The sequence below is a fragment of the Manis javanica genome, chromosome 9 (assembly GCF_040802235.1).
Source record: "Manis javanica isolate MJ-LG chromosome 9, MJ_LKY, whole genome shotgun sequence".
Lineage (NCBI taxonomy): Eukaryota > Metazoa > Chordata > Mammalia > Pholidota > Manidae > Manis > Manis javanica.
Window position 1 is genome coordinate 125,043,885 of NC_133164.1, and position 245,917 is coordinate 125,289,801.

A 245,917-nucleotide genomic window follows, 5' to 3' on the forward strand; every position below is an offset into this window, starting at 1 on the left:
CCCCTCCCCCTTCCTCCACCACCATCTCCTCCCCTACCTCACCCCCTCCACCTTTATCCCCCTCACCTTCCCCCCCCACAGACTGAGCCTGAGCCTTTCAGCCCCCCTCTAACTAAGTCCCAGGAGCCTCCTCCATCCTTGCCCCTATCACCAATCTCTCCCCCACAGACTGAGCCAGAAACCTTCAGTCCCCCTCAGACTCGGTCCCGCAGGCCTCCCAAAATTATCGCCCCCCTCCGGGAGGTGGTAGCAGAACCCAAAGGCATCGTGCGCGTTCACGTCCCTTTCTCCTTAGGAGATTTAGCCCAACTTGAGAAACGCCTACATTCCTTTTCCACTGATCCCACGACATACATCAGGGAGTTTCAATGGACCCTCCAGTCTTACAGCCTCACACATCATGACATTTTCATGCTCCTGGCCAATACTCTCCTCCCTGAGGAGCGTAGACGAGTTTGGGACTTTGCCCAAACACACGCTACTGAAACCCACAGGACTGACCCCACCTATCCCCCTGGCCCCACCGCTGTCCCTGAACAAGACCCACACTGGGATTATAACACCGCTGTGGGTCTCCGCTCTCGAGATATTTTCACCTCCTGCTTAATAGCAGGTCTGAAAAAGGCATCTCGTAAAGTAGTAAATTTTCAAAAGCTCCAAGACATAATTCAAAGGAGGGAGGAAACTCCCTCTGAATCCTTAGACTCACTCAAGCCCTATACCTGGACCCAGAAACGCCTGAAGGAAGACATGCCCTTATGACATACTTCCTGGCTCAAAGCTACCCCAACATTAAAGCTAAACTCAAAAAGTTAGACCAGGGCCCCGCTACCCCACAGACTGAGATCCTAACAGTGGCCTTCAAAGTCTTCCATAACCGGGAGGAGGAGAAAGAATGCCGTAAACAAAAGGCTGATCAGGCCAACTTCCAAATGTTGGCCCAGCTGATAAAACAACAACCTGGGCGCCCCTCTGCAAACAAGCCCCCCCAGGAGCTTGTTTCAAGTGCAGAAAAGAGGGACATTGGTCAAGGGCGTGCCCCTCCCCCAGATCTCCTACCACCCCATGCCCCAGATGCCACAAAAAGGGCCACTGGGGGTCTGATTGCCCAACCACCCGAAGGGGAGGGACAAACAACCCCCATCCTAAGCCCGCCATAGTGGGGCTGGCAGAAGAAGATTGACGGGGCCCGGGGGCTTCTCCCCCGACCATTTCCATCACCAAACAGGAGCCCAGGGTTACTTTAATAGTAGACAGTCACCCCATCTCCTTCCTCCTAGATACAGGAGCCACCTTCTCAGTCTTGCAAGAATACCGGGGCCCTACCACGCCTGCCATTACTCCTATAGTCGGGGTAGGAGGTAAACAGATTTTCCCATTAAACCCCCCCCCCACCCTTTATGCACAATCCAAGACAATCCCATACCTTTCTCCCACTCCTTCCTGGTTATGCCCCAGTGTCCCATCCCTTTACTAGGACGGGACATCCTTTCCCTCCTCCACGTTTCCATAACTAAATCCACTCCCACAGCTCCCAGTACTCCCTTTCTGATGGCCCTCATAGCCGACAACCCACCTCTACCCAATGAAAGTTCCAGTTCCGCCCTCATACACCCTGTAAATCCCAAAGTTTGGGACATTACCAGCCCCTCCGTGGCTCTATGTCCTCCTGCCTCTATCAAATTACGTGACCCCTCTCAGTATATCTGTCAGGCCCAATACCCCCTAACCACTTCAGCCTTCATAGGCCTCCAACCCATCATTCAGGACCTCTTAAACAAAAATTACCTCAGACCCACTCACTCTCCGTTTAATACCCCCATATTAGCTGTTAAAAAAACCAACGGATCTTTCCGCCTAGTCCAAGATCTCCACCTCATTAACATGGCCATTGTCTCTGTCCATCCCTTAGTCCCAAATCCATACACCCTTTTGTCATGGATCCCTGCCTCGGCCTCCCACCTCTCAGTCCTAGATCTCAAGGACGCATTTTTTTCCATCCCTCTGGACTCCTCCTCCCAAGATTTTTTCGCCTTCACCTGGACGGACCCATACACAAGACATTCTGAACAACTCGGACAGTTTTGCCACAAGGCTTCCGAGATAGTCCCCATATTTTTGGACAGGTCCTAGCTCAGGACCTCAAACAGTTTCATCATGATCACCCCGAGTCCACCTTATTACAATACATGGACGATCTTCTACTCTGCAGTCCCTCGTGGGAACAGTCTCAACTTGACACTGCCTCCCTACTTAACCTTCTAGTTTCCATAGGTTACCGGGTATCCCCCGTCAAAGCTCAAATCTCTTCCCCTTCTGTCACTTACCTCAGATTCCTTCTATCTCAACAAAGAAAGTCCATTACCTTAGACAGAAAATGACTCCTCTCTGACCTGCCTGTTCCCAAAACCAAGACAGAAATCCTTTCCTTTCTAGGCCTGGCTGGGTATTTTAGAGCGTGGATCCCTAACTTCTGCCTGTTGGCAAGACCCCTATACGACCTCAGCAAGGGCCCCCCTGAAGAACCATTATCCTCCTCACCCCGACACTCCTTCATTAAGCTCCGTCAAGCCCTTGTGGAAGCCCCAGCTCTCCATCTTCCTGATTTGTCGAAGCCCTTCTCATTATACATTCATGAGAGGTCCAGTCAAGCTCTAGGAGTCCTAGGCCAATCTTATGGCCCATCCTTTGCCCCAGTAGCTTATCTCTCCAAGCAATTAGACCCCACAGTTCGGGGATGGGCCCCCTGCCTACGGGCATTAGCCACTGGACAGCTCTTGCAGAAAGAAGCTCATAAACTAACATTCAGGGCACCCCTTACCATTCTGTCCCCACATCACCTAAAGGACCTCTTAACCTACAAAAGTTTACAGAATCTCCTTCCCTCCAGACTCCTGACCTTACTATCCTTTTTCCTCCAAAATCCAGACATTTCTTTCCTCCCCTGCCCTTCCCTGAATCCGGCCACTCTTCTTCCTCTGCCCGACTCTCCTCACACTCCCTCGCATGATTGCCTGGAAGCCCTTAACAACTTCCTTCCGTGCCACTCCACGATCTCCAAAGGAGCCCTCTCACGCCCCGACCTCATCTGGTTTACTGATGGGTCCTCCTTTAAACATGAGGGCACCCACTACGCAGGATACGCAGTAGTCTCCCTCGAAGATGTCATTGAGGCACGAGCCCTACCCCCCGGTACAACCAATCAATAGGCTGAACTCATTGCGGCCACCAGAGCTTGCACTCTGGCCTGGGACACGTCTCTCACATTGTACACTGACTCCAAGTACGTATTCCACATTCTCTTGTCTCACGTGGCAGTATGGAAAGAACGAGGCCTCCTCACCACAAAAGGAAATTCCATCACTAATTCAGCCTTAATAACTAAACTCCTAGAGGCTTCACAACTCCCACACCGACTGGGTATAGTCCACTGCAAGTCACATCAAAAGGATGACTCCCCCATTGCAAGAGGTAACGACAAAGCCGACAGAGTAGCCTGGTCAGTTGCCCTATCAGAAAACGCACCAGACAACAATCCATCCGCCCTTGTGGTTTTAGCCTTATCACAAGACACCCTCTGTTCCCAGGACAAAGAGTCCCTCTTCTGCTTCTTACACGATCTGTTCTGTCCTAGCCCCCAATCCTTGATCCATTTTTTACAAACCTTTTTTTATCTCTCTCCTGAAGACAAAACCCTACTTGACCAAATCACCCGCAGGTGCACCATCTGCCAACGCACTAACCCTAATACCCGCCTCAAGGCCCGACCCTTCCCAGCTCATCAAGCAAGGGGTAATGTCCCCGCCGCAGATTGGCAAATAGACTTCACTAACATGCCCCCTGTACGGCGTACCAGATACCTACTCGTGTTAGTAGATACATTTTCAGGATGGGTCGAAGCTTTCCCCACCACTAACAAACGAGCGTCCGTGGTTGCCTCTATCCTCCTCATCCAGATCTTTCCTAGGTTCGGGATGCCCACTTCCCTCCAATCAGATAACAGCCCTGAGTTCACTGCCCAAATTATCTAGAACCTCTCCAAGTCGCTCTCGCTCCCCTGGCATTTACATTGTCCTTATCGACCACAAGCTCCGGGAAAAGTAGAAAGAGCCAATAGGACTCTAAAAGACATCCTGCCCAAACTATCTCTAGAACTACACCTTGACTGGGTTCGCTTACTTCCCTTAGCTCTACTCCGCATTCGAGCTCTCCCAAAGAAAGCTTCCTTCTTGTCGCCCTTTGAGATCATGTACGGCCGCCCGATTCTACCCCCGGGGCTCCCTTCCCACAAAGGACCAATTCCTCCCAATATGGCCCTTCTGCTACTCTCTCTCCTCCACACTGAATTCCTGATCCATCCGCCTCCCAAAATCCTCCTGCCTTACAGCCCAGCCAACTAGTGTTTTATAAGTGAGAGAGAGGATCGGCCCTCTCTCACTCCGAAATGGGAAGGTCCACACCCAGTTATTCTCTGCACCCCCTCGGCCGCCAAGCTCTCACTGCCTGATAACTCTGTCACCCCTTGGATTCATATCTCCAGGTTGAAACCAAATACCCAGGACCCACCTTCTCTGGACACCCAAGACCCATCAGTCACAATCCAGAGTCCCTCAGATACAGCCCAAGACGCTGTCTACTCTACCACGCCTCATCTCTCTGATTCCTTGAAACTCCGCATCTCCCATTCACCCCCTTTGCCATCCATACCCGAATCATGATTTTTTCCTCCTTTACTGCTCTCTCGCTTTTTTTCCTCATTCCTATTGTCTTCCCTGCCACCCCAGCCTCCTTTGTATGGCGATTCAAAGTCAGACAGACTTACACACAGCATCAAACAAAAGTTACTGCCCTCATTGCCACATCAGACTGCCCTCTGAAAGGCTGCTCTGAGCCTTTGTACCTCCACTTTCCTCCCTCCACCGAAGTGTTCACTAGCAGCTGCCCTTATTCTCCCTACCTCTGCTTCCACTATGACCAAAGACAAGCCTATTGCAGGCGATGGCCAGACACCTACGGGGGATGCCCCTACTGGTCTTGCACCATTCACTACATGAGTAACTCCCGGTACCCACAGTATTACTCCTCCAACCGTTTCATGAAATATCCCAACGGCTCATTCTCCTTATCAATCCCAGATCCCTGGGACTCTCGATGGGCTGCTGGAGTCACAGCCTCAGTTTACTACGGGGGGTCCTCGACCCCCCACGGTACCCTTCATATCTCTCAAGAGTATGTTCCCTCTCATTCCCAGATCTCTCAAGTTGCATCAGATAGCAGACATTCCGAAAAAGTCATTATCCAAACTCTTGACGGCGCCTCTTCATCTTCTTATTCCTCCTACTCTTGGTTACAGCTCATTCAGGACACCACCATCTTTCTCAATCACACCCTCAACACCGCCAATTGTCTCTTGTGCGCATCACTACAGTGCCCACTGCTGGCCGCCGTGCCCCTTAACATTTCCAATTACTCCTTTCACGCAGAAGGACAACCCCTCCGCCCCCTGGCAGACATACCCCTGTGGGAACCAGAATACGCAGATAATCTCACCATCCACACTGTGTAGGCCCGACTCCAACCCCTCCAGTGCACTTCACTGCCTCCCAACTCCGATACACCCTTACCTCCGGCTCTAAGACTTTTACGCAACCGGGACACTTCTTTTGGTGTAATGGCAGTCTTTTCAACTCACTGCCTCCCAACTCCGATACACCCTGCATTCTCGTCACCCTAATCCCACAGCTTACACTTTACAGCATGGCGGAATTCCTTGAGCTCCAACCTCCTTTGCCCTTGCTCACAAGAAGGGCTGCTTTCCTTCCCATTATGGTCGGTATTTCCCTAGCCACCTCAGCCATTGGGGCAGGATTTTCAGGGGTCACTCTCTATGGGCAATTAGAGATCTCAACGCCAAACTTGAGGGGGCCCTGACATCCACTGCCGATTCCCTGGCCTCTCTCCAAGGACAGGTCACTTTGCTAGCTAAGGTCACCCTTCAAAACCGGCGGGCCCTAGATCTGCTTACAGCCGAGAAGGGCGGCACCTGCGTCTTCCTCCAGGAAGACTGCTGCTATTACATCAACGAATCCGGCATTGTAGAAACTGACATCACCAAAGTCACCGACCTTGCCTCCAGCCTCCACTCTGCTTCCAATTCCAAGCCATTCTCGTCAATACTAACAAACCCCCTCCTCACCTGGCTGTGGCCCATTGCAGGCCCCATAATAATCATTCTTCTCGCCTGTCTCTTCTTACCCTGTATAATAATGTTCATCAAATCCCAAGTCAGTAAAATCTCTAATCAAGCTTTCAACCAGCTTTTACTCAGGAACTATCAGCTTCTGGCCACAGAAGATCCCTCACCCTCACGTGACCTCCTCACCACACCCTGAGATGGACCCCTCTCTCCGCTGGAAACTGTTCCTGGAAACAATGGCCGCAGACGCCTGGCTCCTGACACCCATATCCTCTTGGCACCATTGGAATCAACAGGTCCTCGACCTATGGTTACAGGGAACCTTCATTGATTTCCAACCTGAAGAAGTCCACATCTACTCGTCCTTACCGTGGGGAGTCCTATCAACCCTTTCCCTCCAATCCTCAAGCCCTCACTCCCTTCTCCGCCCCTGTTCAGCAGGAAGCAGCCAGAGAGAAAGCAACGTCCACAACCCCATAGAGAAAGGGGGGAATGAAGGGCCCCCACCAGTAAGATGGCAAACTTCCTGCCTCTCTTCGGGGTCCTCGGTTCCCGCCAGCGCCACCTGAGGCCCAATCACCTCTCGCCCCCCCCTAATCCCAGCACCTAGCCACCAGCCACCAGCCCCATAGAAGTGACACCACAATCACCCTATGCCCCTTCCTATATAACCCAGCACCTTTCCCTAATAAAGTGGAATTCTCCGGTGAATTGCTGCTGTGTGTCGCTCCTTCCTTTCATGATCTATCACTGTTTGCACCTTATAATGAACTTGTGCATTATTTAGTACATAAATGAGCTCATATTTTATTTTTCCCTCAGGCCAGTCATTTCCCATTGGTATTACATCCTGAGGAGGCTTTAATTCAGCCTCGCAATACATCTGATATCACTGTCAGTATTGTCATAAGACATTTCACAAGGGAGTTAAATCTTATTTGCCATGCCAGTGTGACACCATATGGCAATATGGTCACAGTAAGTTCTGTTTCATTACATAAAAAATCAACAATTTCAGAGGTATTTACTATGCTTTCTCAACAGAATTGGCTTTTGCCTATGTATGGGATTTTATTAGGGACAGGTGTTACACCTGGTTATGGTTCCAAGTCAGTTGGGAGAAAGCCAGTCACCCTGTGTCAGTTCACAGCCTCAGAGAGAGGCTGGCTTCCAACATGTGCTGTCATGTGGTACGGCCCACCTCCTTCCCATGGGGAGCATATGAGTGTTTTCAGAGTAGCCCCTCTCCGTGATAACTGCAGGATATGTCTTATTTCTATTAGTCCTGGGGGTGAGGGCAGTCATAGTGTATCCATGTAAATTATAAGTGCCCCCAGATAACTTCCATAGGTTTGGGGATCTATAAGATTCCCAAAGATGTGCCTCTTGAACCTCAGTAACCAAAATGGAGGGTCACTGCTGCATGGCCACTTTGGCCTCTTCCTGTATTATAATAGTCAAAAGGCCTGTTGGGTCATGTTATGACCCTTTTCCTGATGTTGGCTGGGTTCTAGAGTTATGCCTGAACCCATCTGCCTGATCCACTTCACTAAAGCCTCATCTTGCTGGGCAGACTCCCATACTTTGCCTTCCTTCTGGTAGATAATTCCCTCTAACCTGCGAATTCTAGGTAATAAATCTTTTCCCTCTGAATGCCACTCTTCATTAAAATCATTCAACGTGTCCCATGATGCCTAGACCAGCACCTATCTCCCCTGAGGCCCTTTTCTGTCTGGTGGGTCAGTGTTGCTTAATCAGCCATGCACGTTGTGCATTGTGTACTAATGGCCTGGGTGCAGTTAGGAGACATGTGGCGTTTCCCAATACTGCTTTAAAGTGGTGGTCATTCCTAGGTGAAATTTAAGAGTATGCTATCAGGCCTCCCTAGCCCCCAACCCCAATCTCAGGGTGGGGATAACAAATCAGGATATGAAGTTAAAGGGACCAAACAACTCTGAAGAGGTTTCCTCAATTAATCTGCATTTCAGAGATCAGCCTTTGTTGAAGATGAAGAACATAACTCTGACACCTCACGTCGGAAGTGCAAGTCATCAAGCCAGACGACAGATCATGAAAAATTCAGTTGAAAGCATCCTGGCTGCTCTCAGTGGCCCTGCCATTCCTAACGAAGTGCTACTTAAATGATTTATGTGGGCTGATATGTCGTGGGATGAAAACATGACATTAAATGGGAATAAACATTTTGTGTACTGCAATATTGTGATTTATAAGAAATATCTGGTCATTCAGATGACCAAAATATCTTTCACCCCCACCTTTCCCCCAGACCCCACACCTCTGAGGAGGGAAGAGGGCTGGAGGTTGAATTAGCCAATGGCCAGTGGCTTAGTCAATCAGGACTCTAGCTCCGGGAGGAGGGGGTTCTCCAACCCAGGGTAAGTTCTCTGAGAATGAGGTGAGACCGAAGAAAGGCAAGGGCAAAAAGTTGGGGGCACCGCGTTTATTCTCGGGGTCACAGTCAGCCAGCTACACTTGGCTGGCTCCAGGGCGCTCCCCAGGTCGCCTACAGGTTCTGCTCCCCAGCCCAAGCTTAATCCTCTAGGCAGCAGGCTTCAGTCTCTCATGGCTCCCTGCCCTCGCAGCTCGCTGCTCCCACACTCCAGGAGCAACTGCTGTGGGCTGGTCTCTGATGCCTGGTGGCCACCTGACCAATTACATGCCACAACACCAGCAGAGGAGAGCATGTATGTTTCCTCTCTACCCGTCCCCTGGGCAAGGTACTCCTGTGACCAGCGCCTCTGCCGCCGGTAAGCATCCCATTAATGTGCAAACATCCTCTTATTATATACACAATGGGCGCTATTAAGGCCAGGTAGAGATCCTGGTCAGAAAGTTCCATTTTCCCCATATTCTTTATTGAAGCCTCCACAAAAACCCAAGAGAACAGCCATTTTGGGGTCAGCTTCCACGCCTGGGGAACCCCTCCGGGGAACCCCGGGAACCCCGCCCCCAACCCCGCCTCCTCCAGGCCGCCAGCTCGCCAGCCCTGGAACACAAGCTCGCCGGTCCGGCCTTCCTTGCCCCGCCCCGCCTACGTCATCTGTCCCCGCCTCACGTCATTGGCCTCCCGCCCCCCCAAACGCGTGCCACCCGGCCCCGCCCACACGGTGGGAGTCCCCAACGTTCGTGGCTCCGCGCACTTCCCAGCCGTTGTCCCGCCTCTGGCTAAAGTCACGTGGTCTCTCGCGCACCGCCCAGCCGCTTCACGCCCGTTTGTCCTGCAGGCCGCGTCCCGCCCCGAGCACACGCCTCCGTGTCTCGCCGCGCATCGTCTCTCCGCAGGCACGTCTCTCCACCAGCAACGACCGACTCGCGCGGTCGCCCCGCACGCACGGCGCCTGCGTGCCCCCGCCCGCTGGCGCCCCGCCCGTACGTCGCGAGGCCCTGCACCGTCCCGCCCCGGTCGCCGGGGACGCCTGCCCGCCTTCGTCGTCCCTGCGCCCCGCGGTGCCCCCACCTGGGTCACTGGTCCTTCTTTGACCGGCCTGTCCGCCTCCCCGCCTCGCGTCGCCTCGCCAGCGTCATCCGCCCCACGTCGCGTCTCCCGCGACGCCTTCCCCGGGGCTCGCTCATCGGCCATGTGGACGGCCGTCGGGCCGTGGGGCCTCTGTGCGGGGTTCCCGGCGCTGGTCGGCTTGCGCCACGCGGGGCTTTTTCTGGGCGGCGCGCGCCGCTTGCACGGCTCGTCGGTCTCCTGGGGCAAGAACCTGCTCAAGAAGTTTGCCTCGAAAACCAGGTGATGCTTCCCATGGGGGGCACGGGAGCGGGACAGGAGGTGTTCACGGGGACGGGGCGACGCGCCCAAAGTCGGGGACAGTGGGCTGGGGGAGCCTCCCGGAGGTGGGAAGCGGGACCCACGGGGCGTGGGCCCACGGGTCCGCGGCGCGGCCCACCGGCCGGGGCGGGGGCGGGCCCACCTGCGGGTCGTGCCCTGCGGCCCTGGCCCTCCGCCTGGTCAGCCGGCGCGGCCTCTACTTAGTTACCGACGGTACTCCATTCTTTACTGTATTGTTTGACCTCTTTTCCATCCACCCTTTTTTCTTTTTCTCTTGCTCAGTTCAGGTGATAGAGTTTTGAATCTTTTGAAAACTAACAGCACGTCGTAAACGTGGAAGCAGAGTGGTGTATACGTTTATTTTGATTGTTGTTACCTGAAGCACTTTTCAGTAGAGTAGTTTTCTCAGAAAAGTAATTAAATATACGAGGATTTTCTTTGCACGTTGATGCTTTTTCTGCGGGCTTAATTTGAGAATAGTTTTTATATGATGGGTCAGTGTAACAAAATATGTTAACTTCCATAGCACTTTCAGTTATATGTAGGGTGGGTATATATAGTTTCGTTTTTGTTTTGGCAGACTATTTTTAAAAATAGTTCTAGATTTACAGAAACATTGTTAGAGATAGTACAGCGTTACCAGATAACCACACCGGGTTTTATTAGAGCTAATAAACTAATGTTGATGTGTTGTTAACCAATATTCATGCTTTATCACATTTTCTTAGTTTTTACCGTAATTTTTCTGTCTCTGTCCCAGGATTCCATCCACAAACCACATAACATTTAGTCATGTTTCCCTAGGCTCCTGTTGGTCGTGGCAGTTTCTCAAACTGTCCCTGTTTTGGATAACCTTGACAGGTTTTAGGAGTGCTGGTTAGATATTTTATAGGATGTCCCTTTGTTGGAGTTTGTGTGATGTTTTTCTCATGTTTATACTGGGGTTATGGGTTTTTGAGAGAAAAATCAAGGAAGTAATCACCTATCGAAGGTGATACATCTTGTCATCGTGGCTTATCACTGGGGATATTGGCCTTGATCTTGGTGTGTCAGGGTTCCCCCCTGTGGTTGCTTCCTCTCCCATTCCACATTGTCACCTTTAGGGGGCAGTCACTATGTGCAGCCCACACCTAAGGAGTGGGGCTTATGCCCGTACATTCTTTGGAGTTCTGCATGGGACATGCGTTTCTTCTCCATTTTTAAAATTCACGTTAGTCTGGATTTACGGGTTATAATCCAGTATCACTCCATTTGCTCAGATTGTTCTAGCTTTGACCATCGAGAGCTCTTTAAGGTGGCTCCTTGATCCCTTTGATGCACCCAGTCATTATGGGGTTTTGTGGTGGTTTTTTAAAAATGTTTTTTACCACTTCTTTACTTTGGCACTGCAAGAAACCTTGACCCTAGAATCAGCCATTTCTCCAAGGAACTTTGTTTCCTTTTATTGGAGAGCTGCAGTTAGCAACCGTGATCCAAGAGCTTGGTGTGTTCATTTCGGCTAGGGTGTCTGTCTTTTAGGACCTTTTAGCTGGCAAAGCAAAAGACATGTTCATGCTAACCCATGTATGTATACATGTCTACAAGCGTTTCTGTATGTCACCATCTGTGTCTGTGTTAAGTGAAGGGAGTTCATGTAGATGTCCACCTCTAACCTGTCACCACAGGGTCATCCTAGCTTCCTTTCCTTACCTGGAACCTCCCACTGCAGCAGGGAGAGCCTGGCCACTCCACCCACCACATGGATGTGGTTGTCGGATCCCAGTATATGTGAACGACTGTCAGAGTTGTCCCCCATATCCCTGGGAAACAGTTTTGTCAAGTGGAGTACACTGCTCACACAGCTCCATAGGGGTGTTTTTAAGATTCTCTTTCTTTGCCTTTGTAATTAGAAGTAGACTTCAGGTCCAAATTACGAGGGTGAATCAAACCCATCTCCTGTCTCTCCCCCATGATCCATGTTGTTGCCAGTTGGATATCTAAACTTTTGAATCCCCGGTAACATAATCCTATGTCTAAGCTTAGCCCCTTAGAAACCATTGAGAAACCTCGAGTTTATTGTTGATTTGCAAGCTGATTGGGAGCTTCCTGGAAATGATCTAAAATAGTCCCTGTATGCAGAGAGAAGGGAGAGACTGAAGAAAGAAGCAGGCACTCCAGGTTGATAGGGGGCAGGTTTGTTTAATAATAGCAAGGGAACTTATGTACCAGGCTGGTTGTGGACAGCCGCAAGATGAGTAGATATCCACACCCACCCGCCAGATCTTAAAAGTTTATAGAGGCCTTAACAGTTCTAAATGTACCCCATCCAAATGGTCTCAACTACACATCACTGTCTCAAGGTAGTGTCCATGGGGCAGCTCTGGGAGCAGGGAAGGCAGGCAGAACCACATACCAGGATGGGAAAGGAGTGGGGAGCCTCCAGTCAGTCACCAGGTCCAGCTTACAGGTCAGCCAGTGGTCGTGTCCTCTTGATGGCCTCCCCCAACACTTACATAGCTCTTTTTCTTTAATTTGCCGTCAATATCCGACATAGTTCTTGTTTTCTCCCCATAGAAAGAAGTTTTGGTATGAAGGTCCTACCTTGGGCTCCCACTTGGTAAGTAGAGGGGCAGCTCTGAGCCCCTTCAGAACTGTGATGAGCACAGGGTTCCAGAAATCACCCGTGCTCCAGCCTGGCAGTCCTTCACCTCCACACTGGAGGGGCCAGGTTGGTAGGGGACTGGATGCCTTGGTAACCTGAAATTTTGACCTTTTAAAAAAGTACTGACACTGTGAAGTTTTCCAGAATGTCGTATCTATTATCAAATTTTAATATGGTAACTTCATTCAGCTTTTGGTGTGTGTGTAATACACAGGTTTATGAATGTCCTACAAATCTTTATGTAAGAAATGGCTCTTACTAGAGGAAAATATACTGTGTATACTAAAAACCCCTGAGTTGTACATTTTAAGAGGGAGAATTTTTTGGTATGTGGGTTATATTTTAGTAAAGTTGTTTTTGGTGATGAAAACACATAAAAGGAGTACATTTAATCTTGGAGTCATGTAGGTAAGGTCTAGAAGGATATAGGTCTGTAAGAGGACCTGCAGTGTAGGGAATGCCAGGAAGCTGAGTGTAATTAATGCTCATTCCTGCGCATCAAGGTATTCAGGTCCTCCCCAGCGCCCCATATGTAAGTCAGCGTGTATAACGTGCACTCGGCCTTTGTGTCTGTTCTTCTTCGTGCAGACGTACAAGCCACCCCAGTTGAACTTCCTGATGAAGAGTGCCACCAAGAAAACCAAGAAGGGGGACCACGTGCGACTGAGGGCCCTAAATGGCCTCCTCTACAAAGCGCTGACCGATCTGCTGTCCACCCCTGAAGTGAGCCAGGAGACCTATGACCTGAACGTGGAGCTCTGCAAGGTAGGCGGCGTTGTAGGCCAGTCTTGCTCAAACAGAAAGAGGAGGCATACACCTCGCTGGTCCTTCAGTTTGGGTTTCAGAAGTGATGGTAAGTGTGGCCATTTCAGTACCAGTGGCACTGAGGGTACTGTGTGGTTGGAGAGCAGACGTGGTTGTATGCAGGTGGGTCCTGGCCAGGCGGTACCAAGTGTACTGTCAGACGCCTGGTTAGTGCGATGAAGGGCGTGAGGAGGCCTGGGTGAGACGGGATGGGCGCATGTGCCTTTACCTTGGGGTTTCCTGCTGTCTACCCTTCAGGGTGAGCGTGTAGCCACCCGAAATAAGGGGGCCAGTAAGCAGCAGTGCCAGCATTTAGATGAGGGCCCAGATACCTCAGCAGAGAGCCTCCCACAGCAGTCACTGGAGCATGTCTGGGTGTTGGGCATGGCGTGATACTGGGACAGTGAATGAGTCATTTGCCTCTAAATGATGCTGTGTCCAGGGTACCTACGTGCTCTGCGAGTGATTTGGGGCTGGGGGCAGGTCTCTCTGACTCCAGACTTCTCCGCCTGCCGTGTGTACTGGAAGATGGCTGTGTCTGGGGAGCAGAAGACGCACACGGAGGCTGTACTGCAGAGAAGCGCGTCACACATCAGGTACAGCAGCCGCCTTCTGAGTGCATTTGCTTCTACTTGCACCTTGACTCTCCCAGCCTGTTTCGTTCAGTATTTCTGCTTTTAAGGAAAATTTTGGAAGCACTTTGCTAAATTTCAGCACGTAATGTACATTTTAAAGTAAGCCATAATCTAGGTCAGCAGTTCTTAAAGTGTGGTCCCTAGAGACTGAGCTGCTTTGAGGGGATTTGTAAGGTTAAGGCTGTTTTCATAATCTACTTCCTTTTCATTGTTGAGGCTGGGCTGAAGCCGCACTGGTAATAATACTTGTGGCCCAGATGTCCTGGTGTCATTTGAACACTCAATTGCTCAAGTTGAAATAGATACTTTTTCATTTGAAAGAACAATTGAACCAACTATCCTTACTCGGATTTGGGTATTACAGACATTGTCTCCAAAATAAGCAAAGTGAACCTGTCACTTGAGGGAAATAAACTGAGCATGTTTGTTGCCAGTGATAAAACTTAAGCTTTCAAGTCAAGCTCTGAATTTTAGAAAACTCATATCCATCATCATGAGTTTGACAGCTTTCCAGTCCTTAAAAATGCAGTGTTTAGTAAGATGTGTTAGCATTCTGAAAATCTGTGTGACTTGGTGAATCACTATCTTGCAAATGACTAATGTGTGAGGTTGCAGTCTTGTGTGGGGAGAGATCAGCTCAAGATAGGCATGCCAGTGAGTTGTGGCATAGTGTCACGTGTCCATTGGTCTAGTTCGGATTCCATATTGCAAGCCATCTTTAGTAAAATACCATTTACTGAGTGTTTATAATATGTCAAAGAAGGTCCACTTTTCTGAAGGGCTGTTTATAGATGCCTGCCTTTTCCAGGTGCAGATCTTTGGGAGACTTGATGTTCTCCTTATAGTTCAACCTAAAAAGCATCAGAACAGGTTAGATTAGATCCAGATGCAGAGGTGTGTTCCATTAAGCTATGCATTAAAAAAATTTGTGACCATGTCAACAATGCCATTCTTCTCAATTTTTTAAATAGAGTTATTTTTCATTAAAAATATATGAATATTGTGTTTGTTAATTTAAATGAATTGATACATATATGTTTTTTAAATAATCTGTTTTAATTTCTGGAATGGTAAATATTGATAGATGTAACCCACACAAACAAAACCTCTTTGGTGTCCTCAGTAATTCTGAAGTGTGTAAAGGAGTTTTGAGACCAAAAATTTTGAGAACCACTGAGCTGGGTGATAGTAAAGAGGTTATTCTGTTTTCTTCTCAGTTTTAAAAAAATGCAGAAACCTAACCAGCCCTTAGAATTGGAACTCATTCTTCCTGCTTCCCCCTCCTGTCTGTCTCTTTTCCTTACCTCTGCACACCCTACTCATTTTTAGGAGAGGAGTAGGTGTGGCAAAGGCAGCCAAAGGTTCACGCGCCACCCGGCGACATACACCACAGTGATGGGCCTTGAAAATTGTAGATCAAAGAACATTCAGTTAATACCACTTTTTACATTTAACAGAAACAAGAAAATAAGAGATTTTCAACAAGTGTTGAGATAAGGGTACTGTCTTTAGATTGATTTTTAGGTAACAGAAAATCCAGGTGAGCAGAGTGTCCCTTTTCCTGACTCTGCTGATCACCTGAGGTTTAGTGTATAGGTTTTCCCCAACTGTGTGCAAGTTGTGTTGTCACTGCGACGCAGGTGCTGTGTGTCACTGAATGAATACTTGCTGCAGTTGATTCCCCTCACGCCTGCCTGTGTTGCCCAGCTAAGGAGCACAAAGACCAGTCCTGCATCTGACACTGAGGTGGAGAGGACTGGCCACACTGTGGTGGTGTTGGAGGAGATGTTGACAGGTGGTCAGCAGTGCCCAGACCTGATCAGATTGTTTTCAAGGATCTCAAAGTTGCATTTAAAACAATGAATTAAAAATGAAAAACTATCATTGTAATGATGCAGTTTGTATCCTTTTTGTAATGTGGTGGTTAGCTAGAGAAGACTTTTCTGGGCTGACATTTTCATCTTTGAGTAATTTGATGAGTGAATCTCATTTACCTCTTCACAAGATTATCAAATTTTTTTCTGGTATTGTCAAATTTCTCCACTAAGCATCTCTAACACCTGTGTGAACTTGTCCTGTCTCTCTCCAGGCATCTTTTGATGTCCCGGCAGACCCTGAGGAACATGCCACCCATAGTGTTCATTCAGGACAAAGAAAGTGCAGCTCTAGCTGAGGTAAGGCTCTTCAATAACTTAAAACATAAACTTAATATGGATGAAACTTTAAATTCAGTTTTTAAGTATTCAGAAGATAATGTATGCAGTTAAAAACAACACATGGAAGGTGCAAGGGGCAAGTGAGACTCCATGCCCAAGCTCAGCCACCTCCCCAGACATAACCGTCTTTTCTCATTTTTTAATTTTTTTATGCTTATCGCTATAGCTGGTAAGCCAAGCCTCTACTTCTCAGTTTATAAACTTGAGGCAGTGGAAGTCCATCTGTGCTTGTCACCTCTCACCTCCCTAGGTTTCAGTCCATCTGTGGTTATTTTGTACCATCAGTATTAACAAGGTTTACATTTAGATGCAGGTTAATTATAAAGGTTAAAACTTGTAAGTGTATTTATATATTTTATCTGGGTGGTGGTTACCTTATAGTTATTAAGGTCAGTTATACCTTTTAAAAGTCTTACAAAAAACAACCCAGCGAGTAGTATTTACAATGTTATAATTGGGTAGCTGTTATTCACTGTACGGCTAAGTAGTATTTAGACCTACCAAGGAAAAATATCTAATTGGATATTTTTGTCTTTTGTTATTCACTATATTAGCAATACCAAGAATATACAAATAATAACCTTGATGGATATATGATCTTAGCTAGAGAAGGAAACGCAGGAGTGGAGTCACAGTGCTTGGTTTGAAGGGTCAAACAGGATCTTAGCACAGGGTGCGCTGTGCATATTTCGCAAGGACTTCACCCATGCACTTGTGGTCAAGCTGCTAGGAGCAAGTCGTCTGTTGTCACCACGTGGTGACTTGTCCTCTGTCTGGGGAGGTAGAGTAGCTCTCAGGTCCCTCCTGGCTCTGTAGGTTCCCTTCCAGAAAGTCTTTGGAAGGAGGGAGGTGCACATAAGGCCTTTCTCCAGATCGTGCATTGGGTGTTTGTGTTGGATCTTGCCAGCATGGGCTTACGCAGGGTCTGTCCCACTGCGTTCCAGGTGTGCCATGAGGTGGTGATGTCAGACCGTGTACCATGTGCTGATGGTGGGCGCATGTGTGATCTCAGCTGTTGACTAGAGGCAAAGGGAAGGTCAGGCCTCAACTAGGTTCTTGTCATGAAGTCTCTGCCTCACTGTAGTTAGAAGTAGAGGCTGGACAGGGGCCTCTGCTCTGGGTGATGATTATCCGTCAGTCATCGTAAATCAGCACAGTGCCTGTCAGTTTAATAGGTTTAAAGTCATCCTATGGTAAAGCAGCTAGATTGGCACAAAAATTTTAAATTGGGAGTTAGGGATGGAGCTTTGTAGCAGTGTACCTGATTCTTAGATTGTTTGCACCATGTTGAAAGATTGCAGGTAGTTGCAAAAAATAACAGCTGTTAATGGTTTTGACAGTTTACTTTGCATTCTGGGGATAGTCTTCAGGCTCCTGGTCTGGACATGTGAAAGAGGAGCAGCAATAAGCTCTGTGCAAACTGGACCCTGAGTAACATTTTGCAGTATTGATGTTAGCCACCAGCAGGTTCACACGGACAGGCTCAGCATCGCTGGTCGTTAGGAAAATGGAAACGGAAACCACGAAGAGCCTCCGGTGTACATCCTCCCAGTGGCTTACCTTCAGGTAGTGACAGTACCAGCTGCTCTGAAGATTTGGAGCAGAACTTCCTGTGCGGGGGATGCTGCTAGCAGCACCACCAGGGAAAGTGGCCGCACTGTCCCTGGGGAAGCTAAGCACATCCTGTGACCCACAGGTCCCCCAGGCGAGCACCCACAGACGTGGGTGGGTGTGTGCACACCAGAGACACACACAAGGGCTTGGCAGCAGGATTTCTCTCGGTGCAGATACGTGTTAGCAGTAGTATGGGTGAATGTGCTCTGGTATAGCCACCTGCACCCCTCAACTCACACCTGTGTGTGAGCCAAAGAAAAGGCCCGTATGATTCCATTTAGAAAGAGTTCAGACAAACATGAGCACTCTTTGGCAGTGGAGTCGAAATAATTGCTTTCCTTGGGGAGAATGACCAACCAGCAAGGGCATGAAGGTAGTGGCTTCTGCAGTCCAGCTAAGTGCCAGGGTGTCCACGTGTGTTTGGTTTGTGAAGGTCATTGAACTATACACTTACTGATTTCTGTACTCTCCCTGCTGCAATATAATGAGTCATAAGAAATATATATTTGGTTATTCTGATGACCAAATACATGGTTCCCAGGTATATCTGGTCTTCATTCATAGTTGCTGAAGACACGGCAGAGCCTTAAAGGTGAAGTGGGTGTCCTGTGGTGCTAATGAGAGTTTTGGACCCCACCAGGGGCAGAGGCTGGAGGGTGCATCAGGCCGTGGTCAGTGATTCAGTCAGTCATGACCATGCAGCGAAGGCCTCACAGACCCCGAGAGGAGCTTACTGCTCTCTTGGATGCTGCCTTTCTGTGGGAGGGAGCTTCTGTGCTTGAGGAACCAGAGCTCCCGTGTGCCCCTGAGCCAGGCCCCAGGCTCCACAAGGACAGAATTTGGGACCTTGCTCTATGTGCGTCTTCATCTGTCTGTTAACTTGTACCCTTTATGAATTCCTTTATTAGGCTAGTAAATATGTTCTGTGAGATGCTCTAGAAAATTAAATGAACCTAATGGGGGGAGGTGTTGGAACCTCCAGTCTGTACTCAGCAGGTCAGAAGCACAGGTGTCTGGCGACTGGCGTCTGGAGTAGGGGTGGAGGGCAGTCCTATAGGGCAGAGCCTGGGGACTCTGGTGCTGTCCCCGGACAGATAGCGTCAGAATAGAGTTGGGCTCTTAGATACCCTGCTGGTGTTCAAGAATTGCTTGGTGTTATGTGTGCGGGAAGACCCCCCTGCCCTCTCCACACATATTGGAATCAGGTCCAGGAACCCAAAAGGAGTTAGACTGTTGTATATACTACTACTGTGTACGAAAAACGTCTGTATGTGTTTCATTTCAACCGCAAGGTCGTTACACACCCGCTTGTCTTCCAGCTGACTACCATCTGACCGAGAGCTCCTGACTGGGTGGGCCTCTGGTTGCTGTGTGGTCAGATCTGCATCCTTCTGTAAGAGTGGGCCTGAACTCCCAGTGTGGACCTACTACCTATCACCCACGAGCTCTGTAGACCAGAGTTGCTGTAAAAGGTGAACCCCATGGCCTCTGTTATGTAATAGAACTTGAGGGTGCATTTGCATTTAGTTCTTCATAAAACTTCTAAAATAAGCTTTATTGAGGCATAACTTACATAAGATAAGATGTACCCATTTTAACAAATGCATACCTTTGTGTAATCACCACCCAACTCACCCCAAATAGTCATTAACCCTCCACTGGCATACCACCCATCTGATTTTAGTTACCAACCGTTAGTTTTGCCTGGTAGGATTTCTAGAATCAGACGGGATGCCAACTTTTGCTCAGCACAGTGTTTTTAAGATGTGTCTGTGTTTTGTGTATAAGCAGTTCCTTTTTGGTGAGTGGCACTGCAGTTTATTTCCCCATTTACCTTTCGATGGACACTTGTCTTTTTCCTGGTTTTTGGCTATTATGAGAGAGCAGCTGGTGACATTTGCACACGCATCTATGGATGTGTGTTTTGTTTCTGTTAGGGCAATATGTAGAATGGCGAGTGGCGTTTAACTTGAGGAACCTGCTCCCTGCCTGAACAGTGTGCCATGTCGCCCTCCCTCGTGAGGGAGTTCCTGCCACCCAGTGTTGCCGTTCTGGTGGTTTACACGTGTGTTTTCTTGATGACTAGCAATATCGAGACATCTTTTTAAGTATGGATTGGTTGCGCCTTCCTTGTTTTGTGAGGTCTGTTGAGAATTTTTGTCCATTTTTATAAAGTTTGCTCATTATCGATTTGCACAGGTTCATTTTATATCTGGGACAAGTAGCTTGTCGGATCTGTGCATTGTAATACTTTCTCCCATTCTGAACTTTGGAGATACCTGGTTTGTCCTGCTGCTTCTATTTCCCGGATTTTTCCCTTGGTTCTGCTGCTTTTCATGTTTGCGGTTTTTGTCGGTGTGCTGCTGGTTTGTGACGATGCTTTCTGCTGTGGAGCAGCAGGCCCTGGTTTTGGACCCAGGCTCTCTGGGCTTGAGGTAGGATCTCAGCATCCATGGCTTCGGTCAGAGACTGGAGGTAGTCAGAACAGACAGGGAACGGTGTGGGCAGCCCCTGGTGTCCAGGGGGCAGGGTCATCTGGTCAGTGCCCTCAGGGTAGCAGTATCATGTGTGCCCTGCAAGAGGACTGCATGTCCTGTGTAGGCCCCTCAGCCACTGTGGTGCTGCATTCGAATGCTGGACCCCTGATTTGTGACTTACTTATGCTGGGAGACGTTTTTTTCCCCCAAACATAAAGTTCTATGGCAAAATTGAAGCATTTTGCAAAACTTTATTAGAAACCAATTTTAACTGGTTTCTTCATAAATTTGACCAATATTTACAAGTTTTAAGTAAGCCTCAGCTCATTAGGAGAGGAAAGGTGATGTTTAAGTAATAGGCATTTGAAAGCATAGGCTGTGGACCAGGGTTTGCCATTTGGAAAGTGCGGTTGGAAGGCCAAGCCAGCTTGGTGACGCTTGGTGACGCAGGTGGCGCAGAGGCACAGCTTGCTGAATTCTCCTCTCTTCTTTTTCAGGTTGACCGGTTATTGGCAATTGCTGATTTTGGACCCCCAGATGAAAAAGATGACTTTACACAAAATGATTTCAGGTGACACGTGGGCATATTTCCAATACACTTAGGCAGACACCCAGGTGTGGACTTGCTGATAGCCACACAGCTGCGTGGTCTACATGCTCCAGCTGCTTGTGCAGGCCATCCCTGGTCTTATTGCCCTGGGGCCCATCCTGGCAAGACCACCTAGTGCCTCAGTCGGCCTGTTGGGAAGGCCGATGGTCCACATGGCAGTGCCGGGGTCTGCGGTGTCTGTTGTCACTACTGCAGCTATAGTGAGAGCCGCAGGCTCCCTCCTCTCTCCGCCCTGCACGTTGCTGAGGGCCCCCTCCCAGCACCCAGGTGCACTCATGGACTGCACGGGCAGATGTCTGGAGCCTGCGTGCTGCTGAGGGACGCCAGTGAGAACATGAAGCAGTGAACGTCAGAGATAAGGAACCTGCATTAGGAAGGGGGCACAACACAGTTGGGGTGGCGGACCAGCGGGTGGGTGGGTGTGCAGTGTTACGTCAGTCGGGCAGGGCAGGCCTCTGGGAAAGGGGTATGAGGATTCAAGTGGGTGTGTGGAGGAGGCCCCGTCCCAGGCCAGGGAGTCGCTCTGGTAGGTTCTCGGCTGATGGGATGCTGCACCTGGGTTCCTCTGAGCTGGAGCCAAGTCCACGAGCACCAGTGAGGCCATAGTCCGGATCAGTGGGGAGCCGGGGCAGGGAGAGGCAGGTGGGCATGCCGAGCATTAGAGGCACTGGTAGCCAGATTGGGGTTTTGGGAGGATTGCTCTGGTTTTGCTCCCAGAATAGACTATCTTCTGTTTTCCTTTGGTTCATCACGTAACCTAAGTGGTAGTTGTAATAGACTGCCCACAGTTCTGTTTAACTGGCCTAGTGCACTGGCCTTGTTTAAATGGAAAAAAAAACAAAGTGTGTTTGATAGCCATCCTAACAGTTGCATCAGAAGTGTGCTGGCTGTGCCACGTATAGGCTGCACAAGTGCTGGCTGGTGGATGCCAAAACTAAAACCCCACCTTCCTTCTGTCTTGCCCCCACCATCTCCCTTAGGGGAGTGTCAGGATAGTCTGTAAGCAGCCAGTGTTGGAGGGTGAGGTGCTGCCTCTGGAGCCCCCCTGCTGCTGCTCTGGTGCTGTGTTGGTCCTTGGGGTGAAACTTCCCTGTTCCCTGCAGGGACCCTGAAGCCCTGGACACCCTGGACTCTGCCCCACATTCACGCCTGTGTGAGATTGATCATGAGGCGCTCAACAAGCAGATCATGGAGTACAAGAGGCGAGAGAGGGGCAAGGGGGGCACGGATGCACTGCAGCTGGTGGCGACCAAGCAAACGAGGAAGAGGCCCCGTGTGGACCATGACCAGTCCCAGGCACTACCTGTGGGGGACAGGGATGAAGGTAGCCCAGATGATGGCAGGGCCCCTGAGAAGCACCCTGGGACACGGATGGGGGTCAAGGTGACTGCCAGGGGTCACACCAGGGGTGGATCATGAGTGTCATCTCTATTGAGCTGACCCGTGTCAGCCTGTGGCAGGAGCTCTGCCTTGAGAAAATGCTTGTGCAGTGCACGTCGGGAAAGCCTTTGCACAAGCCACATTTGCTTGTCCCCATAACAGCACGATGAGACAGCCACCAAGAAGTGAGTAAAAACCCAGGGTAACGGCCATGTGGCCAGGCCACGTGATGAGCAGGTTCATCTCACTGGGCCCCTTGGTGACTTTTCACGGGATGCACACACTCCCAGTAAGTCCAGACAAGGGGAGGCTCTGTCCTTGGTCTGTCTCACGCTGTGAGCACCTGTCCTTTTCATAGTCTAGTCAGTGCCACATTTTTCACATTTTTTGTGACTTTTGATGGTGATTTCACTGTTGAAAATGGCCCCAAGTGTGGTGCTGAAGTGTGTTTAGGGCCTGAAGTGTGAGGTACCTGTGGTGTGCCTCCATGTGTGTATTAGGTGAGTGTTGTTCAGGCACGAGTTATGGTCCTGGGAGAAAATAAAATAAATCATTATTTCAGTGTGACCTGGAGAGCATTCTCTTGGGCTTGGGGCAACTCGTTTCCCAGGTATTGTTGACCTGGTACTAAAAGTGTGTACTAACAAAGTTCAGATAGTCAGAGAAAGGTACACTAATAAGACAAAGCAAGTAAACTAATATGGCTTTTCAGGGAGTGTAATTACCATCTTTATAAACCATCTCAGGAAGGAGAGTTTCCCTTACCTGTGCAACACAAGTGCCATAATACCACCTTCTCAGCAGGCCTCTTAGGACCAGGTGTGCCCAGCAGGGATGTGGCTTCAAGTTCTACCTTTGCTAGCACAGCACAGTGGCCTTTGTTGGAGGGACAACATGATGGACACAGGTGGACCACTGCAGATGCTCTGGGGTGTTGGTGTCTGGTGGCATCTGTGTGATCCTGCCTTCTTGGAAGGGGGTACAGTGTCTCTTTTAGGAGTGCAGGTTGCTTGCTTAGCCCTGTCTTGCCTCACCAGAGAAAAAATGTCAGAGGGAAGATGGGCCTCTTTGAAATGTAGATCAGAATCTGTTTTGATCATGCATGGCAGTATGATAGATGTGGACACAGCTGCCTTGGAAGAGTTCGTGACTTAAACTTCCCAAGAGGACGGGGGGTGTCGCAGGGCCTCGGAAGCACCAGGGGAGGTCAGGAGGCAGAAGGAAGGAAAGTGTGGCTGAGAGCCTGTGTTGTGGCTTCTGCAGGAAGGTGTGGGCGAGGCAGGGCAGGTACATTTGACTAAGTTGAGGATTGGATAGTCTGAATAATCTCAGCAGCCCCTGGGCTATATGGGTGGTTTCTAGTTGCCCAGTATCTGGCCTTCTGGATGCTTAGAGCAGAGGAAATGCTGGTGTGGGAGTGTGAGAGCTGGATGAAAGGCGGTCCGGGTATGGGCTCTGACGTAGTCGGCTTGCAGGTGAAAGGCCTGCTCACAGGGAGTCATTCACTGTCTGCAGGATGCCCTGGGAGGGCTCTTCCCAGCCAGCAAGGCCTCCAAGATATCAAAACATCATAAATACAAAAAATAAAATGTGATTAATACAGGACCCCACCGCACTGAGCAGCCTGCTCTACTGACTGCTGATTCTGGGCCCATGCTGCAGAGGGACCCAGATCCCAAATGGCAAGGGGTGTGTCCTTGCAACACTCCTGGTTGTGTCTGTGCCCAGTGCGGTGCAGGGGTGTGTATCAGCCTTACGGTGTGGAGGCAGCAGGCATTGCAGGCGAGGCTGGTGTAAGAAGCTGGCTGCTCTTTTTGATCTTTCCATCTGTGCTCCAGGGCTAGGCCCTGTACAGTTAGCAAATGGTAGGGGCAAGGTCTTTTTTCCAGACACAGGAAACTTTGTTCATACTCCATATTCTTAAAGGAAGGATTTAAGACAATCTTTAAGGATAGGCACAAAGCCACAACTAATATAAATAGAATGAAAAAAAGGACCAGGAAAAGGACAGAGATGGTATTTGGACCAGTAATAGAAGGAACAAAAGTTTATGTGTCAAGAAAGAGCTTGAGGTGTGACCCTGGATGGTTTTGTCACAGAGCAGTCCTCACACTGCTGCTGCTTAAGGCCTGGTCCACATTGATCATCTCCGCATCTCCTGCCAAGCGCCGTAAGACAAGAGTGAAAGAAGGTATTTCCACATGGGCTTGGACCCATTCTACTTGGGTAGAAAAATGATGTTACTTGTATCCATATCAGCAGTTGGAATGCCGCACTCTGCCTGTTTTTAAGGACTAATTTTATCTGTGATGTGAAAGAGCTCACTCAGGACTTCCCAAATACAGAGAAATCTTCCTAGTTCACCTTTAACTTCATTAAAAGGACTCCAAACTTTATTCCTGAAGTGTATCCAGGAACTACCAGGTTGGTGAACACACGGAGCCTGAGCAGCAGTGCACCTGGATCAGGCATGGGAGCTCTGCACTTCCTGTACCTCATCTTCTCTCTTCCATCTGGCATTCCCGAGTTTATCCTTTTGTGATAAACTTCTGATGTACGTGTGGAGCTTAAGATAGCAACCCAAAGCCCACCACGTAAATGTACTGGGGGCAGTGCGACCACAGAGCTGGCTGTGGGACCTTAGGAAAGTCTGAGCAGCCAGGTAACAAAGAAAAAACCAAATATCAAGCAACTAAAAACATCTAACAAAAAAGAAAAGTTGACAGTCTCCCAGAGAGTATTGCCCACAAAAGAAAATTTTTTCAGACTTTGAAAAATTCATGTCCTTCAAGAAGATTTTCCTATCTCAGTCTTCCATCTGATGTCGTGGCTTTGAGGTCCTGTCAGTAAAGTTCAAAACATCTCAAATTTTGTTATGGAATCTCAGCCCAAGAGTTTGTGATACCTGTCATTTCTTTTGGGGGAAAAAGAGTATAAGTATGTTTTGTAATAATAATAAAACCTTTGAATTTCAAATGTACCCCTTTTCCTTTTCCAGACTTGAGCCCATGACCCCTCACCTGTCACCTGCCTCCGGGCTCCCTTCTCTCCAGGACTCTTTTCTGATGACATCAGTTGAGCGCAGCTCCTTCAACGAACTCCGGACTCCCACACAGGCTCAGGGGTGCCTCACTGCTCCTGCTCCTCCTCCTGTGATGACTTCTTGTGGCACATGCTTTTCCCACCACTTCCTATCTCACCCTGGGTACCACCTCTCAGGAGCCTTCCTCAAACTCCCAGGTCTTAGTTGCAGGCTCCCCCACATGTCCATAACCCAGACTACATTAAAAGGTGAGTCAGTCTTTCACCTGTACCTCCCTCAGGAGAGACACTGTGGTTCTTGAGGTTTCCCCTGCCAGTGTGAGGTATATGTTGATGGACTACTTAATGGACCATTTGTGTTTGCTCCAAGGTCAAGGGCAAATGTTCTTGCTAGCTCAGAGGAAGGAAAATATAAGCAGTAAATGCAGGAGTGGCTCTAGGCTCCTTCACACCTTGTGTCTGAGAAAAGCTGAAGAAAGCAGAAATATGGAGCCAAAAAGAAGTCAGACTGAAAAAGAATTCTTTGTCCTTGGGGTCATTGTGGGAACTCAGGGCTGGAGAATGCATAAGAAGAAGGCAAGAAGCAGGTTCTGTAGATAGACTAGAGTGCTGGGTAATCAGGACCTGGCCTGAGCAGGATGGGAGCACTGGCTCATCTGCACTCTGACTAGAAGAAGGCAGTGTCCTCTGCTGCAGAGAGACCTTTTTAGCCATCTGGCTCTTAAACCTGCTACTTCAAGTTCAATACTTAGATCTGCCTCTTATTGCAGAGTAACCTCTGCTCAGTTTCCTCACTGTCGGTGGGGATAACAGTACATCTACTTCAAGGGCTTGCTGTGAAGATACCACTTGACACATGTGAGCCCTTAGCAGAGCACATGGCACGTGCTCCGTGTGCCTTAGTTCTCAATGTTGCCTTCACAGGACTTGGGTTTCAGTGACAGCAGAGGGGGCACAGTGAGTGAGGCAGCTCATTTAGTGTCCTTTGGTGGAAATGTGCACAACCCCCCTTGTGAGGATGTGCAGAGCAGGACCTGCAGGCCCCCAGGATGGAACCGAACTGTACATGTAGCCAGGTTTTTGTGTCCTTGTGACCTGCCAAGGTAAAAGGAGATGAGAGTCTGTGTCCTGTTAGAAGTAAAATGTGTTTATCAAAACCCAAAGTACCAGTGATAAATGTGAAGAGACTGTCTATGCAAACATTTGTTGGGCATACAAAAACAAGTTCTGTTGGGGAAGTAAAAGCACAAGCAGCCATCCATCCTCCAGTTTTGTCTCAAGAGAATGGAGCATAACTGTGTGGCTTTCTAGCATTACAGCTTTAGATGTGAATAAAATCCAAAAGGGAAACTTGAGAATTGACAAGTTTTCATTCTGCACCATGAAGCTCTGAATAGCATGATTATTAGGGGCAGACTTCTTACAGCCTCCTGTGTTGAGATTCCTGAGCTGTGGCCATAGGCTCACTCAGAGGTCACGACCTCTGCTGGCTCCCAGGGTCTCAGAAGCCCCCTGGGAGGAGATGGAACTCAGCCAGGCATCCCAGCAGTGCAAGAAGGTGTAAGTATTACACAGCCCAGGGCCAGTGATGTTCAGCAGAGACCCATCAGGCCCCATGGGACTTATCTGTTCATTTTCCAAGCCCCCATTCCCAGCAGTTCTCATTTGCAATCCTTAGTCCCCCATGTACTCAGACTGCTCTTGCACCAGTTCCAGAAAAAGAAGGGGTAGAAAGAATATTTGAAGAAAGAATGGCTGAAAATTTCCTAAATTTGAGGAAACAACCAGGAAGCTCAATGAACTCCAAGTAAGGTGAACTCAGAAGCCCATATCAAGACCCACTCAAATTTTCAAAAGCCAAACAATATTGAAAGCAGCAAGAGAGAAATCATCATATACAAGGGTTCCTCAAAATAAGATGAATACATTTCTCATCAGAAACTTTGGAAGTCAGGAGGTAGTAGGCTGATATATTCAAAATGCTACAAGAAAAACTCAACTAAGAATCCTATATTCGGCAAAGTATCCTTCAAAAGTAAGGGAGAAATTAAGATATTCTTGGTTAAATGAAAGATGAGGGAGTTCATTACCACTAGACCTTCCCCATGAGAAATGCTAAAGGGATTCCTGCAAGGTGAAGTGAAGGATGCTAGATAGTAATTCAAAGCTGTATGGAGAAATATAGACCACAATAAAGGTAAGGTCATGGCCAATCATAGAAGCAAGTATTGTAACAACAGTCTGTAACTCCACATTTTGTTTTCTATATAATTTAAGAAACTAGTGCATTTAAAATAACTTTATGTCTTGGGGAACACCATGTATAAAGATGGATTTTTGTGACAACAAAGAGTGGAGATGGAACTCTTAAAGAAGCAGTGTTGTGTGTGATTGAAATTAAGCTGGTATAAATTTAGAGTGCTGTGGGTTTAGGATGTTAAATGTAATCCCCATGGCAACCACAAAGAAAAAATACATAACAAAATCAAAGTAAATGTTTTCACTACAAAAAAAAAATACTAAACATGAAGACTAGTGCAGGCAAAGAAAGAAAAAAAAGCCATACAGAAACAAAAGCACAGAAATAAGTCTCTGCTTGTCAGTAACTTTTAAGTGTAAGTGGTTTAAACTCTCCAATGAAAAGACAGATTCATGGATGAAAAGCATTATTCAACTATATAATGTTTACAAGAGATTCACTTTAGATCCAAGACATAAGTAGATTGAAAATGAAAGGATGTAAAAAGATGCTCCATGCAAACAGCAAACACAAAATAGCAAGGGTGACAATGCTAATATCAGACAAAAATGACACTAAATTGAAAAAGATTGCAAGAGATAACATTACTAATAAAAACTTCAATGAAACTAGATAGGTAAAATCACAAACAGGCACCTAATGACAGACCATCAAAATATGCGAAGTAAAAACTGACAAGATTGAAGGTCGTTCTAAAATAACAGACTTCAGTACCCTCTCAGTAATGACTAGAACAAGATAAAATAAGGGAATAGAGGATTTAATAAACCAACAAAATCTAATAGAATGCACTCAGCCAACACATGGGACATTTTACAGGATAGACTATATAGTAGTCTGCAGATTCTCCTTGGATTTAAAAACATAGCTATCATGCAATATGTTTTTCAATGACTGTAAGGAGGTGAAGTTATAAATCAGCAACAAAATTGGAAAATTCACAAATTGTGGAAGTCAACACACTCTCAGCCAACAGATCAAAGAAATCACAAAATAAATTAGAAAATACTTAAGAGATGAATGAAAATGGAAACATACCAAACCTTACAGTATACAGTGAGAGCAGTGCTAAGTGGGAAATTTATAGCTATAAATATAAAAAATGATCTCAAATCAACAACTTTACAACTTAAGGAAATAGAAAAGAGGCAAAGCATAGCTAGCAGAAGTGTATATTAGAGCAGAGATAAATATAGAATAGAAAATCAGTGGAGAATATCAGTGAAAAATGTCCTTCAAAAACAAAATTGACAAACATTTAGCTAGATGAAGAACAAAGATGCAAATTACTAAAATCAGAAGTGAAAATGGAGAAATACTACTGCTTCTACAGAAATAAGGATTATAAGAGTACTACAAACATTTACACCAACAAATTGGATAACCCAGATGAAATGGGCAAATTCCTAGAAACAAAATCTACCAAGATTATTAAATCATGAAAAGTTAGAAAATCTAAATAAAGGAGGATTGCGTTTGGGGATGAAATATCTCTTCACAAAGAACCCTGGACCTGATAGCTTCACTGACACTGGTGAATCCTAACATTAGATTAAACTAATACTGATCCTTCTCAAACTTGTCCAAAAAGTATTGAAGAGAACACTTCCCAACTCATTCTAGGAGGCCAGTATAACCCTGATACCAAGGCCAGGAAAAGACATGACAAAGAAAGAAAATCACAGACCAGTGTCCCTTATGAACATTGATGGAAAAGTCAACAAAATACTAGCAAACCGAATTCATCAGCATTATTAAAAGGATTGTATACCATGACCAAGTGGGACTTATTCCTGGAATGCAAAGATGGTTTAACATACAAAAATCAGTAAAAAGCCACATCAGCAAAATGAAGGGGAGAACCACATCATGATCCATAAATGTATTTGACACAATACAACATGCTTTCTTGAAAAAACAGGAAGAGTGTACCTCGGTATAATAAAATCCATATATGAGAAAAATGTAACAAACATAATAATAGCAAAAGACTGAGAGCTTTTTTTTTTTAGCTCAGAAACAAGGAAGTGAGAGTGATTAGAAAATAAAAAGAAATAAAAAGCCTCCAAATTGGAAAGGAGGAAAAATTATATCTGCAGATGATATATTATATGTAGAAAATCCTAAAGACATCATTGAAAAGTTGTTAGCTCTAATAAATTCATAGCAGGATTCAAAGTCAGCACAAAAGTTAGTTGCATTTCTGTACACAGTAAGTGATCAGAAAAGGAAATTACAAAAACAATTCCATTTACCATAGCACCAAAAAGAATAAAATACATAGGTGTTAACTAAGGATATGAAAGACTTGTACAATGAAAACTACAAAACATTACTGAAAGAAACTAAAGAAGACATAAATAAATGGAAATGTCCCATGCTTATGGATTGGAAGACTTATTAAAATGTCAGTATTTCCCAAAGCAATCTACAGATACAGTGTAATCCCTGTTCCAGTTACTTTATTAGAAATAGAAAAATCCATCCTAGAATTCACATGGAATATCAAAGGATCCTAAATAGCAAAACCATCCCCCAAAATAACAACTGGAGAACTTACACTTCCCAATTTTGAAATGTGCTACAAGACTACCTGCAATGTGTGCTTTTAGATAAAACAACAATAGTATTATACATAGCAGTAATAGTAGTATAACTCTGGGTTTCTGGACCCAATTCCAAAGTACATTAAGTATGTGGGAGTGGATCTTCCCACACATAACACCAAGCAATTCTCGAACACCAACAGGGTGTCAAGAGAGCTCAACTCAGTTCTGATGCTGTCTCCCCAGAGACAGTACCAGATTCTCCCAAGGGCTCCATCCTACAAGACTGCCCCCCATCCCCAACTCCAGATGCCAGTCTCAAGCCCCAGATGGGTAAGCTGTGCTTCTGACCTACCAGCTACAGATGGGAGGTTCCAAGGACTTCTGTCTTAGGTTCAATTAATTTGCTAGAGCAGCTAACAGAACTCAGGAAAACACATTTACCAGTTTAATAAAAGAGTACAAGTAAACAGCCAGATGAGGAAATACATAAGGCAATGTCCCAAATATATAAAGGAGCTTCTATCCTCTTGGAGCTGGTGGCCTTTGGAGGTGTTCTGGTCCCCCAAGCCTAAAGGCTTTCCCTGACTGGCAGGCAGGATCCCAGAGAGCACAAAATGATAAGCTCTTTCTTTGGTTTCTGTGAGGGATTCATTGCATAGTCATGACTGACAAAATCATTGGGCACTAGCTGATTCAACTGCCAGCCCCTGCTGGGGTGGGGTTCATAAGTCTCTCATCAGCATGACAAGATACCATTTCACTTTTAAGATGCTGCAGTGTCTTCAGGAACTGTGGATGAAGACCAGATATACCTGGGAAGTACATATTTGGTCATTTGAGTGACCAAATGTGTGTTTCTTACTGTATCATGTTACCAGAATCAAAGTAGTGTGGTGCTTGATGAAGGCAGATGTTTAGACTAATAGAATAAAGAGCCCAGAAATAAATGCTCACATATATGGTCAAATGACTTGACAAAGGTGCCAGAATCATTTGTTGGGAAAAAGTCTTTTCAGTAAATGATGCAGGGAAAACTGCATCTTGTCTATGTGAATATGCTCATGTGAAGGATGAAGTTGGACCTTATCTAATATCACTTAATCAAAGTTAACTCAAAATGGATCAAGACCTAAGGATAAGGCTTAGTATTTGGAAAATAAGTGGGGCTTAACTCCCAGAGAGCTAGAGGGCTGTGGGAGGCCAATTCTCTGGTCTCAGAGGGCTGGTGTGCTATGTCAGTTGGTCTGGGACCCAGGACAGAGGCATCAATTTGAAAAGCATCCGGGTTATATGTGAGGGAGATTTGTTGACTGACTTTGGGATGTGTGTCAGGGGGGCAGGGATCTGCAGGATCTTTATCAAGAGTATGAGGGGTTAGCGGAGTGATTTCCTTTGCTTTCACCCTAGCCGGCTGGATGCTTGCAGAAACCAGTTCTGACACTTGATCTGCCATGCCAGTACCACTTGTCCCACAATAGCAGGTGCCCCCTCCATAGAGGTGAGGAGCTAGCACCACCACCACCACCCCGGTCTGCCCACAGGAGACAGAGCTATAGGCCTCAGGCAGCTGTGCTGGGAGTAAGCCCTCCTACTAATGCACCCACAGGAGTCAGCTGATAATTGCTGACAGCAAGGTGGAGGGCCAGCCTCAACCACCACCTACTTGATGTAGTCATAGTCCAGCTACAACAGGGCACACATAGCCCAAACAGGGCACCCTTGGAACACCTGGCTCTGATGGCTGAGGTCATTGCACTGGGCACCACAGGACACCCACCATAAGGCCTTTCAAGACAAGGAGACATAGCTGACCTCTTAATATATAGAAACAAACAGAGCCAGACAAAACAAGGCAGAGGAATGTGTTCCAAAGGAAAGGACAAGACGAAAAGCTGAATAAAACGGACACACAATCTATATGATGAGAATTCAGAGGAACGGTCATGAAGATGACTCATCAGGTGGGAGAGAAGAGTGAACAAACTCAGAACTTCACCAAGAGAGCAATTTTTAAAAGAACCAGTTTTTTTTACAAAGTTTATTTTATTAAAGAATACAATAACAAATGAAAAGTACACTAGTGGGAGTCAAAGCAGATTAGAGGATATATCAATGGTCTGAAAGGATAGTGGAAAGTAACCAAGCTGAAGAGAAAAAATAAAGAGCATAGGTTAAGGGATATCTGCAACAAATTCAAGTATAGTAACATTCACATTGAAGGGTCATTATAAACTTAATGGGGGAGAAAACTTAATTGAACAAATAATTGCTAAAAACTTCCTTCGGAAAGGAAACAAGCATCATGGTCTAGGAAGAACAGAGATCCCAAAACAAGATGAGCTCAAGAAGGTCCACATTACAACATAATTGTTAAAATGTCAAAGATTAAAGGTAAAGAGAAACTTAAAAACAAGAAAAACAGTTACATACCTGGAAAATCCCATAAGGCTATTAGTCAACTTTTCAGTAGATAACTTGCAGGCCAGAAGGGAGTGGCATGACATGTTCATAATCCCAAGAGGAACAAACCTACTACCAAGAATCTACCTGGCAAATTATTAAGAATTGAAGGAGAAATAAAGTTTCCCAGGCAACAAAGGAGCTCATTGAACTGACCTTACAAGAAATGTTAAAGGGAGTTCTTTAAAAAAGGTAAGGCCATAACTAGAAAAAAGTTTTGAAAGGAAAAAAAATTCACTGGTAAAGCAAGTATGAATTTAAGAAGACAAATAAGCAATTATACACAAAAATTAGTGAAGGAAAAGAGATGTGCAATATAATGTACATAAAACATGAAATGGAATAATAGAAGTGGTTTTAGAATGCATTTGAACTTAAGCAACCATCTATCTGACTATATACATGGGATGCCATACATGAACCTCATAACCCAAACCAAAATCCTATAATAAATATACAAAAATAAAGAGAAAGGAATCCAAGCATAATACTAAAGAGAGTCATCACCTCACAAGGAATGGGAATAAGAGAAGAATGTAACAGAGAAGAACTACAAAAACAACCAGAAAACAGTTAACAAAATGGCAATAAGTACATATCAGTAATTACTTTAAATGGATTAAATGCACCAAAAGGTATAGGGTATTAACTGGGTATAAATGACAGAGCCATGTGTAAGCTGCCTATAAGAGACCCACTTTGGACCTAAAGACACAAAGTGAAAGAATGGAAAACTCCTCCATGTAAATGGAAGCAAAAAAAAAAGCTGGGCAGCAGTACTTACATCAGACAAATAGACTTCAGAACAAAGTAACAGAGCAGGTGTTACATAGTGAGTGGTTCTATCTATCAAGAAGATCTAACAATTATAAATATCTATGCACCCAACTCAGGAGCACCCAAATATATAAAGCAAATAGTAACAGACAGGGAAATCAAGAGTAGTACAATGGCTTTAATACCTCACTTTCATCAATGGATAGATTGTCCAGACAGAAAATCAGTAAGAAAACAGTGGCTTTGACACATTAGATGAGCTGGACTTTAGCAGAGAGATACAGAGATTAGAATACATGTTTTCTTTCTAGTACACACTGCATTCTCCAGTGTAGGTCCCTTTAGGCCACAAAACAAGTCTCAATAATTTTTTTTATTAATTTTATTTTGGTATCATTAATCTACAATTACAATTACATGAAGGACATTATGTTTACTAGGTTCCCCCCTTCACGAAGTCCCCCCCACATACAAATTTTAAAAGATTTTTATCAAGCATGTTTTCCAACCACTGTGGAAATCAGTTACAGGAACAAATAATGGGAAAAACAAACATTATGCTCCTAAGCAATCAATGGGTCAGTGAAATCATAGAGGAAATTAAAAAGTACCTGGAGGCAAACAAAAACATGTAATGGTTTAAAATCTTTGGGATGTAGCAAAAACAGTTCTGAGAGGGAATTTTATAGCAATACCGGCCTACTTAAAGCAGCAACTATCAACACCTAAAAGAAAAAAAAAAGAGCTCAAAGTTAGTAGAAGGAAGGAAATCATAATGATTAGAGTGGAAATATGTGAAAGATGAAAAAGAACAGAAAAGATGAATAAAACTAAGAGCTAGTTCTTTCAAATATAGAAGTGATAAACCTTTAGTAACTCATCAAGAAAAAAGAGGACTGAAATAAATCAGAAATGAAAGAAATTATACAACTGATGTCACAGGTACAAAGGATTATAAGAGATTATGAAAAATAATATACCAACAAATTGGACAACCTAGGAGAAATGGGTAACTTTCTAGAAATATACAATCTTGCAAAACTGAATCAGGAAGAAACAAATCTGAACAGAACAATTACCAGTAATGAAACTGTATCTAATCAAAAACTCCCATCAAACAGAAGTCCAGGACCAGATAGTTTCACAGGTGAATTCTGCCAAACATTTACAGAAGAGTTAATACTAATCTCTTCAAACTATTCCACAAAACAGAAGAGGAAGGAATTCCTCTACAAATTCATTCTATGAGGCTAGCATTACCCTAATGCCAAAATGAGACAGAAACTAGGGGAAAAAAAGTACAGACTAATATCCCTGGTGACCTTAAATATTAAAGTCCTTAACAAAATGTTAAATAATTAAAAAAATACATTGGAAGTGTCATTCACCATGATCAAGTGGTATTAGTTCTAGGATGCAGGGATAGTTTAGCACCCTAAAATCAATCAGCATGTTATATATGCCATATTAATAAAATGATGAAAATGATAGGATAATCCCTATACAGAACAGGCATTTGACAAAATTCACTCATTCATGATAAAATCTCAAAGCAGGTATAGAGGGAACATAATAAAGGCCATATATGATAAACCCACAGCTAACATAATATACAATGGTAAAAATCTGAAAGCTTTTCCTCTAAGATCAGGAATAAGACAAGGATGTCTACTCTCACCACTGTTAGTCAACATTGTATTGTAAATCATAGCCACAGAAATTGGACAAGAAAAATAAACACCTAAATTGGTAAGGAAAAAGTAAAATTCATCACTTTGCAGAAGATACTGTATATAGAAAACTAAGGATGCCACCAGATATTAGAGCTAATTAATTCAGTAAAGTTGCAAGATACAAACCCAATATAGAGAAATGTGTTGTGTTTCTACATGTAAATAACAAACTAGCAGAAAGAGAAAAAAATTTACAATTGCTTCAAAAAATAAAAGTACCTATGAATAAATTTATCAAAGGAGTTGAATTTGTATTCTGAAAATTACATGACATTGATGGATGAAATTGAAGATTAATAAATAAATGAAAAGAAACCCACACTTATGTGGCTAATTAATATATGACAAAGGAGGCAAGGACATACAGTGGGGAAAAGTAGTTTCTTCAATAAATTATTTTGGAAAAACTGGACATCCACATGGAAAAGAATGGAACTGGGCCACTGTTACAGCATACACAAAAATAAACTCAAAATGGACTGAAGACCTAAATATAAGACATGAAACCATAAAACTTCCAGAAGAAAACATAGGCAGCACACTCTTGGACATTTGCTTTAGCAATTTTTCTGGTTATGTCTCCACAGAAAAGGGAAACAAAAATAAACAAGTGAAACTACATCAAACTAAAAACCTGCACAGCAAAGGAAACCAACAAAATGAAAAGGTAATCTGAGTGGGAGAATATATTTGCAAATCATATCTAAAGAGTAAATATCTAAAATATATAAAGAACTCAGATAACATCAAAAAGTCCAATTAAAAAATGAGTAGAGAAACTGAATACGTTTTCCCAAAGAAGACAAACAGGTTACCAACAGGCACATGGAAAGATGCTCAATATCACTAATTATCAGGGAAGCATGAATCAAAACCACAATGAGATATTGCCTCATAGCAATCAGAATGAGTACTATCCAGAGACAACAGGTGTTAGCGAGTATGTGGAGAAAAGGGAACCCTCCTACACCATTGGTAGGAATATAAATTGGTGCAACCACTATGTAAAGCAATATGGAAGTTGCTCACAAAATTAAAAATAGAAATACCATATGATCCTGCAGTTCCACTACTGGGAATTTACCCAAGGAAAATGAAAACACTAATATGAAAAGATACATTCACCCCTATGTTTACTGCAGCATTATTTACAATAGCCAAGATATGGAACAACCTATGTGTATATTGATAGATTATTGGATAAAGAAGATGTGGTACATATATACAATGGAATATTTTTCAGCCATAAAAAAATAAATCTTACCATTTGTGACAACATGGATGAACTTAGAGGGTACTATGCTTAGTAAAATAAGAGAAAAACAAATACCATATGATTTCACTTCTATGTGGGATCTAATAAAACTAATGAACAGACAAAAGCCCTGAAACCTACTAAAAATATATAGAGAACAAACTAGTGGTTTGTTCTCCCCAGAGGGGAGGGAGGTATGGGGATAGGCAAAATAGGTGAAGGGGATAAAGAGGTACAGATTTCCAGTTATAAAATAAGTCACAGGGATAAAAAGTATAACATAAAGAATATAGTCAATATCATAATTGTATTTTGACAGAAAGTAACTACACTTTGGGGAACATTCCATAATGTATATGAACATCAAATTCCTGTGTTGTATACCTGAAACTAATATAATGTTATATGTCAACTGTACTTCAATATAAAATAGAGAAACAGGAGGGAATGCTTCAGGGTATTGAATTTGCCAATGATTTCTTGGATATGACACAAAAGACAGGGAACAAAACAATAAATAGACCAATTAGATTTAATGGAAACTTAAAAATTTTGTGCAAAGACAGTATCATCAATAAAGTAAAAAGGTAATCCAAGGAATGGGAGAAATCCCTTTCAAATCATGTATCTGATAAGGAATCAATCTCCAAAATATATAAGAATGTCTACAACTCAACAAAAAAAAAATTCAAAGACAGCCAGTGTTCTTGAAATCTCTCCAAAAAAGATATACAAATGGCCCATAATCAAATGAGAAGATGCTCAACATGACTAATCATTAGGGAAATGCAAATAAAAAGTACAATGAGTAACACCTCACATCCATTAGGAGAGCTACTATTTTTAAAAAAATGTGTTGATGGGACTGTGCACTGTTGGTGGAAATGTAAAATGGTGTAGCCACTGTGGAGGGCAGTATGGCCATTCCTAAAAAAATTAAAAAGAGGGTTACAAAATGATACAGCAATTCCACTTTTGGGTATATTCCAAGAAGAATTGAAAGCAAGGTCTCATAGCCAAAGTAGAATTATTCACAATAGCTAAAATGTGTGAGCAACCCAAGTGTCAATTGATGAATGAATAAGCAAAATGTGGTTCTTTTAGGATTCCCAGGTCCAGTTCCAACATGGGAGTGGTTCCCTCACTCACAACGCCAGGCGATTCTCAGACAGCAGCGGCGTGTTGACACTACCCACCTGGAGATAAATCAGATTCCTCATACTCAAGTTCCACAAGATTCCACCCTCTGCACCGCCACTGCAGGCCAGTTGCAAGCCCCAGGCTCTCACCTGTGCTTCTGACTTACCAGCTACAGGGTGGAGGTGCCCACAACCTCCTCCTTAGCTTGGACTAGTTTGCTAGCGCAGCTCACAGAACTCGGAAATACGTAGGGCTATGGGTTTATTAAAGGATATGATAAAGGATGCAAATACACAACCAGATGAAATGCATGGGGGTGATCCCGAGAAAAAAAAAACTTCTTTCCACATGGAGCTTGGGGCTTGGCTCGGAAGCATTCTGGTTCCCTAAGCATGGAAGCTTTCTACAGAAAGGCCGTAACACCATCCCCTTGGGTTTTTATGATTGACTAAGTCATTGGCCATTGGCTGATTCAACCTCCAGCCAGCCCACCTCCCCTCCCCAGAGGTGTGTGGGGGATGAAAGGTCAACCTTCTAATCACATGTTGGGTCCCCCTGGACCCACCCTCATTCAAAAGTCATCATCATTAATAACAAGACAACCCATCTCATCTTTATGGCTCTGAAGTGTTCTCGGGAACTGGGTGAAGACCAAATACATCTGAGAAGTACATTTTGGTCATCTGAATGACTAAACATATTTCTTACACATCATTATATTCCAGTGGTGTATTCATACATGGAGTATTATTCAGTCTTAAAAGGGAAGGAAGTTTTGCAATATCTATGCTACGGATGAGCCTTGAGGACATGGTGCCAAGTAAAATAAGCCAGTGACAAAAACACAGATATTGTGTGAGTCCACTTAGGTGTGGCACTTAGAGGGATCAGAATCATAGACACGACAGGATGGCAGGGGCCAGCGGCTAAGGGAGGAAGGAAAGGTGGACGTAGTGTTTAATGAACAGTGTCAGTTTCATAAGATGAACAGAATTATAGGGATGGTTGGTTGGGGGACCCACAATATGAACATATTTAGTAGCCTGTACTTAAAAATGGTGATGATGGTAAATTTTGTTATGTGTTTTTATTACCACAATAAAAAATTAGGAAAAAGAAACAGGAGAGATGGATTAAAGATGGCAGCATGAGAGGAGAGACAGAGGCTTCCTCCTAAAACTGGATACAATCAGAAAATTTAATTGGCACAACTAATCCTGAGAGAGCAACAGGAAAGAGGACGCGTCAGACTGCACACCCCTGGAGAGAAGAGCAGACCTCAGTGAACGGGGTAATGTTCCAGAGCTGTGGCTCCACGGGACCCGAGCCCCTCCCCCACCCAAGCTCACCGGCGGGAGGAAGACAAACAGAGCAGGAAGGGAGTGGAGGCCTGGGACTGCTGAACACCTAGCTCCGGAGATCTGCGCTGGGAGCACAGACCTACATTTCATGGTGCTTTCATGAGACTCGCATGACTACCGGGTTAGAAAGTTAATACAGGCAGAGTTCCTGGGGAGACTGGGATTCTGGCTGCTTGTGGAAAGCAGGGATCCATATCTGGCTGCTCTGGGACAAAAACTTATACCTGTGTGACTGGGCCACTGGCTCAGGCAGTGGAGACAGGCACAGGAGCCAGGAGGTGGGGAACAGCTCTGTCCTACCCCCAGTACCGCTCCCCTGTGACCCCCCGACATTGCTTCAGGGGCTGAGCAGCTCCAGAATAGAGCTTCTGGACACTAGAGGGCGCCATATACAAACATGAAACGCCAAAGGAACCTTGTCCAGAGTAAAATTGTTAATACAACTCCCGAGAAAGATTTAAATGATATGGACTTTGTGACTCTTCCTGAAAAGGAGTTCAAAATAAAAATAATCAACATCCTAATGGAGGTAAGGAAAGACATCCAGGAACTCAGGAATGAATTCAGGTCAGAGATCCAATCGTTAAAGAACACGATGGAGGGTAGTAAAAGCAGGTTGGATACACTGGAGGAGACAATAAATGAAATAGAAACTAGAGAAGAGGAATACAAAGAAGCTGAGGCACAGAGAGAAAAAAGGATCTCTAAGAATGAAAGAATATTGAGAGAACTGTGTGACCAATCCAAGTGGAACAATATTTGCATTATAGGGATACCAGAAGAAGAGAGAGAAAAAGGGATATAAAGTGTCTTTGAGGAGGTAGTTGCTGAAAACTTCCCCAGTCTGGGGAAGGAGATAGTTTCTCAGGCCTTGGAGATCCACAGATCCCACTACATAAGGGACCCAAGGAAGACAACACCAAGACACATAGTAATGAAAATGGAAAAGATCAAGGATAAGGACAGACTGTTAAAAGCAGCCAGAGGCAGAAATAAGATCACTTACAAAGGAAAGCCCATCAGACTAACAGCAGACTTCTCAGCAGAGACCTTACAGGCCAGAGGGAGTGGCATGATGTATTTAATGCGATGAAGCAGAAGGGCCTGGAACCAAGATTACTTTATCTGGCGAGATTATCATTTAAATTTGAAGGTGGGATTAAACAATTTCCAGATAAGCAAAAGCTGAGAGAGTTTACCTCCCACAAACCATCTCTGCAGTCTATTTTGGAGGGACTGCTATAGATGGAAGTGTTCCTAGGGTTGGATAGCTGTCACCAGAGGTAGTAAAACCAGGGTCGGGAGGGTGGAGCAGCTGATTGTGAAGCAAATGCAAAATTAAATTGACTATCCCCAAAGCCAATCAAGGGATAGAGAAAAAGTATAGAATCTTATACCTAGTATATAAAGAATGAAGGAGGAAGAAAAAGGAGGAGAAATAGAAAAGAACCTTTAGATTGTGTTTGTAACAGCATACTAAGTGAGTTAAGTTAGACTCTTAGATAGTAAGGAAAGTATTCTGGAACCTTTGGTAACCACGAATCTAAAGCCTGAAATGGCAATAAGTACATACCTATTGATAATCACCCTAAATGTAAATGGACTGAATGTACCAATCAAAAGACATACAGTCACTGAATGGATAAAAAAACAAGACTCATCTATACGCTGCTTACAAGAGACTCACCTCAAACCCAAAGACATGCACAGACTAAAAATCAAGGGATGGAAAAAGATATTTCATGCAAACAATAGGGAGAAAAAAGCAGGAGTTGCAGTACTAGAATCAGACAAAATAGACGTCAAAACAAAGAAAGTAACAAGAGATAAAGAAGAACATTACATAATGATAAAGAGCTCAGTCCAACAAGAGGATATAACCATTATAAATATATATGCACCCAACACAGGAGCACCAGCATATGTGAAACAAATACTAACAGAACTAAAGGAGGAAATAGACTGCAATGCATTCATTTTAGGAGACTTCAACACATCATTCACTCCAAAGGACAGATCCACCAGACAGAAAATAAGTAAGGACACGGAGGCACTGAACAACACACTAGAACAGATGGACCTAATAGACATCTATAGAACTCTACACCCAAAAGCAACAGGATACACATTCTTCTCAAGTGCACATGGAACATTCTCCAGAATAGACCACATACTAGGCCACAAAAAGAGCCTCAGTAAATTCAAAAAGATTGAAATCCTACCAACCAACTTTTCAGACCACAATGGTATAAAACTAGAAATAAATTGTACCAAGAAAGCAAAAAGGCTCACAAACACATGGAGGCTTAACAACACGCTTCTAAATAGTCAGTGGATCAACGACCAAATTAAAATGGTGATCCAGCCATATATGGAAATAAATGACAACAACAACACAAAGCCCCAACTTCTGTGGGACGCAGCGAAAGCAGTCTTAAGAGAAAAGTATATAGCAATCCAGACATATTTAAATAAGGAAGAACAAACCTAAATGAATAGTCTAAAGTCACAGTTATCAAAATTGGAAAAAAAAAAGAACAAATGAGGCCTAAAGTCAGCAGAAGGAGGGACATAATAAAGATCAGAGAGGAAATAAACAAAATTGAGAAGAATAAAACCATAGAAAAAATCAATGAAACCAAGAGCTGGTTCTTTGAGAAAATAAACAAAATAGATAAGCCTCTAGCCAGACTTATCAACAGAAAAAGAGAATCTACACACATCAACAGAATCAGAAATGAGAAAGGAAACATCGCGATGGACCCAACAGAAATACAAAGAATTATTATAGAATACTATGAAAACCTATATGCTAACAAGGTGGAAAACCCAGAAGAAATGGACAACTTTCTAGAAAAATACAACCTCCCAAGACTGACTAAGGAAGAAACACAAAATCTAAACAAACCAATTACCAGCCAAGAAATTGAAGTGGTAATAAAAAAACTACCCAAGAAAAAAATCCCTGGGCCAGATGGATTTACCTTGGAATTTTATCAGACATACAGAGAAGATATAATACCCATTCTCCTTAAAGTTTTCCAGAAAATAGAAGAGGAGGGAATACTCCCAAACTCATTCTATGAAGCCAGCATCACCCTAATACACAAACCAGGCAAAGACCCCACCAAGAAAGAAAATTACAGACCAATATCCCTGATGAACATAGATGCAAAAATACTCAATAAAATATTAGCAAACCGAATTCAAAAATATATCAAAAGGATCATACACCATGACCAAGTGGGATTCATCCCAGGGATTCGAGGATGATACAACATTCGGAAATCCATCAACATCATCCACCACATCAACAAAAAGAAAGACAAAAACCACATGATCATCTCCATAGATGCTGAAAAAGCATTCGACAAAATTCAACATCCATTCATGATAAAACCTCTCAGCAAAATGGGTATAGAGGGCATGTACCTCAACATAATAAAGGCCATATATGATAAACCCACAGCCAACATCATACTGAACAGCGAGAAGCTGAAAGCTTTTCCTCTGAGATCGGGAACAAGACGGGGATGCCCACTCTCCCCATTGTTATTCAACATAGCACTGGAGTTCCTAGCCATGGCAATCAGACAAAACAAAGAAATACAAGGAATCCAGATTGGTAAAAGAAGAAGTTAAACTGTCACTATTTGCAGATGACATGACATTGTACATAAAAAACCCTAAAGACTCCACTCCAAAACTACTAGAACTGATACCGGAATACAGCAAAGTTGCAGGATGCAAAATTAACACACACAAATCTGTGGCTTTCCTATACACTAACAATGAGCCAATAGAAAGAGAAATCAGGAAAACAATTCCATTCACAATTGCATCAAAAAGAATAAAATACCTAGGAATAAACCTCACCAAGAAAGTGAAAGACCTATACCCTGAAAACAAATGAGACACTCTTAAGAGAAGTTAAAGAGGATACTAACAAATGGAAACTCATCCCATGCTCTTGGAGGAAGAATTAATATCGTCAAAATGGCCATCCTGCCCAAAGCAATATACAGATTTCATGCAATCCCTATCAAATTACCAACAACATTCTTCAACGAAGTGGAACAAATAGTTCAAGAATTCATATGGAAACACCAAAGACCCCTAATAGCCAAAACAATCCTGAGAAAGAAGAATAAAGTGGCAGGGATCTCACTGCCCAACTTCAAGCTCTACTACAAAGCCATAGTAATCAAGACAATTTGGTACTGGCACAAGAACACAGCCACAGACCAGTGGAACAGATTAGAGACTCCAGATATTAACCCAAACATATGTGGTCAATTAATATTTGATAAAGGAGCCATGGACATACAATGGGGAAATGACAGTCTCTTCAACAGATGTGGCTGGCAGAACTGGACAGCTACATGTAAGAGAATGAAACTGGATCACTGTCTAACCCCATATACAAAAGTAAATTCAAAATGGATCAAAGACCTGAATGTAAGTCATGAAACCATAAAACTCTTAGAAAAAAACATAGGCAAAAATCTCTTGGATGTGAACATTAGTGACTTCATCCTGAATATATCTCCCCGGGCAAGGAAAACAAAAACAAAAATGAACAAGTGGGACTATATCAAGCTGAAAAGCTTCTGTACAGCAAAGGACACCATCAATAGAACAAAAAGGTACCCTACAGTATGGAAGAATATTTTCATAAGTGACAGATCCGATAAAGGCTTGACATCCAAAATATATAAAGAGCTCACACTCCTCAACAAACAAAAAGCAAATAATCCAATTAAAAAATGGGCAGAGGAGCTGAACAGACAGTTCTCCAAAGAAGAAATTCGTATGGCCAACAGACACATGAAAAGATGCTCCACATCGCTTGTCATCAGAGAAATGCAAATTAAAACACAATGAAATATCATCTCACACCAGTAGGGATGGCCACCATCCAAAAGACAAACAACAACAAATGTTGGCGAGGTTGTGGAGAAAGGGGAACCCTCCTACACTGCTGGTGGGAATGTAAATTAGTTCAACCATTGTGGAAAGCAGTATGGAGGTTCCTCAAAATGCTCAAAATAGACTTACCATTTAACCCAGGAATTCCACTTCTAGGAATTTACCCTAAGAATGCAGCACTCCAGTTTGAAAAAGACAGATGCACCCCTATGTTTATCACAGCACTATTTACTATAGCCAAGAAATGGAAGCAACCTAAGAGTCCATCAATAGATGAATGGATAAAGAAGATGTGGTACATATACACAATGGAGTATTATTCAGCCATAAGAAGAAAACAAATCCTACCATTTGCAACAATATGGATGGAGCTAGAGGGTATTATGCTCAGTGAAATAAGCCAAGCGGAGAAGAACAAATACCAAATGATTTCATTCATCTGTGGAGTATAAGAACAAAAAAAAAACTGAAGGAACAAAACAGCAGCAGAATCACAGAACCCAAGAATGGACTAACAGTTACCAAAGGGAAAGAGATTGGGGAGAATGGGAGGGTAGGGAGGGATAAGGGTGGGGAAGAAGAAAGGGGGTATTATGATTAGAATGTATAATGTGGGGGGTGGGAGAAAGGGGAGGGCGGTGCAATACAGAGAAGACAAGTAGTGACTCTACAACATCTTACTATGCTGATGGACAGTGACTGTAATGGGGTTTGTGGGGGTGACTTGGGGTAGGGGAGAGCCTAGTAAACATAAATAAAAATAAATAATTAATTTAAAAAAAAAGAAACTGGAGAAAAAATATACAAGTAGTTTTTAAAAGATCTAAGAAAGACAAAATTTTATCTTATTTACACTTACAGTACTTCTGTAAAGTACGTAAAGGTCTACAGTCCCTTATCTGAAATCCTAGGGTCTGAGGTAGCACACTGTATCAAAAACATTAGTATTTATGCAGCTAAACATTTAAATCCTCACACTAAGGAGCTTAACTAGAGGAAGTCCCTTGGAGAAAAAGGAGCTGCCCACCATCATGACAGCTGACATTAAGCACTTGCTGAGGGTCCAACATGCAGCGAGCGTTCCACGCACAGCCAACGTCCACACAGTGGCCCTATGGCAAGTGAAACCATCCCAGTTCTGAGCAATTCAGCATCAGGCAGGCCCCTGGGCTGGTCCCTGGCCGCTTGGCTGAAGTGGCACAGGTCTTGCTGTGTTCCTTAGGGCTGAGGCAGGACGCGGTGGGATGGTGGCCCCACCTTCCTCCCTGCTGGCAGGACCCAGTGGGGCCACTTTGCTCCTCCTCTGAGCCAACACAACAGCTAGCTCTGGGTCCAGAAGTGGGTACAGCCAGTGGGAAGTGCAGCTGGAGAGGATCCTACCCTTTTCCACCTCCATGCTGGTGGGAGGTGTGCTGGGCATGTGTGGGACAGCACAGGAGCCATGGCCCAGACAACTCTAAGCCATGAATGCACTCCCTTCTCCTGTTAGAGGAGGCGCTGAGAGTCCTATCAGGACCATTTCCCTTGGTCTTGTTAACTGTGTGGCAATGCCCCTAAGAGATGAGACCCCTGAGAATTCTCCAACTGAAATCTCAGCGAGGCAGGAAGGAGTACAGGCTTACTCATTATTAGCCATTAACACCTCAGTGGTAATGAGTTTGTCAGAAATAACCTACCATTTTGAAAAGACTAGAGCAAGTGCATAAGGTCCCACAGGAATCGTGGGGAAAGCCTGACCTTCGCCAAGCACTACGGTAAATGCCTTCACTTTGTCTTACAGGTGAGGACGTGGAGGCAGAGGCTGTCTGTGTGCCCAAGGTCTGTAGCTCAGTGCTGCCCCCGTGTCCATGGGTGGAGGAGCCATATGAGGGTGGGCACCCTGCATGCCCCTTGAGTGTGGCTGTGGCTCAGCCTGCCTCCTGCAGCCAGGGAACTGCCAGGTGGTGGCCCACAGCTGTGCATCCTGGGCCTGCACAGGGGGCCCATGGGCAGGCTTTTTTCTAGCAATTTTGTTTCCAAAGAGGTTTTTGCCCTTGCTTTTCCTCTGAGGTCTTTTTGGTACCTGATAGAACCGTGTGTCCCCAAGCAGCAAGGCTGTCCTCTGGGAAATTCAGGGACAGAAAAGGCAGATATGGGCGGAGGGAGTGGAAGGCAGACAGGTGCCCTGAATGGCCAACCACAGGCCACTTGAATAGTGCTGGGATCTGTCATCTTATAAGTAGGGAGACTGAGGCCCACATGGGGTGCAGGTCTTGCTAGGGGAGCTCATCAAGTGCTGGTGTCAGAGCCCATGCTCTTAACAGTGGACACTCAGTGCCCCCCAAATGGCAGCATGTGGGTGCATTTCGGAGAATATGACCCCAGACCTTGCTGTTCACAGGGGCCCAATTAGAGATGCAGTTCACTCCCTCCTGGGGACAGTACACACTGGGGTCTCCTGAAGTCTCATTTGAGTGTGTATTTCTTACAGGAAATTCTCTTACAAAACCACAATGCAACCATCAAAACTAGGATATTAACATTGAAACATTAATACCATCAAAGCCTGATTACATAGTGTGTGGGGGGCAGTGCACACGGAACAGGGCCCCTTGATAAAAGTAGGAATTTCAGGGTGGTGATGGCTGACCACAGCCCAACACGAGGTCCCCTGTGGCTATATGGGTCTAGCCCATGAGGCTGGCCCCATGCCTAGAACCCTCCGGAGCCCTTGGCCCAAGCTGCCTCTCACAGCCATGGTCCCCTCTGCAAGCAGGCGCTGTATCTGGCTGTCAGCCTCTTAAACCCCGTCCCCCAGAAGACACCTCCTCTCTTGAGATGCCCTTGAGGGGTCAGGCCTCTTACTTTGTGGAGTGTCCCTCACCGTGGTGGTGCTGGGCCCTCCCCAGCTTGGGTGTCCCTCTGGGGCAGGTGGGCGGCCGATTGGTGGCTTCTGAACAGTTACTCTTCCACCCTTGAGAGCTAATGGTCCCTCTGGGAGGTACCTGGAGACCATGGAAACGTTCTATCCCTCATCCATCTCACCTTCAGCTGTTTGTATCAGTATGCTCCCAGGGTTCTCTATCTTATTCAATAGTTATATTTTGTCTCGAAGTTATTTTGATATTTAACCTGACCCCAGTTTGGCAGTGGGAACCTACATTAGTTTCCTATCGCTGCCCTAACAAACCACCACCAACCTAGTGGGTAAAATTTATCATCTCACAGTCCTGGAGGCCAGAAACCCTGGGTCAGGTTGTGGGATGAGCCATGCCACCTCCAGAGGCTTTAGGGAGGATCCTTCCTTGTCTCCTCCAGCTTCTGGCACCCTGTCTATGGACATGTCACTCCAATCTCTGCCTCTGCCTCCACACGCCTTTCTTTCTGTGTCTGTGTCCAAATCTCACCCTCTTTTCTCTTATTAAGACACCAATCATTGGCTGACCCTAAATACAGGATTATCTTATCTTGAGATCATGAACTAATTACATCTGCAAAGACTGTATTTCCAAATAAGGTCACATTCTGAGGTTCCCAGTGGACATGAATTTCAGGAGGGTGCTATTTGCCGCACCAAACATCCCCTTCAAGCTGGCTGAGTCTTCCCAAGGCTTCTGTTGTTATGTGAGCATTGCTGGCCTGGCACAAGGACTTTCCTCTGCCCTAATCCTGGAGTCAACTGTGTGGCCCCCTTCAGAAGGAGAAGGGACTCTAGAACCAAGATCTGGATACAGGTGTGCTCACTGCCATGGTGGAATCCCAGCCTTTAGGAGCGAACGCTTGTAGGTACAATGCATGTGCACATGGACCTTGCCACTTGCATGTTCAGGAACATGACTGAGAGACACAGTCTTTGGAGGCAGACTCTAAGGAGGAGTTGGGGCAAGTCTGTAGGAGCCGACCTCTGTTGAAAAGGACAGAAGGAGGACTGGGTGGGGGAGGCCGGGATGCAGGCTGGAATGCCCACGTGAGGGAGCAGCTGGGCCTTGAGACCCCACCTGCACAGTCTCCAGATGTGAGCTGCCCAGGGAGAGCATGACCTCAGTAGAGGTGCCAGAATTTGAAATTCTGAAATTCATATGTGACTGTGTGTGCTGTATTTACATTTTTTCTCAATTTGGGAACCAGAGTCCCAAGCCAAGGTGGCCCCCAGGTACTGGAAGCCGGAGTGTTTGCTAACTGAACCCTGCAGCAGGGCAGCACACCCCTTATGGGGACCTGGGTGGTGTATCTTCATGCCTCCCCATGTCTACGCCTCTTTCTTGAAACCCGTGAGTCCCACTCAAACCTCCAATTCCAGTGTGACACTCTGGCTTCTCCTTCTCGTAACTGCATTCGTTCTCTGACATGAGGCTCTGCCCCACCAAGTGGCTTCAGTACCAACTGCTTAGGTTGGGAAAGAAGCATGTGCCTTTCATCTTGGGTTTCTTTTTTGAAATTTAATTTTTAAAGTTACAGATATTTTCAAACATATATAAAAATAGAGAAAATGGTGTAATAGCAAATAGCATAACAAAGCATTATCACCCAGCCTCAGAATTATAGCGACATTTTGCCATCTTTATGCTTTGTGCATTTTGCCTTAGCGTGTCTGCCATTAAGGATGTCCAATGAAAACATGTTTCTCCACAAGACTGCATCACCAACTTGATGTATAGTTACATTTTTTCAGTTTTTAAAATTAAAATTTTTTATTTAGGTAAAATGTTGACTGAGTCATAACTGCAAAATCAGGTGCAGTAAGTACAGAAGTTCACTTTTCCGTATCTGTCCCACTCCCCCACACATAAGCAGTTTTACTGGATTTTGGCTTATTCCATTGTTAATTCTAGAAATGTAAGCAAGTATATGTGGTATTTGTGTATCCTTCATACTCACTATACACATTGCACATTATTCTTTTTGATGCAGTTGTGAATGGAATTGTTTTCCTGATTTCTCTTTCTATTAGTTCATTGTCGGTGTATAGGAAAGCCACAGATTTCTGTGTGTTTTAATTTTGTATCCTGCAACTTTGCTGAATTCTGATATTAGTTCTAGTAGTTTTGGAGTGGAGTCTTCAGGGTTTTTTATGAACAATATGACGTCATCTGCAAATAGTGATAGTTTGACTTCTTCTTTACCGATCTAGATTCCTTGTGTTTCTTTGTTTTGTCTGATTGCCGTGGCTGGGACCTCCAGTACTATGTTAAATAGCAGTGGGGAGAGTGGGCATCCCTGTCTGGTTCCCGATCTCAGAGGAAAAGCTTTCAGCTTCTCGCTGTTCAGTATGATGTTGCCTGTGGTTTTATCATATATGGCCTTTATTATGTTGAGGTACTTGCCCTCTATACCCATTTTGTTGAGAGTTTTTATCATGAATGGGTGTTGAATTCTGTCAAATGCTTTTTCAGCATCTGTGGAGGTGATCATGTGGTTTTTGTCCTTCTTTTTGTTGATGTGGTGGATGATGTTGATGGATTTTTGAATGTTGTACCATCCTTGCATCCCTGGGATGAATCCCACTTGGTCATGGTGTATGATCCTCTTGATATATTTTTGAATTCGGTTTGCTAATATTTTTTTGAGTATTTTTGCATCTATGTTCATCAGGGATATTGGTCTGTAATTTTCTTTCTTGGTGGGGTCTTTGCCTGGTTTTTGTATTAGGTTCATGCTGGCTTCATAGAATGAGTTTGGGAGTATTCCCTCCTCTTCTATTTTTGGAAAACTTTAGGGAGAATGGGTATTATATCTTCTCTGTGTGTCTGATAAAATTCCGAGGTAAATCCATCTGGCCTGGGGTTTTGCTCTTGGGTAGTTTTTTTATGACCGATTCAATTTTGTTGCTGGTAATTGGTCTGTTTAGATTCTGTGTTTCTTCCTTGGTCAGTCTTGGGAGGTTGTATTTTTCTAGAAAGTTGTCCATTTCTTCTGGGTTTTCCACCTTGTTAGCATATAGGTTTTCATAGTATTCTATAATAATTCTTTGTATTTCTGTTGGGTCCATCGTGATGTTTCCTTTCTCATTTCTGATTCTGTTGATGTGTGTAGATTCTCTTTTTCTGTTAATAAGTTCGGCTAGAGGCTTATCTATTTTGTTTATTTTCTCAAAGAACCAGCTCTTGGTTTCATTGATTTTTGCTATTGTTTTATTCTTCTCGATTTTATTTATTTCTTCTCTGATCTTCATTATGTCCCTCCTTCTGCTAACTTTGGGCCTCATTTGTTCTTCTTTTTCCAGTTTTGATCGTTGTGATGTTAGACTATTCATTTGGGATTGTTCTTCCTTCTTCATGTGTGCCTGGATCACTATACCCTTTCCTTTTAAGACTGCTTTCGCTGCATCCCACAGAAGTTGGGGCTTTGTGTTGTTGTTGTCATTTGTTTCTATATATTCCTTAATCTCTATTTTGATTTGTTCATTGATCCATTGATTATTTAGAAGCATGTTGTTAAGCCTCCATGTGTTTGTGAGCCTTTTTGTTTTCTTTGTTGAATTTATTTCTAGTTTTATACCTTTGTGGTCTGAAAAATTGGTTGGTAGAATTTCAATATTTTGGAATTTACTGAGGCTCTTTTTGTGAGCTAGTATGTGGTCTATTCTGGAGAATGTTCCATGTGCACTTGAGAGGAATGTATATCCTGTTGCTTTTGGATGTAGAGTTCTATAGATGTCTGTTAGGTCCATTTGTTCTAGTTTGTTGTTCAATGCCTGTTGGTCCCTACTTATTTTCTGCCCAGTGGATCTATCCTTTGGGGTGAGTTGTGTGTTGAAGTCTCCTAAGATGAATGCATTGCAGTCTATTTCCCTCTTTAATTCTGTTAGTATTTGTTTCACAAATGCTGGTGCTCCTGTGTTGGGTGCATATATATTTATAATGGTTATATCCTCTTGTTGGACTGAGCCCTTTATCATTATGTAGTGTCCTTCTTTCTCTCTTGTTACATTCTTTGTTTTGAAGTCTATTTTGTCTGATATTAGTACTGCAACCCCTGCTTTCTTCTCACTGTTGTTTGCCTGAAATATGTTTTTCCATCCTTTGACTTTTAGTCTGTGCTTGTCTTTGGGTTTGAGGTGAGTTTCTTGTAAGCAGCATATAGATGGGTCTTGCTTTTTTATCCATTCTATTACTCTGTGTCTTTTGATTGGTGCATTAAGTCTATTTACATTTTGGGTGACTATTGAGAGATATGTACTTATTGCCATTGCAGACTTTAGATGCGTGGTTACCAAAGGTTCAAGGTTAGCTTCTTTAGTATCTTACTGCCTAACTTAGCTCGCTTATTGAGCTGTTATATACGCTGTCTGGAGATTCTTTTCTTCTCTCCCTTCTTATTCCTCCTCATCCATTCTTCATATGTTGTGTGTTCTGTTCTGTGCTTTTTTTAGGAGTGCTTCCATCTAGAGCAGGCCCTGTAAGATGCCTTGTAGAGGTGGTTTGTGGGAAGCAAATTCCCTCAGCTTTTGCATGTCTGGAAATTGTTTAATCCCACCATCATATTTAAATGATAGTCGTGCTGGATACAGTATCCTTGGTTCAAGGCCCTTCTGTTTCATTGTATTAAATATATCATTCCATTCTCTTCTGGCCTGTAGGGTTTCTGTCGAGAAGTCTGATGTTAGCCTGATGGGTTTTCCTTTAGAGGTGACCTTTTTCTCTCTAGCTGCCTTTAAAACTCTTTCCTTGTCCTTGATCCTTGCCATTTTAATTATTATGTGTCTTGGTGTTGTCCTCCTTGGATCCTTTCTGTTGGGGGTTCTGTGTATTTCTGTGGTCTGTTCGATTATTTCCTCCCCCAGTTTGGGGAAGTTTTCAGCAATTATTTCTTCAAAGAGACTTTCTATCCCTTTTCCTCTTTCTTCTGGTACCCCTATAATACGAATATTATTCCTTTTGGATTGGTCACATAGTTCTGTTAGTTTTGTTTCATTCCTGGAGATCCTTTTATCTCTCTCTATGTCAGCTTCTATACGTTCCTGTTCTCTGGTTTCTGTTCCTTCAATGGCCTCTTGCATCTTATCCATTCTGCTTATAAATCCTTCCAGGGATTGTTTCACTTCTGTGATCTCCTTCCTGACATGTGATCTCCCTCCGGACTTCATCCCATTGCTCTTGCATTTTTCTCTGCATTTCATCCCATTGCTCTTGAATTTTTCTCTGCATCTCTGTCAGCATGTTCATGATTTTTATTTTGAATTCTTTTTCAGGAGGACTGGTTAGGTCTGTCTCCTTCTCAGGTGTTGTCTCTGTGATCTTTGTCTGCCTGTAGTTCTGCCTTTTTGTGGTGATAGAGATAGTTTGCAGAGCTGGTATGAGTGACAGCTGGAAGAGCTTCCCTTCTTGTTGGTTTGTGGCCTTCCTCTCCTGGGAGAATAGCGACCTCTAGTGGCTTATGCTTGGCAGCTGTGCGCAGACAGGGCTTCTGCTACCTGCCCAGTTGCTATGGAGTTTATCTCCGCTGTTGCTGTGTGCGTGGCCTGGCTGGGGCTGCTCCTCCAAAATGGTGGAGCCCATTGGATGGGGAGCGTCCGGGAGGCTATTTATCTCTGTAATGGGCCTCTGTGCTCCCTGTTGCCCATGGGGTTAGAGTGCCCAGAGATCCCCAGATTCCCTGTCTCTGGGCTAAGTGTCCTGTCCTGCCCCTTTAAGACTTCCAAAAAGCACTCTCCAAACCAAAACAACAGCAACAACGAAAGAGGAAAAAAAATAAAAGAGGAAAAGAATGCACGATTTTCTTTGTCCTCAGGCGCCGGTCTCAGGCACCCGCTCACCGGTCTTGTTGCCTTGTTTCCCTAGTATTGGGGTCCCTGTCCCTTTGAGACTTCCAAAAAGAACTCGCCAAAAATAAAAGGGAAAAACGCGCGATTTTCTTTGTCCTCAGGTGCCGGTCTCAGGCACCCGCTCACCGGTCTTGCTGCCCTGTTTCCCTAGTATTGGGGTCCCTGTCCCTCTAAGGCTTCCAAAAAGCACTCACCAAAAAAAAAAGGGAGAAACGCGCGATAATGTTTCTCCTCAGGCGTCGGTCTCAGGCACCCGCTCACTGGTCTTGCTGCCCTGTTTCCCTAGTATTGGGGTCCCTGTCCCTTTAAGGCTTCCAAAAAGCACTCGCCAAAAAAAAAAAAAAGGGAGAAACATGCGATTTTCTTTGTCCTCAGGCGCCGGTCTCAGGCACCCGCTCACCGGTCTTGCTCACCTGTTTCCCCAGTATTGGGGTCCCTGTCCCTTTAAGGCTTCCAAAAAGCACTCGCCAAAAAAAAAAAAAAGGGAAAAACGCGCGATTTTCTTTGTCCTCAGGCGCTGGCCTCAGGCACCTGCTCACCGGTCTTGCTGCCCTATTTCCCTAGTGTTGGGGTCCCTGTCCCTTTAAGGCTTCCAAAAAGCACTCACCAAAAAAAGGGAAAAATGCGCGATTTTCTTTGTTCTCAGGCACCGGTCTCAGGCACCCACTCACTGGCCTTACTGCCCTGTTTCCCTGGTATTGGGGTCCCTGTCCCTTTAAGGCTTCCAAAAAGCAGTCGCCAAAAAAAAAAAAAAAAAACCGCTCCGGTTTCTTTCCACCCACCAGGAGCCAGGGCTTGTATCTTACCCCCTTTGCGAGGCTCTGGGTTCTCGCAGGTGTGGATGTGGTCTGGATGTTGTCCTGTGTCCTCTGGTCTCTATTTTAGGAAGTTGTCTTTGTTATATTTTCATAATTCTATGTGGTTTTGGGAGGAGAGTTCCTCTGCTCTACTCACGCTGCCATCTTGGCTCCGCCCTCAGACATCTTTGCCATTTTAATCATTATGTGTCTTGGTGTTGTCTTCCTTGGGTCCCTTGTGTAGGGAGTTCTATGGTCTGAGAGACTATTTCCTCCCCCAGTTTGGGGAAGTTTTCAGCAATTAATTCTTCGAATACACTTTCTATCCCTTTCTCTCTCTCTTCTTCTTCTGGTACCCCTCTAATGCGAATATTGTTCAGTTTGGACTGGTCACACAGTTCTCTTCATATTCTTTCATTCCTGGAGATCCTTTTATCTCTCTCTGCCTCAGCTTCTCTGCGTTCCTGTTCTCTGATTTCTATTCCATTAATGGCCTCTTGCATCTCATCCATTCTGCTTTTAAGTCCCTCCAGAGATTGTTTTATTTCTGTATTCTCCCTCCCAACTTTATCCGTTAGCTCTTGTATTTTTCTCTAGAGCTCCATCAGCATGGTTATGACATTTATTTTGAATTCTTTTTCAGGAAGATTGGTTAAATCTATCTCCCCCAGTTCCCTCTAAGGGGATGTCTGTGTTATTCTGGTCTGGATCAAATTCTTCTCCCTTTTCATGGTGATGGAGGTAGTTATGTGCAGTTGGCACGTGTGTTAGCTGGAGAACAAAGTCCCTTCCTGCTTGCTCATTGCCTTCCTCTACTGCAAGAACGTTGACCCCTAGTGGCTTTTGCTGGGCAGCTGTGCAGTGATATGGCCTCTGAGTCTGGCCCAGGAGGCTGCGGAGGCTGCTCTTCGCGGCTGCTGTGGGCACGGCCGCTCTCAGTGTGCTCCCCTGCTATTTTGGGGCTGTGCCAGAGGGGAAATGGGTGGGAGGCTGTTTATCGTTTTGAGGGGCCTCAGAGCTGCGCTGCTGCCCAGCAGTTTAGGGTGCCTGGAGCTCGCCAGGATTCCCAGCTGCTGGGCTGAGTGTGCTGGGACAATTCCATCCAGCTGTGAGGTCCCTGTCCCTTTAAGACTTTCAAAAAGCACTCACTTTTCTTTTGTCCCAGGGGCTCTGGCTGTGGGAACCTGCTCGCAGGTTTTACTGTTCCGTTTCCCTAGTATCCAGCACACCATGCACTGTGTGTCTGCACTCCTGGTGCAGATGACTAGGGCTGGGTGTTTAGCAGACCTGGCCTCCCTCTCCCTCCCTGCTCTGACTCCTCTCCTCCCTCCAGGGAGCTGGGGTCGGGGGCGTGCTTGGGTCCCACTGGGCCGCAGCTTGTGTCTTACCACCTTCGTGAGGCACTGGGTTCTCGCAGGTGTAGATGTAGCCTGGCTGTTGTACTGTATCTTATGGTCTCTCTTTTAGGAATAGTTGTATTTGTTGTATTTTCAAAAATTTATATGGTTTTGGGAGGAGATTTCTGCTGCCCTTCTCATGGCGCCATCTTGGCTCCTGCTCCACATTGCACATTATATGTAGTGTTGTATTTGTGAACTCTGCTCTTTTCGCTGAGCCCTGTGCCCCATACTTGCTGTCACTCTATAGAGCTTCCTTTGACTTACCACGTGGAGCCCCTGGCCCAGGAGAGCTCCACTCCTACCCACTTCTTTGTGCTGTTATCATCAAATATATTACATACCTAAGCACTTAGGCTCAACGATTTGTTACATACATATTGTTTTATACAATTGCTTTTTAAATCAGTTAACTGAAGGAAGGAGAAAAGCTATGAATCAACACTGTTTTTTGTAATTACACAATAGCCTGCATGGCTGCTCTTGTTTTGTCTATGATAAGCATTTCTGATGGTGTCACTTGCTTTCTGACTGAAGTGCTTTCTTTAGTATTTCTTACAAAGTGACTCTGGTAACAGTGAATTCTGTCAACATTTGATTATCTAGGAGTGTCTTTACTTCACTTTTATTTTGAAAGATAGGATATAGGATTCTTGGTTGACATATTTCCTTTGAGCACTTTCAGTATGTCATCCCACTGCCTCTGGCCTCCACTGTTTGTTTTGATCTTATGGGGTTTCCCCCCTAATTTTTCTCTTGCTGTTTTCAAGATTTTCTCCTTGTCTTTGCCTTTCATCATTTTTAAGTAGAATGTGTCTATTTGTGGATCTTTCTGTTTTTGTTTTCGTTTTTTTTGTAATTCTTTGAACTTCCTGTATGTGATGATTGATTTTGTTAATTTTGGGAAGGTTTTGGCTATTATTTCTTTGAATATTTTTTCTTTTCCCTCCATTTCCCTCTTTCTCTTAATTATATGTATGTTGGTGCATATAATAGCATCCCACATTTCTGAGTCTCTATTTTTCTTCATTCCTTTTGTTCTGTTCTTCTGGTTGCATAATCTCTACCAGTCCATTTTCCAGTTCACTACTTCTTTCTTCTTCTTTCTTCTGGTGGGTTAAATCTGCTCTTGAGCCCCTCTAGTGAATTTTTCATTACAATTCTTGTTCTTCTCAGTGCCAGTGTTTCCATTTGGTCCCATTTCACAGTTTATGTTGATTGACTGACACTTTTTGATACAGCATTGTCACCATGGTGTCCCTTAGTTCTCTGAATGTCTTTGTAATGGCTGCTTTGAAGGGTGTTTCTATTAATTCCAACATCTGGTCACTCTCCCAGGAAATTTCTGTTGCCTGCGTATTTTCAGGAGCTTAGGTCACAATTTCCTGTTTCTTCACGTGTCCTGTGGGTATTTTTTTTTTTTTTTGGAATTGGACTATTTAGATAAAATATGTAGCAAACCCCGGGTCCTGACTCAATGGAGAAGTAGCGTCAACACTCCCCCAGATATTGTAATTTATTTCTTTAGTGACTGCTTGGGTTATTTGATTAGAGACCATTTCCTTCCCACACACAAGTCCCCACAGTGCGAAGCCTCTCACATTGCTTCTCAGGGATTCGGCCTTGGCCACAGCCACGTTCCCCCTGGAATTCGGTAGTCCGGGTTGGGCTCGGCCTCTCTCGCTCTGTGGCCGCCCCCAGGTGTTCAGGGGCACTGACTGCCCTGTTGTTCCAGCAGTGCTCTGGAGCATATGTCACTCCACAGACTAAACAGATCAAATTCCAAATTTGGACGCCTTTGAAAGGATAGTATAGTTTGCGAGGTCAATGGCTCCTCCCAGCTGTCTCCTCCCCCAATTTTCTCAGGTAAACTAGACAGCTACACTTTAGCCTTTATCTCTGTCAATCTACCAACGTACCCCCAAACGCCTCTCACCGTAGCCTGCACTGTTCTTGAGAGCACCTCAGGCTTGAGCTTCTTCACTGTCTATTGCAAATGAAATCAGTGCCTTTGGAGAAAGATTAGGAGTTACCTGCTTTACATCCTGCTTCTCCCTCCAGGCAAAATCCCTGAGCTCTGGAGCTGGGTGGGGACAATGGGGTGCCTCCTCTCAAGGGAAACCTATTGTCATTCATCTAAGAGCTGCACATTCGGTGGAAAGGGCAGTAGCCTGAAGTGTCCTTGGCTTGCCCTCCTTGCGTGAAACTGCCACCAGGGCACTGGCCCTCTCAGCACACAGAGCCCAAGGTAGAGCCTCCTGCCCAGAAACAGGGACTCGGCAGAGGAAGAGAGACTCCACCTCAGACCACACACCCCAGAAATTAGCTTCAGCAACAGGGAGCTGGGGTCAGGATGAGAAATGCAGATACCCGCTTACCGGGAAGACAGCCCTGTGGATGGTTGTTCGTAGTGAGGAAATTCTGTCTTAGCAGCACCAAAGGCCATTCTGTTTCATTGAATTGGGCTGGGAAGGGAGAGAGCGAGTCACAGTTCAAATACTACATACTCTCACTCTTCTTTTTTTTTTTAAGGTATTGATATACACTATTGTGAAGGTTTCACAAGAAAAACAATGTGGTTATTACATTCACCCTTATTATCAAGTCCTCCACATTCCCCATCGCAGTCACTGTCCATCAGTGTAGTGAGATGCCACAGAGGCCCTATTTGTCTTCTCTGGGCTACAGTGTGTTCCCGTGACTGCACACACACCATGTGCACCAATCATGATACCCACAGTCCCCTTCTCCCTCCCTCCCCACCCGCCCTCCCCCACTCCTCCCCTTTGGTAACCACTAGTTCCTTCTTGGAGTCTGTGAGTCTGCTGCTATTTTGTTCCTTCAGTTTTGCTTCATTCTTATACTCCACAAATGAGGGAAGTCATTTGGTATTTGTCTTTCTCCACCTGACTTATTTCACTGAGCACAATACCCTCTAGCTCCATCCATGTTGTTGCAAATGGTAGGATTGTTTCTTTCTTATGGTGGAATAGTATTCCATTGTGTATATGTACCACATCTTCTTTATTCATTCATCTACTGATGGACACTTAGGTTGCTTCCATATCTTGGCTATTGTAAATAGTGCTGCAGTAAGCATAGGGGTGCATATGTGTTTTTTAATCTGAGAAATTGTTTTGTTTGGTTAAATTCCTTGGAGTGGAATTCAAATGGTATTTCTATTTTTAGATTCTCACTGTTCCTATTAGATAGATTTTCTTGAGTAAATGTATCTTCATTTGCTGTGTGTCCTTGGGACCATTTCCAGAGATGGAAAAACATTTTTTTGATATGTGATTTTCATTAGTTTTGCTGTGGTGGAAGTACTGGAAGTCCTTCAACAAACCTTTTCAACCTAACATTCCATAAATGTATTTCTCAGATTCAAAATATAATTTTAAATGATATGTAATCATTTGAATATTTGTTTAAAATATTTAATTGTGGTTAAAATACATAAAAGTTACCATCTTAACCATATCCGAGTGTACAGTTCAGTAGTGTTAAATATATTCACATAATGTGGAACCAAGCTTCAGAACTTTTTCATGTTGGAAAACTGGACTCTATCCCTACTAAACACTAATTCCCCTTTCCTCTTGCCTAGCTCCTAGCAACCACCATTCTTACTTTCTGTCTCCTTGAATGTGAGTAGTCTAAGAACCTCATGGAGATGGGATCACCCAGTAACTGGCTTATTTCACTTGGCATAATGGCCCCCAGCCTTGTCCACGGTCTAGCAGGTGTCAGGATTCTCTCCCTTCTTACAGCTGAGCGATATGCCATTGTACAGATGGGCCATGTTTTGCTTGTATATTTGTCCACTGTTGGACACAGCGGATGCTTCCACCTCTTGGCCTGTGTGGTTGTTTTTTATCCATTCAGTCTTCCTTGATGTCAGTCAGGATGTTTTCAGCTGCCCATATCAGAATAGCCAATGAAAGTGGCTTAAATCAGAACATTGACTGTCTCACTTATTAAGAAGTACAGTGGTACGAAAGTGTGGGATGGTGCGGCTGCTCAGAAACACCGACAGCTGGGTCCTTCCCATCTTCCCACTCTGCCATCTGCCCAGTTCTGGCCATCCCTGCATATGGCCTACACGTCGTTGCAGCAACCCCAGGAATCACGTCTGTGCCTCTGTCCATATCAGGAAGGAAGGATTTCCCTTTCCACAGCTTCCTTATCTCGTCACTGAGAAGGGCCTCTCCCAGAAGCCCCATGGCACACTACCCTTTCCATTTCCTTGGCCAGAACAGGTCGTATTCCACCGCAGACTGACAAGCACATCACCATTGACTCTACACTTAGGTCTCTTTCCTGGGAAGCTGGGCTGCAGCCCCCCTTCTGTCGGCAGTGCTGCACCATGCCTGCAGAGAGTGTTCAGTTCCCAAATACAGGGACGGGGTGGGATGTTGTCGGAGAGTAGCTGAAGGTCGCCACACCCTTATGGTTGGAACATGGGTTGTGTCTAAGGTTTCAAGATTATAAGCAACATTTGGATGAGTGTCTTCATTGCCAAACTGTTCCCCACATCCGTGATTGTTCCCTTTGGACATCTCACAAGAGGAACAAGAGTTAACTCCAGTTAGCTTGGTTTCAAAAGTCAGGAACCCATACTGTTGTGATCTGATAAGGGATCCTGTGGGTAAGTGTGGTTGTCAGTCTTCATTGGGAGTTCAATGTAACACAACATACTGAGCCCCTAATGTATAACTGGGCTAGGCTTTGGGCATACGATATTCCAAAGGTGGAATACAATTTTTCTGGGATATATTCTGTACTTTGCTTAAAAATTTGAGGAATGAGGAATCAAGAGAGGAACATCCATTTGGATTCCCCATCTCTCTTACACTTAGCATGAGGCAGGATAGATATAACTATTCTAAGTGTGCGCAGGCCTGGTGTCTTATTTTCTAGTTAATGGGCAGAAGGACATGCCAGTCAGTATGCCTGCACATGCTCTCTTATTTAAAAGGTGATTGATGGCTTGGCTTTTCTCAACATTACATTGTGTCTTCAGAAACACTAAAACTAGCAAGAGTAGCAGGTGGTATCACTAACTCACCATAAAGCTGTTTGGGGGGCTGGGTGCAGAATGGCCAGTCTAAGGGGTCAGTCACAATATTGGTATGGGGTAAGCACAAAGCTTCAGATGGGCACATGGAAGGTGAAGAGAGGCTGCCAGCCCAGACGGTGGGCTCTGGGCCACGCTGAGCCCAAGCCTCGCAGGCGTTAAGCAGTGAGCAGTGGGGGAGATGCGCTGTCCCAGGAGCTGGTGCCAGGGAGGGGCAGTCCAGAGGGGTGTGGACCATGGCTGTACTGGGGGCCTGAGGCCAGAGCTTTGTGGCACCTTCTGCAGGTGGGTGAGACCCTGAGTCAGGCATCCCCATCCTTGCAGATGGTCACTTGGGAGCAAGTCTGTCTGGTTTACAGTTTTGCTCTGAGTGAAGCCCTGAAAGACCAAATTTTAAAGATTAATTTTTTAATGTGACCTTCTTATGATGGGTAACACTTCCTTTTTACTCCCTTCTTATTATTATTGTGAACTCTGTTTTGCCTTTGTATATTCTAGTATCTGTGACTAAGAAACTTAGGTTTCCTGTGATAGAAACATAGCATGTGCTGTTTCCTGCACGACTTAAATGTGCTGTCCTCTCACCCAAAGCATGTGGGCGCCGGCTGACCCATGAAAGCTGCTCTGTGAGCTGGGCACACCTCCTCCGTGGTCACCAAGACTTGTGGAATGGGCCTGGCCCCCACAAGCCTGCTGAGTGAGTCTCTTTTAGGCAAAGGGAGAGTCAGGGAGCCCTAAGAGGCCATGCATGTCTTGGGGATGAGGTGTGGAGGTCGCGTGCGTAAGAGGATGGTTTCAAGCTCCAACTCATGTATTCAAACATTGTCCGAGTTTTTTCAGGAATTGTGCTTCCTGTGCAGGTGCCCCATCTGACACACACCATTGGCCATGAACACCGACTCATGGCTGCAGTGCTCTGACTTGCTCCAAGGGAGCAATCCTGGCTCCGTGCTCTCCACGAGACACAACATGGCCTTCCTGGGCCCAGGACACTGGGCACACTGCAGCCCCAGCTGAGGGGCCATGATAAACACTGAAATCACCCAGAAAAGGCACAGTAGTTCAAAAAAAGGGCACTAAAATGACCACAGAAAGGACACGACTGAGCTGAAAGGACAAAGCTGAAAGTTCAGTGTCACTGGGTCAGGGTGCCTAGGCCATGTGGTTGGCATGGTGTGTGCAGATGGTGAACACTCAGAAATCAGCCACTGTTACCCAAGGCTGGCCGTTTCCAGGTAAGACAACCACTGGGTTGGCTGACCCCATGCACACCCAGTGTCATTCTCCCTCACCCCAGCCCGGGGCGTGTTCCCTGACCCAGCTTCCCGGAGCCATGCCCAGTGCGTGCTTTCTCCTCGGGTACCAGCAGCTCTGGAGCAGGTGCTCATTTCAAGTGTGACCACAAGGTGGGAAAACACTTGCACTCATGAAAAGGGAAAACATGTTCTTGAGATGCAAGTGAGCTCTTTGTAAATCCAAGGAGCTGACACAGTAATGATGTTTTTTTGTTCTTTAGTTTGTCCAATACTGCCTCCTTTTATATTTGGCTGATTTCTATTTTTCTGTATAATGTTTAGTTGTTTTCTTGGTGGTTACTCTGGAGATTAGAGTGAAATCCTAAACTTACGTGTGTGTACGGTCACAGACAAGCAGCATGCCTCCCTGATGTTTGCACTTGCGAATCTTCTCCTGAGAAGGTGTTTACACTTCTGCTCTGATGGTCTGAAACTCTGTTTCTTTTTCAGGATTCAGGTCAGGTTGCATCTTCTCTAGGGAGAGTTTTTCTGCACCTCCCTTCTCCACCACCTCCTCCCGGAAGATGCAGTATAAATACCTACCGGCTAATGTGTGTTATCTTGCGTATCTGCCCAGTTGCTGCCTTAAAACAAGGACTATTGGTGCTAATAACTGTGGCTTGAATGTTAACCACATGTAACAAAATCTCCACTACAAAAAAGGTGAATAATTCAGCAAAACGGTGGGGGTTTTTTTTGTTTGGTTTTGTCTTATTTTACTATTTGGGCAAGAGGTTCAGAAACGAAGAGTCTGAAATAGATTGCACAGTTTACTGGAAACTAATAAATAGGGATGACTGCAGAGGTGATAAAGAGAAGAAAGGAATAACAGCTATTTTGTTCCATTTTAAATCTAATCTGCTCTCTTACTGTGACTGACTTTCTAGGAATGTAGACTTTGCATGAAAATAATCACATCAAAATATGAATGTCCTTACAGAAAACATTTTTGAGCAATGTAAAAGTAATTTATCTTCCTTCTTATTACCACATTTAGTTTCTGGAATAAACTTGCTGGCATCTGTAGAGACAGTGAACTTGTCAAAGGCTGATTTTTCCCATCCCTCAGTGAGTAGTTTCCCCCTTCAACTGAAAAAGTTGGATGTGGAGGAGCAACCACTTAGTTTTAGTTCAAATACAGTTTTTTACTTATCAACAATCATTCTCCTGGGCTTCATTCATACCAAGAAATTGCAGACCAAAGGAAATGCTTGCTTGTGCTTGATACTGTACTGAATGCTGAGTGTGCAAAGCATGTTAGAAGTGTTAGAAATAAGAATTGCACATAGGTCCAAAGGCGCAAATGAGTAATTCTGTTTTTTCTTACTAGTGTCTAACTGACGAAAAGAACAGACATTCATTGTTGACTCAAAATTTAATGATTCATGTATATTGCTGTTGTTGAAAGGAGTGCTGTATGTATCCATAGATTTAATTCGTTTTTAATGTTGTTCAAGTCCTCTGTCTCTTTATTGATCTTCTGTTGTGATGTTCTATTCGTTATTGAAAGCGGGGTAAAGAAGTCTCCAAATGTAGAACTGTCTGTGTCCTCCCCTAATTCTGTCAATGTTTGCTTCATATGCTTTGGGGCTTCATTTTTTTAGTGCACATATATTAACCTGTTATATCTGGATGAATTGAGCCTCTTCTCAGTATTTAATGTCTTTTCTTTCTCTCTTGTAACAATCTTTTTAGTTAAATCTACTTCATTTAATATTAGTATAGCCACTACAGCTATTTTGGTAACTGTTTGCATGGAATATAGTTTCCCATCATTTCACTTTCAACTTATTTGCTGAAATGTCTTGGGGTCTCTAGAGTAGTCTTTTGTAAGCAGCATATAGTTGGATTGTGCTTTAAAACCCATTCTGCTAATCTCTGCCTTTTAATTGTGAGTTGAAGTGATTTTAAACAACACTTTAACATTTAAAGCGATTACTGATAATGAAGGCCTTACTTCTGCCAATTTGCTATTTGTTTCCTATGTAGCATTTTGTTCTTTAGTTCCTCCAATACTGCCTCCTTTTATGTTTGATTGATTTTGGTTTCTTCATTTTCTTTTCTGCTTAATTTTAGTTTTTTACTTAATTACTATAGGGATTAGTACCAAATCCTAAATTCCTATGACTCTAGATTGCATAGAAATAAACTTGGCTCCAACAGCACATGCCAGGTCTGCTCCTGTCCAGCATTCTCTTCTCTTTTGTGTTGTTGTCATTACTAATTATGTCCTTATATGTTGTGTGCCCATTAACAGAATTATAATTATCATTTTGTAGAGGTGTCTTCTGAATCATGTAAGAAACAAAAAGAGGAGTTATAACCCAACAATACTATAATACTAACTTTTATATTTATTTACATGTTTAACTTTACCAGAGATCTTTATTTCTTTGTATGGGTTTGTGTTACAATATAGATTCATTTTGTTTCACCCTGAATACCTTTTAGCATTTCTGTAGGGCAGGTCTACTAGTAATGAATTCTATTAGCTTTTGTTTATCTGACAACATCTTAATTTCTCCTTTATTCTTGAAGGATAACTTTGCTGGATATAAAAATCATAGTTGACATGTTTTTTTTTTCTTTCAGTAATTTAATACATCATCCCACTGCCTTCTGGCTTCCATAAAACTTTCTAATGAGAGATTAGCTATTAGTCTTTATTTTTTAATTGAACTATTGTTGATGTACAATCTTATACTGGTTTTAAATGTACTGTGGCTGTTAGTCTTATTGAAAATCCCTTGCATTTTATGAGTTTCTTCTCTCTTGCTTTCTCTTTGCCTTTGTTTCTTGATAGTAGTACATTTCAGTATCTATCTCTGACTTTAGCCTGATTTGCATTCACTGAACTTCGTGGATATGTAGATTGATGTTTTTCATCAAACTTTTGGCCATAATTTTTTTATATTTTCCACTCCCATTGTATCTCCTGTTCTGGACTCCCATAATGTGTATATTGGTACAGTTGATGAGGTCCTGTAGATTTCTTAAACACTGTTTCTTTTTTCTTCATTCTTTTTCTGTCTGTCCTCGGACTGGGTAATTTCAGTGCCCCATGTTCAGGTTTGCTGGTCCTTTCTTCTGCCTGCTCAAATATGCTGCTGAATTTCTCCAGTGAATTTTAAATTTCAGCTATTGTAATTTTCAGCTCCAGAATTTCTGTTGGTTACTTTTAATAATTCCTATCTCTTTATTGATAGTCCCTTCTGCTTTGGCATCATTGTCCTGATTGCTCTCTGTGCCTTGTCCCTGGTTTCCTTCAGCTCCCTGAACATATATAAGACATAAAGTCTTTGTCTTGTAAGTCCACTGTCTTGCTTTCCTGAGGGATGTTTACCACCAATTTCTCTGCATGTACCTTTTTTTCTTGTTTCTTTTTATGCCTTGTACATTTTTGTTGAGAATGGGACATTGTGAATATTGCTCTGTGGTAGCTGAAAGGTCCTCTCCCTTCCCCAGAGATGGGGGATGATGCTTCTTTATGGGTTGTAGTCATCTGTGCAGTGACTTTTCCAAGAATATGTTAGAATATCTACAACTCTCAACAAATTTTATAATTTTGAAATTTGAAATCAAAATATCTCCTCTCACTACAATAGAATGAAATTAGCTATCAGTAACACTGGAACACTGAAAAATTTACAAATACATTTACAATTTAAAATTTTTCAATTAAACAATACACTCCTAAGCAGCAAATGGGCCAAAGAAGAAATAACTAGCAAATTACAAAATACTTTGAGATGAATGAAAATAAAACCACAACGTATCAAAACTTAGGCAGTGAAAACAATGTTTGCAGGGAAAAGTATAGCCATAAATGCCTACACTGTAAAATAAGAAGGATCTTATATCAATAACCTAACCTTACACCATAGGAACTAGAAAATGAAGAGCAAACTAAACACAAAACCAACAGAAGGAAGGAAACAATAAAAAATAGTGTATAGAAAAATGAGAGAAGAGAAACACAATAGAATAAATAACCTAAAAGTTGGTTCTTAGAGAAGATCAGTGAAACCAACAAACCTTTGCTAGATTGCAAAAGAAAAAGAGAGAGAGAGAGAGAGAGAGAGAGAGAGACGCCTGTCACTAAAACTGGAAGCAGGAGAGGTCATTGCTACAGAAAGTAAAGGAATTAGAATACTGTGAACAGCTGTATGGCAACACATTAGATAATCTAGATGAAACTGACAAATTCATGGGAAAAACAAATTACCAATGCTGACTCAAAAAGAAATAGAATGTCTCAATAGACCCATGACAAATAGAGATTGAATCAATTATCAAAAATCTCCCAAAAAAGAAAATCCCCAAACCAGATGGTCTCGTGGATGAATTCTTCCAAACTTTTAAATAAGATTAAACACCAATCCTATCCAAACTTTCCAAAGAGCAGGAGAGGGGACACTTTCAGACACATTTAAGAAGGTTAGTATTACCTTAATATCAAAGCCAGATAAGATGCCACAATAAAAGAAAACTACAGACTAATATCTCTTATGAATATAGTCTATGAGTTCCCTAAGGCAGCCTTAACAAAGAACCACAAACTAGGTAGCTTAAAACAATAGGCATGTGTTGTGTCGCAGTTCGGGGAACTCCAGTCGAGGTGTCGGCAGAGCCAGGCTCCCTCTGAAACCTGTACAGGAGCCCTTTCTCTACCTGCATCTTCACAGATCCTCCTCCCTGTGTGTTTCTCTCTTCACATGGCTGTCTTCTTAGAAGGACACCAGAAATATTGGGGTAGGGGCTCACTATGACTTCAGTTATACCTGCAATGAGCTTATTTCAGAATAAGGTCACATTCACATATACTTGGAATGAGCACTTCAACATATCTTTTAGGGGGAACATAATTCAATCCATAACACAGATACAGAAATCCTCAGTAAAGTACCAGCTAGACTCATTCCCCAGGAACCCCCTGTCCTGCAGAGCCTCCTGCATGCAGCCTTCCTCACCACCATCTCCAGTCTCCCTTGACTAAAACTCCCACCCTTTCCTAATAACTCTCCTGAAACCCAAAATAGCCAGTTGCCTCTCAATAATTTTTCCTTCCATAAACCATATATGCTGGCAACTGTGGAATTTAAACCTTGGCCCCAATTTGAGAACTATGATTAAGGAGTTCCCTTGAGCCCAGATAACATCAACAAGTATCAGTAGGATTTAGAATTCTTTTGGACCTATATGACCCAGAGTTACCTGACCTACCTGGTCCCTTTTCTTCCTGCCTGCCTACCTGAACTGGACACCAATCTTCTCCTGCCCTGGGACTGGGATTTATACCTACAGGACTCAGACTGGAACCACACCACAGGCTCTCCTGGTCCTCCAGCTTGCAGATAGCAGATTGTGGGACTTCTTAGCCTCCATGATTGTATGAACCAATTCCTCTAATAAATCTTCCTAACCTGTGACTTTGATCTCAGATAGAGAACCAATTATTATAATCTACTGATCAGACTCCAGGTAATTTTAAATTTGAAGTCAACAACCTTCATAAAGCAATGGGACAAATACTTGCCACCTGAAAGAGTCCAATAGAGATCCAAATATACAACCAGCTAAGGGAAATCCTTGATTACCACCTGTTTCACAGGAATCCCTTCTTCCTGAGATCTCCATGTGCCCCTACTGGATTCTCTGGGACCAGAACATTTGGTGCTGCTTGTCTCAGACTAATATCTCATGCACTTTAAGAAGAGTATTCTGAGATGTGTACAGGCCCTAATTCCAGAAATCACCATGGCTGAAAATCCTAACCCAGACATGAACTCCACAGTGAGGCTGCCTTATTATACAGGCACTTTACCTGGAGGGGCTCTTCACTCACTGAGCAGTGTTGTTGAAGGTGGGAGCCACACAGACAGAGTGTTCCTGTTAAGCGCAGCAGAAGCTGTGAATACCTCCACCGGTGGGCCACCGAGCAGCTTGCTTAGTGGTGGACCTTTGCATCGCTCTAGGTTTGTTGGCTGCCCATGGCAGCATCTGTGTGATTTCTAGTACTTCTTGCTGTACTTGGATCAATAAAATAGGCAAAGCAGATACTATACATGGCCTTTTGAGAACGATTTGTCTCCTCAAGCCTGATCCTCATGGCCTATGGGATGTTTTCTCCCACCTGGCTTGGCAAATGGGGTTCCTTGTCGGCCCTGCATGCATGATTACTGCTCTGGTCCTGGCCGTCATGGTCATGACACTGGGCTCTCCCTCTACACAGTCTTAGATGCTTCTGTGTAGCTGCTGTCTCATCAGATCAGAGGTTCACCACGAGGATACAGTAACAGAAGGCAAAATAAATCTCGTGAAAGGATTGACCTTGGAGGAATGGGACAGTCTGCAAGCTGCAAAGATCTCTTGCCTTTCCTGAAATTGTCAACCTTGTGCCAGTGGGGAAGGGGAACCAAGAGGCTACAAGTACAAATGGACACTGTCAGACTGTCCCGACTGCCTCTGACCTCCACTCCCAGCAGTCTGCCCAGAATGACCGGGATGTGGGACATGATCAAGAGACTGCCAGCTTCCCTGTTTTTTTTTTGCCCTCACTTCCACCTTCAGACCAGGCAGAGAGAGTGAAATAAGCTCCCTAAACAGTATGCTCCCCAAACATAAACTGCAGCAATTCTAGTTAGCTGCCTCCAGTTTTCCCGTGAAACAGCCTTCAATCAGAGCAAACCCTTTGTCACCCTAAAGGTTTTTCACTCTGCGCACCTCTGCATCTCTACGAAAGGCAAGTAATGGTGGCTGACTCACTCACTATAGTGAGATCTGAATGAATAAGCCTCTGTTTGTTCTCACTTGGGTGATCTTCATCTATTTCCATATGACAGACTGGATTTATGTAGATTGTGAAATTCTCTGAAAACAAACAGGTGCTGAAAAGTGGAACTGTAGTGACCTTTCTACAGCGTGCACTTCCTTAGATCGTCGCCTGTTTTAAATCCTTAAGTGGCCCCTCATTGCCCTTGGAATAAATTTGCTCTCTGTAACTGGGTGTAATCTATCCCTGGTTAGCTTTCCAGCCTTTTCTCCCTTGCACTGCTAACCAAAGTGACCTTCTTCTTTTTCTGCAATATGCCTTGCTATTTTTTCCCTTCTTTGGAGTAGGCCATTTCTTCTGCCTGGAATACTATTCTATTTCTATCTCCACCTGGACCTCTCAGGTCTCAGCAGACATCTCTTCCTCCAGGCAATTACCTCCAATTCTTTCCTGGGTTAATTGCACTCCTACTGTTACCAAAATACACGAGTATCTCACTGATTATTTGGTGGTGTTGTCTCTAAACTGCAAGCTAGATTGTATTGGCCATATACCATACCAAGCCGAATCCTGTCAACCCTCCTGTAGTTTGCACTACTTAATCTAGATAATCTGAAATAACACATCTGAAAATTTTCTCCTGAAGAAAGTATTTCTAGAATTATTTTCTATCAGTATGTGATCTATTGCTTTGCCAATTGTATAATTACATCAACTGACTACAATTTACAAGTTTCCAGTATCTTTTTTGTCATAATAAATCTAGGAAGGTGGTTGTCCTCAGAGTAGTTTGTGTTTTAACTTTAATAAAATCATAGGATCAAAGGTAGAATTGACTTCAAGAAACAACCTCCATCTAGTACATTCTTTTGTGCTCAGTCCTGACTTCACTTATCATCCATATATGGTTACTATAAATTTACATTTCTATCTCATGCTCTCTTCTTAGATCCAGACCTGTTCTTCCAACAGCCTATTTGATATTCACACCTAGAGGTCTCTACAGCCATGGTCACATGGTCAAGACCAACTCCAGGCTCCTCTTCCCAGTGTCCCTGTCCATTCTCAAAGCCACTGGTCTGGATACTTTAATCAGCTGAGTTCAGTCATGGCCAAGTTGTGTTCACTCCCCTCCCAGATACCCTCAGAGCCACCTGCTTCTCATCATCTCACCCCTGCCCTAGTCTCAGCCCCACCCAGCAGCCTCCTAGCACCAGTCGCCCCACCCACCCTTCCTCACCACCACTTCACCACACCACAGCCAGCTGAACTATCAAACGCAAGTGGGACTCTATCAACACCTGTGGAAACTACTTCATTGGCTTCTCATTGGTTTTAAAAAGACCCAAATGGCTTCCTGATTGATCCCTAGCCTCCTGCATAATATTCTTCCTGTGGTCTGCGCTTCAGCCAATCTGTCTTCTTTGCTCCATTTGACTGCCATGCTTCCCCAGCACAGGGCCTTTGGCAGAGCCGTCCCTGATGCCTTGGGGAATCTCCCCTCACCACCTCTCCTGCTTTCAACTGCTATTCTGCCGGTCCTTCTGATCCCAGGATTCCTCTTCAAGACTGCTCATTTAGGATTGGATTATGGGTCCCAGTCGCTGGGAGAGACCATCTCCTCCAGGAGCATGTACCTCAGTTAATGAACAAATTTTCCTTGTATGGTCATCTCACCAATGACCTTCTTCCCCACTGGAGTATTTAGGATGTACAGTTGGAGAACTGGAGAGGGGAAAGTGCTGTTAGGCTGTTGTGGAGGGGCAGTTTTGAACATTTCGAATATGAGGTGCCTGTGGACACGCAGGTGGAGATGTCTAATTGGCAGCCAGAAAAAAAGAACTGAAATTTAGGTGGACATATTGATTTGGCACTGAAATAATGAGGTTTGAACCTGTGGTTGAGATTAACAAGGCAGAGTCCACAGAGTAATAACATGAAAGGCATGGCATTCCAATACCTAGTATGGTGCCTGGCACCGCAAGTAGTGAAATACGTTGAAAAATGCATGTCAGTGGAGGCCACATTCAGGCATGGGCTGAGAAAGGAAAGCTGATGAAGATTAATGGGACAACCCAAGGCTGGAGGAGGTGGGGGCCTGTTTGGGAGCTGTCTGGGGGAGGGGATCATGGAAAGGAGAGGGGTTACAAATCAAAGATGAGGATTGGGTTCAACAATCCGGAAGGCATTGGTGACCATGGCACTTGTGCAAAGTGGTGAGGGGGGGGCGAGTGAGCAGGAGGGTGGGGGTGCAGGGAGCCAGGGAGGTGCTACTACAGAAATGTGACGAGATGCTTGCCCTGGGTCACTCACTCAGGATCGAGGAGAATGGCAGGCTTTGAATGTATCTTTCAGCATACTTATCAAAGGAAGTTATGTAGGGATATCATACCCATTTACTGCTATGTTATTATCAAATTAACTCATAATTCATAACTAGCAAACTCCTTCAATTATGATTTGTATTCCTGTAGGAAAAAAGCAAACTGTGGTTAAGTAACATCAGCCCAGCATTTAACACAACTTTTAAATTAATTCTGACATTTATTTAGTGCCTGTATTGATTGTAGTCACTGGTCTAATCTGAGTGGAAGTCACCAGTAGGGAGGAGAAGCTGAAATTATCGAAGAGGGATGACTGGAGAAGGTCCATGGCTAAGCAGATTGGCCGACAACGAGGGCACACACCCTCTGAACGCCACACCAAGGTCAGGATAGTCGTTGAGGGGACAAGTATGCACGTCAGGCTCGGAGGTCGAGGGAGGATGAGTCTGAAGGTCTTGGTGGTCTGGAGGTAGGAGGAGACGTGGTCTTCTGCCGAAAAGAAAGTGGAAGACGGGCAGGAGTTTCCCCGGGAGCTCCAATGAACTGGGAAAGGTCTGGAATAGACATTTAAGAGCCAGAACAGGCCAGGTACCTGATAAACAAAACTAGGTGTCTGCATGCAAACCTTGCCGCTCACTAAACTGCACGCTGCCTGAGGGCAGTGTTGGCCTCTCCTTGTGTCCTCTTGATTCATGCATGAAGACCCAGAGCCATTTTGAAAGCTCCTACTCTTTATGTTTTCACTCATTTTGAGAAATATAATAGCGTCGCTTCACAATTTTAACAAAATCTGTGCAAAAGTGAACTTTTAGGCCATTTAAGAGTTTTTATAAAGGTATGGAGTTAACCTTTTCCCTATGCAACATGTAATAGCTCTAACTTAAAAATCAGAATTCTCAAGGTGTGAAGTTAATTTTCTTAGAAAAGAATTATGAAGTCAGGAGACCCTGTCTAATCAGTTCACCAAGAGGTGTCAATCAAGGGCACTCTTTTGAAAATTCTTGATAGCCCAAGTTCTGTTTTCCAATGGCAGTGCAAGATTCTCCTCCCAGATGGTTTCCTATTGGCTCTGAGATGTGGGCGGGGCCACCTATTCCTGGGGCTGCCAGTAGCTCCACCCCATTCCATGCAAATGAAATCAAAGCTCTGGTGAACCCACGTGATCAGTCAGGTGGTCCATGACACCGTCGCCCCACCCTAGTGACATCACTACCCACTCAAAACTCTCACGAGAGTTTGCACAGATGCTGGTGAGAGGCTGGCTGGCCAGTCCACTGTAGCAGCAGTGGAGGTCAGCGGAGGGGGCTCATAGGGTCCCCCTACTCCTTCCCTAGAGCCTCCAGCCCAGCCTTGGACAAGGGCCCCAAGGGGCCTGTAGGACACTGCCCAGGGGTCCCATGCACACTCTCCCCCCATTGGCTGGCTGCACCAGCATGCAAATGAGGGCGCGCGTCACTTCCGGAGGCAAATCGAGCGCCATTTTCTCTTTCTGGCTGCGCTGGGAGGAGGGGACGGGGTCGCGGGGTGGGCGCGCGCTGAGGCGGGGGTCCCGCCGCGCGGGCGGAAGCGGGCGCGAGTGCGGCCCGGTGGGCGCGGCGACAGACGGCGGGGAAAGCGCGGCGCTCTGGGCGCGCAGCGGTAGGTAAGACCCTGGCCCGGCCCCACGGCGACGCCCCCGGCCCGGCCAGCCGGCCTGGCCGCCAAGTCCCGGCGGCCCCGCCCCACCCCGCCCACCCGCGGAGCTCTCCCGGCGCGGGTTCGCGGCCCGAGCGGCGCCCGTCGTCCTTGCGCGTCACGTCGGGGCCGGTGGGCGCCGCAGCCGCCGCGGGAGAGAGCGGGGACCGGCGAGGTGCTGGCACCCGGGAGGGTGCCGCGGGAGGGGGGGAGGCGGCGAGGGGCCGGCACCGGGGAGGGCGCGCGCGGCGGGGCCGGTTTGGGGGCGCACCTCCCTCCCGCCCCCCGTCCTGGCGTCCACGCTCCTCCCCCAGCGCGGGCGGCGAGGACGCCGCGCGCGCTGTTCCCCGAAGGCGAGGGCCGAGGCCGGGCGTGCGTGCGTGCGTGCGCGGGGTCTCCGTCCGAGCTTCCGTGGCGCCGCTGTGCAGATGTGCACGTTGGAGCCTTAGTTTCGCGTGCGGCTGCCGGCTGCGTGGGCACAGGTTCTGTGGCACTGTCCCGCCGCACCTTGGCTTTGGGACGTCAGAAGCTGTTGGCTGCCAGCGCAGTGTACGGCTGCAGAATGATGAATAATTAAGTGTTCTATGCATCTTCTTTGAATCTGAGTTGGAGACTGAATGCTGTTGAAGCTGGTTTATTTGAGTGGGAGGGGGTGGGAGACCGGGATCATTTGCCCCGGCCGGAGGCGAGCACGGCTCCTTCCGAGTAGTGCGGTTTGGGGGAGCGTTTGTGGGAGAGGCATCTTTGGCTGCAGGTCAGGTTATTTATATGGGACTTATTTAGAGCTGTTATTGGTAAGCTGGCCATATTAGGAACGAACGTAGGTATTTCTGCAGGATTGGAACTTGGTCTTTAAGCATGGAAGTGACAGATCGGTACGTGCAAAGCGATCTGTGCGAGTCTGGAGGATGGGCCAGAGCGGGGAGGAGACAGTTCAGTTGTCTGATGGAGAGGTGGCCTAGGTTAGGGTGAAGAATTGGTGGCCTCTTAGGGGAGATGAAGGCGGAGTTGAGGCAAGAATTTCAGCTGAAGAGATCCTGGGACATGCATTAACTCCCATCTCCGTTTGCACTGTAATATTGCTGGGTGTGTGGTTGAGTCTCCGCGCGCGCCTGGCGCGATGGCCTCCACTCTGGCAGCCAAGCACCTGGTAGGGCAGTGAGTTCCATGGGAAGAATCTGAAAGGCCTGACTCGCTGAAGGGAAAGGATCTGTGTTTGAACCCAGGCCTTCTGAATCTTGTTTTCGTGCATGGCACAGACATTACGTTTTTTATGTTTTTTTTTTCTTTTTAATGAAGGAAAAACAGCCCTGTTCCCAATAACTGGGACACCTCATGTAGAGCTGTGGCGTTAAAGCAAGCCCACTGCTTGTGTTCTGGGTGCTTTTCTGGTATTATAACTCCGTTCTCACAACTGTTCCCTGGAAAGGTTGCACCCTACCTGTTCTCAGGTGGGCATTTGAGGCCCCGAGATAAAGAATTTGCAAAGATTACACAGCAGATTAGTTGTGGAGCTGCTTTGAACCCAGGCAGTACAGCTCTGAATCCTTGCGGGTGAGCCCATTGTGCAGTGTTGCCTCTCAAGTGAAATCCTTTCAGAACTTAGATTTCACAGGAAATCAAAACAAAGTTCTGTGGCTTAAAAAGTATTATTACCTGAATGCCTTTATTTTTTGGAGCATATTTTTTCCATAATGGAATATTCTTAAATGATCATGATACTAAAAAACAAAAGAAACCCTTTAAGTGCCCCTTGAGGAAATGACATTTTCTTGAGCATGTCAGTGGAATTTTTGGTAGTTCCATGTCTACCACACACTATGAAACGAAAAGTAATGTACTGTGAACTGAGGTTGACAGGTTAGTGCAGCTGCGTTAGCCTGCTGTCTCTTGATGGTGAAAGTGCGCGGAGAATAGATGGAGAACAACATCTATAGAGAATACATAAGTATGAAAGCGTTACTTCTTTCTTAATTAATCTGCTGGGCATTTTGAATGGAATCTTTGGTCGTGGAATCAATAAATTATGGTATCCTAGAATGAAAACATTACAGTAAAAGTGAGCTGCTTTCCCCCAAAGCTACTGTCAGCAGACCAGGCATCTTGAAAGATTTGTTTTAAGGTTATAAAGCTTCTGTAATTTGCCTGTTTTACTTTTTGTCATACTTACTTGGGTCTCTAAAAGAACAAATTGATAAAAAGGAAATTTTTTTTTTAAGTACGGGATTTGTATGCTTATTTTTGGGAGAACCACCATGGCAATGATGGGGGAATGGAAACGCTTATATTTGAGGATAAAATGTTCCTATTCTCCAAATTCAAGAACGAAGAATGACAGTTCCTTGGTCATACTCCAAACATTGAACAAGAAACTACAGAGCCTGTTTAAAACTTGCCCAATCACCGACAGCCTCATTTCTGTGTCCTCCTCCTCAGTCAGCCAGTCAGCAGCAGCCTGCAGAGATCCAACCTGTGAAAAATCAGCAGGTCCTAAACTTTCTTCCCGAAGTGTACCAGCCATGCTTCTCCAAACTCTGTGAAAAGATCAGCTCTTGCTAAGTAAGGCCAGACTTCTTTGCAAGCAATACATTTGGGTTCCTTGTTTCAGCTACATGTGGATGATGGTCTTAACCTTGGATAATTAATAGCCAGCTTTGGGGAAAGAGGAGCCCCAAAGGGTAGAGAGGATGGTGGGACTTCAAGGAGGAAGTGAAAGCAAGTCTGATAGAGTGCGTGGAAAGCAGCTCTCAGAAGTGTTTGTTGAGGCTTGCTCTAGCCAGAGAAGCCAGCCTAGGCTTGAAAGTGACCCTGTGCTTAGTTTTTCGGAATGCCGTTATGCGGTTCCTGCCAGCAACTCTGTTAGAGTATGCTTTTGAAGGCTAGAACCCAAACAGTACATTTCATTTTTAATGGTTTTGTTAGTTTTTACTTTAATTCCTATGATTTTTAGATCCCCCAGTGCTAAAATGTAAATATCCTTCAGTTTCCTTATACTGAGCCTAAGATACACTTTTCACGTACCTTGTCTGAAAACTTCCCCATTGTACATCAGCTTCTTCAAAACTTAATGATTCCTTAGTTCTTCCCTCTTAATGTGTTAACCCTTCCTTTGTACTCTCACCCCATTTGATTCCACTCTGCCTTTTTTGGTTTTACTTACATCTTGCCAAATACATTCAGACTTTTCCTCCTTTTCCTCAGTCATTTTTGAGGCTGATTATTCACCTGGACTGTCTCAGGCTCCATAGCACTTTCTACATGTCTTGCGATTCTGTTTTATATTTTTTGTTCATTTATTGTGAACATTTGCTACGTATTATGCCCTGATAGGCCCATGCAAATAAAACATGATTCCTACCCTGAAGAACTTCAGTGTAGTGGGGGAGGTAGGGTCATAAATGGGTAGTTGCACCGTGGTGAGATCAGTGCAATGAATGCAGAAGCTGGCTATCCTTGGAATGCCTAGGAGGGCCTGCATGCTTGTCCTGCAGGACAGGGGCTGCAAGGCGACTGTGCAAGGGGATTGCTGACTCAGAAATTGTCCTGTGGAGTCTTGGGAGATACTGCCAGATTGTCCCTAAGCATATAGATACTATGATTTTCCTACTCACCCTCCTACAGTGGGTGTTAGCAAGTTTTTAAAAGAATGTTTTGGTAATAAACATTGGCATTCATATTTTACCTGGCATTTCTTTAACTTGAACTTGACTCATTTTGTTTTCAGCTTTTATACATTAAAATGCTGTTTGAAAAAGGTACAGATTATAGAGTTGTGAGTACAATACAAAGAACTTTTTCCCCTGAATCATTTGAAAATAAGTTGCCAAACATGATAGTATATTACCTCAAATATTGTCTATTTCCTACAGATAAGAACATTCTCTTAAATCCCCAGAACACTACTGTCAGAATCAGGAAAGTAATACAGTATTACCATCTAATCCTCAGACCCCACTGAAGTCTTTCAATTTGCTCCAGTATCATCATTCATAGTAAAAGAATCTAGTTAGGGTTGCACATTGTGTTTAGTCTCTCTTAATTATTAACAGTACCTCGGTTTTTTTCCCATGAAGTTTTTAGAAAAAGTATAATTCATTAATTTTAGTAAATTAATGAGTCATAGAGCCATCACCACAATCTTTTAGAATGTTTCCAGTGCTCCTAGAAAACCTACTTGGCGGTCACTACCCATCCTCACCCCCATGCTGCTGCTAATCTACCTTCTATCTCTAGATTGTTTTTTTCCTGAACATTTCCTATCAGTGGAGTCAGACAATCTGAAGACTTCTCCATCTGGCTTCTTTCACTTAGCATAATGTTTTTGAGATCCATTCATGTTGTGGCATGCGTCAGGACCTAGTTTTTATTGCCAAGTATTATTCTGCTGTGTGGACACGCCACGTTTTGTGTGTCCATTCCCATTTGTGGAAGTTTACATTGTTGTGTCTGAATGTTATACCTGGACACTTGAATATTATAGGCTGTTTTTGGACAGTGCCTCCTAATTTGGGATTGTCTGCCAGACTTGTGTGAATTACTCTTTTTCCCTTGGTTATTAAGTATTTTATGGGGAGAGGCTTGGAAACCACGTAAATATCCCATTCTTCCTCAAACTTTCAATTTATTATATCACCATGGATTCAAGGTTATATTCTAGTGGATTATATTTTAGTTGCTGTTGCTCTTGGCTGTATACCAAACTACCCCAAACCTTTGTGGAATAAAATATTTTATTTCAAAAGCTCAGTAATTCTTTGGGTCAGGAGTTCAGGTGGAAGCAGGGGAGACGGCTTGTGTCTGTTCCACAATGTTTGGGGATTCTGGGAAGACTCCGAGGCTAGGGATGGCTTGACTGAGGGGCTTCAGAGGCATCTTAGATCCAGAGGTCGAGGTGGAATGCTCCCATGTGGGCCAGTTGGACTTCCTCACAACATGGTCTGGATTCAAGAGTGGTGGTCGCCAGAGAGCAGGCAGAAGTGTGTGGCATTTTTATGGCCTAGCCTGGGAAGTCACATAGCATTACTTCTGCTGTAGTTTTTTTGATGAAGACAGCCATAAATTCTGCCCAGATTTAAGGGGTGTGGGCATAGATGCCCATACTTCTTGCGAGGGGGGGAGTGTCAATGTTATATTTTAAGATCATGTGAGATGAGAGATACTGTTAAACTGTCTGGAAAATTCAGTGCCACTTTTTACTGTCATGTAATGGATGCCCCAGTTGCCCTGTGTTTGGCTTGGAACTTATTCAAGCTGGTTTCTTTTGAGTCCTTTTGACTCGTCTTACCATTTCTTGAGCAATTTCCTTATTTTCTGACACAAGACATTGTAGGCTTATCCTGTCTTTTCCATTCTCCTGTCCTTGAATCAGCCATTTTTCTAAGGAGCCCTGGTTCTTACTAATGGAAAGAAGTGTTTAGAAAGTAACATTTGGGCCTTAGGAGTGCTCGCAGCTGCTGGGTTGTGTAGCTGCTTCCAGGCTTTCAGTGGACAGAGCTGTGGAATACACACACACTCTTAAAAAACTATTTTTTATTGTGTATAAAAACAGTAAGGTCACACCCATACGTCTTATTCTGATCAAATACCATAGAGTTTATTTTAATTTTGTATTTTTTAAGATATTTTAAAAACAGCTTTATTGAGATGTATTTTACATACAATACAGTTCACTTTATACAATTCGGTGACTTTTAGTATTTTCACACACTCATGTATATTGTCACGACAGTTGATTTTAACACATTGTCATTCAAAAGAAACCTCCCCTTAGCCATCACCTTCCAGTCCTCAGCGCCAGGTGACCATTCTGCTTTCTGCCTATAAACTGGCTATTCTGAACACTTCATGTAAACAGTCATACAGAATGTAGTCCTTCTTGTTTGGCTTCTTTCTGTCAGCATAATGTTCCCAAAAGGTTATCCACATTGGCACATATGGCCATACATTTCTTTCTTATGTCCAATTAATACTCCAGTGTATGGATGTGCCAGATTCTATTTATCCATTCATCAGCTGATGGACATTGGAGTTGTTTCCACTTTTTGGCTTTATGAGGAATGCTGCGAACGTCCACGTGAAAGTTTTCATTTGGTTTATGTTTGGAATCGCTGGTTCATATGGTATGCAAATGTTTCATCTTTTGAGGACCTGCCAGACTATTCTCCATCTGGCAGTGTGTGAGAGATACCCAGTCTCTCCACATCCTTGCCAACACGTGTTCTTTTCTTTTTTAAAAATTATAGCCATCATGGTGTAAAGTAGGATCTCATTGTCATTTTGATTTGCATTTCCCTGTGGCAGGTGTTTAGCATCTTTTCATTTGCTTAACGGCCATCTGTATATTGTCCTTGGAGGAGTACCTGTTCAGATCCGTGCCTTTTTTAAGTTGGGGTGTCTTAAGAATTCTTTATATATTCTGTATATAAATTCCTTATCAGAAATATGACTTGTAAATATTTTCTCCCATTTTGTGGATTCTCCTTTTGTATTTTCTTGACGGTTTCCTTCCAAGTTTTAATTTGATGAAGTCCAGTTTGTGTATGTTTTTCTTTTGTTGCTGGTGCTTTCTGATATATCTAAGAATCCATTGCCAGATCCAAGGTCCTGAAGATATGCTTATGTTTTCTTCTAACAGTTTTAGAGTTTTTGCCCTTACGTGGTGATGTATAGTCCATTTTGAGTTAACTTTTGTTTGTGGTGAAGGAGAGTTCAATCTCATTTTTTTTGTATGTGGATATCTGGTTGTCCCAGCATAATTTTTTGAAAATTATTCCTCTTGTTTTAGCTGTTAAAATAATGCATGTGCTTATTACAGTTTTGTTTACTTCCCTTTTAAGGAAAATTTCAAAGATGTTTCAAATTCCTGTGGAAAATCTTGACAACATCAGGAAGGTGCGGAAAAAGGTGAAAAGCATTCTTGTGGATATTGGGCTTGACTGCTGCAAGGAGTTGCTGAAGGTAAGAGGATGTAGCAGATCGAGAGAAGACAGTAATACCAGAGAGGCTGGGATTGGCCTCTGGAGGTGAGATTTGAACTGGGGATTTTTGAAGAGTGGGTAAGATTCCTCAAGAGGAAATTGCTAACACAGCTGACCCTTGTCCAGTGTGAGGGTTAGGGGCGCCGATTCTTTGTGCAGTAGGAAATCCAAGTGTAACTTTTGACCCCCACTCACCGGACACTTAACTACTAATACCCTACTGTTGACCAGGAGTCTTATTGATAACATGAAGTTGATTAACACATATTTTGTATGTTATATATATTATATACTGTATTTTTACAATAAAGTAGAGAAAATGGTTTTTCAAACTGTTGCAAATATCCTCCAATTTTTCCAATCTATTTATTGAAAAAAATCCATGTATGTAAGTGGACCTGCATGTTCAGACTAGTATTAAAGATGTACTGTCATTCAAAGGCCTGCATCATTAGTTACGATTTATGTCTTTCTGACTTAAACTACTTTAAGCTGTTTAAGTTTTTAAAGTTACTTTTAGGAGGGGGTTTTTATAGCCATTAGTTATAAAATACATTTGGTTTTGATATTTGAGGGGAATGTGTTGAATTATTTATTATCATAGCAAAAGGCGACCATAACTTAATTTTCCAGTATTGCTTGAGTGACCAAAAAATGGGGTTGCATACCTGGTATGATAAACTTTTCTTCTGATTTTTTAATTTAATAAATTCGATCTTACAAAAGTTTAAAAATGAAGGTTGCAGTCACTTTATTGATAAATTGTGTTCTCATATCATTTTATCCATGTAACTTGAGAATATATGATTGGCATATGTAGTAAAGAAGTAAAAGTTGGTAAATAAGGCTTGCTGTGTATCCTCATGCCAATGATAACAATATTTTATTCATTACTATCAAAATAGGGTCTGTGCTTTGGATTTTTTAAAACCTGTGAAGAATTTGACTTAAAGTATTTCTAATTTGTGAGGGTTTCTGAATTTTCAAGTTTTAAACTTTAAATCAATTTGATTTTACTTATAAAAAAGGCAGTCCGAAGTAAAGGACTACTAATTACCAGGTTTCACGTTAATGGTCAGAATTGATTTTTCCTCACAAGTACACAAATTGTAATTTCTGAAGACCCCAGATACTTCTCTGTTCAGGCATTACGACCCTAGAGAGAGCTTCCTTGTCAAATGCTGCCCTCTCCCACTATATTCTCTGCTCCTTTCCTTGCTCTGTTTTTCTCCAAGGTCCTCATGGTTCCTGATGTTAATTATTTATTATCTGTCTCCCCAGTTTGAATGTAAGAAGACAAGGACCTCATTGTTCTTGACCCTCATTGTTACCTGTGATCAGAATTATGTCTGGCATGTAGACAGTTAACAAAAAAATACATTTTTTTGGTATCATTAATCTACAGTTACATGAGGAACATTATGTTTACTAGGCTCCCCACATCACCAAGTTCCCCCCACAAACCCCATTACAGTCACTGTCCATCAGCGTAGTAAGATGCTGTAGAATCACTACTTGTCTTCTCTGTGTTGCACAGCCCTCCATGTGCCCCCCCTACCACATTATACATGCTAAACATAATGCCCCTTTCTTTTTCCCCCTCTTTATCCCTCCCTTCCCACCCATCCTCCCCAGTCCCTTTTCCTTTGGTAACTGTTAGTCTGTTCTTGGGTTTTGTGATTCTGCTGCTGTTTTGTTCCTTCAGTTTTTTCTTTGTTCTTATACTCCACATATGAGTGAAATCATTTGGTACTTGTCTTTCTCCGCCTGGCTTATTTCATTGAGCATAATACCCTCTACCTCCATCCATGTTGTTGCAAATGGTAGGATTTGTTTTCTTCTTAAGGCTGAATAATATTCCATTGTGTATATATATATATATGTACCACATCTTCTTTATCCATTCATCTACTGATGGACACTTAGGTTGCTTCCATTTCTTGGCTATTGTAAATAGTGCTGCGATGAACATAGGGGTGCATCTGTCCTTTTCAAACTAGGCTGCTGCATTCTTAGGGTAAATTCCTAGAAGGGGAATTCCTGGGTCAACTGGTATTTTTATTTTGAGCTTTTTGAGGAACCTCCATACTGCTTTCCACAATGGTTGAACTAATTTACATTCCCACCAGCAGTGTAGGAGGGTTCCCCTTTCTCCACAACCTCGCCAACATTTGTTGTTTGTCTTTTGGTTGGTGGCGATCCTTACTTGTGTGAGGTGATATCTCATTGTGGTTTTAATTTGCAGTTGTCTGATGACTAGCGAAGTGGAGCATCTTTTCATGTGTCTGTTGGCCATCTGAATTTCTTCTTTGGAGAACTGTCTGTTCAGCACCTCTGCCCATTTTTTAATTGAATTATTTGCTTTTTGTTGAGGTGCGTGAGCTCTTTATATATTTTGGATGTCAACCCTTTATCGGATCTGTCATATACGAATATATTCTCCCATACTGTAGGATGCCTTTTTGTTCTATTGTTGGTGTCCTTTGCTATACAGAAGCTTTTCAGCTTGATATAGTCCCATTTGTTCATTTTTGCTTTTGTTTCCCTTGCCCAGGGAGATATGTTCATGAAGAAGTCACTCATGTTTATGTCCAAGCAATTTTTGCCTATGTTTTTTTCTAAGAGTTTTATGGTTTCATGACTTCCATTCAGGTCTTTGATCCATTTTGAATTTACTTTTGTGTATGGTGCTAGACAATGATCCAGTTTCATTCTCTTACATGTAGCTGTCCAGTTTTGCCAACACCAGCTGTTGAAGAGGCTATCATTTCCCCATTGTATGTCCATGGCTCCTTTATCATATATTAATTGACCATATATGTTTGGGTTAATGTTTGGAGTCTCTATTCTGTTCCACTGGTCTGTGGCTCTCTCTGTTCTTGTGCCAGTACCAAATTGTCTTGATTACTGTGACTTTGTAGTAGAGCTTGAAGTTGGGAAGCAAGATCCCCCTGCTTTATTCTTCCTTCTCAGGATTGCTTTGGTTATTCGGGGTCTTTGGTGGTACCATATAAATTTTAGAACTATTTGTTCCAGTTTGTTGAAGAATGCTGTTGGTATTTTGATAGGGATTACTTTGAATCTGTAGATTGCTTTAGGCAGGATGGCCATTTTGACGATATTAATTCTTCCTAGCCAAGAGCATGGGATGAGTTTCCATTTGTTAGTGGCCTCTTTAATTTCTCTTAAGTGTGTCTCATTGTTTTCAGGGTATAGGTCTTTTGCTTCCTTGGTTAGGTTTATTCCTAGGTATTTTATTCTTTCTGATGCCATTGTGAATGGAATTGTCTTCCTGATTTTTCTTTCTGCTAGTTCATTGTTAGTGAAAAGGAAAGCAACAGATTTCTGTGTATTATTTTTGTGTCCTACAACTTTGCTGAATTCAGATATTAGTTCTAGTAGTTTTGCAGTGGAGTCTTTAGGCTTTTTTATGTACAATGTCATGTCATCTGCAAATAGTGACAGTTTGACTTCTTCTTTACCAATCTGGATTCCTTGTATTTCTTTGTTTTGTCTGATTGCCGTGGCTGGGACCTCCAGTACTATGTTGAATAACAGTGGGGAGAGTGGGCATCCCTGTCTGGTTCCCGATCTCAGAGGAAAAGCTTTCAGCTTCTTGCTGTTCAGTATGATGTTGGCTGTGGGTTTATCATATATGGCCTTTATTATGTTGAGGTACTTGCCCTCTACGCCCATTTTGTTGAGCGTTTTTAATCATGAAAGGATGTTGAATTTTGTCGAATGCTTTTTCAGCATCTATGAAGATGATCATGTGGTTTTTGTCTTTCTTTTTGTTGATGTGGTGGATGATGTTGATGGATTTTCGAATGTTGTACCATCTTTGCATCCCTGGGATGAATCCCACTGGTCATGGTGTATGATCCTTTTGATGTATTTTTGAATTTGGTTTGCTAATATTTTGTTGAGTATTTCTGCATCTATGTTCATCAGGGATATTGGTCTGTAGTTTTCTTTTTTGGTGGGGTCTTTGCCTGGTTTTGGTAGTAGAGTGATGCTGGCTTCATAGAATGAGTTTGGAAGTATTCCCTCCAGTTCTATTTTTGGAAAACTTTAGGGAGAATGGGTATATGTCTTCTCTGTGTGTCTGATTAAATTCCGAGGTAAATCCATCTGGCACGGGGGTTTGCTCTTGGGTAATTTTTTGATTACCCATTCAGTTTTGTTGCTGGTAATTCATCTGTTTAGATTTTCTGTTTCTTCCTTGGTCAGTCTTGGAAGGTTGTATTCTTCTAGGAAGTTGTCCATATCTTCTAGGTTTTCCAGCTTGGTAGCATATAGATTCTCATAGTATTCTCTAATAATTCTTTGTACTTCTGTGGAGTCCGTCATGATTTTTCCTTTCTTGTTTCAGATTCTGTTGATGTGTGTAGATTCTCTTTTTCTCTTAATAAGTCTGGCTAGAGGCTTATCTATTTTGTTTATTTTCTCAAAGAACCAGCTCTTAGTTTCATTGATTTTTTTCTATTGTTTTATTCTTCTCAATTTTATTTATTCCTTCTCTGATTTTTATTATGTCCCTCCTTCTGCTGAATTTGGGCCTCATTTGTTCTTCTTTTTCCAATTTCAATAATTGTGACTCTAGACTATTCATTTGGGATTGTTCTTCCGTCTTTAAATATACCTGGATTGCTAGATACTTTCCTCTTAGAACTGCCTTTGCTGCGTCCCACAAAAGTTGGGGCTTTGTGCTGTTGTTGTAATTTGTTTCCATGTATTGCTTGATCTCTATTTTAATTTGGTCATTGATCCATTGATTATTTAGGAGCATGTTGTTCTGCCTCCATGTGTTTGTGAGCCTTTTTGCTTTCTTGGTACAATTTATTTCTAGTTTTATACTTTTGTGGTCTGAAAAGTTGGTTGGTAGGATTTCAATCTTTTGGAATTTACTGAGGCTCTTTTTGTGGCCTAGTATGTGGTCTATTCTGGAGAATGTTCCATGTGCACTTGAGAAGAATGTGTATCCTGTTGCTTTGGATGTAGAGTTCTGTAGATGTCTGTTAGGTCCATCTGTTCTAGTGTGTTGTTCAGTGCCTCTGTGTCCTTACTTATTTTCCATCTGGTGGATCTGTCCTTTGTAGTGAGTGGTGTGTTGAAGTCTCCCAGAATGAATGCATTGCAGTCTATTTCCCCCTTTAATTCTGTTAGTATTTGTTTCACATATGCTGGTGCTCCTGTGTTGGGTGCATATATATTTATAATGGTTATATCCTCTTGTTGGACTGAGCCCTTTATCATTATGTAATGTCCTTCTTTATCTTTTGTTACCTTTATTTTGAAGTCTATTTTGTCTGATACTAGTATTGCAACAGCTGCTTTTTTCTCTCTGTTGTTTGCCTGAAATATCTTTTTCTATCCCTTGACTTTAAGTCTGTGCCTGTCTTAGGGTTTGAGGTGAGTCTCTTGTAAGCAGCATATGGATGGGTCTTGCTTTTTTATCCATTCTATTACTCTGTGTCTTTTGATTGGTGCATTCAGTTCATTTACATTTAGGGTGATTATTGAAAGGTATGTACTTATTGCCATTGCAGGCTTTAAGTTTGTGGTTACCAAAGGTCCAAGGTTAGCTTCTTTACTATCTTACTGTCTAACTTAACTCGCTTATTGAGCTATTATAAACACGGTCTAATGATTCTTTATTTCTCTCCCTTCTTATTCCTCCTCCTCCCTTCTTCATATGTTGGGTGTTTTGTTCTGTGCTCTTTTTAGGAGTGCTCCCATCTAGAGCAGTCCCTCTAAAATACCCTGTAGAGGTGGTTTGTGGGAGGCAAATTCCCTCAACTTTTGTTTGTCTGGGAATTGTTTAATCCCTCCTTCATATTTAAATGGTAATCGTGCTAGATACAGTATCCTTGGTTCGAGGCCCTTCTGTTTCATTGGATTAAGTATATCATGGCATTCTCTTCTGGCCTGTAAGGTTTCTGTTGAGAAGTCTGATGATAGCCTGATGGGTTTTCCTTTGTAGGTGACCTTTTTTTTCTCTCTGGCTGCCTTTAATACTTTGTCCTTGTCTTTGATCTTTGCCATTTTAATTATTATGTGTCTTGGTGTTGCCCTCCTTGGATCCCTTGTCATGGGAGTTCTGTGTACCTCTGTGGTCTGAGAGGCTATTTCCTCCCCTAGTTTGGAGATGTTTTCAGCAATTATTTCTTCAAAGACACTTTCTATCCCTTTTTCTCTCTCTTCTTCTTCTGATACCCCTATAATGCAGATATTGTTCCATTTCAATTTGTCACATAGTTCTCTTAATATTCTTTCATTCCTAGAGATCCTTTTCTCTCTCTGTGCCTCAGCTTCTCTGCGTTCCTGTTCTCTGTTTTCTAGTCCATTAATGGTCTCTTGCATCTCGTCCATTCTGCTTTGAAGTCCTTCCAGAGATTGTTTTATTTCTGTATTCTTCCTCCTTATTTCTTGCATATTTCTCTGCAAGTCCATCAGCATGGTTATGACTTGTTTTGAATTCTTTTTACAGAAAGGCTGGTTAAATCTATCTTCCCAGGTTCCTTCTCAGGGGAAGATGTAGAAGATGTTGAAGCTGTCTGGGTTAGTCTTGTCTGGATCAAATTTTTTTGCCTTTTCATGTTGATAGGTGCAGTGCTATGCTATTGACATGTCTGTCAGCTGGGAGAGTAGACTTTTCCAATTGCTCCTGGCCTTTCTTTACTGGGACAACTGCGACCCCCTAGTGGCTTGTGTTGGGCAATTGCATGTAGACTGGGTCTCTGTATCTTGCCTGGCTGTATGGAGGAGGCTCCCTTGCTGCGGGCGTGGCCAGCCTCAGGCCGCTGCTCTGCTATGGCGGGGCCCCGGAGAGTTAATGGACGGGGGGCTGTTTGGCTCTTTACCTCTGTGAGGGCTCCCAGAGCTATTGCCCAGGGGGTTAGTGTGCCCGGAGTTCCCTGGAATTTCCAACTGCTCGACTGTGACCCGGGATGCTTCCGCCCAGCTGTGTGGTCCCTGTCTCTTTAAGACTTTCAGAAAGCACTCCCTTTTTTTTGGTCCCAGGAGCGCTGGCTGCGGGACCTGCTCACAGGTCTTACTGTCCTGCTTCCCTAGTTTCCGGCACCCCACACATGCACTGTGTTTCTGCGCTCTGGTGCGGATGGCTAGGGCTGGGTGTTCAGTAGTCCTGGGCTCCCTCTCCCTCCCTGCTCCGACTCCTCTCCTCCCGCCGGGAGCTGGGCTGTGGGGCACTCGGGTCCTGCCGGGCTGTGGCTTGTATTTACCCCTTTCTCCAGGTGCTGGGTTCTCGCAGGTGTGGATGTAGTCTGGCTGTTGTTCTGTGTCTTCTGGTCTCTCTTTTAGGGATAGTTGTATTTGTAGTATTTTCAAAAATATATACTTTTTTGGGAGGAGCTTCCCACTGTCCTACTCACGCTGCCATCTTGGCTCCGCCTCCCTTAATGTTTTTGGTCACATTCATTATTTTACTCAGAATCCCCCACATAAAATCTGACAAGAAGTTCCTTTTGAGAAATAGTGCTACGAGAGTATTTGGCATACCTGAGTGGGCTGGCCCCATAGCACGCATCCACCCTGATCAGCCTTTTCTGGTTTTTGGTCAGCCCAAGTCAGCCCAGCACATCCCGTGGATAGTGATATTTCACTCATTAAAATGTAGGGAAATGAGTAGTGGGTTGCTTGATTTTAAAACACACGCAAACGTAATCAACAAGAGAGTGGAAAAGGCACTCTTTTTTTTCTGTGTGTGATGTGTTAATTGGACTAGAGTGTTAATTGGACTCTGTGTGCTGTGGGCCCTTGAGGAATTGGGAAGTTAGGGAATTACTGTAGCTTCTCTGGTAGTTTGGAAATTCACAGGTGAGTGAAGCATTGTTCGAGAATTGAGCAAGTCATCTCTCCCGTTAAATCACTGATCTGTTTCAGGTGTTCCTAGATACCCATGGGATTGATAATGCCTGAATTTGTCCAAAAGTACTACTGGTCTAGTTGTTTCCGTGTTATATTTTCTCAGCTAATAGTTACTGTCAGGAAGGCCAGAAATCTTTGATGTTAAAGAAATGGTAGGGAAAAATAGTGGTTAAAACAGAAGGTCCCTAGATTAGTGTTTCAAAGTATCTAAGATTTACTGCGGGCAGGATGAGGTAGAAGGGAATTAATGTTGGCTGTTGAGTAGAAATGTGGATCCATGATCATTTTTATCAACTTGAGGGTAATTATCTTGTTGCACTTTTTTTCTTAACGATCTCCTGTTGCTTTCTGTCTCCTCCAGAGCTCTTTCTGGAGGTGGCCTTGTTCTCCCTCCTTAGAAAACCCCCAGGAAGGTGGCCTTTGGTATAGAAATTTGAGTCCTCTTACTCTCAGTTCTTTGCGCCATCGCATCACGTTCAGCCTTGCTCAGAGTGGCCGTGTCCGAGGTACCTGCACCCCTGAGCTCCTGCTCCTCTCCGCTTCACTTCTATGCAAGTTCATAGATTCGCTAGAGTTGTTTAAACCATTGTTTACAAATTTTGGGTTGCTGCATCTGAATCAGTGATGCTTTAAATAAAACCGATGCCCTAAACCTACCTCTGTCACAATCTGTGGAGACCTACGTATGTATAGATTAAAAAAAAATTACTAACTTATGTTTCTACACCTTATCTGTAAAAATGTATTGAAATATTGTCATACCTTCTTCCATTTATCTCCTCATTTTTTTTCTTATTAGCTTTTATTTTGCAGCACGTGACAGTGTGAAGCACACCTCCCTTTAAACTCTTCTCCCTTATCTCCTGTGACAGGACATCACTGTTCATTCATTTTCAGAATTTTCCTGTGAAGATTTAAACTTACAGAAATGTTGAAAGGATTGTATAGTGAAAACCCATCTACCTACTACTTAAATTTTACAAAATGAACATTTACATATATATATTTATATAAACTAAATATAAATATATAAAAAATAAATATAAAACATATATATATATAAATGTGTGTATATATACACATACATATGTGTACACACACGTATGTGTACACCCATCACTTATTTTTTAATGCATTTCAAAGAAAATTACAGGCATGGGTACACTTAACTTTTAAACTCTTCAGCATATGTATCATTAACTAGAGTTTAGTATTTGTTGGCACTTTTTTGGGGAGGAGGACACTTTCCTTGCTCTGAAATGTACCTTAAACATCTCCACAAACAATTTGACATGCATATACTCATGTACTACAAACCGCTGTCAAGGTACAGAACAATGCTATCCAGAAATTTCCTGCAAACCATTTCCCAGTCAAACCCTGCCCTTGCCCCACTGGCCACTGCTGTTCTGAAAGGTTTCAGTATAATATTTGACTGTTCTATAGTTTTGTGTAATTGGAATAGTATGTACTCCTGTGGAAGATCCTTGGACGTGGCTGAGTAGCAGTCCACTGCCTTAACTGAACTTGTCTGTTGATCCTTTCTCCTGATGGTGGACACTTAGGCTGTTCTCAGTTTTTGGTTATTATGAAAAAGATTCTTAGGGATATTCTTGGAAAGTATTTTGGCAACATTTGTTTTGATTTCTCTTAGAAAAATACATATATGCATAATTATAAAGTTGTAAGCTCAATTTTATAGGAAATGGCTAGACCTTTATTCCAAAGTAGTTGTATGATTTTACACACTTTCATGGGTGTGTGAGGATTTCAGTTGCTCCACATCCTTAAAAACATTCGGTGGCATTGGTTTTTTAAAATACAGCTGATCCATGCACAACATTGGCTCAAACAGTGTGGGTCCACTTACATGTGGGGTTTTTCCAGAAAATAGATTGGAACATTTTAAAGACTTCTTTTCTGTAAGTTATTGTATTGTAAGAATACAGTGTATAAGACATAGAACACAAAACATGTTAATCAACTGTTCATGTTATTGGTAAAGCTTCTGTTCAACAGTAGGCTCTTCATAGCTGTACTTGGGTATTTGGCTGCATGGGGAGTCGGCGCCCCTAACTCCCTCCTGTATTGTTCAAGTGTCAGCTGTGTTTTGAAGTAAAACTTAACGATAGCAATAACAATGTTGTTCATTCTGCTACCACACAGCATGACTGGTTTCTCAACCTTTTTCAGGTTGGGAAAGTCCTTATTACCTACTTTGCTGAGAGCAAAAATTATGACAGGATGTTGACTTTTCTCAGATGGTTTTTCTGCATCTATTAAGATAATCATCTTTCTTTTTTATTCTAGTTAAGCGAATTATGTGTTTGGTGTTTCAGTAAACTGTTAAACTGATCTGTACCACTGGGATAAATTCCACTTAGTTTTTTTAATATGTTGGATCGATTTGTAGAGTTTTTGTTTAGGAATTTTTGCATCTGTTTTCATGAATGATAGGATCTTTAGTTTTCTTTTTTTGTAATATCTGTGACTAGTTTTGGTATAAAAATAATGCTGGCCTCTTGGAACGAATGGGACTTTTTTCTTCCTCATTGTCTGGAAGAGCTTATGTAGAATTGACAGTATTTCTTCTGTAAATGCTTAGTGAATAGAATTTCCAATGAAGCCATCATGGAGTTTTCTTTGTGGGAAGGTTTCTATGATTTCAGTTTCTCAACTAGATATCAGGCTATCATGTTACACCTAGTGTTTTTTTTTTAGTGAGTGAGTTTTAGGTAGTTTGTGTTTTAAGGAATCCATCTAGTTCAATTCCAGTAGTCAAATTTATTGGCATATTTCCTTAGTTATAGTGATAACCCCTTTTGTATTTTGATATTGGTAATTTGTGTCTTCTCTTTTTTTACTGTTCAGTCTAAACAGAGGTTTGTAAATTTTTACTCTCTTTTAAAAGAAAGAGTTTTTGGTTTCATTGATTTTTCTATTGTCTGTTTTCTATTTCGTTTATTTCTACCCTTTATGCTTTCCTTTTTGTTGTTTAGGGTTCATTTATTCAGTTTGTCTGGTTTCTTAAGGTGGCAGTGTAGACTGTATGATCACTCAAGCTTCTAATTTACGGACCCGTTGGGTAAGTGTTCCATGTGTGTTTTGCTGCTGTCAGTGGTCAGTTTAGTTTGGTGGTGTTGAGGCCTTTCTATCCTTCCTGACTTTTGTGGACTTGTTCTGTCAGTTGTTGAGAGAAAGGGTGTTGGAGTCTCCAGATATGATTTTGGATTTGATTGTTTCTCTTTTCAGTTCAGTTTTTGCTTCATGTACTTTGAAACTCTTTTCCAAGTGCACACACATGTAGGATTATTATGTTGATGAATTGGCCCCATTATCAGGACATGACTTTCTATCCGTAATAAGAATCTTTTTCCTCCTGAAATGTACTTTGTTGATACTAATATAGCTCCTGCAGCTTTCTTTGATTAATGGTAGCATAATAGCATATCTTTTCACCTTTAACATGTCAATGTCTTTATATTTAAGGAGGTTTTTTGTAGGCAACTGAATCTTGTTTGTTTGCCCAGTCTCACAGTTGGTGCCTCTTAATTTGAGTATTTAGACCAGGGCAGGCAAACTATGGCCCATGGGCCAAATCTGGATTGCTATCTGTTTTGTAAATGACCTTTCATGAAGCTCAGCCGTGCATGTTATGGTTTGAATATTGTCTGTAGCTGCTTTTGTGCACGGCTTCCATATCATGTGCTGGTGCTTCCCCCCAGACCTTGTGCTGCTGTTGTCATGTATCGTGCCCCTGCCTACTCCACGAGCCACGTGGTCCATTGTTGTTTCCAATTTAAATCCTTATCCTAGTGTACCTTTTCTCTAGTTCTGAACTGACTTGGTGAGCAGTGTATTAGCATAGGTGTATTCACAGGCAATAACTACATTAAATATCATTCTCTGACTTAAATAATTATTTTTTTGATCTTTAAAAATAACTGTATAAAAAACAGTAATATAAAGTGTTAGAGAAAACAGGTAATTATTTTTTTTTAGAAATAAAATTAAATTTAAAATGCCACAATTCTGTCATTCAGAGATTACCACTACTAACATCTTAACTGTTAAGCTCTCTCTTTCGTGTGTGTGTGTTTATACATGTGTACGTGTTGTGTAGTCTTTACCACAGTGAGCTCATACCGATCACGCTTTTTTGGTTACCTTCGTCTTTCTGTGTCATTAAATGTCCGTCTTATTTAATGAACAGTCCATATTCTGATTTCTCCAATTTCCTTCCAGATATTTCTCATGCTTGGTTTGTTTGGATGAGGGTTCTGTCTGGACCCTGTTGCATGTGGCTGTTAGGTTCTCGGTGTGTCTCCAGCCACCCCTGTCTTTGGAGCTCCAGCTTCAGCCTCCACCACCCCGGAGTCGTCCAGTCTGCCCACGTTGTTGGGAGACACTGTCTGCTCCAGGGCGATGTTTGCCACCAGCGGCTGCTGTGCGCTGTCTGTCTGCTCGTGGGCTGCGTTTTCGTTTGCTTCCCCTGTGGGTTCATGGTGCCACATGATCCTCTCAGGTGCTAATTAGATCTTGATTTATCTTATGGAATTGCATAATGATCTCTCTCTTTTTCCCTTTTAAAGGACCTTAAAGGCTTTGATCCAGGAGAGAAATACTTTTATAACACATCATGGGGAGATGTTTCTCTCTGGGAACCTTCCGGAAAAAAAGTGGTATGTATTTTGTATTTGATTTTCACATTTCCTCCAACTTGGGGTGTCAGTTTAGTTCTGAGGACCACCACATGTACCTGGGGTTGCTGATAACTGAGTCGGGTGGGGAGCAGTGTAAACACGAGGGAAGTGGAAGGAAGGATGGTGGCAAGTGCTTTGTACTATAGGGTTATGGGTGCTCTGAGGGTTTTCTGCATATAAAGTTGATTAGGTAGTGTAGTGAAACTGTTTGTCTTTGAGCATAAGGAGGGTCTTTGATGTGCGACTACTCTGAGTGAAGAGAAACACCATGATGTTGACTGTACATAATGAAGGGGCACCTGGTTTCAGAAACTAAAATGGAAATATGGATATTTGAATTGAGGAACATAACTTATAATAATTTGAAACCTCAAACCTAGGCAGATACAAGCTACATTCTCCATATTAAAGTATTTTCTTCTGGAAAACTCTTCTTACCATCCAGCCACCCATTAGGTCAAGCACCTTCATTAGAATCAAACTCAGCAGGTCTCAGATTTTACTTAATTGTCCTGTCCTCCCACTCGGTCTGTCCGAGTCGTGTTGGTCTTGGGAGTTTTGGCTATTAAAAAAAAGTAGTCAGTCATTGTGCTGTTGTAGTTTTCTTTAAGGACCTTTCTGTTGTAGACCTAGCCCCGAGTCCCACATTCCTGCCTCTTGTTTTGTGTCCTACCTGTGGGTCCCTTATCCTGCTTCACCCAACTCTCCCCTCTACCATCAGACACAAGATTCCTTGAAACCACTCTGATTTGGTTATTTTCCTGCTCAAAACAGCTCATGGCTATTCAAATATGCCTCACTTTGAAGACCTTGACTTCATGAATCTCTTATTAGTTCTCACTGATTTTTCTCATCTGAATTCTTAAAAGGTCCTATAATGTAACTAGCATGCAGTACAATATATAATTATATGCCTTTCATCAAGAAACAATCCCTGCTACAGAGTAGTAAAGCTTTTGAGTGCCAGACAGAAAGAAGTTGGGGGCTTATCCTCAAGCAGTTTGTTTTTGTTGGGGTGGATAGGGCCTGCATACAAAATGTTAAACAACAATATGAAATAATAGTGATCGAACTTATTAAATAGACACCATATTTGGTAAAAAAAAAAAAAATGCTGTTGCCTGGAATGATGTAGGCCGTGCTGTCTGCTCGTTTTGGTGCCTTGACTCCTCTTCATTCCTGAGGCCGTCTTCTGCTTTAATTTGTCTCTGGGGAATATGATTTATGAGCAGAGACATTGCAGACAACCTAGCAGAAATGTGGTGCAATCACGAAGGACTGTGTGGCTCCAGATTCAGTGAGGTCCTCAGGGCTCAGAGGAACAAGACGTGCTAGATTTTTGGGTTTTGGGGACAGAGACACACGAAGGTTGGTTGTAGCGGGTGATAGAACTGTTACCATGCAATCCGAGGCAGCAGGCTTGACCTGGCCGGGAGCCAATGGACTGCTCCCGGTGCAGGATCTCTGCCAGTGCTCAGGGGTCCTGACGCCACTTTTCTGCTCTCGCCTTGGTGGTTTTCTCTTCCTCTGTTACCGGTGAGTCAAGGTCTCACACTCGGATTGTTCCCGGTTGAACAGTGTTCTACACCTTTCACATACAGGTTTTTGTGGGAACATATGCTTTCCTATCTCTTGGATAAATGCCTCAGCTTGAGTTTGCTGGGTCATACATGGTACATAAGTATGTATCCATGACAGCTGTCAATGGCTGCACCATTTTGCTTTCCCATCCGTGGTGATAGCTGCTGCATCTGGACTTGGTATCTGTTGTCTTGTGCCTATGGACTTGCTGTTCTCTTTCTGTTTTAATTTGCCTCCCTAGTGACTAATGATGTTGAGCATTTTTTCATGTGTTCATTTGGCATTTGGATACCATTTAAGACACACCATTATTTAATGAGCCAATGACAGAAATAAAGCAATACTTTACTTGAACTGTGTCACATCATTGAACCGTCCATTGTAAGGCATACCCAGGTTTTATAAATGGTAAAATATGAAAAAAGTCTTGTAGAATCAGTGAAATGCAGGGTTTTTAAATTCTGTGGTCTGGGGTTAGCTGTTGCCCTAGGTTTATTATCGATCCTCACCAGAAATGCCAGCACCTGGGATTTTGCTAACTGCCAGGAAGTAATGTGTCGTTGAGTGTGTTTGGATGATTTCTCTGACCTGTGACTCAAGAGGAAAAACCACACGAGTAGGAGTGTGAGCGGGGGACCCACTGACAGAACGGGAACGCATGTGTGTTCAAGCTTGAGAAGTGGGCACGACAGCACGGGTCTAGGAAGGAGGGGCTTTGGCCACTGAGGGCAGTGTGGGAAGGCCACCGGTGAAGTGCTCACTGTGCACAGGCCTCGCCATCCTCCTTGGTGATGCTGGGCCCAGTGTTTGGTGGTTTACCAGCTCGAGGATCCATGAAAGACACCAGTGCCATGAAATCCTCACACCAGCACTTCATGGATTTGAGCACAGATCCAGATTGCACTGTGTTGGCCAGTTCAGATGTCTGTTCCCATGTCCCAGGCTGATTGGATTCCCCTGTATCTGCCTTAGGGAGAAACGCCACATCGGCAGCCTGTGCTCTGTGTTCCTAGCTGGCCCGCAGTGCCCCACACAGCGGATGTAGGTGCTGTCCACTGCCCTTAGTATTGGCCATGGTGCTGACTGGAGACTCATGTGCTAAGCCCTGTCTGTTTTCCACTGGGCTCTTACCTTCTCTAGGACTGGGGGAAATAAAAGGTGGGAATGATGGGGTTAACAGTTTGCAGGTTAGGTTATTTGTAGATAAATTCCAGAGGTTTTAGAATTTAGAGTAAAAACACAGAGCTAAGAGCAATAGGATAAGAAGGGGAGAAAATAACTTATTTTCCAGAGAACTAAGTGAGTTAATTTTATTCTATGCAGTTAAAGTATAGATTGAAGTAATGAGATTTGTCATCTTAGTGTCTGGCTTCGAAACAGGTCAGCAAACCTATGAGTTGCAGGCAGGTCAAATTCTGTGTTTGTAAGGCCTACAAACTAGGAGTAGATGTACATTTTTAAATGTTTGAGAAGAAACACAATGAAAAGAATACTGTTTTGTGACACGAAAGTTACATGAAATTTGAATTGGTATCTAGCTTCATGAGCACAAAGCCTGCCCTGACGTAAGCCTCAGCCTGGCCTTGGCCCTTTAAGAAAAAGCCTACCTGGCTTAAAGAAAACATTGTTCCCTGAGGAGTAATTGCATTAGATTGTCTGTCACCTTAGAAGAAAAGGAATCACATACTTGTGACCTATGAAAGGTGTAGATCTGATAGTTTGACTAAACTGTGCTTTGCTTTGCTTTTAGCAGAGGTACCGGACAAAGCCTTACTGCTGTGGCGTGTGTAAATACTCCACAAAAGTGCTTACTTCATTCAAAAACCATTTACATCGTTACCATGAAGATGAAATTGACCAAGAGCTGGTGATCCCTTGTCCAAACTGTGTATTTTCTTCTCAACCCAAAGTTGTGGGGCGGCATTTCAGAATGTTCCATGCACCTGTTCGGAAAGTCCAGACCCACACAGTGAATATTTTAGGTGAAACTAAAGCATCTAGGAGTGATGTGATAAGTTTCACATGTTTAAAATGTAATTTTTCGAACACTTTGTACTATAGCATGAAGAAGCATGTGCTGGTAGCCCATTTTCACCACTTAATTAACTCCTACTTTGGCCTACGAACTGAGGAAATGGGCGCACAGCCGAAAACTGAGGATGCCCTTTCTGCTGAAAGGATGCCGCCACCTGACAAGTATTACTGTAAAAAGTGCAACGCCAATGCCAGCAGCCAGGATGCTTTAATGTATCATATTTTGACATCGGATATCCACAGGGATTTGGAGAATAAGCTTAGATCTGTGATTTCAGAACACATTAAGAAGACGGGACTTCTGAAGCAAATGCATATTGCTCCCAAACCTGCTGTGCCTTTGCCCACACCCCCGAACCGCAGTGCACCGGCCGTCCCAGCCACACCTCCTTGCTTTTGTGTCGCCTTGCCACAGAGCAGTCAAAGTCAGAGTCCAAGCACCGTCCAGCCGGTGACTGCGGCCTCTGGTGCCGCAGGCAGCCTCACGTGCTCTCCGCCTGCTGTTGCCCAGCCCCAGGTGACTTTGGTCTCCAGTGCCCTGCCGGTAGGCCAGAGCAACCTTGCCCTGCCACCCTCAGCCCCGCAGCCTGTCTTTCTTTCTCACGGAGTTTCCCTTAACCAGTCTGCCAACCCTTCTGCGCTGCCCTTGAGTCAGCCAGTTGGGCCCATAAACAAGTCTGTGAGAACTGGCGTCCTCCCCATAAACCAGACCATCCGCCCAGGGGTGTTACCCCTCAGCCAGCCGGTTGGGCCCATGAGCAGACCTGTCGGACCAGGAGTTCTCTCAGTGAACAGACCTGTGGGGTCTGGTGTCCTTCCTGTCAACCCATCAGTCACTGCTGGGGTTCTTCAGGCAGTGTCACCTGGGGTGATTTCTGTGAGTCGGACAGCCCCGTCTGGGGTCCTTCCTGCAGGCCAGATGGCCCCGGCTGGGGTCGTCCCTTCTGGAAAGACAGCAGCCTCTGGTGTCCTCCCTGTGGGCCAGGTGGTCCCACCCGGAGTTCTTCCCACTGGGCTTATGGCCCCATCCCGGGTTCTCCCTCCTGGCCCAACGGTCCCACTCAGGGTTCTGCCAGCAGCCCAGGTGGTCCCACCCGGGCTCCTTTCTGCCAGCCCAGCGGTCCCGTCGGGTGTTCTGTCTGTGAACCAGGGAGTTAATTCCGGAGTCCTTCAGCTCCGTCAGCCTGTCATGTCAGGGGTGCTACCTGTGGGCCAGCCGGTAAGGCCTGGGGTCCTGCAGCCTACTCGGCCTGTGAGCATGGGTGCCGGCATTCTGCCGGATCAGCCAGTGAGGCCTGGCGCTTCGCAGAACACCACCTTCCTGACATCAGGCTCTATCCTCAGACAGCTGATACCTACGGGGAAGCAGGTGAATGGGATTCCCACGTACACCCTGGCCCCGGTGTCTGTCACTTTGCCCGTGCCACCTGGAGGTGTGGCAACTGTTGCCCCACCCCAGGTGCCCATGCAGCTCCTGCAGCCAGGCGCAGCTGCGCAGATGGCTGGGGGCACAGCCGGCATGCCCTCCCCTCCGGTGGTGGTGAATGCTGCTCAGAGTGTGTTTGTTCAGGCCCCTCCTCCTGGCGCAGAGGCAGATCAGGTGCTCAGGCAGGCAAAGCAGTGGAAAACCTGCCCAGTTTGCAATGAGCTCTTCCCTTCCAATGTGTACCAGGTGCATATGGAAGTGGCTCATAAGCACAGTGAATCCAAGTCTGCTGAGAGACTGGAGCCTGAAAAACTGGCAGCATGCGCACCATTTCTGAAGTGGGTGAGAGAGAAGACAGCCCGGTGTCTGTCATGTAAGTGCCTGGTGTCAGAGAGCGAGCTTATCCACCACTTACTCATGCACGGCCTAGGCTGCCTCTTCTGCCCGCGCACGTTCCATGACATCAAGGGTCTCTCAGAGCATAGCAGGACCATGCACCTGGGCAAGAAGAAGCTGCCCGTGGACTACAGTAACAGAGGTTTCCAGCTGGATTTTGATGCTAACGGCAGCCTTCTGTTTCCCCATCTTGATTTCATCACCATTTTGCCAAAGGAGGAGCTTGGGGAGCGGGAGGTGTACCTGGCAGTCCTGGCCGGAAACCACTCCAAGTCGCTGGTGCCCGTGTACATCAAAGTGAGGCCCCAGGCTGAGGGTGCACCTGGCAGCCCCAGCAAGCCCCTGCTGACCTGCCCCTTCTGCTTTGGCACCTTTGTGACAACTGAGGCCTATGAGCTGCACCTGAAGGAGAGGCACCACATCACACCAACAGTGCATACGATCCTGAAGTCTCCAGCGTTCAAGTGCATCCATTGCTGCGGGGTTTACACCGGCAACATGACGCTGGCAGCCATTGCCATCCACCTGCTGCGCTGCCGAAGTGCGCCCAAGGACAGTAGCCCAGACCTGCAGGGCCAGCCGGCCATGGTTGAGGACAGCGACGTGCTCTTGGCCACTGGCCAGGTGACTCATGACACCGGTTTCTCTGTGAAGAGGAAGCTACCTGATGGCCACGCTGAGGTGGAAGAGCCAAGCGATGGGGACGTCAGTGCTGGCTCAGCCACCTCCCCAGAAAAGGCAGCCAGCGCTATGCCCTTGAAACGACAACGTAGTGAAAGCAGGATGGAGGCGCCACTTGTCAACAATGATGCCCTTCAGATTTTAGCGTTAAATCCTAAAAAATATGAAGACTGCTCTTATGAAGAAAAAAAGCAGTTTCTTAGAGATTATTTCCACAAGAGACCGTATCCTACTAAAAAGGAAATAGAACTGTTGTCCTCGCTCTTGTGGGTCTGGAAAATTGATGTGGCTTCGTTTTTTGGAAAAAGAAGATATATTTGCATGAAAGCGATAAGAAGTCACAAGGCTTCTGTGCTTTTAGGCTTTGATATGTCTGAACTTAAAAATGTTAGACACAGATTGAACTTTGAGTATGAACCACAAAACTTGTAAAAAAAACCTTAGGAAATCTAAAGTAATAGATAATTAGTAGTTTTTCAACTGAGATTTAAAAAATGTTATTTTCTTCACTATGTTGAACTAATAATTTCAGTGGTCTGAAAGCTGCTCTTTAGATTTATTTCAGGTGCTCAGACATAAAGAAGTGGATAGTTTTTTCCCATTTTTTGTTTCCTGCAATTTGATTATATAACAGTTTTAGTTTTCCCCCATTCTGTAAATTAAATCTTTTGATATTTCATGCACATCTTATTTTCCCAGTAGTGTCAATATCGAGTGATAAAAACTGAAATCCACATGCTTGTTTTTTTTGTTTAAGGGAACATCATCTTGTTTGAGAATGCGTGTTCAAAGCACTGACCCCCTCAGTCAGCTGCATGTGTAGCAACCAGTGGCCCCATAAATGTGTAGAGAAATGGGTACAAACCCATGTGACGTGCGGCCCTGTAAGGATGCACAGCATTGACTACGCTGGTTTTTTCTTTGTACAGTAGTTACTTATCAGATTACAGTTTTGATTTTTGTTTTTTCAGGTTTGTCCTAACAGCTGTTTTTTATTGTAACTCATAGAGAACTAAATGTTTTCATTTGTTTAAAATATACTGAACCTGAATCTTGGTATTCAGCTCATAAGTCAAAGGAGTTAATTTGCGAGTAAAGTAATTCTGTAGGTGCCGAAATACTTTTCACTGTAGACTTCCCCCCTCTTTTTGATACAGTGATAAGTCATTTCTCTATTCAACGGTAAGACAATAAATCTTTAGTGCCTTTAGAATAAAACACACACACAAACTCTATTCCTCACCTAACTGTTCATAAACCAGTGAAAAGGAAGGGCTGTGTTACTCAGGAATAGTTTTTTACCCCTGAGTGTGGACACTAATTGAAACTTAAACTTCAGTTTTCAGGGGACAAGATGAAATGAGCAGCCAAGAGCTGAGCCTCCATGGTAGGTATATGAGACCTCTGACAGTTTCCTAGAGGGAATTGTTTTTGTTTTTGGGAAATGGGCATTCCCACAGCCTAGTTGTCTGGGTTAATGCAATGGGGTATTGCCAAAGAGCTCCATTGTATTTCTGCCCTTTGGACATGTAAACTTTAGTTTTTTTCACACAATGTGAACTAACTTAAAGCACCAGAACCAGTCGTGGAGACCTTAAGTCATTGCTGGTTACACGCAGCAGAGATACCCATCCAGTACATGCCGAGGACATGGCAGTCTCTGGGAAATAAGGTAATGTTACTATATGGATTTTAAAGAGAATAATGCTTGCATGTAATTTCTGTAACGTGCATTTTTGAGGCAGTTGTGCAAGGTCTGTGATTGTTGGTATATTCTTGTAAATTCAGACGGAGCTTGTGGAAGTTTATTTTTTTTTTTACCTATTGTTTTCAGAGTGTCTATTTTGAATTAAAATTTGTTATACTACTGCAAGTAGAACCATTGAATTATTCTAGTAGTTAAAATGCCGCTGTGATTCACAGGAGTAATCTAAACGTGGAAGTAGAGACCACATTTGTTTTCTACAAAACGTTACTTGTCATTGTAAAAATAAGTCAGCATAACCCAAAAGGGCTATTTGTTACCATGGTTGCAAAGTGGATATGGCCATACTCTTGATGTGTCAGTAACAGTGGCCCCCAAACTGTCAAAGAAGATGTTGGGTAGCTGGGGATTTCCTTTCCTGAGGCTGCACGTGGAGCTGGTGCAGAGAGGCCAGGGCTAGAGGGCAGTTTGCTGTCCATGTGGTCGAATCCGCCTTTGGCTGTGTAACATCGGGGTTTCCGCTGGCATTTGGCTTGATGGTTCCTTGTTGGGGTGGCTGTCCTAGCTGCCTCAGGTCGGAGCAGAGTCCCTGTCCTCTGCCTGCTCCGAATCCCCGCCCATCCCCTTACCCCAACTGTGACAATCAAAAACGTCACTGCCAAGTGTCCCAAGGGCCAGAATCTGTGCTGACGTGAGCCCCTGTGGTGAGGAGTTGTGGCTTCGCATTGCATTTCAGTAGTGGCCTCGCTCTGGGTGCCAGCTTTTCACATGAGGCCAGTTACTGGTTACCTTTGCCTTTGGTCATTGCTCTGCTGCCCATGTGGCCAGCGGCTTCCAGAATGTAGCTCTGCCTTAAATCATTCACTTGGGAGGCGGCCAGTCTACACTGGCCTTAGGAATGGAGGAACCGGACAAGCTGTCTGACGGCAGCCTCAACCCAAGGCTGTCAGTGTTTTCTTAAAAAGCTGCAGGCAGGTGAGGTAGACAGACGTGAGGTGGGACCAACAGGAGGGCCGAGGGGCTCCCCCGGCACTAATGGATGGCAGGCCTCCCCAGGCTGGAAGTGCAGAACCCAGTGTGACCCCATGGCCATGGGGACCACGTGCATCCAGTTCTGTCACATAGGCTACAGGGGAAAAATCTGGATGGCAAATGTTGCCGTGTCCAAGGCGTGCAGGGTCGGGCAGGCACGACCGCTCGCAGAAGCAGAGAGCCTCACTCAGGGACCGCAGTGCAGAGCCGCTCTGGCGTAGGAGCTGAGGTGGCCGGGAGCCTGTGCGCCAGCCTGGCCGGGATGTGTCAGTGCAGGCGGAACGCTCCCCGTGCCAGCCTGCCACCTGCCCGCTCTTCCACCTTGACAGTGAGATAAAACAGCGGCCACTAGTCAAGAGGCCAGGTCTGTCCCCAAAGCCCATGGGGCCAGAAGACCCTGGTCTACATACGACCGGATAACCAAACGGTGCATAGCCATTGTGTCAGCGTGTGTACAGGTATTCCTGGGCACAGATGTTTTTCTGGTCTTTTCCAGGAACCCTCGGGAAGGGCCGTTGCTCATACAAGACCTGCACCCTGGCCTCTCCGCACCTTATTGTTTCCTGCAAACTAAAGCCAGTTCAGTCCGCCAGTCTTTGTGGTTATTTGTTCACTATAGTTTTTAAATAAGACCTGGAAATTCCAGTCTGTGCTGTACATGGTACTCTACCGACCTTGCTTCCAAAGACAACCGCCCAGGCCAGCCTGCAGTAGGTGAGTCCCCAGGCTCCCCGCACGTCCAGGGGAGCATGGCGGTGGGGGGCAGCCTCCTGTTAGCAGTTCAGTAGCCCCTTTCTGTGTTGGCCATGGTGCAGTTCCAGATTTCTGAAGAGTTCATGAAACAAAGCAACAAATAACCCTAAATTAGGAGAAAGGAACACAGACCCAAAGCTCTGACTGTTTTTACATTCGTTTTAAGCAGGCCTTCCTAGTAAATGATGAATATTTATCAGCATCCACTACTGCTAGAAAGTAGGCTGAATAGCAGTAGTAACAGCGCCTTGCTCTGTGGTAACCGTGCTCTGCACCATGGAAGGGTGAGATGCTTTAGCCTTTAGTCCTCACAGCGGTCCTCCCAGGCGAGTGATTTTTACCCCATTTTATGTATGAGGAAACAGGCATGGAGAGGTTGGATGAGTGGGCCACCATGGGAAGGGCAGGTAATACCTGGGGGTCCTGGCTTCACATTCTCTGTTGATGTGGTACCCCACACAGCCCTAGTTTGGAGGTAGGCATTTCCTCAGCATTTTACAGATGAAATGGGTTCAGGGATATGGTGACCAGATGTCCCAGTTTCCTCAGAGACTTGAGTGATTTCTCTGGACTTCCAGTGCTGCAAGTGGGGACCTCCAGGCAAGTGGGGATAAGTCACCCTCCATCCTAGGATGGCATGTTGCTTAGCCATGATGCAGAGCTATCTCTAGTACTGTCCTCATCTGCAGTCCCTGGACTTGAATGTAGTTCTCAGGTACCAAGATACATGGGGCATTCTGAGTCTAAGCAGTCTCCCGATGGTTCCATCAACAACTCCCGCCTACTCTGTGCCATGTGCCTGCTGAGCGTTTTACGTAAGGAACTCAGTGAAAGGAGGGGTTCTTGGCTGAGGGACAGCAATTAAAGAGATGCACAGTTTTCCTGTTTAGATTCTTTGTGATGTATCCCCACATTACTCAGTAGTCCCTGCCGAACCTTCATCAACTAAGGAATAAAAATTCCATCCAGGAGGTACTGCCAGAAAATATTTTTTTACTTTAAAAAAACCGTAGCTGTTAAAAGTACAATGAGATATCACCTCACACCAGTCAGGATGGCCAACATCCAAAAGACAGACAACAAATGCTGGCGAGGATGTGGAGAAAGTGGAACCTTCCTACACTGCTGGTGGGAATGCAAATTAGTTCAACCATTGTGGAAAGCAATGTGGATGTTCCTCAAAAAACTAAAAAATAGAAATACCATTTGACCCAGGAATTCCACTCCTAGGAATTTACCCTAATAATACAGGATCCTAGATTCAAAAAGACATATGCCCCCCTATGTTTATCACAGCACTAATTACAATAGCCAAGAAATGGAAGCAACCTAAGTGTCCATCAGTACATGAATGGATAAAGAAGACGTTGTACATATACACAGTGGAATATTATTCAGCCATGAGAAGAAAACAAATCCTACCATTTGCAACAACATGGATGGAGCTAGAGGGTATTATGTGCAGTGAAATAAGCCAGGTGGGAAAATACAAGTACCAAATGATTTCACTCATCTGTGAAGTATAACAACAAAGCAAAAATTAAGGAACAAAACACCAGTAGACTCACAGAACCCAAGAATGGACTAACAGTTAACAAAGGGAAAGGGAGTGGGGAGGGTGGGTGGGAAGGGAGAGAAGAGGATTAAGGGGCATTATGATTAGCACACAGGGGGTGCATGGGGAAGGAAGTATAGCACAGAGAAGCTTACTATGCTGATGGACAGTGACTGTAATGGGGTATATGTTGGGGACTTGATAATAGGGGGAATGTAGTAACCACAATGTTGCTCATGTGAAATCTAAGCTTGAATATCAATGATACCTTAATAATAATAATAATAATAATAATAATAATAATAAACCCTAAGCTGAATTTAATTCTTTTACTGGTTAGTGTAATTTTAATGTTCAGCAGCCATACAGGCATATTTAGTTTGAACACACTAAGACTGTGTGGTCATACTTTCAAATACAAATTCAGAATTAGTTGTCATAAATAAATACACATTTTCAGATATTAGTTTCTTACAGTTTACAATCCATGACATAAAACTAATGTTAAATAATTTACCATTTACCTAAAAGTAAGCCAGAGAAACCTGAATAAGTAATAGCAATGAATGCTAATAAGGCTTTAACAGTTCAGTAGTTTTTCTATAGATAAAACTTGAGAAAATAATACTGTTAGTTGAATTGTAAAATCTATAAAAGCAATTTGAATTTTATCACAATTTGCAGAGAAACTGACTCATTCTGCTTCTCATCCCTACAAAGTAGCTTTCAGAAATGGAAGACTGAAGATGTGGAAAATCCTGTCTTGCCTACGAAATACTAATGCTGAAAAAGACCAGCATTGCACATGCATACACAGGATGTGAGACTTGGACTGCATCCCAGGAATGCTGGAAAGATTTAGGCTTAAGGGCTTGTTACACGGAATGTGTCTTTAGTCCTAAAAAGGGATCCATCCAAGGGGATGTTCTCGGGGAACATGACTTCTGCAAACAATGGGAAATTAGTGAGATGATTTTAGGAAAGTTATGCATTTGCAGGGAAGGTAATTTTTGGTTATTTTATTTTTAACTGAACTATAGTTAATATACAATATTGGTTTCAGGTGTACAACATACAGATTAAAAATTATGTGTATTTGTATTTCCAACTGTCATCACACAAAGATGTCACAATTTATGAGGTATGCTCTCCATGCTGTACTTTCATCCCATATATTTTACAATTGGAACTTTGTAAATTGGAACTTGATTCCCTTTACCTATTTCACCCATTGCCTCACCCCATTCCCGTCTGACAACCACCAGTCTGCTCTATATTTGATTCTTTTTTGGATTTTTTTTATTAAGGTATCATTGATATACACTCTTATGAAGGTTTCACAAGAAAATGTGGTTATTACATTCACCCTTTTTTATCGAGTCCCCTCCCATACCCCATTGCAGTCACTGTCCATCAGTGTATTAAGACATCACAGAGGCCCTATTTGTCTTTTCAGAGCTACACTGTCTTCCCTGTGACCCCACACACACCATGTGCACCAATCATGATACTCCACAATCCCCTTCTCCCTCCCTCCCCACCCACCCTCCCCTTTGGTAAGCACTAGTCCCTTCTTGGAGTCTGTGAGTCTGCTGCTATTTTGTTCCTTTAGTTTTGCTTGATTGCTATACCCCACAAATGAGGAAAATCATTTGGTATTTGTCTTTCTCTGCCTGACTTCACTGAGCATAATACCCTCTAGCTCCATCCATGTTGCAAATTGTAGGATTTCTTTCTTATGGCTGCATAGTATTCCGTTGTGTATCTGTAACACATCTTTATCCATTCATCTACTGATGAACACTTAGGTTGCTTCCATTTCTTGGCTATTGTAAATAGTGCTGCTATAAACATAGGGGTGCATATGTCTTTTTGAATCTGAGTTTTCTTTGGGTAAATTCCTAGGAGTGGAATTCCCGGGTCAAATGGTATTTCTATTTTTAGGTTTTTGAGGAGCCTCCGTACTGCTTTCCACAATGGTTGAACTAGTTTACATTCCCACCAGCAGTGTAGGAGGGTTCCCCTTTCTCCACATCCTCGCCAGCATTTGTTGTTCCTAGTCTTTTCTATGTTGGCCATCCTAACTGGTGTGAGGTGATATCTCATTGTGGTTTTAAGTTGCATTTCCCTGATAATTAGCAATGTGGAGCATCTTTTCATGTGCCTGTTGGCTATCTGAATTTCTTCTTTGGATAATTGTCTATTCATATCCTCTGCCCATTTTTTAATAGGGTTATTTGCTTTTTTGGGTGTTGAGACATGTGAGTTCTTTGTGTATTTTGGATGTTAACCCCTTGTTGGAGATGTCATTTACAAATAGATTCTCCCATACTGTGGGATGCCTTTTTTTTTTCCTGCTGATGGTGCTCTTTGCTGTACAGAAGCTTTTAAGTGTGATGTAATCCCATTTGTTCCTTTTTTATTTTGTTTCCCTTGCACGAGGAGACGTGTTCAGGAAAAATTGCTCATGTTTATATTCAAGAGATTTTTGCCTATGTTTTCTTCTAAGAGTTTTATGGTTTCATGACTTACATTCTGGTCTTTGATCCATTTCGAGTTTACTTTTGTGTGTGGGTTTAGACAATGGTCCAGTTCATTCTCTTGCATGCAGCTGTCCAGTTTTGCCAACACCAGCTGTTGAAGAGGCTGTCATTTCCCCATTGTATATCCATGACTCCTTTATTGTATATTAATTGACCATCTATACTTGGGTTTATGTGTGGGCTTGCTAGTCTGTTCCATTGGTCTATGGGTCTGTTCTTGTGCCAGTACCAAATTGTCTTGATTACTGTGGCTTTGTAGTAGAGCTTGAAGTCGGGGAGCATAATCCCCCTCACTTTATTCTTCCTTCTCAGGATTGCTTTGGCTTTTCCGGGTCTTTTGTGGTTCCAAATGAATTTTAGAACTATTTGCTCTAGTTCATTAAGAATGCTATTGGTATTTTGATAGGGATTGCACTGAGTCTGTAGAATGCTTTAGGCAGGATGGCCATTTGGGCAATATTAATTCTTCCTATTCATGAGCACGGGATGTTTCCCTTTATTGGTATCTTCTTTAATTTCTCTCATGAGTGTTACATCACAATATTTTATAAGTAGTTCAGTACAGAGATAATACTGCATACCTTTCTTCCTAAAGCAGTAAAGTACCTTTGGGCCAAACCTCCCTGGTATGTTCATTTGTCTGCATGCCTAAGCCTCCATCAATTTAGATGAAAGAAGACTTAAATAAGATTTAAGATTATGGGACACTTTTCTCATGGTCGTTTGTACTCACTCAAGTCTGTTTGAATCTTTAGGATGTGTCACACACCTCCCATATGCTGAGCTCTCTATCCGCCTTGTTTCAGTGGTTTCGGGGTATGAGGTACACTTTGATTTTCAAGATGTGCAGTCACTACAAATCTAAAAATCTAAAAATAAGGGTGAGGCTAGAATAGGTTACTCTGACAACATAAATTTGAAAAAGTGTGGTCTTCATTCTTGTATTACATTTATAGGTTTCTAGGATCTGTCATATCAGTCATTTGTGCTGGACTCAAGCCATCATCCCTGCAGGCTCTGGGGTTTTACATGACAGCACGTGTACTGGTGCTGTGTCCTCTGCTTCAAGCCTGGCCCCCTCATTCTCACATTTTCAGTAATCCCACATGTGAGTTGATGTTACATTGCTATAAACTGACAGTGTGAACTGCCCTAGAGATTTAAATTCTAACTTGATTACTTGCCAGGTGCTAATTACAAAATCATGACCTGAAATGAAAAGAGTAAATAGATGAAGTAGCTCTTATTTTTCTGTTGCAAATTCATCTTGCATCTGAATATTTTGATAGTTTAGTTAACAATCCAAATATCTTGGTACTAAGTATTACACTAAGACTACATCTCAGTGTTTAAATCACAGCAATGGTTGAGATGTAAACCAAACACCGTAACTAACATCCACACCAACTCCTAAGACTCTAGTGGAAAGTGCTTCAAGACTCCTGTCTAAAGCTTTGGTCTTCAATGTTCAAAAGGAACATTAATTCAGGATTAGCTAAATTTTCATTTAACTTATGAATATAATTTTGTAAAAGTTCTTAATAACTGTTAAGAATAGCATTGGTTGTTAACTTGAGTAGCAGAAGTGCTCTCACGTGGAATGCTTATTATTGTCTTGCCAGTGGGTTTCAGCCCTGGCAAGTTCGCTATGGATTCGGGGTGACCAAAGGAATCGACAGCAAAATGCTCTTGGGGTGAAAGGGTTTATTACCCGGCTTGTTCTCCAGGCGGTGGGTCGAGCACCAGCGTCTCTGCCTTGGCCCAGAGCGCCGGGCCGACTCTCTCTCTAGCGCAGTAGTACTTCCCGCCTACAGGTGTGGAAGCGGCAGCGCAGTTGATACAAGTTGTTTAGTAGAAGCAACCATTGATTCAGTTTTAACTTCTTTTTCTTTTTTTCCATTAATGCCATTTGCAAAACCTGACAGTTGAGGGTGGAACAGGGCCAAGGAGCTTCTCCACGAGTATGAATTTCAAAGTACGCACACTGACGACGTACGCATGCCGACGGTCACTTTTAGCTGCCCGCTTCCCCCTCCCGCGGCCGTTCATGCACCGTTCATCCCTGACACTGCTCTGGCGGGGGGCGCCGTGTCTGGTGCCTCCGTGCGGCGGGCCCGAGCCGGGACCCGGCACCTGCCCCCGTCGGCTGGGGAAGAAACGTGTTCCCTAGGCTTCTCCGCCCGCTTCCTGCCCTCGGTGGGGGCCGGCGCCTCGAGGAGGCAGGCTCTCTCCAGGGGCGAGCCTTGAGAGCCGCCGTGAGAGACAGGTGTGGCGCCTCGACGCTGCGGTGGAGGCCGGTGTCCCAGGGCACGTTTTGTGTTGTGTGGCCCCCGGGGCTCCCGCCGCCGGAGGAAGGAACAGCCAGCGTGTCTCCCAAGCCGGGGCGGGCAGGACACCCCGGGCCCCGGGCGCCAGGACAGCCGCGGCCGGCGTGACGCGCGCACGAGCCCGGCCTCCGGAGGCCGCGGCCCCGCCCCGCGCCGCCCCTCACGGCCCGTCCGCGGAGCGCACGGCGGGCGCAGCACCGCCCCGGCCTCGGAGGCCCCGCCCTGCGGCTCGGGCCGCTTCCTGCCGGGAGGCCCCTGGCGCTCCGGGGTGGCGGCCGGAGGGAGTCGGGCCGTGCGGGAGGCGGCGCCGCTGCCGCGCGTGGCGACGGCTGCTCTGCCGAGGTAGGTGGCGGCCCCGGGCGCCGTGGGGTCTGTTCCTAGAACGCTCCGCGCTCCCCCTCAGCAAGGAAACGGCTCATGCGGGTTGTCGCTTGTCCCTCGGGCCTGGCTGCCCTCGGCGTCCCCCCGGAACACTCCAAACCTGCTCGAATCAGCGAAGTCATTTATGTTCAGCGCGACCACAGGAAGTCGGGAAGTGAACGGCATCAGGCTGCGGTCAGAAGACGGTGTCTCGCGGCCGTTAGCCGGCCCCGAGCGACCCGCCGCCCCGGCCTCCCCAGGAGCTTTCATCCCCGGGCTGGTGTCCCGTCCCGCCCCCCCGCCCCCGAGGCCGCCCGCGCCCACCCTCCTTCCGCGCCCCTGACCCCGCGGCCTCCGGGGACCTCACGGCGGTGGAAGCCCGTGACCTCCGTGACGGGCCCGCTCCGCTCGGCATCGCGCCTCAGGGCCCGCGCTGTCGGCAGGAGGCAGAGTCCCCTTCCTTTTTAAGGCTGAATAATACCCCATTTCGTGCGCCGCTGTATCCCATCCGTTTGTCCGTCCGTGGCTGTTGGGGCTCATGCCGCCGCCAGCGCGGGTGCGCAGGCATTGGACCCACGTGGTTTTTGTTAATATTCCGAGCGCCTGAGGCCCAGCGCGGCTCAGCTGTGTAGCGGCCGCGACACGGGTGAGTGATGCGCAGTAAAGCCCCGGCACACCTGTGTTGTAAGACTAGGAGTGATTTTGTTTTTTTTCTGTATTTTACAGTCTTTATAAAATTGATGTGTATTTATTTAGTTCTCAAAAAATGTAAGTGGTGTGTCATCTGACAGTGTTGCTAGTTGGAAAAAGTGATTAAGTCTAACTGACCCCTTGAATCACGCACGTGGAGTTGCTGTTGTCATTTTCGAAAGAAGGCGCTGCTAAGTGAAAAACGTTCCAAGCAAAGACAGCAGGTCATCTGGTTGGAGGTTGATGACCACCAGCAGCAAAGTTCTAGGGTAAACAATTATATGCCTGAGTGACATTTGAAATGAGTACAAGGAGCTAACAAAAACCATGACCTGCGAGTCCCTTCCCCCCATCCACCTCATGAAAAGATTTGTGAAACTTGTTTTCCTCCTTCATTACTTACCTAACTAAGCAAAAAAGGCTGCAGGTGTAGACTCCACAGTAAGTCCCAGTTGCTCCGGAGGAGAGGCTGCCCGGAGCCCACCTCTGTGCCCAGTGGCCCCAGGTGGAGTCTACACTGGCACAGGCTATGGGCCAGAAGAATCAGTTGTTTTCTTTCCAGATACAGTTAATAAATTGTTGAAGGAAATGAAACCTGAGCATCACATCTAAAAGTTTGAAAGAGGCTGCCCACCAGCCTCAGTCCACCCTGAGCTGCCTGCAGGGATGGGATTCCAGCTGTAATTTCTCCTGTCTCGTTCCTGAAATGTTACCATCACGGATTGATCTCCATGTATCTGCTGGGTCCTCTTAATGTGCAAGTCCCTGTCTAGCTCTGAGGGTGAAACGCCAACGACACGGAGGCCGGGCCCTCAGCACTCCCAACCCTAAGCCGTAACCCTGTGGTTTGTCTGCTGTACTGCAGGAGCCAGAAGGAAGACTGAACTCCGGAGATTAGATAAGGCCTCGTGTGGAGGGGTCGGTGTGGAGGGAGCCTGATGAGGTCTGCTGCGGGCCAAGCAGCAGTGAGTGGTGCCTGCGAAAGGCCCAGCCCATCTGAGGAGCCCTGGGAAGTGTAGGGGCAAAGAACTTGCCTTCAGACATGCGATCACAGTCTGAAAAGCTGAGGCTCTTGCTGTGATTTTGATAAGTAAATAAAGTTGGTGACATCAATATAGCAGAATGTACTATGCACAGTGCATCCCTCTTCCCCTCTCCTTCCCTCTTAGCCCTAAATTGGGGCAGAACACAGCAATATAGGTGGGGGAGGAGGATCTGTAGTGCCTCCGCAGAACGCAGAAGGGTTCAGCAGTAGGGGGAAGCAGGAAGTCAGGATGGCAAGTGGGTGAGGAAGGTGCCTGCATGTGGAAAAGCCCAGCTGTGTGGGAGGGTGTGGAGAGAGGTATAGCTCAAGTGTGTAGCAGGGGACCAAATGTGAGTGTGGAGGAGGTTGCAGTGGTTTGACACAGGGTATCAAACCTGGATTTGGGGAGGAAGACACCTGCATCGGGAAGGCCTGGGAGCTGACTCTTTCCTGTGCATGTATGTGTACATGTATGTTATTACTGCACACATATGTATATAACCCCATTTCTGTGCCTGGGAGGCCTGAGAGCATTGGCACCCCAGGGCAGTGAACACACCTAGAGCTCAGTTCTTGGATTCTAAATATCAGCCTCCACAGAGGGGAACCAGAGCTCCTTGAAGAAAGGGCTGATTTCACGTCTGAGGCAGGAAAAGTATAAAATGAATGAAAAGTGTCTTGAACCAGAAAGCAGGAAAGTGCTTCAAGAATGGTGGGCGGATGGACAAAAGATGCATGGGCCAGCTTGGAGGGACTCCCACTAGCCAGACCTGGGACATTTGACATAAAAAAAAAATGATAGTAATGAATCATAACTCATGGAATAAAATAGGAATGCATGAGTTTATACTGATAAAAATAAAATACTTGAAAATTTGATGAGGAATGCAATATTTCCATAGTCTCAAAATACCTACCTTCAAAATACTTAATAATTAAAAAGGGGAAAATAATAACTGTATGGTGGGGAAGCCTGGCAGACTGTCCTTCCCCAAGTATATATTCTTGTCTCTTTTGTCATAAATTAACTGACCATGTATGTGTGGGTTTATTTCAGGGCCTTTTATTCTGCTGGTCTGTGTGTTTGTTCTGTCAATAACACACTGTTCCGACTACTACAGCTTCGTGATAGAGTCTGGAATCAGGGAGCATGAGGTCTCCAGCTCTGTCGTTCTTTCTGGAGATTGCTTTGGCTATTTGGGGTTCACTGTGGAACCATACACATTTTAGGATTGTTTGTTCTGTTTATATTAAAAATGCCACTGAATTTTGATAGGGATTACACTGAATCTGCAAATTGCTTTGGGTAGCATGGACATTTTAACAGTATTCTTGCAATCCGTGAGCATGGTATATCTTTCCATTTCTTTGTGTCTTTTTCAGTTTCTTTCATCAGTGTCTTACAGTTTTCAGTGTATAGGTCTTTTGCCTTGGGTAAATCTATTCCTAGGTATTTTAGTATTTTTGACGCAATTGTAAATGGGAATTTTCTCTTAATTTCTCTTTCTGATAGTTTGTCATTAAGGTATAGAAACACAAGATTTTTTTATTTTTTTATCTTGCAACTTTACTGAATTCATTTATTGTGTGTGTGGGTGTGTGTGTGTGTAGTCTATAGGATTTTCTACATTTTCTATCATGTCATCTACAAATAGTGACAAATTTACTTTTTCTTTCCACCTTGGATGACTTTGATCTTTTTCTTGCCTAATTGCTCTGGTTAGTACTTCTGATACTATATTGAATAAACTTGGTGAGTGCAGGCATACTTGTTTTGTTCCTGATCTTAGAATAAAAGCTTTGAGCTTTTTCACTGTTGAGTATGATTTTAGCTGTGAGCCTGTCATATGTGCCTTTATTATGCCGAGGTATGTTCCCTCTGTACCCACTTTTTTGAGAGTTTTTATGATAAACGGATGTCGAATTTTTAAGTTCTTTTTTTCTGCATCTATTAAGATGCCCATATGATTTTTATTCTTTGTTTTGTTGATGTGGTATGTCATGATGTTTGAACTATTCTTGCACCCCAGGGATGAGTCCCACTTAATTGTGGTGTATGATCCTTTTAATATGTTTCTAAATGTGGTTTGCTAATATTTTATTGAGGATTTTTGCATCTACGGGATGGGACATTGGCTTGTAATATTCTTGTTCTGTCTTTGGTTTTGTTACTGGGGTAATGCTAACCTGATGAAATGAGTTTGGAAGGGTTCCTCCTCCTTTATTTTTTGAAAGAGTTTGACAAGGATGGGTATTAATTCTTCTTTGAATGTTTCATAGAATTTACCAGTGAAACTGTGTGGTCTTTGACTTTTGTTGTTAGGTGGTTTTCGATTATTGATTCAAGTCCGTACTAGTAATTGGTCTGTTCAGATTTTCTATTTCTTCCTGCTTCAGTTTTAGAAGGTTGTATATTTCTAGGAATTTATCCATTTCTCCTAGGTTGTCCAGTTTGTTGGCATATAACTGTTCATAGTCTGTTATGATCCTGTGTATGTTGTGGTATCAGTTGTAACATCTCTGCTTTCATTTTGGTTTTATTTGAGCCATCTCTTTTTTTCTTGGTGAGTCTAGCTAAAGGTTTGTCAAGTTTATCTTTTCAAACAACCAGCTCTTAGTTTCACTGATATTTTCTATTGTCTTTTTAGTCTGTGTTTCATTTCCACTCTGATCTTTGTTATTTCTTCCCTTCTATTGACTTTCAGTTTCATTTGTTCTTTTTCAGTTCCTTGAGGTGTAAAGTTAGATTATTTGTAGGCGATTTTCTTTTTTTTGAGATAGGCATTTATTGCCATGAACTTCCCTCTTAGAATTGCTTTTGCAGCATCTCAAAAATGTTGGTATATTTGCATTTTCATTGTATCAAGGTATTTTTAAAAAAATTTCTCCTTTTATTTCTTTACTGACCCATTTGCTGTTGAGTACCACACTTTAAATGTCCACATATTTTTGAATTTTCCAGCTTTTTGTAATTTATTTCTAGTTTCATACCATTGTTGTTGGAAAAGATGTTTGATATGATTTCAATCTTCTTAAATGTTTTAAAGACTTGTTTTGTGGTCTAACACATGATCTATCCTTTAGAATGTTCCATGTGCTCTTGAGAAAAGTGTGTATTCTGTTGCTTTTGGATGGAATGTTCTGTGTATATCTGTTAAGTGGTCTCACATGTTGTTTAGGACGAATGATTCTTTGTTGATTTTCTGTCTCATCTATCCATTGGTGTAAGTGGGGTATTAAGTCCCATACTACTATTGCATTGCCATTTGTTTCTCCTTTTAGATGTATTAATGCTTGCTATATATGTTTAGGAGTCCCTGTGTTGGGGGCATAAGTATTTACAAACATTATATCCTTTTCTTGGATTGACCCCTTCATCATTATATAATGCCCTGTTTCATTTTTCAGTTTAAAAAGAAAGTCTGTTTTGTCTGATAAAAGTATACCTAACCCAGCTTTCTTTTGGTTTCCATTTGCATTGAGTATCTTTTTCTGGCCCTTCACTCTCAGTCTGTATCCTTACATCTGAAGTGAGTCTTCTATAGGCTGAAGATCCAGGATGAGCGAATCGGCCTCTTTCACAGAGAACAGGGTGTGTCTGTCTTTGTCATGCCCTGGGGTGGCCAAGGACTGTCTGTTACAGTCCCATGGGCCCCAGAACACAAGCCCCCTGGCCACCAGAGCCAGGCATTCCAGGGGCACCATTAGGCAGCAGCCACAAAGAACAGGGCACCAGGCCTGGGTAAGAGCTCCCCTCTGAGATGATGGTGCTCTGGGGTGCGGCGGAGGGAAGGTGGCACTGGCCTTCACTTACAGTCAGCCTGTAGATGTGTGTTTAGTTGGGTGCCTGCCCCACAGCTGCAGCTGACAGGGTAAGCCTGAGCTCCTGGGTCTGCTGCCCCCTACTGTGCCCTGGGCATGGTAGCTGCCTGAGAACTGTCCCTGTTGGTTGCTGTCCTGTAGGACCCCAAGTATAAGCCTTCCTGGCCTCCAGAGCTGGGGGGACAAGGGGGCATCCCCTGGCCCACAGCCACAAAAATGGGGGCACCAGATGTAAAATTCAGGACTTGGACTTGTGTAGAAGCTTCCCTCAGAGACATGCTAGTGGCGTGGAGTGTCGCAGAGGGACAGCATGAAGATGGCACCTGCTGAGCCAAAAAGAAAAGTCTAGAATTAAAAAAAAGTGGCGCCTGCTAGCCTAACAAAGTAGAAGAGTGAAAACGGGTGTGTGCCAGTGCCAGCATCCCTGGAGGGAACCCAGCGGGCCCCGGCCCTCAGGCCGACACTTGATGAGCAGGTGAATCTCCTGGACAGAGTCTGGGTGCCTCTCTGTGGCCGCTGCATGTGGGTGCGGTGGCAGGCCGGTGCACGCCAGCCTCTGAGAGGGGCTTCTCGGTTTGCCTCGGCCTTTGGGCATCATGGACTTGTGCCCCATAGTTTTCAAAGCCAGGTGTTCTGAGGGCTCGTCCAGGTGTCTGTCTATTAAAAGTTGGGGCTCCTAGCATGGGAATGAACCATTGGCTCCACAGGGAGAAGCTCTTCCTCCCAATATCCTACCCGCCTCCCTGTGCTCTCGGCCTGTTTGCTGATGTGAAGGAGCTGCTCAGCCAGTTTTCGGAGGAAATGGTTCCCTATGTAGTTGTGGATTCAGCGAGTCTGTGGGAGGAGGTGAGTCCAGACCACCTTCCTAGAGCGCCTCCTTTGACTCCAGCTTTTGGTGGCTGCACTGGGGCTCTGAGGATGATGTCCTCATTTCTAGGAAATTGTGACTGAGGGTCTTAGGGCATCAGCTTGGCAGGCTTCCCTGAACCATTTTTGCTGTACTTGCAACTTTTCAATGAAATTGTTTCAAAAGGATCAAAGAACTTAAGAAATGTTGGTACCCTTTGATTAAATGATTTCATTTCTAGGAATTTATCCTGAGGAAATAATCAGAAACTTAAGCCAAGATTTATGTATAAAACTTCTGTACTTGGTAAATATGAAAATTAGCCAAGTATCTGTCAGGAAAATGACAAACAATTTAGGTATATTCATATTTTGCTGCTATTAAAAATACTGGTTATTGCCATGGAGAATCCTCCTAACATTATTCCATGAGAAATGACTCCCAGTGCTGTGTGGAGGCCATTATATATCCAGGGTCTGCCAAGCTATCTGTCTGATGGCTTTAAAGAAGTACCTAACCATTAGCACTGATTCTGGTGATATTACTGTGGGTGTTTTTCTTCTTTATCCACTTGATTTTTCAAATGAGTATGTGATTTTTTTAATTAAGGTATCATTGATATACACTTTTATGAAGGTTTCCCATGAAAAACCTTGTGGTTTTTACATTCACCTATATTATCAAGCCCTCCCCACACCCCATTGCAGTTGAGCATGTGATTTTTATAATCAAGAAAAAGTAAGGTTAAAAACCTCACAACCCTATTGTCCCCCAGGAACCTTTCAGAACTTTTAAAAGAGTTAAAAACATTCTTGGTCCTATAACTGCATAGAGTTCCTACAGTTTATTTATTATTTATTTATTTTTTTGTTCATCAAAAAACTTTAATAGCCTATTACTAGATACCTGTGATACTTATTTTTAATACAATCCCAAAAGAATTTTTATAAATAACAAAATTAGTAATTATAATTCATGTATTAAAACTATTATTTCTTACATGATACTATTTAAAACTTGTTCTAGCTTTTATTTATTTATTTATTTTTAATCTTGATATCACTAATATACAATTACTTGAACAACATTACGGTTACTAGACTCCCCCTATTATCTATTTGTAATGCCCTGTTTTCCCCCTTATCTCTCCCTTCCCACACATCCTCCCCAGTCTCTTTCCCTTTGGTACCTGTGAGTCCCTTCTTGGGTTCTGTGAGTCAGCTGCTGTTTTGTCCCTTCAGTTTTTTCTTTGTTCTTATACTCCACAGATGAGTGAAATCATTTGATACTTGTCTTTCTCCGCCTGGCTTATTTCACTGAGCATAATACCCTCCAGCTCCATCCATGTTGTTGCAAATGGTAGGATTTGTTTTCTTTGTATGGCTGAATGATATTCCATTGTGTATATGTACCACCTCTTCTTTATCCATTCATCTATTGATGGACAGTTAAGTTTCTTCCATTTCTTGGCTGCTGTAAATAGTGCTGCGATAAACATAGGAGTGCACATGTCTTTTTCAAACTGAGCTGCTGCATTCTTAGGGTAAATTCCTAGGAGTGGAATTCCTGGGTCAAATGGTATTTCTATTTTGAGTTTTTTGAGGAACCTCCATACTGCTTTCCACAGTGGTTGAACTGATTGACATTCCCACCAGCAATGCAGGAGGGTTCCCCTTTCTCCACATCCTCGCCAACATTTGTTGTTTGTCTTTTGGATGGCAGCCATCCTAACTGGTGTGAGGTGATATCTCATTGTGGTCTTAATTTGCATTTCTCTGATGATTAGGGATGTGGAGCATCTTTTCATGTATCTGTTGCCCATCTGAATTTCCTCTTTGGAGATCTATGGTTTATTTTTATTCCCCTCATTTGCCCCATTGCCTGAGATGGGGCCTCCAAACTTGGCAGTGAGGGCATGCCTCCCACCTCCGGGAGGTGTCGAGGGTGAGATGGCTCACGTTTTTAACTAGAAGAATATTTTTTCTGATTACAGAATTGATTACTTGTGCTTTTCTGAAAACCTCAGAGGTAAAAAGGGAACCCCATCACCTCACCAAGACCACCACTGTTGGGCTCCCGGCCCTTGTGCTCTGTGTGTGTCCGGGATCTCAGTGCAGTGTCAGTGTGGAGCTGTCTAGATGTCCAGGGCTGTCCTTCCTTGTGTGTTGTCTGTGATTCACACTTTCTGAAGCACTCTCTGGGTAGCTTAGGTTGTAACACTTGCAGACTAGCAGCTGAGAAAAGGTGATGTGGGTAGAAATTTTGCTTTAGAGTATGGAGCTGTTGTGAGCTTCTGTACATGGCTTGGATTTCTTGTGGGCTCCAGGGCTCTTGTCCAAATGCCTAGAGGCTCAATGGTAGTCAAGTGCAGACCTTCTCAATGGCACCACGGCTGTGCCATCTCTGAGCAGGGAAGACGTGTGGGCTTCTAGTCAGAAAACCCTTTTTGTTTTGGTTGGTCCGAGATGGGACTTCCGAACTTGGCAGTGAGGGCATGCCTCCCCCCTCCAGAAGGTGTTGAGGATGAGGTGGCTTAGGCTGTCACCTGGGGCTCTTGGTGGTCTTTTTGAAGGGAAGTGCAGCACCTGGGAACTGTCCGCAGGTGGAGCCGAGGCCCCTGTCCCGGGTCCTACATTCCCATCGGCAGCACATCACTCTGGGGCTTCATGCACAGCCAGCCCTCTTGGCAGACTGGTTTCTGTTCACATACCCCTCACCAGGCTCCACCTCACTCCCACTTCCTTGCGTTTGCCAGCTGTGTCCGTCTGCCAGGCAGGGTCTAGTTAGGAAACCACCTGTGCGATTTAATGGGGGGAACTGATGACACTGGCTTTGGGTTCCTGAAGGAGAGGGTGGGACAGCTGCCCCCCAGGGCTGGTGTGACACGACGCACGGTGGCAATCAGAGCCCCCCCAGGCCACAGAGGCAGGATGCTGGGGGAGGGGGCTGGACCCGAACCCTGTCTCCTGTCCACTAGGCCTCCCGTTGCCAGGACCTGCCCCCGCACAGAGGGGTGGGTGGCCAGGCGGCGTGCCCTGGGCAGCTGAAGGTGGCTGGTTTACCTCTGATCATGGCACTGCTGCCAGACAGCATGCGTGACACAGTCCCCTGTTGGCAAAGTCCTGGTGTTGTTTGGGTGGCCAGTCCTCCCATCACGGGAAAAATGGGCTCCACGTGCAGGATCCAGGCCCACTGCTCTGGCAAATGCTGCGTTTGGAGTGTAACGTGACTCGGAACTGGCTCCGTCGCCTACAACAGGCTCTGGGATTGGTTACGTGCACGACCCGGTCAGGGAGGCTTGTGCTTCCCCACACACGGCCGTGCCCCTGCACATCTGGTCTGTCACGGGAGTTAGCAGGTGTGTCCAGCTAACCACCCACCTCAGCCTCATCTCATCAGACTGAGGGGGACAGTCCAGCTACTCCGGTCTTCCCAGCTCTAAACTGGAAGCAGGCAGCCCATCAGTCATGTCAGGAGGGTTCAGTAAGATGACTGATGCTTGTCAAGTTCCTGTCTCTTTACGTTTCTTATAGGAAGTACTGGTGCCATCACCTGATATTTGTAATTTATCAAACGAGCGGATCATGATGCGAGCATTGTATATTTAGTGATGTCAGAGTGGTAGTGTTAATAGATATTTGCAAACTAGGGTATATTTTGGAATAGCTATATGGTAAGTATTCAGAAAAGCTTTTTCAAAAGGACTTCAAAAAAAGGTTCTGAACCCAAGACATCTATCTCCTATCATAGACTATAATTTGATTATTTGAAATGGCCTACTACCTGCTTGGTGTGGGCTCACGTTCTCATCTGTAAAATGGGGACGCTACTTGTAGTGGAGGTGTGAGCGTGAGGATCAGGTCAAAGATGTGGCCACACAGGGGTCATCCATTTGACAGTAAGTTCTTCTCGCTCATCATTAGCACTGATTCTGTTACTCAGAACTCAAGTGAAAAGCACCATCAAAAGCAAGGATTTTATTCTTTGATATATAAAAACAAGAAAAGTTTAATGTCTAGTACAACATGATTTTTTTTGTTTGTTTCTTTAGAATAAAATGGCAGAAGTAAAGACCTGGGTAGAAAAATACACTCAAGAGGCTTTTCCATGAAGCTCAGAATTCCTAAAATTACCAACAACAGAGCACAGACTTCAGAGTAAGCCTTTTTTTCCTTTAAAATTTTTTTTTTACATTTGCATAACAACTTAAAACATAGTAAGAAATATAACTTTCCTTCTTGGTAACAGATCCAGTTACAAAACAAGATATTCAACAGCCAGTAATAACTTAGTAAAAGAACATTTCTTCTGTGATAGTAACAGCATTAGAGTTTTGGTTCTATAATACCTGTCTTTGTAAAAAAAAACACTTCCGACTGCTGGGGTGCCAAATAAGCACCCCTCATAGCTCCGCGGGGCCTGTAAATTTAGGTGTCTGGACTCACACCCCAGGCCTCAAGGAGGCATCTTTGGTGTTCCCTGTGCTTGGGGACAAAATGGACAGCAACCTTGGCATACAGATACCAACATGATACACATGTGTGGGAGACCACAGCTTTGCAATAAAGTATATTTTCTGCCCAATTAATCTTTTGCAAAAGAAAAATAATCTGCTTTTTTCACTTAATGAATTCAGGAAAAATGAAAACATTGGTATTTTTTCCATGCTGTTAGCCTGACATCTGTGAAGTCAGGATAGTTCTGCCGATGACCAGCAGGGGGTATTGGCCCACAGGACAAGCAGCTGCAGAGTGTCCCCAAAGGCAACCTAGAAAAATATTTTTACCTGTGTTTATATGCAAGCTTTATTTGGTCAAAGTTTAGTTCTCAAAGTATGAGCATAACATTTTCTCATCAGTATTGAAAAATAAAATATACTTCATATAAAATTTAATGGGATCAAACATGAATTACCTTTAAAATTACTAAATACGTAAGTATTGCTAGGAGCTCATGAGGAAGTGGCAATGAATGTAATTTGAGTTAAAATCAGTAAATTCCGTGTGACTTGATTAAAAACAAAGATAACAAAACCTATGAATCTATCTGTGGGCTTCCACAGGCCTGTCTGGGGGTATGTGGTTGGCTTACCCATCATTTCTGCTGGAAACTCAAAACACTGCCCTCAGAGTCAATCACAGGAAAAGACTGTTTGTCTCAGAGTAAATACTGACTTTTGATCACGATGGTGTAGCTGAGCCTTACCTTCTAATCCAGCAGAGCTGCTTCTCCAAATTAAATTCACCCCCAAAGGCTGGTGACAGACCACGTCTGATGATCTCACAGAGCAGCCCACCTTCAGCCCTGCCATGACCGCTCCCTGGGAGTTCTCTTTCCCCAGTGATGCTGGGGACTGCCGCACCCATCTGGCTCCTTGAAATATGACTATACAAGCAATGTGAACATTTAAAATCAACCTTCTACAGTCATGTCTCCTATAGGCTTGGGCACATTTGTTCTTAAAAACCAGTCCCTACCTTCCTGCCACACACCTTCATCCCGCCAGCCGGCCAGCGGAATCAGTGTGCGTCGGCAGGAAGCACGGCGACAAGAGCATGCTGACACCTACTGTGTTTTTGCATGGGTTAGTCAAACAGGAATGACTATTTTAATTTGAAAATACTTCATTTTTAAAAATGAAGCTTTTAAAGATTAAAAATTAAGTATTGTACTTGGTCAGATGCTGTCTACCACTTTACAAAGGTGTGGGGTCTGCATCCGGCCTAGGGCAGAGTGCATATTCCCTGTGTGAAGTCTATAAAAATAGCACTTTTCTATCCATAGTTTGAAATAAAGAGTAGTGTCATTGGGGAACAGTGAGGGTTAAATAAAAACCATGAAGGGGTGATACAATTAAAAAAAAATTGGATGCACATTTAAAAAGGAGCTCCCGGTGGCCCATCCAGTCCCTGCGTGTGCAGGTGTCCAGGCCTGCAGTGTGACGGTGGCCTGCCTGGAGGCAGCAGCCGCTACAGCGTGACGGCCGGCCCATGCTCCTCCACTCCACCGGGTGGCAGCGCCAAGCTATGCCGCGGGTCGGCGCGCAATGAGCTCAGCAGGCGGCGCACGCTGCTCGGTGTCGGCCCTGAGCCATTGACGCGCACGGGCGCTGGGGGCCCGGGTGGTATGCCCTCCAGCACCAGGTCGGGCTCTTCGTCGCTGTCCGAGTCACCGGGCGCAGGGCGTGTGCAGGGCCTGCCCGAGCTGCCCGCCCGCCCGCGCACCACATTGTTGCGCTGGTTGGCGGGCTTGACAGTGACGATGAGGTTGTGGCTATTGGCGATCATCATGTCTGTGACCTGGTCCAGCGTCTTGCCCGCCACCTCGATACCGTTCACCTCTAGCACCTCGTCGTCCACGGCTAGCAGCCCACTGCTCTCGGCCAGGCCACCAGGCACCATGCGCGAGATGAAGATGCCTGGTACCTTCTCCAGGCCCTGCGGGGCTACGCGCACGCTTGTGCCGTCGCGGATGTAGAAGCCCAATGGCTTCTGGCAGCCGTGCCGGTACAGCCTCACTCTGCGGTGTGTTTCTGGCACTATGTCCACGTCAATGACTGAGGACACAGGGCGGAAGTCTCGCGGAAGGCCGATGTGCAGGTGAGCACGCCGGCGGGGCCCATCCTCGCGCAGCGCCAGCGCTTTCTTCCTCCGTGACAGCGAGCCAGCCGGGCCGCAGTGCTCGGCCTCTTCTGAAACAGCCCAGAGCGGACAGTCAGTGGCCGCCTCACTGCACCCTGTGCCCAGCCCTGGCCCTAACCCTTCCCGTTCCACCCAGGACAGTGAGGCAATGAGCACCACAATCCAGTTGTGGGTTAGAAATAAGTCCCACACTTGACTAGGATGTTAGTTATCAATTCATTTTGGAAATCTCAACCTGTAGGATGATATACAAGCACAGGAGTATCTCTCTGAAGCGATTCACTGTGCTCACCCAATTAGCTGAGCTGGCCCAGCATTCATCAGGCAGTTGTTTGAAGCCAAGTTCAAGTGCAATCACTTCCCTAAAATTAGCACTCTGGAAATCGCCAAGCTGACCACAGACATCCATGGAAATGCTTAAAAGGTGAAGAGGCAGGAATAAGATACTGCACTAAATAGTAGATGGAAGGTTTAAAGTGCCTGACTGGATTCTGTAAAGATGGTGGGGTGGGAAGCATGGGGAACCCTTCCCCACCTGGATGACTGCAGGGCCAGAATCCACCTGATGGACCAGTTTTGGAACTCCGGTCACTGTTGAAAAATTGCAATTGACAGGATAGGAATTCAACTGTCATTCTGGTCCATTTTGGTCAATTTCATCTATGAGCACAGGTAGCAGCTCCCTGTCCCCACCCCAGCTGCATGGCAGGCAGCTGGGCACCTAACCCTGGAGCACACACGTGTGGGAGCCAGGGTGGGAAAACGGACCCTGTCCTCAAATGCTGGGGATGTGTGCTCTTATTGTTGCGTCTGAGCACGCAGAGATGGGTGGCCACTGTTTTTGCCCCCCTCCCCCCAGCTCAAGTGACTTCCAGGGGACTTAAAGGGCCGGCATCCTTACCCCCTTCACTTCCCCCCTTTTCCCCTCTTGGAAGCCAGACATTAAAGACTAGGACATTCAAAACAATCACATACACAGGGAAAACCAGAGGGTGACTGAACATGCCCATGGGAAGACTCAGGAAAGATGTAAGAAGACACTAAGCTGACCCGTGGGCTGGCCCTGAGCACAGAGATAGCCCACAGCAGGAGAAAGAAGGGCGAACAAAGACTGACAGAAACCAGCAATCCCTGAGAAAGGGGGAGAATGAGACCTCTGGAGTTACATTATTGTATCCAAATGTCCAATGTTAACAAAAACTAAGGAGGCAGTCTACTAAACACAAGAGAAGATAGGAGTGCAGCATATGAGGGACAAAAAAAAGCTTCAAGGCATAAAGAAAATAAATAGCACAGTCCCTACTTTATCAGTTATTACTTTAAATGTAAATAGAGTAAACTCTCCAATCAAAAGATAGAGATTGGCAGAATGGACAATACACATGATTCAACTATATGCTGCCTGCAAGAGACTCACTTGAGATCCAAAGACATAAACAGGTTGAAAGTGAAAGGGTGGAGAAGATACTCCATGCAAATAGTAACCAAAACAGCAGGGGTGGCTATACTAATATCAGACAAAATTTAAAAGTTACATAAGAAGGACATACCGTATTAATAGCTCCATACAGCAGGATAGTAATTATAAATATTTATACACCTCATGACAGACCATCAACATTATATGAAGGAAGAACTGACAGAACTAAAGGGAGAGACAGTTCTACAACAGTGGGTGGAGACATCAATAGCCCTCTCACAAAAATGGGTACAAAACCCAGACAGTAGGTAAGTAAGGAAATAGAGATCTTAACACAGCCACACAGCCAGATCTGGCAGGCAGGTACAGAGCACTCTCCCCAGCAGCAGCAGCAGCAGCACATGTCTTCTCAAGTGCACATGGGACATTTTCCAGTATAGACCACATGTTAGGCCACAAATTAAGTCTCAACAGATTTAAAAGGTACCATAGAAAGTATCATCTCTGACCACAACAGGATGAAGGTGGAAATCAATAACAAAGAAAACTGGAAATAATCACCAAATTGTTGAAACTAAACACTTTCAAACAACTAATGGATCAAAGAAGAAATCACAGGGAAATTAGAAAATACGTAGAGATGTACAAAAATGAAAATGCAATGTACCAAGACTAATGGTATGCAGCAAAGTAGTGCTAAGGGGAAATTTATAGCTACAAGTGTTTGCATTAAAAACCAAGAAAGGTCTCAAATCAACAACCTAACTTTTATGTCTTAAGGAACTAGAAAAACAGGAACAAACTAAGCAGAATGAAGGAAATAATAAAGATTAGAGCATACATAAGTAAAATAGAAAATAGGAAAATAGAGAAAAATCAATGGAACAAAACTTGGTTTTTCAAAAGGATCCAACAAAATTGACAAACCTTTAGCAAGATGGACTAAGAAAGAAGAGAAAACTCAAATTACTAAGATCAGAAAATAAAGTAGGGATATTATTACCATTTCTACAAGAAAAAAAATTTTTTAAGAGTGCTGTGAACAGTTGTTCACCATGTAATTGGATAACCTAGATGAAATGGCCAAATTTCTAGAAACAGTAAACCTACCAAGTTATGAAGAAATGGAGATCTATAAAAAGTAAGGATATTAAATTAATAATCTAAAATGTCCCAGGAAATAAAAGCCCTGGATGGCTTCACTGGTGAATTCTACCATTTAAAGAATAACTAATACTCATTCTTCTCAAACTTTTCGCACAATTTAAAGAGGAGGGAACACTTCTCAACTTTTTCTATTAGGCTAGCATAACCCTGATACCAAAGCCAGATGAAGACACTACAAGGAGAGAAAACCATAGACTAATGTCCATTATGAACATTGATACAAAAGTCCTCAACAAAATACTAGTAACAGAATTCAGCAGCATATTAAAAGGATTATACACCATGACCAAGTGGGATTTATTCCTGGAATGCAAGGATGGTTCAATACACAAAAGTCAATTGGTGTAATTGACTATCAACAAAATAAGGCGAAAAAACACATTATCATTTCAGTTGATGCAAAGCATTTGACAAAATTCAAAACCCTTTCAATATAAAAACACTCAACAAAATAGGGATAGAAGGAAAATACCTTCACATAATAAAAGTTATATATGAAAAATCCATAGCAAATACAATACGCAGTGGTGAAAGACAGCTTTTCCTCTGAGATCAGGAAGAAGACAAGGATGCCTGCTTTCATCCTTTCTATTCAATATATACTGGAAGTTTTGACCAGAGCAATTAGGCAAGAAATAGAAATAAAAGTCATCCAAATTGTAATGGAAGAAGTAAAATATCTGTTTGAAGATGATATGATCTTATATGTAGAAAATCCTAAAGTCTCCATAAAAAATGCTTAGATCTAATAAATGACTCCAGTAAAGTAGCAGGACACAGTATCAACACACAAAAAAGTAGCAGTTCGATTTCTATACTTGAGCAATGAATGATCTGAAAAAATTACAGAAGAATTCCATTTAAAATAGCATGAAAAAATATTTAGGAATTAACCACATTAGTAAAAAATTTGTACAATGAAAACTATAAATGTAGCTGAAATAAATTAAAGATGTAAATAAATGGAAATACATCCCATGATCATGACTTCAAAGACTTGTTAAAATGTCAAAATCATACTAAATGCTCTATAGATTCAGTGCAATCCCTACATGAACTACCAATGGCTCTTTTTTTTTTTCAGAAATAATAAAACATCCTAAAATTCATACTGAAACTCAAGGGACACCAAGTAGCCAAAACTATCCTGAAAATGAAGAGTAAAACTGAAAAACACTTCTTGATTGGAATACTATCTACGAAGCTAATAGTAATCAAAACAGTGTGGTACTGGCACAAAGATAGCATATAGACAAATGTAATAGAGTAGAGATCCCATAAATAAACCCTTGCATATAAAGTCAAGAGGGAAAGAAGAGTTTTCTTAACAAATGCTGAGAAAACTAGATATCCAAGTGTAAAAAAATGAAGTTGGGCCCCACTTAATGCCATATACAAATATCAACTCAAAATTGATCAAAGACCTAAATGTAAGACCTAAAACTATAAACTCTTAGATAAAATATAGAAGAAAAGCTTCAGGATATTGGATTTGGCAATGATTTCTTGGGTACAACAAAGGCAACAAAATGAAAAATAGACTAACTAGAATTCATGAAGATTTCAAAAAACTTACTCTGTTGGCAAACCACAGAATTGGGGGAAAGTGCTTGCAAATTATGTATCTGCTAGGGATTAATATCCATAATATAGACAGAGGTCCAAAAACTCTATAACAAAAACAAAAACCCTTTAAAATTGGGCAAAGTTTGCTACATTAAAAAGTATTAAATCAGTAACATACAGATGAACTAATATAATGTCATATATTCATATATCTCCATTAAAAGAATAAAACAGTTAAAGTAATGGCAAAAAAAAGAGGGGTTGGCAAAGAATTTGAATAGCCATGTCTCCAGAGAAGATATACGGATAGCCATTAAATCCCTGAAAAGATGCTCAACATCACTTATAATCAGGGAAATGTGAAGCTGCAGGAAGATACCATCTTACATCAGTCATGATAGCTACTATATATTAAAAAAAAAGAAAATAAGTGTTGATGGGCATGTGGAGAAGCTTGGAGTCCGTGTGCACTCTTGGTGGAGTGTAAAATGGTGCAGTTACTGGGTATAAACCAGAATGGCTGGTCTTCAAATAATTAAAAATAGAATCACCATATGACCCAGCAATTCCACTTCTGGGTATATACCCAGAAGAACTGAAAGCAGGGGCTCAAAGAGATGCTTGCACACCACATTCACAGCAGCACTACTCACCATAGCCCAAACGTGGCAGCAGCCCAAGTGTCCACTGACCGATGAATGGACTAACAAATGTAGTCCCGTCCATACAATGGAATATTATTCAGCTTTAAAGAGGAAGGAAATTCTGATGCCTGCTACAGCATGGGGGAGCCCGGAGGACACGAAGCCCAGTGAAATGAGCTCGTTGCACAAATACTGGATCATTCAACTTGTATGCAGTGCTTAGAGTCACCACAGTCACTGAGACAGAAAGTGAGGGTGGTGGGGTTGGGCTGAGGGAGGAGAGATGGGAGTCAGTGCTTGACGGGGCAGTTTCAGTCTTACAGGCTGAGAGTCGTGGGGAGGGATGGCGGGAGAGCTGCACAACAGTGTGAGCGTGCTTGATACCTCGGAGCCCTACACTTCAAAATGGTGAAGACGGTATACTTTATGTCATGGGCATTTTAACACAATAAAAAAAAAAATTGAAAAATATCCCAGGAATCCTCCTGGGTGACAGCAGTGTGTGTCACCTGGGTGGGCTCAGAGTTGGGGAAGCCAGTGGCCGTTAACTCCTAACCTTCTGCAGTATGAATTTTGTAACAACTGTTTAGGTCTGACCAGGGGGAAGATATATCAGTATTGTAAGTGAAAGAGACAGTGCTGGGAATGGGAGGCCCTGGGGCAACTGGGAGGGGGTGTGCACTCTAGCCCTGGCTCCAGGAGCACTTTTTGGGGGGAGGTTGGGGTGGGTAGGAGCCTTTGTAATCCAGGACTTACCTACCCATTACCCACCCTGGCCAATTTCAACCTCTATGTCCTCCGTTCCCTGCTAAAGGGGAAAAAGTTGTGCCTGACCATGTGCGGATAGGGGGGAGGGTGGTAAACCCAGCAGGGCCACAGACACTAGGAGCTCTCAGAGACAGGACCCCCTGAACTTCCCACTTGAGTTCATAAAAATCTTCTGCACATTTCTTCTCTTTCACCTGTAAGCTGGACTCCATTCTTTTTCTAGGTTTCCCTCTTGCTAAACTTGACTGCTGTCCTGGACATCACACAGTACACACAGAAGGCAGTGGCAGAGGTGGGTACTAAGCTAGAATGGGGAATGGCAGGGTCTGGGCCTGGGCTTTGGCCCTGTAATGCCTGAACTTGCAGCTGAGGAACGGCAGCCGGGGTGGTCAGCAGGCACAAACCGACACTCTGAGGAGAGCCTGTGCTCTCTCCGTGGACCAGAGGGTCAGTGCAGCAAGAGGGGTACATGGACAGTAACACCCCACCCCATCCAGATGTCACAGGAGTGCGGCCCCACCCCAAGAGTATCCTCGGGAGGCAGGAAGGAAGGTCCTGGTGGTGGTGGGATAGCAGAGTCTGGCCACTTGCCTCCTGCTGGGAGGGGTCATAGCTGGACATCTACCATGTCCTGGTGGTGAGGTGGACACCTTCCAGGTACGAGGAGGGCCCCCTGCCACGGGCAGTCACACACAGTGAGAGGACAGACCGCACCACTACTGATCACTGGAAGCATGAGATGCCATTTGCCTCAGATGATGGGGACTCCAGGCAGACAGAGGGAAGAACCCGATGACACAAGTCAGCAAGAGCCAGAGTGGAACTGTAGAAACAAGTAAAGGGCAGAAATCCTTGCAAGAGTTGAAAGAATAAACAGACAAATCCACAATTATAGTCAGAGACTCCCTCTGCCCACCCAACAATTGACAGAACAAGTTTGCAGAAAATCAGCAAATCAGAAAAACTCCACAGTGTGGTCAACCAATGGGGCCCAGTGGGTATTTCCAGAACAGCCAACTGTGGACATATCCAAATGTCATGGAATGCATACCAAGGTAGGCCAGATCCAGGGCATGCAACAGGCCTTAACACTCTTAAAAATGCAACTCATGCTGTGTGTCCTCTGACAGCATGTTTCTGAATCATGAGATCGAATCAGAAATCAGTATCAGAGAGACCACAGAAAAATCTGCAAACAGTTGGACAATAATCAGCACATTCCAGATGATTATGGGTTAAGGAGGAAATCTCTCAGGGAGAAAAGCCACGACCTGAGAGAACACTGAATCCCCGCCCAGTCTGGGTGCTTGCTGCGGCCAGAGGGAGGGCCTCACCAACTATGCACCCCGAAAGAGGAGAGTCTCACCAGCAGTCTGGATCCGGACTTCAAAAACCTGGAAAAGGTGTGAAACAAACCCAAGAGAGCAGAGGAAGGGAAAAATAAAGATAAGGGATTCAATGAAAGTGAGAACAGAACAACAGGAAACCGGTGACCCCTAAGAGCTGGGACCGGCAGGGAGCTCTGGTCTGCAGCCCTGGGCCCCTGGCCATTGCATCCCTGTGCAGGCCTGGGGGCCTGCCGTCTCCTCAGTTCTGCTGGGGCCTCTGCTCCCTGCCTGCCACTTTTGTGACGCTGTCACGAGTCCCTGTTAGGCCAAGTCTGAGCTACTGCCAGCATGCGTGCCCCCGCCCTGGACCCAGAGCCTCTGGGCTTCAAGAGCCTCTCTCTGTGGTTTGGTCTCCTCGTCCTAGAGCTTTCACGTGACACCACAAATGTTTTTGTTCAAAACACTACCAATTCCATCTGAAAAGCGTATCAGCATGGATGTGGCAGTTTCTGAGTTCCTTATCTGGTTTTTTTTGTACACAATTTTCATTTTGACACTTTTCCTTGAACAATATACCACATTATACATTGTAGTTTTTCGATGCTGATTGTTAATCTATTTTAAGTAATAAAATGTTCTGGCTGTACCAGATAAATATTTGAAATTGAATGTTGCTAGTAATTACCACCCTGAATGCACATCCTGCCCCGTTAGGATGTGGCTCCTGTGTCTGAGTGGTCTTGCAGGGGCCGTACGCTCACCCTAGCTAGTGTCACATCCAGAGTAAGCATGCTGAGCTTCCTGGACCCTAACAGAGAGTACAGAGTTTGTGGGAGCCTTGTTACCCAACACAACACAGAGTGTAACCCCAGCCAACTTTACATTTCCATAAGTGCTTTGTATAGATGGTGTTGAATTGCTAACCTCTAGGAAGCTGCCAGAAAACATTATCATTTATCATTTCCACTCATTTCCTGAGTGACAAAGCTACCATTTTGTCACCATCTGGACCTGTAAACAAGCTGTGACTCTTCTGCTTGTGTTTTTCCTTCTAAAATGAGAGCAGGCTCACCAGCAGTGCCCCCTCAGCACAGCACAGCCCCCCAAGGCCCGATGGCCAGGTCGTGAAGACTGCCAGTCGTGAGCTACCATGATCCTCCCCCGAGCGGCGCCTCCCCTAGACAGAACAATCCCAGGGTGCTGGGTGTCCCACATCCTGGGAAATCCCACTTTATTTGGCCAAGGACGCCACCCTGGAGGGGACACCTGTGTGGGAAAGCTGCTAGTCCAACCTGCCCCCAGCCTGTGGGGCATCCGGACTTGTCATGGTGGTGGAAAATTCTGGAGTTAGATTTTTTTTTTGAGAAGAGTTGGAGCTGGTAGGAAAACCAGATAAATTACTAGTGTCTTTCGGGTTGTAACTGGAACTGGAGTGTTCAGTCAAAGATGAAAAAGTAGTTTGGGGAAAAGAGATTATCCAATTTGTTACCAATTGTTATAGCTATTCACATACAGAAATATTAACTGTTCCTCATTTTTAACAGCAATTTAGAAAGTTGCTAAAAAAAGAAAACAAGCCCTTACTTTCAAATAATACTTAGAAATGTTTTTGTTAAAAAACCACTACTAATTACATCTAGAACGTGTATCAGCACAGATGTGGCAGTGTCTGAGTTGATTAACTATCTTATTTATTTTTGTAGGCAATTTTGATTTTGAAAGTTTTCCTTGAACATTATACACTGTAATTTTTCAATATTAAGATTGCTAATCTATTTTAACTAATGAAATATTCTAGTGTACCAGGTACATACCTGAAAATGAATGTTGGTAGTGATTATCACACTGAACATATATCCCCTGCCCCCACTCTGTTAAAATCTGAAGCTTCAGCCACTAATTGCAACCCACTCAGGGCCCAGGACCACCCTTCCACTGTGAGATTAGCCCGTCACCAGATAAGAAAACGCTCAACTGCTTGGTAGTACCTTATTATTTAAAGACAAAGCAATATTTCCATTTTCTGAAAAGTGCCCCTGGTAGTGATCGCCAGACAAGTGGGGAAGAAACTGCACATTTCAGCCCTTTCTTGCTGCTTTCAGCTAAGGACCACCTGCCAGGATGTGGGTGCCACAGCAGTGTGTCCCGGCTGTGCCATGGCCAGATGGGGTCCTTGGGACGTGCTCCCCTGGCATCTCGTCTGCCCTTCCGCACCCCTCATCACGTGTGCGGCCACGCCTGGGGCTGACTGAGCCCCTCCTCTGCCCGCCGTGAATGCGCACTGGAGCCCAGCACACCAGGGCCCCTGACATCTGGCGGTCATCACTCTGGCTGAAGCTTACCACCCAGTGCTGACCCTCATCCTGTGGGTCCGGCCAGTGTGGGAAATGGGGCCTCCGGGGGGGTTTTAGTAAATCCAAAGGACAGTTGGAGGCTTGTCAATCTTCAGTCCGACCATGTCAATCAAACAAAAGAGACCAGCTACCCTCTGGGAGTGACCTTCTGTGGCCCCTGCCCAGGAGTCCTGAGGACCATGGAAAGATGGGCCAGGGAGGCACCAGCAGGAGGCCCTGCACAGGACGAGGTGGAGAACCTGCTCCTGTCCTCACCAGTGCAAGCCGTGCCCTGGGAGGAAGGCATCTCAGACCCCTGAAACCATGTTTGTATCAGACAGGGACCCCAGAGAAAGTGTACCAGTAGGTGTGTGTGTGTACAGATACAGATAGATTCATTGTATCAGGGAGGCAGAGAAATCCCAAGACCTGCCATCTGCCAGCTGAAAACCCAGAAGATCCGGTGGTAAATCAGGAGGATCCGGCCGGAGGGCAAGAAGAGGCGGCTGTCCAGCAGAGGACCCGCCTTCTGCCTTTTCCAGTTCAGGCTGCAGTGGGTACTGAGGCCTCTTCACTCAAGCTGCTGATCCGAATGCAATCTCTTCTGTAAACGCCCTCAAGATATGCCCAGGACAGATGCTCAGGCTGACCTAAAGTCATACTGCTGGTCAGTACTAGTACCTGACCGGCGCTGAGTATGCTCAGGGGATTTAGAGGGCTGGCTCTGTGGGTGGGGTGACCCAGTGCTGCTTGCACCCCAGGGTTTGTGGTGGCAGCTTCTGATCCTGTGTGGATGCAGCCTGAGAGTCAGGCAGTGGACAGCTGTTTCATGGACTGACTCAAGTAACCAGAGGCTGGTGAGCTGTGGAGCACCTCCCAGTCCACCAAATGTGTTTCAAGTGAGGTGAAGGTGCCTTGAGCACAGGTCAGCAAGCAGGAGGCTCTGAGGTGGACACGTGGGAGTGAACGTGTGGTTCCAGGTCTTTCCAACCCCTTGAAGGAGCCAGGAGGGCCTTGGGCTTCACCCGAGTCTCTTTCCCAACACCCAGGGGCCCACTTCAAATCTCTTCCCCCTTCTCAAAGACCTGTGGCAAAGGTATGAAAGCACAGCTCTCCCAGGGCCAGGCGGGCAGGTTTCAGGACAGACCCGGAAGGAGGAGTCCAGGTGGTCAGGAGCCGCGGACACTGACGACCCATTTCACTGTCATGGTTCACATGGGATCTAAGCAAACATCCCCAACTAGATGAAAAACAGAATTTATTCTGAAGAATGTCCCATTCCTAAGATTCTGATTTTGGCTCCTAAAATACCTTTTTACAAGAGCAAATACCTTTTTTACTTCTTTACAAAGTGATGTTAAATCTTTTATTTTCCACTAAGTAAACAATAAGGAAGAGCCACATTTTTCAGGCAGATGTCCACCCTCCTCTTCCCCATCCCGTTACACATTTTCACTCACATTAAATTACATGTTTTCTCAACTTGTATTTCCAGATATCCACCACAGGAGAGATACAAGTCAGCCTCCTTGTTGACAAGCCAGCGTGGAGGTGGGTCATGAGCTTGCCTTCTTCCTGCCTCCCTCCCTCCCTCCCTCCCTCTGCTGAGACACTGGAAACTGGGCAGAGGCAGGTTCTGCCAGCTTCTCTGCACTGCCTCTCGCTTGGGAAGGCCGATCAGAGTAAGGAAACCCATGTCAGGCACTTATGTGCTCACACACACACATGACACAAGAGGGCTCCTTCGTATGAAAAGGCTTTTTGGAATCATTAGTGTGAAAACCTATAAAGTCACAGCTTTGTGGGGCGGGCTGACTGGCTGCAAATGCAGTCTGTTGGGCTTGCCATGTTACAGTGGGAGCCACCAGACAGGTGGAGGAGGCTGAGTGCAACATGCCGGGGCCCGCGGGCTGGGAGGCGCTGATCCAGCCTCCTGGGCCCCCAGCCAAGCTGGAGCAGGCCAGTCAACTCAGGGCGAAGTTTTCTGTATTCATCCAGGTGGTGAAGAATTATCTTTGACTGGGGTTCCCAATGGAAAGTCAGAAGTATTTTCATTTTAACTGCAGACGAGGAGAGCATTTATGCTTGCAGCTCCTGTCACAGAGCAAGTAAGAGCCATTTACAGCAGGTGCCCTTCTGCCCACCATTTGGTCCCAGAATAGCTGACCTACGAAGGCACAGCACACACAGCTTCTGTGCCTCCCAGGCCCAGGGCGAATAGGAGGCAGGTGGGGCAGGTTCATTGTCGGACCTCAGGACAGAGGGGAAGGTGGGTCGGACGTGGTGGTGTAGGGGGGCCTTACTCCAAGTGCCTCTGGGCGCTGCTGGGTTAGGGACAGACCCTTGGGCCCCAGGGGGATTTGTGCCAGGCAGTTTTGGGGGGCATCCTGGGAAGGGCTGCAGGGAGGCCCTTGGGGAGACCGGGGCTAGCGGGTGGCAGGCAGAGTATGGCAGGGAGGGGCTGCTGGGGGGCGGGCAGCAGTCCCCAAGAGACATGAGAGCAAGACGAAAAGGGAAGGTTCCAGAGAGGAGGGCTGGGTGGGCCCTGAGGACAGAAAGGGTTTCAGGAGGTGGGAATGCAGGGGACAGGTGCTGGGCAGAGGGACGGGAAGCACTCAGCCCTGCATGCCATGCCCCACCTTGGCACCTGCACGAGCAGGTGGCATTACAGGCTCTGTTCAGGACATGGGCTCTGACACTTAAAACAGATGGGTATGAACCCCTTCCTCTGACATCTAACTGGTGGATCTTGAGCAAACCGCTGGGCTTCAGTGTATCCACATCAGGGTAGTGACTGCACGTGTCTCATGGGAGAATGAAGTAACCCATGTGAAGAGCTGGGCACACCCACCGGCTGTCAGGGCAAGTGTCACTGTGTCAGGGAGTTGAGTGTAATTGCTGAATGTATGAATGGCACTTCTCAGGTCCATTGGGAAGAGTTTCAGGAAGGAGGGAGCCCGATATGGCCAGGAGGTCGTGGGGCTGTGGGCAACCAGACTGTGGGGCACTAGCCCACCTCTGCTCAAGGGCCCCATTTCTATTTTATGTGAATTTTGGGACAGGCACTTGGAAATCCACTCTGGAAAATGGACGAAGTTGCATAAAAGTAACCTTAAATAACTGAATTAGAAACTTTTAGATTTAGAAAATACAGAATCATGTAGAGTATCCATGATTATTTCCCGTGTTATAAGTATGTTAACTTTTATATGTATACTATTTGCTTTCAGGCAAGTTACTTTTCAGTAATTCACTATAAGCTTGATATTAAGTTTAAAAATTCATTTAAAATATTTTTTAAATCTAGAAAACCAGTAAAAATGCTTTAAAAATCTCAGAGTTCATAAAAATTAGCAACTCTTCCTGCTAAACCTGAAACCCTCTGTGAAGAATAGGAAAAAATGCCTTAAAATATAAAAGACAAAAAAAAAATCATCTGGTACATATACAAAACATTTTATTCCCTTAGTATCTGTGAACATCGTATTTGGGCATATCAGCAAACTGATTCCAAAGCTGAGACACGAGGGCAAAAGACCCAGAATAGGCACCTCAGTATCGAAGAAGAACAAGGTCGGAGGACTGACACCACGCAGCCATGTGGCCTACGGTAAAGCCACAGTAACAACACAGTGTGGGGCTGGGGAAAGAACAGAGAAACAGAGCCACAGAACAAATAGCCCGGATGCAGAGACACGAGAGGACGGGCAGCTGGTCACTGACAAAGGCGCAGGGGCAAAACTACGAGCAGAGACTGTCTCTTCCGCAAGCAGTGCTGGACAAAGTGGGCGTCCACCTGCGGACAGGTTAATCTGGATGCAGACCTTGCACCTTTCACCAAAATTAACTCAAAATGGTCCACAGGCCTACATGTAAACACAAAACCATAGAATTCCTAAAAGACAACATGGGGGAGAACCTAGGTGACCCTGGATTGGTGACAAGTTTTCAGATACAATACCAAAAGCATGATACATGGAAGGAAAATGGATAAATGGACTTTATTAATTTAAAAATGTCTATGAAAGACATGGTTAAGAGAATGGGGGAAAAAGACAAGCCAGACTGGGGGAAATATTTGCAAAATCTCGTAAGGAGTAGCTCACCTGATAAGTGAATGTGGTGAGGTGCTTTGCTGAGAGGAGTTGATCCCTCGAGCACACAGATGGCAAAGCCATGGTCACTACTTACAAGTCCATTCTGAATGGCCAATTATATCCTCAGAGGGTGGTTTGATTTTTAATGCTTTAGGAAGAAGTGATTTTAAAGCTCATTTTATTAACAGCAAAGAAACTTTGACTGTCTTTCCTGTCTAGCTAAACTTGGAGCCAAAGTCACCAGAATGTCACACCACCCTGAGGTGGAATCATTCCAGGCATGTCACCAAAGACCCTGGGTCACAGTGGGATGTGCACATGTGTGCACACGCACACAAACCTTGGCTGATGCCCTCAGTCACACCTGCAATCAAGTTAATAAGCATTTCATCTATAGCGGCTGCTCCTTTCACTGTTGTAAAGGATAAAATTGTACCCTCAGTCCCTAAAATCTGCCTCATGATCAACATCTCTTCATCTTTACTGGTCTTCAGAACCATCTTAAGAAATGAAGAAGGAATTCCAGCTGGGTGTCCTCCCAGCTGGGGTCCTGACTGACCAGCTCTGGACACAGGGACACAGGGCTCTGGACACAGGGACACAGGATATCCTGCATTCAACCTGGCTCTGCCCCTGAGGCCGGGAAGTAACATACAGGTTTGGCACTTGGGAGCCTTCCCAGGGAGAACCCGGGTTGGAGCACTGGGCGAGCCTTTGCCCCAAACAGGTCACAGAGAGAACTGTGAACCCGGGGCCTGGCGTCCAGCTTCCATAAGGGGGATGCCCCATGCCCTTGGCAGCCCTCGGAGAAGCTCCTCGCAGGGAGTGACTCGGGGGTGGCTGGCCAGGTGCTCAGGGCTGGGCGGGAACAGGTGGACCCCCAGCCTTTCCCTTTGGTGCTCAGCAACCAGGGTCCCTGGGGCTACAGCTCCTCCGCCTCCAGCACACCTACAGCCAGGGGCCACAGAAAACGGGAAGCTCCCACTCATACAATGCCCCAGTGTGCCCACACCGCCTGAGGTTTGCAAATATTTAATCCTCCCAAACCAAAGTGTAACAGATAAGGAAGCAGGCGCTAGAGACGAACTGACGTGCTGTGGCCACGTGGCTGGTGAGCTGAGGAGCACGTGTGAGCACCTCCACATCTAGGACTGCCGATGAGAAGTCTCTCAGGGAGCTGGACTGGAAACAGCTCAAATCTGGGTGCTGATCTCAGACAATGAGCTTAACTAAAAGTACTCAGAGCCACAGGTAAAGGGCCTGGACTCTGCCTACCCTCTCGTTTCATAGGATTTCTGCCCTTCCCCAGCCTGCACCATCCTGCAATCAGACAGTTGTACTTCGTATTGCCATCCACACTCAGGCACCACTGAGGGCTGGGGTGTGTGTGCTACCGAGGCCCTCCTGGTGGGCCCTGGGGCGTCCAAGGAATGGAACTGGTGTCCCTCCCAACTGGAGTGCTTTCTGACACTGAGACACGAAGGGCAGAGGTGCCGGCGGTTCTGAGGGTCTGAGCAGCACCTCTGATGCCCAAACGGGGGCAGTTAGGAAGCTGCCTGGCTCTGCTCTGCTGCTGAGGTCTGCCCATGGCAGCCTCGCAGTTAATGACAGAAAGACTGCCGGCCTCACGCCACCAAGCCGCGCTGATTTACACTGGGCTCCTGAATACGGGGTGACTTGAGATGCTCAGCAGAATCAAGGGAAGAAGAGCATCCATCAAGTCAGAGAGAAGTCATCGCTTACTGGCCCTGCCTCCTCCCAGATGCTGCTGAACGCCCCAGGGTCACTGTCGCCTCCAGGAGGAGCGGGGTGGCCACGTGTCCGCCCTGCAGCCCTGGCTGCACAGCAGGGCTGTGATTCAGCCTGTATTTTTCGGGACACTACAGCGGCTCCAGAGAGGACAACTGTAATTGAAACAGACAAAAATAGCTGTTGGCAGAAAACCCCACACTTAGAGCAGCCCTTGTTCAGCAGTTCTCACGGCTGGCGTCCAGCACCCTCGGCTTGGCCTGCACCCCAGACCGACCAGCCTCTTTCCTTCCAAAGGAGACGGCAGAAGCCCTACACAGAGGCCTGGGAGTGTCAGCCAGGCCTGCACCACTGCCTGGTGCAGCCGAGGTCCTGGCGGTCTCTGCGCCTCAGGCAAACGAAGCCTCCTGGCGCCTGTCAGCTGCCCTGGCGTGGCAGTAGGCCTCTCTCAGTGGAGGGCCGATGTCCTGCTCCCCCAAGCCGACCAGACATGACTTCAGGTGTCGCCCATCACTGCACTGACAAACTGAATGCCAACCCTGGAAGAAGCCCACTGGGGGCCATCCCTACCCAGCATGACCACAGAACAGCACCCTGCCCAGTGTTTTGACCCACAGTTGTGGCTCGTGGGAGTGCGTCCCTCACGGGGTCCTGCTCTGCTGGAGAGAAGAGCAAAGTGCTGAGAAGAATTCATCTAGTGCGAAGAGGCAGGACAGAGGCTCAGTGCCAAATGGAATGCTTCAAGGAGATGTTTTAAACAGCTGGATAGAGATGTCACATGGCATGCGATTTACCTGCCATAGCAGCCCGTTGTCACTGTGTGCAGCTCTGCAGTCTTGGTGCATTTACAGAGCCACGACACATCACTGCTGCTGCCCAATTCCAGAAGATTCACATCACCTGGCCCATTTACAGTCACTCCTCCCCACCCCAAGCCAAGGGTGCAACTTTTGCTAGTTAATTCATGCAAATACAAGCAAATGTGAACACAGATTCTTATTCTGTCCCGTTGTCACAGAAGGTAGTGCATTATATGCACCATTTTGCACCCTGTGTTTCCTACCTAATATCTATTGAAGACCCTGGATTTTGAGAGTGGAACAAGTCATCTTCTTGCCATTTCTGAGAAGCTGCCTGGCACACCAACAATCTGGGGCGGGGGCCCTGATGCAACCTCTGTGGGGCTGAGTCAGGCATGCATCTGTCTCCTGTCCAAATTCTGTCACCAAGGAATTCCTGTCCGAGGACCTGTCCTCAGTTTCCCCCCCAAGGCAAGCAGAAACTAACCCGTGGGCAGCTCTTGTGCAAGTGCCCAACATTCTCCTGCTGACCACTCAGGATGGCTGCCATGCATCTCTCATCCACAACTCCAGCCGAGGGAGAAGACAGAACCAGGGCCCAGGCAGACTGGGTCAGAACCTGATGGCTGTGTGGCTCTGAGACGCTGGATAGCTGCTCAGGGACTCAGTTTGGCCCTTTGTAAAAGGGACAGGCCTCCTCCCAGAGCAGCTGTGGGATGAGGCTCCATGGACTTACAGAGGGGCAGGTAGGAGGGCGTCTGCAGGTGGGAGGTCCCCTTATGAAGTCTGCAGGTGAGGACGCCCACTCCTCCACGACAGCTCTGCAGCCCTTGGACTCTAATCCATACAGCAAAGTCACCATCCTCATACAGGGAGGAGGCTCATTTTATTTACAAATATGACAGCAAACCCTGCTTCCGCGTGAAATACACAGTCCTTAGGCTCGCTTCCCTGGCTGCCTTGGGAACACCTGTGTCACCAGGTGGGCCCTGGCACAGCACCTGCAGAACAACCAGTGTAGTACCAGGTGGATGGGGATTCACAAAGTAACTGAAGGTGAAGAGGACATATTAATCTCAGAAGCACCTGGCAATCGGCAGGAACTCCCCAGGAACTCTGGGAGGGTCCAGAACTCGCAGGTCCATTGCCTTCTCACGCCCACTGGCCACTCCCTACGACCACAGAGCAGCCCCCCAGCACCAAGACCAGCAGGGCAGGAGGGAGGATGAGGAAGAAACAGGCAGCACAGGGCTGTGGCGAGGAGGGTCACCAGCCCCAAAGCTCCCTATTTCCCTGCTATGGTCCCAGGTTCTCTGCTGACAGGGAGGGAGCTGTGGAAGCGGCTGTCCGTGGCCCCCTCACCTGTGTCCAGGCAGTGGGAGAGTGGTGTCTGTGGCAAGCTGCTGCACTGGCAGGGGAGGCCTGGGTGCTGCCAGGGGTCTCCCACTCCCAACACATGAACACACACAGTGGCTGGTATCACAAGAGGCCATGTGCTTCCCAGCCTTGCCTCACCACTGTTCAGAGAGGCCCTGAGCCCGTGGGGGACAAGTTTAGGGCAACTGACACCTCCGATGCTCTGACCTGTGCTAAGGAGCTGGCAGAGGCTTCTTTCCGGGGACATTTAACTTAGGATCCCCACATGCAAGCTAAGGTCTGCGACACTTGGTTGCCGCCGACATCCTCTGTCCAGGCACGTTCACTGCACAGGAACCACGTTTGTGCATCCAGACAGATGAGGGTCAGCCCTGGATATGATGCCTCAACAGCAAGTGATAGTTATTTCCCTCACCCTTTGATTTGAAATTTCTAACAAGATCATAGACCTCTATCAGCTATAAATGCACCCCATGACCATTTTATAGGAATTTATGCTTACAGGTACAAAGCTACTTTTTGGAGTTTGACTTTAACTCAACATGACACATAATGTTTTAATGGGCCCAGTTTCAGCTGGGAAGATGAAAAAGTTCACTACATTGATGGTAGTTGTACAACGTTGTGAATGTGCTTAATCATACTGAACCATCCACTTAAAAATGGTCACAGTGGTTTTATTATTTTACTTTAATTAAAAAATTAACCTTCATTATACATTAGCATGTATTGTGCTAGTCTCCTCCTTGACAGCTGAACAAGGGTCAGCACTCCTGCCCCTGCCCATCCCCACTCTGTCCCCAGTGGGAGGCTGCGGTGTATAGCCGGGCAGGACCAAGGGGCGTGTTGTATTCTGCATCCATGCCCCCCTCCAACAACTCAGGAGTAAACAAGTTCAGATCCAGCTGTCAGCCTCATCCTAATCCTGTTAAGTGCTACAAAATCGTTCCAGACTTGTGAGAACTGGGGTACCAGTGGAGTGTGCTGACTCATTTTCCCACAGGAGGGGATGGAAAGTACAGAGATACAGGGGAAAACAGGAAGACGAACCACTGTGAAAGAGGAAATCCAAATCTGGCTTATGTTTCTGGAAAAGAAAAAAGTTCACGGTGGAAATTTTTCTATCTCTGGACTCCACACTGGCACAGGTGACTCACTGGTGCAGTGAGCTGCAGCACGCCAGCACACCCCAAATGCACAGCGTCCTAAGGAAGGGTCTTCCTCCATGGTAGAATGACATTGTCTTAATCACTTGCTCGGTCCCCATGACTGTCCTCCGGAATGAGAAGCCCTTTAAAACAGAAGTGGCCACACGGAGTTGTGCACCGTGCTGCAGGAGAGCAACCACAAGCATTGCTGTGGGGTTTCCTTCCATGGAGCTGCACCCAAGGTCCAGCCAATTGTGGGTCACTGGGCCACCAGTTCAATTCCAATTCTGGTTCCAGATCAGTTCCAATGAACTAAGGCTAGTTAATCAGCTCTGAGCTCTAGCCACAGAGCATATTCGCTACAGGGGAGTGCATGGGTCTCACTGCCTCAGTGCCCCTCTCAAGGTGCCACATGAGCCCTTACCAGTGGGTGTCGTGAATAAATCTCAAGCAGCTGTTGCCAAGCACTGTTTCCAGAGTGTCCGGCCTTTCCCGAAGGTTCAGTTCACCATGTGCAAAAGGGGAGCAATCACACACTCGATTCGTCATGACCGCACATGATGACCAGAAAAGTCCTTGGTCAGCAGCGACATGAAGCAAGTGTGATTTCTGCAGGTAGGAGGCATCTGTGTGTTCTGAGGCAGTGGTGCACAAGCCTCTGCTCCTCCGTCCCTGGAGAAGCTAACAGGCCCACCCCAGGTCTAGTTCCGCGCGCTGTGGTGGGCTTCGGGATCAGCAGCAAGCCCCTCCCCTCCCCCTGCTCTAGTGAGGGAGGTCCCCAGCCACGGGACTTATTTCTAAGGAACTAAGGGATGTTAGGGAGAAACGAGAAGCCTATATCTAAGTTGGGGGATGATACAAACAGACACAAACAAAATATGAGGTGTGGGCCTGAGGGCCCCCAATGTGCATGATTAGGTGGGCAGGGGCCACTGGGGGCCCTGAGCTGGCTGGGGTCAGACTGCCAGCTGCTCTAGAACAAGATATCTGAGCAGAAGAAGTGGGTAAGAGGCAGGAACCCAGTGTGGCTCCATGTTAAGTTCCACGGGCTGTCCAGTGGGGCCAAAGAAACACAGAGAAGGGGTAAGGCAGGCATGACGTGGAGAGATGGTCAGCGGCGCTGGAAGACAGGATGGAGATTGGGAGGTAAAGGAGGAAGAAAAGTTGGAATGGAACAAAGAAGCAGACATCTCCAGAGCCCGAGTCTAAGTGCCTCGGATGCAGGTGGGACCAAGGTAGCTTCAGACAGGGCTTTGGAAACTGTTTCTCTACAACAGAGCATCTCCTGCCTCTCTAGCTGCCTGTTGGGGATGATCCCCTTCTGTTCTCGGGCGAGTCCTGTTGAGTCCAGATCAGAGATGCAGGACAGGCTTTGGGCGAGCCCGCCTGGATTTCTATCCACTCTGTCTGCACACCTGTCCTCTTGAATGAGAAGCCCCTTTAAACAGAAATGGCCACATGGAGCTGTGGAACCTGTCACCACGAGCATCATGAAGGTCTCTGTATGGTATGCTTCCACAGAACTGCCCTGGGGCCCAGCCCCTCCCTCGTAGGGCACTCCACAGGGCCAACACTGACCACAGGCTCTCTTCCGGCAGACCTCATTCCTTGTGAAAAAGATTTCCTCCCAAGTGCAATGGCCTTTAATTGGGTTCAAAATGACCAGGAACAAGAACGTAAATAGCTTCCCCAGCTCGGTTACTCTAAGACTGCAGCTTAGGCACAGACCAAGTGGGCGAGTGTGCAGGCACGAGGAAGGACTTCCCTGTGTTGAGTGTCCTGGAGCTTCTTTCTAGCAAAGATGCCTCAAATGCAAAATGCTTATGAAAACACAGTTTAAGATTAATACCCATGAACTATTCTCACCTACACAAGATGCTTTAGCCAGGCACACTAAAAATAACTCCAGGCAGTGTGAAAACAGAGTTCTCATGAGATGTGCAGCTTCACCAGACCATCATGCACTTTGCGGTGCTTCTTTGACCTGCAGGTCCCGACAGCACCCTCTGCATGCGGCCTCCTAGCACGCTCACTAGCTCATTGACAAGCACTTGCTGTTTGTGAGCGATGGAATCACCTGGCTCCATGGAGGTCCCCAGCTTCTTGGTCACCTCCCGCCATTTCTTCCGAATGCAAACTTGACCCTGGCGCATTTAGACTGAGAATATCCCCACTGTTTTGACCTCGCACAGGCTTTTCAATCTGCCCAGAAGCCCTCTGACCCTCATTCCTGGCACTTCTCTTCACAAAAGCCTTCCTGGGCCCTCTAGCTCCCAGAGCACAGTCACTTCAGTGGTCACTGCTTTCTTGGGTAGGATGTGGGGCTGCAGGTCCCTTGAGGGGAGAGTCATGACCTGGCCTTGTGTTCCCAGGACTTGGCAGTGCCAGGCACGCAGCAGGAGCCCATAACTGAGGTAAGCTGTACTGCCCAACCTGTGGCTGCTCAGTGGTGGGGGTGCTAAGCAGAGGGGCAGATGCACAGACTGGGGTGATCCTATTAATACATTGTGTTAGCTGGACAAGTAAGTTAGTAGCTGGTAATTCTGTGATCGTTATGAATGATGACCTGGGAGCTGCATCTGTAGTGAAGGGCTCTGTATTTTATGGCACAAAGTTATGGCTGGCTGACCTAGGTACCAGGTCAGTCATCCAGGTCAAAGGGAAAGAAGCAAGGACCTGACATTGGGAAGGTTCCAGAGGCCAGGCCACCTCTCCAGAATACCTGTGCCAACACCTGTGGCACCCATTCCCAACAAGAGCCAGGAAAGCTGTAACTTAACCCCTTGCCTACCAAAGGCCCAAAGGTGCTGTCACATCTCATTCTGCCAGCCTTCAGCGACGTTTAATAAACTACACCAGATTGAACTCCATAGTATCCAACGCTGCAGGTCCCTCCCAAACCACACACCTACTGTGGGGGACACTGTACAGTCTGCTGGTCCATGGCATGGCAGGCCTGTCACCTGCTGACTCCCCAGAGCACACACCTCGAGGACCTTGTGGGCCCTCATCAGCTGCAGATGAAGCGGGCTCTCTGGGAAGCCTTCCAAGGGTCGCTGCCCACAGCAGCCCCTCTGCCAGGGCACAGAGACTCTGCTTCAGCTTCTCCATCCTCCTCCCTCAACCCGGGCAGGACCAGGACATCTTGGGGCTCTACTGTGCAGCCCCCTGCCCCATAGAAACCTGCCTCCAGGAGGCTCCAGTTTGCTTGAAGAGGGTGAGAGACTTAGTAGATCCAGGGAGGCCGGTTTGCAGGCCTGCAACATCAAGTGGGCACCAGGGCTTCCTGCCACTGGGGGATTGGGGTGCAGGGCCTCCCCCTTCCAGAGGGCTGAAGAACCCCTCCCTTCTAAAAACAGGTGATGGTACATAACCCTAACCCACCCTGGACACAGAAACACCCCTGTTACGTTATCTGAGGCCTGTGCTGCTCTTCGTTAGAAAAGATTGGTTTTAAAGAGAAATCCTGTTAACACAGGAGGTCTGACAGCCAATCACTTGGCTCAGGATTATCAGTTTAATGGTGAAAAGAAAGCTCCAGACTGTGCCCTGGCCTTACTGCCCATCAAACTAGAAATCCTTGAGCTCATCCTACAGAAAAATGACTTAAATAAATGCATTAATCATTGCACAACAAGCCATTCTGACATGACGTAAAAGAAACAAGATGTCCAGATTCGGCCACATGGTAGAACAAACTACTTCAGCAGGTGCATCCTGCTGTAGGCCACGGCTGCTACTTTGAAGTTTCAGCAACACAGATGCTCAGATTCTGCAGGTCCACACCTCCACCCAGCGAGGCTAGGCTGACAAGAGCACCCTGAACTCAGGACATAGAAAACCAGGTGGTTAGAGCAGGCCAACTGGCTGATAGGGCAGACTGGAACCCTGCTAGGTCCCCGTCGAGGTCCCAGGTGCACGGGGTCCATGGTGGGTCAAGCTGAGTGCTGTTCTTGCAGGAGGGCAGCCCCCACCCCACCTCACAGGGCCAGACCCTCCCTGGCCTTCATTGAAGCATTCAGAAGGATAAATTCAAAGCTCGTGAGCTCCCATGCCACACAAGGACAGTCTTCAAAGACATGTCTTAAATAGATCCAGTTCAAATGCATTCTAATGCCCTGCTAAAGAGAAGTCCACTGGAGATATATATATTTTAATCAAAATATGCCTTTTAACCCAGCAAGGACATTTGTACTAATTTACCTTCAAGAGAGATCCTGACACACACAGCAGTTTACAATAATGAAAAATTTGAACAATGTAAATAAATATAATAAAGGACTCGTTACAGTTTGTTACATTCATACAACTGATGTGCCCATTGAAAGGGTGGTGTTTTATCTATATATACCTACAAAAAGTAAAAAATATAGTGCTAGGCTAAAATAATCTCTATAGTATGTGTATTATGACCCTGTTTATGTAAAACTATGTCCAACTGACCGTGTCTATATGAGGGGTCTGGAAGGAGCTCACCAAAATGCTAACAGTGGCCACCTTGGTGGTGAGGGTGGGCAGGAGTGGAGTTATTTCCCTGTTTGAAGTTTCTTTTATAAACGTGTAATAAACAGAGAGACTTTTTAAAAACAAAAAGTTTTTACAAACAGTTTAATGACATAGGATATGTTTAGGATATGTAAGGTTTTTAAAAAGCAAGAATACAAATTATAAATATACTATGGGCTCAACTATACAAAGGTATATATGACTGGAAAAATAACAGAAGACTAGAATCCAGTTCCATCAGTGTGGGCACCAGGTTCACAGCAAGGTGTCCTGCCTGGCCTGGGCCTGGTCACCGCCTCCTCCCCCACCCCACTGGCTCTCAGGGAGGGAAGAAGCAAACCCAGAGACACAGGTGGGGCAGCGCCCCCAGCCCCAGCAGGGCTGCCGAGGCCCCACTGGTTCCCATGGCGGCCGGGTACGACAGCCAGCTTTCCGGGGACAAGCCCCGAGTTCTTCCGGGCAGTGGGTGGCTCTGCTTTGCTTTCCTTTTAATGAGCTACATCAGCACATTCTCTCTTCCATCCACTCCCACTCCAGGGCCGAATGTGGCCTTTGGGCATTTTGTTTTCTGCATGTTCCCACAGCAGAGCAGTGGGAGAGATTTTGCCCTTTTTAATAATTAAAAAAAAATTCTCTGAACATGCAAACTTACAGGAATCTGTGGCCAATAAAGAAGCAACTGTGTCTCAAGAAAAAGCTCCCACAGCACAGGGTGTTAGACCCGGGTCCTGTGTCGACCCCGTACTGTGTCTCTCCCCACCCTCAGCACATACAGCCTGCAGTCCCTGGGCAGTGTGTGAGGAAGGAGAATAATACTCTGGTTTCTCCTCAGATTGTATAAATCTTTCACCTTTTAAAACGGGGGGGATAGAGAAATTCAGCTGTGGCAGCTTAAAAAGTTGAGACACACTGTTTCCTGCTAAGCAGCAAACTCCCAACTTAAAAAGCAGAGACATCTCCTGCTACTTAGCAAAGAATCCAAGAGAAGCAATTACAAACAGAATTTATATGCCTAATACTTACAGATTCTGCCCATGTCTATAACCAAATTTTCAATGATTCTTTGTGTTTTACTATGAAGAACAGCCCTTAATCACTTTTTCTGGCAACTTATTTAAGTGAAATCACAGCGAATGCACCCCACCACCCCGTATCATTAAACTTTAGATAAATCAGAAAGTTTACAAATGTGTCTTAAGTATCTGGGAACCAAGGATAATGCCAGGATGCCAGGAACAGCTAACAAGTTACACAAAAATGTGCAATGTCTATGTTACTTTACAAGTAAAGAGTTCAGAGTACTCTAATTGGGAGTCTTTTGGTATAATGACAACAAGTGAAATTCAGTTAGAACTCCATCTCAGGTCCTGGGCTGAGGCCTGAGAAGTACACAGGACCATCTCTTGAAAGAGTAGAGGGCATTTATTTGATGTGTAAGTGGTGAAAACTTAATTGTTTGCACATCCTGTTTATTCTGTTAAAAACAGAAAGAGATACTCCGAGTATCTTTGCTAGTCTTGTCCTATATTCTCTCTGGCTAGGCCCAGCTTTCCGGAGCGCTCCTGCATCCCTGAGGAGGACAGTTGGGCACACAGCAAACAGAGGTGGTTCCTTAACACTGGCTGGGTTTGTGATCCAAACAGGCAAACAAGTCCAAGTTCTCCCACGGTGACTCCTCCACTCTGGCACCTGCTGTTCTTACTTATATAGGCAAAGTGAAAGGCATTAAGACACCTCTTATTTACCCAGGGGAAACTCTACAGCTTCTGTTGGGAGCCCAGCCCTGGATGGAGGACTGATGAAGTAAGTAAGCCAGCAGATGTGAAGGCCAAAGGGATGGTCCTCTGCCCACCATGGGCAGATGGCATCTAATGTCCTAAGGAAAACATCCCCTTACAGGGTCCCAGGAGGACAAGATCCAAGCAATTCCTGGCCTGTTACATGAGCTCCCAAATGTATGACTGAAGAGGTGCCTGAAGCAATCTGAGGATGCTTGGGAATGTCTTCTCAGAGTAACGTTCTTAGAGGGAAAACATGAAGCAAAATACACAAGATCACAAAGCACATAAATTACTTTGAAGACAATGATCAAAACCCTAAAGCAAATGTGTATAATACTTTATATACTTTCTTACTGATGCATGAAATCTGTACCATCTACTAAGATGATGCTGTAAATGATATTCAAGGCATCTGGCTACAACTAATGTGCGATATGAAAATATCTGTGATTTTTATCGGTAACAAAGCCATAGGCCATGCTAACCTTACTGTGCTGTGCCATTTACCTTCCTAATGAGTTCATGGATGGACCCCATACCAGAAGCCCCTCAGGAGCTAACAGCATGTCCTGAGCTCTGTCTTGAGTTCTCATGCTGACTATCGGGACATCAAGTGTTGTTCAGCGTGGGCCACTGAATGAAGGACAGTGTTTCCTATTACCAGGCGAAGAGCTGACTTTTTAAAATATTTGAAGAAATTAATTAGAAGTCAAAGTATCCACACATATTAAGGATGGCTGAATTTTAGAAATAAAGGGTGAAGATGAGCCTGGGTGAGCTTGCCCAGGGCCAGTACCCAGACTCAAGAGTGCGGTTGGTTTGAATCTCACACCTTTTATTTTTTAACAGCTTTATTGGAATATAAATTTATATACCACAGAGTTCATCCATTTAAAGAATATAAATTGATGGCTATTAATATATTTACAGAGTTGTGCAACCAGCACCACTTTTGAATTCCAGAATGATTCTGTCAACCAGTAAAGAAACCCTATACCTCCCAACGCCCCCTCCCTGTGGCGACCATGAATCTACCTCCTGCCTCTAAGGTTTTGCCCATTGCATACTTTTTATATACAGTGCATTTTCACTATTCACCTTAGTTATGGTCTACCAAGTCTCCATGAGCACTGAGTTATTGACCAGTGAACTCTGGTCCCAGAAGAAATACAGGTTCCTGCACGCCTGTGATCACAATATTTTCATCAACCAATCAGTATATAACTTTGTCTTACGTGTGTTTATGTTTCAAGATACTTTATTTAGTATCTATTATTGATTCACTGCATTGGACATACAGCCAAGAACATTTTCCACATAAGGCACATCACGTCCATCTTGTGCTTATGAAAACTGAACAGCACTGTGGCACTGTGCTTGGGGAACATTTTAAACAGCAAAATGACAAGGAAAAACAGGATTCTGGTAAGAGAGCAGAGCAGGAAGCACATGAACCCCTTCCCACTTGGCTGACTGTAGGGGCAGAACCCGTCTGATGGAAGTGTTTTGGAACTCTGGGGTCTGCTGAAGGCTTTTAACTTCTAAGAGAAGGCTTGGACAACAACTGTGGTCAATTTTCGTCCACTTCAGGTCTTAGCACAGGTGTAACTATATGATCCCATCCCTACCATGGTGCATGTGTGTCTGGAGAGCTTGCAGGAATTTTCATGGTGGACAAGAAGGGCCCTGTCCTCAAATGCTGGGGACGTGTGCTCTGACTGCTGCTTCTGATCATGGAGTGCGGAGGCAGGCGGCCATTGTTGTTGCCCCTCCCTCTCCAGCTTTCAAACAACCAATGGATCAAAGAAGAAATCACAAAGGAAATTGGAAAATACAGACAAATGTAAATGAAAACAAAGCTTACTAAATCTTGTGCAGAAAAAGCAGTCTAAGAAGGATGTGTATCGTTACAAATATTTGCATTAAAAACCAAGAAAGATATCAAATCAGCAACCTAAATTTACGTTAAAGAACTAAAATAATAAAAACCCAAAGCTAGCAAAAGGAAAGAAATGATAAAGAGCAGAGCAGAGATAAATGAAATGGAGACTAGAAAAACAATAGAGAAAATCTGTGAAATAAAAGTTGGTTCTTTAAAAAGATCAACAAAATCACAAACATTTAGCAGGATGGACTAAGAAAACTGAGAAGACTCAAATTACTAAAATCAGAAATGAAACTAGGAACATTACTACCATTTTTACAGAAATAAAAAGGATTACACAATACTTTGAACAACTGTGCACCAACAAATTGGGAAACCCTATATGAAATGGACACATTTTTAGAAACAGAACGTAACAAGAATAAATCACAAAGAAATAGAAAATGTGAATAGAACTATAGATAATAAAGAGATTGAATAAATAATCAAAATTCTCCCAAAACAGAAAGTCCCTGATGGATTCACTGGTGAATTCTACCAAACAGTTAAAGAATAACTCACACCAGTCCTTCTCAAACTTTCCCCAAAATTATAGAGGAAGGAACAGCCCCAACTAATTCTAGGAGGCCAGCATATCCCTGATACCAAAGGCAGACAAAGACACTACAAGGAGAGAAAACCACAGACCAGTATCCCTTATGAACATTGATGCCAAAGTCCTCAGCAAAATACTAGCAAACAGAATTCAGCAGCACATTAAAAGGATTATATACTATGACCAAGTGGGATTTATTTCTGGAATGCAAAGATGGTTCAACACACAAAAGTCAGTAGCTGTTCTATGCTGTATCAACAAAATGCAGGGGAAAAAAATCACATATCACTTCAATTAATGCAGAGAAAGCATTTGACAAAATTAAATACCCTTTCATTATAAAAACACTCAACAAAATAGGAACAGAAGGAAACTACCTCCACATTATAAAAACTATTTATGAAAAGTCTACAGCAAATATAATACTCAATGGTGAAAGACTGAAAGCTTTTCATCTAAATTAGGAAGAAAAGGATGCCCACTTTCACCACTGCTGTTAACCAGATACTGGAAGTTCTGACCAGAGCAATTAGGCAAGAAATAGAAATAAAAGTCATCCAATTGGAAAGGAAGAAGTAAAACTATCTCTGAATGCATATTATGTAATCTTTTATGAAGAAAATCCTAGATACCACAAACAAGTTGTTAGACATAATAAATGAATTCAGCAAAGCAGCATGATACAAAGTCAACACACAAAAGACAATTGCATTTCTATACATGATCAATGAACAATCTGAAAATGGCATTACAAAAACAATTCCAGTTATGATAGCATCAAACATTAATCATTTAGGAATTAACTAAGGAAATGAAAGACTTGTATGGAGATGAAAAGTTAAAAACACTACTGAAAGAAATTAAAGACATAAGTAAATATAAACACATCTCATGACAATGGACTGGAAGATTTAATATTGTCAAAATGTCTGTATTACCCAAAGCAAACTACAGATTCAGTACAATCCCTATAGAAAATCTAATGATGTTTTTTTGTGGAAATAGGAAAACCATCCTAAAATTCATGTGGAATCTCAAAGGACCCTTAATAGGCAAAACAATCTTGAAAAAGAACAAAATTGGAGGACTCATACGTCCTGATTCCAAAATCTATTACAAAGCTACAGTAATCAAAACTGTATGGTATCAGCAAAAAGACAAGATATACAGACCAACGGGATAGAATAGAGAGAGCCTGGAAATAAACCCTCACATAAACAGTCAAATGACTTTTGACAAGGATGTCAAGACCACTAAATAGGGAAAAAACAGTCTTTTTGACAGATGGTACTGGGAACACTGGACATCCACATGCAAGTGAATGAAGTTGTACACTTACTTTAAACCATATATAAAGATTAACTCAAAATGGACAAAGGACCTAAATGGAAGACATAAAGCTATAAACTCTTAGAAGAATATTTAGAAGAATATTTAGGCAATGATTTGGGAATGAGTTCTTGGATATGATGCCAAAGGCACAGAAAACAAAAGGAAAAAATGGGTAAATTGGACTTCATGAAAAATTATAAATTTTGTACATCAAAGGACACACAATGCACAGAGTAAAATGCACCCCAATTGCACACAGTGTATACCCACAGAATGGGAGAAAATGTTTACAAATGATAAAGGATTAATATCCAGAATATACAGAAAACTAGAACTCAACAACCAAAAGAACCCCATGCAAAACTGGGTAAAGGATTTGAATACCTATGTCTTCACAGAAGATACACGAGTGGCCATTAAACACATGAAAAGATGCTCAACATCACTTGTAATTAGAGAAATGTGAATCAAAGCTATAAGGAGATTCCGTGTCATGTTTATTTTGACAGCCACTATAAAAAAGAGAAAATAATAAGTGTTGTTGAGCATGTGGAGAAGCTTGGAGTCCATGTGCACTCTTGGTGGAGTGTATAAAATGGTGCAGTTACTGGGTTTAAACCAGAATGGCTGTTCCTCAAATAATTAAAAATAGAATCACCATATAACCCAGCAATTCCACTTCTGGGTATATACCCAGAAGAACTGAAAGCAGGGGCTCAAAGAGATGCTTGCACACCACATTCACAGCAGCACTACTCACCATAGCCCAAACATGGCAGCAGCCCAAGTGTCCACTGACAGACGAATGGACAAACAAATGTAGTCCCGTCCATACAATGGAATATTATTCAGCCTTAAAGATGAAGGAAATTCTGATGCCTGCTACAGCATGGGGGAGCCCGCCCGGAGGACACGAAGCCCAGTGAAATGAGCCCGTTGCACAAATACTGGATCATTCAACTTGTATGTAGTGCTTAGTCAAAATCATAAAGACAGAAAGTACAATGGTGGTTACCAGGAGCTGGAGGAGGGGAAAGTGAAGAACTGTACATTAAAAAATGGCTACAATTGAAAATTTTCTGATATATGTATTTTAACACAATAGAAAGAAAAGGCACAGAAACGTGGGAAATGTGGCATTGAAAAGACTGTGACGAGGACACTTGTTTACAGCACAGCAGCCGAGGCGAGGATGCAGGGGGTCACCTCGCCCACTCCCAGGTGGGAGCATGCCTCAGCAGTGCAGCCTGTTCCCCCTGAGTTTGTCTGCAAATAATGCCAAATGTACCCAAAAACTGGTGTTGGGGTTACAGATGCATTTCACCAAATGCACTAAGCTGGAAATCTGCACATAATGAGGACCAACTATACAGCAGCCTATAGTGTGGCCTCTGGAGACTGGCTTTTTCCGCCTCACCAGCTCTTGGAGGCACTCTGTACCCTGCACTCCTCCGGGGTTCCCTGTGCTCTGCACCCCAGTCATATCCCGTTGTGTGGATGGACCACATGTCGTTTATCCAGCCACCCATCAACAGACATTTGGCTGTTCCTACCTTTTGGCTGTCATGCATAATGCCCCAGTGAACATTCACATACAGATGTTTATGTGGAAACATTTTTTCCATATCCTAGTATTTTGTTGAGGTGTTTTTACATCTATATTCACAATGGGATGTTGGACTATAGTTTATTGTGATGTTTGTGTGTGGTTTAGGGAAAAAGGTTAATAAGTGGCAAACAAATGAATTTTCCTAGATGTAACTGGTGGTTTCTTTTGACATCTGTTAGAAGAATGCTGACTTTACACTTGCGCTAGTAACAGTTTCTTCTCGAAACATATGTTAATGTACAGAAAGCAAATGACCGAGTGGGTATGCCTGTAGTGGAAACATGAAAGTGTACTGTGGCCAACATCTCAGAACCCTTGCTACAGGGAAAGGAGACGAGACCTGAGGGTCACTTCCCAGGGTGCTCCCCTTCTGCCTCGCTGGCCATGGACCCGCCTTTCACACACTGAGCAAGTCTGCCCCACACGTGGTGGGTGTCAGTGTGGCTTCTGCTTCCTGCTGCCCCAGAAGAACAGCTCGCCCTGCCTACCCCCTGGATACAGTCTTACAGGTAGAATCCACTCAGGACATGAGAAGAGAGCTCCAGTTCTTCAATGACGGGATGGAGGGGCTGGCGTGAACGTGGAAACATTTTCCTATTTGAACCCTGATGACAAACCAACGTGGTCCCTACTCAGCTGTCTTACAGACGCGAACCTTAGGGCTCAGCTGTCACAGAGACAGTCAGAAGGTGGGGAGGTAAGGTCGAACTCATGTTCCAAGCTCCTCATTGTCACATGACAGAGAGAGGCAGACATGTTCGTGCTGACAACACAAGAGAGCTAGACGCCCCATGCCAGCTGGTTAAACTTCAGGCTAAGGTCTGAGGGCAGAGGAAGGAGAAGTAAGTAATAAAGACAGAAGGCAGGGCCCACCAGCAAGCTGCAGTGAGGCCGTCTGAACTGCCCATGGGCAGCCGCCGCGTTCCCACCCCAGACACACAAGCTGGGCCTTCCTCTGCAACATCAGCTCCAGCGAACCAGCAGTGCGGGAGCCAGATGTCACCAGCACAGCATCTTAGAGGAGAGTGCGCCTTCTCTCCTGCCTGCAATCCCTCTTCCCTCACAGTGAAACAAAGACAGGTTTCCTATTTGATGGGCAATGAAGTCTGTGTGCTCACCTGTAGCTCACCCTCCAACCCTTGTGAGCAACTGCTGTGATCTAGGGTGGTGGGGACAGAGCTGCAGGATGTAAGACACAGGGCAGATGGATGAGAAGCCAGTCTGAGAGTGCAGGTGTGACTACAGCAGAGCCAGGTTGGTACAGAGGAGCGGGGGTCCTGACGCCCAAGCAACTCTGCAGGACCCATGACATGTCAGCCTGTCCCCCAGGCCCTGTGAGGAAGAGACAGCCGTGTTGACTTCTCAGAACCATCAGCAGGACACTCAGGCCCAGCAAGGCCTGCAGATGGAAAGCTTTCTGATCTTGTGCCTGAGACCAGTCTGAAGTGAGGTCAGCAGACCTCCTGCCCATCCCCCTCTCTGCAGTCCCTCTCATCACACAAACCAGGACATTCACAGAGCCCTGCCCACCAGCTAGCACATTGAGCACTTGGCACATGTTGCCTGCTTACCCTGGGATAACTGCTGGAGTGCCATCCTGCAGAATTGAGAGGAAGGAGGGGGTGCCTGCCCTCTGGGAGAGCCCATGCCAGCTCCACACCTATGCTCTCACCAGGCTGGGTGCAGGGCTCCCACACTCTGCGGTCCTTCTGCCCAGCCCACCTGCTGCTGCGTATAGTCTCTGCTCAGGCTCCCCCCACCCTAACCCTAATCCACTTCCCCAGAGACACTACAACCTCTCTCCTTCCTCCTGTACCATGGAAGTCCACAATGGCAAGGAAGGTGAGCTGAGCTGCCCCTCCAGGGCCAGCGCTCAATATAGGCAGGAGCTGAGCCACCCCTTGGGGGCCGGTGCCCACTGTGGGCAGAAGGTCCACTCAGGGAACAAAGGACAGTCAAGACTAAGTCAATCATGAAGTACCGTTTTCCAAATGTGAGTCCTCACTGGTAGGTGGCCCTTTCCTTCAGCATGTTATTTCAAATGTTAAGTTCTCCCAACTTTAGAGATGAGAAAACAAAGCAGAATGCAGCTCCAAGAAGTGAACGGCACAAGCCCTCACCCACGTGAGTGGTTTATTTCCACCAAATGATACAGCGTAGATATGGTATTTGGAGCTAAAAGCCAACCAGAGTTGTACTTTACAGCCAATATCTTTCTCCAATCCAAAAGGACAGTAGAAAACCTACTAGAAACCTTAAGTTTAATTATTGGATTACTGGCTCATGCCTTCTTGTAACTGAACTCACTTGCTTCCAGTTAAAATGCTGAAAGTATCATTATTATTTTTCCCTCAGTATTTAAAAATCAGAAGTCAACACTTTTAAGGTAGATTATGCAGTTTAAATATTTTTAAGCCTTATCAATCAACAACTACTGTAATCCCCCACCACAGGTTAGAAAATAGAACTACAGGGGGTTCTGTAATGACAGACAAAATAGAAAGCCGTGTTTATCTGTGAGATGTGCTCAGCCTCCTGGGTACCTCGTTTCTGGATGAAGACCCTGAGTAGAGGGTTTGCGCTCGAGACTGCCTTGCAGAAGTTGTCATCATTGTTGATGGGCAGCAGGTCGCCATGCACGTCGGCGTAGCCGATGGTCACCTCTGTGTTGGCGATGTGATGAGTGTGCACGACCAGCTTATAGAAGTCCTCAAACCTCCCAGGCTTTTGACGGTCCAAGGAGAACCTCCGGAACTCAGCCCCAAACTGTTACACAAGAGAGAGGGGTAAATGCTCAGCAGGAAGAGGGCACTAGAAATAAGGTGTGGCTTGTTCACCTAGCAGACAAGTGTCCACTGTGCCTCTAAGAGGTCGGTGATAAGGTGGTCAGCAGTGTCCCTGTTCCCATGGAGCTCATGTAAGCACACCAGGGAATGGAGATAGCAGTTGGGGGGCACAGCTCACTCAACAGTGACTCACGTCCTGAGGTCAGGCAGGTGACAGAGCTCAGGCTGCAGGGAAAAGGCAATGTCAGAATTAATGGTACAAAATAGGAGTTGGTGTTTAGCGAGGGCCCTGGAGCAGAATGTGCACAAGCCTGAGGCAGAGTCAGCCACTCAGGGGCAGGAGGGGAACAAGGGCCAGCTGAAATTTCTGGACTTTTCTTAAGGGCAACAGAAAGTCCTGTCACAATTTTAATTTTAAGCAAGGAAGTGACTTGACATGATCTACATTTTAAAAGGACCAAACAGCTGTACTTCAAAGGCTCAGAAGAGGAAGCAAAATTGAAAGAAGGAAGAAACCTGGTAAAAAAAGATGCTTTACAAAACTCAGGGAGGTAGGAGCATGGGTTCTGAGACTGGCCAAAAAGACTAAGCAAGTTTTTTAAAAAAAGATGGTATTCTCTCTTCCTGCTCTGGAAACACCCAGTTTCCACCTCTTTCCCAGCAACCCCAGCACCAGCTCCAAGGGTCATGGAGACGCTGCAGGGCTCTAGGCCACCTGCCAGGAGAAGACCTCGATCACTCCCATGGGCTGAACTGTCCAGGGGTGCAAGGATGCTGCCTGTTTGTCCAGCCTGAGGTTCTGGCACAGGACTGGGTGTTGTTCCTCACTCGGTGACAGGGACCTTCATTCATCAGGCAGGACAGATTCATAGCTCTTCAATGTAACTGAAAATCACACTGGTTCCAAAGTACACAAAAATGAAATGTCTAGTGTTTATACAAACGAGTTATTACATCATTTGTATGTTATATCAACTAGGCAAGGGCAAATCAACTCAAACCACATGGGTTTGTGTGGTTCTCAAATTTGGGCAGACATCAGAATCACTTGGAGGCTCCCCAAAGTTCTGGAACTGGCTAATCTGGAATGTAGCCCATGACTCCATTTCCAACAAGTCTCTAGGAGAAGCTGAAGCTGTTGGGCTGGGGGCAGCACACAAAAACTGCTGGTTTGGGGTTTTTTTTGGAATTAAGGTATCATTGATATACAATCTTATGAAGGTTTCACATAAGCAACATTGTGGTTACAACATTCACCCATATTATCAAGTGTCCCCACAACCCCATGGCAGTCACTGTCCATCAGCGTAGTAAGATGCTGTAGACACACTACTTGTCGTCTCCATGCTATGCGGCCTTCCCCATGCTCCCCCCCTATATTCTGTGTGCTAATAATAATGCCTCTTGATCCCCTTCTTCCTCCCTCCCCACCCAACTTCCCCAAACCCTCCCTTTTGGTAACCGTAGTCCCTTCTCAGAGTTTGTGAATCTGCTGCTGTTTTGTTCCTTCAGTTTTTCTTTGTCACTATACCCCACAAATGGGTTAAATCATTTTGTACTTGTCTTTCTAGACCTGACTTATTTCACTGAGCATAATACCCTGTAGCTTCATCTATGTTGAAAAACCACTGGACTTAAGGGAGTGAGTCTCTAGACCTCAACCTCCAGGAACCAGCCTCCTGCCCCATGTCCCTTTTCAAAAGCAAAGAAAACAAGCTCCTGACCTCTCTGCACTGCCCCAGGAATAAAATCTTCAGTACAGGACAATCCAAAATACTGAACTGGGAAAAGCCACCTTTAACGAAGGCTGTCCCTCTGACCACACTGGTAAGGGAACAGGCTCAAATTCAGCATCCTCCAGAAGGGGTGAAGGGGCATGTTTTCTCCATCCCCGCTTCCAGAGGTGTCTCCCCTTGGAGCAGGGTCTGCACAGGCCGATGAGAGCGAATCCCTCCCTCCACTAGGTAAAGATAAGCATTATTCTTCTCCCCAGTATTTATTCAAGCATGCATGGTTAGCTGGCACAGGGCAAGCAAGGCAGATTCTCTCCAACACAGGCTACCCCCTGCTGCGACACGACTTTTCAAGACATGAGGGATTGAGACTTCAACAAAAGTTTATGTAATTTTTCCCCAGTGTGGTGATCCAGCCACATTATGAATGTTCACTTCAATAACACCGATCATCTTTCCAATGTCATGTGTCTCATATATGCTTCCAGAGCAATCAGTTTTTATCAGTAAATGCCTTCTTTTCATCAAATACATAAAAGAGTGTAATCAGTTATTATGAAACCAGTAAGAGTATTTCTGACTATTATCTAGAATCCTAGTTGAATATTCCTCAAACTGGACATAACACATGCTCACTTTCATCCAAGGGACCCTGGCCGCCACTCATTCCTGCCACTCCTACTAGACTCCACCACATCCTATAATTTGAGTACCCTTGAACTCCCTGGAGTTGAAGATCCAAGTATAACTTTTGACTCCCCTAAAACTTGATTACTAAAGCCTACGGCTGCCTGGTTGCCTTACTGATAACTTAAAAAGTCAATTAACACATGTTTTGTATATGTGTTACATACTGTATTCTTACAGTAAAGAAAGCTAGGTAATTTTTTCAACTTGCTGCAAATCTCTGAAAAATTTTCCAATATGTTCATTGAAAAAAATCCACACATTCAGGTAGACCCGTGCAGTTCAAATCATGTTCTTCAAAGGTGTAATGAGAAACATGTATTAAGCTCTACAATGTTTAAGTCATAACTGCATTTGCTAATTAAGGTATGTCTCAATTTGTTTCTCAGTTCTTTCAATAATTTTCTTCAAAATATGTATAAACATTTTAATTTGAAATGAAAATTAATCTAGACTTTTTCTGACAGAAAGCAAGTCTGATTTTGGTTTGATATTGGGGCTGGCTTTGTCAACCCAACTGTACGGTAAACATGCCTCGAAGTTGAATGAGCTCCACAGTTTGGCAAAAAGAGGTGTGAAATGGGAATATTAGCATTTTTTATAACTTTTAAAATTGTGGTGCAATACATACAACACAAAATTTACCATCCTAACCATTCTTAAGTGTACAGTTCAGTGGCATCAAATACATTTGCACTGCTGTGCAACCATCCTGACCGTCATCTGCCTTGTACCCATTTAACTCCCCATTCTTGTCCCCTCAAGTCCCCCTGCCACTTTCTGTCTCTATGATTTGAGAACTCTAAGTACCTCATACCAGTGGAATCATACAGTCTTGTCTTTTTTTGTGACCGGCTTATTTCACTTACCAGATATATGACTTGCAAACGTTTTCTCCCATTCTGTGGGCTGCCTTTTACTCTGTCGGTCTTGGTCCTTTTGAGGGGAAATGTTAACAGCTGTAATCAGCATGCTGGGATGAGAAGGTGGGCTTTCTGATATCTCTAACTTGCCTGCTAACTTGGGCCAGGCACCAAAATGCAAGTGTTTGTTACAACTTTCCTCAGTAAGTATTAAGCTTCTTTTGAGATTGGTAACTAGTTTACAGAGAGGAGATGACTTCACAGAACAGGACAGCTCTCTCCGAGGCATCTGTGTGTACCACAGTGAATTTGTGAATTTGTGAAGCCCTGACATGGGAACCAACATCCAATGGAGACCATGAGCATATTAGGGGTGGTGTGTCTCCAGTGAACTTAAATGTGTGCTCACAGGAGTTCCTATACCTTAATGCAGTGCTTTTCAAATGTCACATACCCATATAGAATTTTGAAAAATTACCAGTATATAAAGGATAATATATTTTTAAGTTGGCATCTAATGTTTTCATAATAAAAATAAACAGCTGTAAATGATATGATTTCCAGCATGCTCTAAGTCTACATTTCTTTTAAAAATAAACATTTTATCAGAAGGTCTTTTAAACATAGTCAACAGCACTGAAATGTCATTGTGATTTGCTTTTAATGTTTTAAACACAACCATTATGTGTTTTAAAATAGAATGAACAAGCTCTTTTATAATTATTGGAAATTCCACAAGGTTCTTTTCCTCTTTGATCTTGTTTCTGCTACACTGCTCCGAGGGGACTTAATCCTAATATTTTATCCTAGTAATTTATGCTTGATTACTGTTATCACTATTCTCTGAAAGAAAAGTAGATAAATTGAAGTTAAACATTATTTTTTACTTGGGCATAAGGTCTATTTGTGAAGAATATTTCTAAGTTGTTGTCTAAGGGGTCTGGAGCTTCAGTTTTGAGAGACGGAAAGAGTTCTGGATTGGATGCATGAAAATGCATGGAATTAACGTAGTAAAAAGGTTTCTAGACTGAGTTATTACAATCATTATATCATGATTGGAACATAGTTATAAAATTTGGTAATTATTAATGCTCCAAAGTGACATTTAAAACATCTTTCTTTTAATGCTATTAATTTAATAGCAAATGTTTGTTGCTAATTAAGGCAGGGGCAGCGTCTGCGTGGGAGTCAACACTGGGGGGCCTTTTCATGTCAATGAGCAGAGGGCAGCAAGCTCCTCAGGAGTCCAGGCGCTCATCTCTCTGACCTTCACCAGGTCGTGTGCCAAAGGCAGGTGATCAATCACACAGTGGCTCACCACAAAAGTTATCTTTACTAGTCTATTAGCTGACAATTCCATTAGTGCATGTTTCAGAACCACTTTACTTACAAGATGTATTGCCCAGTCATTACAGCCATTCACCTTTTCGATTTCTGATAGGTATAACAGGAATTATGTGATAATGAATTCTACCTGATAACTCCTTCATTTAGAGGTAACTTGTTTAATCCAATACAGTGAGGAAGTAAAAATATAACATTAGTACCCCATGCTAATGTTTTTTGCCTAAAGTGCCTTTATCATAATGAAGTTAGACCCTTACCTAACACCATTACAAAAATTAACTCAAAATGGACCATGACTTAATGTCAAGCCTAAAACTATAAAATTCTTAGATTCAGACATAAGGCAAAAGGTTTAGGATACTGGGTTTGGCAATCATCTCTTCGACATGACACCAAAGGCACAGGTAACGAGAGAGAAAAAACAGTCATTGGACTTAATGAAAATTAAAATCTGTGCTTCAAGAGGCTATAAAAATGATTACTACTCAGAACATATACAGAACTGCGAAGCGAACTGTGGTGTGTATATATAAGGGAAGGAAGGAAATTCTGGCATGTGTGGTAACATGGACAGACCTGGAGGGCATTGTGCTGACTGAAAAGAGCTTGTGGCAGAAACACAAACACCGTATGATTCCACTTAGATGAGGTTCTTAGGGGAGCCAAAATCATATGGACAGAAAGTAGAATGGCTCCCAGGGGCTATACAGGAAGGGAGAAATGGGGAGCTATCATTTAATGGATATAGAGTTTCAGTTTTATGAGACAAAAATCATGGAGATGGATGCTGGAGAGGCCACACAACAGTGTCAATGTATTTAATACTGCTGAAGTGTACGCTTAAAAATGGTTAAATGGTAAATTCTATGTTATGTGTTTTTTACTACAATGAAAAATGGAGGAAGAAAAGAAATGATGGGGAGGGAGATGTCCAGAGGAAGCGTTGAAAAGCTCTGATATATTCCTGGAGATCTAGAAGGCCACATGCACGTGCAGGGCTGTGTGTGGTGAGGAAAGACCTGGGAAGGCTGTAATCTCGTATCTGGTCAACCTTGGAATTCTGTGCAGTCAGAAAGTGAAAGCTGAAGCAGAGCTGTGAACTGCTGGAGTGCAGAAGATGGACCCTCCACAGACACAGAGTCCCTGAGCAAAGGCTGGGAGATTTACTGTTTCAAATAATTTAAGGAAATTTCTGTCCAGTCCACAAATGACCATTAAGCTAACTGAGCACTTTGGTGGTCACATATGACAAAGAATACTTTAAAGAATTAGTCCAAGGAAGTCACTACATAAACAGTAAGCAATGACCGCAAGGCCTTGTGAGATGGGGTATGACTTCCACAGTTACCACATATGACTTAAAATGTCTAGTTTTCAACAAAATTATGAAATATATAAAGAAACAGAAGAACTCCCATGCAGAAGAAAATAAAGGACGTGATGTCCCTGAGGGAGCCCATACACTGCATTATTAGACAAGAGTTTATATTAGCTGTTATAATTATGTTCAAATAACTGAAGGAAACCATGAAAGCAATGTCTCTTTGAATGGAAAAAAATATCAATAAAGAGATAAAAATCACTTAATAAAAGAGCCAAACAAATTCTAGAGTTCAGAAATTATAATACTGAAATGAAAAATTCCCTAGAGGGACTCAACAGCTGAGCAGAGGTGGCAGGAGAGAGAATCAGCAAGCTTGTAGAGGTCAGTCAGACCATCCAGGCTGTGGAGCAGAGAGAAAGGAAGGAAGAGAACCGAACGGGCCTATGGCGCACTGTCAAGCACCCCATGAAACATCCCTGTGAGCCCCAGAGGAGAGGAGAGAGGGAAAAAGACAGAAAGGATATTTGAAGAAATAATAGCCAAAAACTTGCCAAATCTGATGAAAAAGTATAATCTGCATATCCAAAACTTCTACAAACTTCAAGTAGAATAAACCCCATGAGAACCATGCCTAGAAGTACCATAGTCAAACCACCAAAATCCAGAGCCAGAGAGAACATTGAAAGCAGCATAAGGCTACACACTATGTTCAGAGGGATGTCTCACAGGAGCGCAAGCTTGGTGCAACACCCAACACTTAATGCAATACACAATAAAGGACAAAAGCCACATGATCACATCAAAGGATGCAGAAAGAGCATTTGACAAAATCCAACACCTCTTCATGATCTAAAACATTCAACATACTAGGAATAAAAGTGCATCTCCTCATCTTGATAGAGGGCACCTATGAAAGTGTCACAGCTAACATGGTACTTAATGTTTAAAGACAGCATGGTATCACCCTGAAATGAGGAACAAGATGAGAATTTTAATTTGCACATGTTCTATTTAACATTGTAATAGACAGTAAAAGGCATCTAGGCTGGGACGGATGAACTTCTTAATGTAGAACAATAATGTTCTAACATTAGATATTGATAATGGCTGCACAACTGTGTGACTCACTAAAAAAATACTAAATCTTCACCCCTATGTTTACCGCAGCACTATTCACAATAGCCAAGAAATGGAAGCAACCTAAGTGTCCATCAGTAGATGAATGGATAAAGAAGATGTGGTACATATGCACAATAGAATATTATTCATCCATAAGAAGAAAACATCCTACCATTTGCAACAACATGGATGGAGCTAGAGGGTATTATGCTCAGTGAAATTAGCCAGGCGGAGAAAGACAAGTACCAGACAATTTCACCCATCTGTGGAGTATAACAACAAAGGAAAAACTGAAGGAGCAAAACACCAGCAGACTCACAGAACCCAAGAATGGACTAACAGTTACCAAAGGGAAAAGGATTGGGGAGGATGGGTGGGAAGGGAGGGATAAGGGGGTGGAAAAAACAAAGGGGGCATTATGATTAGCATGTATAATGTGGGGGGGGGCACGGGGAGGGCTGTACAACACAGAGAAGACAAGTAGTGATTCTACAGCATCTTACTACGCTGATGGACAGTGACTGCAATGGGGAACTTGATGGGGGGAGTCTAGTAAACGTAATGTTCCTCATGTAATCGTAGAGTAAAGATACCAAAAAAAAAATACTAAATCTACACCTTAAGGGTGTGAATTTTATTTCATGTGAATTATAGCTTATACAACTGTTATTTTTTTAATTTAACCTCAAAGAATAATTTTCTTAAACAGCCAGTTGAAGGAAGATTGGAAGCTGTGTTCAGAAACATGCATTGATAGGGTTTAATGGAAGCTCTGCTTTTGCTCTAGGCAAAGGGAACCCCAAGGGACCAAGGGTCAAAGCATCTGCTGTCAGCACACACCAATTTAGAAGATGAGGACTTAAGAACCTGGGAATGCCACCCCCCCACCCCGCCATTACTGTGGGACCTTGTGGAGGAGAAGCAGGACGTGAACCTTCGTCCAAGCTGGTCGGGCAAGCTTTTCCAGTTCCAACTGGGCCCACAGTGTTAACTGGTAAGGAGGACAGAGGGCAGGCTTCAGAACAGGGCGGAACTTGCCACCCTCACATATTCATCTCCACCCTGACCCCACACTGCAAAAGGCCCTCAGTCACTCTTCTCCAATTCAGAAACTAAAACTTTATATGAATATTTCTGGAGTCACAAGGCTCTAGCAATATAAATCTATTTTCATCATTCAATGTCATATGATTCCAAGGATAAATATTACCATTACTGTAATTTTTTCTTATTTTCCAGGTTAAAAATACTAAAAAAGTAAAATTCTCTTAGTCTTGATACCTAAGAGGTTTCTGTACACTCACTCATATCTTTAAACAAACCCATTTTGTGTAGAAACATACTTAATTCAGAGTATGAAATGCTCACCTGGTGTGCACGAGTCTGGCTGGCTGTCTTCACACACACAAGTAAACTCTAAGCTTCCCCTCTGGAAGTGCCTGTCCGAGCCCCCACACTCTGGGGTCAGAGAAAGTGAGAGATTTGCCAGGGCTGTAGAGCTGTTTGATACAGGCTTGGAATAAGACCCCATCTCCTGATTCTGGTCCCATGCTCTGTCCACAGTGCTAAGCCACTCCAAGCTAACCCAAAACCTCATTCTTCCCACAACTGAAAACATGGTCCCTAATTTCATACTATTTACTTAAAAGTTTCAAAATGGCACATTTTTGATGATTAAGATACAGCTCTGGCTCAAATACCAGCCCTAAAGAAACTACAGCACCACTTTTCAGTCTGAGTAAAGCAGCCACCATCGTCCTGTTGGCTAATGTCAAAGGGAAGAGAAGGAAAATCATGAACAGCATCTCCTTCTCACCCAGGGCCCCCCGTACTGTTGTCTTTTTAACTAAGGAGGGCACGTAGAGCCTGAACACCATGTGGTGCCCCCAAACAGTGGTCAGCAGGACCAGCAAATCATGGTTTCCATCACTTGAGGAAATGCGGCAGGAATTCAAGCCTCACACATGGTTGTATTTCCAATAGCTGCTTGTGGGTGGGAGATGCACATGTTACTTTTAATCTCAAACCACTTGGGAGACATATATTATCCCCTTCATTGACCCAGAGGGGCCAAATCACTCGCTCAAGTGACTCCTCACCACTCTTTTGCCAACCCGCCTACCCGCACACCAGCTCACCTCCCTGTTCTGGTTGGCACTCACAAAAAGGGGAATTGGATGAGGGTAAAGGTCTCAAACTCTGAATTTCTCTTCTCCTTTGTCATTTCCTTAGAATCTCACTGTTTTTAAAAACGATTCTTTCCTTTCTGCATATATATACACATATTGAGGTAGCTTTTACCTCTGAAACAGTCAGAAAAGCCGACTATATGTGCCTGTGAACATACTCACTCTGGAGAAACCAGTAGGCTAGACAAAAAAAGGTGAGGTGGAGGGGTGGGAATCAAGGTCCAGCCTCTGGCATGACACTGAGGTGCCGTCTGGAGCCGTCCCAGTGCTGTGTGGGCCAGCGCACAACGGTTCCAACATGGCACCCTCTGTCCAAGACACTTCTGTAGTGTGGGAGAGGCTTCTCTAACATGCATACTTTTTAAAAGATTTGGGATTGCCGACTGTTTGGCATGCTCTTCTTTATGCTTTGAATTGGTATAGAATCACATAGCTCAAAATTCAAAAGGTATTCCATAAAGAGTCTCCCAGCTACCCAGTCCCCTCCCAACAGGAACCGAAGATTTCAGTTGTATGTGCCCTTCAAAAGGTATCTTAAACATTTGGAAGCAATGTATGTAAACTGTATTCCTCTTTTCTAAACAAATGATAGCACACTGCTCATACTGGCCTTCCCCATCGTTTTCCCATTTATCTGCTATAATTTGAAAACATTCTTTTGCTGGATGCTTGTGGTCCCGGGTGGGAGGGGATTATCTTGGACTCCCAGATGCCCGAGTTGAGTGAGAAAGGCTGAGTTACCTGGCTCCTGGTTTCTAAGATACACACAGGAACAAGGTTATCATCAGATTCACCAGGCAAGGCCATAGGAACCAGGAAATAAGGAATAGTCTTTAGCAGTTAATATGTTTTTAGTTAATATCTTGGGTCACCTCTAGGATCCCTCCCAAACCCCAAGCAACCACAGATACGTAATCATCTGAGCGATGTCAGGAAACCGCCACAGCACTCCACCGGCCGGCAAGCCCTGGGAGTGGGGTCTGCTCTCTCCTAGCACAGTCCCTGGTATGTAGTAGGCACTCAAATCATCACTGAATTAATTAATTAAATCTCTGTTAACCAGTTTTAAAATAAAACTGTAGAATTTTAACTAAGTAGACATTTTAGCTGACAAAATCACCAAACAGGAACACAGGAGATTTGACATGAAGAGACAAACGAGGTCCCATGCTCCCCAGCAGCCTTGCCCTGAGCCCTATCAGGCTACAGCTATATGCCAACCCCCTTCAGAATGAGGTGGAGAGGTTCCCCCACCCTGGCAAAAGCAAGGACACAGTGTTTCAAGGAATAATTGCAAACAGGTGAGTAAATAGTTGACCTTGGGGTCTTTAAGTACATAAAAAACCATGACTGTGACTTTGTTTCAGAGGGCATGGCTCAGCATTCAGTGGCAGTTTCAAAGACACAGGGGCTCATGTGGTCTCGACTATACCTAGCACTGCCTGAACGTATTGGGTGCTTTTTTAAGAAAGCCTTTGTTTCCAAATTACTTTCCAAGAAGGAAGTTAGTCATTCTGATCACTTACTTTCTACTCTAGGGATAAATGTGGGTGGGGGCCCTCAGGTCAGTGACCAGGCTGTGGGCACCACATGCTTCCTTCAGGCAGATGGACTCTCCCCAGAGCCTAAGGCCACTTTCCCCCTGCCCCTCACCCATGTCCCTCACTTGGGCAGAACTGACTCCAGAGAACAATGTCTGAGAGGTATCACTTGCTTGGGCAGCTCACACAGAGAAGTGACCCCAAGAACCATCAGACCATCAAACTGTCATTTTAGGTGACACGTTATCTCTTTATTTGCACTCATTCCCTCAAACTACCAAGTAGGAACTCATTTATTCATTAAACAAATATTTCCCTGCACTGGGCTTTACAGTGTGTAAATGAAAAATGTCATCTCCATTCTATCCGCCACAGACCCTGGCATATAGCAGACACTCAAAATACATTCCTGGAATAAATCACTAGTAAGGTACAGCCCTGCTTTAATCATCAAACAAGTATTTATGGAGTGGCTCTAAGCCCTGGGTACGATCCCACGCACTGCGGAATGTGAGGGAACAAACAAAAAAAACGTCTGCCCTCATGAAACATACCCTGGTGGGGAAGATAAGACAGTGAACGCTAAAAATAAAGATGTACATTGTGAAGCATGTCCGAAGTCATAAATGCCATGGGGACAGAGGTGAGGACAGGAGGAGATGGAGAGCAGAGGCCGCAGGGACACACAGTCTGCTGGGAACTATGTGGGAGCACAGAGGTCACCGAACGAGGGCCACCTGGGTCCCTCTGGCAGGCCCAGTGCTGGCCTTCACCACTGCTCTGGGGCTCCCAGGGCTCGGGACTCTGCCTCCCCAAGCTGTGGGTGCCGCACCTGCAGGGAGACTCCACACAGCAGTGCGCTGGCAGCGCTGTGCGCGGAGTGGGCTGCCGGCCACAGCACCCACCGGCGCTCTTGGTCACGTGCCAACACATCGCTTTCTAGACAGCAGTATTTGACCTACGAGACCTTCAGGGCGAAACCCTCCAGCTATCCTGAGACTGCCGTCATCTCGGGGGGTCCTAGACACCTGACATCCACTGACTGCTCCCCAGAAGGGCACCTGGAGATCATGCAGCGCGAGTCCTCGGGCCGTTTTCCTCTTGGAAAAGCTGGTGTTCGTCGTGGATAAACAACAGCCCTGATGGGCACCCAAGGGCATGATGGTGCCCCTTCACACACAAGCAACCCCTTGTCGGTAAAGTCTCTTACAGCACAGACTGAGAACGTTATGCGCATGTTCCCTGGTGATCTCCGCAGCCTTCGGAGCCCCGCACGCTGGGTGCCCCCGGAACTTTGCCCGAGGCCCCGCCCCGCCGGAGCCACCCTGGAACTCCCAGGCAAGAGCAGGTCTGCGGAAGCATAGATTCTCATGGAAAATGTTTCTCAAAATGTTCTTGGTAGTGAAATATGGAAACTGTACAAGCTTCCACGCAGAGGAAGCACATGCCCAGTATGAAATATAATGAAGCCAGAAGCGCTTTCAGAAACCAGGAAACTTTATAATACAGAAAGTTTAAGAGAACAACACAAAGCTGAATGTACAGTGTGACCCCAGCTAGGTCGAAATCCACAAAGCAGCAGGCCCCAGCCTGGGGCAGGCATCCTGCCTGAGCCCAGAGCCACGCACCTGGCCCCCCTCCGGCCAGTGACGCCAGGACCCCTAGGCTGGCCAGGGAGCAGGCGTCCTAAAGTTCTCGAGCTCCTCCCAGGGTGTGCTCCTTGAACCAGCAGCATCGCCTGGGACCTGCTGGAGATGCATGACCTCTGGCTCCACACCTAGGGAATCCGAATGTGCGTTCTAAGATTCCCAGGCACCCAGGTGCGCAGTGAAGTCTGGAAAGCAAGGTCATAAAATCCCAGTAAGCATCTTTCTAGTCACCGCTATGGGCTGTTTTTTACTATTCATTCATTCAGCAGGGTTTTACTGAATGCCAGATAACGGCTGGGGCTCCACACTCATGGTGTGTCTTCATGGAGCTGATGGTTTGAGAGCCTGATGCTGAACAGCAATCATACGGGCAAATGTGTAATTACAAATTCAGAAATGCATACAGAGAAACTATGACACAGGCCCTGATTTAAACTGTGTGTCAGAGCAAAGGAAATAATCAGGCAAACTGAAAGCAGGAGGCTTCACCCACACCACAGCCTGAAGGAGCTCAGCTGGCCCTTGGAACTAGGAGGGCAGGCTAGGCACCAGAGGTGCAGGATCTCCGTGTGCATTAGGGGGCCACACCATATCCTGCCATTCGTCAAGATCGGTCTGGGGGTCACAGTCAACATTCAGAGAAAGAAGACTCATACTCTCACTGTCCAGGGTGGGGTTCACACGCCCACCTTCGAACCAGTCACTGGCAAGGGAACAGGACTCCCTGACACCCTGGAAGCCCCCCACCTTCTATCATAAAGAGGGGCAGATCCTGTCCTCAAAGATCTCAGAGCTTGCATTTGAAGGGGGGAAAGCAAGCAGCACAGGACCATTTTGGGACAGGGCCAAGTAACGTGTGCATGTACATGCCACACAGAAAACTGGAACCACCTTCCCTGGGAAAGGTCAGGAAGCATGGGCTGTCATCCTCATGCAGCATCTGTAAGAGTGTGGGATGCAGCCGGGATGACTTCCTGGGTGACATGTTGGGACAGTTTCAAATCAGGCCACACACCTGTGAGTAAAAGGGGGGTGGAGCCAACAGTCAAGCCTGGCCTCTTCCTGTGCCCAGCCTGCCCACTGTGAGCAGAGTGGTGAGGGCATAGTGTGTGGAGCCTGCAAACTGCTTGGACAGGCAGCGCATCCTGCGTGAGGCTGCCCGAGCGCTGCTGGGGGTGAGAACCCACTGCACAAGGGTGTGCTCCATGTTGGATGTTTGCTCCTCTGCTTGCTCACATGTGCTCTCTAGTTCACACATGTGATACGCACCCGTGGACCCAGCACTGCTAAATGTAGGTATGGCGCAGGGCTGAGTGGAAGCAGAGATTTAGGAACATGGGTTGTGGTCTCTGTCTGGCAGGGACTTCCAACAGGGTAGACGTGGTGTGGTTAGTGTCATGAAGGCCGATGCAGGAGGGAGCTCAGACAAGATCTCAAAGCTCCATGGAGGGGCAAGAATTCTAGTGGCAGGTCAGGGCCTAGGGAAGGTCCACATGGGAAGGGATTCCCCAGGTGGAAAGGGAAACCTGAACCAGTGGCCAGAAGTGCATTTTATCCAGAGAGACAGTAAGGCAGATGTGCTAAGAAGCAGCTCTCTGGGTGGAAACACCAAGTTCAAATTACTGACTCATCTTTGGTAATTTAAACTTCTCTGAACAAATATTCTCCTTTGTAAAAGAGGACTAAAAATATAGTTCTCATGGTAGGTGTGAGAGTTAACTACAAATCCATGTGCCGTTCTGAGACTGAGAACCCAGTAGACCAGATCTTCCATCAGCCTGTTCGGGGAGCTCTGCTCTTCTCGGTCAGCGCGTTCCTGCACACATCCACAGGCTTCCACAGGCAGCCTGTTGAGCCCTTCTCAAATACCCGAATCTGCAGGCACAATAAGGGCTTTTGCGCACGTGGATATGTAACAGAGCCGAGTAGTAAGCGTGTCATTGGCCACTGACAGCAGCATCCCTTCTTCAATGGAGCACCTTCCTGATTTGAGTAGGAGTCATCACTTTCTTGGGCTGTGCCCCTTCTCTCACTGGCAGGCTGTTATTTCTCAGAGCTATTTTCAAAATGAAACAATGTTTTTAAAACTACATGAGAGAAAAGCTATGCTCATGAGTGTGACCTGAACCCTGGAGCTCTGAGTGGAGACTCAGAGGCAGCAGACACTGTGTAGTTCAAGGGGTTTCTGCTAAGTGACATGTCCAGATGTGCCAGGGACCTGGGTGGTCACCAGTGACACTCTAACCGCAGCTGCAGAGAGCCTTTGCCATGCTACAGAAGGAATGGGAGAGGCAGCTAGTTTCTCCTTACACCCACCCCATCTCCAACCCAGGCCAGAGCTTGCAGGGCCACCTACAGGGTTTCACAGGATGCACGAGGGATATTTAGGAAGCAGTCCAGCCCTGAGTTGGTGTCCAGGAGGTGTTGGGGCACATGACGTGATTTCACACCTGGAGCAGGTAGGTGTCATCATTTTCGAGGAAGTAGAATCGCGACCATGGGAACTAGATGGAAGGCAGAGTGCTGCAGCAGTTGAGGGCTTTGCCACTTTCATCTAGGGCATTGGGCCCTCCTCTCTGCAGCCCATAAGGTGTCACAAGGGAAGGAGAACAGCTCTGTGGAGTGCCTTGCAGGGTGGCTGGCAGAAAGCCCAGCGCACAGCTGATGAGCCAAGAAAGAAAGCTGTAACCAGCAGACTTCAGTGAAACTGGCAAGAGGCCACACCTGCCCGAACTCTTCCAGGGATGTGCCCTGGGCGGCAGCAGCTCCCACCAGGCTGGACTGGGCCGTTGGGCAGGGAGGGAGCTCAGACACTGTGTGCCTCCTGAAATGCCAGAACTGCCGGTCAACCCCAATGGCTCCACTCACCCACCCTCAAGGCCCAGGTGCTGATGTCCAGGCTGTGACCAGAGTCCACAACCTCCACCCGACAAGCAAAGGGGCCACATCCCCAGGAAACCGCTCCTAGCCTTGAGGGCAGGGGGACAGGGCAGGCAACTCTGAGCTCACAGTGACAGCTCATCTCCTGAGGAGTGGATGGGGCTTCTTTAACAACCATTTCTCACACTGGCATCTCCTTTACATCTGCTGCCACTGTGTCTCAGGCATCTGGAGCCACTGTATCACTTTGCATCAGGGTAAAGGAGAATATTCTTCTGAAGTCTGGGTCTGTGCCCCTCTTATCCTGCATCTGTAACACTGCTAATGCCCAAGAGCAGGCACCACCTGCTCCTCCACATGAGGGACCACTGTACAGGCAGAGAAGTTTGTTTTGTCCCACAGCAACACCCCCTTGTTATTCCAGACCAGGAGGGAAATGAGGTCAGGACTCGTGGGTGGGAAGCCAGTGGCTCAGGCCCCCAAGCCATGGAAAACAGGATACTAACACTACTTTAACCTCCAAATTCCTGTAGCACAGCTGTCCACCTGAAGATGACAGCTTTAACAGCCTCAGCATTTTGTCCCTCTTAGCCTTTCCCTACCCAGGGCCCTTCCCTGACAGCACCCATCTCCAGAATGAGGCCACTTGAGGAGGAGCTACTGGACCCGTGTGTCACTCCCACCCACAGAAGCAAAGGCACAGAGACCTGCTGGGCAGAGTGACCTACGTGTGACCCAGCTTTTGACAAGCATCCCGATGGGACAGATGCTCACCAGGCAGGGCTTCTAGGGGAGAAGAGAAACCCCCAAAGGCAGTGGCCCCATGAGTCATCATGCATGTGGAGAGCTGCAGGGCCAGCACAGGCAAACCTCTCAAGGTGAAGGTGATTTGGGGTCTTGACCACAGGTCTCCACAGCCTGCCATGCTCCAGAAAGCTGAGGGTGTCTTCATCCACTGTTGAAACCCAGGCACTTTTTAAAAGGAAGATTTTTCCACTTTTATCAGATTGCTTGTGGCATGAGTTGCCCTGTGACCTGTTGAGTAGCACCCAGCCATCCTGCTCATCCGGTGTCTCAGCTTCTCCCAGGACACCTGGCTCACCAGAAGGGCCCACTGGCTGGCATGGACTAAGGGGAGGCTGAGAGGCACGAAGGTAACAATTAAACCACAGAACTAAATGAAGGCCTATGAAAGCCCTTAGCAGATGTGCAAGTGAAAGAATCTCTTCTTGATTAATCAATCAACAAATACTTAATAAGCTGTGGTTCAAGGCCTCAGGATCTCACAAATCCTCAGACTTCTACACAGCTGCTCTACCCAAATCCCGTCAAGCCCCCCTGGGGTCTGCACACCAAAATTGAGAACAGCTACACTATGTTGGGGTTAGAGGGACCAGGACCACCTATGGCCAGCTCGGTGCCCTCTGAAGCCAGGGCATGGCAGCATCACACACAGCTGGCGAGAATCGCATGTGCACAGAAGATGAACTCATGCACGTTGCCAGCAAAGGACATGGGCACCCAACTCTGGGGGCAGGCCAGACCTCCGGCAACACAGATGTACAACAGGATGCTCAGTATCCACACGGACCACACCATCTGGTGACAGACCATGATGGTGGTTACACTCGGGGAGGCTGCTGACTAGACAGGGCATGAAGGAACCTCCCAGGATGCTGGAATGTTCTCGACCTTGATGTGCAGTGTCTACCTGGGGTGCAAACAGGTATGACTTAATCAAGCTGCATGCCTGAGATTAGCATGCTTTATTGTCATGTCACACGTGCAGAACTTCACATCATAGACCCTGCCGTTAAGGGGTATCTGGAATAGTTTCCTGAACAGGCAGCTATTTCATCCTCAAGGCATGGCTGAGTTTCTGTGGGCCAAAGGAAGGGGGACAAACTAAGAGTGTAACAGGGCTAGGCCACGTGGGAGGGCCAGTAAAACGCTAAGCTTGTACCCCAAAATTAGAGTAGATGCTCTGGTTGGGGATGAGTGTGAAGCCCACCTCTTGTTCCCTTCTGTCAGCCAGTGTCTGCACAGAGCACCAATGAGGGGGACAAACACAACCTCAGGAAAAGATTGAAGGGTGGATTGTGGGACACCCCTGGACCCCAGGAATCTGGAAGGACTGAATTTAGAGGACAGGGAAACAGGCACCCCAGACAAATGATGTCAGCACTGGTACAGAGAGTGCCACCTCGACCCTGCAGTGGGGTTTGGGCTGCTGGAGGGTTCTGCAGAAGGAGGCCTGTGGGGGCCAACAGGGTCATATGAGCACCACTCCTGGAGATCCACGTGTAGCTGGCTGGCATCCTGAAGTCACAGTTTATGACCTTGCACTGAGGAAACAGCAGAAATATCACCAAAGGCTTAAATCAATTTCCTCGTAACTTTTAAAGTTTCTCTTTTTGTTTCGCTCATCTTCTCCCCCTTTCTTTCTGCTTTCTCCCCTGTGGTACTAGTGGGGAGGGCACAGGGCTGCTAACCCCTCTCAGAGATGCCCTGGAAGTAAACCAATTGGTGACTCCAGCTTTGGTCGCCTTTCTCAGAAAGCTTTTTTTTTTTTTTTTTAACTACCCTAATAGGACACTTCTATACCAGTAGCTATCAGGAAAATCCAGCTGTTCTTCATCTGAATTTAATTCAACTGACATGTATTGGGCATCTCCTGTATGCAAAGCAGTTTTCTCCCCATTTTAGATGCTGAATTGTTCCTTGAAGCATACTACTGAGAAATGCAGCCAATTTTCTGAGCTGGCCTAGTGGTCCAGTGGGGTTGAGTGGCCCCAGTGAGGAAAGGGGACAGAATCCCAGCTGTCTATGGAACCACAGGGTGGGGGAGGATGGGTGGGGGAGGTTAGGGAGGGTGCTCCTGTTTATTTCAAAGCTGAGCAGGCACTGCTGTTGCTGATGGGGTGACTCCATGGCTGGTCCTGCTGGGTGGGTGGGAGGCCAGCATGCATTGGAGGCCTCTGGGCACAAGGATATGCCAGGTTGTGAGTTTGTGGCACTTTGGGGATGGGATGGGAGGGTGGTATGCCTGCACACACCCCACTCAAATTGCCCACTTGCTCGGGTCAACCTTCACTGGACCACAAGTTTGTAAGGAGGGGACAATGCCCATCTTGGTTGCCTTTGTGTTCCAGCACAAGCCCAAGCCTGGCATACAGTAGTTGCTCAGTGAATGAATAAATTAATGTTCGAATGGATGGTAGAATCAGACTTTTAAGAACAACTACTGAATACAGAGCTTCACTCAAGGGCATTCAGCAAGAACCTGCTTTATACTGATGAAAAAAAAAGAAAAAACAAAAACTTCTTTCCTCAAAAGCTTGAGAGCTCACCCTTACAAGCCTTAGATCCAGACAAACCATGGGTCCATCTCATTATGTGCAGGGTGAGCTAACAACACCTCCATCAATATCTGGACCTGGATTTTAGGGCTTGTCAGAGAAAGCAGAGCTGGGAGCCCTTCTCTGCCAGGGGCATTTGTGATGGAGAGCATGGACTCTGCAGCCCAACTGCCCATGTTCTTTGACCTTGGGCAGCTTAGAGAAACTCCCTGGGCCTCAGCATTCTCTGTCATATAAAGGGTCAATAACAGAACCCACCTTGCAGGGTTTTGATGGGGATTAACAAACTATTATTTGCAATTGCAATGTATTTTGAACATCATCTGGCACATATATCAGGGGGGCAGTTAAATAAACTTTTAAAAATACTTCTGATTGCAACCTGTACACAGAGGGCTAAGTGCAGCCTAGCTCATCTTTATAGTTCCAGTGTCCTCAGGGGGAGCCTCAGAAGGGGGCCTGCAGGGTGTGTTAGGTCTACAGAAGGGCAGAGCCCCTCCCATCACTCCCCATAGTCCCAGCAGAGTAGACATCTGCCAAGAGGAAGTGGGGAGTTACAAACATGTAAACAGCTGAACAAACCTAACATCTAGACCCCAGAGGCTCCCTTTAATTCTGCTATCGTCATTCCAAACTCCCTCTTTGCCTGCCTCTAAAAGTCCAGGAGGCCCCTTCATGGGTAAGGGTTAGGATGCCTCTCCGTTTTTCCCTGATTCTGGGTGTGATTCACAAATGTCAGAGCTTCTGACACATTGAATGGTTGTGTCTTCCAATCCATGACACTCCTTCCCTTCCCTAAAATTGAGAAAACCCTCTATCTGAAATGCCATGGGTCTGAGGAAAGGGCATGAACCTCTGGCTAGCTGGAGTGCCCCTTGGGAAGGTCCATAGGGCTTTCTAATACTCACAGGCCACAACTCACAAGAGGCTGGCATCTACCCATCAGTGGCGACCATACTGACATTCCCCACCTGGGTCCAAGAGTTTTCTCTAGGTCTAACTTCCCAAATCAAGTCACTGAACATGTTTAAACAAAGACATGCACAGATACCAAAAAAAAAAAAACAACAAAAAACAAACCTGGAGTTTTAAAAGGGTGTAGCTGACACACACAGGTGAGTCAAACTGTGTCAGGCGGTTTTCAACTGGCCCACGGGAGGGAAGTACCCAACCACCCCATGGGGAGGGCTGGCCAGAGCTCCAGCCCCCCGAGATGGAAAGGCGTGTCCTGCAGCACCAGGCAGCGAACAGCCTTAGCCAGAGATAAGATCTGGGGACCAGAGGAAACACATGAACTACAACACTGTCACCTCAGCACCATCTGCACCGACTGGAATCTCCTGTAGACAAGCAGCTCTGTAACTCACTAAAAAATAAGAATCTAACAGGAAAAAACAATGCATGGAACAAACAGGTAGTTCAAGGCAGACATGCAAACAGCCAACAAATATAAACCTTTTAATTCACTAACAAACCAGGAATACAAATTAAAACAACTGGATAGCATTTTACTTATGTAACTGGGAAAGAAGGGGAAAATACACAGAGGGAAGGAATAGGATAGGTGGATGGACAGGCATGGAACAGAGTATATAAACTGGTATAAGAGACTTTCTGGAAGAAAATTTAGCATTGTGTATTAAAAGGATTAAAAGTGTGCATACTTTTCACAAAGTAATTTTGCTTTTAGGAATTTGTCCTCAAGAAATTATCAGAGTTCTGCACTGGGCCAATAGAATCAGTGTTCTTTTTATACTTCATATGATACATATATTCTATATGTAATCTTTCTATAAGATGTTTTTAGAGCATTATTATAGAAAAAAATTAGAAATGACCCAAATACAATATTGGCTAAATTAACTATGGTCTACACATAAGATGGAATGCTATGTGATTATTTGTAAAAAATCTTTCCTAAAAACGTCAATCACATGAGAAAAAATTTGCAATACACTGTTAATTTGAAGGGGGACAGCAGGCTGCAGAATAATACACCTATAAAATGCAATTCTGATTCAGTAAAGCAAAGATGTGTGTGGGTACATGCACATACAAAGGGTCAGGAGGATGTGCAGCAACTCTGAACAGCAGCTCTTTGGATGGGAGAAGTACAGCATTTTTTGCCTGATACAGTTCCTAAATTTTCTACAACATATTTATCTAGAATCTAAAAAAGCCTCCAACATTATATTAAATGAAGCAGCAAAAACTGGATTAAAACCTTCAGTAGTGTTATTCTCCCACAGACACTGTGGACGCCACAAGCCCTGGGAGTATAAGCATGGCCCTTGGTCCCTGCTCTGAAAAGCAACCCTGGAGAAACATGGAGGTAGCTTGGACCAGTGAAGGCACTGAACCTGGGCACTGCAGGAGAGGGTCATCAGGACAGGACAGCTTCTTAGAGAAAGCTTTCAGGTGGGGAAGCCACCGAGCAGGGCACACAGGCAGGAGAGGACAAGGATGGGACCTGAGAGGTCAGGAAATGGGGACACAGTGGCCTGGTCACTGCAGAGGCCTGCACAGTAGAGGCAGGGGTGCCGGGAGAGCACTGCACAGACAGGGTGGCAGGCCCTTTAGGTCACGCTGGCAGATGCTGCTGGATGGGCCACATGTGAACGGGTCATCTCGGATTCCTCTGCCTGGCAGACCCCTCCCAGTGCTGGCTTTCCTGTTACCTCTCCGAAGGGCCAGGACTTGCTCCCCAGATGTCCACACAATGCAGACAGCATCCATGGTGGGTCTTCTGGGAGGAACAGGTGAATCACAGGTATCACAGCAAAATGTTGAGGGATAAGTAAGTGGTTATAGAGTAGGAGACAGCCACCAGGCTGAGATTAGTCCCATGGCTTTGGGACTTGACCAGCTGTGGCACAAGGCTAATGCCACGACTTTTGAGAGGTCACACGACATTTCAGGCCCGATATCCTCAAATGCCACAGAAGCCTGAGGTGCAGAGCTTGAGTTATATAACCCTGGGCACTCTGAAGTTTTCAGATACTTTCACATCATTGCCTTGTCTGGTCCTGGGGGTAAGCAGAACAGGTACAATGCCCACTTTACAGATGGGACATCCCAGGCTTGGGAATGTTAAATGCCTTGCCTGAAAGCTCGCAGGGTTGTAGGTGACTTAACTGGCATCATCCATCACCGTCATCAAGTTCTGCCTCCCATATTTTGACAACAGCAGCTGGAATAAGACTCCCTACAGAGATGAACTCCATGGTGTCAAATATTAACGACTAAGGGGGCCAGGGGGAGAGCGTGTAAAGAGCAAGAGCCATGTGGACCCTCTGGACAAACAATAAGACAAACCCAATCATCTGAAAGGGCAGGGTGTGTGCATGTGTGTGTGAGACCAGCCAGCACAGCAGGGCCCAAGTTGGTGTGGTCTTTCCTGGGGTATTCCCAAATTCAACCAGAACTCTGGCTCTGCCACTCCCCTCCAGGACAGCATTCACCACATCTGAACTTGACCCCAGACGGGGCATGGATAGTGCCCCTTCCTCACTAGGGAGCTGGAGGTGGTGGGACCGCCAGTTGGGCCACAGCTCCCAGTGCCCGGGGAGAGTCCAGGGCACGCGTTTACTCTGTAGTGCCAATGGCCTGTGCTGGGCCAGCAGTCCGGCCCTGCATGATGAGGCCCAGGGAAAAGTCATTTCCTCCCCACTTATCCATCTGCGTGGATCCTCTGGAGTTGTGCTTCTGATTGGGTGTGGCTAGTGCGAGTAAGCAACAGTTTTTATGTCAATATTGTCAATTCACACTTAAAATCAAATAGTTTGTGTAAAAGGGCAGCAGATGGGAAGTGCTCTGTGTCTTGACTGGGCTTGGGGGCTCTGATTCAGTCCTGGATGTTACTTTTAGGGGAGTCTTTGTATTCTTTTTCACATAGTCTATGAATCTATGATGCCCTCAAAATAAACAGTTAAAGAAATTAAATACCATACGTGCTCAGTGGCTACTGTAGTGGACAATGAGCTCTGAAAATCACCATTTCCACTCAGAAACCGACGGTTATCTCGAGCTCCCACTTGTGCTGATGGGTTCTTCCCCTCACACAACTCACAGGGGGAACATCTGATTTGGGAATGGAGGGGGCTCCTGTGCTGGGGGGATGACCGCGGGGGGGGGGGGTCCCAGCATTAGCATTGAGGAAGGAGAGCTATCTTATTAAAATGAGGATTCATGAAAACACTGTGTCTCCTAAGATGATGACTAGATCCTGCAACTCACTGTGGTGTGGTTGCTTGCAGAGAAGCCCCGATCCTTGGCGGATGCCCTGGGAATCCTACACAGGAGGACCCCGCCTCGGCCGGTAGGGGCAGCCCAGTCTCTGGACTCGGCTGCCCCAAGAGCGGGCCGGGAGGGTGCTCGGAGTTGGTGTCAGCCCCACAGGCTGGGCCCCTCTCCCAGCACTCCGGCCGCTCACCCTCGCTTTAGTGGTCGGGGGTCGGGGTGGTGGAGGGAGTCGGGCAAAGGGCCCCTCCTCCAGGACCCTGTGCAACTGCAGCTCCTGCTGCCGTGGGGGTCCACCGCAGAAACCCCGGCTCACAAAAGCGGGCGCTGAGAAGCCGCCGCCCCCGCAAAGAGACCCGCCAGATCCTATCAGCCGGTTCCCCAAACGCGCACAGCGCCGCGAGTCCGGGCACGTTCGGGCCGGGCGGGGCGCGGGCGGCGGGAGGGGCCGTGGTCCGGGCGCGCCCAGAGTCTGGGCCTGGGGCGCCGGGGGCTGCGTCCAGCTAGGGGGGTCGCGGCCGCCAGACTCCGCTTTCGTGTTCCGAGATTCCTCCGCAGCGAACGAGGCGGTGCGGCCCAGGGCCCTCCCCGGCGGCCCCCGATCCCCCACGGACACGACCCCAGGCAGCCGCAGGTCGCCCCGGAAACGCCGCCCCTGTCGCTCGTGGAACAAAAGAGTCGCTCTCGCCGAGGGTCCCGGCCGCGCGGCCCCCGGCTCCTTGTCCCCCGATCGCGGGCCCCGCCAGACTCGCCAGCGGCCGCGCTTTGTGTCTGCGCGCGGGCGCGGGGCGGCCGGACCCCACGCACTGTGGGGGCGCCGCGGTGCCCAGTTGTCGCCAGCGCTGGGCCCCCGTCCCGCAGCCCCTGAGGCGCCCATTCATTGGCTGGGGCGCGGACCGCCGGCGGGCTCACCTTGCTCTTGACTTCCACCGCGCTGCAGTCGAAGAAGCGCAGCGTCTGAGACTTGTGGAAACTCCGGTTCATGGTTCCGGCCGTGCTCTGGCCCGCGCTCCTCGCTCCGGGGGCTGCAGTAGGACGCTGGGGCCGGCGCCCCCGCCGCGCCCCAGCCCCGGCCCCGGCCCGAGCTCGCTCGGCCGCCCGGCTGCTCCGAGTGCGGCGGCCCGAGCTGGGCCGGCCGCGCGCCTCGGGGACCCAGGGGCCGCGCGTGGGAGGAGCCGAGGACGCCGGCGCGCACCGCCCCAGGTCCGGCCTCCGAGGACCCGCCTTACTCCCCGCCCCGGGCCCCGAGGATGCGTCCCAGCTCCCCGGGGACACGCCCCCAGTCCCCGCCCCACGCCCCCTGAGGACCGGTCCCCGAGGACCTGCCGCAAACTCCGCTACATTCCTCGAGACGCGCCCCCCGCCCCCGCCCTGCAGCCTGAGGACCCGCTCCCAGCCCCCTCCCGGACCCCGAGGACCCTCCCCAACCCTCCCGCGCTTCCAGGGCCCTACGCCAACTCCCACCGCCCCCTCCTCTCACACCCACTGGCTCCTCCCCGCGCCTCGAGGACCCGCCTCCGAAGACCCGCCGCCGATCCCCGCCCTGTGCCTGGAGAGCCCGCCCCACGAGCCCCAAGGACCCGCCCCATCTCCACCACGCACCCCCGAGAATTGACCTCCTCAGCACCCCGTACACCCAGCTGAGCTGTCCCCAAGGACCACCCCGCGCCCCCGCCAAAGCCCGCCCCATGCCTCGAGGACCCGCCCCTCCAAGGACCCGCCGCAATCCCCGACCCGCGCTGCTCCGACACGTCTCCCAGTACCCGCGCACGGGCCAGGGGGACCAGGCCTCGCAACTCCCGCTACGCACCGCACCCCTCCGCCTTGCCGAACCGCTCCTGAGCACCCGTGCCCGCGTCCCGCCCCCGAAGCTGCTGCTTGCAGGTAGCTTCGCGCCACGGTAGGAGCAACCCCGAGAGGAAGAAAAGAAGCATCGTCCACCCGCCCAGGTAACCTAGTTCCCAGCTCGGCGCCCTGCTTTCTTCTTGTGCCCCACGGCAGGATTTTGCCTCACCGGGCGGCCAGGGAAGTGGGCTGATTTAGGCTGGTTTTTGCTTTAGTCTTGGATAATGGGAACCACTTGAGGCCTTACCTCTTGGGCCCCGCCTGTCTGCAGTAGCTGCCAGGTGGTTCTGGGTTTGAAGGCACACTAGCGCAGGTCAAAGTGAAGGGTAAGGAGGGGGACAGAAACACTTCTAGGCCTGCCCGATAAAGGGTGACTTCTCCAAGGATAGGAGAAAAAAAGGGCACTTTAGGAGAAAGGTGGCATCAACTGCTAGTCTCGTCGTGGAGTAGCCGTTTTCTAGGGGGCTCTGGAAGGTGGCTGCTGAAACCGAAATCCTTGCCCTTGAGTAATTTGTATGAGATTAAGAAGATAAGTAGGTGTTTAAAAGTTTTTATAAGTGTGCCATAAATAATCATAATTTATACATTACATAAGTATAAAGTTACTATAAATTCATTGTGAAAGAAATCTGGGGAGTACAAAGAAGTGAAAGAAAAAAGTTAAAATCATCCATAGTCATACTACTCAGCAATCAAGTCTATTAACATTTTGGTACATTTTATCTCTGTTTCATTTCCTTCATATATGTATATATGTGACAAAATTGTGATCATGCTGTTTGATCAGTTTTGCAACCTGCTTTTTTCACCTCATGTTATATAAAAAACATTTCATGAGGTGGTCTTATTGTGAAAATTAATAAAGGCAAGCCCCACTCAAGTGGAGCTGGGAGGTTAGAAGGGGAGCCGTACCACCCCACGTAAATTACAGGAAGAGTCCTCCACAGACCCCAGCAGAAGCATCCTCAACAGGAAGAACCATCAAGCACAGTCCTCAACAGGGCAAGATGCCCAGGGCACCCCCTTCAAAAAATCAACTCCCACTGCAGCTCAGCCACTCATCTCCCCGAGCTCTCACTTTCCTCTGGTGGACTTTGTGGGAAGCGACCCCGCCCCACTTTCCTCCTTTCCTATAAAGTAAGGTTCCTCCTCTTTGTTGGATTTCCCTATGGCTTGGCCGTAGCTTGTATGTCCTAAATTGCAATTTTCTGCTATTCCTGAATAAGCCCAATTTTGCTGGTAAAACAACACTTATTTTTAAGGTTAACTTGAGAAATACAGTTTTTAAAAGCTGCATATATGAATATATTCATAATTTTTAATCATTGTTTTATTGAATAAGATGTTTCCAATGTTCAGCTTTTATATAATACTGTTACTTGAGTTCAAGTATTACTGATTATTTTGTTAGAATTGACTCCAAGAAAAAAGCAATTACTAGACCATAGAGTACACATATTTCTAAACCCTTTAATTCAGATTGCCAAATTGCATTATCTAAATTTTAATTGGCATTTCATTTCAGTGAATATCCTGTTACATGCCAGGAACTATGATTGCACAGGCACAGAGCTAAAGTCCCTGTCCCTAAAGAAACACCAGTCTGGCCACGTTTCCAGACATGTAGAAAGAATTAGCAATCAAGGATTAAATACAATAAGTAAGAAAACAAAAATGCCAAGAGAGTCCCATTCAAGAAAAGTATTTCCAGACAGAAGGTTGAGGATATCCACTGGCATGAAAGAAAGGACCTGGAATATTAGTTTATTAATGCAAAGTTTAATAAACTCCAGGTTGAATTTTTTTACTTGTGAATAGATGCACACTTGGAAGAAGGGATGGGTTGCAGGCAGAGGTACTGACTCTCCCTCATGGGTACTCCTAAACACATGAGACCTTTGATTATCACCACTTGCTGACACTGGACATCATTGTCTCATGTGGGTAGAAGAGACTCCAGGCAAGCTCGGACCCAGATGGTTTAAGAAGTGGGGGACAAGGGGTGAGTGGGGGTGCCAGGGGCAAGGTGGGAGTACCCAGCAAACTCAGTGCTTGGAGAGTGGGAGGAAAGGCTGGAAGCTGCAGAATCCCATGCTTGAAGGAAGACCTCCAGCCTTGTGAGGTGTGAGGTCTGAGGCCTGGCAATTTGTGCACCTGGCCTGTTAGTGACATTTGACGCATCCCCTTCAGACACCTGAGGGTGTCTGCACTTGAGCAAGAGTGCACATGCCTTTTTCTCCTCATGTTGTCCTGGGAATGCTGGCTAGTGGCATGTGGAGCCTGTTTCTAGCTGAGACTGGAACACTGTTCTTTCAGGCTGCAAGCCTGTGGGTGAGTTGGGTGTAGACAAACAGTTGAAGTCTCAAAATTCTGTGTATGTGGCTACTGAAGACCTTTTCAACAAAAAAGAAAAAGGTTTAATAATGCAACACACACACGCAGAACTTGTTTTAAAGACCCTGATAATAGAGAGGAGAAATGTCAGCTTTCTGTAAATTGTTGACTCAGCAGTGAGCAGGTCTCATTGATGCCAGGTGTGATGGAGAAGAGACTCCAGCCAGTCCACCACCATTCCCTGCCTACCAGGTAGGGGCCCCCTGCTCTAGGACACTTGGCTTGGAGTCCGTCCCACATGCGCATCCCCAGGGCTGGCCAGAGTCTGAGTCTGTGCAGTAGGATAAGTGGAGGGGATGCCTAAACAGAACAGGATTACCGGCTCTTCCATGGGGTCACTCGGCGATGTCTGGAGGGTGTGTCAGTGACAAGAGAGGCCAGGGCTGCTATAAACATCCTACAATGGATGGGACAGCCTCAACCAAAGAGAATGGTTTGACCCAGAATGTCGGCACTCCAGAGGGTGAGAAGCCTGGGGCCTGAGGCAATGCTGACTTCCAGAAGAAGCTACAACCCCAGCCCATCCTTCTTCCTGCCAAGGTGGGGTGGGTCTCTCCTCTAGTCTGGTCAGACTGAAGGGCCTTTTGCTGTCCACTATTAATGGGTGTCTGGGGCCTCATCCTTAGAAGTCAGGAAATGGAGGGCCTTGCCTGCTCCCTGACTTCCATGGCTCAGGATGGCCTCCCCAACACCCACTCCTCTGTGTTCTGGAGCAGGACCGAGAAAGCCAGGGTGAGGGGCTGCTGACGTTACCACTAGCAGGTGCGGTCTTGATCCCACCAGTAATGTCTGATGTGGCGCTTGGGTAGAAAGAGCCAAATTGGGACAATTGGCAGTGAACCAGCAGCTGCTTTTATGGGCCACCTTGAGTGGCAAGTCTCCAGGGTCTGTTAAGTAGCAGAGAACTGGTGAAGGCACACCCTTACACTTCCAGACCTAAGCCCAGGACCTTTCAGAGCTTACTTCCTCCAAAGGCTCTCTTGGCCACAGGCACCCCACTTCAGGCCTTCAGCATGCTGCCTGGCTGTGCACCAGGAACCCCAGTAGTGTGTGGTATACAACGTCCAAAATCCAGGTCAAAGTGGCTCAGTCTGGTGCTGCAAGGAGACCTATCAGTAGGTCATTGGTGGGTATCTCTTGGATCGGAATCACAGGTGATTTTTACTTACTCTTCATCTTCTGCATTTAAAAAACCTCTGCCATGAAACCCCACACACAAAAGTAAACTCAAAATGAAACAAACACCTGAATGTAAGTCATGCAACCATGAAACTCTTAGAAGAAAACATAGTCAAAAATCTCTTGAATGTAAACATAAGCAACTTTTTTCTGAACGCATCTCCTCAGTCAAGGGAAACAAAATAAAAAATGAATAAATGGGACTACATCATGCTAAAAAACCTCTGCACAGCAAAGGACATTATCAGCAGAACAAAAAGGCATCCTACAGTATGGGAGGATATATTCTTAAATGACATATCCGACAAGGGGTTAACATCCAAAATATATAAAGAACTCACACACCTCCACACCCAAAAAGCAAATAACCCTATTAAAAAATGGGCAGGGGACATGAACAGGCACTTCTCCAAAGAACAAATTCAGATGGCCAACAGACACGTGAAAAGATGCTCCACATTGCTAATTCTCAGGGAAATGAAAATTAAAACCACAATGAGATATCACCTCACACCAGTTAGAATGGCCAACATAGAAAAGACTAGGAACAACAAATGTTGGTGAGGATGTGGAGAAAGGGGAACTCTCCTACACTGCTGGTGGGAATGTAAATTAGTTCAACCACTGTGGAAAGCAGTATAGAGGTTCCTCAAAAAACTCAAATTAGAAATACCATTTGTCCCAGGAATTCCACTCCTAGGAATTTACCCTAAGAATGCAGGATCCCAGTTTCAAAAAGATATATGTACCGCTATGTTTATTGCAGCAGTATTTACAGTAGCCAAGATATAGAAGCAACCTAAGTGTCCATCGGTAGATGAATGGATAAAGAAGATGTGGTACATATACACAATGGAATATTATTCAGCCATAAGAAGAAAACAGATCTTACCATTTGCAACAACATGGATGGAGCTAGAGGGTATTACGCTCAGTGAAATAAGCCAGGCAGAGAAAAACAAGTGCCAAATGATTTCACTCATCTGTGGAGCATAAGAACAAAGTAAAAACTGAAGGAACAAAATAGAAGCAGAATCACAGCATCCAATCATGGGCTAACAGTTGCCAAAGGAAAGGGACTGGAGGGGGTGGGTGGGAAGGGAGGGAGAAGGGAAATAAAGGGCATTACGATCAGCACACATAACATAGGGGGGTGGTCATGGGGAAGGCAGTACAGCACAGAGAAGACAAGTAGTGACTCAGTAGCATCTTACTACGCTGATGGACAGTGATTGTAATGGGGTATGTGGTGGGGACTTGATAATGGGGGGAATCTAGTAACCACAATGTTGCTCATGTGACTGTATATTAATGATATAAAAAAATCTCTGCCATGAGCATGGTTTCTGTTGTCAGAACCCTGTTGATGTGGCAGCTCAGTGGATGTGCGTTGCTTTGCAAAAGGATCCTATGTGACTCCTGACCAATCCCTGTGCCTATGTGCACTTGAAGCTGGGGGGTTCCATCAGCCGCAGTGACCTCCCAGAACACCAATCTTTCCCAACCACCAGCCTGTAGACCCTGTTCCCTGCTGGTCAGGAGACTTGAGTTCTGTTATTCCCCAGTTCTTTGTGGAGAAAAATGACAGATACTGTCCACAAATTTCCAATATAACCCTTGGAGAGTCTACTTCTGGGCATGGACATGTGTTGGAGAGGGCATTGCTGGTGTCTTCCCCCCAAACCTCAAAAGCAGACCTATTGATTTTTATATTGTGTTCCCTTCCACAAATGTTGACTGGCACTTGGCCTTGGGTAGCGTGTAAGCCTTTTTCATCTATTGACTGTAGAGTCTTAATATTGCTTTGGACTTGCTCAAAGTCATGCTTTAGTGGAAGAAGGGACTTTGAGAGGCCGACATGTTCTTCCTTCCAAGCCACACATCCTCTGGTCCTTTCTGAAGCTGCCCCTTCTCCCACTTTTCCAACCTGGCAGTTGCTGCTGCCTCATCTATTACCTGGGCTCTCCTACCTACCTATCCTCAGAAACCTGAAAGGATCGTTTTTCAGATGAAGTTGAAGTACCTCTTAGATTTGTTAAGGTCCTCTTGGTCTCAAGGGTATTCTGGAAGGGGCGGCAGTGTCTCCCAGACCAGCTATGGGCTGCTGCTGCGTTTTGTGTGCTAAAACCAGAATCTTCCTGTAGGGGAGGCTTTGGTTAAGGACATCTGGGCTGCATGTGGTGTGTGAGATCGGAGACATTACTCCACCTCCCTGCTCTGGTTTCCTTATCTGTGAAATGAGGACTGAATGTGTTGAAAGCAGTGAGTTGCAGAATGCCCATGCCAGGGAGCACCTCCGTGTATGCTACTGCTGTAACAGTTGGAAAGGTCTCACCTTTTCTGTCCCAGCAACTTTTTCAGTGGGAGGACAAGGAGGGGCATTTCAAAGGGAGAAGACTGGGAAAAAGTAGGCCGAGGGGGGTCCATGGGGCAAGGGTCTCGGTGACCCATGGGTGAACCTGGGGAGAGGGTTTACATGTAGCATGTGTGAGGGCTGTGGCCAGTTGCAGAGTAGTCAGCGCGCAGCATTTAGGTCTGGACAAAGCAGGAAGATGCCAAGGCTCTGCTACACCCCAGCTGTGAGGATGCAAAGCATCACGTCACCCCTCTGTGTCCCATGCGCAGTGGAAATGGCTGGTCAAAGGGTGCCAGTTTCAGTTCTGTGAGATGAAGTAGCCTCTAGTTGACAATGCTGGAGCCATAGGTAAAATCTGAGAGAACTGATCTTATGTTAAGCGTTCTTACCGCACACAAGATCTTGATGATAACAATGACAAATGCATTGATAGGGTGGAATGAAATTTTGGAGGTGATGTATCTGTGTTTATGGCTTCATTGGTATGAAGCTATCTCCAAACTCAGCAGGTTTCATATATTAACTATGTACAGCTTTTCATATGTCAATCATACCTCCACAAAGTGGTTTTAAAAAAATAAAATGGGAGAGAATATAGCCACTCAAAGCACTGAGCACATTGCCTATCATAGTAAATAAGCACATAAATGTAATAATGGTTCAATCTGTGCTCCTGACGGGGAGCCGGTCCACAGGTACTTGGCTGGCGGTGTCCTGGCCAGCTGCTCCCACTCCCAACTCAGCTCTGCTTCTGGCAAGCCAGATGGAGAGCTCAGACCGGAGACCACCTCCTCCTGACAGGCTGCTTGCCGACACATGACACTTTCCTCTGGCTAATTTCTGTCTCCCCCCTCTTCTGACACCTGGGGCCCTAACCTTTAGCTCCTCCAAGAACCTGGGTTTGCAGATACATGTGGACATGTTGAAGTGTACAGATCTGTGTTGCCTTTGTTCCCTGTCCTTTGGTCAGAGATAAAGGTGGGAAAGCTCTTCTGTGAGATCAATAAGTGCCAGGCATGCTCTGCCATCTGGTGCCTCAGACTTAAAAGAAATGGTGAACTATGTGCCTCATTTTATAAAGAATGGTCTTCAATGACACATCTACATACATAAAATGAAATGGCACTGCAATCTCATTACTGGACTTTTGCTTTGCACAAGACACTTAGGTGTAAAGGAATGTTAACTGGTCATTAAGACTGTAATCTGTAGAGGTGGGGTTTAAGTGAAAAAGGAGCAGTTCTTCTATGATCAAACATCTATTACTGATAAATGTTTCCTAAGAAAACATTTTCTCAGGTATGTTTTTGTTTAAGAATAGGAAAGCGCTACTACGATATTTGAATCAGTGCACTTCTGCATGTGCAAATGCTTTTTAATATATTTTCTGGAGGAGGCAAGAGAAGAAATGAGATTATTTCAGTTGAAACAAGGAACAGGCAGAATACTGAGGCTGTTACACTTTGTCATCATATGGTCTGCGGGGAAGTTGGGGTTCCTCTGGCCAGGATCCTCACTGAACTTAAACCACCTGATGACGTAACTGGCCTGTTGCTAGGCTACCGCTTCCGCACCTGTAGGCAATAAGCTGTCACTGTGCTGTACGGGGAGCTCGGCCCAGCGCTCTGGGCGGAGGCAGAGATGCTTAGCGTTCAACCTACAGCCGGGAGAACAAGCCGGGTAATAAACCCTTTCACCCTAAAGAACGTTTTGCTGTCCATTTCTTTGGACACAGTGAATCCATAGCGAACTTGCCCGGGGCTGAAACCCATTGGCAAGACAGGTCTCATGGAAAGGTTCCCCTTTTCACATTTTACTCTACATCAGTTCTAAAAGGACCCTTTTTGCTTTTTTAATGAAATGACATCTTAAAGTTGAGTGGAATCTTTCTTATGCCCAAACTGACTTATTGGCAGTTATGTCAATAGACAGCAACTGCTGCACATTGGGAACTGGAACTGAGCCAATTCCCTTCATTCCAGAACCACATGGGAATCATTGTTCACATCTGTTCACATGCTACAAAGGGGCTCTGCTTGAGGTGCAAAGGGTTGTGTGTGGAGCCTACTGGTCCACAGGAGTACGTGCATGCCCCAGGTGGGAAGCCAAAAGATGGGCAAACATCAACCCATTGTCTGGTTTCACTAGAAAACCCTGAAGGGCTTATTCAAAGTACAATGAAAAGCCCCTAAAACATGAAGTACGATCCTTGTTGTAAAGCTCACTTTAAGCATGGATGAAAATCTCAGGGTCATTTTTTTTCCCTCACAAAACAAAGGTTTTCATGGACATGCTAGTGAATATAGCTGACTGTGACTTCATGGCAGAAAAGTGTTGTGAGCTGTCACAGTGAGCTTTCTGATGCCTCTCCCAGTTAGTTCCGAGGTTCAAAGTTGTTGCACCTGGATTTCCCAGGAGAGGATGCTCTGGATGGGTTTCCTTCTGTTTATTTCATCATGGTTTCGTGGTGGACCACCAGGCCCTACTTCTAGTTGTGCTGTTTGTGGGCTTCTCTAACATAATGTCATTGATTCAACTTCTGCATAATGCTGGGTCATGGCCTGAACTCGGCCTGGAAACACAGACATCAAGGAAGCACCCATTCCCTCTGACCCTTGTGCTCTTAGCCAAAATAATCCCAAAGCCAGGCATGAGTTGTTCCTTCATTCTAAATAGATATGTGCCAGCCCAGCACTGTGGGACCTGGTGAAAATCTTCCCAGAAGGCACTGTTCACTACTCACTGAAACCCCAAACAGCACACTGAAGAAAGTGAGTAAAAACCACTGTTGGCTGCTGAGAAGGTAACCATTCTCATCCTGAGGGAAGAGAAAGGTTTGAATTCAGGATTACCCAGTTTGATGCCCCATCCTTAAACTAGAGGCCCTTCACCTTCAATATGTTCCTAATCTGACTGCTCTAGAGTGACCCACTACAAACCCCAAGGACAAACTGGGAGGCCTGGTGGGCTCCCTCACACTATCCCCATCCTCTCTCTTGGTGTCCTGGTTTACTTTCTAATGTCCACAACTATGCAACCTTTCAGGGTGCAGATGTGGCCCTGAGTCTGGGGAGGATACCCCAGGGCCTGCTGCTGCATCCATTCCAACAGGGGCTTCACTTCCCCCAGAATGTTCCAGGAGGCATCTTCCAAGGAGGAAAAGGGAGGGAAAGCATCTTGTGTGTGGTCTGGGATTAAGGGGAGTATGTCTTGAGGACCCAGGGAAGGAAGGGCTTAATACAGAGAATGGTGGGTGTTTTAATCACTTTTGGTGTATGGTGTAAGGTGGGACCTGGTGTGGTTCATCCTTGAATGGCTGTCAAGGTTTCCAAGCATCATTCCTGGGAGAGGCCGCCCTTTCCTTATTGTACCTTCTGGGTTCCTTGTTCATGGATTCACTACTCAGGTGTGTGAGGGTTTATTCCTGGGATCTCAATTCTGTTCCATTCATCCACCTAGGCGGTACTGCACTCTTTCAGTACTATAGCTTTTAGAATAGTTTGAAATCAGGGAGTTTGGTATCTTCACTTTCTTCTTATGAATGCCTTGGCTATTGGGGTCAGAGGTTAGGAGCTAAGGGTGAGGGTTAGGGGATAGGGTTAGGTGTTAGAGGTAATCGTGTAACCTAGAGTTAATTGTTTAGGTTATAGTAGGACTAAGGTGACAGTTAAGGTTGGGGTTAGGGATTTGCATCAGGGTCAGGTCCTGGGTCAGGACCAGCTTCAGAGATACACAGGAAAATGGAGAAACCCTGTAAAATGGCACAAGCCATTAACTAAATACCACCACCAGCCAAAAGGCCCAAGGAATGCCTCCGTGGTACACGTGAGTCCCTGTTCAAGGCTGAGGAACCAGCCAGACATCCCCAGACAAGGAAGTGGTGGACCCAGGCTTCCCCTGGATGGGTGGCCAGGGTCGCCTCTCCTATGCCCATTCTGAGCCCTGGCATTGGGTTCACATCTCTTGCTGCACCTCTGATTATGACGCTGTGGACCTAAAGGGTATTGGTTTCCGGTAGCTTCCTGGTAGCCAGGCCCTGGGTGGGCATTCTGTGGCCGCTGAGCTGACAGGGCCATCCTTTCCACAGACAGACCCAAGAGGGCTGCATTGAGGAATCTGTTTCCCAAGTCACCCAGAAGGCCCAGAAGGCGCCCCAGGAAGTGAGGATGCCCCTGGCACATGGCCACTCCACAGAGATCCCAGCGGTACAGCCAGGAAGACCCGTGGGGGCCCCCAGGGCTGGGGGTCCAGGCGAGGGACTGATAGGGGTGTGAGACATGGCTGGGGTGGGCTCGGGGAGCAGGAGTAACTGGGAGGCTGCTGTATCTCCAGGCCGTGGATGTCCAGATGCAGGGCATGGCCCTGAGAGGCCCTGCTGTAGAATCCCAACCTGGGCTGGAGAGCCAGGGCCGAGCAGCATCCATGCCTCGCCTGGTGGCAGAGACTCAGGTGGGTGGTCTGGGAAGGTCAGGGTCGTGGGAGGGCGTAGGTGGTGAGGAGTCCTGGCGTAGGGAGGGTTTGTGTCCCGGGTGGGGGCTTGGCTGGGATGGACTCCCCCTGGCATCGTGGTGGCCAGTATACCGTCAGCCCCTTTGGGTGTCCCTAGAACGTGATGCTGGTCTGTAGAGGTGTGACCAGGGCAGCCGCCCACCTGTGCTGGGCATCCTGTCTGGGCACTATGGCCTCCAGCCTCATGCCCCTGGCCCAGCCTGTCCCTCCCTGAAACACCCCAGCTGCTGCCCTCCTCCAGGGAACACACCCAGCGCCTCACACATTGGTTCACCCTTTGCCCCTTCACGTCCTTGAGGCCTCAGAAGTTCTGGGGATGACCTGCCTTGTTCTCTCTCTGGACACTGGAGGCAGTGTCCCCTCCTGCCCCTGCCTGCTTGTTTTGGGACATTGAACCAAGAGGGAAGGCCCCTTGGGTGGGGAGCTGTGACTTTGCGTACTTCCTGGGCTGATCCTCAGTGAGCGGCCTGCAGACCCGAGGCTGTGACAGGGGTCCCTGCTTTCACTGGCCAGGTAGGTGAGGGGCCAGAGAGGGGCTTGGCCTGTGCCTCAGACCTTCAAGGCCTGCCCAGGACTGTGCCAGCTCCAGTTAGCCCGAGAGTGGCCTAAGCCCTCTGTATGTTTCTTCCAGCCCTGTCCCTGCCTCCTTTTTTTGTGGTTTCTGGTTCTGTAGAGTTAATTTGGACTTCATTCTTGTAACTTTTTCCTCTGTCACTCCCACTGGTAGTGCTTCTGTCCTCTTCCAGTTCCTCACCCTGACTGGCTCAGTGGAGTCAGGGCCCGGCCCCCTCCCTCGAGTGAAGACTCAACTTCTCTGTTCCATGCCTCTTCTCCCTCCTTTTTTTCTTTCTTTCTTTTTTCTTTTGGTATCGTTAATGTACAATTACATGAGAAACATTATGGTTACTAGACTCCCCCTATTATCAAGTCCACTCCCCATACTCCATTACAGTCACTGTCCATCAGCGTAGTAAGATGCTATAGAATCACTACATGTCTTCTCTGTGTTATACTGTGTTCCACACATACACATTATACATTCTAATCATAATGCTCATCTTTCCCCCTTATCCCTCCCTTCCCACCCATCCTCCCCAGTCCCTTTCCCTTTGGTAACTGTTAGTCCATTCTTGGGTTCTGTGATTCTGCTGCTGTTTTGTTCCTTCAGTTTTTGCTTTGTTCTTATACTTCACAGATGAGTGAAATCATTCGATACTCATCTTTCTCCACCTGGCTTATTTCACTGAGCATAATACCCTCTAGCTCCATCCATGTTGTTGCAAATGGTAGGATTTGTTTTCTTCTTATGGCTGAATAATACTCCATTGTGTATATGTACCACCTCTTCTTTATCCATTCATCTACTGATGGACACTTAGGTTGCTTCCATTTCTTGGCTGCTGTAAATAGTGCTGCGATAAACATAGGAGTGCACATGTCTTTTTCAAACTGAGCTGCTGCATTCTTAGGGTAAATTTCTAGGAGTGGAATTCCTGGGTCAAATGGTATTTCTATTTTGAGTTTTTTGAGGAACCTCCATACTGCTTTCCACAATGGTTGAACTGATTGACATTCCCACCAGCAGTGCAGGAGGGTTCCCCTTTCTCCACATCCTCGCCAACATTTGTTGTTGTTTGTCTTTTGGATGGCAGCCATCCTAACTGGTGTGAGGTGATATCTCACTGTGGTTTTAATTTGCATTTCTCTGATGATTAGGGATGTGGAGTATCTTTTCATGCGCCGGTTGCCCATCTGAATTTCTTCTTTGGAGAAGTGTCTGTTCAGCTCCTCTGCCCATTTTTTAATTGGCTTCTTAGCTTTTTGTTTGTTGAGGTACATGAGTTCTTTATATGTTTTTGATATCAACCCCTTATTTGATATGTCATTTATTAATATATTCTCCCATTCTGTAGTGTACCTTTTTCTTCTGTTGATGGTGTACTTTGCTGTACAGAAGCTTTTCAGTTTGACATAGTCCTACTTGTTCATTTTTTATTTTGTTTCCCTTGCCATGGGAGATATGTTCATGAAGAAATTTCTCATATTTATGTCCAAGAGATTTTTGCCTATGTTTTTTTCTAAGAGTTTTATGGTTTCATGACTTACATTCATGTCTTCGATCCATTTTGAATTTACTTTTGTGTATGGTGCTAGGCAATAATCCAGTTTCATTCTCTTACATGTAGCTGTCCAGTTTTGCCAACATTAGCTGTTGAGGAGGCTGTCATTTCCCCACTGTATATCCATGGCTCCTTTATCATATATCAATTGACCATATATGCTTGGGTTTATATCTGGGCTCTCTAGTCTGTTCCATTGGTCTATGGGTCTGTTCTTGTGCCAGTACCAAATTGTCTTGATTACTGTGGCTTTCTAGTAGAGCTTGAAGTCAAGGAGTGTAATTCCCCCCACTTTATTCTTCCTTCTCAGGATTGCTTTGGTTATTTGAGGTCTTTTGTGGTTCCACATGAATTTTAAAACTATTTTGCTGTAGTTCATTGAAGAATGCTATTGGTATTTTGATAGGGATTGCATTTAATCTGTAGATTGCTTTAGGCAGGATGGCCATTTTGACAATTTTAATTCTTCCTATCCATGAGCACGGGATGTGTTTCCATTTACTGGTATCTTCTTTAATTTCTTTCACGAGTGTCTTGTAGTTTTCAGAGTATAAGTCTTTCACTTCCTTGGTTAGGTCTATTCCTAGATATTTTATACTTTTTGATGCAATTGTGAATGGAATTATTTTCCTGATTTCTCTTTCTGCTAGTTCATTGTTAGTATATAGGAATGCTACACATTTCTGTGTATTAATTTTGTATCCTGCAACTTTGCTAAATCCAGTTATTAGTTCTAATAGTTTTTTGGTGGAGTCCTTAGGGTTCTGTATGTATAATACCATGCCATCTGTAAACAGTGACAGTTTAACTTCTTCCTTACCAATCTGGATGCCTTTTATTTCTCTTGTGTTGTCTGCTTGCCGTGGCTAGGCCCTCCATTACCATGTTGAAGAAAATGGGGAGAATGGGCATCCTTGTCTTGTTCCCAATCTTAGAGGAAAAGCTTTCAGCTTTTCGCTGTTAATTATGATGTTGGCTGTGGGTTTGTTGTAATGGCCTTTATTGTGTTGAAGTATGTCTCCTCTATACCCATTTTTTAAGAGTTTTTATCATGAATTATGTTGAATTTCGTCAAATGCTTTTTCAGCATCTACTGAGGCAATCATGTGATTTTTGTCCTTTTTGTTAATGTGGTGTTTGATACTGATTGATTTATGAATATTGTACCATCCTTGCATCCCTGGAATAAATCCCATTTGGTCATGATGGATGATCTTTTTAAATTCAGTTAGCTAATACCTTATTGTGATTTTTGCATCTATGTTCATCAGGGATATTAGTCTATAATTTTCTATTTTTGTGGTGTCTTTGTTTAGTTTTAGTATTAGAGTGATGCTGGACTCATAGAATGAGTTTGGAAGTATTCCCTCCTCCTCTGCCTCTTGGAATACTGTAAGGAGGATGGGTATAAGCTCTTCTTTAAATGTTTGATAAATTCAGCCATGAAGCCATCTGGTCCGGAGGTTTTGTCTTAGGTAGTGTTTTTATTGCCAATTCGATTTCATTGCTGATAATTGGTCTTTTCAGATCTCCTGTTTCTTCCTGGGTTGGTCTTAGAAGGTTGTCCATTTCTTGTGTGTTATCCACTTTATTGACATACACTTTTTTCATAGTATTTTTTAATAATTATTTGTATTTCTGTGGTATCCATTGTGATTATTCCTTCTTCATTTCTGATTCTGTTTATGTGTGTGCACTCTCTTTTTTTCTTAATAATTCTGGTTAGTGGTTTATGTATTTTGTTTTCTCAAAGAACCAGCTCCTGGTTTCAGTGATTATTTCTGTTGTTTTATTTTTCTCTACTTTTATTTATTTCTGCTCTGATCTTTATTATTTCCTGCCTTCTACTGACTTTGTGCATCATTTGTTCTTCTTCTAGTTTCTTTAACTGTTAACTGAGGCTGTTTATTTGGGATTGTTCTTGTTTCTTGAGGTAAGCCTGTATTGCTATGTACCTCCCTCTTAGAACTGCCTTTACCATGTCCCACAAGTTTTGGGCTGCAGAGTTGTTGTTTTCATTTATCTCCATATATTGCTTGATATCTGTTTTTATTTGGTCTTTGATCCATTGATTATTTGTGAGCATGTTGTGTGTTTGTGGGCTTTTTTGTTTTCTTTGCATAATTTATTTCTAGTTTCATACCCCTGTAGTCTGAGATGCTGCTTGATACAATTTCAATCTTTTTAAATTTATTGAGGCTCTGGTATGTGTCCTAGTATGTGATCTATTCCAGAAAATGTTCCCTGTGCACTTGAGAAGAATATGTATCCTGCTGCTTTTGGGAGGAGTGTTCTGTAGATGTCCATTAGGTCCATCTGTTCTAGTGTGTTGTTCAGTGCCTCTGTGTCCTAACTTATTTTCTCTCTGGTGAATCTGTTCTTTGGAGTGAGTGGTGTGTTGAAGTCTCCTAAAGTGAATGCATTGCATTCTAGTTTTCCCTTTAATTCTGTCAGTATTTGTTTCACATATGTAGATGCTCGTATGTTGGGGCATAGATATTTATAATGGTTATATCCTCTTGTTGGACTGACCCCTTTATCATTATGTAATGTCTGTCTTTGTGTCCTGTTACTTTCTTTGTTTTGATGTCTATTTTGTCTGATACAAGTACTGCAACTCCTGCTTTTTTCTCCCTAATGTTTGCATGAAATATATTTTTCCATCTCTTCACTTTCAGTCTGTATATGTCTTTGGGTCTGAAATGAGTCTCTTGTTGGCAGCATATAGACAGGTCCTGTTTTGTTTTGTTTTTTATCCATTCTGCCCTTCTATGTCTTTTTGGTACATTTAGTCCATTTACATTTAGGATGATTATTGATAGATGTGTACTTATTGCCATTGTAGGCTTTAGATATGTGGTCACCAAAGGTTCAAGGGCAGCTTCCTTACTATCTAACAGTCTCACTTAACTCGCTTAACTCGCTTATTACATCTATTTCAAACACAATCTAAAGTTACTTTCCCCTCACCCCTTCTTTTTCTTTTCTCCTCCACTCTTCATGTATTAGGTATCATATTCTGCACTCTTTGTGTGTCCCTTGACTGATTGTGAGTAGTCAATTTAATTCTGCACTTGCTTGGTAATTAACTGGTCTGGTACCTTTATGGTGGGTTTACTTTCTCTGGTGGCAGCTATTTAGCCTTAGGACCACTTCCATCTATAGCAGTCCCTTTAACATATGCTGTAGGGCTGGCTTAGTGGTGGTGAATTCCTTCAACTTTTGTTTATCTGACATTTTTAAATCGCTTCTTCAAATTGAAATGATAATCTTGCCTGGTGGAGTTTTCTTGGTTGGAGGCCCTTTTGTCTCATTGCATCAAAGATATCATGCCACTCCCTTCTGGCCTGTAAAGTTTCTGCTGAAACATTTGCTGATAGCCTGATGGGCTTTCCCTTATACATGATTTTTTTCTCTCTCTGGCTGCTTTCAGAACTTTATCCTTGTCCTTGATCTTTGCATTTTAATTATTATACGTCTTGGTATTGTCTTCCTAGGGTTCCTTTTTGTGCTTCCATGAACTAAGTGTCCATTTCCTTCCCCAGACTGGGAAAGTTTTCAACAATTATTTCCTCAAGGAGACTTTCTATCCCTTTGTCTCTCTCTTCTTCTTCTGGTACCCCTATAATGCTAATATTGTTCTGTTTGGATTGGTCTCACAGCTCTCTTATTATTCTTTTATTCCTAGAAATCCTTTTCTCTCTCTGTTTTTTAGCTTCATTGTTTTCTTTCTCCCTAATTTCCACATCACCTACAACCTCTTCAGCCTGTGTAAGCCTGCTATTAACTCCCTCCATTGTATTTTTCATTTGAGATACTGTGTTCTTCAGCTCTGAGTGACTTTTTTGGAGGTCTTCTGTCTTTTTGTTGAGGTCTTCCCTGAGATCTTGAATATTTTCCTGTAGATCTGTGAATATGTTCATGACTTTTACTTTGAAGTCTTTATCAGGAAGATTGGTGACTTCAGTTTCGCTCAACACTTTTTCTGGTGTTTTGTCTTGTAGTTTTGTTTGGACCAAGTTCCTCTGCCTCTTCATTTTTTTTTAGTGTTTCCTATGCAATGATAACTTTGTGTAGGAGGCGCCCTCTAGTGCTCAGAATCTCAATTTCCTGTGCAGAAGCCCCAGCTGTTGGTGTGCAATGGGCAGGGCACCTTTCTGTCTGGCTTGTAGTGATCTGATTTCAGGTGGTTTATGTGGGCGGTCAGCTGATTGGGGGATCAGGGAGAATACTTGGGGCTGTGCCATTGGAGTAGCTGTGGGCAGAACTACCCTCCTCCGACAGCCTGCAGCAGTGGTGGGGGCCACAGGTGAGATGGGCCAGCGCCTGCAGGGAGGAGGGAGCTCCCAGGACTGGCTCCTGCAGGTACTTCCCTGGCTACCCCAAAACAGGCCTGAGAAGGCTGGAAGGGTCTCCCTCTGCCTACTTGGGAGCAAAGTTTGGTTTCACTGCCAGCTGGCAGACCATGCACCACAGTGGGGGGCTTTGGGGCTGTGTTGCCAGCAAGGATCGAGTGTCTGAAGCTCCTGAGAGTTCCTAGCCTGTTGGGCTGAGGGCGGGTTGGGGAGGTATCATCCACCTGATATTTCTCCTGAGCGGAGAGCTCTGTGCAATCCTCGCCCCTCTGGCACCCCTCTTGCTGCTGGGAAGTCTTTCAAACTGCCCTCTTTGCTTTTGTCTTGGGGGGAGGGTTTGGTAAGGTATTCCTGTTCCCCACAAGAGGCTGAAACCTCAGCCTCCCCAAGTGTTCGTATGTCTTTATTGTCCAGCCCCACGAATCACCAGAGCTCCATATAATGTGGGTTCATTGTGTTCCCGGAGCAGACCGCCAGGGGTTCAGCGGTTCTGGGCTCCCACTCCCTTCCTGCTCCGTTTCTTTCCCTCCCACCTGGGGGCTAGGGTTGGGGGAGGGCTTGGGTCCTGCTGGGTCTCAGCTTGGCCACTTTACCCTTTCTGTGGGGTCCTCTCTTCTTCCACAGATGTAGGCGGTCAGTTCTGCAGTCTTCAGGTCATTTTGAGGTTTTGTTGTATTTGGTGTATTTTTGTGTTATATGTGAATTTGGAGGGAGGTTTCTGCCTTGCCTTTTTACACTGCCGTCTTTTCCCCAGAATCATCTTCTTCTTTCCCTTGGTGCTTGGCACTGAGCAGTGGCTGTGGGCGAGTTCCAGTCAGAGGACCTGTTCCCACATGACCTGATTTCAGCCCCAGGGGAGCAGCCTCATGGTCCTGCTGGATGCACAGATGGGCTGGCAGAGCCATCACACTGCAGCCACTGAGGGACCTCTGGGCCCCCCACCTGGGTTCTTCCATTCAGGCCAACAGCCTCCCTCCTCCTGGCATCCTCCCTGTCTTTTAGGGACATAGATGCAAGTGGGCCACCCGGGCTGCACCAGGTGTGGGAGATGGACACTTACAGAAACAGCACTTTGTGCAGAGTTCTCTTGCAGAAATGGTGGGTCTCTCAGGTGGAGAAGAACTTTCCAGGAAAAGGGGCAGGCCTGATGGCTCCTGGACCCTGGTCCCTCAGTGTAGCTTCCTGAGGACCCTGGACCCCATGGGCCAGGATCTCCTAGGCACTGTACCCCTAGTCCCCACTCTCAGTTGTGCACCTGCCCTGTCCACTCCTGCAGCCACCCCCAGATGCCAGCCCCATGAAGCGCTCCATATCCACGCTGGCTCCCCAGCGCCCCCGTGTGGCTCATCTCTGCAATGCCACCCTGGACCATGCACCAGCCAGCCAAGCTGCTTCCCACCACCACCACCGCTGCCATCGCCGCAGGGACAGGAAGCAGAAGTCCCTGGAGAAGGGGCCCAGCCTGTCCGCAGGCACGGATGGTGGTGCGTGCAAGAGATCCTACATGTGGCTGTGGCCTGGGTCTGGGGTCTGAGAGCCCATGGGGGACCCTCTTTCTTTCTGTATCTCACAACCCCCCACAATCTGCCCTGCATAGGAAGCATTGAGTCCTGGGCCTGGGTACCAGGCAAGACTGCCTCCCCCCCACTGGCTCCGCTCTTCCCCAGGACTCCCTGCTGGCTCTGGAGGGTCTGGGTGTTGGGTGGAAGGCCTGTCTCCCTGCTGGTCTGACTGCCTGATGTCTCCTTTCCTTGGGCCAGCACCCAGCAGCACTGCGGGCCCAGGGCCGCCCCAGGGAGAGGGGCCTGTGGGCTGCCGGAGGGAGCGCACGCAGGAGCGCGGCCGTTCCCAGGAACGGAGGCAGTCTTCCTCCTCCGAGAAGCAGCGCTTCTACTCATGTGACCGCTTTGGGGGCCGCGAGCCCCCACAGCCCAAGCCCTCTCTCAGCAGCCACCCTACGTCGCCAACGGCTGGTCAGGAGCCAGGACCCCTGAGACAGGTGAGACTGGGTGGCCGAGGCAGCCCCTCCTCACGGCCCTCCCGCACCTTTGCAACCCGACGCTCATGTCCTTGCTCCCAGCCAGGTCTGCACTCTCCCTCCCTGGACCATGCCATCTCTCCTCTTCCCGGGCTCTTCCCATCACCTGCCATCCCCTGGTTGCCGTCCTGGCCCTAACTTATGCCATCTGCCTTCACGCTCCCCACATTCTGCCTGTTCCCCTCCTGGGCTGCCCTGGGTCCAGCCCACCTGCCCTCTTCTGTGCCCTTCAACCCCCACCTCAGGGACTCTCACCTCTACTGTGCTCTGTTTGATCTGGTCCTTTGATTTTGATTTTCTCTGTTCCATTTTCTTTTAGGGTAGTGGTTCAGTGAATGGGAGCCCCTTGCTGTCAACATCTGGTGCTAGCACCCCTGGCCGTGGTGGGCGGAGGCAGCTCCCCCAGACCCCGCTGACCCCCCGTCCCAGCATCACCTACAAGACGGCCAACTCCTCCCCTGTCCACTTTGCTGGGGCTCAGACAAGCCTCCCTGCCTTCTCCCCTGGTCGGCTTAGCCGTGGCCTTTCTGAACACAACGCCCTGCTCCAGAGAGACACCCTTAGCCAGCCTCTGGCCCCTAGCTCTCGAATAGGCTCTGATCCTTACCTGGGACAGCGTCTGGACAGCGAGGCCACTGCCCACACCCAGCCTGAGGACACACTCACCTTCGAGGAGGCTGTGGCGACCAACTCAGGCCGCTCCTCCCGGACTTCCTACGTGTCCTCCCTGACCTCCCAGTCCCATCCCCTCCGCCGTGTGCCCAATGGCTACCACTGTACTCTGGGGCTCAGCTCTGGCGGCCGGGTACGACACAGCTACCACCACCCAGACCAAGACCACTGGTGCTAGCTGCACCATGGCCGCCACCGCCACATGCCTGCTCAGCGGGCACAGTCCAGTTGATGAGTTTTATCATCCACACTGGGCTCCCAGGGACGCTCGGGGGGCCTTGCCTCCTGGGCCAACTGGGTGGAGGCCCCGCTGCTCCTCTCTCTTCTCTCACACTGGATGGATCACTGATGACCTTTCCAGAGGGATGAGGCTCTCTCCATCCCCTAGTGTGCTGCCTTCCTGGGTCTCATACTGTAGACCCGACACAGGAGGTGGTGGCGTGTGATGAGCTGGATTCAGGGAGTCTGAATCCTGTGAGATGGACCCCAGCATCTGGCGTATGTGCTTGGAATCCTTATTAGGAGGTCTGAATCTTGTGGGGGGGCATCCTTTATCCAAAGGTGTGGTACAGAGAAGCAGACCATGTCTAAAAGTGTGGTGAGACCTCAGGATGGAGTCGATGGCAGACAGCACCTTGGGAGCCCGGCCGTGGCTCTGTGCAGGTCTTGTCAGCATCCACAAACACACACATGTCTGGCATCACTCTTCATAATTTGATCAGCAAGTGGACACTAGAAATACACTCAAATGCTCTCTGTCCTCTCCCAGACAACTGTCAACTGTGCAAGAACTAAATCCAAAAATGTTTTTGCCATTCATTTTGTGTTTTAATCCCAATGCCCTTCACTCTTGTCAATTCTATGTATTTGATCCAGAAAAAACAGAGAAGCAGAAAAATGGGGAAAGAAATGTTCACATAACTTAAAAAAAGTCAAACAAACCCTTAGGAAGATCTCAACTTATCACGACGCATGTGTGTGTGACTTGTACAAGGAGATGTGCTCCCATCCAGTCCAAGCAGCCCCCCAGACGACCCCTCGCCCCTGCCACTCTCTGCCAAGTGCCTGACTCCGAGCCCTCTCGTGCTGGGCTCCTGGTGGCCGTGACGTGGGGCCTGTGTGAACTGTGGGCCGGTTTTGTGGAAACCAATTCAAACAGCAGCCAGGTAAAAGGCTGATGCTGATGGAGAACACTGAAATAAATGACATCCAAGAGGGTGGGTGCAGTTGGAAACGGGGTGACCATTTCCCCCTTTCCTCCAGTCACGGAAGGGTTTCCTGAGAAGCCACAGAGCAGTGTAGGACGTGTGCTTGCTGGGGGCACTCAATCTGTTCTCCATCTGATTCTCAGGGACGGGCCGTGATCTGTGTTGTCAGGAAGTTTCACATAAGGCCGGAGAAGAGCGAGAGATTAGATGGGTGGGGGTGGTTGGGGACAGGGCGCATGGGGCAGGAGGGAGGGCCATGTCTGAGCAGGTGTGGGCAGTTGGGACTCCCAACTGAAATGAGGCTGAAATTCGAGCGAAACAGCCAATGAAGGAGAAACTCAGCCACTGTGGCTCAGGGAGGGGCATCTGAAGCCCAGCAGTGTTTCTGGCACGAGATGCGGGAAAGCCGGCCGCGGACATGCAGCCTCATGGCCACTCCCACAGGGAAAAGACTGGTTAGGACTCTGGGCATAAAATGGGGGGAGACTGTTCACTTGGGGCACACAGGAAGTGTTTACACGTGTCAATCTGCTGTGTCCTCCATGTCTTGAGATGTCAGCTGGCTTCTTTGATGGATCATCTGAGTGCTCCCATTGGCCTTCAGCCTGTGATTCTCCTTAAAGAAACAGTGTGTGGTGTGAGTGTGCGTGTCTGTGTGTGGAGTGCATCCAGTGAGTGGATGCCAAAAACCCACAGGGCTATGCAACAAAAAAACACGTTTAATAGAAACAAAACACACAAGGCCGCCACCTGTTCTAGAGTTTCAGCATGATTGTGACCAAACCATTTTATAGACTTTCTTTACTCAAAGGCACAACACTCTGAGACTTTAAGATAACAGAGTATTTCACTCCAGTAGGTCAGTGCATGTGATTGCTGCACTCCTGTTGCAAAACAGAAGGATGTGTATTTTGATACTGATGTTTGTCTCTGCTCCCCATCCTATGTTATTTTGAATGTATCCTTTCTGTGCAGAACTACAGCTGACTCCCAGGTCAGTTTGGGTGGGAAATCCACTTTTCTAGACTCAGAGCCTCACTGGTTTGTCTGGACTCTTCTAGACACTGGGATCGGTGAAGATGACAGAGAGTGGGGGAGGAGACACCATGTCTTGTTTTCCTGACTCTGGGTTTTGTTTCTGTATTGTCTCTTAGCTATCACGTTTCCCCTGAAATCTCATAGTGAGTTGCAAAATTTTAAATGCATCAACAAGTTGTCTGCATCTGGAACTAGTCAAACAGTGGCTGTAGTTTGAGCAAGTTATGTGTGCATGTAAAATATATACATATATACATATATACAAGTATGTGCATGAAAATGTATATCTTCGTACTTTTTGATAATTTGTTAATTTTTAATTATATTTGATATAAATCAAAAGTTTGTTGCAAAACTTTATATTTAACAACAGTGTTAAAAAAAAAAGGAAGAAGTCCCAACCCTGCAACACAGCTGGGACTTGCTTCAAAAAAAATTCTGTGATTGACTAGTGCTGCCTGAGTAACATTTATCAGCCAAACTTTGGATTCTGCTATTGTTTCTACAATGACATTTTGTATGAGGCAGTCCTTGGATTAAAATAAAACTTAGGATGGGGTTTTTTTTTGATTTTTTGCTGCTGCCGGGTGGTATATTGGAGGGGTGCTGGATTCCGAGGCGGGTGGGCACCGGGGGGCGAGGCCATGTGCGCCGGCTGGCACGTGGGTGCACAGCGGGGAGTCCTGGGGAGGAAACGGACTTACGTGACTTGTTCTTGGCCTTCCGGTGACATGAGCATGAATCGGGGTGGGGGTCAGCATGGACATGTGGCAGGAGGAGTCAGGGTGAGGCTTCCCAAGAGCTGTGGTCGTGCTTGAATTAGGGATTGAATACAGTTGGGGGGGGGGGCGTCAAGGCTGGGATCCAGCAGGTCTTGGCTGAAGTTCTGCATGGCTGTAAGTGTTCGTATGGGTCAGTGCTTAGGAGTCAGGTAAGTGTGAGACAGGATGGGTTAGAGTGAGGCTTTGAGCTGAGGTTGGGGGTAGGGTTAGGGTTAGGAATTAGAGGGTAGGGTCGGGTTTAAGCAAAAGGTTTGTCTAATAAGCAATGACAGTGTAAGGTTATGTGGGTATCAGAGTTAGGGTTTTATTCACTTTATACACTGGGAGCTCATTTAGAAAAGATGATTGAATAGGCTGAGGGTTCAGATAAAAATGTAATTTATGGTTCTGGTTACACTAGAAAAAGGGATTGGAATTGGGTATAAATTCTTTAGTACCTTCTGATATGGAGTTATAGTTGGGATTGAATGGATTAGTGTTAGGACGGTACAGGCTCAGGGTCAGGGTTTGGGTGAAGGTTAGGTATCCACTACAAGCATTTCCAGAGAGCAGACCCCATGTTTCACCCACTTAGAAGATGGGCTTATGATCCCAGTCTAGATAACCCCACGTTCCATCCTCTGGGTGCTCTGATGGGTCCAGGGATGAAAATGTGAACAAGCCAGGCCAAAGGCATATAAATCCCAGGGAAGGAGAAACCCTCCCTGTAGAATGGAAGATGAGTGGGTGTCAGCCTGGAGCTCCTGGAGGCCCAGGATGCAGTGATAGAGGCTGTGCTTGTGAAAGGGGCCGCCCCGAAGGCACTTAGCAGGGTGAGGGTGGAGAGGGGCCGTCGCACCTCAAGAGTGTGACTGCTGGGACCTGCCAGGCCCAAGCCTGATCTTAAACTCGCCTCTTGTGAGTATTAATTAATTTCTACAGTTTATAAAAGATAATTAGTTCATTTTACTTCTCTAGTGTTTCCATGCCCTTGGAATTAAAAAAGTCCCGGCAGACCCACCAGAATTAGCAATTCCCAAGACTCCCTCCACATGGTGTCCCCACTGGGCAGGGCATGGCCTGAGGAGATGAGAGTCCTGGGTGGGGCCAGGTCTTAGGGTGCCTGCTGCTTAGCTCTGTCCCTGTTCCTTCCCTGTCCCGGGAGAGGGAAGTCCAAGCAGGGCGAGAGGTCCCTGGATGGCCAATTGGTCTACTTGCATTTTCCATATTTTAGGGCCCATTTTGTTGATACGAATTTTTACTGGAAATAATGCATTTTTTCTAGGTTTACAGTTTGGTGCAGTAGGTTTCTCACTTTTTTTTTTTTATTAAGGTATCATTGATATACACCATATGAAGGTTTCACAAGAAAAACAATGTGGTTATTACATTCACCCATATTATCAGGTCCCCCCCATATCCCATTGCAGTCACAGTCCATCAGTGTAGTAAGATGCCACAGAGGCCCTATTTGTCTTCTCTGAGCTACACTGTCTTCCCTGTGACCCCACACACCATGTGCACCAATCACGATACCCCTCAATCCCCTTCTCCCTCCCTCCCCACCCACCCTCCCCCACCCCTCCCCTTTGGCAACCACTAGTCCCTCCTTGGGTTCTGTGAGTCTGCTGTTATTTTGTTCCTTCAGTTTTGCTTCATTGTTATACTCCACAAATGAGGGAAATCATTTGGTATTTGTCTTTCTCTGCCTGAGCTATTTCATTGAAGGTAATACCCTCTGACTCTATCCATGTTGTTGCAAATGGTAGGATTTGTTTCTTTCTTATGGCTGAATAGTATTCCATTGTGTATATGTACCACCACTTCTTTATCCATTCATCTACTGATGGACACTTAGGTTGCTTCCATATCTTGGCTATTGTAAATAGTGCTGCGATAAACATAGGGGTGCATCTGTCTTTTTGAATCTGAGAAGTTGTTTTCTTTGGGTAAATTCCTAGGAGTGGAGTTCCCAGGTCAAATGAAATTTCTATTTTCAGTTTTTTGAGGAACCTCCATACTGCTTTGCACAATGGTTGAACTAGTTTACATTCCCACCAGCAGTGTAGGAGGGTTCCCCTTTCTCCGCATCCTTGCCAGCATTTATTGTTCCTAGTCTTTTCCATGTCGGCCATCCTAACTGGTATGAGGTGATATCTCATTGTGGTTTTAATTTGCATTTCCCTGATAATTAGCAATGTGGAGCATCTTTTCATGTGCCTGTTGGCAATGTGAATTTCTTCTTTGGGGGTTTCTCTTATTTGATGTTTATTTTCTCCTCTTTCCAGTTTTTTACAGAACTGTCGCAGTGAATCAATAAATACTGATGTTATGAATGAAGTCTACATCTTACTCGCACCCCAGTCGCTCTGCCCCTCGACGCCCCAGGAGTCCGTGCAGGCACCACGTGACATTTGGTCCTCCCGTCTCTTTAGGCACTTCTTGGCTTGGACAGTTTTTCAGACTTTCCTCCTTTCGATGATTTTGACAGTGTTGAAGAGGGTTTTTCAGATACTCCGTAGGATGTCCCTCTTTGGGATTCACTTGGCACTTTTCTCAGGATTAGACAGGTTGTGAGTCTTGAGGAAGCAGGTCTCAGAGGCAAAGTGCTTTCTCATCATTTTATCTCAAAGGAATATGCTTTTGAGGCGACTTACTGTGTACAGGTTAACTTTGGTCACTGGCTGAGGTCGTGGGAAGTTACTTTTCCCCATGCCCTTTCTGTCATCTTCATGAGGACGAAGACTGTGTGGAGCCCATACTTCAGGAGACAGGAGTCAGCTTTACCTCTGTGAGGGCTGCTGAATGTCTACATTGAGTCTTTGGAATTGGCGCGCATAGGAGAGGGCTATTAAATCTCATTTATTTGGGAAAAACATATAATCATTGTTTGTCCCCAGGACGGGTGCCTGGGGACAGCCCGGCACCAAGATGCCTGGTCGCTCAGGCCGTGCCCGCTCTGGCTGTGGCGAGCTCTTTCCACTGGCTCCTGTTTCCTCTGATGTATTCAGGCTTGGTGGGGCTTTACTTTTCGGTACTTCCTTAGTTTGAAACACTTCAGTATTATCCTGGGTCCTGTATTTACTGTCTCAGTCCCAGTCTCAGCCATTTCGTCAAAGAGCCCTGGCTCCTTTTACTAGAGAACAGTATCAAAACCCTGTGTGAGAGCTGAGTGTGCTCAGCGGGCAACAAGAGGAAATACGTGTGTGCTCCAAGTTCTGCTGTCGACCTGCAAGTGAGAGGCAAGGGAGAGTTTATTTGGGATTTGGCAGCACAGATTCAGTCAGATACCACAGTGTTCCCATCTGTAGGTTGAAAAAGGTGTTTTATGAGGTAAAAGAAGTGTGTGTTTTTTTGTGGGGGAGGGTGGGCAACTATATGAGTTAAGTAGAGAAAAAAGGTTTTGTATGAGTGGTTTAAGAAGCTAAACTAATCTGGGTTATACACTGACTACTGACTCCATCTTTGGAAAGTTCACACTCATCAACCGATTACAACAATTGCCCAGATAAAAACATTTTGCCCAGTCCCAAGGTTCTGATTCAGTTCAGACCGAGGCGAACGAGGCGGCTTCTCTCCATGGCCACTCCAGCTGCACTGTGTCTCGGATCCAGCCATGTCCACGTCTCACCATGTCCACACACCTAATCATAAGGATCTCTGTGTGGAACCGTCTGAATCCACATTCAGCTGCAGGTGAGTCTGTCCTGATGTCTCTGACCCGACCCACTGTCACGTGGATACCGTGACCTTCTGCTCTTGCTTTTCTGCAGCTCCCCCTCCAACAGGGAGAGACCTGGTCCCCACCCTTTGTCACTGATTCAGTCTGCCGCTTCGCTCCAGGTCGCAGGTGTAGTGGTTTTGTCAGCAGACCTCTGCCAGGTTCTTGGGATCCTATGTCACGACACAAGGTTCCCAGCAGAGTACCACGTGGGCAGAGTGCTTCACTGGAAGGAAAGGCTTGTGTGCGAGCGAGTCAGCCAGAGGGAGCGCTGGCTCTTCAAGGGACTATGGTGTCAGATGTACATGGATTCTGGGAGAGACTTAGGGGCTTGGGAGTAATGGTATTGATAAATCATCCTGTGATGTCATCTCCAGATTTCGGGTCCTAGTGGCACCACCTCATGGTCGGCAGGTGTTGGTTCAGGACGTGGTCAGGGACCCTCTTCTTTGATGTTTATATAAGATAAGGGGACACAAAGGAATTTTGTAATTTCTTGTTCCTCTCTTCTCCAAGATAATAATTCTTTGTACCGAAACAGGGACCGGGATGGGTCATCTATTGTGGGAATATTTGTTCTGGCTCAAGATGTGGTCAATTGACTGTTGACCAGGTGATTGGTTAACTGGCTGGCCACAAATTCTTTGTTTTTTAAAGACATTCTGAGAACTTTACCCCTTTAACTTTTAAGACTCAGGATGGGGGTTGAGCTTAAAATAAAGTTCCTCTTGCTCTTCCTTATACTGTTTCAGTTTCAGGATTGTTATCTATGACCCCCCCCCCCGCCCCCAAGGGAAATAGCTTTATAAAGTAGAGCACATTGTTGATGTACAGTAAGTTCTGCCTTTAGCGGACAGCTTCCATTCATTTCCAAGGCTACTTAGGTCAGCACCTTGCACTCCACCACAGTGAGCTTTTTTTCATACATTTCTAATACAGTTAGATTCTTTGTCATGTTTTGCATTCCATCCTGTGACACTCCCACATCCTAAATAACTTAATTTGAATAGAGTATGATTTAATCGTCATGAAAATCTGTGGGTTTAGACACCTGTATAGTGGCAGGTATCCAGCACTAAAGTAATTCTTCAAGCCCCCCACCATGATTCATTTACTATCTCTGTCATTTTGCATTTCCCACAATGTTATATAAGTAGGACTCTTCAGTATGTAGTCTCCTCAGATTAGATTCTTTCACTTAGCAATACAGGCAGGATTTATCCATTCATCTCCGCATGGGTTGATGGCTCCTTCCTTTCTGTTGTTGAATAGTATTCAAATGCATGTGTAGGGGAGTGAAAACAATTTTTCCTTTGTGATTCTAGGTTCTTGGCTGAGACATCCCCCCCACATCCCATAATAAAAGAGATTAACAAGAGAAAACCAGACAGAAACATAATGTGTACAGTTCCCATGAGATGCCCAGGAAACTGGGTGACTTCCTGACATTGCCCAAGCCAGCACCTTGCATGCCATCATCAGCTAAAAACAAGAAAGATTACAGGGGAGTTGGGAAGCCAGTTAAGGGAGGTTATCAGGCAAAGTGCAGTAAACAAGCACATGGTGGTCGTGCAGGTTGAAGTCCAGGTCAAACTCCACTGATGAGAGTTTTCAGAGACTCAGTCACCCTTTCACTCCTGGTACAGACAGGGAGGTACCCTTACAAACTTGGATACCCCTTATAAATGGGATATTCCTCCACAAAAGGGCAACTTCGACTTAGTTTTCAGAGATTCTCCTGTGTCTGCTGTTTATTAAAATTAATCAGCCTGATAATCCTTATGCCAAAGAGGCATAATTTGGGGCATATTCTGCTCTCCTTCACCTGGATGTACCCCAATTTGCTTATCTATTCATCCTGATTTCTTTAAATTTTTAGCCATTGTGAATAGAGCTGCTGTGCATAATTGTATCCTGAATTTTGTTTAGATACAGTTTTTCAAAGCAGTTGGCTAAATGCTGGACGTGCGATTGATTGCTGGGTCCTAAGGTGAGACTCGCTATGAAAGACCCAGCCAGGCTGTTTCCCAAAGTGGCTGTACGTGCATTCCACCAGCAATGAAGGAAGGTTCTTGTTCTTCAGCCCCCACCAATTGTTGTTATCATGTTTTTGGATTTTAGCAGTTCTAATACTTGCAGTGTTATGTCATTGTTATAATTTGTAATTTCCATAGTGATATGTGATGTTGAGCCTATGTTTATATGTTTATTCACTATCAGCATATCTTGCAGGAGGTGTCTGTTTAGATCTTTAGCCATTTTTAATTGTTTGTATTAAAGGTTTCTGTATATTTTCAGTACAAATCCTTTATTAGATACATGTTTTCCAAATATTTTCTCCCAGTTTGTGTTTGGTTCTCTGAACAAGGTAGTTGTTCATGGAGTAGAAAAATTCAATTTTATAAAGTCCACACTAATATTTTTCTCTTGTGGCTAGGCCTCTGGTGTTTATGTTAAAACTCATCACCAAACCCAAGGTGGTTTATAGATTTTCCTATTTTCCTGTAGAATTTTTATAGCTTTTCATTTAAAATTTGTCCGTTGTGAAAACTGATAATGGGAAGCCTCACTGACAAGCAGAGGGGAGGTTTGCAGGAAGAGCTAGCTCTCCGCCCACCCCTTCTGGTCAATGCAGACTTCACCGGAAGGAAGAGAGGGACACCTTACAACGCATAGTATTTTGGCTACTTTATTACCAAGTAGGAAGAGGGAAGATTTTCTGCCTCCCCAACAGCTCAGCCCTTGGGAGATTGTTACAACTCAGCCAATGAGCAGCCATGACAGTTTCCTCCAAGGGTTTTTTGATTAGAACATTTCCCCTTCCTCTATAAGAGAGCCTCCTCTGCTCTGTTCTCTGAACACGCCTGTGGTTTTGCCATAGCTTGCATGTTCTTGGGTTGTACTTCTCAGCTTCTGAAAAAAACCATTTTACTGCTAAAATAACAGACAGCTTTATTTTTAAGGTTAACCTTACTTGGTGTCAGGAGTGGGGTCCAGAGAAGAACCCCCAACCCCAAGCCAGTAGCTCTGAGGCCGGTTCCCTTTTGTTTTATGGATTTTTGTATGTCTGGAGTACAAATCCTTTATCAAATATGTATTTTGCTAATATTTTCTCCCAGTTTTTCTTGTGTTTGGGTTCTCTGAACAAGGTCTTTCAGAGTAGAAATTTTAATTCTATAAAGCCCACATTATTAATTATTTTTCTTTTGTGGATAGGCTTTTGGCTATGCTGCAAGTTTACTGAATTCATTCTTAGATCTAACAGGTGTTTGGTGGAGTGGTGTGGAAATTGGAATTAAAAAATCCCAGTTTCTACTCCAGGTCGTCCCAACACCTAAGGCACAGTGGCTACAGAGGAATCCTCTCAGGTGCCTCCTAGTCACACCTGAACTCCTGCAAGGTGAGCAGCGCCCCACTTCGGGTGAACTGGACCAGGGTGGGCTTGGCCTCTGTGACCCGGTGTGATGGCTTCTCTGCTTTTCCGGTGCAGAACTGACATGGTTGTTTTGCAAAGTAATTTACTTTCCAGTAATTTCAAGCATACAGAAAACTTGCAGTGTCAGTACAAATACTCTTTACACTAAATTCCCCAGCGTCCCACTTTATCATACCCAACACTTCACACAAAATGCTCTTGGCCTCTACCCCAAATAGGGACACGCAGCCCCTGGCAGGGGGCATCTGAGCGCCTGATGCACAGGGGTCCCCAGGTCCCGGTGGGTCCTGGAGGGCAGGGGTGGCCGGCCTGCGCCGCGGCACCGCATGCTCATTGGCCGCGAGGGCCGTCAGTCGGGGGCGGGCAGCCACTGGGCGCAGAGTGCGTAAGTCCTGCGGCTGGGTAGTAGCTGCAGGCGCTGCCGCCGCCTTACTCAAGTCAGTAGCTTCTTGAGGGCCGCCAGGAGAACCGTCTTCCGCAGCGCTCTCCGTGCTTCGGGCCGGCGTCCCGTCCGCGCAGCGGGCAGCGGAGACCAGATGTGGATGGGCCCGCGAAGTTGTGGGCCCTCGCTCTGCTTGGCTGCACCTTCCTCCCGGCGCGCCTGCGGTGGCGGCACCGACCTCGCCCCCAGCCTCGGGTCGCCTCCCCGCGCCGGCTGGGCTCCCGGCTCCGCATTCGCTCCTTCTCGGCGCTCCCGCGGAGGGCGGCGATCGGCCCGGACTGGGAGCCGCTGGCCCGGTCGGACTTCAGAGACCTCGGCCGAGAAGCGGCTCCCGCTCCCACGGATCTGCGGTGGAGGGACCGGAGCGGGCCCCGCTTCAGGGGTGAAGACAGCGACGGCTCTGCGGGCTGGAAGGTACGTGGCCGCGGGGCACGGCCGGACCCGGACGGGGCGCGGGGACCCCTGCCTCGGCCTGAGGGGGCGGCCGTGCGAGTGGCTCGGCGGGCAGCGCGGGGCGCGGCCGGGGGCCGGGAGTCGGCGCGCTCCGCCGGAGGGGCCGCCCGGGAAGGGAGGGTGAGGAGCGGGTGCGCCCGGGGCGGACGTCCGAGCGGCCGGCGAAGTTCGCCGTGGAGGGGGGAGGGGGGCCCGCCGGAGCCGCTGCTCCCCCGTCCGTGCCCGGGTGGTGAGGGCGGCTGCTCTGCGCCTCGCGGCGCGCGTCCGCCCGGCCCGGGGCCGCCCCGCCAACCTGCTCCCGCTGCTCTGGTCGGGGCCGCAGGCGGAGGGGACGGGACGCGCCGCGCAGACGGTGAGGCCGGTGGGCGTTGTGCCGTGTGTGGATTTTCTCGGCGGGGGCCTCGAGGGCGAGGGCCGGGCGAGCTGAGGTTCAAGTGTGACCCGCGGCGGGGCGGCCGGGGAGAGGCTGCCCGGAGGCAGCGCCTTTAGAATTAAAATTTTTTTTCATGACGTACCTCCCGTATTTTTAATTTGTGAATGAAGTTTCTTTGATTTGGGGACTGACAGTGCAATTTTTTGTATTTAGCAATTCATCTTTGTGTCTTTTCGGTTTGTAATCTGCAGCTGAGTAATTTGATTAGCCACAGAGATTCTGACACGGGGACCGAGGGTAGTCAGAGTAGGGTGGGGGCCTCCGGAAAAAGAGCCCCCGCCAGAACTCCGTGTTAAACAATTAAGCCAAGTCAGTCACATTAATTCTCTAGAGTAGAATATCCAAGTGGGAGTCTAAGCATTCTTCAGTGAAGATTAGTTAAAACTAAAAAGCCAGGAGTAACCTGACCTGGAATGTTTGAAGGGATATCCCCCAGATAAGAAAATACCTTAGCACAGCCAATTGTGTTTATTGTGTCAATTAAATGAGGCTTTTGTGAAATTTACTTTAGCGTGCTAAAAGGCCTTGTTTATCTTTAACTTTGCCCAGATGCTGCTTTTCCTTCTCCAGCCCCTAATCAAGTCATGTACAACCTGGGCAATTAGTATGGCAAGTGAGCCCAGCTGCCAACAATATAGTAAAAGGCAGGAAGGATCCCATCTTAAAGATAAGATTGCATTTTAACACTCAGGTCGTTAGGAAGTAAGATTCTTAACTTACTCTTTAGCAAACAGACAAGACCTCAGCCCACCTTTGGAGAACTGTCCGGAGGTTTGGAGGAGGAGGGGGAGAGGGGTGGGTGGGGGGTGGGGGCTGAGCAGCGTTCAGAGGGTGTCGCGAGATCAGGAAGGCTGGGTGCTCTGTTTACAGGTGCTGCTGCAAGGGCAGCCCGCGCGTGTGGGGCAGCCCGCGCGTGTGTGCCAGTCCCTCAGTCCCAGAACTGAGTCACCTCCTGTGTGCAAAACCATTGTTCATACTAGAGTCTTTATTGTGTACAAGAATCCCCTACAGGATCCCTGAGAATGGCGAGCTCCTCCCATTCCATTCCCCTCAGTAAGGGTGAAAATAAGGTTGACAGGTCACACTCCCAAACACCCCGACTTAGAGCACCCACTGTGTGCCTGTGAGAAGCCCCAGGACGGCGAAGTGTGCAGCTCTGTAAGGCATTGGGAGCATGGGGGCAGTGTACGCGTGCGTGTCGGCCCTCAGGTGTCTGAGCCCTGCTGGGTTCCTGACAGGCTGTGTGGCCTTCGCTCAGTCCCTTTTCTTCTTTGAGCTAGTGACTAAGTTGGACTAGATGGTCTCTGCAGCCCCTGCCTGCCCCGACTCTTTCAGAAGTGTGTTTGACAGAAGTTTCACAGAAGTGGTGAGGGCTTGCAGAGATTGGAATTGACATGCGGAAAGAGTTCAGCCTTCCTCGGGGACCGTGGTCTAGAAAAGGCCTGGACAGCTCAAAGGGCATATGTCTACTGTAAAGAAATGGGAGGCAGAATCTAAGGCTGGGGATCAGCGCCCACCTCTGAGAGCCAGACAGTAGGTGTGAATGTACTTGTGAGTGGTTGAGTGCTGTGCCAACATTACTGAAACATTGTTGCTGTTGTGAAAGTCCCTCAGCCTCCCTACAATTTACACCTTTCTTCCTTCTGCCTCTTGGCTGTGCTGAGGCCCCCAGGAAGGAAACACACGGACTGGGGATGTGGAAGCTACAGGAGGGCTGATGGCAGGGATGAGCACATGAGCAGGTTTTGGCATAAGCGCCCCTGCACTCCTAGTAAAGGCAAAGCCAGGCGGAAGGAGTTCTGTAGGGAACCCCTGGCTTCCAGTCCAATATGAAGGAGACAACGTCTCCACCCACCCGATCCCAACAAAATACTGCAGACCCCTCCTCCTCTCAGGGCCTGGAAGGGCAGGCAGGAAATGGACAGGGCTTGTGCTTGGCTCTTCGGGCACTAAGATTGTGATCTGTAGAGCAGTTCGTACCTGTTAACTGACTCCTGGTCAAGTTTGCAAAGTGCATACACACTCACTAGGGAAGAAAAACAGGAAGAGAAAGGAGGCACCTCTAATGCCCCTCAGGCCTGCGTTCCCACCTCTCACATCATACATCTAAGGCAAAGAGCACTGCCCCCAAGTCCACCACCTCCCTGAAAATTGCCAAATATCACCCTGTCTGGTCCCCAGTATAAAAATCCATACCTAACCTTCCCAGACTTGTGGAAACAATGTCCTCCTTAGACAAAACAAGGGTGACAATAACTGAACTTCAAAAGCGTGGTAACTGACACCTCACTTCAGGAGGCTGCCTCCAGAGCATTCTTAGGAATCTGGACTTCCCAGGAATCTGTTGGTACTCAGAATGTTCTAGGGCTCTTACCATCTCCCCTGCTGCTGCAGGCTTTTCTAGCATACTTCCTTCACAGCTCTTGTCATGATGTGCCATAACTCTTAACAGTCAGTTATTGGACTGTGTGTTTGGTGTCCACCTGCCTGCCTGCCTACAAGCTTCTGGAAGGCTGGGAATGGATCTGTGTGGTTGCTCTGCTGGCGCATAGTAGAAGCTCACTTACAGTGGTTGGTTCAGTTAGTTAATTAGTAATATGAAAGACACTTTATGGTGCACCCCAAATTAATTAATTGAAATTTTTTTTGACTTACATCAACACAAATTTATTATCTTACAGTTCTGTAGGTTAGAAGTCCAACGCAAGTCTTACTCAAAAAAAAGTAAGGTGTCAACAGACTGTCCTGTTTTCTGGAAACTTTAAGAGAAAATCCATTTTCTTACCTTTTCCAGCTTCTAGAGGCTGCCTGCATTCCTTAGCTTATGGCCCTTTCCCAACACCACTAAAGAAGGCTGGACAAGTTCTCAAGTCACAGAGCTCCCTGACCTCCTCCTCTGCCTCCCTTTTACACTTTCTTAAAATTTTGTTGTCATCAATCTACAATTACATGAAAAACATTATGTTTACCAGGCACCCCCCTTCACCAAGGCCCCCCTCCACCCCATTACAGTCACTGTCCATCAGCATAGTAAGATGGTGTAGAATCACTATGTATCTTCTGTTTTGCAGAGCCCTCCCCATGCCACCACCCCCACTGTTATACATGCTAATCGTAAGGCCCCCTTTCTTCTTCCCCACCCTTATTCCTCCCTTCCCATCCACCCTCCCCTTATTGTTTTATGGTGTAAAAATGCAGTTAGTAAAACTGCTTTTCCTACTGACTTCATTTGAAATCTCAGCCAAAATTCTCTCCTCAGGATTAATATTTAAAATGGGAATTACTGAAATGATTTAGTATAGATATTTTTTTGACATGTAGACACTGAGTATGTGCATTGGTTTTTTCCATAACCCTGTCATAACCTCACCTTGACTATGCTTTCATCCTGAATATTGTGATCAGTATCAAGTATAAAAGTGTCTTTGCAATAGCAGCGAAGTACATGTAGTGGCTAAGACCCCAGGTTTTAGAGAGAGACAGTCCTGTGTTCAAATCACACCTTTCTGCTCCTTATTGCCAGTGCACCTCAGGAAATGATTTAACCTCGGCCTGTGGTTCTCTCAATGGTAATTTAGGGACAGTGAAACCCACCTTACTAGGTCAAATGATTATGAAGATTAAAGTAAACAACACATTCAAAATGCCTCGGACAGAGCACGGTGCTTGGACTGTGGGGTGTGACTGTCATCCGTGATGGGGGCAAGAGCAGTGCTTGTGTCCATGGCACCCATTGTGTGAGGTCATCGTATGCCATGATTCCGAGCCTGGCTCCACAGCATAAAGGGCGGTCAGGACTGCTGGCTCTGGCTGCAGAAGTGCACAGAGTGGTTCAGGCTGAATCCTGCTCTAAGGTTCTTTTAAGGAAGAAGGAACACTAAAAAAATTTTCTTAACCTTCACACCAAAGGAATTCTCTCTCAAAAAAGAAGTATAAGATAATTTAAAAATTGTTTTAGAAAGGTTATTTTGAAAGAATGCTTTTCCTATGTCTGGACATACTTCTTGGGACTCTAAATAAGGTCACATAAACAGTGTATTTGTTTAGATTTCCTTATGGAGGACAACCAGCTCTTGATTATTACCTATGCACTAAGCAGGCTTATGCCTGTAGTACACTAGCGTTATGCTGGTGTATGTGTTTCCACGAGGAGACTTATAGTGGGAAATCTGAAATATCACAAAAGTAGGCAAAATAATGTACATCATGTACCTATCATCAGCTTTAGAAATTATAATATGAACAATATTGTTTTACATATATTCCCATCTACTACTCCTTTCATAATTTGTTGAAGCAAATCTTAGACATGGTACTTCAACTGTAAATATATCTAAAAGACAAGAATTCTTGTTTTCTATAAAAGTATCACAATGCCATTATCATACTTTAAAATGGTAATTTATTGATATCATCAAATATCAGACATTGTTGAAAGTTTTCATTGTTTAAATTCTTAACTCTCAGAATTTCCTGAACAGTTTGTCTATTTGAATCAAAATCTAGGTAAGATTCAAATATTGGGCATGTTTGATACATCCTTTAAGGCCCCTTTAGTCTTCTCACAGTGTTTTCACTTCTTGAAATATATTTGTTGAATAAACTGGGTAATTTGTAGAATTCCCTACCCAGTTTATTCAACATTTGTATCTGACATGCTCTCTGACAATCTAGGTCAGTCGGTTCAGTAAATGTGCTATTGAAATGTGGCATGAGGTCCTTGAATTTTAAGTTTAAATGGCTGCTGAATAAAGATCCTTGATATTGTCATACAGTTTTTATGTGTTAGGTAGAACTGCATGAAATTGCCTATTTTGTAAGTAAAAAATGATGACATATTTGCAATTTTATATAGTTCGACCTAATGGACAACTATAGAACCTCAGAAAAGGAACTTGCAATACTTGTAACATGTTCTAAATCTTCCCTGAAATTATATATTAAAAGCTTTTTATTTTTTAGGAGAAAGAAATCAGAAGACAACAAGCTGTTCTTCTGAAGCATCAGGTCTGTTAAACAATTGTTGAAATGTACATTTTATGATTTTTCTTTAATCTTAATTTGGGGAGAATCTTGAAAATATATTCTTAAAAATTTCCATTATGATTCCCCCTTAAGTTTTCCCTTCATCTTGCAGTTATTGCCTTGCTTTGGTATTGGTGTCTTTTGGGGGTTAAAAATTGGTTTCATGACTATGTGATTTCTGTTTCATAATGTTGTGCCAACTCTTTCTACCAGGAGGTGGAGAGGCATAGACTAGATATGGTATGGGTATGTTTATTTTTGTACATCTAACACCGCATTGTGATTTGGTTGTGATGTGGTTGTCATAGCAATGCATAAAGTATAGCACTGCTGCTGTCATATTACATACTGCTGCATGGCTTTACAGCACAGTGCATTGCATACATCTGCTTGTCTGTCTATAAGTATGATCTGTCCCCAAGGTTTTCAGTTGAATTGTGTAAGTCTTATTGAAGGCCGCTGTTCGAAAATTTGTGTTACTGATGTCAAAATGAAAGTTGGGTAACTGTACAATCAGGTACAATTATGACCCATATTCTCTCATCTTTCCTGATGCCAAACTGCCATTGAATAAAATAGGAATTTTCAGTTAGGTTGATGATAGAATATGAAATAGATTCGTGTTTAATAGCTAAATTTTAGAAGTGATACTAGAAATATCTCTTTGTGGGTACTAAAAAGAATTGATTAGATGTTACAACTTAGATTTTTGAATTTTGAAATGAAATGAGATGATCAAACTAAGCTACTGGTAGTGCTTATCTTATTTTCATACTGTGCCTTTTAGATGCCCTTATGGCCAATGGTGCAGCTTTTATGGCTTTAAGTAGTGCATCAAGTGGCAGACATCAGTAAATAGGAGTATCCCGTTTCATTGGTATTGGTATATGAACCACATCTAAGCAAAGAGCAGAGAAAAGGAACAACGGAGGAAAACCATTTGGGTCACTTGTCAAAACAACCCAGTTGTACCTCTGTTAAGGAACCGAAACAAGAGGAGGCTGAGTATGTGACTTTTGCCGGTATTATTTCTGTTCCCCTGTCCTATATGTTCATAACATCCCATTGTATTTGTTTAGAACGGTTCCACCATACTACAGGTGACTTTCTGACCGTTTGTGTAAATAGGAATTTTTCTATGTAATGTCAACTCTGTACTATAAGTACATGTATTCTTTCATCTTTTTTATGAATTGATTTGCATTGTATTTACTTGAAAGAGAATGAAAGCTAAACTTTTACTAAATATGGATAACTCTGAAGCATGGATGTTGATTTGAAAGATTATTTTCTCTAGGATGATCCTTGCCTACATGGTAACTCGCCTCAGTGAAGAGTTGAGAAAAGGAAAAATGGAGAAAAACATTTTTGACTTGTCCAAACTACCAACTTTTGGTTCCGTTAAGACACCAAAATGAGAGGAGGCTGAGTATGTGACTTTTTGCTGGTATTATTTCTGTTCCCCTGTCCTATATGTTCACAACATCCCCTTGTATTTGTTTAGAAAGGTTCCACTGTACTACAGGTGACTTTCTGACCGTTTGTGTAAATAGGAATTTTCTTATGTAATGTCAACTCTGTACTATAAGTAAATGTATTCTTTCATCTTTTCCATGAATTACTTTGCATTGTCTTTACTTGAAAGAGAATGAAAGCTAAACTTTTTCAAAGGATGGATAACTCTGAAGCATGGATGTTGATTTTAAACATTTTCTCTAGTACCAACCTTAATGAAATGGAAACTCATCTAAGCAAAGACCAGACAAAAAGAAAAATAGAGGAAAACACCTCTGGTAACTCATCAGAACCAAGCTTTACTTGTGCTAAGAAAGTGAAATGAGATGACTTTAAGGACCTGTGCAGGTATTATTTCTGTTCCCCTGTCCTGTATGTTCATAACATCCCACTGTATTTGTTTAGAAACCTTTCACCATATTACAGGTGACTTTTTGACAGTTTGTGTAAATAAGAATTCTCCTATGTAATGTAAACTCTGTACTGTAAGTAAATGCATTCTTTTGTCTTTTTATGAATTAAATTTACATTGTTTACTTGAAAGAGAATAAAAGCTAAACTTTTACTAAAGATAGATAACTCTAAAACATCGATACTGATTTCAAACATTATTTTCTCCAGTATGATCCTTACCAAAATAGAAAATCATGAGGATGCATGGCCTTTTCATCTTCCTGTAAATTTGAACTTTGTTCCTGGTTATATCAGTTATTAAGAAGCCTATGGATTTTTCCACAATCAGAGAGAAATTAATTAGTGGACAGTAAGTACATCATTTCTGTTCAGTGTTTATTGAATGTTTGTTATGTGCTCAGTACTCTTATAGTGAGCCAAGAATACATCAATTACAAGCCCTGCCTTTAGAGACAGGATATATATGTGTGGTTAAGGTAGTATGATACGGAAGACTAGTCAATTAAAATGATATCAGTAATTAGAAATAGTGTAATAAAGCTGTTTTGACATTGGAAGGCCACCAAACCTAGGCTGGGAGTTAAGGAAAAGTATCAGGGAAGCCTCCCAAAGTGACTAAGTGACATGTAAGCTGGAGCTTATATTGTGCATCGTTGGGATATCAATACCATTTCATGTGCATTTCACCAAAATTGATTTCATAATATTTTCAGATTATTATAAGATAGATCGTTGGAAATTTTAAATAATGAAAGCTTTACAATGAATCATAGATTACAAAAAAGGCATTTGTTAAAAGTAGAAGAAAACTATTATTTGCCCCTGTCCCTACCATATTGTCTTTATGATCCTATCCGAAGGGTAAAATGGCTTCCTGGTTGCAGTTAATGATTTTTGTTAAAACCACTTCAGACTCCTGCCAGGGAGTGACCACCGTCAGTGGGCTTTAGTTGGTTCTGGATACTGGACTCATGTGGAACCACAGGAAGGAATGAGGCTGTTTGTTTACAGAACAAACCCACATGAAGCATTTCACGTGAGAATGGCCAGGAGCCGTGGCGCTGCACGGGCCTCTGCTCCACTCTCCCCGCTCCCTTTATTCCTATATACTGCTTTCGGTTAATGTAGCTTGTGCCCATAACTGCAGGCAAATTCACCAGTAATTCTTGAGAAAAAAGGAAATTTACATGAAAAATAACCATAAAATGTATTTTGATTACATTCTTACTGTGTTTTTTAAAAGCATTATTTAACAGTGTATTATTTGATCCCTCCTGGATATTCCTTGGAAGAAAATGACCGTGTTCTATACTTTATATTCAATTTAGAAGTGTTGAGTAGAATTTAATTCATTGATGACCAATATTCTTCTCATATGTATCAAAGGATTTAATAAATTGACCAAATGTAAGTTATTTGTTTGTAGGCTGAAATGCCAGTCTTTCAAAAGATTCTATTTACTTTTTAAAAAATTAAAATTCAGAAAACATCTAAGACTGTTAAAATATTGGTTCTAATGTGAACCAAACAGCAGAGGCTGGTGTCTGGATAGGAACTAGTTCTTTTGCTCAGATGCTCAGGTGGGCAGCACATGGCCAGGACAGACTGACACAGGAAGGCTTTACCAGTGTTTAAATCAACTCTTGACTTTATCTTCTGCAATTCTCCAGTCCCTGGTGGAGGATGAACTTCAGCCTCAAAATCCCCAAAACACACAGGTTCAAACATTAAAACAGAGCTTAGACATCAAAAATTGGAGCTCCCTTTTGAGAACGAGTCCTGGTGAATGGAGGAGGAACATAGCAGAGGGAGGCAGGCGGAGGGGAGCAGTTCTGTATGATCCCATTTATGACGCCAGCTGTGTCGGAGGCAAAATTCAGTGGATTCAAGCTCCTCTAACTTCAGGTTGTTCGATCAAGCCCAAACTGAGCTGGAAACAAAACTCACTACAGTTTCTCAAATATTTAAATCAGAAATTTATAGAACAGAGGGGAGGAGGTGCCTAGTTTAATGAGTCTGGGTTCCATCAGCTACCCTGTCCTGTGAAGGGACGGCAGAGGCGTGAGCACCGCACTCACCACACCTAGAATCTCACCGAGAATCCTTTCCTGGATTCCAGTCTCCCTGACATTAAATCATTAACCGTTTCTTGTAGTAAGGAAGACTAAAGAGCGAAATATTTCTCAAAGCAACATTAAAATATTTTATAAAAACTATTCTCATATGTTGTGATTCTATTTTTATGAAATACCCAGAATAAGTTAATCCATAGAGACAGAAAAACAGATTAGTTGTTTCCAGGGACTAGGATAGGGAGGAATGGAGAGTAACTGTTTAATGGGTTGGGCATGAGGTTTCACTTTAGGGTAATGGCAATGTTTTGAAACTAAATAGAGGTGGTGGTAGTAGAATGTGTGGAATATACCAAGTGCCACTGAATTATCTACCTTAAAATGGCCACTTTTATGTTCTGTGAATGTCACCTGAATAAAAATAATTCCCAGAAGAATAGGAAAATGGGTGAGGTTACTTAAGTACTGACTTAATTCTCTTATTATTGCATATATCATAATGAGAGAGTGAAAAAGACTATACAAGGTATTTGATGAAAGAAATAGTTCCACTTTTACCAGGTCTCAGAGCTCCAGTGTGTACTTCATAGGTATTTCTAAAAGGTAAATTAGTGTTCAGCTTATACATCATATATTAGAATTAATTTAAGTTTGGATATCCAAAAGCCCTCCTTCAAAATGTATTGAGTTGGCTTGAAACAAGGCAGTCCTTTTATACCAAAAACTTAGGCAGGTGGCATTCACCATTCTGTCTTCTCTGCTCTTACAGAGAAAGAGAATCAGGTTTATCGCCCCAAAAAAGCACAGACACCACAGTGCTTCCAATGGAAGGGCAGATCCTTGTAGTGTTTCTCTGTGAAGGGATAACACGTGCTGTTTTGTTGGGTTCATCATAATCCATTGCTTGAGAAAAGAGCACGGTTGAAAAGAGAAGAGAAAGAGGAAATGGGGAAGATTTAACACGGAGTGGCATGTCCTGGGATGTACGTGAAGGCTCCAGGGCAGCTGTAATGTGTATCGTGCATAGGAGGCATTGACATTATTTCTAAAGAAACAGTTGTTTTGAATGTGGGTCATAGGGTACTACAAGTGTTACAATTGGTCAGAAAAGTTAAACTAGTCAAGTGGGATGAGTCCTGGGATGGAATTGTGATTCAAGTCAAACCAGAAATTGGATGGGGGAAGAAATGCTAGTTAGTTGAAATATATCTTGATCTTCTGAGAAATCTATTTTTTTCCATTTAACCTGTCTATATCCTTTATAGTCCAGAACACATGAAAGTTTTAAAATGTTCCATTTGTAAGAGGATATAAGGTGTTTTATTTCTGCTTAAATGCAATTATCTTTTTTTTCTTTTACCTTTCAGTTTTACTTTTTATTTTACCTTTTATTATCATTTCATGTGTTTACAAAACAAAGCCACCCTACAAAAGAACCTCTAAATCATGTGTTTTCTTTCAGGTATCCAAACCTGGAAGCCTTTGCTGTTGATGTCAGGCTTGTTTTTGACAACTGTGAAGCATTTAATCAAGATGATTCTGATACAGGCAGAGGTGGCCACAGTATGAGGAAGTATTTTGAGAAAAAGTGGACAGATACTCTCAAAGTGAGCCGAAGCTACAATAATCTTTTTTTCCTTTTCAATAAGGATGAATAAGACCAGCAATGTCAACTATATTTTACATAAATGTGCAAGGCACACGCATAATGACTTTTTTCTTAGTAAAAGTATCACACACAAAAACAGTATCAGAAGAATGATACCATTTTAAAGGCTTCACTCCTACAATAACCAAGGCCCTTGGTTATTGGTTTGTGTGATTTATCAGCTAACTGAGGTAGAACAGGGAAGCACACCCGAAGAATTTTCAAAGGTAAGGGTGTTACAGAGTAACAGCAATTAAAATATATCAAATCGCACTGAACATTCAACACCAGAGCTCTAATGTGGGAGATGGTTCTCCTTTCCCGCTCAATAAATATCTACTTTTCCTTTTTTTATTTTTTAGTGAATGTATTTAACTTTATGAATTATTCATGATGAAACCACAATAAATATCTACTTTTCCTTTTTTTATTTTTTAGTGAATGTATTTAAGTTTATGAATTATTCATGATGAAACCACATTCAGAATCTTTGTTTTCTGTGAAAAGGAGAAACTAGAAAATTGCTTTAAATCTTGAAAATACAAGGAATGTTTTAGGAGGAATGTCTCTGAGCAGGACGGACCCCTCGTGGCCAGGCCTTTCCTCAGGTGTCCCGGCCCTCCTAGTGCTGAGTGGCCCTGGGCCTGCCCTGGTGGTGGCCCCACAGTGGGTGGGCGTGGATTCTCAGGGAAGGAGCACACCGACCCAGGGCACCAGGAGCCAGGCTGGCTGTTTCCTGCCTCCTCCCAGTCTGCTCCCTGGGATGTCCATGGGGCAACTAGCCCTGTCACTGTGCCCCCCATGCCTGCTGAGCCCCCCCAGACCAGACAGGTCTTTGGGGTTGCCAGTGGGTTGAGGTCTCCACACCTCTCTGGGGCCTTGTCTCACTGTGGCTGCAGGAGTTATGGGGTCAGCCGAGGTCAACCACTCCTGCCCAACCACCACCTTCTCTGCCCCTTCCACTTAGGCCCATGAGCTCCCACCTTCACCCCACCTAGTCCCCTGTCCCTCCCCTCCCCCTTCCCTCCTTTCACCCTCTGTTCCCCCAATGCCCATGGGGGTCCTGTGCTCATGGGGAGTCCTGCCCATGGGCCTCTGTTCTTACGGGGGACCCTCTGCTCATGGGGCCCTGTGCTCACGGGCCGTGTTTTCATGGGGGGCTCATGTGCCTCAGCAGCTTGTTTGGGGAGTGTGGCTTTGTCTTTTGTTCAGACTTTAATACCCCTGGTTGCCTGACCTGGGGTTGGGGAGGCATGTGTGCCACTCCAGTCCCCATCTGCAGCCCCACATCCCCGCGTTGTCCCCCTGTCCCAGGTCTGAGGCCTTGATTTGGGGAGCAGCTCTGGTGCGGTGAACAGTGGGAAGAACTCTGGGCCCTTGGTACACCTCTGTGCGAGTTGGGGCCATTGCAGGCTCATCAGAGGCTCGTGGGGGCCGGCTGGTGTGCAGAGCCGGGGGTCACCCATATCAAGCAGCTGGTCCATTTCAGGGTTTTTAGCATCTCTTCCAGGTCGGGCCCCCTCCAACTCAGCCAAGCCCCTCTCCTGCATTTGCCTTGATTTGGGGCTGGATCACACATGGCAGTGGGCTCCTGGCAAAGACACTCTCTGGGTACACCTTCCATGTGTCCTGCTCTCCCCACTCCAGGTGCTGGTGTTCAGCAAAATCCACAGACCTTTCCTCTGAAATCCTTAGAGCTTCTGCCCCAGACAGTAAAGCCACGTTACAGTAAGGTTTGTTTCCACATTTACTAGGAAGAAAAAGTACAGTGTGAATTTGGCCATAAAGAAAGAGTATTTTTAATTGTGGTAAAAAGCATGGAACACAAAATGTACCCTCCCAACAGTATTTAAGCACATTTTAGGACCATTGACTGTATCCCACTGTTGGGGAACAGATCTCCAGAGCATTGTCATCTAGTAGAGCTGAACTCTGTCCCTATGGAACTGCTCCCCACTCCCCTCCCCAGACCCTGGCAACCAGCCCCTGCTTTTGTTTCCATGATTTTGATGACGGCAGGTATCCCCTATGAATGGAATCATACAGGACTTGTCCCTCTGTGTCCAGCTTGTTACACTCAGCATTATGTCCTCATGTTCTGACATGTGACGGGATTTCTTTAAGGCCGAACAGTGTTCCGCTGTGGTTGGGCCATGTTTCCTTTGCCCATTTGCCAGCGGGCACTTGTGTTGCTTCCACCGCTTGGCCACCACTGTGAATAATGCTGCAGTGAACACGGCTGTGCAGATGCGTCTGAGATCCCGCTTCCAGTTCTTTTGGACATGTACCCAGAAGTCTCATTGCTGGGTGATGATGGTAATTGTATGTTCAGTGTTTTGAGGATTTCCCGTACTGTCTTCCACAGCAGCTGCACCATTTTACATTCCTGCCAGCAGTGCACACGGCCTCCAGTTTTTCAACCTACACTTGTCTTTTGGTTTTTGATAGTGGTTATCCTACTGGGTGGAAGACAGCATCTCACGTAGTTTTGGTTTGCTTTTCTGTCATGATGACAGGTGTTAGCACCTTTTTATACGTCTGTTGGCCAACTGTGCTTCTCATTGGAGAAATGTCTCTCTGATCCTTTGTCCACATTACAGGTAGGCTGCCTGGGCTCCCCGCGTCTCCTGTGAGTCTACTTCCCACTGAGCGGCTTGTTTCCAATGTGCAGAGCTTCTCAGTTCACTGTGACCTCCTTTGTCTAGTGTTGCTTGTGCTTAAAAGTCCTTTTGATCACCTGAGATAAAGGCAGGTGTGACTGCACCAACTCCATCACATTCATCCCAAAGGAATCGACACCATTAGTTAGCTAAGAATGCCTTATCAAGCATGAACATACAATGTTTGCTGAGAATTTTTGTTGATGTTTATTTTGACATAATGATAGGCTTTTAGACGGGCAACAATAGGTCACCAACAGATCTTAGGCATCGTCCATTCACAGTCCCCAAGTCTCAGCATTCTATGTTATCTTTTTGCTGCATCAGAGCACAGAGGAGGGCGTGCTGTTTCTCTGGCTATGTTTTCATGTCTGCAATAACACATTACATAAGCCAGATGGCTTCTAACAGCAGGGATTTATCTTCTTTCAGTTCTAGAGAGCACACGTCCAAACTCGAGGTGTGGGCAGGGCCACGCTCCCTCTGCCGGCTCCAGGGGAGGCTCCTTCTGGCTTCCAGCTCCTGGGGGGCTCCAGGTGGCCCTGTGAATGTGGCCACATCCCTCTTGTCTCTGCCTCTGTGTCCACATGGTTTCTCCTCTCTGGGTCTCTCCTTTTCTGACTCCTTTAAGGGTACCAGTCACTAGATTACTGGCCACCCTCATCCAGGATGACCTCACCTCAGATTTTGCAGTTAATCCCATCTGCAAACACCCTTTTCGCAAATAAGATCCCATTCACATGTTCTGGGTGAATATCTTTTTGGGGTCCAGAAAATCACCCTTTATTTTAGGAGATGACCAGGGCCCTATATTGACTGGCACTGCCAGCAACTGTGTGGGATGGGGGTGGGGGCAGAATGAAGACCCTGGCAGCACCTTTGATGGGAGGGATCAAGGCTGGGCTCAGTCAGAAAGTGACTTTCTACCTTGAGGCTCATGAAAGCACTTAGGCCACCCTTTCAGCAAAAGGGATCTAGCGCTGAGTCCAGAGTAGTTACCTCAGAAAGCATCTTATGGAATCTTGCCATTAATGGCATTATGGCATCAATAATTACAGGTATAGAAGAATCAGTCGCTGGACAAAATGACAGCACTGTCACTTTAGGCTCAGCAAGGCTGAAGCAGGAGTGTTTGAAGCCGGAAAGCTTGGACAATTGATAAAGATGGTTGTCAAGGAAAGGGAGCCCAGGCCTGTTAAGGTTGTCAAGGAAACCTCTCAGAGCAGAAGGCAGGAATTGGGGAGCTGGACTCCCTGTGGTCCTCCTAAAGTTGTCGCTGTTTTTAAGCAACATTATCTGAATGATGATCTGAGAGTCATTTTCAGTGTGGGCTCTGGTTTCAGAACTGCAGGTTCAATCAAGCCTTATTTTCTGTTACAGTTGGAGACAGGTTGCAAAGCACCTTTCTTTTTAGGGCCAAAGGCTGCTACTGCAACAGAGTGTGCCAGCACAGGAGGGGCTGAGAGGTCAAGGACCACTCCCTCCACACGAGCGCCTGGGGCAGGTGGGTCTCAGAGTCCTGCTGCATCCATCTTGTTTTTCCTTCTTCCTCCAGGCTGGAGGGTTCCGGCCAGCAGGGGGTATAGGGCTGCCAGCGTGACCATGTGAGAACTGCATCCTTCATCCTAAGACCTGGGCTGGCAGAGGCCCTCATCAAGCCCACCCACTTCCTTATAGGAAACCTAGAGACATGGTGCCCACCCTGTTGGTGGGGATGGGCTGGGAAGTGCAGTGTAGACACCAGCAGAAAAATGGAAACAGGCTCTGGCCAGCAGCTGCAAGGCTCCCCCACAATGGGATCACCTGGATGCACATGCAGTCTTGGGCCCTGTGAGCTACATACTACTATGGACTCCAATGTTCATTGCTCTGGAAATCCAGTTTTCCAGGACACTGGCAAAACAGGAGTCATGATTTTTTGGGTCCATGCAGATCCAAGCAGACACTGGATGCCAGGTGGCACAGGCTTCAGGAGTTAGCAGGGGATGTTCCATATGCTGAGCAGCAGTTTAATGAGCTCCCCTTTATGTCTCCGTTCTTTCTTACTCCCTGCTGCCTGCAAGGCAGCTGTCATTCCCTGATACTCAGGTTTTAATGAATTCCTTCCTCACCTCGTACTCTGACTTCCTTGCATCTGAATTCCTCCCTAACAGGACTGACAGATAAAGCCTGCATTAACATCCAGGAGTTGGTGTTACAAAGTACCACAAACATAGGAAATCAGTGCCTCACTAAAGCGTGAACTGGAGGCATTGGCAGGATGGGGCTTTCTAAGGGCTTGCAGGGAGAAGTGTGGGTGCCTCTGTGCTCCCTGTGGGATCCCCGGGTGTTCCTGGGCCTATAGAGGGTCATCTCATTGAGTCCCCTCCATTATCCTCCCCGTATATTTGTCTGTGTGTGATGGGTGGAGGCCAGACTCCAGCACGGCTGGGACTAGAGCACCCAGGCTCCGAGCACTTTGTTGCCATTCCCTGGAGGACCGGGAAGAGCACACTGGGGTGCACCCTCCGGTGTTGTGGTGTAACTGCAAAGACAGGGCTCTCGAGTAGCTTAAGCAAGGCGTGAATGTGCTAAAGGGGCCACGGACACCTGGAGAAGCAGGGAACCATGCAGAGCCGAAAGGAAGTGCTAATCTATGCCTGGAGCTGGGGGCACCAGCTGGGGCACCGGGCCTCCTCCGCCTGCTCCTTTTCTGCTTGGTCCTCACTGCAGAGCGTGTGCACACTGTTCGTGCAGCCATTGCAGGGACCGCGCACCTGGGGCTGCCTTGCAGAACACGGAGGGTTTGGCGGGGCTGGACGGGACATCATCTTGCAGAGTCGGGTTTGGGGGATGGAGAGTGCGGGGCTGGTGGTGGGTGCAAAACGCCGAAAGTGCTTATGCCGCCGAACGGAGCCACTAGACATGGTCAACAGGGTAGACAGTTAAATGTCAGCACCATAAGCAGAAATTGCTCCTTGCTCGCTCTGGAGAATGACGGTACCCTAATGTCAGGCTCGGGCGCGAAGTTTGAGGGGTGAGGACATGGCGTGAGCCACGTCCCCGGAGCCACGCCTGTGGGGTCGAGATGCGCTTGCGGGCCTGTGAGTGGACGAGCGGGAACCTGCACATCAGGTCTCTAGTGAGCCGCCAGCCCTTCTCCATCTTTTTCCGTTACTTCCCATTTCTCTCCGCCATTCTCCGTCTTTTTCCGTCAGTCTTCGTCGTCCCTCGCCTCTCCCCGTCAATCTCCGCCTCTTTCCGTCAGTTTCCGTCCCTGTCCGTCATTCCCAGTCTCTTCGCTATTCTCCGTCTCTTTGCGTCAGTCTTCGTCATTCCCCGGCTCTCCCCGTCAATCTCCGTCTCTCCGTCAATCTCCGCCTCTCTCCGTCAATTTTCGTCCCTGTCCGTCATTCCCCGTCTCTCTCCGCCATTCTCCGTCTCTTTCCGTCAGTCTTCGTCGTCCCTCGCCTCTTCCCGTCAATCTCCGCCTCTCTCCGTCAATTTTCGCCCCTGTCCGTCATTCCCCATCTCTCTCCGCTATTCTCCGTGTCTTTCCGTCAGTCTTCGTCATCCCCCGCCTCTCCTCGCCAATCTCCGTCTCCGTCAATTTCCGCCTCTGTCCGTCTCTCCCCGCGCAGGTCCGCCGGTGGTTGTGGCTCTCCGTAGATTCCTGCGTTCACAGGCGCACGGTTCGCTCTGCTCCTGGCGCGTCCTGCCTCTGTGCTGAGGCGCAGCAGCTCGTAGCCGGGTCAGCCGCCCATTGCTGTCTGCGTGTCTGTCCCTTGTGCCCTGCAGCCTCCCCCCGGGGGCTCCCTTCCGGTCCGTCCCCGCGCCGCGCGGGGCTCCGTTATCTGCCGGCCCCCCGGGAGGGGCTCGGCTCGCTCCCTGCCCCTGTCGCCCGCCTGTCGCCGGCGGGCCATTCCCCGTCCTGTCGCTGTGCCGCCTCCCCGCCCACAGCGCCTGGACTCAGGACAACTCCTGCCTTCCTCCTGCGGCTCCCTCACCCTCAGCCCCGTGCTCTTCGCCGGGCTCCTGGACTGCGGGCGCCGGCGGAGCTACCGTCACCAGGGCGGAGGGGAGGGAATTCTAGGGGTCAGGGTTAGGGTGCGGGTTTGGGAGGGGTGCTAGGGTTAGGGTGCGGGTCAGGTAGCAGGTACTGGTCAGGGTACGGGTTAGGGTATCTGTGGGAGCTGCATGTGCTCAGTGGACCACGCAGGGGAGTGTGTGTGTGTGTGAGTCACAGTCTGTGTTGCCAATCTGAAAAGAAACACCTGCAGAGAGGAAACCTAGAGTTTAGTCGGGATTACATAATTTCAGTTTGGAGATCACAGATTCAGGCAGGTACCCAAATAGTGTTCCCAGTTGTAGGGTGAAAACAAGGGGTTCTATGAGAAAAAGGAAGGCGGGCAGTTAGATGAACTAAAAACAGAAAATAACTTTATATGGGTGTCTTAACAAGCCGATCAACTCTGGGTTACATATTGGCCACTGAGTCTATCTTGTGGAAGTCCACGTCCATCACACTTGTCATCAGATGTCTGTCCTCCTGCTGGCTACTCAAACGATGGCTGTTTTGCGCATTCTAAACGTTTTGGCCCAGTTCAGACAAAGGTGGGTGAGGCGGCTTCTCGCCAGCTGCCGCTCCACCTCTGTTCTGACACGGCTCCAGCAGTGTCCGTCTTTCACAATGTTCACGCGCCTAGCTATAAAGATTTGTGTGTGGAGCTTCCCACATCCACACCAAGCTGCAGGTCTCCAGCCTGATCCATGATCGCATAGATCTTGTAACCTTCTCCCCTTGCTTACCGGTAACTTCCGCCTCCAACAGGGAGAAACCTGGCTCCGACTATCTGTCACTTACTTAATCCACTGCTCATCCCAGATTACAGATGGAGTGTTTTCAGGGTCGTCAGCAAGGACCTGCATCGAAATAGCTGATAAAACACAGTCCCCTATCTGTGTACAGTACATTTTCCCTTTAGTCTACAGATTCTGTTCATTTCCCAGTTTCCTTAGGTCTCACCACCAACAGTGAGCTTTCCCCCAGACATTTCTAATACAGTTAGATTCTTTGTTAAATTTTGTATTCCACCCTTGGACACTCTCACATCCTAACTGACTTAATTTGAATAGATTATGATTTAATTGTTGGGCTCTAAGGATCTACGGGTTTAGATAAACACATAGTGGTCAGTGTCCCTCACTGGAGGGTCCCATGGGACACTCCAGACTCCCCACCATGACCTGTTTACCGCCTCCGTAGCTGTGCCTTGTCCAGAGCGTCATGTACACGGGGTCCCACAGTGTGTGGCCTCTTCAGGTTGGCTCCTGTCACTTAGCATCATGCAAGCAGATTCACCCACGTCTCTGCACGGGTTGGCGGTTCCTTCCTTTCTGTTGCTGAATAGTTTCCATTCCTGATGTAAGGGAGGCAGAATATCCCCGCTGCCCTTCTCGGTTCCTGCCTGAGCAGCTCCTCCGCCTGCCCACAGTAAAGAATGCTCAACAGGAGAAAAGCAGACAGAAAGGTAATGACATGTATACTCCCGTGTGCATGGGAGATACCCAGGAACACTGAGTAGCTCCCCAAATGACCCAAGTTACCACCTTAAAAGCTATCTTCAGCTTTCCGATTTAAAAATCGGAAAGGTGTTAGGGAAGGAGGGAAGTTAGGTTACTGGGAGGTTATCAGGCAAAATAGGATAAACACAAGTGCCTGGTTGTCATGCAAATTTGAGCCGAGGCCAAACTCCACTGATAAAAGTTTCTAGAGATTTGGTTATCCTTCCATTCCCAGTACAGAGAGAGGCACCCTTACAAATGTGGATTTACTGCATAAAAGCAAATGCTCCTCATAACAGGGCAGCTTTTCAATTTCCAGAGATTATTCTCTGCTTTTAAAAATAGTTAATCAGCCGAACATAATCCTGTGCCAAAGAGGCATAGTCTGCTCCCCTTCCCGTGGGTGTACCACAGTTTGCGTATCCGTTCATCTACTGGAGAACATTCTGACATCTCTAAGTTTTTAGCCATTGTGCTGCTGCATAAAATTGCATGATGGTTATGGTTGGGATAGTGTTTCAAAGCAGTTGTCTAAATATGGGAGGTGCACTTCTTGGATCCTAAGGTGAGAATCTTTTTCTAATGGTAAAATGTTTTTTAATGGTTCGTTTTTGTTTTATGGATTTCTGTATATCTTGAGTACGAATCCTTTATCAAATACGTATTTTGTAAATATTTTCTCCCAGTTTCCGTCTTGTCTTTGGGTTCTCCGAGCAAGGTCTTTTAGAGTAGAAAATTTTAGTTATATAAAGCCCACGTGATTAGTTATTTTTCTTTTGTGGATAGACTTTTGGTGTTGACTGTTAAAAGTCATCAGCAAGATTGTGTAGGTTTTCTAGCTTTTAACTAAAATTTTTATAATTTTACCTCTAAAATTTGTCTATGGACAGTTCTGAGTGAGTTTTGGTGTAAGCTGTAAAGCCTGTGTCTACCTTCCTTTCATTCCGTATGGTCTCCAACGAATTGGAGAAGACACGGAACAGTCCTGCCCATTGGGAGTTTGAATTAACAAAGATTTGTGGTTCATCCGTTTAACCACGAGGCGGCGCCTCTGCCCCTATTTTTGGAAACGCACAGCGCACGCGCGGTCAGGCCCCGGGACTTTGCCGCTCTCCTAACGGGACCCGGGATTCCTTGGGCTCCGCGGCGGCCCCGGGACCCCGCCGGCCGCGTCCGCAGTGACAGCTCGGTTTCCTCGGGAGCCGCGGGACAGAAAGTTGAGGAGAGGCTCCCCGTGCACTGCCTGCCAAGCGCTCCCCTACAGGGGCCGGGGGAGGAAGGACTCCCGGCGGGGAACAGGTTCTTCGCGTAGTTTGGGGGCGCGGCGGGCGCGGGTGATTTCGGGCTGCAGACGTGGCGGGCGGTGCCTGGGGCGAGTTCGGGGCGCGGGTGAGTTTGGGCCGGGGCACGGCGGGGCCGAGGCAGGTGCGGGGCGTCCAGCGCGTCCCCGGGAGCCTGTGTCTCCACGCCGCGAGCCCCGGGCCCCGTGCGGCGGGTAGATTGGCCGCACCTGCGGGACGCCCTCCGGATCCAGGCGTCCTTCCTAACGAGGCTCTGAGACGGGAGTGGGTTCAGGGAACTTGGCTGCTGAGGCGGCCCGCTTACCGGGGGCGCAGCTCTTGCTGTGCGCCGAGCACACCAGGCGGTTTCCTGGGAAGGGTTCCCGGGTAGGGGGCCGCCTGGGAGACCCCCGGGGCGCATTGAGGCGCTGACCCAGCCTGGCTCCCCAAGGGCGGCCCCTACCCACAGCCTGGGACCTGGGCTTCGTGGTCGGCCCTTTGGGCAGAGCGGGTTTGTGGCGCCCGGTGCCTGTTTCCACACTCGCGTCTGCTTTGGCGCCACGCGGGGTCTCAGTTGCTGCAGCACCGCAGTGTAGTGGGAAGTCTGGGTGCGACGCCCCAGCTCTGCTTTCCAAGGATGGTTGTGGGGATGGGGTCCTGTGGGGTTCCATCCAGCCTGTAAGGTGTCTGCTTCTGTGAGAAGTGCGATGGAATTTCGGTGGGTGTGGCACGGATTCTGCACGTTGCTGTGGGTGGAGGAGACTTGTCATAATCTAACTCTTCCTATCCACGTCCGCAGCGTCCACAGTTTTCAGAGCTCAGGCCTCCTGCGTCCGTGGTTAAGTTTCTTCTTAGGTACTTGTAACTCCAGGGGAAATTTCCGGGGCAAAGTACCTGTGAACCGAAATCAGTCAAAGGGAGAAATAATGTGGGAGAAACCAGCTTATTACTTATTAGCAGCCATACACTTCTGCTCGCCAGTGTCTCTCACAACTTGGCTGCAGAAGAAGGGGCCCCACCCAACTTCTCCAGTCCAGATGTGCCCTCCCTCACCCTTGTAATTACCTGTTGATAAAGAGACGGACTACTTCTCTCCACCCCTTGGAAACACCTACTGATAAGGAGATGCACTGAGGCCAGGCAAGAGATTCTGGAAATACTGCAATTTTACCCACAACACTTTATACTTTATGAAGCAGTTTTAAAGGGCATTGCTTTCTTAATCTCTCTGATGGTTGGTTATTAGTGAATACAAGCAACCGATTTTTTATGTTGGTTTCGTATCTTAGAAGTTTATTGAATTCATTTTTAGTTCTAATAAGGTCTTTGGTGGAGTGGTGTGGGAAACTGGAATTCTAAAATCCCACTGTTTGTACAGCAGGTCACCCCAATGACTAACGCCCAGTGGCTACAGGGGATCCTCTAATGACTCCTGGACCCCTGTAAGGTGAGTAGCGTCCCCTTCAGTTGAACTGGATGGGGAGGGCTTGGCCCCTTTTGACGCGGTGTGATGCTTTTCTCATGGTTGTTTTGCAAAGTAAATTAATTTCCAGCAATTTCAAGCATACAGAAAACTTGCAGTGTCAATACAAATTCTCTTTATACTGAATTCCCCAGCGCCTCACTTTACCACAGTTGCCACTTCACACAAAATGCTGGAGCGCCTACCGCAAACAGGGACACATTCCCAGGGAACCACCACCTGACCCCAAATGAGGGAAGTCTTAGGGTCTCCACATGATAATCCAATGCACAGACCCACCGCAGCTGTCACCACGCGCCCCAGCTGTGTGCACACGTCTTTCTATCCTGAGGCAGTTTCCTTTTTCTGGAACTGTTCCCGAGACTTTACCTCAGTTGGGCTTTCCAGGACCTCACATAAGTGGGATCACATAATATTTGTTCTTCTTTGAGGGGTGCATTTCACTGAGCATAATGGTTTTAGGGTCCATCTGTGTAGCATGTTCTAGGACTCCTTGTTTACTTTGCTGTGTAGAGACCACATTTTTTTATGTGTCTCTGGACACCCAGGTTGTCTCTGCCTTTTGGATGTTGTGAATCATGCAGCTGTGAACATGGGTGTGCAAATATCTAAGTCCCTGCTTTCATGTCATTTGAGCAAATGCCCAGAAATGTAATTGCTAACCATATGTTAATTCTGTGCTCCAGTTTCTGGGGATGCCCCCCCCACTGTTTTAATTAATTAATCAATTAATTTTTATTAATGCATGATTGATATACACTCTTATGAAGGCATGAAAAACCAATGTGGTTACTACATTTACCCATATTATCAAGTCACCACCCACACCCCAATGCAGTCACTGTCCATCAGTGTAGTAAGACGCCACAGATCCACTTTGTGCCTTCTCTGTGCTACATTGTTCTCCCCGTGACCCCCACACCATGTGTACTAAACATAATACCCCTCAATCCCGTTCTCCCTCCCTCCCCGCCCGCCCTCCCACACCCCTCCCCTTTGGTAACCACTAGTTCATTCTTGGAGTCTCTGAGTCTGCTGCTATTTTGGTCCTTCAGTTTTGCTTCATTGTTATACTCCGTAAATGAGGGAAATCATTTAGCATTTGTCTTTCTCCGACTGACTTATTTCACTGAGCGTAATGTCCTCCAGCCCCATCCATGTTGTTGCAAATGGTACCCACACACCGTTTTCAAAGCAGCCTTGGACCATTTTTCTTTATTTCCATATTTGGCAGAATAATGCAGTTTATGGATCAACCCTGTTTTGTTCATCCATTCACCCCTTGAAGGGCATTTGAGTTGTTTCTACCTTTTTGCTGTGGTGAGCAGTGCTGCCAAGAACTCATGGGCCAGTTTCTGTTTGAACAGTTTTTTCATTTCTTTGGGGTAGTTATCTAGGAGTGGGTGTTTACCCACAATTAGGTAATTGTATTATATATTATGAGGAAATGCCAAGCTGTTGTACACAAGCTGCATGTTTTATATTTCCACAAGCAAAGGTTAGGGGCTCCAATTCCTCTACATCCTTGGCAACACGTGACTTTGAATTTTCCTGAGGACGGCCATTGCTGTGTGCTTGCAGGGGGTGGTCACTGTGGTTTAATTTGCATTTCCATAGCAAGTACTGCTGTGTTCATGTGCTTGTTGAACGTTTGTACGTCTTGCTTGGAATTTTTCATCCGCTTTAAACATTTGGGTGTTGTCTTGTTGCCTGGTACAAGTTTGTGGTGTTTTCTGGGATACAGGCTCTTGTCAGATGTACAATGTGGAGATATTTTCTTCCATTCTGTGCCTGTTTTTCACTTTCTGGTTGGTGACTTTTGATGCAGAAAAGTTTTTAATTTGGGGGAACTCTAATTTATGCTTTCTTCCATTGCTTGTCCTTTGGTGTCAGATCTGAGAAACCATGGCTAAATCCAAGGTCATGAACGTTTATCCTCATGTTTTCTTCTAGAGTCCATACATTTACCTATTATGTAAGCCCTTTATTTTGAGTTAATTTTTGTCTGTGACATGAGTTAAGGGTTCAGTTTCATTCCTCCGTACATGGACAGTCATTTGCCCATCAGCGTTTGCTGAAAAGACCATTCTTTCCCTAATTTAATGTTGTCCACCCTTGTTAGAAAGCAATTGACTGTAGATGGTTGGGGTCACTTCTGGGCTTTCCACTCAGTTTTGTTGATCTATACGTACAGTTGACCTTTGACAACATGGGGTTTTGTGTAGCTGACATCCCACAGAGTCAGAATCCACATAAAATATCTCACTCCCCCAAACTTAAGTATTATCCTAAATCTGATTGCCTATTTTGACTGAAAGAGTTACCAATGATATAAACAGTCAATTAACGCATATTTTGTACATTATACATGTTTTATGCTGTATTCTAACAGTAAGGTAAGTTAGAAAAAAGCAAATGTTTCAAATCGTCTTAAGCCTTTAAACATTTTTTCTATATATTTGTGGAAAAAAATCCCCTCAAGTGGACCTGGGCAGTTCACACCCCTGCTGTCCATGGGCCAACTGTGTATGTTTATGCCAGTGTCACAGTGTTTTATTTACTGTTACTTTGTACTAAGATTAGATAGATATTGGGGGTTATGAGCCTTCAGCTTCTATTTTCTTTGTCAAGATTGTTTTCAAGGGCTCTTTGGGTTCCCTTGAAATTCCACATGTCAGGATCAGCTGGTACATTAAAGCCTGTGAATGTTCAAAGAAATCACGTTGACTCTGTAGGTTGCATTTGTGTCATTGTCACCTTAACAGTGTTTAAGTCTTTCCATCAACATGAGTAGACTTTACATGTATTAAATCTTTCTTACTTTTTAAATTATCAATGTTTTATAAATTTCAATATACAACATTTGAACCTTAATTCTATTCTTAGTATTTTATTAATGTTCACATTATTTAATGTGGAATTTTAAAAAAGACAGGCTTCTCCTCTGAGCACAAGGCTCTTTCCATCACCCTGGGGGAGGGGCCTTCACTCCCCACCCAGAGCTGCAAACGGACAGTTAGAGACACAGCCTGTCAGACCCTCAAATAGCTGTGGAAGCTGATACTTGTCACTATAGCTAAATCAGCCTTTTATTTGGAATCTCAGTCTGTACATCTTGGGGTCACACGTTATACGTTATATTTTTGGTATAACTCAACTTAGTTTCTGTTTTAAATCCCCCTTCTCCTGGGATAGTGGAAACACGACTTCCCAACCCTCTGCCTGGGATTAGCCACCATGAACATGGAAGTACAGTAGAAAACATGTATGTTGGTCTGTGCCTCAATCCTGACACTGGGCTTCTAAAGCTCTGGGGATTTCCTGAGTAAATGTGGCATCTTTTTTTCTAAGTAGGTGGTTCTGGGTGGGTTCTTCTGGCTGTCTGACAGGCAGGAAGCCCAAGCCATGATTAGAAGTTTGAGATTTTCAGCCTCACCCCTCCATTCTCCAGAGAAAGGAGAGGGGATAGAAATGGAGTTAATAATACATCATACCAGTGTCTCAAAATATGGATTTTGGAGAGCTTCCAGGTTGGTGAACCCATCCATGTTGTGTACCGGGAGTGCGATGCGTTCCAACCCCACAGGGAAGAATGACGCCTTCTGCTGGCCCAAGGCCTATGCCTTCATAATCCCAAAGAAGCTGTTAGAAACCATTTCTCATGTGGGGTAGACCTGTAACCTCCAGTGATCAAGGCACCAGCCTCACTGGGCAAATCACTGTACAGTTCACTGTACAAGTTGTAGTGAACTGTAATGGATGTACCCCAGTTTGCCAAAGCATTCATCTGCTGAAACACATCCTGATTTCTTTAGGGTTTTAGCCTTTATGACCAGAGCTATTGTGTAAAATTGCATGGTGGCTTTTGTTGGGGCATGGTTTTTCAAAGCAGTTGTCTAAATACTGGTGATGTAATTCTTGGATATTAAGGTGAGACTTTTTTTTAAATTGTAAAATATTTTTAATGGCTCATTTTTGTTTTATGGATTTTTATATATCTTGAGTACAAATCCTTTATCAAATATGTATTTTGAAAATATTTTCTTTCAGTTTGTGTCTTGTGTTTGGGTTCTCTGAGCAAGGTCTTTTAGAGTAGAAATTATAATTCTATAAAGCCCATGTGATTATTTTTCTTTTGTGGATAGACCTTTGGTTTTGGGTGTTGAAAGTCTTCAAGGTTGTGTAGATTTTGCTTTTACCTACAAATTTTATAATTTTGCATAAAAAATTTGCCTATGGAGAATTTTTTTAATGAGTGTCTCATTAAAAAAAATTTTTTAAATTAAGGTATTATTGATATACACTCTTATGAAGGTTTCACATGAAAAATCACTGTGGTTACTACATTCACCTGTATTATCCAGTCCCCTCTGTACCCCGTTGCAGTCACTGTCCATCAGTGTAGTAAGATGCCACAGAGGCACTACTTGTCTTCTCTGTTCTACACTGTCTTCCCCGTGATCCCCCACATCATGTGTGCCAATCATAATAACCCTCAATCCCCTTCTCCCTCCCTCCTCACCTGCCCTCCCCCACCCTCCCCTTTGGTTAACTGCTAGTCCCTTCTTGGAGTCTGTGAGTCTGCTGCTGTTTCTGTCCTTCAGTTTTACTTTGCTGTTATACTCCACAAATAAGGGAAATCATTTGGTATTTGTTTTTCTCCACCTGGCTTATTTCACTGAGGATAATATCTTCCCGCTCCATCCATGTTGTTGCAAATGGTAGGATTTGTTTTTTTCTTACAGCTGAGTAGTATTCCATTTTTTATGGGAGGCATGCTACTCAAGCTGTGTAGCAAAGCTCAGGCTGGAGAAAGACCCCCCACAAATCAAGGGCCTTCACAGCTGGCTCCCTCTATTACCCACCTTGATTTTGTTATTCTCCTTTATACTATTGGCTTTGTGTTTGCTTGCATTGTTGCCAAGGGCTAAGCTAACCTTTGCTAAGCTGCATGGAAAGAAGGAGAACACAAACTTCCCAGAAGCTTTTCAGGATAGTGGTCCTGAAAAATAGAACACACAGAGGCCAGATGGCAATCTTGGCATAGAATACCAAAACCTGCAGGTAGCTAGTCAAACACTGACTACCCCATTTCCACCTAAGTGTGAATGCCCCTCTTTTTTGTAATGCTAGTGAAATTAGTGATGAAGAGTTTTATAGGAAAAGTAGAGAAATAGAGTTATAGGGGAATACTGAATGGAATAACCCTGTTCGACACTTAATCAATCTTCTCATGTTTTCTTCCATCTACTACTTCTATAGTTTTTCTTCTTCCTTCCTAATTACAGCCCTTTACTAGAATTTGTGCCTCATACATAAAATTACCAAGTACCATAATTCTTCCAAGTGATAAGCATACCTCAAGACAAGTGCTGGGCATAGAAGCCACGGGGCATAAATCTGCAAAGAAGTGAAAAGCTAACATTTTCAAAGAACATTATTTCTCTCTCACTTACCAGCTTTACATCTCCCTGTATGGCCCCAGAAGATGGCTGGTTAGCCAGAGACAGGTAAGATTCCTTAAGGGAAGAACAACCTAAGACAGGCACAGTCACAGGGGGGCCATCAGGTGAGAAAATAGGGTCCAACAGAGGTGAGACTTGAACCTCACCCCCCAGTTTTGAGAGAAATCGTCTACACCTGTGGATGTTTTGTTTCTCTTGTCTGGCTTGGATTAATACCTAGTCTATAGGCACAAACCTGATCATCTACAGTTGCCTTCTTACAGTTCTAAATCATGCTTTCTATCTTTATCTTGCATCTACCTATGATAGAATAAATATTATGAGAATATAAAGTGTAGCCATTGTATTAAAAATATAGATGATACCTGCCTAGCTAACTGGGGTAGTGAGTGACCTGTATTTCATCCTGAGATGATAGGCTCCATAGTCACTGCTACATACTGCATGCTCCTGTGGTCACATGCACTACCTAGAAGCTGCATAGCATAGAAACATAAAACACAATAGAGTACATGTTCCCAGGAAAAGTTTTGGTCAAGGAACAGAAAACGATCACCTAACACTTGACCAACCATGAATAGATTAGAAAGAAGAAGAAAGAAAAAGCTTGCCTATACCTATTACTCAACTGCCTATACCAATTAATCAACAGAACAATAAAAAATAATCATATCCTTGTGCAAAATGGTAGTTGTCATCAGCACTTTTTTGAGAGACCACCTCCATTGCACTCTGTGTCCTGTCTCTCCATGCACCGACTCTGTCTCATCCTTTTGAGCTTCACACCTCCCCGCTTGAGCTGGACTCCGGCACATTGTGTTTATGTACCACAACTTCTTTATCGATCCATCTACTGATGGACACTTAGGTTGCTTCCATATCTTGACTATTGCAAATATTGCTGAAACAAATATAGGGCTGCATAGGTCTTTTTGAATCTGAGAAATTATATTCTTTGGGTAAACTCCTAAGAGTGGAATTCCCAGGTCAATTGGTATTTCTATTTTTAGTTTTCTAAGGAACATTCCTATGGGGAATTTTGAGTTAATTTTGGTGTAAGTTGTAAAGCCTGTGTCTACTTTATTTCACTCATTTCACTCTCAAAGTGGAGAAGACACAGGACATTTGTGCCCATTGTGACTTGAATTTCCAAAGATTTGTGGTTCATCAGTTTAGCCACAAGGGGGCACCACCTTCCCTGAGCTGTGAGAGCGGTCCTGCCCTGCTCACCGTGACCCGCAAGTGGTGCATCTGCCCTCTTTGTGGACCAGCGGGGCACATGCACGGTCAGGATGCAGGCCTTTTCTCCCAGCTCTGACTGGTGCTGGAATTGCTCCGGCTCCCCTACGTCGCTCCATGACATGGGCCGTGTCCACAGTGACAGCTCAGTTTCCTGAGGAGCTGCAGTAGGGAAAGGTAAGGAGAAGCTTTCTGGGCATCGCCTGCTGAGCGCTCCTCTTCAGGGGCCGGGGGAAGAAGGCCTGCGATGGGGAACGGGGTCTTTGTGGAGTCTGGGCTGAGAAGGGTGCGGCTGAGTTCAGGGTGTGGCGGGCGGCACTCAGGGAGAGTTTGGGCCTGGGCTGAGAATGGGCCGGGTGTGGGGAGTGGGCTGATGCCCCTTCCCCCACTTGCTGATGTGGCAGGAATGGAGAACAAAGAATATCCTGTTTACACATTCCATGAGCAACTGAAGGAGCCCTGCTGTGCCTACCTTTGCCCGGCTACCACTGACGTCAATACTGTGCTTGATTATCTATTGGATAATGCTATTTCCTGGAATAGTGTGCCTTCTTTGCTGTATTGACGCGGTCCAGCCGTGCTTAGTCGAGCAGGTCCTGAAGTGCAGAAGGGGGCAAAGAAAACAAAGAAAGACAGAAAGAACAGGGAGGGCTGATGCTCCTGTGCATTGCCAGCAAAAATTTAATGAAGGTCCAGGGTTTATATAATGCAGTGGGGTTACATGACTCCAGGACATAGCATTATCCAATAGACAATCAAGCACAGTATTGACGTCAGCGGTAACCGGGCAAAGGTAGGCTCAACAGGGTTCCAGTTAGTTGCTCATGGAATGCATAAACAGAATGTTCTTTGTTCCCCATTCCCGCCACATTGGCAAGTGGAGGAAGGGCATAGCCAGAAGCAGGGGAGGTGTTTCCAGACATCTTCAAGGTCTCCCTATTTTCAGAGTGAGGAGTCTTGGCTCGTCTTCGAGGACAAGAAATGTTTTTGTGGAAAGATAACTTCCAAGGACTGCACCGGTTGTTCTCAAGCTGGTGCTTTCCCATGCTGCGCTCAGACATGGGGGAAGGTGCTTTCCCATTCTGCCTACAAACATGTGAGAAGACAAAGGTGGTCCCCCACACTGTATAAATACTCTGGACTCTAATAAAGCTTTGCTCGCAATGTGCAGGAGCATCAGCCCTCCCTGTTCTTTCTGTCTTTCTTTGTTTTCTTTGCCCCCTTCCGTACTTCAGGACCTGCTCGACTCGGCGTGGCCGGACCACGTCAAGTGGCGCCCAAACAGGGACCTGAAGGAGAGGGAGAAGGTGAGGGCCACCACGTCGAGAAGAGAAAGCCCTGGCCAGGGTAACTAGAGAAGATGTGCGAGAGAAGAGGCGTGCAAGCAACGTGGATGTGGTAAGTGATTTTTCTGGGAGTCCAATATGTGACAGGCAGGAAGCAAACAGCTTTATGTCTGCAGGTTGAAGAAATTATTGGCTATTAGGGGAATTATATTAGGGAAGCCCCAATTAGAAAGATTTTTAGACTATATTAAGGAAGTCTGCCCGTGGTTTCCAGGAGAAGGGACAGTAGACATAGATTTATGGAATAAGGTAGGAGAGGGATTACAAACTTAACATTCTGCCCACGGACCAAAGAAGGTTCCAGTAGATACTTTTGGACTGTGGACCTTGATTAGAGATTCTTTAGATCTTAGGCATGAAGGATTTAAGATAGAAAATGTGAAAGAGCATGCCCTTGGTATGGGTCAAGCCACTAAGGAAAATGAAAGCAATCTTGCTTCTCCAGCCATCTCCCTGTCTGCTCCGCCATTAGAAGCGCCAGAAGGGCAGGAGCCGTCTTATCACGAACTGGACAGCGGCTCGGACGAGGAGATGGAGGAGGAACAGAGCCCTCTAGTGGAGGAAGCTTTAGTTAAACTTTGTGATAAGGAGATACAAACAATAGAGATAGCCTCCATAGGCTCTAGCAAGAAAGTTTATCCATCCCTGCTCACAGCAATGTGGACAGTCGCCACAGACCCATCCAGAATACCTTTTGAAGAGCAGTGGAATGAAATTCAGGGCACCCTGAAGCAGCTTACTTTAGCCTTAGAAGCGCAGCAAAAGATGGGACAGCCGCACCCCAAGAGAAGAGACTCCCCTGTGAGTAAGGCTGAAACAGCTCCCCTTGAAAGGGCAGGTTTGATCCTGTTCAGCCTATATCCTCAGAACAAACTAAAGAGAAAACAGTGGAGCAAAAGACAGAGAAGGGTTTAGAACAGAAAGAAAAACAGCCCATAGAGTTTAAGGAGGAAACGCCTCGTGTGCTCCCAGTTAATATGCAGAAGAGACAGAGAAAGGTTACTCCTCTTGAGGCAGTACTACAACAAGCTCAAGATCAGAGAGAGGACACACAAGAATTTTTTGTCTATCCATTGTTAGAATGGCCAGGTGACAATGGAGAGGTATTCAGACAACATGTGCCATTTCCTTTCAAACAGTTGAAAGAGCTGAAAGAGGCCTGCAATAAATATGTCCCCACTGCTCCACTTTTCATCCTCATTTAATCTCTACTCAGACAGCCAGTATGTAGTCAATGCTGTCTCCCAACTGGAGACTGTTCCTCTCATTGACACTTCTACTACAGCCATCCAGCAGCTTTTTGTACAGATGCAGTCTTTGCTTCAACAGGGGACAGAGTGCTGTTATATAGGTCACATATGTGCTCACACTATGTTACCTGGTCCTTTGACTGAAGGTAATGCATTAGCTGATGCAGCCACGTGCTGCGTAGGCCTTACACAAATAGAAAAGGCTGTGCACTCTCACTCATTACATCATCAAAACAGTCATAGTCTTCACAAATATTTTCACATCACTAGAGAAGCTGTGAGGCAAATTGTTGAATGATGCTCAACCTGTCCTGAGCATCTCAACCTTCCACAACTTGGTGTCAACCCTCGTGGCCTCCTGCCAAATCACCTGTGGCAGATGGATGTCACGCACATCCCTGAATTTGGAAAATTAAAATATGTTCATGTTACCATTGACACCTATTCAGGTTTCTTGCATGCTACCGCTCTCTCTGGAGAATTCACAAGTTATTCGCCATTGCCTCTCTTGCTTTGCTGTTATGGGCATTCCCAAGCTGATTAAAACGGACAATGGATCTGGCTACACCAGTTGCCGCTTTTGCACATTTTGTGCACAATGGGGTATTGCCCACAAGACAGGCATCCCCTATAATCCCCAGGGCCAAGGCATTGTTGAAAGAGCCCATGGCACTTTGAAAGCCCAGCTCAATAAAATTAAGAAGGGGGAGTTATACCCCGTTACATCTTTGAATTATTTATCGCATGCACTCTATATTTAAAAATTTTTAACTCTAGACCTTGCGGGATGCAGTTCCGCAGAGCGCTTTTGGTGCTCTGGCGGTCATCCGCCCCTCACACAGGTGCAATGGTAAGATCCTCTGACCAGGGCATGGCAAGGTCCAGATCCCATCCTTCTTTGGGAGCGAGGACACGTTTGTGTCTTTCCACAGGATGCTGAGGGCCCGAGGTGGTTGCCAGAAAGGCTGGTGCATCATGCAGACCATATTCCTCCTGATCCTGCTCCAGCTCTGGAGGACCCCAGCTGAAGAGCAAGCAGTGGAGCAAGCAGTTCAGCGCATATATTGGGCGTATGTTCCTGACCCTCCTCTGCTCCATCCAGTCAGTTGGAAGTCTCCCGAGGTACAGGTTTACTCCAATGATTCTGACATTTTGGGAGGCCCATCGGAACACCTAGCAATAGGAGCAACGGCACCTTGCCCTCTGACCACCCTGTGTGCAGTGTGCTTACATCTTCATCTTCACTTAAAAATGACACATTGCCACTACCCTGGGCAAACTGCAAGGGCTCCCTTTCACTTGCGGGCACAGGTGATGAATGGCCACAGCAGATGAACATCACTAAAGAACTTTACATTGTGGACTGCTCTTAAGGACCAAATTCAAAGACGCTGGCCCCGCAATACAGAGGACTCTCTATGGGACTTTGGTACACTCCAGATGGGTATCCTCAAACCTCTTGGTGGAAAATAGGGGGGGCTATGGGAGGGTTAGATTGGGATAATAGTACAAGTGTTAATGTAAACAATGATACACATGTGGCGGCTTGCATTGCCCCCCCATGTGCTGTTGTAGGGTCTATTTCTATTAATATGACTTATCAGGAAAATATGTTTTGCATTGCCTGTAAAAATTGCAGTCTCACTAGCTGCATCTCTTCTGTGTCCAACAATACAATGGTTCTTTTATTTAAGCAACCCCCTTTCCTTTTGATTCCCATGAACCACATGGGACCTTGGTATGATGATAATGGCCTGTAAGTGTTGATAGAATTGAAGAAAGCTCTAGACCATCCCAAGAGAGCTGTGGGCCTCATTACTGTAGGGTTGTTATCTTTAATTTCCTTTATTGTATCTTCTACTGTAGCAGCTGTAGCATTAACTGAGAATGTACAAACTGCAATCTATGTCAATGGTTTGACCCAAAATGCAACTCAGGCTCTTAATGATCAAGGAAATATTGATAAGAAAATAAGTCATAAGCTTAATGTCCTGTATGACATGGTCATGTATTTGGGTGAAGAGGTTCAGGGCCTAAAGTTAAGGCACCAATTGAAATGTCATGCATCTTATAATGAAAGTTGTGTCACATCTAAAGTGTATAATCAATTTAAGTATAGTTGGGAAACAGTGAAGAATCACCTACAGGGCATATGGCTTACTGATAATTTCACCAAAGATTTTTCTAGACATACCTAAGGAAATACTTGATATGCAAAATGCAGAACTGTGGTTTGATCCTGTTAAAACCATTCAAGATATCCTAGACACCCTCAAGCACGCAGCCTCTCCTTTCGGCAAGTTGGGAGACTTGCCCCATTTTCTGTTATCCATTGCAACTGCTCTGCTATGTCTTCTTGTAATGATATTATTGATAACTTACCTTGTGTCATCAAACTAGGATTACGGTCCTTTTTGCAACTGGGTTCCAAGACCCAAATGCCAGCTCTTAAATGCCACCCTCATTATATGGATGTGGAGAAGAGGACAGGATAGTCAACAATGGGTAAGTGTCTTGGAGACCTCTGGCAACCTAAGACAGGGCCCTCATGATGGAATGCGAGTACCAATGACGGGTAAGTCCAGATGAGTCATCCAGGAACACCTAAGACAGGCACTGTCACCCTCTTATAAAATAAAAAAGGGGGAGATGTGGGGAGCGGGCTGATGCCCCTTCCCCCACTTGCTGATGTGGCAGGAATGGAGAACAAAGAACATCCTGTTATGCATTCCATGAACAACTGAAGGAGCCCTGCTGTGCCTACCTTTGCCCGGCTACCACTGACGTCAATACTGTGCTTGATTGTCTATTGGATAATGCTATTTCCTGGAATAGTGTGCCTTCTTTGCTGTATAAATACTCTGGACTCTAATAAAGCTTTGCTGGTGACGTGCAGGAGCATCAGCCCTCCCAGCTCTTTCTGTCTTTCTTTGTTTTCTTTGCCCCCCTTCCGCACTTCAGGACCTGCTTGACTCGGTGCAGCTGGACCGCATCAGCCGGGGTGGGTGTGTGGTGTCCAGCACTTCCCCGGGAGCCTGTGTCTCTGCAGTGGGTGGATTGGCCGCACCTGCAGGATGCCCCTGGGCTGCAGGCATCCTTCCTAATGAGGCTCTGAGATGGGAATGGGGTCGGAGGGGACTTGGCTGCTTAAGTGGCCCGCTTACCTGGGCCGCAGCCTTTGCTGTGCACCCAGCACATGGGGCAGTTCCCTGGGAAGGGTCCCTGAGGTGGGATCTGCCTGGGAGGCGCCCCGGGCACAGCATGGCACTGACCCAGCCCAGCTCCCTGAGTGCGGCCCCTACCCACAGGCTGCGCTGGGGGCCTCGTTGAGCCGGTTCTTCATGCCGAGCAGGTTGGGGGATGAGGGGTGCCTGGTGTCCTGTTTCCACACCTGCTTCTGCTTGGACACCACATGGGGTCTCCATTGCTACAGGTCCACAGTGTAGTGGGAGGTCAGGGCATGATGCCCAGGCTCTGCTTTCTCAGAACTGCTGTGGGGATGGGGTCATGTGTGGTTCCATTCACCCTGTAGGGTGTTTGCTTCTGTGTGAAGTGTGGTGGAATTTCGGTGGGGGGTCCCATGGAGTCTGAAGGTTGCTGTGGGTGGACGGGACTTGTAATAACCTAACTCCTCCCATCCAGGTCTGCAGTGTCCACAGTGTTCAGACCTCAAGCCTCAAGCCTCCCACCTCATTGGTTAGGTTGTCCTTAGGTACTTTATTTTTTATGATGCAGTTGTGAAGGGCATTGTTTTCTTCATCTCTTTTTCTGATAGTTGGTTATTGCTGAACAGAAGCAAACAACTTCTGTATATTGATTTTGTATCCTGTAAGATTATTGATTTTATTTTTAGCTGTAACAGGTTTTTGGTGGAGTGGTGTGGATATTGGAATTAAAAAATCCCACTGTTCCACTCCAGGTCGTCCCAACAACCAAGCCCAGTGTCTGCAAGGGAATTTTACCACATGCCTTGTAGTGACTCCCACAGGCTGAGTAGCAGTCCACTTCGGGTGAACCGAATGGGGAGGGCTTGGCCTCTGTGACCAGGTGTGATGTCTGCTCTGCTTTTCTGGTGCAGGACTGACATGGTTGTTCTGCAAAGTAATTTACTTTCCAGCAATTTCAAGCACACAGAAAACTTGCAGTGTCAGTACAAACACTTTTTACACTAAATGCCCCATGGTCCCACTTTACCACACCCACCACTTCACACAAAATGCTCTTGGCCTCTACCCCAAATAGGGAGCCAACACCTGACAGTAAATGAGGGAAGTATTACTCCACATGATAATCCAGTGCACAGACCCCACACAGCTGTTTCCACCTACCCCAACTGTGTGCAAATGTCTTTTCATTCTGTTCCCATTTCCTTTTTCTGGAACTGTTTCAGAGACTTTAGCTCAGATGGGCTCTGCCAGATCTCACATAAGTGGGATCACATAGTATTCGTCCTTCTGTGACTGGTGCATTTCACTGAGCAAAATGGCTTTAGGGTCCATCCATGCAGCAGGTGCCAGGACTCCCTTGTTCACTCCACTGTGTGGAGACCGCACTTTGTTCATCCATTTATGGACAGGCGGGTCTTCTCCACCTTTTAACCATTGTGAGTCATGCAGTTGGAACGTGGGTGTCCAAATATCCAAGTCCCTGCTTTTGTGTGGTTTGGGCAGATGCCCTGAAATGGAATTGCTGCTCATACTTTAGCTGTATGTTCAAGTTTCCGGGGATGCCCTCCCCCCTTCCCACACTGTTTTCAAGGAGGCTGTGGACCATTTTCCATTGTTTCTTTATATGGCAGAAAAATGCAGTTTATAGATCAACCTGGTTTTGTCCATCTATTCATCCCTTGATGGGCATTTGAGTTGTTCTTGACTTCTTGCTGTGGTGAACAACGCTGCCAAGAACTCATGGGCCAGTTTCTGTTGGAACATGATTTTCATTTCTTTGGGTATTATCTAGGAGTGGGTGTATACCCACAATTAGGTTATTGTGTTTTATCTTTATGAGGAAATGCCAAGCTGCTGTACACAGGCTGCACATTTTACATTTTCACAAGCAAAGGTCAGGGTCTCCAATTACTCTGCATCCTTGGCAACATGTGTATTTCAATTTTCCTGATTATAGCCATTCCCATGTGTGTGCAGGGAATTCTGTGTGACACCTTTCCATGTGCTTGTTAAACTTTTGTATGTCTTGGAGTCTTTCATCAATTTAAAAAACTGTGATGTTGTCTTGTTGCCCTGTACAAGCTCAT

At 45.7% G+C, this 245,917-nt stretch overlaps 4 protein-coding genes and 2 long non-coding RNA genes across 21 annotated transcripts; 5 read left to right on the plus strand and 1 right to left on the minus strand.

Moving 5' to 3' along the window:
• Nucleotides 1-8,530: 8,530 nt before the first annotated feature.
• On the plus strand, nt 8,531-25,687 carry RBFA (ribosome binding factor A). Its single transcript, XM_073213300.1, has 9 exons — nt 8,531-8,592; nt 9,186-9,953; nt 12,546-12,588; nt 13,222-13,486; nt 13,880-14,033; nt 16,162-16,246; nt 20,877-20,950; nt 22,093-22,313; nt 25,368-25,687. Exons 1-9 carry the CDS (start codon nt 8,531-8,533, stop codon nt 25,379-25,381), a joined length of 1,686 nt encoding a protein of 561 aa, XP_073069401.1. The 3' UTR covers nt 25,382-25,687.
• A 45,831-nt stretch (nt 25,688-71,518) lies between these two features.
• ADNP2 (ADNP homeobox 2) lies at nt 71,519-99,515 on the plus strand. 5 transcript variants are annotated; one of them, XM_037007449.2, is made up of 5 exons: nt 71,816-71,918; nt 74,391-74,513; nt 78,791-78,976; nt 91,414-91,503; nt 94,856-99,515. In XM_037007449.2, exon 5 carries the CDS (start codon nt 95,036-95,038, stop codon nt 98,072-98,074), a length of 3,039 nt encoding a protein of 1,012 aa, XP_036863344.2. In that variant the 5' UTR covers nt 71,816-71,918; nt 74,391-74,513; nt 78,791-78,976; nt 91,414-91,503; nt 94,856-95,035; the 3' UTR covers nt 98,075-99,515. The 5 variants fall into 5 exon arrangements, with proteins under 5 accessions (XP_073069372.1, XP_036863342.2, XP_036863341.2 ...); XM_073213272.1 differs by having other exon boundaries at nt 78,791-78,911; XM_073213271.1 differs by lacking the exon at nt 74,391-74,513 and having other exon boundaries at nt 71,519-71,922; nt 78,791-78,911; nt 94,859-99,515.
• Nucleotides 99,516-106,900: 7,385 nt separating this feature from the next.
• On the plus strand, nt 106,901-177,655 carry LOC118970417 (uncharacterized). Of its 5 annotated transcripts, none has more exons than XR_012121292.1 (5): nt 106,901-107,899; nt 118,352-118,457; nt 126,730-126,798; nt 131,663-131,718; nt 161,693-162,185. It is a non-coding gene; the product is annotated as an uncharacterized lncRNA (long non-coding RNA). The 5 variants fall into 5 exon arrangements; XR_012121295.1 differs by lacking the exon at nt 126,730-126,798 and adding an exon at nt 165,579-169,749 and having other exon boundaries at nt 107,722-107,899; nt 161,693-161,899; XR_012121294.1 differs by lacking the exon at nt 126,730-126,798 and adding an exon at nt 163,973-165,572 and having other exon boundaries at nt 107,723-107,899; nt 161,693-161,899.
• On the minus strand, nt 118,263-177,893 carry PARD6G (par-6 family cell polarity regulator gamma). The gene is made up of 3 exons (XM_037007450.2): nt 177,675-177,893; nt 153,590-153,812; nt 118,263-120,991 (listed from the first exon to the last, which is right to left on the minus strand). Exons 1-3 carry the CDS (start codon nt 177,744-177,746, stop codon nt 120,270-120,272), a joined length of 1,017 nt encoding a protein of 338 aa, XP_036863345.1. The 5' UTR covers nt 177,747-177,893; the 3' UTR covers nt 118,263-120,269.
• A 290-nt stretch (nt 177,894-178,183) lies between these two features.
• LOC140843468 (voltage-dependent N-type calcium channel subunit alpha-1B-like) lies at nt 178,184-220,740 on the plus strand. Of its 7 annotated transcripts, XR_012121296.1 has the most exons (8): nt 178,184-178,711; nt 203,526-204,933; nt 208,280-209,250; nt 214,685-214,729; nt 216,045-216,176; nt 216,467-216,610; nt 216,884-217,025; nt 220,211-220,740. XR_012121296.1 is itself a non-coding variant. In XM_073213273.1 (6 exons), the coding sequence occupies exons 2-6, from the start codon at nt 188,703-188,705 to the stop codon at nt 198,406-198,408; spliced, it is 1,134 nt and encodes a 377-aa protein (XP_073069374.1). In that variant the 5' UTR covers nt 178,184-178,711; nt 188,624-188,702; the 3' UTR covers nt 198,409-201,035. The 7 variants fall into 7 exon arrangements, 3 of the variants coding, with proteins under 3 accessions (XP_073069374.1, XP_073069375.1, XP_073069376.1); XM_073213273.1 differs by lacking the exons at nt 203,526-204,933; nt 208,280-209,250; nt 214,685-214,729; ... (2 more) ...; nt 216,884-217,025; nt 220,211-220,740 and adding exons at nt 188,624-188,741; nt 188,869-188,985; nt 196,797-197,004; nt 197,281-197,519; nt 197,878-201,035; XR_012121298.1 differs by lacking the exons at nt 178,184-178,711; nt 203,526-204,933; nt 208,280-209,250 and adding an exon at nt 214,961-214,993 and having other exon boundaries at nt 214,260-214,729.
• A 6,445-nt stretch (nt 220,741-227,185) lies between these two features.
• On the plus strand, nt 227,186-243,570 carry LOC140843469 (uncharacterized). Of its 2 annotated transcripts, XR_012121301.1 has the most exons (5): nt 227,186-229,899; nt 231,259-231,327; nt 236,823-236,873; nt 239,303-239,465; nt 241,596-243,570. It is a non-coding gene; the product is annotated as an uncharacterized lncRNA (long non-coding RNA). The 2 variants fall into 2 exon arrangements; XR_012121300.1 differs by lacking the exon at nt 236,823-236,873 and having other exon boundaries at nt 227,187-229,899.
• Nucleotides 243,571-245,917: the final 2,347 nt, after the last annotated feature.

What these genes read in the sequence shown, in the direction of transcription:
- RBFA (XM_073213300.1), top strand. Translation starts at nt 8,531, where the DNA reads ATGGCCAGTGGCTTAGTCAATCAGGACTCTAGCTCCGGGAGGAGGGGG. An exon ending in AAGTTTGCCTCGAAAACCAG is followed by an intron (nt 9,954 to 12,545) that starts GTGATGCTTCCC and finishes TTCTCCCCATAG; the next exon opens with AAAGAAGTTTTGGTATGAAG. An exon ending in TTTACACAAAATGATTTCAG is followed by an intron (nt 20,951 to 22,092) that starts GTGACACGTGGG and finishes TGTTCCCTGCAG; the next exon opens with GGACCCTGAAGCCCTGGACA.
- ADNP2 (XM_037007447.2), top strand. Translation starts at nt 71,678, where the DNA reads ATGCACACTCTCCCCCCATTGGCTGGCTGCACCAGCATGCAAATGAGG. An exon ending in CTCTGGGCGCGCAGCGGTAG is followed by an intron (nt 71,923 to 78,790) that starts GTAAGACCCTGG and finishes TTCCCTTTTAAG; the next exon opens with GAAAATTTCAAAGATGTTTC. An exon ending in AACCTTCCGGAAAAAAAGTG is followed by an intron (nt 91,504 to 94,855) that starts GTATGTATTTTG and finishes CTTTGCTTTTAG; the next exon opens with CAGAGGTACCGGACAAAGCC.
- PARD6G (XM_037007450.2), bottom strand. Translation starts at nt 177,746, where the DNA reads ATGAACCGGAGTTTCCACAAGTCTCAGACGCTGCGCTTCTTCGACTGC. An exon ending in CGGTGGAAGTCAAGAGCAAG is followed by an intron (nt 153,813 to 177,674) that starts GTGAGCCCGCCG and finishes CTTGTGTAACAG; the next exon opens with TTTGGGGCTGAGTTCCGGAG. An exon ending in GGTCTTCATCCAGAAACGAG is followed by an intron (nt 120,992 to 153,589) that starts GTACCCAGGAGG and finishes GGGCTGTTTCAG; the next exon opens with AAGAGGCCGAGCACTGCGGC.
- LOC140843468 (XM_073213273.1), top strand. Translation starts at nt 188,703, where the DNA reads ATGCCCCTGGCACATGGCCACTCCACAGAGATCCCAGCG. An exon ending in GCCTGGTGGCAGAGACTCAG is followed by an intron (nt 188,986 to 196,796) that starts GTGGGTGGTCTG and finishes CCACTCCTGCAG; the next exon opens with CCACCCCCAGATGCCAGCCC. An exon ending in GTCCGCAGGCACGGATGGTG is followed by an intron (nt 197,005 to 197,280) that starts GTGCGTGCAAGA and finishes TCCTTGGGCCAG; the next exon opens with CACCCAGCAGCACTGCGGGC.